The 280,635-nt window shown below is 33.1% G+C and overlaps 37 protein-coding genes, 2 long non-coding RNA genes and 1 other non-coding gene across 61 annotated transcripts; 18 read left to right on the forward strand and 22 right to left on the reverse strand.

Moving 5' to 3' along the window:
* Positions 1–3,582: 3,582 nt before the first annotated feature.
* RLP29 (receptor like protein 29) lies at positions 3,583–5,414 on the reverse strand. Its single transcript, XM_011084651.3, has one exon. It carries the CDS (start codon positions 5,134–5,136, stop codon positions 3,715–3,717), a length of 1,422 nt encoding a protein of 473 aa, XP_011082953.2. The 5' UTR covers positions 5,137–5,414; the 3' UTR covers positions 3,583–3,714.
* A 718-nt stretch (positions 5,415–6,132) lies between these two features.
* On the reverse strand, positions 6,133–16,891 carry LOC105165587 (serine/threonine-protein phosphatase 5). The gene is made up of 12 exons (XM_011084650.3): positions 16,590–16,891; positions 16,288–16,457; positions 16,096–16,167; positions 13,166–13,316; positions 9,821–9,929; positions 9,529–9,646; positions 8,878–9,025; positions 8,411–8,659; positions 7,479–7,604; positions 7,262–7,362; positions 6,708–6,782; positions 6,133–6,478 (listed from the first exon to the last, which is right to left on the reverse strand). The coding sequence occupies exons 1-12, from the start codon at positions 16,672–16,674 to the stop codon at positions 6,419–6,421; spliced, it is 1,464 nt and encodes a 487-aa protein (XP_011082952.1). The 5' UTR covers positions 16,675–16,891; the 3' UTR covers positions 6,133–6,418.
* Positions 16,892–20,495: 3,604 nt separating this feature from the next.
* LOC105165586 (B-box zinc finger protein 22-like) lies at positions 20,496–23,133 on the reverse strand. 2 transcript variants are annotated; one of them, XM_011084648.3, is made up of 3 exons: positions 22,837–23,133; positions 21,649–21,825; positions 20,496–20,748 (listed from the first exon to the last, which is right to left on the reverse strand). In XM_011084648.3, exons 1-3 carry the CDS (start codon positions 23,011–23,013, stop codon positions 20,665–20,667), a joined length of 438 nt encoding a protein of 145 aa, XP_011082950.1. In that variant the 5' UTR covers positions 23,014–23,133; the 3' UTR covers positions 20,496–20,664. The 2 variants fall into 2 exon arrangements, with proteins under 2 accessions (XP_011082950.1, XP_011082951.1); XM_011084649.3 differs by having other exon boundaries at positions 21,682–21,825; positions 22,837–23,131.
* A 4,254-nt stretch (positions 23,134–27,387) lies between these two features.
* On the forward strand, positions 27,388–36,259 carry LOC105165585 (Integrin-linked protein kinase family). Its single transcript, XM_011084647.3, has 12 exons — positions 27,388–27,855; positions 28,620–28,694; positions 28,837–28,932; positions 29,217–29,302; positions 29,418–29,538; positions 29,802–29,881; positions 30,288–30,350; positions 30,497–30,615; positions 32,691–32,776; positions 34,118–34,239; positions 34,982–35,093; positions 35,822–36,259. The coding sequence occupies exons 1-12, from the start codon at positions 27,535–27,537 to the stop codon at positions 35,915–35,917; spliced, it is 1,377 nt and encodes a 458-aa protein (XP_011082949.1). The 5' UTR covers positions 27,388–27,534; the 3' UTR covers positions 35,918–36,259.
* A 466-nt stretch (positions 36,260–36,725) lies between these two features.
* On the reverse strand, positions 36,726–39,674 carry LOC105165584 (uncharacterized). Of its 2 annotated transcripts, none has more exons than XM_088875973.1 (2): positions 39,454–39,674; positions 36,726–39,125 (listed from the first exon to the last, which is right to left on the reverse strand). In XM_088875973.1, the coding sequence occupies exon 2, from the start codon at positions 39,053–39,055 to the stop codon at positions 37,496–37,498; it is 1,560 nt and encodes a 519-aa protein (XP_088732099.1). In that variant the 5' UTR covers positions 39,056–39,125; positions 39,454–39,674; the 3' UTR covers positions 36,726–37,495. The 2 variants fall into 2 exon arrangements, with proteins under 2 accessions (XP_088732099.1, XP_088732100.1); XM_088875974.1 differs by having other exon boundaries at positions 36,726–39,030; positions 39,454–39,673.
* An 874-nt stretch (positions 39,675–40,548) lies between these two features.
* EMB2762 (CCAAT-binding factor) lies at positions 40,549–49,137 on the reverse strand. Of its 2 annotated transcripts, none has more exons than XM_011084645.3 (15): positions 48,537–49,137; positions 48,345–48,437; positions 48,139–48,215; positions 47,573–47,625; positions 47,390–47,438; positions 46,161–46,255; positions 45,507–45,589; positions 45,297–45,398; positions 44,802–44,860; positions 44,520–44,694; positions 43,344–43,517; positions 42,385–42,541; positions 41,390–41,447; positions 41,178–41,283; positions 40,549–40,959 (listed from the first exon to the last, which is right to left on the reverse strand). In XM_011084645.3, exons 1-15 carry the CDS (start codon positions 48,933–48,935, stop codon positions 40,819–40,821), a joined length of 1,821 nt encoding a protein of 606 aa, XP_011082947.1. In that variant the 5' UTR covers positions 48,936–49,137; the 3' UTR covers positions 40,549–40,818. The 2 variants fall into 2 exon arrangements, with proteins under 2 accessions (XP_011082947.1, XP_011082946.1); XM_011084644.3 differs by having other exon boundaries at positions 47,390–47,441; positions 48,537–49,136.
* Positions 49,138–50,547: 1,410 nt separating this feature from the next.
* On the reverse strand, positions 50,548–56,449 carry MCM6 (minichromosome maintenance (MCM2/3/5) family protein). 2 transcript variants are annotated; one of them, XM_011084642.3, is made up of 16 exons: positions 56,219–56,449; positions 55,287–55,848; positions 54,664–54,857; positions 54,367–54,559; positions 54,155–54,229; positions 53,654–53,883; positions 53,454–53,568; positions 52,949–53,023; positions 52,678–52,818; positions 52,341–52,544; positions 52,095–52,256; positions 51,959–52,014; positions 51,714–51,862; positions 51,465–51,590; positions 51,196–51,326; positions 50,548–51,108 (listed from the first exon to the last, which is right to left on the reverse strand). In XM_011084642.3, the coding sequence occupies exons 2-16, from the start codon at positions 55,818–55,820 to the stop codon at positions 50,974–50,976; spliced, it is 2,520 nt and encodes an 839-aa protein (XP_011082944.1). In that variant the 5' UTR covers positions 55,821–55,848; positions 56,219–56,449; the 3' UTR covers positions 50,548–50,973. The 2 variants fall into 2 exon arrangements, with proteins under 2 accessions (XP_011082944.1, XP_011082943.1); XM_011084641.3 differs by having other exon boundaries at positions 55,287–55,845; positions 56,219–56,448.
* Positions 56,450–58,150: 1,701 nt separating this feature from the next.
* HVA22F (HVA22-like protein F) lies at positions 58,151–61,953 on the reverse strand. The gene is made up of 5 exons (XM_011084640.3): positions 61,795–61,953; positions 60,217–60,243; positions 59,998–60,120; positions 59,240–59,486; positions 58,151–58,393 (listed from the first exon to the last, which is right to left on the reverse strand). Exons 1-5 carry the CDS (start codon positions 61,950–61,952, stop codon positions 58,367–58,369), a joined length of 582 nt encoding a protein of 193 aa, XP_011082942.2. The 5' UTR covers position 61,953; the 3' UTR covers positions 58,151–58,366.
* Positions 61,954–63,319: 1,366 nt separating this feature from the next.
* Positions 63,320–68,505, forward strand: LOC105165580 (zinc finger BED domain-containing protein RICESLEEPER 1). 5 transcript variants are annotated; one of them, XM_011084638.3, is made up of 4 exons: positions 63,320–63,616; positions 64,260–66,241; positions 66,317–66,384; positions 66,608–67,266. In XM_011084638.3, exons 2-3 carry the CDS (start codon positions 64,288–64,290, stop codon positions 66,373–66,375), a joined length of 2,013 nt encoding a protein of 670 aa, XP_011082940.2. In that variant the 5' UTR covers positions 63,320–63,616; positions 64,260–64,287; the 3' UTR covers positions 66,376–66,384; positions 66,608–67,266. The 5 variants fall into 5 exon arrangements, 4 of the variants coding, with proteins under 4 accessions (XP_011082940.2, XP_011082941.2, XP_011082939.2 ...); XM_011084639.3 differs by having other exon boundaries at positions 66,621–67,266; XR_016063260.1 differs by adding an exon at positions 67,937–68,505 and having other exon boundaries at positions 63,321–63,616; positions 66,317–66,771.
* Positions 68,506–79,112: 10,607 nt separating this feature from the next.
* LOC105165579 (agamous-like MADS-box protein MADS1) lies at positions 79,113–87,013 on the forward strand. 3 transcript variants are annotated; one of them, XM_088876191.1, is made up of 9 exons: positions 79,115–79,319; positions 79,434–79,727; positions 83,894–83,975; positions 84,967–85,028; positions 85,126–85,225; positions 85,344–85,385; positions 86,413–86,454; positions 86,565–86,755; positions 86,855–87,013. In XM_088876191.1, exons 2-9 carry the CDS (start codon positions 79,498–79,500, stop codon positions 86,856–86,858), a joined length of 753 nt encoding a protein of 250 aa, XP_088732317.1. In that variant the 5' UTR covers positions 79,115–79,319; positions 79,434–79,497; the 3' UTR covers positions 86,859–87,013. The 3 variants fall into 3 exon arrangements, with proteins under 3 accessions (XP_088732318.1, XP_088732317.1, XP_011082936.1); XM_011084634.3 differs by having other exon boundaries at positions 79,116–79,319; positions 79,492–79,727; XM_088876192.1 differs by lacking the exon at positions 86,413–86,454 and having other exon boundaries at positions 79,113–79,319; positions 79,492–79,727.
* A 1,600-nt stretch (positions 87,014–88,613) lies between these two features.
* Positions 88,614–96,565, reverse strand: GAUT15 (galacturonosyltransferase 15). 2 transcript variants are annotated; one of them, XM_088876390.1, is made up of 6 exons: positions 95,941–96,565; positions 95,814–95,857; positions 92,480–92,665; positions 89,807–90,388; positions 89,401–89,715; positions 88,614–89,230 (listed from the first exon to the last, which is right to left on the reverse strand). In XM_088876390.1, exons 1-6 carry the CDS (start codon positions 96,173–96,175, stop codon positions 88,946–88,948), a joined length of 1,647 nt encoding a protein of 548 aa, XP_088732516.1. In that variant the 5' UTR covers positions 96,176–96,565; the 3' UTR covers positions 88,614–88,945. The 2 variants fall into 2 exon arrangements, with proteins under 2 accessions (XP_088732516.1, XP_011083308.2); XM_011085006.3 differs by having other exon boundaries at positions 89,413–89,715; positions 95,941–96,563.
* Positions 96,566–108,447: 11,882 nt separating this feature from the next.
* LOC105165578 (trifunctional UDP-glucose 4,6-dehydratase/UDP-4-keto-6-deoxy-D-glucose 3,5-epimerase/UDP-4-keto-L-rhamnose-reductase RHM2) lies at positions 108,448–111,360 on the reverse strand. 3 transcript variants are annotated; one of them, XM_088876760.1, is made up of 4 exons: positions 111,167–111,360; positions 109,452–110,694; positions 109,280–109,377; positions 108,448–109,113 (listed from the first exon to the last, which is right to left on the reverse strand). In XM_088876760.1, the coding sequence occupies exon 2, from the start codon at positions 110,662–110,664 to the stop codon at positions 109,510–109,512; it is 1,155 nt and encodes a 384-aa protein (XP_088732886.1). In that variant the 5' UTR covers positions 110,665–110,694; positions 111,167–111,360; the 3' UTR covers positions 108,448–109,113; positions 109,280–109,377; positions 109,452–109,509. The 3 variants fall into 3 exon arrangements, with proteins under 3 accessions (XP_088732886.1, XP_011082935.1, XP_088732885.1); XM_011084633.3 differs by having other exon boundaries at positions 109,280–110,694; XM_088876759.1 differs by having other exon boundaries at positions 109,280–110,995.
* A 1,515-nt stretch (positions 111,361–112,875) lies between these two features.
* On the forward strand, positions 112,876–115,180 carry LOC105165576 (secretion-regulating guanine nucleotide exchange factor). 2 transcript variants are annotated; one of them, XM_011084632.3, is made up of 2 exons: positions 112,876–113,035; positions 113,485–115,180. In XM_011084632.3, the coding sequence occupies exon 2, from the start codon at positions 113,487–113,489 to the stop codon at positions 114,531–114,533; it is 1,047 nt and encodes a 348-aa protein (XP_011082934.1). In that variant the 5' UTR covers positions 112,876–113,035; positions 113,485–113,486; the 3' UTR covers positions 114,534–115,180. The 2 variants fall into 2 exon arrangements, with proteins under 2 accessions (XP_011082934.1, XP_020550434.1); XM_020694775.2 differs by having other exon boundaries at positions 112,885–113,035; positions 113,369–115,180.
* A 3,178-nt stretch (positions 115,181–118,358) lies between these two features.
* On the reverse strand, positions 118,359–119,861 carry LOC105165575 (protodermal factor 1). Its single transcript, XM_011084631.3, has 3 exons — positions 119,590–119,861; positions 118,964–119,348; positions 118,359–118,881 (listed from the first exon to the last, which is right to left on the reverse strand). The coding sequence occupies exons 1-3, from the start codon at positions 119,747–119,749 to the stop codon at positions 118,551–118,553; spliced, it is 876 nt and encodes a 291-aa protein (XP_011082933.1). The 5' UTR covers positions 119,750–119,861; the 3' UTR covers positions 118,359–118,550.
* Positions 119,862–121,713: 1,852 nt separating this feature from the next.
* On the forward strand, positions 121,714–122,979 carry LOC105165574 (uncharacterized). The gene is made up of 3 exons (XR_016063096.1): positions 121,714–122,245; positions 122,345–122,438; positions 122,547–122,979. It is a non-coding gene; the product is annotated as an uncharacterized LOC105165574 (long non-coding RNA).
* A 2,262-nt stretch (positions 122,980–125,241) lies between these two features.
* Positions 125,242–127,912, reverse strand: LOC105165573 (haloacid dehalogenase (HAD) superfamily protein). Its single transcript, XM_011084630.3, has 5 exons — positions 127,097–127,912; positions 126,905–126,982; positions 126,643–126,716; positions 126,418–126,525; positions 125,242–125,624 (listed from the first exon to the last, which is right to left on the reverse strand). Exons 1-5 carry the CDS (start codon positions 127,737–127,739, stop codon positions 125,511–125,513), a joined length of 1,017 nt encoding a protein of 338 aa, XP_011082932.1. The 5' UTR covers positions 127,740–127,912; the 3' UTR covers positions 125,242–125,510.
* Positions 127,913–133,802: 5,890 nt separating this feature from the next.
* LOC105165572 (xyloglucan endotransglucosylase protein 1) lies at positions 133,803–135,407 on the forward strand. The gene is made up of 3 exons (XM_011084629.3): positions 133,803–134,241; positions 134,350–134,543; positions 134,796–135,407. The coding sequence occupies exons 1-3, from the start codon at positions 133,963–133,965 to the stop codon at positions 135,190–135,192; spliced, it is 870 nt and encodes a 289-aa protein (XP_011082931.2). The 5' UTR covers positions 133,803–133,962; the 3' UTR covers positions 135,193–135,407.
* A 5,845-nt stretch (positions 135,408–141,252) lies between these two features.
* Positions 141,253–142,611, forward strand: LOC105165569 (xyloglucan endotransglucosylase/hydrolase protein 24-like). Its single transcript, XM_011084626.3, has 3 exons — positions 141,253–141,621; positions 141,737–141,930; positions 142,037–142,611. Exons 1-3 carry the CDS (start codon positions 141,334–141,336, stop codon positions 142,431–142,433), a joined length of 879 nt encoding a protein of 292 aa, XP_011082928.3. The 5' UTR covers positions 141,253–141,333; the 3' UTR covers positions 142,434–142,611.
* A 2,064-nt stretch (positions 142,612–144,675) lies between these two features.
* LOC105165807 (xyloglucan endotransglucosylase protein 1) lies at positions 144,676–146,092 on the forward strand. Its single transcript, XM_088876203.1, has 3 exons — positions 144,676–145,120; positions 145,233–145,426; positions 145,531–146,092. The coding sequence occupies exons 1-3, from the start codon at positions 144,833–144,835 to the stop codon at positions 145,925–145,927; spliced, it is 879 nt and encodes a 292-aa protein (XP_088732329.1). The 5' UTR covers positions 144,676–144,832; the 3' UTR covers positions 145,928–146,092.
* A 3,308-nt stretch (positions 146,093–149,400) lies between these two features.
* On the forward strand, positions 149,401–150,772 carry LOC105165570 (xyloglucan endotransglucosylase/hydrolase protein 24-like). Its single transcript, XM_088876202.1, has 3 exons — positions 149,401–149,778; positions 149,891–150,084; positions 150,190–150,772. The coding sequence occupies exons 1-3, from the start codon at positions 149,491–149,493 to the stop codon at positions 150,584–150,586; spliced, it is 879 nt and encodes a 292-aa protein (XP_088732328.1). The 5' UTR covers positions 149,401–149,490; the 3' UTR covers positions 150,587–150,772.
* A 4,618-nt stretch (positions 150,773–155,390) lies between these two features.
* LOC105165571 (xyloglucan endotransglucosylase protein 1) lies at positions 155,391–156,832 on the forward strand. Its single transcript, XM_011084628.3, has 3 exons — positions 155,391–155,748; positions 155,852–156,045; positions 156,273–156,832. The coding sequence occupies exons 1-3, from the start codon at positions 155,458–155,460 to the stop codon at positions 156,670–156,672; spliced, it is 885 nt and encodes a 294-aa protein (XP_011082930.2). The 5' UTR covers positions 155,391–155,457; the 3' UTR covers positions 156,673–156,832.
* A 1,597-nt stretch (positions 156,833–158,429) lies between these two features.
* On the forward strand, positions 158,430–159,754 carry LOC105165568 (xyloglucan endotransglucosylase/hydrolase 2). The gene is made up of 3 exons (XM_011084623.3): positions 158,430–158,792; positions 158,884–159,077; positions 159,180–159,754. The coding sequence occupies exons 1-3, from the start codon at positions 158,499–158,501 to the stop codon at positions 159,556–159,558; spliced, it is 867 nt and encodes a 288-aa protein (XP_011082925.1). The 5' UTR covers positions 158,430–158,498; the 3' UTR covers positions 159,559–159,754.
* A 3,040-nt stretch (positions 159,755–162,794) lies between these two features.
* LOC105165567 (xyloglucan endotransglucosylase/hydrolase 2) lies at positions 162,795–164,077 on the reverse strand. The gene is made up of 3 exons (XM_011084622.3): positions 163,726–164,077; positions 163,439–163,632; positions 162,795–163,339 (listed from the first exon to the last, which is right to left on the reverse strand). The coding sequence occupies exons 1-3, from the start codon at positions 164,017–164,019 to the stop codon at positions 162,961–162,963; spliced, it is 867 nt and encodes a 288-aa protein (XP_011082924.2). The 5' UTR covers positions 164,020–164,077; the 3' UTR covers positions 162,795–162,960.
* Positions 164,078–168,083: 4,006 nt separating this feature from the next.
* LOC105165565 (xyloglucan endotransglucosylase/hydrolase 2-like) lies at positions 168,084–169,367 on the forward strand. Its single transcript, XM_011084621.3, has 3 exons — positions 168,084–168,445; positions 168,536–168,729; positions 168,832–169,367. The coding sequence occupies exons 1-3, from the start codon at positions 168,152–168,154 to the stop codon at positions 169,208–169,210; spliced, it is 867 nt and encodes a 288-aa protein (XP_011082923.2). The 5' UTR covers positions 168,084–168,151; the 3' UTR covers positions 169,211–169,367.
* A 3,807-nt stretch (positions 169,368–173,174) lies between these two features.
* LOC105165564 (xyloglucan endotransglucosylase/hydrolase 2) lies at positions 173,175–174,505 on the forward strand. The gene is made up of 3 exons (XM_011084620.3): positions 173,175–173,529; positions 173,623–173,816; positions 173,916–174,505. The coding sequence occupies exons 1-3, from the start codon at positions 173,239–173,241 to the stop codon at positions 174,292–174,294; spliced, it is 864 nt and encodes a 287-aa protein (XP_011082922.1). The 5' UTR covers positions 173,175–173,238; the 3' UTR covers positions 174,295–174,505.
* A 5,221-nt stretch (positions 174,506–179,726) lies between these two features.
* LOC105165563 (xyloglucan endotransglucosylase/hydrolase 2) lies at positions 179,727–181,035 on the forward strand. Its single transcript, XM_011084619.3, has 3 exons — positions 179,727–180,084; positions 180,178–180,371; positions 180,474–181,035. The coding sequence occupies exons 1-3, from the start codon at positions 179,794–179,796 to the stop codon at positions 180,850–180,852; spliced, it is 864 nt and encodes a 287-aa protein (XP_011082921.1). The 5' UTR covers positions 179,727–179,793; the 3' UTR covers positions 180,853–181,035.
* A 4,127-nt stretch (positions 181,036–185,162) lies between these two features.
* On the reverse strand, positions 185,163–187,226 carry LOC105165562 (uncharacterized). Of its 2 annotated transcripts, XR_848093.3 has the most exons (3): positions 186,822–187,226; positions 186,644–186,691; positions 185,163–185,413 (listed from the first exon to the last, which is right to left on the reverse strand). It is a non-coding gene; the product is annotated as an uncharacterized LOC105165562 (long non-coding RNA). The 2 variants fall into 2 exon arrangements; XR_016063001.1 differs by lacking the exon at positions 186,644–186,691.
* A 5,702-nt stretch (positions 187,227–192,928) lies between these two features.
* On the reverse strand, positions 192,929–194,686 carry LOC105165842 (Ribosomal protein L1p/L10e family). Its single transcript, XM_088876750.1, has one exon. It carries the CDS (start codon positions 194,616–194,618, stop codon positions 193,254–193,256), a length of 1,365 nt encoding a protein of 454 aa, XP_088732876.1. The 5' UTR covers positions 194,619–194,686; the 3' UTR covers positions 192,929–193,253.
* Positions 194,687–196,105: 1,419 nt separating this feature from the next.
* On the forward strand, positions 196,106–197,319 carry LOC105165561 (uncharacterized). 2 transcript variants are annotated; one of them, XM_011084617.3, is made up of 3 exons: positions 196,106–196,634; positions 196,809–196,900; positions 197,024–197,319. In XM_011084617.3, the coding sequence occupies exons 1-2, from the start codon at positions 196,236–196,238 to the stop codon at positions 196,893–196,895; spliced, it is 486 nt and encodes a 161-aa protein (XP_011082919.1). In that variant the 5' UTR covers positions 196,106–196,235; the 3' UTR covers positions 196,896–196,900; positions 197,024–197,319. The 2 variants fall into 2 exon arrangements, with proteins under 2 accessions (XP_011082919.1, XP_011082920.1); XM_011084618.3 differs by having other exon boundaries at positions 197,070–197,319.
* Positions 197,320–198,503: 1,184 nt separating this feature from the next.
* Positions 198,504–200,206, reverse strand: PMD2 (Tropomyosin-like protein). 3 transcript variants are annotated; one of them, XM_088876703.1, is made up of 2 exons: positions 199,946–200,206; positions 198,504–199,715 (listed from the first exon to the last, which is right to left on the reverse strand). In XM_088876703.1, exon 2 carries the CDS (start codon positions 199,704–199,706, stop codon positions 198,831–198,833), a length of 876 nt encoding a protein of 291 aa, XP_088732829.1. In that variant the 5' UTR covers positions 199,707–199,715; positions 199,946–200,206; the 3' UTR covers positions 198,504–198,830. The 3 variants fall into 3 exon arrangements, with proteins under 3 accessions (XP_088732829.1, XP_011082917.1, XP_011082918.1); XM_011084615.3 differs by having other exon boundaries at positions 200,036–200,205; XM_011084616.3 differs by having other exon boundaries at positions 199,860–200,029.
* Positions 200,207–202,828: 2,622 nt separating this feature from the next.
* LOC105165559 (mitogen-activated protein kinase 20) lies at positions 202,829–208,985 on the reverse strand. The gene is made up of 10 exons (XM_011084613.3): positions 208,386–208,985; positions 207,321–207,729; positions 207,076–207,203; positions 206,934–206,993; positions 206,209–206,358; positions 205,950–206,105; positions 205,481–205,692; positions 205,293–205,391; positions 203,638–203,807; positions 202,829–203,526 (listed from the first exon to the last, which is right to left on the reverse strand). Exons 1-10 carry the CDS (start codon positions 208,407–208,409, stop codon positions 203,072–203,074), a joined length of 1,863 nt encoding a protein of 620 aa, XP_011082915.1. The 5' UTR covers positions 208,410–208,985; the 3' UTR covers positions 202,829–203,071.
* Positions 208,986–219,800: 10,815 nt separating this feature from the next.
* Positions 219,801–227,580, forward strand: LOC105165558 (protein MEI2-like 2). Of its 3 annotated transcripts, none has more exons than XM_088876295.1 (13): positions 219,801–220,171; positions 221,313–221,355; positions 221,472–221,612; positions 221,706–222,172; positions 222,992–223,150; positions 223,654–223,770; positions 223,868–224,019; positions 224,846–224,941; positions 225,049–225,987; positions 226,077–226,161; positions 226,260–226,328; positions 226,473–226,652; positions 226,953–227,580. In XM_088876295.1, the coding sequence occupies exons 2-13, from the start codon at positions 221,325–221,327 to the stop codon at positions 227,058–227,060; spliced, it is 2,544 nt and encodes an 847-aa protein (XP_088732421.1). In that variant the 5' UTR covers positions 219,801–220,171; positions 221,313–221,324; the 3' UTR covers positions 227,061–227,580. The 3 variants fall into 3 exon arrangements, with proteins under 3 accessions (XP_088732421.1, XP_088732420.1, XP_088732419.1); XM_088876294.1 differs by lacking the exon at positions 219,801–220,171 and having other exon boundaries at positions 220,530–221,355; positions 226,953–227,103; positions 227,237–227,580; XM_088876293.1 differs by lacking the exon at positions 219,801–220,171 and having other exon boundaries at positions 220,531–221,355.
* Positions 227,581–228,922: 1,342 nt separating this feature from the next.
* Positions 228,923–233,656, reverse strand: LOC105165556 (Phosphoribosyltransferase family protein). Its single transcript, XM_011084610.3, has 7 exons — positions 233,421–233,656; positions 232,329–232,644; positions 230,411–230,506; positions 230,218–230,286; positions 229,998–230,126; positions 229,373–229,472; positions 228,923–229,299 (listed from the first exon to the last, which is right to left on the reverse strand). Exons 1-7 carry the CDS (start codon positions 233,534–233,536, stop codon positions 229,169–229,171), a joined length of 957 nt encoding a protein of 318 aa, XP_011082912.1. The 5' UTR covers positions 233,537–233,656; the 3' UTR covers positions 228,923–229,168.
* A 6,548-nt stretch (positions 233,657–240,204) lies between these two features.
* On the forward strand, positions 240,205–242,420 carry GPAT1 (glycerol-3-phosphate acyltransferase 1). Its single transcript, XM_011084609.3, has 2 exons — positions 240,205–241,105; positions 241,399–242,420. Exons 1-2 carry the CDS (start codon positions 240,344–240,346, stop codon positions 242,278–242,280), a joined length of 1,644 nt encoding a protein of 547 aa, XP_011082911.1. The 5' UTR covers positions 240,205–240,343; the 3' UTR covers positions 242,281–242,420.
* Positions 242,421–248,562: 6,142 nt separating this feature from the next.
* LOC105165554 (Plant basic secretory protein (BSP) family protein) lies at positions 248,563–249,839 on the reverse strand. Its single transcript, XM_011084608.3, has one exon. It carries the CDS (start codon positions 249,718–249,720, stop codon positions 248,860–248,862), a length of 861 nt encoding a protein of 286 aa, XP_011082910.1. The 5' UTR covers positions 249,721–249,839; the 3' UTR covers positions 248,563–248,859.
* Positions 249,840–252,415: 2,576 nt separating this feature from the next.
* Positions 252,416–255,794, reverse strand: LOC105165553 (glucan endo-1,3-beta-glucosidase 4). Its single transcript, XM_011084607.3, has 4 exons — positions 255,336–255,794; positions 254,366–254,845; positions 253,011–253,041; positions 252,416–252,917 (listed from the first exon to the last, which is right to left on the reverse strand). The coding sequence occupies exons 1-4, from the start codon at positions 255,418–255,420 to the stop codon at positions 252,749–252,751; spliced, it is 765 nt and encodes a 254-aa protein (XP_011082909.1). The 5' UTR covers positions 255,421–255,794; the 3' UTR covers positions 252,416–252,748.
* An 8,374-nt stretch (positions 255,795–264,168) lies between these two features.
* On the forward strand, positions 264,169–266,075 carry LOC105165552 (Pentatricopeptide repeat (PPR-like) superfamily protein). Its single transcript, XM_020694525.2, has 2 exons — positions 264,169–265,709; positions 265,805–266,075. Exons 1-2 carry the CDS (start codon positions 264,397–264,399, stop codon positions 265,881–265,883), a joined length of 1,392 nt encoding a protein of 463 aa, XP_020550184.1. The 5' UTR covers positions 264,169–264,396; the 3' UTR covers positions 265,884–266,075.
* Positions 266,076–266,202: 127 nt separating this feature from the next.
* On the reverse strand, positions 266,203–266,364 carry LOC148784850 (U1 spliceosomal RNA). The gene has a single exon (XR_016063446.1). It is a non-coding gene; the product is annotated as a U1 spliceosomal RNA (small nuclear RNA).
* A 449-nt stretch (positions 266,365–266,813) lies between these two features.
* LOC105165841 (exopolygalacturonase-like) lies at positions 266,814–269,081 on the reverse strand. The gene is made up of 4 exons (XM_011085003.3): positions 268,692–269,081; positions 268,157–268,465; positions 267,206–267,718; positions 266,814–267,056 (listed from the first exon to the last, which is right to left on the reverse strand). Exons 1-4 carry the CDS (start codon positions 268,842–268,844, stop codon positions 266,829–266,831), a joined length of 1,203 nt encoding a protein of 400 aa, XP_011083305.1. The 5' UTR covers positions 268,845–269,081; the 3' UTR covers positions 266,814–266,828.
* A 1,319-nt stretch (positions 269,082–270,400) lies between these two features.
* Positions 270,401–275,060, reverse strand: LOC105165551 (forkhead-associated domain protein). 2 transcript variants are annotated; one of them, XM_088876008.1, is made up of 4 exons: positions 274,885–275,060; positions 273,165–273,292; positions 271,401–271,876; positions 270,401–270,682 (listed from the first exon to the last, which is right to left on the reverse strand). In XM_088876008.1, exons 1-4 carry the CDS (start codon positions 275,033–275,035, stop codon positions 270,655–270,657), a joined length of 783 nt encoding a protein of 260 aa, XP_088732134.1. In that variant the 5' UTR covers positions 275,036–275,060; the 3' UTR covers positions 270,401–270,654. The 2 variants fall into 2 exon arrangements, with proteins under 2 accessions (XP_088732134.1, XP_011082907.1); XM_011084605.3 differs by having other exon boundaries at positions 273,093–273,292.
* Positions 275,061–280,635: the final 5,575 nt, after the last annotated feature.

Below are 280,635 nucleotides of genomic sequence, written 5' to 3' on the forward strand. Positions count from 1 at the left end.
CATAGTAGAGCATTAGCCTATCCCCCCCCCCCCCTTTTTTTTTAAAGCCATTAGCCTATCCTACCTAGTTCTATAATGTTGTGATGTGATGTCACATTAACATTTCTGGTGACATTGTCACTATATTTCCCTTTAAATTTTCAAAAAGGTGAAAAATGGCAAGTGAAAAATTGACAGTAAAAATCTCTTTCAAGTTCATTTTCAGGTGTGTAAGAAAATGACACATCTCTGAACCAAATGTGTCTACAGCAGTTTGGATTGAAGAATTTTTGGACCACATAAACAGCTGGGAAAAAAATATTAATTAAAACAAGAAAAAGTTAAAAAGTAATTTGAATTTTGTGGGGCCCATCTCCTGCCCTCTAAGTGTCCTTCTCCTCAGTGGTCTTGTTTTTTCACACACAGCCATGCCTTTTATTTCCTAGTTCTTTTTCAAAAAAATTTATATTTTGGATTTTTTTATTTTATTTAAAGGATAATTACACTGTCATCTCGTAAAATTTGTGTAATTATATATAAATTTTATTATAATTTAAAAAATTATATTTAGTACCTAAAATATTTATTTTTGTTTACCAAATAAATCCTCTCATTTGTTGAAATTAACCAAATTTACTAATATTAGTAAAAGAATCAATAAAAATCTATATTTTTTTTTCTGAACGACTTATTACTGATTTATTGCGTCTCCAAAAAAAAAAAATTTTTTTTACTGTTATATAACTTCACATGCTAATGTATATGAGAAGGTATATCTCCACCCTTATAAGGGGAGTTTCATCAGGAAAAAATTGTTTAACCTGCAATAAATCAATCGAAAGTAAATATAAATTTTTTAATATTTTGCTAATATCAGCGAATTTTATAGATTAATAAATTTATTTATTAGACAAAAATAAACGTATGGTATTATATATAATTTTTTAAATTATATAAAATCGATATATAATTGTACTAAAATTTAGGAGCTGAAGTGTAATTATTCTTTCATTAAATCAAGAAAATTTTATTTTATATTAGGTGTCAGAGTCGGACAGTAATCTGAAAATTCCTATGTTACAGTAAAGTAAGTTGGGTGATTTTTTGAATCTGTTGAGAGGGTAACTGTTTGGTGTAATAGTGGATGAGAATTTCAGACTTGTCTTAAAAAGAATTTGGCTTTGTTGGTTATATTTTTAAGTGTTTGTTTGACCCTGTGATTAAATAACTTAAATTTTTATTTTAAGTATAAATATATATATATATTTTTTTTATTTTTGACCTCTTTTTAATAATTATTTTTGTGATTAATAATCACAAAAATCACGTTTTAATAAGAGTTATAATTTTCAATTTTATCATAATTTTTTTAAATGTAACTATTATGGGTGTGTTCGGAAAAGTTAATATCTTTTAAAAGTGTTTATTTTTTAACCAAAAAGAAATGCATAAATGATTCCAATATAAAAGTTGAGAGTGTTTGGTAAAAAATTGGTATTTACCAACTTGTTTGTAAAATTACCAAACTACTCTCATAGGTGGATAGATTTTATTCATTACTGTGATTGGATTTTTCTGAAATATACAAAAAATAGTTAGGGTAAAAAAGTCATAAATAAATTCGACTTATTCATAATAATACCTTAAACTGCACTAATTAAATGCCTTCTCACCAACTTACAATATTTAATTTATTATTAAAAAAATATAAGCAGAAGTTATATTTTCAAATACCTTCATATAATTTAATTTAAGTTTTCACAAACACTTCCTATATTTGTTGGTGTGGATTGTTTCTCATTTTATTTTTTCAAATATATAATTTTTAGATTGGTCTAAAAGTAATTTTGAAAAAAAAAAAGAATAAATTACAACCGACTTTCCTAAAATTTGTCATAATTATAAATACTTGTTCGTTGTTTGAAAAATTACAAATACCGCCTTTGTAAAATATGTTAAGTGTTGTCAAAATGTGTTTAAGGATGCATTTGGATATGATGGTTAGAGAAATGATTCAAATGAGTTCATATTGAAATTTTTTAAATATAATAATATTTAACAAAATATAATTGAAAATAAGAATCGAATAATTTGAATTATCGAGCTTACATTTAGATTGATAAATTCAAAATTATGGATTAAATCCAATTTTTTAGGACTTGCTTTTGGCTAGGATTTCAAGTTTTTTCATTCTAATCTTGAATTACGTTTTATTTAATAGTGATGGATTTCAAATTCGAGTCATTTGAAATTTTTTCTCAAAACCCTCCCCTCAAATCCAAATAAATTTGAATCTAAAATTATCCAGGATACAATTGGATGGATGTATTTGAAATTATGAATTTCTAATCTCTAATAATAAATTATTTGAATTTATTTGGATAATTTTAAATTCAAAAAATTTGAAATCATTTAACTCTGTTTTTTAACTACGCTTTGTTACATATTGATAGATTTTAATTTTTTTTTTAATATGCAGTCATTTGAAATCACTCTTTCAAATATTTCATTCAAATTCAAATTGATGAATCCAAATGTAGGTTAAAAGACATGTTACAAGGTTGTTAAAATTATGGATTTCATATTCATCAATCCAAGTGTAGTCTAAAATCATCTTATATGAAATTATTGATTTTCATTATTTATTATTTGGGTAAATTACAATGAGCACCCCTAATTGAACGGTAGTTCAATAATTAACCCAATTCGTCAGTTTTTGTTAGTTTTTCATTCATTTTTTACGATGAATTAGCAAAAATTCTTTTATGAACTGTATAATTTTACTTATTTTTAAAAAAAATAATAGATTAAGTGGACAATTATTTTATAAATTTTTAATTTTTTTAAACACCTAGTTTGATTTTCTTACAATCTAAAAAAGAATAAAAAATGAGAAAATTGATAATTCCATACTTCCCTTCAAATATTACATGATTTTATCAAATAGTAGACGATATTAATAATATTTCAAAATAATACAAAAAAATATTTGTATTTATGCTAAAATTCAGAACATCTCATAATTTAGCCTTAAAATTTTTACTTTCACTTCACATCAATAAATACATATATTAAAGTTAAACTCCGTACTTTTTATTCCAACGTGGACCAAACGGTCAAGATGACTACAAATTTGTCTGTGAACAGTCACACAATTGATCATATTCCTTACCACAAATTGGACCCCTTTCTTGGGATCAGAGAACCTTCAAAAAAAAAATATTACATTTACTACGATTGGAATCTTCTATCACTCTCGTTAATACTATCGATATATATAATTTTTTTAAAAAATAATATAATTAAATTCAATCGTAATTTAATAGTAGGTCGCATACCACACATGTATTGTTATGATAGAGATATTAAAAGTAAAAGAAAAGATCATGCACTCATGCTATATTGAAAGAATATTTCAGATTTATAGAAAGGATTTAAAAAGAGAATTTCGATCGGACTTACATTAAAAATATTTGAAAAATCTATTAATAAAAATATAGTTCAGATTGAGCCATGAAAGTATTCAGATAAAATCGAAAAATTTGTTATTTGAACTTAAAATACTTGCCTTTAAATTTATCGATCCAAACACGTCATACAAGATGAAAAAGCAAGAATGTAAATGTATTTTGTCCTAAGTGATACAAAACCATAATCTTAAAATCCAGGTAACATCCCTTGCTCTAAAGAATCGAACTATTAATACAGTATTCATAGTCTATATCTCTAACATCATTAACAAGAACACAGCCCATGATGCAATGTTAGAAGAAACAAAGCAACATTAATGACAGCACACAGTGTGTAGGACATCAATGGAGCTTGAGATTTCTTCAATGGCTTGATGGAAGATGAGCTGCTGGTTTTGCTGTTCCCACAGACATCAACACCAACATCGACAGCATTTGCAGCTGACGGGCTCAAACACAGTCCTGGATTTCCACTCAGGTCCAAGTTCCTGCCGAGCCTTTTCAAGAAAGTTGAGTTGAAGGGGACAGTCCCGTCAAGAAAGTTCCTGCTGAGATTCAGGTGGTAAATGTGGGAAAGATTGGAGAAACCCGTCGGTATTCGGCCTGATAATCGGTTGTTTTCCAGTGACAGGGAGCTTAGGTTCATCAGCTGGGAATAGGCTGACGGGATTGTGCCTGAGTAGCCGGAATTTGAAAGCCTGAGTTCTTGAAGTTTCTTAAGGTGGCTGAGTTCCAGGGGAAGAGAGACAAACATGGGGTTGTTGTCCATTAGGAAGTACTGCAAGTTCTGCAAACCCGTCAAGCCCCTGGGGAAGGTACCCTGGAATCTGTTGTTGCTAAGAGCAAAGAATACCAGGGAGTTCAGCTGCTGAATGGTGTCTGGAATCTTTCCAGAGAGTGAATTTGAGCTCAAATCAAGCTTCTGAAGAATCCTGAGGTTGCCAAGTGCAGAAGGAATTGGACCCGTGAGTTTGTTGTAGCTGAAGTCAAGGCCAACAAGGTTTCTGGGATTGCCAATTTCCAGGGGGATTGAACCTGTGAGGATGTTGTAGCTGAGGTCAAGGTGTACAAGAGAGCTGAGGCTGAAAATCTCGACTGGGATTTCCCCTGTCAGCTTGTTTTGTGATAATGTGAGGACCTGAAGAGATTTGAGAGAGGAAAGTTGAGGTGGGATTGAGCCAATAAGAGCAGAATTTGATCTCAAGCTCAGCTGTTGGAGGGAAGAAGTGAAGGGGTTGTTTGCAGGGACTGAAATTCTTGCCGGGGCCTGAGTGAAGCACTGGAAGATGAAGATGGATTCAAGATGTGGGAGGTGAAAGATTTGTGAAGGGAATGTAGCTGAGTTCTTGCAAGATGGATTTGGTGGGGTGCCAAAATCAAGCCTGGTGACATGGAAATGGTTGTCAGTAGCTGTGTATCTGCACTCAATTCCAGGCCAGGATGAGGCTGGTTGACAGGGGTTAGGGTATGAAACTCTCCAGTCTTGATCAGAGGAAAGGATTTCCATAATCTTGAACAAGGTTTCCAGTTCTAGTGGATCCATGTTGGAAGAGAGGATCTTGTCGGGCACAACTTTTGCTGCATTCTGATTGGTGGAGCAGACAGGGAAAGAATGAAGAATAGAGACAAGTGTTAGCAGAAGTTGAAGGGAAAATGAGGATGAACAGAAGAAGATTTTCATTTTCATCCTTGAGTTTTGGTGAAGGAAGTTACTCTGCTAGCTGATAGATTGGCCTGAGTCTGAGAGATTGGTTCCATATGGGAGGAAAACTTTCATTTCCTTTCAAAACATCAGAGTAAGAGAAAAAGTAAGTGAGTTGGGGTAATAAAGAAATGTCACTTGTTGAAAGAACTAATTTAACGTGTCTTAAAAAGACAGGGACTATTTTGAAATTAAAATTAAAAATTGGGGACTAAAATAAATTTTACCCAAGTGAATTGTGCCAAAGATTTGATTGATATGATGGGTGGGGTCATGATTTTGAGTGAGAAAATTGAAGGCAAGGTGGGGCCAAGACAATGTTTCTTGAGAATTATGGGGGGTCGGGGGAGGGGGGGTGAGAAAGGGTTAGGGGAAAGAGGGACATCTCTCATTTTATCAGACTTGATGATGGCAATGGTAACACCAAACCAAGGAGGGAATGAGTGCACGAATGAAAAGGGAAAAGGCAACTATGGAAGCTAAAATACAAAGGGCTTCTTAAAAGTTGATCTTGCATGTGACCGGTTAAATTTCAAGTTCTTGATGTGTGATTTCTGAATAAATATATTTTTACAGTTGGCCCTTAAGTTATAGGGTAGTATGCGTGGATGCTTCTTTATTATAATTCAAGACAAGATCAGTAGTAAAAAAAGTAAAACAATCCCAATCAACTACAGAATGACAAATGGTTTGGTGGAAGCCAGGACAGATGGGCTGAGTTTCAGATTTTTGTCTAAAACTTTTACTCAAAATAGTATTAAAGAGTGAGTTCTGTGATTATATATTTCCTTTTCTGTCACAGAAGTAATTAACCGAAACTTAGAAGATCTGTGTATTTGTCATTTTCAAGTTTCTTGAACTCCAGGACAGTGATCAGCTGATGATTTTCATTTAAATTTTTCAACAATTCAGAACTTGGAGGAAAGTACAATTAAATAAAGGACAGGATTAGAAATTTAGCTATTTCATAGGAGCGGTAAGTTAAATCAACCAAAAATCAAAATATTTCTTACATAAATTAATATGAATACAAATGAAGGAGCAAAATGTTGTACATGGCACACCTACTACTTTCCACAGCTGAGCCTAAATTTCCAGGCCACATACAGCAATTGAGGAAAAGAATCCCAGATATCAAGTGCACACATGTTATCCTTGATCAATGTGAAAAGTGAAAACCGTGTCTTCAGCCATTTTTACCACCATTTTGCAGTTGGGCAGTAAGAAGTGTCTTGCAGTAGATATTATAACAAGATAGGGTTATGTACTAGGCGAACATTCGTAGGAAGTTGTTTGCATATGCCATTGGTTTGACATCAGGGTGTGGCTGCAATCATCAAAAGCAATCTACAATTAATTATCTATCGCATTATTATATTAGCCGATGCTAAACAAAGAAGACTAGTCTTTTTCGCCTTGATACAAATCCAAACTCCTCCCTTCCAGCAAAGATAGCAAAGGAAACACAAGGGAAAAAAACCTGGTTCTGCATTTTTTTCATTTTCCTAAGTCTTGTAATCTGGGGTGGGGAAGCCTCAAGGAAAGAAGCTACTCACCACTGCTGAAAATGTTGCGATATTGGGTTTCAGGTCTGGGGCTTCAAAACGAATAAATGCGCCCTTGTTTCCCATCTGTGTCAAGTAAACAAAATTCAAATGTGTGGTGAGCTTTTCAGTTTTCCCACTATGTATATTGCTGCAAAGAATTTTGTATGGAGATTTAAGTCTCCTGAGAATAGCTAATCAGGAGGCAGTGGGGACTGCACACCAGAAAAGGGTAGGAGATAAATGTCTTAAATGTAAAACACAAAGGGACTTGCCAAGTTCTCAAAAAATTGCACAAGGATAACCTACATGATCATTAGTTGACTTATTGCAACATATTTCTCTGTTAATTTTCCATAACAAGTTTGAAAATTTGAAATGGAGGGGCAGAGTAGAGTTTCGTTCATGACTGTTCAGGACAAAAAGTGGGAGACTTGAAACAAAGAAGATACCAAAAGCATAATAGAATATATATGAAAAAAATAATACTTGTCTGGTTCCAGAATTAGCATAGCATTTGATGGGTGACGCACAAAAACATAAGTTGGATAAGAAAACCACATTACCTGATCACAGTAATTTGGAGCAGAAAATACCGTTATAAGTTTACCATCATGCTCGATCTCGTAACCCTCATCCTTAACCTCATGTGACCTTACTACTAAATCTGTAGAACAACAAGCTCAAATTCAATAATTGATATTATCTTGATGGAAAGATAATACACAATATGGACTAGAAAATAAACAAATGGTTGCTCGTCTGAAAGACAGGGAGATCAACCTAAGTTGTTGTCCTCCAAAAATCTTTTTGTTACATCTGCACCAAATGAGAGACCAACACCACGTTTGCTTGGTCCCCTCCCAAGCTGAGGTTGTGGGTCACTCCACAGCAATTCACACATCAATCCTGGTTAAAATGAACAGAAATGCATGAATACTGCCTACATCAATCATACTTGCTAATCGGCGATAATAACATGTGGTCAGTAAGTTTCACCTGTTTCAGAAGTTCAGCTTGTGATTTTTCAAGCTAACAGCAGAAAGGATTATAGAGAATGTATTAAACTAATGGATAAAGCCAACCTTTTTAATAGTTAAATTTACTTTCTCACTCTTAAATAGAAGAGAACTCGCAGATACTGATTTCTTGTGGGGAAATTGATCTCTCTCTAAGTTCAGTAGTAAAAGATAATCAGGGTCACTATTTCCCTAATTGTGTATAGAAACTTCCATCACCTTCCAAGATACACAGTTCCGGCTGCCAACATAATTCTCTCCTTTATCCATTGGTCCAGCCTTTTCTGGGTCCACCAGAACTGAATCAGGCTAGGTGTCCAATATGCTATGGTCCTACAAGACCTCTCCCTAAAGTTTATTTAAACTCAGACATGGAGCTCCGTAGGCATTCCTTAATCCTTACCATATCATAAAAAGGAATACCATTTCACAAGAAGGATAACCAGTTGACATGGTTATGGTCAGTTGATATTTGGTAAGACTCGCCCACAAAGCATATGCTCTTCAGTAGTATATCATAAAAAGGATACCATATCAAACTTCACAGGAAGGAGTGGGGGGAGGTGAATTCCCTCGACACGGGTGACAGGACAATTTACAAACAAAAAAATTTAGGAGCCGACATGGGTAGTAGAACAACTAGACAAACCAGATGAAACATACAAATAAGGAATTATAATCCCATTCGGAGCTTACCCTCCTCGGGAGGCTCACAAAACCGATCAATTGCTCTGATGTCCGAGAGCTTTACACCATCAACACTGAAAAGGCCTCCATGAACCACAAAGACTTTCTCATTTATGACGTGAGCCAAAGGTAAACAACAGAACACTTCTGCAAATAGTTCCACGAATGTCTCACTCAATTTGGATCTGACCTCACCCTCAAAACCATATATCTTATTCATGCTCTTGCTTTCATGGTTCCCTCGAGAAAGGTATATAGCTGAAATTAAAATACACATAAAATCACTTCTCATTAGTCTGAAGAAGTAATTGAAATTAAGACAATCAACATCGCGTGTTTCTTTAATGTAAATAACTGACACATATACAAGCATCAAATAAATCTACTATTCCTGTACTTTTTAACAGTGGATATATAGTTTTGAAAAGGTGTCCGGAAATAATGATGCAATTAATAAAAAAACACGCGTGTATCACCTGAGGGAGACATGCACTTGAAGGCGAACAGCGTGAGAATGACCTCTAACGAAAAAGAACCCCTATCTACGAAGTCCCCATTGAACAGATATGGATTATCTTCTGACGGAAGTCCATTGAGCTCAAATATATTCATCAAATCATAAAACTGCAACCACATAAAAAGAGTCATAAATATATATTACTTCTGCAGGGTTGCACGAAAAGAGTACAAAAAAAGAATCATGATCTTGTGTCATAGTTTGAAGCATGGCATAAAACAAGAAATAGAAGATCCATCAACCATCTTAAACTCATTAATTGATGAAACAACATGATAAAAGTTCAAAATAGACTAAACACTTCGAGACTTGAACGTTAAGGGATGCATGAATTTTCTTTTCATACTGATGTGCCTTCACACTATCCAAAAGGATTTCCCGATGTTTCCTCTACCCACTTTTTGTGGTCAAGTACAAATGTCTTCTCAAATATGAATGCTCTGCACCAGGTGAATGCCAAGACAACATTCTTAGGGAGAATAATAAACAATATATAATATTGTTAGTATCACTTCTAAATAACAAGAAAAGAACCGTCATGCATGCATTACTTGTGGGGAACCCACCAACTAAAGATATGATGCTAATATGGTGAAGGAATCAATATTACCTGACCATGTACATCACCGCATACCGTGAAATGCTTCCCATCAGGGACATTAATATCAACAAGAGATGGCAATTCGCGCAGCAAAGATCTGGTGTGCAGCACAATCTGGAATGCATATCTATAACCAAGAAATAATCCCTTAGATCGAAATAACTTCTTATACCAAAAATAACTATAGATAAAGGTAAAGTAAAGATAGATATACAAGTGCAGTACTCACACAAGTACACAGGTAAAAAGTACGAAATCTGAAATTACAAAATACATGCATTATTCTGCCAGCAAACTATACCTTTTATGTAGGCACTTCTGCTTCTTAAAGTCATCCATCATTTTCTTCACAAAATCCAATGTTACAACATCTCCCTCTATTCTTGCCCCGGAATACTGTGGCTCCACATCTAGTATTGAAATAAAACATAAAATCAATTTTATTTGGGGGCCTTATATTTCTTTAGGAGTATAAGATATAAAGAAAGCAGCAGTACTGCACATCGCATTGAAACTAATTCCAAATTAAACCATTTATCAATAGCACGTCCCATTATTACTAAGACTCGTCTAGAAAGAAAAGACTGGATGCCTAGAGAACATCCAAAGAACTCTATGATATTAGCTAACGGTGACATAGCGAGTAGGAAGTAACAAGCACACATCTGTCTATTCAGTAATACAGCTTTAGCTGCACAGTCAGGGAAAAACTTATATGACGAGATTATCCAAATTAAACCATTTATAGCACATCCCATTATTACTAAGACTCGTCTAGAAAGAAAAAACTGGATGCCTAGAGAACGTCCAAGGTACTCTATGATATTAGCTAACGGTGACATAGCGAGTAGGAAGTAACAGGCACACATCTGTCTATTCAAGTAATACAGCTTTAGCTGCACAGTCAGGGAAAAACTTACATGATGAAAAGTGGCAAAAAATTAATAATAGAAAGAAGGTAATTGTTGAGAATCATTCCAGATATGCTTTAGCCTTGAACCCTTTAAGACATAACACAGTGGTAGCAGTTCATTCTATTGAACCATAACAGACGAAATACTCAAATTGCTAACCCAATGATCTTAGCTACAAAATGTTATCCATATTCCTGAAATTCTGAGCTGCATAAGTAGTATTTGCTTCTTAATAGATGAGATGAGAAATCTGGTTGAAGTTGCTCGTATTCTTGAAGCATGTGTTGGATTCTTCAGATATTTTAGCACAAATGAAAACTTCCACTGTGAGTAGTTTGAAATTTATATTACTACAGTTGATCACAGCCACCAGCATTATTTTGAAATAGGTATACAATCAATCACAGCCACCGGGACAACTGTTAAATGAAGAGTGCACAAATCCTTCGCAGCCATCCATGGGAGTTGAGGGGTGTAATCATTCGGTGGAAGAAATGCCATGAGATTCCAGACTGAATACCAGGAGATTCACTTTTTACCTTACTATAATTTCTCCAATTTCCAGTCTATATGGCCTTGAAAATTTAACCTTCTACACAGCTCCTTCTGATCCCTACTGTTCAAAGAACCTAAACAATTGAACAGAAAATACTCCCATGGACCCTAATGACAAAGGTCCTCGAGAAGTATGCATAGCACCAACGCAAGCCCCAACACTGTTGTCTGTCTACTGCTCAGACAACCCAGGTCTTCTACCCATTGCAAACCAAAGCTTCCTTCTCATCTTAGCTTCAGGACAGAAAAAACTGAAATTTAGTGATGTCAAGACCTCATTTTGTTCCAAACACTGCTTCGTAACCTCCAAATCTAGACCATTGATAAGTGTGGCTTGACAAGTTAATGCATTTTTCTCCAAAAGTAAAATGGGTCTGATAAAGAGCTATCCATTTATAGATTTCTGACCTTCAAGAAGGAAGGTTATACATTAGATCATCAAATATTTTTCCATTTTTTACACCTGAGGTTGTGGTTAGGCAAATCCCAACTAAGAGAAACTGCCTAAATTCTCAATAGTTACCAATCTTTTTAACTTGGAAAAAGTGGACGAAGATCAAAGTAGAAGCACAATTAGATAAGAACAGACTTCTTATCAACAGGTTCTAGGAATTAATTCACAAGTTCAGATTTTTGCAAGTAGGTTTTTTCAACTATAATCTGTCCCTCTTACTTTCACGGCTGATGACCACATAAAAAACTAAAACCTATTAGATCACACAAAGTGAATAGAACATACACCAACTCATAAACGTATTATGAGTTTCTTGGGATATTGCCCTTAATTTTTCTTGCAGCTGAGAAGCCAGCAAGAAGCTGAAGCAGTTAAACCCAACAAATCACAGAAATTAATGCAACTCTTAGAAACAAACAGGGAAGGAAATGTATATCTCTTTCTAAATGTCCTTGAAAGACATTGCAAAAAAGGCAAATAAAGAAAATGACATCCTCAACTACTTGGAGGCTTTTTATTGAAGGATCTGTTGAGCAGTATCACAAAGAAAAGTCTCAAAAGTTATCCAATTTCGATTAGAGCAAGTTACCTTGGCCAATCCATGGCTAGATTGCAACATTCAGCAGTGAAGCATAGATAAAGTCTTGTCAACAATCCTGTTCAGCATACAGACTCATCTAGGACATGAATTTCTCTTATAAATCAAAAACTCAAATTTTAGCGATCCTTGGTAAAGAAACTGTATTTGCAGTAATCCTGCAAACATGTTCCCCAGACCACCAACACAATTGCCATAGCTGTTGTAACTTGCCAAGCAATGGCTGCTTTAGTTACCACATACACTGCCAGTAGTGCTACTGCCGCTGCTGCAGCAGTTACTTTCAGGTTAACATAAGATGAGATGGGCCTAGCCTAGTCCCTATAATGAGAGGTCACGTATTATAAGTATAAGAGTTACCAATGTGCATTATTACATACTTGTTATCATGCAATATAAAAGTCAAATGATGTTCTTCTGTTCTCATGCAAAGGCAGTCCTCCATTTAGTATAACTATATTTTAATTATATACACTTCATTTTCCTCACCCGATCCCATTAATTACAGCCATTAGTTCACACCTTCTGTTGTATATCCATGACATGAGAAATGCAATAGACGTTTCTGAAAGAAGGAAGCTCAATAAATCCTACTACAGAAAATGCCAGATAGAACTCATACTTTTTATCCGCCACTAAATTGGCTTGCTTAAGAACAAAGAAAAATGACGGAATAACTGTATTCATAAGAAGCAAAGATACTGCTCCATAAATAATCCCAACGTTAGATTGATTCTTGATATTGTTCCCAAAAAGAGTTATTCTGTTGTGTGGAGGATGAAAGAAGATGGAAACAAGTCTAAACAGTAGAACTCCATACACAACCACAGCACAAATTGAACATGACAAAAGCATTTGAGGTGTCTACTAGAACAAGAAGTACAGGAAACAACTCAACACATCTGCCATACATTTCAAATTGCTAATCAACTGTAGCACAGAGCAGGAATCTCATGACCAGAAACGAAATCCAATCACTGGAAATATTTAACATTGATCAAATAAGACTAGACTCTAGAGATATTCAGGGAGAGTTGAATATGTCGGATAACTAACACTATCACTTGTAAGATCAGGCAGCAAAAATAATAGAAGATATAATTTTCCAGGAAAATTTGGGCATACCTATAGCGTGATAATCAATTGTGTCAGCTATTGAATGTCTTGCTGATTCAGGTACAGAAATAGCTTCCTCAAATTTTAGCTTCATCACAGCTTTCTCACACTCCTTTAATTTCTTGGTGGCATCAGGGTCATTCGGACATAATTTTTTGACCTAAAGTACAACAAATCAAACAGTTAACATGGATCGGTAAAATAAAACTTTTTTGCTGAAAACAACATAGAAGTGGTTTCCTGGAAGATGCCGAAGAAATTTTAACAAAGAAATAATAGATCATCTCAAAAGCATGTAAGAATGCAAGGGGGAGACTGAAGTCAAGAATATTACTGATGCTGATAGAGTATTTGGACATGTGGATTAACGTTGAGACTCAAATAAGCCATGCAACCATAGAAGAACTAAATGAAGTAGAATGGTTCTTCATTTAAGTATAATACCCATGAGTAGACCAAACATTGACTAGGTTACCATGCACAAAAGGCCAAACTAAAGAGAAAAATAAATTAAGCACAGAAATATTCAAAACCTATAGGCATTCCAAACTCAAAATCTTGTGAGTAACTCATACAGACTTTGTTGGTATGCTAAAGAAGAAAGCAAAAGCAGATCTAAAGCACCTACACAAAGTCAACACATATAACCACAATTGATATAATGTAAATGCAAACTTAATGGTGGCAAGACAAATTAGGACCCTCGGGTTGGGTTGGTCTTAAGTTGTTTTAAATTGGATTGAGTTCTACTGATTTAATTTGATTTGGGTATGAAATGGGTCAACTGGGTCCAACCCCCAACCCCAACGGAAAGAAAAGTTCATTCCATTTATATATCTTTTCTTCACTAAATCTAAGTAGTATTTAAATTTTTGAATTTTTTATTATACGTAGAATATTTTAAAGGAAAATTTGCTCATTTCAACCTCTACAGAAAATTTAACTACTTGTATATATGATTCACTGCCAAAGTAAAAGAAACAACAAGAATATGGTTTCCAGTGTTTATCCAAAATAAAGTAAATATCTACATATGATAAATGCAACAAAAATACTCACATATACTCCGTATCGTCCACATTATAGATATGTCTTAGTCCATTTCTTTTCCATAGCATGCATGATCCTACTATACAAAGCAACTCAAATGCTACAATGTCTAACCCAATAAGCGCTCAAGTAGTAGTAATCAGTGCAAAGAATACAATAATCTAGAAGCATTAAATGCTTACTAAGATATTTATGAGAGTACATACTTTTATATATAGTTATATATATCTATCTATATATTTTTACACATTAACACTACATGCAACTGCAAATATAGAAGCTGGTAAATTGTTTCCCTCGTGAAGGCTTAGAAATCCATTGATTAAGATATGAAATCATAGAATATTAATGTCCTATATAATGGTTACCTTTATAAAAAAAGATTGTATACATGTTCTACAACATCACTATAACAATCATAAATATTTAAAATAATATATACATAAAAGAATAAATACACTGTTTTGATTGGGTTCAAAACACTACAAACTATAATGAATGTCCAGTTTAAAAAGTGGACAGAGTATTACAATTATCTTCTAAGTCAAATGCTTTGGTTAGAATAAACAGATTGTTCCTTGGACCCATCCAGACCAAAACCAACACATTCTCGAATCTGGACCCACATATTTGGATTGTTTCACTCCCAACACGCATCAAACCCGATACACTTGGACCCAACCAAAACCTAACCCGCCCCGTTCATTTACCTCTCATACACAAACCAGTTTAGTCATGATGCTTCATCTCAAAAGAAGGAAAAAAGGGAGAATGGGATCTAGCCTCCACTTAAATTGTAGGACGTTAGACCTACATTATCAAACTTTGCTATAAGGCATAGGACCATGTTTCCAGTAACAGCCATAATTTTGCATTGAATCTGAAATGAGTCCTGAAGTTGGTTATTCACAAACCCTTCATCACTTTCAGACATTGGTTGGAAAATATTTGGATTTCTAAAGTCTGCAAGCCTTGATCTGCAGACTGGAAAATGATACAGAACCCTCCGAAGCCTTAATTTACAAAGTAACAGAATCTCAGAATCTTTTTTACAACCATGGTAGGATTTAATTTGAAAGCCCGTTAATCCTTATATTCCTGGTTATACTTTAGAACGATTCTCAGATGCTATCATCACGGCTGTGCTCCTAATGGAAGTTCCTCATTGTAGATTGATCTGTATAACTTGCAAAGCAGTGTGACAAAGATGAACATATTGTTTTTTTCTTTTCTTATGATGTTCTCCTTATATCTCCATGTCTGTGCTGTGCTGCTAATATTAAGCACAGAAAACACATTAACTCTAGTCTTTGAAAAATGATACAGCATAGTAGAAAGTACTCTCAATGCAGTTCAGATTATGGATTCTATATGTATGAAGACATTAAATCATCATCTGTTTTTAACTGGAAGACCAAGGCACAAGATTTTCTGGGCACTTCAGGCAATATAAAAAATCCTAAGTCAATTGTAACTTGCATGTTATCATGACATCAAACTAGAACCAGGAAAAAACAATCGAGCCTATTTGAAAACTTTTAAATTGAACTGAGCATTTCTATTTGTAAATTCCCTCTTTTCTTACATGATTATCTGCCCATGGTACAACATGCATGCACACAGTCAAATGTTTACCATCGATACAGCATACAACATCCAGCTATCTAGCTCATTCACAATGAACCAAAATCCCTCTCTATATAACTTTCACATGCACACAAAGAAACACCCCTTAGTAAAAGCATAAAGCTCAAATCATTGGGGGGAAAAAGAGAGAGAGGAAAACGGGGGAAAAGAAAACAAACATAAAAAGTTTGCTAAAGAATTAACATAACTTCAGCATGTATTAAAATAAAATAAAATAAAGGCAACAAATGAAGAAATCCCACTTGTTGAAAATCCTTCAGAGCATCTTTAAACTTGCCCATTGCCAAATATGCTGCGCCCCGCCTATAATAACCCTGCACTGGGAAAAGTCAATTCAGTACCACGCACGCATTTGATTCCTTTACTCAATCCCAGTACACAAAAAGAAGATTTCCCCTTTCCCCGAACAAAAACATGAAAACAATCAGACTCGCCTTCGAATATTTTGGGTCAATTTCAATAGCTTTCGTGGCGTCTTGTATAGCACTTCCATACTCCTCCAATTTGGTGTGAGCAAACGCACGGTTAGCCCAGTAGACTGCATTATCCTTATTCACCTCTATCGCTTGCGTATATAAATCAATAGCCTGAGAATATTTATGCGCTGAAAAACAAGAACCCGAAAATCAACAAAGACACAGTAACATAAAAAATACACATAATATAGTCAACACTGCAGAACAAAAAAAATCCCAGAAGAGAAAAACAAGAACCCTTAAACCCTTGTCCACAATACCTTTGAAGGCTTCATTTGCGAGGAGTTTGAGTTCTTCAGCTCGAGAAGTGTTTGTGGAATTCTCAGTCTCCATGCTCGGGGGCATACTATAAACAAGTTAGCTGCAATGACTCGCTCTGTTTCCTTCTTGTGGAGTGGGGTTTATCTTCCTGTTCCGCTTTTTCCTACACGAGAATATCAGTGTGTATTGTGTGTGTGCGTGTGAGAGAGAGAGAGAGAGTGATGGAAGAGGGGAGGGAAGAAAGGTCTTTGCCCTAGATTATTCCGGAGAGTACTGTTGAGGCTTTTGAGTGTTTTTGTTTATTTGGTTTCCTTACTCCTGAGGTAAACAATAATACAAAATAAGCAATTGCAATTTAATTAAATATAACTAAATAATTGATCAAAATTAATAAATTAAATTATCTTTAAATATCTAAAATTATTAATAAAATCAATTAATCAAGAAAAATTGATATTTGTGGAAGAAATAAATATAATTATGGGCATTTTAGACAATTCATCTTTTATTGATCGTGGTGGTTATTTTCAAAGAAGTGATATTAATGATGACGGCAATTTGTCTCTCAACATTACTTTAACAATTCCAAAATAACAGCAATATAAACTTTCACAAACAACTAATCCAAAAATATTTCAAAACTCTCTTTTTAAGAGCAAAATAAACGTAACTACAAAATCAAGGGATAATTACACTATTATCCCTTAAATTTGATATAATTATACATAAACTCAATATAATTTGAAAATTCATTTCTAGTGCTTTTGATGCGTATTTTGTTTAGTAAATAGATTTCCTATTAGTCAAAATTTTACCATTGGTTGATTTATTACATGCAAGATAAAATTTTCCTGACCAAAATACTTTTATAAAAGTGAAATATACATCATCACATGCAATACAACTGTGTGAAGATGTATAAGAGTAGTTTGATTAAAAAATATTTTTTTAATATTTAATAGGATATTAGTAAGTTAATCAGAGGTAAATATTAATTTTTATTCAATTATTTTGTTAATACCAATAAATTCGAATTTTTTTAACTAACAAAAATCTATTTATTAGATAAAACTAATCTCAACAGTACAAAAAGTAATTTTTAAAATTTAAAAATTTATGTATAATTATATCAAAACAATCAATTGTAATTGTTATCCCTAAAATCAAACTTGAATTATGGCTTCGGGGTACTAAATTTTTTTGTTTTTTTTTTTTTTGGGGTGGAGGGAGTGGGTGGGGAGGGAAGGGATCAGGGCATTAAATTCTCAATCACCCAAAATTGATCAAGAGAAATTAAACATACCAAAAAGCATTTGCACTTTAGAGTTTAGAGTTTTTAATGCAAAAGCTTCCCTTATTATTAAGTTGCTTTGACATCACTATATCTTAGGGTGCAATTGGCTTGATTGATTTGATTTGACAGAAAACTTTTGAAAAATAATTTTAAATGACTATATATAAAAAAACAAATTAAATCTGTAAATAAAATTAATAAAATATGATTCAGAATTAGAATCAAAAGATTTGTTTTAAGAATTTAAAATTCATAATTTTAAATTCTTAAATTCAAATGCAACCTTAAAGTTGTAAACCCGAATACATATTTCCTCTTTTATAGATCCACTTCATTTTTCACCCTAATTATTTCAGTGTTATATTGACATGTCTGTCCAAAGGGTGTCAATGGATAACCCCCTGCCCATGATTGTATATTCACACTGCAATCATTCCCTAGATGTTGGGAAACTATGGCCTAAGACCAATTGGTAGGCCCAAGTCCAAAGCCACCTAAACCCACTCACCTGGAAGGTTATCCCATTTTCTGGCCTTCCCTTTTCTCTCAGCCCATTTACACCACCAGACCCATCTACCCGACCCGATCCCTTTAGTCTTTATTACCCCCCATTTTGCAGAATCCCTAAACCTATGTCTCCCTCATTCTCTCGCCTCTTCATCTCCATCTCACTTTCTTCTCTGTAAGCTTAGCTATCGTCTTCTCTCCTTGTTTTTTCCCCTCGTCGTTCTTCTCTCACACCGTCATCAATGGCTCCTCTTTCTATATATTTCTCAGTTGCTTCTGGTAAGAATAACAGACACAACAAAAACTATTCTGCTAAATGTGTTCTTCGTGAACTATTTCTTAAGCGGAAGCCTTAGTGGTTGTTTTGGGGTCTATATGACCGAAGCTGTTCAAAGTGATTAAGCCTTGGTGGTTGTTTGAGTGGTTGAAGCCTTGGTGGCTGTTTTGGGTATAGTAATAGGTGTTGTGGTTGCCGACTTGAGTAGCCGTTGGCTATCCCTACCAAATCTGACTCCTTGAACCAAAATCATTTATCTTCTTACTGTTCTTGTTTTTTCATTTATTGTATTGTTAAATATAAAATATTTGGTCTGTATATTTTGTGTTATCTATTCTTTATAATAGTTGATTTGGGCTTATCACTTGAGGGTTTACACCCAACACTAGACAATATTCATAATTTATGCATCAGCAAAAATGACAACTTTGATTACGAATTAGGTTTCTTATATATACCAACAATTTAATTAAGCACACCCCATGCATGCGCATAATTTAAATTTATTTAATTAAGTATATTTTAAGAAAATAACATGAATGAATTATTAAAACCGACAAAATAGATTAACACTAATAAATAGAAAATTCTTGATAACTAATTAATTAAAGAAATGATTAAAGGCATCTTAATCAATAAGGGCGTGTTTACAATAGAGTATTAAGCTGGATTTCTGCTTAGTGGCTTGTTTACATTCTTTGCGCTCGGTCCGGTCTACTGGTCATCGGCCCGCCACTGTTCTGCATAAAGCGTTTGATTTATATCTAGGCAGGAGCGCCTGGGATTTCTATCAAGCTAAACCATGGAAATGACCACTAAATAATGAATGACTTCTATGACCCTTCTTTATTTGCCCCATTTACCATTTAACCCCCTTCTTTCAGAATATTTACATCCAATTTTTCAATCTTACATTAAATGCACTGACACTTTAAATATGAGCCAATCTGTTGGATATTACTCTTGCCGTATGTTCTTTTTACTTATTTTGGGTGCTAATGTCTTCTATCTATTTGCACGTGGTTAACTATGTTTACAGTAGTTTAACTTGTTCTGCTCCTTCACCAAAATTTGTTGTTTATTTGTCTACTTAAGCCTTTGATTTGTTTCTAGTTCACTCTCATCTTGCTGAATTTAAGTAATGTTATGTATTTCAATTGTGGGTGCCGAAAATAGGATGAGGCACACCCGCTGCATATTTGCTTTGACTGCCGTGCAGTAGATTGTGGTTGAGATTGCGGTGGCACTTATCATTTTTGTTCAAGTTATCCAATATATTAAACCTAGGAGGTGTTTTGAACCTAGGTTTCGACGTCGACGCTACAATCTTAATTCTAAACTACCTGCTCAGGTTAAAAACTTGCATCTTTTAGTTTCATTTAGCAAAGAGGCCATTTGTGTTATATGCTAGAGTAATCTGGCAGTATAAAGGCCACACAAAATGTGTCTGTGGCTGAGCAAGTTGTTATGTTTTTAAGTGTTCTTTCTCATTACAAAAGGAATTGCATTGTCAAGCATGACTTCATAAGGTCTAGCCATACCGTAAGCAAGCATTCCCATGCCGTTTGTAAGATGCATACAGACTACAGTATTCCTGGCTAAGCTGACTTCTATTACCGATAACTGTCCAAACCCTCGTTGGAAGTGGTTTAAGGTATCGCTACAATACCCAATATCTATGAATAATTGTACTACTATAGCTCTAATGGCAACATATTTTTCAAATAGGATCCGATATTTTAGTACCGAGATCGCACTCGACACACAAACTTGTTCAGACATCATATCTAGGTTCAAGCTAATTAATCATGAAAAGGAAGTAGTGAAGAATGCAAGTCCAAAATTGCACTGACTCTGGTATCAAGAAACTTTCAAAAGTACTCTCCAACGTATGACCTTGTTTTCTTTTAGGTTTGTCATCTTCATTCGTCCCGTCATCGTCGCTTTCTTCAGATTGGATCGTGCTGCTGCTCGTGCCGAACCTGGTTGAGGTCCATCATTGTCTCGTCTGTTGAGATGGCAATGGCACTGATTCAAGTATTCTTGACCATTCAGACACATGTTGTTTGTTGCCTTTGGCCTGAATTCATTAGAAAAGAAAAGTGTGTGAGAGAGTTGGAATTGGTTTGTGATTTCATGATCTACGAAATTTTGTTAGGAAATTTTAAAAATTTTGCACATTGAGGACAAAATTTCGAAATGTGTTATAATCAGCTTAATTACGTGCACTTTTTCAATCTTTTTAGTTCTCAATGTGCGAAATTTTGAAAATTACAGTTCAACATTGTCGCATATATTTATATGGGATTGAAATTATAACCTCATACTTACAGAATTATAATTATAATTTTTCTAATAGATTTCAGATAAAATTGACAAAGGAACTTATCAAAACACATGTGAGAAAACAACCTATTTTATTTTTAATTAGGGGGACCCATGGACTTAATTTTTTTTATAAGATGAATGGAAATTAATAAGCATGAGACACAATTATTTAAAATTATTATTATAACGTGTTTATTGATATATACTGGTAAAATATATATTTAACATATCTTGTTCACTTTGTAATTTGATTTCAGTCCATAGACAGAAAGAATATTTCAAAGTAGTAACAAATTCACTCATTTGCAACTATTTGATGAGGTCTGACTGAGATATTTGTAATTATTCAGATATCAAAGTATATTAATAATAAAATTTGAGTACTAAAATAAATTTTACCAATTTAATCCCACCTCGTGGGTCTGATTGCTTAGCAAGTGAAATTCAAGTCATGTGTCGTGCCAATGCAAAAGCAACGGCCTCGGTTCAGAAAAAGTAAACGGACTACTAACTTGAACTAAATCGTGCATCTAGCCTAATCAGAGAAAGTGAACAAGACATAAAGTCCATACAAGAAAAGGCCACGATTCTTGCAATGCAGAAGATTCGAGAGGACTTTGATCATATACTAAATTTGAAAGCGGTAATTAACCTCTGAAACGTCGACCATATGCAAAGGCGTTACCTTTGCCCCGAGTCCTACTCTGATCCCAGTGAGCAAGAGCCTCTGGTGACTGAACTGGCTACAGCTCCCTTTGTGTGTGGCAATGTCACATTTCCTACACAGCACGGCTCGATCCTCCAAGCAAAAGAACCACCCGAGAGCCTCCTGCGATATTATATTATAAGTTCTAAGAAAGATACATAAGAATAAATTTATTATAAAATTAACAATCGCACAACAACCAGATATGCATCAATATGACTTGGTTCCTTATAGAAACATCTGGAAAAAAAGTTTAAAATATGGAAATGTTGGATCATATCATTACAACAACCTACATCCTCATTTATAGTTTGTAATTTAGAAGATGAAGAACAGAAGTACCAAAACATGTTCTCCTGTCATATTGATTTTTTCGTAATTTTTATGATTTTGCACTATAGAATTCAAATCCCATACCTATACAATAGGTATATATTTATGATTTCAATAACCAAATCCAAATAAATTAGCATTTCTCACATCTATAATATAAATTTGGAAACGTACGATCAAGATATTTTTTTATTTTTTGCACAAAAACCAAAAAAGCATTCTGACTTCATTAAAAATGTTGAAAATTGAAAAAAAAATTGGGTCGTTTGATTTTGTTTTTATTTTTATTTCAAATTGAGTTTAATGTAAATAACTTGATATATATAAGCGTGTCTCATTGCTTTTTAACTCATTAAGATATACTATAGATAATAGTAAAATATATACCCTAACAAACACATTTCAAGAAATAAATAAGAAAAAAGGAAATAAAATGAAAAAAATAACTGATGTTCCATATTGTAGGGATATAATTATTATATTTAAAAATTAGCAAAATAATATTATTAATCGTCATTGGTGGACCGAAAGTCTTTTTTTCTATATTAGTATAAATATAAAATGATAGAACAAGAAAGAAAAAAAAAATAACAGACGTGTCATATTTATCTTAGAGATATAATTCTTATATTTAAAAATTAATATTGCGATATCATTAATCAACATTTGTGAGCGTTATATAATAGAAAATATTTTATATTATATTATATATATAAGTGCAATTCGAGCGATTATACGAACGTGTAATAGAATATTCAGTATAAAATATATATATATATATATATGTACATATATAGATACCTGGCAAACATCACACTTGGGCATAGCGGAGGGATAGAGCGGAAGACGTTGATGCTTGGTGGCCAGCTTGTTCCCGGCATGCACTTTGAGGTCGCAGCCGCCGCACAGCGCCGCCTCGTCGGCGCAGCAAACCACCTCTGCTTCCGCCGCTTCACACACGTCGCACTGTATCTTCATCCTTCTTAAAGCTCTGTTTGGCTTTGCGTCTGATGAGTTTCAAAGTGGAGGTTTATGGGTGGTTTAAATTAACCAATTGTAAGGTGAACCGGGTTTTAATGCCCCAACTTCTTGTGTAGTCGGCGATCACCTACGTCATCTACTTTTATTGAAAAAAAAAAAAAAAGGAATTACATATGCGATGTATATATTATCTATAATTAAAGTATATTGATATGGTTTACGATTTGTTGATTTATTCGATATCCCATCGGATATTATTTATTTTGATTTATATGACTCTTATAATTTTATTTCTAAAAATATGCTTCGCTAAGAAGAAAGGGTCTTGAAATTTATAATATACCAATCAAAAACCTGTAGTCTACACTCAATATGCGACGTTTATATACATCATATATATATATACTGTAGTTATTTGCACGATTGACAAAAATATATATATATATATATTTTATTAATTCGTTATCTCAATTTAATTTTTAGTTTTCCTATAATATTATAATAATATCAAATAATACAGAAAAATAAAATATTAAATTATTCAAATTATTAAATACTCTAACATTATATAAAAACTTTTGAAATAAATTGAAAACGATAAATTTGAACTAAAATTATTAGTTTAAGTTAAAATAATCTAAAATGAAATTGAATTAATTTATGAAAAAACCATCATAGAGGTGAATTTAAAGCACTCACTGGCTTTTAGATTAAAGTACTTCTTGTAGCAATTTTAAAAATAAAAATTGATATTTCAAAAGCCTCAAAAGTATTTGTTTAAACTCAAAAATAAAAATTATTTTTTCAGAACTATCACAAACACTTCCACAAATTATTGCAAAACATTCTAATCTCAAACAATTTTCGTCCCATCATGTCTTTTTGTAAGAAAATCTACACAAAATATATTAGGGTAAATTACAACAATCTCCTCTGAAATTTGTCATAATTACGAATACCCTCTTATTATTTAAAAAATTATAAATATCCCATGATATTTGAAGAAATTATGTAATCCTTGGATAGAAGTATAAAATTGTCAAATTTGTCTTTACTATATTTTTTATTTTTAATAAAAAATAAAAACTTACAAAAAAAAATCAAACAAGATGGACGAAAAAATTTCAAAAATTATAAAAAATTATCCACTTAATCCAAAAAAATTAGATAAAATTATAATTTCTAATCTTCATGGGCATTTGGTCAACTCACGATAACAAAATGACGAAAACCTAACGGATTGAACTAATTGTTAGATGATAGTCAAGTCAAAAGATATTAATAATTTTTTAAATAATGAGAAGTATACGTAATTATACGAAACATAAAAAAGGGTCATTCTACGTATTAATTCAAACATATTTTCCTTTACTGCGCTTATACAACAAACACTTCTTGGCAGTATTAAAAAGTAAAACCCAGACAAGCTACACCATTTGTTTGATGAGTTGGCAAGGGCTAGTGCAAGAAACGTGGCAAGCTCTCCTTCTCCGCCCGCCACCTCTAATTCGAGGCGGCGACCACAACTCAGACTTCAGACCCACCGGTTTCTCAGTTGAAAATGATTTCATAGTTTGGCATAATTTGTTTTTATCCGAATTAAATTTGTCGTCGCAGCACGTTATTGTCGAAAATAACTTTTTAAAAATTTAAAATATATTATCAATAAAATAATATATATAAATTACTATATTTTTATAATAAAAATATTATCCACACAATAAAAAAATTATTAGAAAAATATCACTGGCCGTGATTTACTAATATTACTTGGTCCACAACGCGCCAGCAATCGCTAGTTTCACACCAAAGTATGCGTCCTCGTAATTGGGTCAGTTTTTTATAATTATATATATATATATTTTTCAAGTTAAATGAGATTTGGATTTGAGATTAATTAAATTAACAAAAAAAGTTAATAAAATATGTAAAACAATGGATATGCTCGAGTTCGTCTCGCAATGGTTGCATTTGAATTAATATATTTAAATTATGAATTTTAAATTTCTAGAAACAAAGCTAAAACAATTCATTTGGATAATTTTAAATTTAAATAATTTTGATTTTTTAATTAATTTAAAATATATTTTATTAATTATTGATTTCATATAAAATCGTTTCTTTAGATATAAATCCATCAATTCAAAATGAAGTTTCAGAATTCAAATTGATATTTTATTGAGATAATATACTTACCACAATATCTACATTAAGTGAAATTAATACGTACATATATGATAGTAGGAATGGCAATAGGTCTGGTTAAGATCTAGTTTAGGCTTGACTGGTGTTGAACCAACCTTAATTTTTTTTGTATATTTTATATATACAATCAACCTTTCAATAATATTATTATTTCATATAATGTATAAAATTATGATAATATTATTTATTTTAAAAAAATTCACTATGTCTACTGGGTCCATTGGGTCCAACTCAGTGGGTCCCCTATTCGGGATCCAAATTTTTCTGCAAGGTGGGCCTCAAATTTTTGACAAACCCAACCCAAATCCTTTTCGTTGCCATACCTGTAGAGTAAAATTTGAACTCATAATTTCGAATTTATTTATAAAATTCTTTTAATATTTAAAAAAAGGGGGAAATGATGTTTTGCCTTTGCCTAAAGTTCAAAACATCACATTTAATCATTCGTTTTAACTTCTTTTCGGAATGGTACTTTTTTAACGGCAAAAATGCAAGCAACCCTCTTATAATATTATAAATGAGCAATCCTCTATGAAAAAATAAATAGTAATTTGTCTTCATGTGTTTTTTAAAATATAACAATTCACCTTCTTATTTTTTTAAAATGAAGCAATTTACCTCTTTAAATAAAGAGATAAACTGCTTCATTTTAAAAAATATTGAGGATAAATTACTTATTTTTAATATCACCTGAAGTTAAATTGCTATTCACCCCCTTTTTTAACATTTGCTTCATGACTTTGGACATTTACGTTAGTTTATTTGCTCTGTATCAACTAATACTTGTACCAGAATAATTTAGAAATTCTGTGTTTAGCTATGAAAAGAATTTTGATAGCCAAAGGGACTAGAAAATTGCAATTTTGATTCTAAAATGTAGGGTGGTTAAAAATATTAGTTTTATATTGAATTAAATAGCCAATATAGGTAAACGTTGCAAAATTAGTCCCACCATTGTAATATTAGTCTCACGCTTTAAGAAAATATGGCAAAGTTAATCCTACACTTTAGAAAAATATTGCAAAGTTAGTCCAAAATATTGCAATTTTTTTCCCCATTGGACTAATATTAAATATTTCAAGAAGTATGAAATTAATATTGCAAACCGTATTGGCTCTGTTTGGATTCATATTTTCGTATTTTTTAAGACAAGATAAAGCACACTCAATATTTGTTTTTGTGTTCTTATACTTTGTCTGTGTATTTTTTTTTATTTTTTAACTTTTTATATATAATATATATACATGAGACAGAGCTCAGTCGGCTGCCCAAGCAGATGGAATTATTTGAGGGGTGCTACAAGAAAAAAGAGAACAGCGGCTAGAGCGGGCCGAGGGCAGCTGATGTGGCGGTAAGTAGCTAAATTATTAATACTATGTTTTAAAAAAATTAATTCTTCATTAAAAGTACTAACAATTTTGTTTGGTTTGTAGGAGACGTTCCAGAAGTTGATGGAGGATTGTCAGCTTCAACCCACGGCCAAGGACCACGATGCCCTCGTTGAATCGGAGGCTTCAGTGGAGATGACAAAGCAGCAGATATGTCTGGCTGCTGCAATAAGTCAATAATAGTCAATAGATGATAAATATCAATTTTTATTCAATTTTTTGGTTAACATCAGTAAATTTGGTGAATTTTGACTAATGAGGGGACTTATTGGTTAGACGAACGCAAACTTCAGGGGTGCTAGATGTAATTTTCCAAACTACATAGAGTCTATGTGTAATTATACCAAACTTTAGAAAATGAGAGTGCAATTATCCCTATTTATAAATACCAGTTGTGATATTTTATTTTTGCATGCATATAGCAAATAATATTTCATATTTTTAAAATATATTATTACTAAAAATAATATATATCTAAAATCAACACATAATATTTCTCAAAATAAAAGAAGGAAAGAAAGAAAGAAAGAAAGAGAACAAGAGATATTATCGACACAATAAAAAAATTGACGTACTATTATCATAAAATGACGTATATGAGTGGATATTGTATATATACATATATATATATATTAGTATATATTATAGATAGACCACCAACTTGCTTTATTTTTAAAGAAAAAAGGACAAAGTGGTATTAATCATTATACACTTGAAAAATACAGGGGCTCTGTTGCAATTTTAACCTTTTTCAAATGTTTAAACATTTGTTTGTCTCACTTCTTTCTCAAGCTCTCGAATGCCTTCTGTTACAAGCACTTAGCTCATACATCCCCCTCCGATCCTTTATTCTCCTCTGTCCCCCAACGAAAACCCTCTATACGCTTCCTTTTCTCTCTCTAGATTCTCCGAATTCTGTGTTTCTATGGAGTCAAAGCTGCAGCGCCGTTTCACACTGGGCAGGCAGTCCTCGGGAGCGCCTGGGAATGACGCCGCTCTTGCCTCCGACGTCTCGGTGAGTGTGGAGGAAGAATTGGATTCTGGCGTTCGGTTGATGTACTCGGCGAACGAGGGCGATTTGGAGGGGATTGAGGAGCTTTTGGATTCTGGGACCACTGTCAATTTCAGGGATATTGATGGCCGCACCGCCTTACACGTTGCCGCGTGCCAGGGACGGACGGACGTTGTTGACTTGCTTCTCCGTCGCGGCGCTGAAGTTGATGTGAAGGACCGATGGGGGAGTACGGTATGTGTACGCTTTTCTGTAGTTGGAGATGGTGTAGTGATTGGAGATAATTGTTTTTGATTTGTGCTTGGTCAATGCCAATGTGGGATATGTGTTTGTAATTTTTTACTTGCTCTTTAATTGCTGGTTCTTTGCGGAGTGGGAAATGTGAAGAGTATTGAGTTTCAATTATGATTTGTAGCAGTTTGAGTTAACTATATCGGTCCCTGTCTGATTGGCTTAATAGTTAATATTGGAAAGGAAGTGACCTTAGTTTGGAGGGTGTGGGATGTCATTTGCTGGCATCAAATTTTGAGAATTTTGAAATATGGCTGCAGTGTAGTCCATTCCTGTTTGCTAAAACAGGACTGGAAAATTTTAGCATCCATGTGTAGATATTGGGCAATATTTGCTGCCATAAATCGAGTTTAAAATGATTTTCACCGCCTTTGCTTTATTTATTTCCCGATACTCCGTCGACAAAAATTGCCTTCCAGTAATTGGATTACCATTTTCTTTCCTTTTCATTTTTCTTTTGTAGTGGGAATCAATATTAATTGGACTACACAGCACATCAAATCAATTATAAAGAATTTCCTTTGTTGGAGAGATATATGAAAGCAAGTGGGGGAAAGTGAAGACAGAAATATCACTAGTATCTCAGAATGCTAGATGTGTTCATGTTATTATGTATCATGTGTCAATGTATACTGTTGTTTTAAATAGTTGATATTCTAATTGGGCTATTAATAGGTATGCTAATGACAGAAGTTTTAATTGAATAGCCTCTTGCAGATGCAATATACTATAAAAATAATGACGTGATTAAGCTTTTGGAGGCACATGGTGCGAAACCTCCGGTAAGTGTCATGCATGAATTTATGCCTGATGCTTCTCCCTCTTCTTCTCCTAGTTTATATATATATTATTTTCAGAAATTTGTACTCATATTTGTTTCTTTGTATACTGTGACATCATATATTTTTGTATGCTTTGTGTCAGATGGCTCCCATGCATGTGCAGAATGCCCGTGAAGTTCCAGAGTATGAAATTGACCCAAGAGAGCTAGATTTTACTAACAGTGTCGAAATAACAAAGGTAACATCTTCCCTTGTTAAATACTTCTGTATCATCTTCAACTTTCATTTTACCAAAGGCACGTACACAATTCCAGCCCTTCTCTAAATCTTTGCTGAGAAGTCCTAGCTACTGCCTGCAAATGAACTCTTGTTCTCAGAATTATAAAATGATATAATTATGCAGTAGAAATACTTCCTGGAGGTTTATGTTTCTAAGCCACTGTGAGCGTAGGATCAAAGATGAAACATGGTGCTTCTTATAATTTATTTACTTAATGTTTTTTTTTACACAACTTGCTACAGGGAACATTTTGCATTGCCTCATGGCGTGGGATCCAGGTTGCTGTTAAGAAACTTGGTGAGGAATTTTTCATCGACGAAGAGAAAGTGTGGGTTGTTTATATGTGGCAAATACATTTTTATTCTACTGATTCTATATCTCCTTTCTTTGTCCTTGTGATCGCCGCTTCTGTTTATTTTACTGGGTGGCTTGTTGTTATTCAGAAAAGCATTCAGGGACGAGCTTGCTCTACTTCAGAAGATACGCCACCCAAATGTTGTCCAATTTCTTGGTGCTGTGACACAAAGTACTCCAATGATGATTGTTACTGAATATCTACCTAAGGTATCTCAAGTTTTGCTTAATGTTAATCTTGTAATCTTCTACTTATGTTTTTTAGATTTTTATCCTTCTTTTCTTGGTTTGGCCTGCGTGAATTTAGAAAAGTTGTAAAGCATCTTGGTCTTGTCTCATCCAAGTAAAATTTTAGTTTGGGACCCGCTATACATGGGGAAATCTTTTTAAGCATTAAGCTTTAGCATATCACTAATTCCCTTGGGGTAGCCCATTCTTATTACATATCAAAATGGATTTATTTCTCTATGCAGGGAGACTTTGGTGCATACTTGAAAAGAAGAGGTGCTTTAAAGCTAACAACGGCTATCAAGTTTGCCCTGGATATTGCGAGGTTAGATCTTTGACTATTATGCTAAACTTGCCTGCGAAGTTTTACATAATGTGCTTTGATTAGCAGGTGCTGGATCACCAAACCGTTGACAGCAGTCAAAATCTTATGTTATATGGCATAATATGGGTTCTAAGTTCTTTCTGCTTGTAAGAAAAGTTCATCTTTGTTTATATATAAATATTTCGTGCTTTGTCTCTGTGGTTGAAATTTGGAGTTTTTACATTAGACCTGGTTTATTACCACCAACTTCAGAACCAGATAAAATATTTCAGAAAAGGAAAGGGGATAAAATAATATCAGTGACAGGTTTCCATATTTTTTAGCTTCCAGGAAAGTTTAAGACCAATGATGGAAATGTCTTTTACTGCCTTATGTAGCTTCATCTTTCATATCTTTTTGACTGCAGAGGAATGAACTACTTGCATGAGCATAAGCCTGAAGCAATAATTCATCGAGATCTTGAACCTTCGTATGTACTCCTTTATTTAGTACTTATTTCTCCACATAGATTTAGTTGGTCCATAGACCATGGTCAAGAACTCTATTTTGGCTAATTTCACTAAGATAGTCTGCATATATCTGGGAATTGTTGTAATACAATGGGCATGATGACAGAAACATATTGCGTGATGATTCTGGTCATCTTAAAGTTGCAGACTTTGGGCTAAGCAAGCTCATGAAAGTTGCCAAAACAATTAGAGAAGACAAGCCTTCGTCTTGCCAACAGACTTCTTGTAAGTAGCCATTTGGTTAGGATCTGTATATTGAAGAGCAACACATATGCTATCTTTGCTTCTATATGCAATATTTGGTTTTACAAGTTTTCCAGTGTAGAAAAGATTCTATCTTATCCATACACATTTAAGATAATATTGCTAAGGCGTGTACTTGCTATTGCTTCCTGGGATATTGTTGATCCGTTGTTTCCAAAATTTCTACTTTTTAGAAAAGTGATTTTCATAGAAAAAGTTGGAAGTTGCAGTAGAATAAAAAATGGGTAATGATTGCAAAAAAATTGAAAAGTAGAATCGGGCAATGTTTTGGGAAAAGACACTTTTGAAACAAGGTTAAATAATTGAAGACCATTTTGTTCCCATGTGTTACAAAGGTTCTATTTTTGCTTAATATTTGCACTTGCCTTTGATAATAATATAATTTTTTCTCAAAACATAATAAATTTTATTTCAATTAGTACATGTCATGTTTATTTCTTTTACAAATATTTGTCATTTATATTATTAAAATATTGAATACTAATAAAAAACTTAAATTATGTTTGGTTTTGTTTTTAGAGTGTTTTGTTTTGTGTTTTGGAGATAGAGAGAAAAATAGAGATAAATAAGTGTATGTTGGATATAGAGTGTATGTTTGGATTTTGTTTTTAAAGGTAATTCAAAATATTTTTAAATAAGTGGTGTATGTTTGTTGTTGGAATTTGGGAGACAAAAGTCATTGTTCATTGTCAAATCATGTCTCTTTTATATATTTTTTATATATAATTATATATAAAGATTGTATGTTTAATGTTGTATTTTTTAGAGACAAAAATTACTGTTCATTGTCGAATTATTTTTTTTTATATTATATTTATATATATAAGTGTATATATATCTATTATGTATAGAAAATTGAAGAATAAAAACACACACAAACAAGGTGTGAAAACAAAGAGGCAAACATCATAGTGTTTGGATTTGTATTTTGAGTGTCTTATTTTGGTGCTTTAGAGATAGAGAGAGAAAAATAGAGATAAATAATTGTGTTGGAGATAGATGGTATGTTCGGATTTGTGTTTTGAGGTAATTTAAAATATTTTAAAATAAATGATGTAGGTTTGATGTCGGGATTTTGGAGACGAAAATCACTGTTCATTTGTCAAATCATATCTCTTTTATATATATTTTTATATATAAATATTGTATGTTTAATGTTGCATTTCTTGGAGACAAAAAACACTGTTTATTGTCAAATCAATATATGTTTTATATTATATGTATAAGTGTGTATATATATATATTATATATAAAAAGTTGAAAAACAAAAAAACATATAGATAAGGTGTAAAAAATACAAAAACAAACTTCGAGTGTGTTTTATCTTGTTTTGGGAAATGCCCAAATATAAAACCAAACATAGTGTAGGTGTGTTTTATCTTGTCTCGGAGATTGTCCAAAAATGAAAGCAAACATAGTGTTAATGTTTAATTCAATAATGTTTCCACCATATAACATAATTATTCTCCATGCACAATAACTTGCATGATTGCCAAAAATATATATGTATATATATTTCAATTAATCATAGCAATTTAATTTATATTTTTCTATGATATAGGAATAATATAAGATAATATAGAAAATAAAATATTAAAATATTAAATATGTGAAATTATAAATTTGTTAGTGATAAATTATTAAAATTATATGAAAATTCTAACATCAACTAATAAATTTAAAAGGTAAAATCAAATTAATATTATTATAATGAGTGTATAATAGTCCAAAAAGAAGTTGAAGTTATTTTAGAAAAAGCTAAAGCAGCTAGAAGTATCCTCCAAGGTGCTTCTAACTTTTAGCTTGAAAGTGCTTTTTGTAGCACTTCCAAAAGCTTCAGAAGTTGGCTTTCAAACTAAAAGTGTTTTTCTATAACCCGAAGCTGACAATGTTTTTTTGAAACTCTTGCAACCACTCCCTAATTCTTAAGACTTCTTGAATGCTTCTGATATCCAAGATGTATGTGAATGACTTTTCTTAAAAGTAATTAAGTCTACAGTTTATTGGAAAATCTGACATGATCCTGATCAACCCAGGGCGGTACGCAGCTCCAGAAGTTTTTAGAAATGAGGAATATGATACTAAGGTGGATGTGTTTTCATTTGCATTGATATTACAGGAGGTAAGTGCTTCTGAATAATCTTTCTTCCTTATCTCTTATATATATACATCAGATGGCTGATACATAGTTGCTGGTGTGCAGACACAGTTTGGATATCAATGTGTGCAACCATATTGATTTTACTCATAGTGACATTCATATTCAGATATACAGTTATACCTGATTTGGTTTCTTATTCCTTGGTGAAGCACTCCATTATATTGAACTGCTGTACATTCGCATGCTATCGGCTTTCAGTAACTGTTATACACATTAGTGATTAATGCAAGCAAACTTATGGCGCAAGTATGTTAAAGATTATCAGCTTCTTTGAATTAGTATTGGTTTTCATTAGGAAAACCTCCGTGTGAATTTCTTTACGAGGATATGAAATTATTTATTTTTGAAAAGGACAATTTGATACTTGAGTGAAGTGAACAGTGGAAACTCAGGCATTCTGATTTTAATATTATGCAACTTCCACATATGTGCTTGGTATGATTGTAAGAAAATCGTATGGAAAGTATTTGTCAAAATAAAGGGTAAATTGAAATAAAGGTTAGGAAAGTGAATTTCCCATTTATGGTTGGTAGTCGAGAAAGTCAATTTTTTCATCTTCGGTTTGTAAGAGAAGTTATAGAAAATTGGCGAAAGTTTAGTTAATAGACAACACGTTAAAATTTTGTCAGTAACACAGAGGTGAACTTTTCATTTATTATTCAACATTTAACCTAACAATTTATCATTAAAGGAATTCTTTGTTAAGATAAGAAAAGGTGTTTCTGTTTTGGTGTGTCTGTGTTTGAAAAAAAAAAAAAAGTATAATATTCTTTTGTTGGTTATGAAAATAACTATTTCTCAATTTGATTCTTAGGAAAAACATTTAACTGCCTGAAAAGGAAATGAAAAGAAGAAAAATCCTCTCTATTTTGCTACACTTCCCCTCGAAGGAATGGGGTCCCATGTTATCCCTCCAAGAGTTTAAAAATATGCTCGAACAACTACTTAAGAATCTTGATGATGTCATGTACTAAAGAATAAACATTTTCTTGTTATTACTGACAAAATTTTGTCGCTACCTTTCGGGAACACCTTTTGATGGTCAATGATATGTATCTTAGAAGATTTTTCAACTGTATAAGTTAATTTGTTGCTAAAATAAAATAAGTTTGTCTAATGTGGATGGCAGAAACAGATTATGCAATTCTCTCAGACGTTTCTCCATGTAAATCTGATATGATTGAGCTCCTTCTCTTCCTTGTCTGTAACCACATTATGGAGGATCTTCAGATCGCAGTTACTTTCCATGCACGGCATTGTCTCTTGTCAGGCGTTTTGGCTTGATTTCTCTTTTGTTCACAGATGATCGAAGGTTGTCCACCATTTCCTAAAAGGAAAGAAATTGAAGTTGCTAAAGCGTATGTGGCCAACGAGCGCCCTCCATTTGAAGCTCCACTGAAGCGTTATGCCCATGGACTGCGACAGTAAGCCTCACATTATCCCTAAGCTTTTATGTTGCTGTTTGAAGTGTGACTTGTTTTTGCTCCATAGTTGCGAAGTTTATTTTCTTGCATAATTGGGGCCAAAATTGTCATCTTTAAGATATTTTGAAATTTTAGGGCAATAATATTCAATTGCGGATATATTGAAATGGTATCTCTTCAACCATAGCAACATTATAACTAGAACAAATATGTAAACATTACCGAGACACTTGGATGCATAATTGTCATTTAATAAATTGATAATTTGACACACTTTAGGATCTAGGGTAAAATGGCCAATTTGGGCTTTCATTTGGGTTTCTTATTGGAGCAGATTTAGGGAAGGTGTTCTTTGGATTATAAAAGAGGGACCTGAGATTTTCTTTCAAATGTAACATTTGAATACCTATTTCAGATTTGCTGCTGACCCATGCTGGACAATTAGTAATCTGTACCTTCAGACTGAGTAGATTTAGATTAGCCAAGGCTTCAGAACATCCATACTGTTATGTATATGTTGTTTCTCTCCTTCTGTATTGTATCCTGAGAGTTCCATGCTGCTGTCTTATTTCTACATTCCCATCCTGTGATGTGTTGTGCCTACACCTCTTTGAACTTCCGTCAATAGAAAACTCGGGTTTTCTTCTCATGATCTGTTGTAAGCATTGTCGCGGAACAACCTTATTGCCCTTTCTTTTCTTTATGCACTAGGATCTTAACCAAGGTCCAATGGCTTCTACAGGTTAATAGAGGATTGCTGGGATGAGAAGCCCTCAAAGAGACCTACGTTTCGGGAAATAATTCTGAAGTTGGATGCAATAAACAAACATTATTGTCACAAAAGACAGTGGAAGGTACAAAATTCTCTGTCTCTCTCAGATTGGACATGACTTGGAAACTCAAAGAAAAATGATGAAGAGAGTGTGAAACTACTTTTTGCATTTATACCATCTATATGAGAGATTATGTATTAGGTAATGCCATCTACATCTGAGGTCATATCAGATAAAGATTCCAAAAGAATGACTTGTGATTGTACTGTGAGGTATCGAAACTGATCAGCACCACAAAATATTGGTTAAGCTCCATGGAGTACATGATGAAAGATCAGCAGGAGTAACTCAAGAATGATACAAATTAGTTAATCGGGCTTAGTTTTTTACTCGAAAACGGATAAATTGGGCTATTGTTCCCAAGAATATGACCATTTGAAATTGGACATTAAGATACGGGCATTTTCTTTGCTTCTATGCATTAGAAGTCACTCACAAGAAGATGGGCGTAACACAATTATTCTCCTTTTGCTTAAGAAAATTTCTGAATGGATAGAAAAGCTGACAATTTCTAGTTCTTGACCTGCATGCATCATGGAGGGAAAAATAGGCTGTGTTTTAGAAAGAAGCTCATACATAACTTTCACAAACTTATGGTGTTACTGAGTAAGTTCTGTGTTGTCGGACAATGCATCTGATGTTGAGACTTTTTTCCTATAAATTCATGCTTAGTATTGATTTTCCTGCTTATCTCCAATTGTGTCAGTTTTTATGGGCATTTCTAACTTTGTTTGCTGCATCTTCTGCAGACGAAAGCACTTAAATATCTGCACAGATTTGAGTCAATCTTGAAGTTAGATCATTCTATTTCAAGGAGTGGTTCGTCTCGCTCAACTATTAGATAAGTTGATTGTTTCCCTAAAAAGGAGCCCAGAGTACTCTCCAGCAGGTGATTCGAGCATAATATTTCTTTCCAAAAGTAGTTGACGATGAGTGAAGATGCTGTGTTGATAGACCATTGTATGTGATAAAACAAAAGAAATTTTCGTGCGATCACTTTCTTCTTGTCCAGAGGTCTGCAAAATCTCTCAAGGTTTTGCTCTGTTGTGACAAGTAATTAAGTGATTTTTTGTGTCATTTGAACGTTGGTTCACCTTTGCCTTCTGTGAATACGTTGTTCAGCTTTAATTGTAAAACTCAGCCATTGATGATCCAGTAATAATTCTAAAGCACCATGTTCTTTCTCATATTCATTTATACTAATTGATTATTTTTAACTTGCTAGGAGATTAATGCAAACCATATATAAACTTCTTAATTATTATTTTTTTTCAAATTAATAGACAAAAGTCCTTAACGTCTCGGTCATTATCCTCGTATTTTCTATTTATGTTTTACCACATCTAACCTTGCAACTTGAGCTCCCATGAGAAACAAGTGACAGAGTCACAAGAGCCTACAACTGCTGCCAATGGTACCGCCATCTCCCAACCAGTGAAAACACACACATTCTGATTAGAGTCGGACGCCATAAAGAACTTCATTAGACGCATTTCGGCCTTATATTCTACCCTATCCAAATCCTTTATTTATGCTATGTTTGGCTGGAATGATTTGTGTTTGAGGAAAAGATTTAGAGAAAATAAAATTCAACTGAATATAAATACCTTTGAGAAATGTATAAATTCTTGAGACGAGTGGCACGCAAATGTCTAGTGAGAAATACGACTATTTCATGATACAACACTAAAATATGATAATTGTTCAACAATACAATGGGTGTACGAACATCTCTACAGACAAAATGCCAGAAGAGGACCACTCACATATGTATGATGGTGTGTGAAACAGTGGCTAAAATGAGATCAATGCCTAAGATTTTTCAGAGCAAAAGATGGCAGTTCAGGTTCACCTGGGTGCTTTTCTTTGCCTTCCCATGGAATCAGAACTTCAATTTCCTCCCACGACATCTATGAAAGTTTACATGAGTTTCAACACTAAATCAACATTTCACTTATCATGGGAGGAAAGATACCAAGGAAAAATAATGTTGCACCCGTTTAGACAGCATAAAATCCAGAGTGTTCGCTTCAGAATAGCGAATCAAATGTGCTAACATATTGCTCGTTGTTGCTCTACAGCCAGAAAAAGTTTCAGAAAAGACATGTAATCAAAAAATAATATGAAACAGGCAATATTGCCTTGAGCAGCTCTCTTCTCATACCTTGTACTTTCTCCAAGGTTAACTCACTGGATGAATTTGGCATGTCTTTCGGACGTACTTCTCAATGCATTTCAAGCATAGAACCATGGACAATGAGACGAGATTCCACTAACTCCGCAATTGCCCCAATGTCTAACAAATCTACACATGGAGGGTGTTGTTCCCCTAAAATGGTCCAACATATGAAGCAACTCAGACCACTGTGAGATTCTGTGCTTCCTTTTGTTGTTGACAACTTCACTTGTAAGGAACACAAATCTTATTTTGTTCTATGAGCAATCTTCTTGTTAGAATCATTCTGTGAATTACCATCATCAGTATCACTCCCACTAGAGATAGAAAATTCGTCGTCATGTTGATCACCATTAAAACTATGGTAGAATTCCAAAACCTTTGGGTGTGCCTTGATTTTTGAAGGATCTAGTCCAGATAAATAAAGTCCACCCAAGCTTCTCACACGTGAAAGCGCAACATAGACCATTCCAAAGTCAAAAACTCGCGAGAGATCTGTATGAAGCTTGTCAAGAGTCATTCCCTGACACTTGTGAATGCTTAAGGCCCATGCCAGCATGAGCGGAATCTGCTTTCGCCTGGCAACAACTTTGTCTCCCTCCATGACGACCCATATTTCTGGCTCGACAACTAATTCAAGGCCAGAATCAAACTTCACCAACGGCAGCACACCGCCATGATTGCACATATCATCCATTCCGTATTGCTCCTTGGAAACTTTGCACAATTCCACAACTGTACCAGTCGCACCATTTACAAGTTTACGCCAAGGGTTTATATTTTTTATTAGCATCACCCTGGCACCTATGCAGAGTTCAAGCTCATCGGGTGCAATCCCTTTCTTTAGCTGCTTCATCCATTTGTCTTCGCCCAAATCTTGAGCCTTATAAACATAAATTTCTTCATTTAAGCTCTCCAATTTTTCCTTATTCACCATGTTCACATCTGTAAGCATTGGGAAGAGCCGTACAGCAGAAGGATCGGGCTCATACCCTGAGCAACAGCCTTCCAAAAGCTTCAAGTCATCTGGATCATTCTTCCCTTTTCGTATTCCCTGAAGCAATTGGACAAGAAGAGAATCAGATTGCCTGAAAACCGTGGTAAGCTCAATTTGTAGATCAAAAGTTGCACTCCAACATTCAGCTTCAAAAGCATATATCTTTGCGCCTTTCTTCTTCCTTTTCTTCAAAACCGGTGGTAACTGAAAGAAGTCTCCACTAACAATCATCTGTATTCCACCCCAAGTCTTGTTTTCATGTCCACTTGCTTCTTCATCCCTTAACGTTCGAGCAACATGCGCAAGACCCTCAAAAAGATTGGTGTCAACCATGCTTATTTCATCAATAACCAATGCCTTAACCTTCCTCCACCTATATTTCGCGTGCCTATCCTCAAGAACCATGTCTACCAAACTTCCACAGTCCCCATCAGCAATACCAATGCCAGCAAAAGAATGAAGAGTTTGTCCATTAAGCGCACAGGCAGCAACCCCAGTTGGCGCAGTCACAAACACCTTCGACTTCCCATGGATTCTCTTCAATTTCTTGATAACATGCTCAAGCAAAAATGTTTTTCCCGTCCCAGCAGAACCCGTAATAAAAACAGACTTCCCACTGCAAACAGCATCCAATGCTTGTTTTTGCTCATCCGTCCACTTGATTTTAGGCATTTTCGGGGTTTTGGTGCCACTTCCATCATACTTCTTCTTGTTCTTGAAAAAATAGTTCTTACCCCAGTTCTTTTTCTCGAAAGCAGCTTGAGAACTAAATTGGCGACCTGCAGCTATGGCAAATGACAACAGTTTCATAGTTCCTTCTGTTCTTTCTTTCCCTCCAACCAAGGAACAACCAGACACACAACACCAACCAAGATACCGCCTAAAACCACGGTTTTTTAACACAAACAGAGCAGAAATTCAGTCAAGAAACAATCTTGCCAACGAAAAATTTAAGTTTTTTCTGCTTTTTCACCAGCTTTTTCTGCTTCTAAAACATCAACACTCACCCAAAAACTCGAAGAATCATTCAAAAGCCGAAAAGAAGTCACAAAACTTGGTTGCTTACACCAAAACCCAGTATTCTGTCTGATGGGTCATTTAAGTTTCCTCTCAATAGCAGAATAGGGAATCATGAAGCTAAAATAATCAACTAGATTATTACAACCAAAGCAGAGCGATAGAAGACGAGAAGACAAAAATGAGCTCACCAAAATGCAGGATTTCTTCTGAAAACCGCTGCAGTTTCGCAGTTGGTGTTCAGATTCTCGCTGGTGAAACGGAAGATTAATGCAATGCTTAACACTAGCAAATAGCAAAAACAACGGGAAGAAGAGATTAAGCTAGGTTTTCATGGGCTCTTCTACTCTTTCTGGCCCAAGATCCTTTGGGCTGCTGCAATTTTAAGTATTTTGGTAGGAAATAGCCATTGATTCAGAGTAGGGCTGGGAAACAAATCAAAAGCTTCTTGAATTTGATGTGTTAAACTTAACAATTCAAATTTGAACAAAATATTTTGTCGGATAAGCTTTCCAATTTGACTTAAACTCAATTTGATTAATGTAGAAATAATAAAATATAATTAAAAATATTAAGTACTCGATTCATGTTTGATCTGAAAACTCGTTTGAACTCGATTAGATTAATAATCAGTCTAAATTCAAATTAATTTTTGAATATCGATAATCAAACAAGTTTGAACAATGATATATTCAACCTGACTCATATCATTTACAACCTCCGTCTAAAGGGTGCTTCGTTAACGAGCTTATAAAATGTTGAAAAATAACAGTCGTCTTCATTTTTTTGAATAAAATCAACTTGACTCAACAAGCTTACTGGTTACAAATACCTCTTAAAGTTAATGATCATCTTACAAATAACCTCATAACAGTCCTTTATAGAAGAGTATTTAATTTGATGAATATACTTGTAACCTTTCAAATAATAAAAAAAATATTCATAATTATGAAAATATTTAAAAGAGACAATTATAATTTAAAATTGGATATACGACAGACTTGGAAAATATAAAATAATATGCCAAGTATGAAAAGATTTGATCTTGGTAAGAGAATTAGGCTATGCAATTACCATATATACGCACACTCTATTTCTTAAAATTTATTTATTTCATACTTTAGATTTAATTAAAATCTCATTATACTAAATATTTTCAACACAAATTGGTATCCACTGATCATTTAGTTCAATATGATAAAATATATATATATATACATATATATATAAATATTAAAACGAGTCAAATAAGCAGGCAGCACAGCAAATATACATAAATGTGGATATGAACTCAAATAAATTCTTAATATGTAAAGAGCAAACCCTCTTTTCAGTATCAGGTGGAGGAACTTGTAAGATTTGCAGTTCCTCCAATACTACAACTTCCACTTCCCTATTGTACTCGAGCATGGAAGATACATACATGCCAAAAGAATATTTGATTGTGTAATGTCACCAAATAAAAGTATACATTTCTCTTCTTGCTGCTTAATGATAAAATCTAGGCCTCACATCATCAATCTATTCGTTTCTGTGCTTTCACGTGTAGACGGTCATCAAGTCGTACCAGTTGTTTCTTCGATACCATTTACATCCTCGAATTTGAAGGTCCAACCAGGAAACTCGGACTCTGAGAACAAACATGTGGGAGTTGCTTTGTAGAATGCCAACGGGACCTGTTTCACCCTTCTTCTAATCTGCAAGAACCATTATTAAGGTCTGTGATGCTCAATAACGGCAACCATAAATTACATAAGAGCATTAACAACGATATCCAGCAAATACAAAAAAGGTTGTAACAGAAAAACGAGACCATACATAGGGTCCATCTAACTCAACCAAATCGAGAACATACTGTAATAGCGGCCCTATTCAGAAACCGGAAGACAAGTTCACAGTGAAGTGGGTTTTTTACCTCATCATTGAAAATTGTTGCATAAGAACCCGAACTAAAATCTTTAACTACAATTTCAGCAGTTTTACCCCTGACAGCCAAATCATTCTCTAGAGACAAAACAAATCTGATCACAAAAAAATAGGACCAGTTACTAATGGTGAGGAAATCAAACTGATATTGCCTAAATATGCAGGCATTATGAACATACAGAAAGGTCATCTTATGCATACCTTGAAACAGGAGGACAGTAATGATGGCGAAGAGTGTCAATCTCCCAGAGAGAGCTCCCTGCCCAATCATTGTGACAGTCGTACATATTAGATTCTCTTTTAAGAGAATTAGGTTTATTTATAGGATAATTGATGTTAAACACAGGCAGCGGGAGGTCAATTTTATGACTACTTGCAGAATAAATCAAATACACCGAGTCCAGATAAGTATACTCCGTTGGCAACTGGGACATAGTCAAGTACAGTCCAAAGGTTGGTGACTTTGGGATAAAAAGCATTGCAACAATAAAATTAAATTGGATGTGCATTGAGCTATCGATTTTGAGGAGTAAGGGGTAACGAATGAATACATAGGCAAAAGTGAAAAAACAGTCGAAGCATCAGCTCAATGACAAATAAAAAGGAAAAATAATTGAAAAGGGCTAACAGCCAAAAGGAAACTGCTAGATAAATTTCATCAATACTTCTTCAATCCTCTTTACATACTTCACATTATCCTAGCAGTGGTCATGAATGCATGTTTTCATCATATCTTGTCTAAGAATTTCATCCATTTTTCAGAACTTCACAAGTCCTCCAGGAGGTCGTCTTTAGGTCCTTGGAGAATCTGGTCTTAGCGTAAGCATTCAAATAATATTGGAAGGTTGACTGGGGGAAGAAAGGTCAATTGAACTGGTGGTTTCAGTTGTTCTATTTTATATGGCAGTTCATTTTGTGCTCACGACAATTTAGAAAAAGCCATAAAACGCGCTTGGGGTATCGCAACATCAGCAGGGCAATGAAGGTCATCAAAATAGCTGGGAATCAGATGGAGAATATAATTGCCAAAAGGTGCTCGCAAATGACTACGTAAGAAATAAAAGTTGGCTCCCAATAATATAAGAAAGCCTTGAAATTTGCTTTACCAGAAACTAGTCAGAAGAGAAATAAGATAAGTGTTCACGATTTGGAAGTTAATACACGCAAAATAATTATAAAAGAAAAAAGAAACTTACTCATGGAATTAGTATTTTTAGGATCACTTTCCTCGTTGTTGAAATGATCAACTCCTGCCTTCTCAAACAAATCTCTGTTAACACTGCCATCTTCAGCATTGTCAAAACTGTCCTTTTCTTCATCAGAAGTTCCCGTAGTGGTTCCAGTACCACCTTCCTGCATGGCAAATATGTGTTATTAAGCAAACTTTCCAACACATATATGAACGTGCAACATAGGATCATATAGGAGACTTCTATGATGTTTGCAATTGAATGGCCTCCTGAAAATTTCATGCACCAATTAAATTTTTTACTTTAATCCTTTCCTGTTCTTTTTACATTTTCTTTTTTTGGCTGAGAATGACAAAGACTCTAAGGTGCAAGGCCAGTATCTGATTTTACATACATTCTTGACAGGGGGAATAAAATGACTTACACAAGATACATGATGTGAATGACCATAAACTAATAACCAGAATTGTACAGGGGGGTGAAGCAACAAACTCACAAGTCATATCAATTGTCTGGAGTGATTGTCATCAGCATGGACCATGGCCTGAGTTAATTATCAATTACATAATTGTTTTTCCAATCCTATTAGCAAATCTATCTATAATACTTATTAGTCTTTTGACATCCTCTTAGGCCTGCTAATCGGAAGTGGTTATAGTACAGCCCGTCATGGAAACTTACTAGCACCCTGAGGTACTAATTTTGTCACGGAAGTCACATAGAAAGTTGAGACGATATAATTTTTTAAAATTACATATGACGATTATTTTTTTAAGATTATAAAGCCCATCTAGCAAGTCTTAACATATCTGACCCACCAGATTCAGGATTGGGGCCAAGTCCCAAGACCATTAAAGTCTTGACGGATCAAATCTCAGGATTTGACAAACCCACTGCACAAATCGTCACCCATATAATCATAGCAAATGTAATGGTTACATGTAAGGAGAAGATTGTGTTCTTACCCGGTGCACCAAACAATTAATTGAAGGATGTCTCTGTAGAAGGTTGTGAACCAAGGCAATAATAACTAGCGCCCCTGAAGGAGGGACAAAGAGTGCAAGTCTGCTTAATTTCTTACAAAACGCAGCAGCTAGATACGCTGGAAGGAGTGAAGATTTCAAGCATGAGTCCAGCAACTGAGAATGACACATTACATAAAGCTAATTAGTATCTTACTGCTATTTAAATTACCTTACTGGTACAAATATAAGCATTTTGTCCACATTGTGCATTTGGCATAGTTATGCACCTTGCTTCTAATAATTATCGAATTTTCAACACTCAATATAATAACCATAGGGTAAAGGAGAAAAAGTATCTGCTGAATATTTATAGACAAGCAGGTCGTCAAACAAAATCCTATCAAGCAGGCAACTTAAAAGTGCAGAAAAGTCATTTACCATGACTATACATGCTAGGTTAACACTGCATCCTTGTGAGAGAAAATGTGCGCAGTTCATAAGACCTAAAAGGATGAACATCCTTTCAATATCAACTAAAGCAATTTTGATAACTTGACAGGCCTACATTTGGTACTGGAGCTTGGAGGCTATCCCCATTGTGCTATCCATTTGTGTGAAAAATAAACTTGTGAGCAAAGGAGACAGTGGGTACTTAAAAAGGAAACCGCCTTACATCGAACAGTCTTGACAAGTTGAAGGACCTTATGCTTAAGTAGTTTTAAGTTTTACACACCAACATTAACTTAAACATCTTGGACCACCGTAGCAACAAGACAAGGGCTGTATGCCAAGTCCTCCAGACATCTTAAAAGACTTCACAGGATGTTAAGCTGTACTCAATGTTTGAAAATGAAAAAAAGTGGCAGTAGCAAGTGTAAAATGGCCACATTAACATATTAACTAGTTGAGCATAAAGGAATTCTCATGCACACGTCTACATGGATATAAACAGCCTTCGCTGAGATATTATGTAAACTATTGGACATAGAGAACAGAGAATGTATGAGAATAACAGATTTTTTATGCTAGTCTTTCTTAGGGTACTGCCCAGTGGCCAACCCTTTCAGATCACGACGCCTAAGGCTACCAATCCTTTCCACTTAACTTCAACAACCAGCAGTATAGCATATAAGAGCATAACTCCATTTAACTTCCAGGAAATTATGCATCACTTACCTGGAAGAATTTTGCCCGATGTTTTGCCATAAATATAGAGGGTTCCAATAGAGCATAAAGTTTATTATAGAAGTCTGGATATTCAAGACCATGTTGTGTCATGAGAATATATAGGCTGCTAAGTGCCATAACACTGACAACGCCACCAATGTCATAGGATCGAGTCAAGAAATCACTGTACATATAGAAGTAAGAAAAATTTAAAATATGTCTTTAAGAATGGAAGAACGAGTAATCTCTTCAAAAAGCTTAAAAGTAATAACAACATTCTGCATAATTTACCTGAGCATGATCGGGTTAGAGAGATAAGGAATAACAGCCTGATGAAGTGTAACAAGAACCTGAACGTAAAACGACCATGGCATATGTGAGAAAAAATTGTAAACTATAGATCAAACTGCTCATAGTCAATGATAAATCACAACAGCTAATATGATGTGATTGGTATTTTCAGTCTCAATAAGCAAATACTAATATTAATTATGGCAATTCGTATGTATAAGAAATTTGAAAGGTCCTCAATTAGTAGGGAAAGCTTTTCACGCAAGCTGCAGATAAAAATTGTAGCATACAGATCATAGATAAATGAGGAATCTCATCAGAATGGATACTTGAGACTTGCAATTGTTAATCAGAATTCATTTAACAATAAGCTATACTATTGAAAGAAGAATATATTGTAGGGTAGATTTCATTTACGAAAAAATAAAATAAGACAACAAAAGAAGGTACACCAAGTTTTCTTTAGTTAAATGTATGAAGAATGAAATACATTACCTCCTTGTATACATTAAGAGGAAGAGGCAATCTGAGGAACGATATCCATGCTTTAGTAAACTTCTGTTTCATTCTCTTTGCAATGCCTCGAGATGATAAAACCTGTAAGATACCAAACATAGCCATACTTATAATGAAACCAATCTCGAGTATATATTTAAGACAGTGAGGATGTATATTTGTTATTCTGAAGTTTCTCCAAGGAGTTACCTTGTCATTAGACTTTTGAGACTTGCCCTGTTTATCTTCCAGGTCAATATGTTCTTTCTTATTGCTTTTCTCTACGAAAATTCCTGTTGTAAATCGAGAAGAGGAAACATAATATTGCTGTCAACAAAAAACATTTCAGCAAAGGTGGACCAAGATGAACTGGAAACATGCAGCTCACAGAATCAAAAGTTATATTAGGACATCAATGTGTCAAGAGTAAAATGATACTTGATGTACCATTTCCAATTGAGGATATTCAAATTATTATAATAACTATTTAGCATGTGGAATGAAATATATTCTATCACCAGTTTGATCTGATAACATATTGCTGAAACCAAATACAGAAGAAATATCATGTTCTGAGCCATTAACCATGAAATTATACATTGTTTATCTGAAGAAGGGTAGAGGAACAGGAAATCTGTAACTAACTCTTGCATTCTTTAGAACTTTTGTTGGAGTCAGAAGGCAAGTAGCGTTTGACTTATGGTTACAAGTAAGAATAAATATAACAATGGCATTAAAAGATCTTGCCTCACTTTATTAAAATGATGATAGAGGTGAATGGTGAGTTGCATAAAAGAGCCATACAAAGATTACAACCACAAAACTAACAGAAACATTAGTGAGGTGAAAGCTAGCAAATATTACCCAAAGCATTCCACATTTTTAACTTTTCCTCTGAAGCTTCCATTGGTGGGATATGAGATAGTAAATTATGCATCTTCTGAATGGAAAGCTCCATGCTACATATACAACAGGAGAAGCTCTGAGGGTCAGGTGGTTTCCAGGGAAAAGAGGAGAAGTCAGATTATGCAAAAATAACAATAAAAACCGTTATTATATCATTTCAAAGTCTATAGAAGAAAATGATTCAACATTTTCAAGATGCTAGAGGAAACTCTGCAAAGAGTTCAATTCTCGAGCCTTTTGGCTTGTATAAGTATTACATAATACGCAAGCATAGGCACTGTTTCCTCCTTTTTCCCAGTTTCAACTACCAAGAAGTTCAATTGGATATTCACAATTTTTATAATGAAACTTAAAAGACATATATCCTTTTCCGGCATCATAATCTATGAAAAGGTGTCATTTAAATGGCTGAGGCAATCTGTACTAGTAACAGGTCCTAAAGCCTTGATGATGCGTGATTGGTTCATCTAGAACGAGATGACTTGAGAAACTATCAAAACAATGGCCCAATACTAGTCTCAAAACCTAGTGATGGTCCAATGCTGGATCAAGTTAACATGCACTTCTGCCTGACCTATGAACATTTTTTAATTACGCCTTGCCTCCTCTCTCTCCTAAATCACTTTGCATGTTTAACATCAATCCTGGATCCTCTAAAAATAATTCTGGTGTTCTATATCAGACACTGGGTATAGGAATGTAAATAGCACTTACATTAGGAGATCGTGAGCATGCCAAGGTTTGGTGGGCCAAAAAAGAGAATTTCCATTTGGTGATATTGTAAAAGGGAATGTTTATGCTACACAATGCCAACAGGGTGTGGAGGAATGAGTTTTCTGGACATACGAGTAATACCTTTTCAGTGGTGGCATGAACTGTTAGAGAGAGATGGAAATGAGGTCATTGGCTGTACCAGTAGGTTGGTTGTAAGAAATGTAGGTGCATGAGCAATTACTATGAATGTGTCTATACAATTTATAGAAAGGGAATGTTTTCAATGGTAGTTGTAGCTCCAATGCATACCTCAAAGGCATACTCGGGGGTTAAAAATTGGTTCACAACCAAACATTAAAGGCTTAATGATCATGCAAACCTTTTAGACGAATTATCCAAATTAAGAATGAAGAGTCATTTCGCCAATTCGTCAAATTCCAAAAATCTACTTCTATGAGAGAATGTATACTGACCTTAGTCTTGATTGGATACTGTCCTCAAAATCTGGAGTTAGATTTCTGTCTTCTGCAGATAAAATAATTATTTGACTGAGAAAGAAAGTAGGAGTACTTTGTGGAAAGGCTGACCAAATAAGATGGTTCGACATTACTAATAACTCTATATTAGAAAGCATAAGTGGGAAACAGGAGAGATACCTTCTCCTTCCAAAGTCCGCGCCTGCTTCTCCAGGCTAATAAAAGTAAAGTAACTGTAAAATACAATAAAAACCTAAGTAATAAATCGAGCCGAAACAATATTCATAGGAAAACAACGTTTCTAAAATGTAATAATAATATAGAAACATCATTGCAAGAGAGAAGGAATGTGAGATTGTATAGTAATAGAAAAATGAAATGCTTCCCATGACTCTTGATGACATCATTGCAAAATTTAAATGACATGATAAATATATGCTATTTATTAAAGTTCAACTCCCTAGGGTGACTAGCTTTGGTTGTCATATTATCGATAGACTAAAATACAATCAATATATTTATTTCTGTAACAACTTGGCTATCTCCTGGATCAATATAATCCATCAATTATTTTCAATTCATGTACATTTTATCAGTTTTAGTCAAATATTTATTTTATTTTTCTTCACTTTATTTAATTATATAAATATAATTTAAATTCGCTAAGTATCATATTGAAGTTTTAACACGCCTAAAAATTTTGGCAAAATTCGTTCAGAAATGCCCTCAAGAATAGCGGAACATACCAAATATCAGTGTAACTGAAATACTTTGTTGCAAGTAAATCCAGAAGAATGTCATCAGCCCCCAATTCAGAGTGAACCTGCGAGCATGAGTTAAGAGTTTAAAAGCAATCAAATGCGAAGCACCAAACAGGGAATTCACTTTAATAGTCATGAGAGAAAAGAAAAGTGAGATGAAGAAACAAATGCAAGATGGCTTCCAAACTTACAATAGCACGGAGAAGTTTGTGATAAATAGCTGAATGAAACTTGCCCGCGTTGCCCACTTTCACAAACTCCATTATGGTGTCGAGCACAACTTCCTGTACCAAAAGAGATTGTAAAATAAGACTACTTTTGCATGTGGAATGCCGTAAAGTACATTGTGAATGATAAAGTAGAAAAATACACAATTAATGTACCCGAAGAGCATCCTCGGGTTGCGAGGAGACGACAAGATCAACAAGGCACTGAAGGAAATCGTCGAACTTGGAGCGCAACCACGTACGGTAAATAAACTCGGGGTCGGCGTCCGGGTTCGCGCATGCGGAGGAAGTGGAGGAGGGGAGTTGCGGGAGAATGGGAGTGAAGAAGGACTGAAGTGAGAGAAGAGATTCGAGGGCGTACTGCGGAGGAGAATCGGGGGTGATGAAGGTGAGGAGAATAGGGAGGTTATTGATGTGGGCTCTAGAGGTTAGCAACTGCTCTCCTAAGGTTTTCAAATCTGATAGACTGCGCTTCTCTCTCTTCAGCTTCTTCGTCTTAGGCAAAAGAGGCTTCTCGCTCTTCTGCTTCTTAGTCTTCGAAGAAAGAGAAGCCATGGCCAACAAGCTCAACGAAGCACTGAACGAAATCGTTGAACTTGAAGGCAGCCACACCTGCGGTAACTAGATTCAGAGTCGGCGACGGCGACGGCGGAGGAGGAAGTGGCAGAGGGGAGTCGCCGGAGGATGGGAGTGAGAGAGAGATGAGAATAGGGAGGTTATTGAAGTGGGCTTTAGGGCTTTGTTTGTATTTTCCTTTTTCACAAAATAATTAAAAATATTCTGAATATTGCTTATATCAAGATACAATACAATATATTTTTATTTACTTTATATTAACTAAATGTCTTGGCACACCGTTCATGTATATATACATATATAATAATTTATTTTTTATATATTAAAATATATTATATATAGAATAAAATATATAAATTAATGTATCATATTTTAGAAAAATAAGATAAATAAATTAATTAATTTAATTTAAAAATACTATCGGCACAATAAATAAATTAGTTTTCTTCTCTTTGCCTTATCTTAAAAACCAGTAGTCAATTGGCAAGTATTATGGCCAATGTCAAAATTATTTTAGACCATACTTATGATAAACTTTGATTTTCTGCTAGCCCGGCGCTAACTCTTCCATATATCTCTTGCTGGAAGTAACCCTAATCCCATTGATAACGAGTCGGACCAAATAATTCGATGGGACTTTCTAGATTCAAACAAAATCACAAATAAAAAAATAGATTCATAGGTTTGATACCTTGTCTAGAACTCATGTTTGAAAGAAATATTCGATCACATAGAGTCGACAAATAAAGTGGGTTAATTGAAAAAAATTCACAGGTGAAAAATGGCAAAAAAGAAAGCATTCACTCCTCTTTTGTAACGTGCTTGGAGAGCCTGTTGATAATTTAGGTCCTATAAATACTCGTACAACATTTCCTATTCATCAATCTGCGCCTGCCTTTATACAGTTAGATACAAAATTATCTATTTTTGAAACATGAATTAAAGTAGTAGATCTTTTAGCCCCTTATCGCCGTGGGGGAAAAATCGGACTATTTGGGGGAGCTGGATTTAAGGTCATTTCTTCAAATTGCTCTCCATTTCTAAGTTCATAGCCTTCGCGGTAGCTTCATCAATATTACCTACCAAATAAAAGGCTTGTTCAGGAAGACCATCTAATTCTCCGAAAAGGATCAATTGAAACCCTCTAATGGTTTCTGCTAGACCAACATATTTCCCTGGAGAACCGATAAATACCTCACAAGCGGCAGCTAGTTCAGGACTCTATTTGCTAGCCTCACGGATAATTGCATTACCCTCAGCAGCAAGATCACGTCCTTCATTACGAGCTTTTACACATGCTTCTAGAACTACTCGGTTAGCTACGGCAGCTGGGGCCTTATCCCAAGATTCTTAAACTCTAAAATTGTTGGTGTAATAGCTTACACCTTGGCTCTCACAATTTTGACATATTTATAATTACATTAAATTTCATGTAATTAGTTAAATGCAAATTACTTTCTTGTGAAACAGGTAATGAACAGAAAAAAAAAAAAAAAAACCTAAAACGTCATCTAAGACCTTATGCTTTCATAATAGCATAAACCAGGGAACGAAATAGTTTAGCCGATTGGTTGTCTGATGAGGCATGTAATACTCAAAACCAGTAAAAATTAAATATGGACCTGATTAGTGGCACTGGCACCAGAAATCTACCCTAGATCAATCCACACAAACACCCGTGATATTCTTACAACCAAACAAACACCTATCATCTGCCTTGTATTTATCAGTTCTCCTGATCAAACTACAGTGAAAATCACCTCAATAATTTAACAAATTGGCTACTCAGAGACTCCGTGTCCGTGGATACTTTAGTATTCTGGATCTGTACAAAGAATTTGAAACTCCAAGTAGTTTAAACCATACTAGTCCGCCGACGAAATCTTTCACCTCCAAAGATGGTCCACGTTCCTCACATATTGCAAACTCAAGAAATTGGCATTTATGGTATAGATTGGACTGCATATGGACTTGAGCTTGGACAAACTACTTTCACTAATTCAGGCAAATAACTGGATCAATCTAGGACATAATTTGGGGCAACAGCTAAAATCCTGTCGTTTCTTGATGAAGGTCTAGCATTTTCGCCCTCTTCTGATTCTTGTCTACCGTCATCCACAACTATCAGATAGCCTTCCCTTCGTATCAAGCTCTGCATTTTGGCCAAAAAAATTAGATTATGTTTGAGATAGGTTATGTTAAAAACTTCTCACTAAATGCCAATTTCATGACTATTTACCTCGATAATGGCCTTCACTTTTGTGACTTCTGCTGCTGCCTCTTCCATGGAGCTATAATTGTTTTTCTCATTCTGCTGACCGATGTACCATTGTATCAAATCCCTCTGTCTCAAACCAGCCAACCCTGCTCCTGCACACATCATATGTATTGTATACAAATAAACTGTCAAAAATCGGAAACTCCAAAACAAAATATAGATAGTTCTTCACACGTATGTTCATTTTGCCAAGATAAATGCTTATTGATGACATTATGCATTCTGTTCACCTTCTTGCATTAGAGTCTCCTCATGTTGTCTGAGTCGCATGACAAGTGCACGAGTAACCCTCTGAAAGTATTCGTCAGTTAACACTAGCTTCTTTCCTTGCCTGCTTTCAGGCCCTGCTGCACTTTCTGAACAATGACGATACAATAAATAGGTGCTTGCACTTTCAGAACAATGATAATACAATAAAGAGGTGTTTGCACTTTCCAAAAGCTAAAAAAGATGCATATTTTGAATGAACCTCCTCTGACCTTTATTCTCGGAAGCTGGCTGAGGTGTTGCAACCTTCGGGTGAGTTTCATCTTGACCAGAAACATTATCTCCATTGGAACCATTACCATCATTAATTTCATTATTCTCCTCCTGAAACTCTGATAGATCAATGTCACTCGATTCGACACTGTAACGCAATCAAAATAAACAAACATGTCTGTTAATATTTAGTAAAAAGAACTTAACTATTTGTGTTGAAGCAAAAGTGTTTATCAATTCTTACTTGATTATCGACGTTTTTAGCAATCTCACAGCAACACGTACATAATGAGCTTGCACCTTTCCACATTAAACTAAATTAGTTCCAGTGGAGAAGTCAATTTTTGAGATAGCTTTACTTTCATAGATTATTTAAGCACCTGTGTATCTAGATGACACCGTGCAAGTGCTTCTGAGAGCCTGATCAGCGCCTCCAGTTGCCTCACTGTCATGCGATAAGCAACTCTACTACCAGGAGCTGTGTCTCCTCTGCGAAGGGAAACATAAGATTCCACCAACAATTGTCTAGCTTCAGGACTCAGCTGCAAAACATTAAAGTTTATCAAGCAAGAGATGGCACTGTGCATTGAGTACCACAATTACATTTCTTGTAAAGCAAGTTAAACCTTTGGTTTCAGAGTCTTTGCATATGAGATGTATCGTTTCAATTCTGCAGTAGTAAATGCAGGAGACAGTGCATCTTCTCGCTTTTGATGGACTCTCACGATATGGTGAGCAATATGGTAATCAACTTGATCGTCTGGGTCATCAATCATCACATATACAAGGTCAAACCTTGAAAGAATGGCTGGAGGAAGGGCCACGTTATACTGTAGCATATCACAAGCATTAGTATGCAAACAAGCATGGAATTAGGATAAAAGATAATCAGATTGCCAAGGCGCCATGACCCTATCCATATTGGGCTGCTGTAGCCAGTACCAGAGATAGTTATAAGCTCACCTTCAAGGGTTTAGTCTTGTCATAGCGTCCTCCAGTGGGATTGGCAGCAGCTAAGATTGATGTTCGAGCATTCAGAGTTGCTTGTATTCCAGCTTTGGTTATGCTTATTGTTTGCTGTTCCATAGCTTCATGAATGGCAACCTTAAAGCAAGGCATATTCCAAAAAATAAGAAGTAATGGTTCAATAGTAAATGTAATTAATAAGTAACAACCAAATGCGGAGGGTTGGGCAGGTTGGTGGGAGAGGTGCATTACATGAAGTAACAAATACCTGATCTCTTGTATCCATCTTGTCAAACTCATCGATACAGCAGATGCCATTGTCAGCAAGCATCAGCGCCCCAGCCTGAGAGCAATTATTTTAGATACTACATGGGAACTTACGAGTATATTAAACACAGAGTAAAGCACATCCAGAAATATTTGGGAGGATTCTTGTTTTGGTCACTTAGGGGTTTAGTTTTTTTCCCCCCTTTTCTTCCCACAAGCCCCTTGCACTAGATGTGCGCAGCTTTCCCGTGGCTGATGCCTGTAAGTCATGTGCACTGCATATATAACAAGGGGATTTTTTTCAAAGAAAATCAAAGATTCTGGATTGGCTGATCTACTTAAATATTGGTTCGTCATTCTCAAATCTTAATTGTTTGGTGAATGGAGAACTAGCGCATCCAATAGCTCGGGAAGTTCGGTAAGGTTTTGGTCAAAACCATCCAGAATCAAGAGTCAAGTCACAAGTCCCAACCAGATGCATAAAACAGAATACAATTAAATCTTACCTCAATGCAGAATTCACCAGTCTCTGGTTCTTTGGCAACGGTTGCAGTAAGCCCCGCAGCTGATGAGGATTTCCCTGATGTATAGACAGATCTTGGAACCAGTCCTGATGTGTACCTGCATGTTGGATGAGGAAGAGCTATAAGCAGAACGAAAGAGCGGGATACAATTCAACACCAGCAACATGAGGAGAGTTGCATACTTGAGGAACTGAGACTTTGCACAGCTGGGATCACCAACAACACAAACGTTGATGTCCCCCCTTAAGTTGATGCCTTCATGTGTAAATTTATGGACACCACCCATAAGCATGAGAAGAATTGCCCTTTTGATATCTTGATGACCAAAAACTGTTGGTGCTATGCTATCGACGAGCTTATTGAAGAAGTCAGGGGTATTCCTCATTCGTTGGATTTCATCCAACTCTTCTGCCTGCAAGATGAGTAAAACCAAGGAAAAAATGTTATATGGTTAAAGGGATGCAACCACAACAGCAATGACCTCCACCGAACAGCAGGCATCTCAGAAGAAGCTGTGCTAAAGTGTGTTGGATGCTCGCCCTTCAGGTACTTCACCCTCTGTCTCAGAGTTATCCAGCAAATTTCACAGGATATTATACATAGACAGATTTCAAAGGCCGAGGATAACAAGGGGCATAAAATGCCTAGACTACAACTACAAATTTGCTGACTCAGGAACTCACTGTGAACTGCTGGCTATCATCATCATCAGCATCTCTCCTATTTCTGATGTCAGCATCCCTTCTGCCATCACAAATCTAGAAAGGGACAAGAACGAATTAATATAGAGAGGAGGGCAATTCAAATACAACAGTGAAACTCAGATTATCGAGCTTTTCTAAGATGTCTGCCATCAGGTTGATGCTTCAAGATACATAATTGGAAGATTACCAACCTTTACTGAGTTGGCTATGAAGGCAAGACGATAGGATAGGTCTCTAACACCTAATGCTCGAAGGCCTTTCACACCTTCTTGACCAGTTGTGCCATTCTTGCGAGAAGAATCTCTCCGACACTCAGCTCTCTCCCCCGGAGAAGCCAATGATAGAATATCAGGTAAAGCAACTACCGTGCCAGTAAATACAACCCTGCAGTAAAATGAGAATAAAACACATTATAAATGAACTCGAGCAATCAATTGAAACAACAGATTTCTGGTGAAACTTTGTAAAAAAGAAAAGAAGAGTCGTACGTGTCACCGGCCCTGGCTTGTTCGACAATATCATGGCGTAGGATGACATCAAGTGATCTGGGAAGTGAACCCGCAGGTATTTCCCTGGCGGTCTCCTGCATTCTGACCCTCTGCCAGTCAGAAAATTTGCTCTCTTGCCTCAGCAATGCCCACTTTGTCCTGTTTTGGCATGTTGCATTCATGCAGATAATGGGCTGCAAGTCAAGAATAGAGCATCCAAACACAATTCGAAGTTAACAAAATAAGTTGCAGTTGGTAAAATTTAGTATTTCTCATATATAACACATTCTTCAATATATGCGGCTAATTCTCTTGCGTGTTCTACTCTTCGCTTTTCTGTTTTCTTTTTGTATTTTTCCCCTTTATTCTGGTGCTTTGCTAGATCTAATAATGAAGACTCGCTAAAATCCAAGTCCGAAGACATACATACATAACTCCCTAGCATTCTTTGTAAGTGAATATCCCAGGATATTGGTTAAGACAAAGGGTTGACTTGGAACTGGGTGCACCTGAAAGATCGTCGCTCTTATTGGGAATGTTATAGTGAGATTTCTAGGAATTAGCTTCTCGTATCAATGTATAGACTAGTTTGCAGTAATGACAAACAAGATGTTCAAACAAACCTCAGTGTACTTGAATTGCTGTTCAACGTTCTTAATGACGTTTCCACAATCCAAACACTTGAATGTGCCCTGAAGAAGCTCAGGTCGAACTTCGCTGGTGCGAGTAACCACGCCACTCACTGACACCAGCTTTCCAATCTCTGTCGTGGTTAATTCCCTCAATCTCTTAATCAAGGGAAGGTTGTAGAAGGCGACGTTAATGTCCTTGTTTGGATTGTCATCGGCTATGAAAGTGGGCTTGAGCTCCATGATAAATCTCTTGCAAGCATTCCTCAAGTACGGCTCAAAACGAAGAAACTCATCAGAGATGGCCTTCTGGAGAACATCATTAAAGCGCATGACATGTGAGAAGTCGATGAACATAGTGTTGGACTCGTTGGGCCTCATTGAATCCACCTCGGCCTCGTAGTAGGACTCGTAGCTTCCACGGCCCTCTTCCGCCACTCTAAACGTTTTCAGGAACTCCAAGAATATGTTCTCCACCCGCACCGCTTTCTCATCCACGCAGTAACCGCTGCCACCGTTAGCGTCCATTTCTCAGATCCGCCGCTTCTCCTACCTTCTTAAAAGAATAAAGAAAACTAGATTAGTAGACTCACCCAACAAAAACTGAGAAAAAAAGAGGCAGGTTGCTGCCTCTCTTCTGATTAAAAAAAGAAAAGGAAGAGGCTCAATATAGGTATGTCTTAACAAAAAATACTTGAATCAAACAGCAAAATTAGATTGCAATTCTACACCCTAATTTACTTTTACCTGCACCTACAATTCCCCATTTAATAATAATCATAATTTCACTCTCAAACCACAATAACAGAACTTTATTAGTTAAAATCACTTGCACAGCCTTCACAAGACCCAATCGAAACCCTTATACGCTTGTTGGAAAGAGAAATGAGAGAGGTTGTCGGTGCGAGAAAAATGAGGAAAAGTACCTGAATAAGGAGGATAGCCTCGATGACAGCCGACAATTGAGCTCGGAGGTGTGCCGGAGGCGACGACAAAGCTTGGAGACGCGCCGGCGATGAGTCGACTCTTGGAAGGTTGGGGTGTGCACCTCACTCTTTGATCGAAAGTAATGAGAGCGAAGGAGAGAGGGAGGCAGATATCTCTCTCTGGCGAGCGGGAAAACTCTGCTAGTTCCCGCCAACATTGCCCAGCTTTTCTTTTTTCTTTTCTTTTTAATAAAATTAATACATTTATAAATATACACACACACTTATAAGTTATTAGATAAAGCGTGTTTATACAGTATAAGCTTGAAAGACTACTGATATAAAACCAAGCAATTAACGTTTATTTATTATGTAGTAGAATTCTAATGAGAAGACAAAAACTATTTAAAATTACAATCAGCTACTCTGAAATTTAGTATAATTATAAATATTTTTTTATTATTTTAAAAGTTATATATTTTTTATATTTAATGAAATTATATAATCGTTAATTTGAGGTTTGAAATTGTTATGTATTTTTATCCTTTTTCCAAAATAAATAGAATAATTATAAAAAAAACGCATGAGATAAATAAATTTTTTTGAAAATTTTGTAAAAAGCTGTCTACGTAGTCTATAATAAAATTCAAATTACTTAAAAAATAAATAAAATTATAATTGACAAATCACAACGACATTTCAATCAATAAATCTAACAAAAATTAACGGATTTGGCTAATCGTCAAATAATCATCAAAAATCAGATGATATTAATATTTTTTTTAACAATGAGAGGGTATTTATAATTATATCAAATTTCATAACAGCTCGTTGTAATATATTTCATGGTGGAATGACTTATCCCACAAAAATGATAAATAAGCCGAGCCTCTGTTCTCTCAACTAAATATTCGCTTTATCTTAATTGAACTGGTTATCCTACTCAATTTTAAAAAGTAAACGAACCTGAATAGTTCGTAAAAAAAAAAGCTAAACAAATATATATAAATATATGGACATATATATAAATGGATTGGAAACTTGAGCTTGCAATCCCAAATCAACATATTAATCCCAACACATCTTGCTAAGCTTAAAGTTCATAACCTTATAAATTAATTTTTTGTATATTTTTGAATGTATACAAATAAATAAAATAATAAATAACAAAAATTACATAAAAAAGTAAGTAAGTATAAAAACACAAAATAGAATCAACGTAAAAATAAATTTCAATTGCTTTCCTAACTAAAACTATCCAAATAAATGAGTGAATATTTTGGATAAAAAAATTAGATAGAATAAAAATATATTTTAAGCGACAATATAAATATTATTTGGCAAAATTATATTTTTTTTCTTGTAACTTTATGTCGTTAGTACTTTTGATCATATAACATACTCCATTAACACATTTAGTCATTTTTTTTTTAATAAATTTAGTCACGGACATCTCACATTTGGTCCTTTTTTTTGACAAATTTAGTCCTCTATTGACAATTTTGGTCATCTTCACACTGTAATAGATTTTATATTTGTCCTGTAAGTATGAGTCGTTAGGGCAAAAATGTCAATACATGAATAAATTTGCAAAAGAAAATTGCCAAACATGAGATGTTCAGGATTAAATTCATAAAAAAATAGTACTATATGTGTAAATAGAGTAAGTTACAAGACCAAAAGTGTTAATAACTTAAAATTACATGACCAAAAGTATAATTTTACCATATTGGTTTTAAGTATTACGTGGCATCTAAATAAAATTTAAATTGTATTACTAACTAATGCATCAAAAAAATAGTGAATTTATTGGATAAAGATAAATAACCATACACTTGTCTAAATGTAATAAAACTAAATAATATATTTTTTTTTTGTTACATAGCAAAATAAAATTCAAATAAGCTATTCAAGTATGCGCATACATTATGGTTATTTGGATAGTCTCTATATTTTTTTTATTATATATAAATATAGATTAACAATCGAAAGACACTCGATGCATATGCATAAATTTTTGTCATGTACAAAGATATGAATGATTAGAGAGTAGAATTTAATTGTAAAAATTTAAACGATTGATAGCTAGCCATATATATGTCTGAGATTAATCTAACTTCGATCGGTATATGAAAAATCCTCATGTCCTCAGTGTTTCCTTGCCTCTTTCTCAGCCTGCCAAATATAATTTTTTTTGTCAATATTTGTGTACACAATATATAAAACATAAATCATACGGTAAATTACAACGAATTCTTCTTAAACTTGTCATAATTATAATTATTTTTTTATTATTTGAAAAATTACAAATATTCTTCTAGAATAAACGGCTGTCTAACAAATATTTCATATAATGGGCTGTCACGAGGGAGTATTGAGTTAGACGACCATTAATCTTAAGGAGTATTTGTAGTTTTTCAACAAGAGATATTTGTAATTATAGTAAACCTTAAAATAGCCCGTTGTAATTTACCGTAAATTATATTACAACGAATCTTCCATGAAAACATGCAAATTTCGTTATCGAATATAATATTTATTAGAATGCGATATTTATACAAAAAAAAAAAGGAGAATCTTTGTGATAAAATTTAAGTGACAGTACTAAATTTATTATTATTTATATGTATTAAGTGAAAAAAACTCCATTTTTTTACTATTTACTATAATGTTTTTTGGTAATTTCATGAGATATATACATACACCCCACAAAGTTAGATTTGATTATGCAAATATTTCTTATTCTTTATAAAATTATAACTACACCGTATGAGGTTATATTTGTAATTTATATCGATAACTTCCAGGAACAAAATTTTTCATCGTCTCCCTTGAGATCAATTACATAGGCATTCTCTTAGGAGGTGTACGTATAATTTCATAAAAGATAGTTGCAATTATCTAATCTCAATGTATTCCGATGTAATTTTAACATAGTTTTGATATCAACTAGCATCGAATAACATATATATTGATAAACTAATAGGTAACGATGCTTGCTTGGAAGGGTAACGTTCTTACCGCTCTGACAACTCGATCAAAGGCTTCAGGGCCATATTTCTCAATGTATTTCTCGACAGATTTTCTGGCATCAAGGCTCATCATCTGAAGAACCCTCCTTTGCCCTTCCGGGTGATTTGAGCTCACATAACTCCCAACTTTCACGTATTTCCTCACAAAATTCTCGTATATGTAAGCTGCTCCATTGAAAATTGGCAGCACCAACCACGCGCAGAATACAAGCTTCAGGTATGGCCAAAAGGGAAGCCTGTTTTTTTGTAAGGACAAATTAGTTGATAGGATGATATTTCGTTAGTATACTTTTCGCCCCATTAGTTACAAGATTCTCATTAATGATCTAGAAGTTATAAAAAAAGTTACTTTTAGTCATTTTGTCAAATCCCGTTAGTAACATAAATGGCTAAAAATTTCGTAACTAATGTAACGAAAATTTTACTAACACTAAGATATATGACTAAAAATTCAATTTTCTCTGAAAACACTATGTTATTTACTAATTCAAACATATTCATCATTTTTCGCACGAAAAACTTATAAAATTTATGTCAACACATATTTCCCATTGAAAACTGAAATTTGAGAACAAAAAACAAAAGAAAAACAAGCTAAGAACCTGAGCGCAACGCAAACAACACGAACAGAAGGTGCGGACGTAATTATTCAAACAATAGTCGGCAGGAGTGGTTTCTATAACTTGAGCATATTTGTGGGGGTGATAGTGCAATTATTATAAACATGTCAATATAAATGAATTTTACCATTGAAGGATTTTCCAACAGGAAAGCTCGAACAAGGTTATAAAGGAGTAGAGCACCCAGTATGTCAGCCATTGTTGATCATCCAGCGTTGAAGGGCTCTCTATTGCTCTCATCGATGCATATCTGTTCATAATTTCACTCAAACACTTACCACCACGATTCTTACATTATTGCTTTTCATGAATTTTTTATGTAGAGAAGCAGTTAGAGATGTCTTACAGTGGGTATAGAAGCATCACTCCAGGTCTGCACAACATTCAAAACATTAAACCAGTTATCAGACAATTGTTGAGGAAAAATAACAACTTAAATTACATTGACGCTCCTCGATATTAGACCTAACTATACAAATGTTTATTGTCTCGATATTAAACCTAACTATACAAATATTTATTATCTCTCGTGAAATTTCAAGTATGTTCCTTGAGGGGGTGTTAGTGTAATGTATTTTATGCGATGTCTATGTAAAATTCTACCACTGAATAAGAGATGTATTTGTAATTTTGCAAAACGACATCAGATGTTTGTGTGATTATAGCTCTAATCTCAATGGGTGTCAATGTAATTTATTCGAAAAATAAAAGACAGATTGGATTTTTTATTTTTTATTTTGAATTCTATGTTTTATTTTATGTACACATGCCACTCAACAAGATCTTTCTTAAATAAAGACGACCTAATTTTCATACACATGATGTGTAAATATTAAATGAAAAAGAAGATGCCATAAGAAAGGGTACGTATACATGGAAATGTGTATCAATGAGGTAAATAATATTGACATCCCTTTTTATTAGGTCCAAGTACACACAATCCCTTACCATTTGTAAAATTACAGATATACCCCTTAGGGTATTAGTGTAATGGATCTAAGGGGTTATCGTTTGCAAATTATAGGCATAATCCCTGAAGGTGTGTTAGTGTGATGTACTCCAAGCAATATTTTTATAAACTTTTGTATCTAAATAGTGGATGTAATTGCAATTACAACTACAATATCGAAAAGTTTACTCATAATTTTGCAAAGTATATGGATTGTTTGTGTATTTAAATCTAACATAAGGATGTAAATGTAATTTACTTTTATCAATTTATTAGTGAATAAAATCCTTAATAATTCCTTGAAGAAACATGCTTTAGAAATTGAAGAAACTGCAGTAATTACTTGGTGTGACTTGAATTAAATCCATCATAAATAATGAAATAAATTCACTTAATGCAAGATTTCTTAGGGGGTTCAGTGCAAATATAACATTTGAAACTATGATCTTGTTAATTTCTTTAGTATTGCATTTGATTATTGGGTTTCAATAAGAAAATAGTAAGAAATATATTTTATGTTTGAAATGCAACAAACTTCTCTATGAAAAATATTAATCAACAAATAAATAAATAAATAAAAAGACAACACAGTCGTTTAAACTTAAAAAAAAAAAAGGGTAACACAACCCTCGAAGGGAGAACACAGTAAGCTTCTTTTTCAATCCACAAGTCGTCTTACCATTTTTCCTATATTAAGAAGAATTATGCAATCTATTATGTTTTTTCGCAAGGAGTAAAATGCAAATACCCTAACATATCTTCTTCGTTTGGTACTATCACTTTGAGTTATATTTTTAATATACTAGTTTTTGCAGCATGCGATTCTCGAGAACATATTAAATTTTATATTAATATTATAACTAAATTTTACCGAATGAATGAATTCAATTAAATGATCATTTGAATATTAAAAAATTAGTACGATCATAGGGTTTGTAAAGAGGCATGCGTAGAAAAAGAAGAAGGAAAGAGTACCCGACAAGTGCATCCAAATTCCTTGCAAGGGCTCTAAGAACACCCATCTCTTTCTCTGTTTCTGTCTGAAATTTGTGAAATTTTGTAAGTGTTGGGATGAGGTAATTTTGAGTTGGAGAATTCGATGTGTTTGAGGTTGTTTTTATAGGGCATTCCATGTATTTAATGCCCAGCAAGTTAAGTATATCTTTTTGTAAGACCCAAAGGCTTCTTTTCTTCCAACCATAAGGAAAAGGAAATGTGCACCAAAATGAGTCGGCAAGAAAGCCAAAACCAACCACCAAAAAGCTCATTTTAAATGCCTTTTTCTTCATGGAGTGTCAAGTTATACCTAACACAGCTTCCACGGATTTACTGTTTTAATCTTTTTTTTTTTTTTTGGTTAAAAGTGAAAGATAGTATTGTAGTTTGAAAATGTTGGATTGATTTGAAAATAAAGACGGGGTGGCCCGTAACTATAACACTCTTATGTTTAAGCAAGATGGGTTTTTGATTATATCAGATGTGGTTGAAAAATTAGATTTCGATATCATAAATGTATTATATTTGCAGGAGTCGCACACATAAGAGCATGTATTGGTGCAGGGACTTCATTATCGGTGGATGGTGAGTTGGGGAATTCGATCGGGTCGGATTGGACGATTCATGACCCGGTTAAAATTATATGAAATCTTGTTCTGTTGTTTCGTTTCTTGCTCTATTAATGATATTTTTGCTCTTTTTGGTGCATTCAATATTATATTGATGAGCTCTATCCTGTATGTAACTGATAAAATGAATATTTTAAAAAAATATCAGATAGATTTATCGTGATACCATTTTTGAGTGCTATAAAAAATATTTATTGTCTTTTATAAAATTACAAATACACTTTTTGAGATATCCCTCCTGAGAGATAAAATTTACACAAACATCTCCTGAAAAATATTATATATAGTGCAGCTGTAATTTTGTTAAAAATAGAGTGTGTATATATTTTGCTCTAATTTCAAAAGATGTAAATGTAATTTACTACTTTTTTAAATCGATTGTTGTTATATATTATATAATTTAAACATTGAGGGATGTCTTCAAATTTCTTTAAAAACTTATGATTGTACCTCGATTTATTTTATTATAATTTATTTAATTAAATTTAAATATTTATATGCTCTAAATGAAACCTTTTTTAAGAAAGTTTATTTTTTTAAATTTCTTCCTTTTTGTATTTCTTTTTGAATTTTAAATTTAAATAATTTAAAATTATCTAAACAAATATAAATTTTAAATCTATCAATTTAAATATAACCTTACAAAAAATTCTACTTTTAAAAATTCTTTTCGATTGACTTCTTTTTGCTTTTCAATTTATTAAGCGTAAAAAGATCTCTCATCTCTAATAATTTAAACGTTCATCAAACAGAATGTTCAATATAAAATATTTATTATTTCAAATTTTAATTTAATTAAAACACTTTTTTATTTTCATGTAAAATTTAATAACATCTTACACTCAACTTAAAAAAATATAAAAAAAATAAAACAAACGAAAAAAATACCAAAACAGGCCCCAGGCCCACATATTTGGATATGAATGGACTCGGCCCAACAGAGATAAGCCCAAAAAAGGTCACTCAGTTTAGCGGGTTGGCGCCTTTGCAGAAAACGAGCTCTGTTTCCTCATATCCTCTCTTTCCACCTAACCAGAAGAGTTTCTCTCTTTCTTCCTCACACACAACACACACTCGAGGGACACAGAGCTTTTTCCGCTCATCCATGGACGCCAAGCTGCATTGAAGAAACCCTAAGTTGCAGGGAAATTGAAATACCGTCCAGTTTCCATGTAAGTTAGCCGCTTTCTCTCTCAAAAGATGGGGGAATTCGTGATGGATTGATATGCGTAATTTGGGTGGTCTACATGGTTATACCCGAAGTCCGAATTATGGGTTGCGTTTGTTTATTGAGAGAGAGCATGGGTCGTGTTAGTCGGGTCAGGTTTCGATCCGGTATTAGGGTTTATTTTAGTAGTTCCCGATTTGGCCCATTTTGTCATAGATTACGGGTCGGTTCATTTATATAATATATATATATTTTATGAAAATGCTGTAGCTTTATCAGTGTTAAGGTTTCGGGTTTTACAGTAAATAAGAGACGGGCCAATTTATGATCTGCTATTTTGCCACTAACGTTTCAATATAAAGTGAATATGCATTATTATCAATCCCAGAATTTGCCTTTTGTTTTAGGCTATTCATCTCTTATTTATATATTGCTGGTGTTTCAAGTGCTTTATAGTTTGTCATATGTGTTGATGAACATCATTCAGGTTCAAATGATTTGGTGTCCTTTTAGGACTGCACCTTTTTTTTCCTCTTCCCTTTTTGCTTTCAATAAACTACACCGTCGAAGAACACTGTGAATCTATTTTCAAAATATAGTTTGAGGCGTTCCCTTGTTAGAACTTACTTTTGTGGCCTGTTTGACAGATTTGGTAGCAGATAACATTGTGGACTGATGGAGATCTCGGAAGAAGCTGTGATTGTAAATTCTAGTAGACTGAAATCTGTTGTGTGGAATGATTTTGACAGAGTTAAGAAAGGAGAGACGTTTGCAGCTATATGTCGGCACTGTAAAAGAATACTTAGTGGGTCAAGTACTAGCGGAACATCTCATTTGAGAAATCATTTGATCAGGTGTCGTAGAAGATCAAACCATGATATAACTCAATTATTAACAAGGGGAAAGAGGAAGCAAAGCACCCTTGCGCTTACCAGTTTCAGTTATAATCAAGCTCCGGTAAAGAATGAGGTAGTTACTGTTGCGAGTACAAATTTGGAACAAGGGCTAAAAGTTGGAAATATTAACACAGGCAGTGTCAATTTTGATTACAGGAGAAGTCAGCTAGATCTGGCACGTATGATTATAATGCATGGATATCCCCTGGGCATGGTTGATGATATTGGTTTCAAGACATTTGTTCGAAACCTTCAGCCCTTGTTTGATCTAGTAACAGTTAGTGAAGTTGAGGCTGACTGTGTGGAGATCTATAAAAAAGAGAAACAAAGAGTGTATGAAGAGTTGGATAAATTGCCTGGAAAAGTCAGCCTTACTGTTGATAGATGGGCTACTAATGGAGGCACAGAGTATTTGTGCTTGATAGCTCATTATATTGATGATTCTTGGGAACTAAAGAAGAAGATTTTGAACTTTTTGGTTGTTGATCCTACTCAGGCAGAAGAGTCGCTTTCCGAATTAGTCATGACAAGTCTTAGGAATTGGGATATCGATAGGAAGTTGTTCTCATTGACTATTGACAATCGTTCGACCTATGACAAAATTGTCTGTAGAATCAGAGACCAACTGTGTCAGCACAGGTTCCTTATGTGTGAAGGCCAATTATTTGATGTGCGATGTGCAGCAAGTACTGTTAAGTTATTGGTCCATGATGTCCTGGAAACATCAGGTGAGATAATCAATAAAGTTCGTCAAACCATAGGATATGTTAAAGGTTCTCAGGGAACACAAGAAAAGTTCAATGAGATAGTAAAATTAGTTGGTGTTAATTGGCAGAAGGGCTTGTTTGTTGATAATCCATTTCGATGGAACTCAACATATATGATGCTTGAAGCTGCGTTGGAGTACAAAGAAGCCTTCCCTCAACTGCAAGAACATGATCCTGGCTTCTCAATGTGTCCATCTGGTTTAGATTGGGACAGATTGAGGGCTATTACCAGCATCTTGAAGTTCTTTCATGAAGTTTCTAATGTCTTTGTGGGACGCAAGCATATTACTGCAAATTCCTATTTTGCTGAGATTTGTGATATTCATTTGCAGTTGATTGAATGGTGCCAGAAATCAGATGATTTTATTAGCTCTTTGGCATTGAAATTAAAATCAAAATTTGATGAATATTGGAAGAAATGCAGCTTGATTATGGCAATTGCAGCCATCTTAGATCCACGGTTTAAGATGAAACTGGTGGAATATTACTACCCACAAATCTATGGTGATAGCGCTCCAGATTGCATAGACATTGTCTCCAATTGTATGAGAGCTCTTTACAGCGGTCATGCTATCTATTCACCATTAGCTGCTCATGGTCAAAGCTCAGCTTCTGAAAGTAGTGGTAGTACTGTTAAGGATAGACTTACTGGGTTTGACAGATTCCTCCATGAAACTTCACTTAGCCAAAACACAAAATCAGACTTAGACAAGTATTTGGAAGAACCGCTCTTCCCCCGCAGTGTTGATTTTAGTATATTAAACTGGTGGAAAGTTCACGAACCAAGATACCCTGTGCTTTCCATGATGGCCCGCAACATATTGGGGATTCCAATTTCAAAAGTTGCACAGGAATCCCTGTTTGATACTGGAGATAGGGCCCTTGATCATTGTTGGAGCTCACTGAAATCAGATACTTTACAAGCTTTGATGTGTTCTCAGGATTGGATGCGCAATGAATTAGAAGGTAGATGTCTTTTGCCATATTTTGACTTTTTCAATATTATATAGCTGCTGCTTACAGATGCTCTTCATACTGCAGTAATGGATTCCAAAAGTTCTGGAACTCCTGTTTTTGCCTTGCGCTATGATGCAAATTAGCAAATCCTGGTATGGTTTCTGATTCACATGCCATTTATAAATTTTGTCTGAGTTTCTTCTTAGAGATCCTACATTTGTTTTCTCATTTTCTTGTGTCAAGCCTTATCTTGTAACTTCCTTGTAAACTGCAAAATAGCATCATGGTCAGCATAAAGGGGCAGTAATTCGTTTAGCGTTAAGGCTATATACTTACTAGCATTTGACATGGACTTCTTACCTGTATTATATAAAGCCCAATTTTTTAGGATGAGGTTTGGAATTAAGGCCCTCAAGCGTAATTCCTTGAGTGCCTGCCATTTTGCTCACGAAGAGAGAGGCTATCTGTAGTTCAAACCAAGCACATCAAAGATTTTCAACAAGCTTGGGGGCAGTTGCTGTTGGTGACTGGTGATCAAGGTGTGAGACATAGATTAATGTGCTTTTCTGTTAATTTATCTGCCTATCATGGAGAAGAAGAAAAGTTAAGAAACAGTCGAGACTAAAAAATTCAATTCATCCAATGCAACACTTAACGAACGTCTGTTTAAATTTCAGCTATTCCTAACCCCTGTTAGATGAATCTGGCATGAGATGCATCGAACAGATGGTATAGGTTTTTTACGATAAGGTTAGATAAGGTGGATGCCAATATTTGTCCAAGCTTTGTCATTTTGCCAATAACTAGTGCATAGTTGCAGGAAATTTTAATTTAATACTGACATTTTTAGGTTACATTGAACCTAGAAGTGAAATTATATATTTCCTTCTCCATGTCAAAACTAACCTTATTGTTGAATGCATATGTTAGTCAGTTTTGTAAGCTTGAGCAATCTGAAGTCAGTTGTTTTCCTCTCTTTGACTTGATTATATGTACGAGGAAATTAATGAAAAGTGATTGTTTGTGCGTGTAAATGATCGTCATGATTGTAATGCACGATGTCAATTTGTAACAAGCTATGCTGTTTGGATTGCTGCATTTGTTTATCAAAGGTTCTGAACTTAAAAACAAGTGAAAATTCCATGAAAAAATAGGGAAAAACTATACTTGAGATGTTCTATTATGAGAATGGATAATTTGTGTCTTGCATGTCAGAAGGACTAAATTGAAAATGAAGATTAGGTAGCATGGTGCAAAAATAGGTGAGGCAGACATCCTCTCTACTCACCTGGCACACCCCACCTCTATTGCTTAAGCATTATTGAAAGTGGGGATGGGCCTAACAATGTGGTACAGTGAGTGGGGACCTATCCAGTCCATTGTTGTCATATCTGTCTATCTATCCTCATAACTCTCTTTGCTTCTCTATCTGTTTACATCATCCACTGGAGTACTATGTTTTTGCATAATTTGGATGGTCCACTACTCTTAAAACTTCAAACTCATGGATGTTGATTATGCCAGAATCATCTCGGCCTTCTGGCCCTTGTCCAGTGCGAAAGTAGCAGTTAGCACTCCTTTTCTTCTGTATCAGTCGTCCCCATTTTTGACTTTTACTAATGCTTTCTGTGACCCTTATGTATACTGCGTTATTCACATGTAATCTTCACAAATCATATTCGTCTGAAAAATTTGTGGTTGTAGAGTGAATTTCAAATCGTGGGCGGGTGAAGAATTCTTTTGCAGGACGTTGGAATTCTTTCTCGGCTCCTTCTCTATCGCTCTCTTAACTCAGGTGCATGTTTGTCAATACACAATTTCGTCCGTCAATCCAAATGCAGCCTAATGGTCTAATTCTGCAATCAATTTGCATGAGGAATGTGGTAGGAGAAGCAGGGCCATCATCATGCCATTGCCATTATTGGTACGTTAGGAAATAATGCCAATCTCAGACAAATATAGTGTTCCTTTTCACTTTTGGGTGCCCATTCAGTTCTGGGCCTTTTTCCTTGGGGTGAAAAATATACCAATTCACCAAGGCCGGTGCCCCCACCCACCCCCCAAAAAAATTAAAGAAAGTTCCGAAAATGGAAAAAAAGAAAGTTTGATGCCATATCTAATAAGGAGTAATTTAGGAATAAAAATTGGCCTAATTCAGATAGAGTAGAGCATAGTCAAGATGAGAGTTTGATTTCTTATTTTTGTTCTTAAGATGAATTTGTCCCTTGGCTGATTAATGACAATAGTTTTTATAAGGTAGAGTGTTTCTCATATAGTGTTTAAAACTCTCTTTTTTTTTTTCTTTCTTAAATTTTGACTACACAAAAAATCAAATGTTGTGCTCAAAATCAATTGTGGGATTTAGAGCTGAAAAATAAATCAATCTTCGTTGAACCTGATTTGTTAAAATTTTAACAAATTAAACTTGAACAATTTCTTTTGTTCTATAAATTTTGAAGTTCGGTATCAGTTTTATTCAATTTAGTGAAAAAATAATAAAATATATTTAAAAAATTATTTGAGCCCAATTTGTATTTGATCTAATTAAAAATTTATTTAAACTTGATTAGATTAATAACTAAATGATATTTTTGAAACTCAATAATAATTCAAATAAACTTGAACAATAATTTGTTACACTCGAATTGAAATAATTTATTGACCTAGTCGGATTGTAATGATTGAAGAGTTCCATTCAAGATGTCCATCTGCAATAATTGTTCAGAAATATTTGACCATACAGGATATGAATGTTGAAAATGTGGCGTTGATTGAGCGAGCGGACTTTCGTAACTCGTTTTACAATTATACTAATTAGATATACGGCAATTTTTCTTTCAAATTAAGTTCATACAAATTAAATCAATTATAAAATAAGTTTGATATATTTGTTACGTGATTAATTATTTTTTTTTAAATTATACATCAATTATACGATTGATATATTGCACCTGACATATAATTGATTTAAATTCGATTGAATTCAATGTGGATTAGAATTTCCTTATATTGACATATCCATTTACACAACCACAAACTCAATATCTCAGACTATTCTTCCTAGTCTGAGAATAAACTAAAAATCAATAAAACAAATCCTCAGTTTTTATTTTTGTTTGGAAAGATCAAATAGCAACATGTGTTGTGGGCTTTGATTGGAAATATTTTGCTAAAACAATTTGCTGATTGATAAGTGGTCACTATGCTTTAATTTTAGAGGACTTTTACCAACAAAAAAAAAAAAATTTATACTTTTAGTCTTATAAAATAATAAATATTATATTTTTGGTCTCACATTTTATGAGATTAACATTTTTTGTCTGATAGAGTTAAAAAACACTATGGATGTGGTCCATGCACTATTTTGTGGGACCAAATCTGTTAGGCTGTGAGACTACTTTGCAATACTATTTAATTTTGTGGGATAACAAATATTAACCTGAAGTGTTAAATCAAAATTGCAATCTTCCTGCTCTATGGGATCAAAAGTGCAATTTTTTTAATAAAGAATTTCAGTTAGTATAATATAAGGTGTGGGCACAAATTCCTATATGAGCAATGTTTAATATTCGTCTGAGTGAATTACAATAACATCCCCTGAGATTTGGTATTATTATAAATACTTCCTTGTTGTTTGGTACACCCCCTGATTTTAGCACTCGTCCAACAATCAGTCCGTTCCATTAGAATTCTATATAATTTTTGTGATGAACTGACCAAAATGTCCTGTTAAATTATAAATTATGATTTTCTAAAATATTTTTATGAAATAATATTCCCTCTAGATTATTTATTTTACTCACCATCAAAATCTTTTTTACATTTTTTTCAAATACTTTTTTTATTTTTTAAAAAAATTCAACAAGGGTAAAATAGTAATGTTCACTTCACCGTCTAGGGATTACATAGTTATTTTTCATTTTAGGGAGGTACTTGTAATTTTTCAAATAATGAGGGAATATTTATAATTATGTCAAATTTCAAGAGAGACAGTTGTAATTTATCCTATTTGTTTAATAGTTAGAGTGGATGTGAGATAAACCATGACCACGATTTATCTTTACACGACTGTTTTATGCATACAGTCCTTTATTCAACTCCGACTGACTTCATGAATATAAATATGAGGAATTTTTTGGTAAATTATATTTTTGGCCCCATAAGTGGACTTGTTTCCAATTTTAATCCCACACTCAGGCCAATTCGCACATTTAGTCTCAGGACTAAAGGGGGGACTCCGTTAAAAACTTAACGCTAGCCTCAATTTTTTAACGGAATCCCCCCCTTTGGTCCTGAAATTGAAAAAAAAAATCCACATATGGGACTAAATGTGTAATTGGCCTGAGTGTGGGATTAAAATTGAAAACAGATCACTTATGAGACCAAAAATATAATTTACCCGAAATTTTCTATGGTAAGAGAAAAAACATTAATTTTTGCTGGAGTTTTCATTATTATCGATATGATTGAGGGTTGAATCACCTAAAATCTTGTAATAATAAAGAAAGTAGAAACACATCATCAAGTTCGATTGCATATGTTTTAGAAGATTCCAACATCATTTTTCTATAGTCTTTGTAGATTAATATTTGAATAAAGAATTTTACAAGTTGGTTACAGCAGAAGTGGAGAAGGATTTATATATTGTTTTCACTTGGGTATCATTTGTGTCTTGTATAACGAATGGGCTACTGAAACACACAATCATCTCTTCTTTCACTGCCCCTACTCAAGACACTGCTTGAGGGTGATCCGGCGCATCCTGCGTTTTGACTGGCCCCACCGTGACTGGACTATTGAGCTCTCTTGTATACCACATATGGTGCGAGCGCAATTTTCGACGATTTGATGGAGGAATACGCAGGGCACCTTCCGTAGGAAAATTTATAAATTGAAGATGTTTGACAACGGATACTTTAGTGTTGATTTACCTCCTTCTATTAGTATTTGTGCACTTTTTCATTTATGGCGGATCCATTGGCCTGTCGAGGTGATTGCCTAGCCTTTTATGTTGTATTGTACTAATGTACTGTCGTTTATTTAATGAAATTTACATTTATCAAAAAAAAAAAAATGGCGATAAGTATCCTAAATTCTTACGTATTAGCAGTGGATCTCACATGTAATATTAAGAATTTATGGGTATATATGGTAGATGTAATCAGTTTTACCAGCATTTATTGAATTTTGATTGTAAAAGATGAACTTATAATTCTCTCATTACATTGGTCCCCTACAATTTATATGTTGCTCACAGTAATGCCTCTTGTATTGAGCTCAAAAGTTAAGTGTTAAACTTGAAATAAATTATTTAAAAAAAAGAAACTTGAATTAAATAAATTGATCTCAATAGTTTAAGTTACGTCAAATTATAAAAATACTCTCTGCTGTTGTGAAATTGGAAGTAGACCCTCTATTGAGGTATTGATATTGTGATTTATCTCAACTCAAAGGGTGTTGATGTAGATTATAATTAATATAATTTCAAGAGGTATAATTGTAATTGTATAAAGAGCAGGGAGTGCTTGTTGTAAGTAAACCTAATCTCAGGGGATGTTGATACAATTTACTGAAAAAATTATTTTTTTCGTTTCATAACTTGAGTTTGGTACACTTTTAGTTCCATTATTTACGAAATTTTCAAAACTTGTTCGAAACTTGAAAAACTTCTCACTTTTATCATTCTATCAACTTTCGGTATAAATTGGTTGAAAAATCTATATGCAAGTCACGCCGCCATCGTTAGAAAAAAACTACTATTAGCCCTATAGGAGAAATAACATTTTTGGTTCTATAAGTTAGACTTGATTCACTTTTGGTCCTATTCGTTATTGGATTAGTACTTTTAGTTCAATAACTTACAAAAGTTAGTATTTTTGGTCCTCATCCATTTCTTTATCTAAGTTTAACGGTATAGCACAAGTGATCGTTAAGTATTTTTTGCTGGAGAGAAAATTAATCTGGTTTCCAGCTTGGGACCATTTTTGGGGAAAAATGTAATTCTATTTGAGGAAAAAAAAACCTTGAAGGAAATTAGGGCAAAAAACACAGCGATTTCTCTTACAAAAATTGAATTATATACTTCTCATATTTTTATAAGTTGAAACCAAGTAGAATCAACACAAAGAATCATATCTTTCACAAGTGAATCAAGTAGGCCAAAATGAAGCACTCATATGCTATTATTGCAAACGGCAACGTGCTAGGCACGTGACCTACATCGTTAAATTGTAGATGAAAAAGTGCATGAGGACCAAAAATGATAATTTTTATAAGTTATGAGACTAAAAGTGCTAATCCCATAATGATTAAGACCAAAAGTGACATGGGCCTAACTTGTGGGACCAAAAATAATATTTTTCTTAGCTATAATATTAATAACTATGGCTAAAAACAACTATTATTAACCACAACTAAATAAAATAAAAATACTAGCTTTTCCACCATGAAAAAATTATTTGCAACGGTTAAAAGTCATGGTAAAAATATTCATCATGGCTTTTAACAATGACAAATGTTTTATCCATTTTCGCAAAAATCACGGCCAACAACCATTGTGTAGCCATGACTATTTATTATTAACCATAGTTAAATGTTATATTTCTTGTAATTCGTATTCCTTATTTCTGAAAAGAACAGTGACTTGACTTGCACACAATTTTTTTTTTTTTTATTAAACTCCAAATGAAAGTAAACAAGAGGACTGAAATGAGATTCATTTGCAAGCTACGTGACGATTTTAAGAAAATGTCGTAAGTGATGTGATTGAATATATATATATATATATATATGTATATATATATATATATATGGGGCCTAAATTACAGTTGGAAAAATAAAACTTGCCAATTTACTCAATGAAGAATTAGTCAAAGTATGAATAAAACCAAAGTACTGAGAGCCATAATTTATAAACAATGATAATAGGTAATAAATTATTATTATTATTATTTTAGTTTGAAGAAAAGGGCATTGTGGGGGACCATTAATGCAACATTCTAACTTGATGATTTTGAAAGGTGCAAACATTAATCAATGCAGTACCAAATATACCATAAATATCTCAACTTTCCACTACGGAAAAATAAAAGCTGTTTTTTTTTTAAAAATAAAAATAAAAGCTGATTTAATTATAGCAAAAGCTATAATCCCTTTTCTATTTCACAGATACTATTGCACTTGTTCTTCCCACTTTGTTTCCTTTCCTACTTCTTCTTTTTGTTTCTTCCTGCTTAATTATGCGACTTTACATCTTACGTTACCCCAACATAAAGGATCTCCTCATTCTTTTCTTGTCAACTTGCAAGAAATTAACAAGTGGAAGGTAGTCAAAATTCAATGGAATTAGCAACTTATTTATTGTTTTATTTATCTAGGGAAGAATATGGAACGATATGCATATGCATTTGTGTTTTGCTTTAGATTGATAAATTTGAATTTAGGAATTTCGAATCTCTCATAATAGACCTCTTGAGTGTATTTGGATAATTTTTTTTTTTTTTTTTTTTTTATGCGTATCGGGGTTCAACAACACCAATTTTTATGCCCAGTGGTGGTGCATCACCCCTCTCTGTTGGGGGCGGGTTGCCACCTTCTATGGTGGCGAGGGCGGGTGAGGGTGAGGAGGAGGGGTGGTGGTGGTGGTGGTGGGTGTGGGCGGTTTATTTTTTTTTATTTAAATTTATATTATATAATATAATAATTTTTTTTCATAATCTATAATTATTATTTTATAATTTTATGTACTATATGATATAAAATAAGAATTTTATTTTTTATAATTTATAAGTATTTATAATTACCTATAATTTTATGCATTTTTTTTAAACTAAAATTTTACGTATTTTTATCTATAATTTTATAATTAAATAAAATAATTATCTATAACATTTTTTGATAATTATCTATAATTTTATGTACTTTTTATCTATAATTATTTATAAAATAATAGTTATTTTATAATTTATAAGAATTTATAAAATAATTATTTATAATTATCTATAAATTTATGGGTTTATATTTTTTTGTCAATAATATATTTTTTTAAGCTGATATATTAAGTTATATATATATATATATTATTCTACTTTAAAATATATTTTAAAATGCGTAAGATAATTTATTATATGTATGCATAGACTACGTGTTACAAAAGCTAGTATAAGAATATAGATTGAAAGCTTGTTTTTATACAATTTGACCTTTTTTTTTCGTTTAAGTGTTTATGTGTGAGAGAAGAGATAAAAAAACATCAACTTCATTTGCCAATGTATTCTTTAGTGCCATGTAATATTATAGTGCCCCATGGGACTAAAAATCCCCACATGACGCATGGTATTTCCCGACCAAAATTGCAATTTCCATACGTTGGAGGACCCAAATTAGACACATTTTTCTAAATTAGTGGTTAAAATGTGAGAACTATGAAAATTAGTGTACTAAAACTAATTGCGGACAAAGTTAATGGACCATTTTTTTTTCCCTAACACTTAACTACAGTTAATTGTCATGGTTAATAACAAATATCCGTAGTAAATAGTTATTGTTCACAGCCATGCAATGGTTGTTAGTCCTGATTTTTGCGAAGGTGGCTAAAAGCCATGACAAATATTTTGATCATGGCTCTTAGTCATAGCAAATAATTTTTTCATGGTGGAAAAGTTAGTTTTTTGCATCAATTTTATTTAACCATAGTTAATAGTAGTCATTTATTATGATTTTTTTTCTAGTGACTGTTGGATAAAAAATAGTGATGACGAAAGAAAAAAACTAGTTATATTGTCAAAGGGGAGAGTGTACATAATTTTGTAATTTTCAAGGGTCTAAAAATTTTAACCCATTCTTTTTAGATAAATACTTAGGCTGCAAACTAATGTGAACAGTTCTCCAGTAATATTACAAGCTTAAAATACTAATGCAAATAAATAATTAAAGAATATATGAAGTCTGTACAAAAAATCATAATATTTTAGGGATAATTACAGCTTTGGTCATCATATATTGTCACTAATATGTTTTGAGATTGAAAACTAATTAGTGACAATATATGAGGACCAAAACTATAAATATCCCTAATATTTTATCTTAAATACTTCATTTTATAAAACAACTCTGGGCACAAAACCTCATATATGGTTGTACACTATCCTCTGACAACTTTACTTTTAAAAATTTTATAAAAAGTTTAACTTAAAGGACTAAAAAGTAAATATTAGAAATTTAAATCAAGAACTAAATACTAGAATGTAAATCATACAAAATTTTAGTTGAGCTAACGACTTGTGTTGCAGATCAACTTAATTATTTTTTAAGATCGAGGACTTACCATGGACCCCATCTCACACCTTTGACCATCTGATGCAGACCATAGACCCCATCTCCAGCTTGGATTGCCGCTTCACTCACAACCTCGACCCGACTAAAATAGATAAGGGTTAAAATTACTAATACACCTATCATGTGGGATCAAAATTACAATTAAGTTTTTGTCTCAGTTTAATTCTGTAAAATGCTCCCCCCTCCGAGAATAGTTCTTATAATTTATAATGACATAATGTTTACAATTGACTATTTTACCCCCATAGACATGAGGTTGATCCCTCTTGTATAATGAGGTAGATGGGGGCATATGTACTAATAATAAATCGTGTTTTATATGGTGGATTGAATATTTGTAGCTTGACAATGAAAATTAAGGTGTTGGAGGTAAGTAAGAGTGTGATGGCAGCTTTCTTGCAATTCTCTTACCATAAATGGATTTGAGAGTAACAGCACAATGGAAGTCGCATTCACATATGTCTCAGGTATGAATCACCATGTCCCATCCCATCCCATCCCATCCCCATCCCCATCCCCATCACACTCATGTTCTTGGACTTACACATATAATTATATATATTAGCTAGGGTTAAATATATTCATCACTCTCCAATTATTACACAAATTACAAAATAGTCCTTAATAAAATAAAATGTACCAAAACCACCTTTTTTGTTATCAGTCAAACTACCGAAACCTTAACCGCGTTAAATTTTAGCCGCACATTACGTACGTTTATACCCATTACATGTTAGTCTATAAATAATGAGTTTATTGTCATTTGTTTCATTGTGTTTAATTAATTATATTAATATAGTGATCGAATCAATGTGTTGTTCAATTTATTAAAATATTAATGCAATCATATATATCGTTTTTATTAAAAAAAATTCCATCAAATTTGAAGTTGGTCCAAATCGTAATTTGAATTTGACTTCTAATTTGTTTCGATATAATTAGGAGCAATTAGTTCGATCATTCGTTAAACTTTTGGCAGCCAATTCTGCAGTTTGGAATACTGCAAAATTGGTAATAAATTTGTGATGGGGGGAGAATATTTGACTTCTTTCCTTTTTTTGGTTTTTCAAACATTAATAGTACATTAACTAATTTGGTTTAATTGCATTGTTAGTCCTGTAATTATATTTTTTTTAGTATTTTAGTCTTATAATTTATTAAATTTGTAAAATAATCTTTTATATTTTTTTATTTCGTGATTCTAATATAAAAATTGGCTTAAAATTTTCAAAGTTCGCCAAAGAGTGATATCATAATAAATTCGGTTAACTTTGGAAAATTCTAAATTTTGTTCTAAAATAGCAAAAATAAAAAAGGTGAAGGACCATTTTACAATCCTAACAAATTACAAGACTAAAATGTTAAATAATTATAATTATAGGACTAAAAATACAATTAAACCACCTAATTAAGCAGTACGGAATTGATCTGAGTCTTCTCTTTCTAGAAGTTGGTATGATTACGAGAGATTTGATGATCTGTTTGAAATACTTTCAGAAAACATTATATATATATATATATATATATACACACACACAACATGAAATGTTCTCATCTTTTAGTTTGTTTGATCTTTAGATGGAGCTGGAAAAATTTACCAGAGGAAAAAAAACAAAACCATTTCCACAAAAGAAAGAATAGAAAAGGACCACACGTTTTTAAGATAATGTGCATTTACTAGATTGACCTTAACAAAAATATATTGTACACAAGTAGATGATTAATTTTGATGGGTAAAAGTGATTTTACACCGTTCATATTAACTGTCTTGAGTAGTATATATAAATAGGACGTTTTGGCTGAACTGAAAAAGAGAGATTTTTTAACTTGAGAGACTCGAGACGTATTTAAAGTGTGCTTGAATTATTTATCTCTGTCCGCAGAAAATTCTTACTCGAACTAGGTTTGATCAAATCAAATCAATTATGGAGTAAGTGTATCACACTTGTTATGTGATTGATCATTTTTTTTCTGAATTGTACATCAATCATACAACAAATATATTGCACTTATTGTATAATTAATTCAGATTGAATGGAGTGTAACCCAAAACTAGAATTTTGCTTGAGCCAACTTATTCCCCATGAGTTGTTGATCCATTTATACAATTATAGCTTGTGTACAACCTCATCAATAAGGTCCCATTCAATACCATTAATAGTCACTTTCCAAAAGAGCCTCTCATCATCTCCCCCACCTTTTTCCCATACTTGAGAAATGGATGGTTAATGGACTTTGGAAACTTGAAAGTGGACTCCACTCCCCTATATATTCCCAATTCTCTTTTATTTACTTTTGTTCTTCAATAAGTTATGTAAAATGTAACGATCAGCTTAACAATTCTCTTTATATATAATTATCAAATTTCTTATTAGTATTATGTTAAAAATTAAATATTTAAATTAAATTAACTATATATTATTTTTCAAAAAGACAACTTATTATCACTGCGTCCTATCAAAGTGATTGAAGTTTCCTATGCAGGCTTGAAAAGGTACTTGTTTGGCTAAATTTATTTAAAAAATATTATAAACTCATACATATATATCTTATTATAAATATTCTTAGAACTTATAAGATGTTCGATTTTATGTTACAATAAGTTTATGAAGTTGGACAAAATAAAATTGTAGAGCTTATCAGATGTTAGTGAAGACAAATTTGTAATTAATTTGAATAAATTTGTTAAGATCTTAGATTAAGTTAATTAGCAACTCATTTTTTTAATTTTAATTTCTAGAAAAATTACTCAAACATTTTATAGCATCCTATAAGTTTTTCAAAACATCTTATAAGATCTTTTAAAATGTTACAAGCTCACCCCAAACACCTTATGAATCATGGACAACTATATATCGCAACAAATACTAAATTTGGACCATGATGGTCGTGGTGTAAAAACTACTAAATATCAAGGGACTTAAATACATTTTTGGTTCACTAACTTAGAAATTTTAGTGTTTTCGTTTTTTAACTTTTTAGGGTAGCATTTTTGTTGAATTTTTAATTTTAACAGTTTTGAGGTTTTTTTTTTTTGGGGGGGGGGGGGGGGCGCACCTTGACCGGTAAGAAGGGTGGACTCCAAAAAAAAAAAAAAAGACTTAAATAATTTAAAAGATATATGACCAAAATGCTAGCCTAAAAAATTAAAGGATAAAAAATGCTGCAAAAATGAGTCAGTACGAACAATAATCCTAATTTCAAAAGATCACATGAGATACACATACATTCTTGGAGATATGGATGAACTTTGCGAAGAAAACAATTAAAATTGTGAAAATTAAAAAGATGTAGGACTTAAAAATTAAAAAAGTCGAAAACATCAAATGACCTAAATTATGGGACACCAAAAATGCATTTGAAGCCTTATCAAGTGGGATGGATTGCTGCTTTTCCTCCTCAATGCAACTTTATATAGGTATATATAAATGCATACATACATATAACATCAATATTCATAAATCAAAGTACAACATGAATTTATATATTAATGATACATAGAGAGAAAGGCAAAGCTATAACAAATCAAAATCATATATATATAGGTAGAGAGTGTGGTTGGATGGTCTATTTGTTGGCTATAAATACATGTATGCTGAAACAGCTGAATTCCATTTTCTGCAACTCTCCTCCTGTTCACAACTACAGCATAGCCCACAGTGAACTTAGACAAGCAGATCAAGAAAGAGAGTTCTTGTTTTCACTATCCTCTAGCTAATTCCCTTTTTCATCTTCATCTTTCCCTTACCAGGTTTGTGAACTACTCATCATCTCTAACTGCAAACATACGCAAACTATTCACTGTCAAGAATTCTTGTTTAGCTTATTTTGGATGTTTCTAAAATTCTTAATTTCCCCGAATCAGGCTGTAATCTTGATCAACTTTCCAGCACAACCCTTCAATTTTGCTTTGCTTATTTCAGCTCTCCATGGCGTTTCCTAATCAAGAATCCGAGTCCTCCAATTCACTGAGGAAAAACGGGAGGGGGAAGATTGAGATCAAGAGGATCGAGAACACGACGAATCGGCAGGTGACATTCTGCAAACGCAGGAATGGGCTGCTCAAGAAGGCCTACGAGTTATCGGTTCTTTGCGATGCCGAGGTTGCCCTCATCGTCTTCTCCAGCCGTGGCAGGCTCTATGAATATGCAAACAACAGGTGAGATCGATTATGAGCTCTTTTTTCCAGTGTTTTCGATCAATCAGTACTCTCTCATGGGCCATTAAGATCTTGAGCTTAATTTGGTTTTAGTTCTATGTCAATTGTGTGATGAACAGTACTAGCCTTTTTTCAAGCAAATCTCTTGGAGTTATGTGACAAGCTTGAAGTTTTCATTGAGATTAATTGATATATATGTTGTGGGGGGGTTTAAAATCTTGATTTTTTTTTTCTTTTTGGGCTCAAATTAATTTTTCTTCATGTTGGTTTGTTTGAAGATGTGGCTGAAATTTGTGAAAGCTAAGATTTAAGTTGTTGTGTCATGGAACATGATGAGATGATGATTGTGTGTGTAGTTAAGATTGAGAAATGTTCCTCCTCCTCTTCTTGATCTCATCACTAATTTTATGTCTTTCTTGATTGTAAGTGTTTTGTTGTTGTCTTTCCATTATGAGCTTTGTGGTGTTTCTTTTCTTTCTTTTATGTGCTTCTTCCTCATGAGTTCCCAGTTTGATACACACACACACATATATATATATATATATATATATACCTCCAAGATCTGTTGTAATAAAAGTGATCTAGTTCTTGAGGAGTATAAGTAGGGTTAAGAAAATATGTGAAAGTCCTGCTCTCTCTCTCTCTCCCTCTTTCTCTCTCTCTTCTCCACATGTCATCTGTCAGCTCAAGAAGCTATCTTCTGTGAAGCTGTCAAGTTCCCATTTGCTCATTACTTCCCTGTCTTTCCTATTGACTGTTCCTTAATACCATGTCAATTCAACAAATTGAAAAAACACCTAAAAATCAGCTAGGGTTTCAAAGCCCTCCAAAATGGCATGAAACTCATCAAATCCCAATTTTTAGTTTGTCAAATTAATATTCTCATCAATTTCCCAAGGTGGGCCCTTCTTTAATTACCATTTTGCCCTTGTGGGAGGAATAGGATCAGTCTACTTGATGCAAACATTAGGGCATGGAGACTACTACTACATGGTTAGGGTTTGGGATGAGTTGTGTCCTAAAGTCATTTGTTTTACCCACAGAATCTTTGGTCATGTCAGACATGATTTTCCAGTTTTCCCACTTAAAGACAAAGGAATGGGGTTGTGGGTAAGGGGTGGGTGGGGGTTGGGGGGGGGGGTTGGTGATTTCCAACTTTCCATATTCCCCTTCCTGGGGTTTCTGTACCATCACCTTCTGACCCAAAGAAATTGTATCTCTAAAGATGAAAAATTTACCTTTTCTGTATCACAGTAGATTTGTTCTGCTAAGTTTAATTTTCCCCATCACTCTCAAACTCAGACTTTTTGAAGCTGAAAAAAGAGCTTCTGTATATCAAAAGAGAGAAAAGGGTTTAAGCATAAAAAATCACACACCTAAAAGTGCCTTACCGTTTTCTTCTAACACCCTTGTCCTAATTTATTTTTCACTTCAACAACCCCCCCCCCCCCCCCCCCCCCCGGCCCCAACAAAAAAAATAAAAAATAACAAAAGAGGTGCTATGGGAAAGAGGTTTAATTCTTTATAATAACTTTGGTTGCATGGGAAAGAGGTGCTATAGCAATGGCTAAAATGGCTGCTGTCTGAGCAAGACAGACAGACAGCCTTCACTGATGATTCACTCAAACACTTCAAAACACACTGAAGAAGAAGAGCTCACAGACAAACCAGACTTACTATAACTATACCTACATCCCTTAATTCATACATTGATTGCATGTCCTGAAAAGTTTAAAATATCCTGTTTAATTTTCAACTCCATCTTTTATTTTATTTTACATGTACACGCACAATATGTATAAAATTTTTGTCACTAATTTTATCTACGTGACTACATGTATGTATATGAAACGAAATAGAAAATACAACAAGAATTATAATAATGAGAATAATATATATATTTATAACCAGAAAAATAAATAAAAATTAATATTAGTGGGAATAATTAATATATAGAGATATATATGTATATGTGGAGTGCAAGAAACTGAAACAAGGAGAGGAGCAATATCGGGATTTTGAAATAATCGAGGTGGGTAAAAGAGGGATGATGGGGGTATTAACCTTTGGTGTAAAGGAGGGTGAGTTGACACGTGGCGAGAACCCAGAATGAAGATGCTAGAGCCAATCATATTGTGGGATCTTGTGCCAGCGTGGCAGAGGGCAGCCAATCAGTGTGTCGAAGAAATTAAGGTTGCAGCTTACAAATAGTATCCTGACTGAAAGTGCATGTATGTGTTTTCACTGTGTGATATTTGCTGTCACACTCAAAACACTCATCTTTAAATATATATATTTGGAATGGGAACAAACCCTAATAACTGTAGCAGCTAATTATAAGTAATTAATAGTATCTAAAAAAAAGGAAAAAGAAATTAGCAATTGGAATCTTGTATAAAAACTAAAAATGATTATTTTTATATTAATACTATTTAATTCTTTTTTTTAATCTATAATTAATTTGAGATTTCATTAATGAGTGTATAATTGTGCTCAACATATAATTTCACGCCAGCACTAATATAAATTTTTTTTTAATTCAAATCGGATTTGATCAAATTTGAATCAATTATATATAATAAGAACACCATATACATGAAAATTAGTGTATAACTCACGAAGAGCGACAAATCACACTTGTTATGTGATTGCACTATATATAAATGTATCACACTAATTTTGTGATTGATTTGATTTGACCAATTGAATATGAGTTAGAATTTTTCGTGACATAATTATCTAATAATCAACTAGGTATTAATAAAGGTTAATCCTGGGATTAGGACAGATGCTCCTGCGGCACATAGGTGCTAGGGTTCTTCATAGAAATGATTGATTTTGACCTGAGAACTATTTTCTGGATCACGACAACATAAGTACGTATGTGTGCATATATATATATATATGCATTAATTATTAATTTACTAAATTATCAAAAGCTCTTTGCAATTTTGCAGGAGATAATTAATTAAGGGAATCCATACATTTTTGGTTGGAAACAAGCTGTTTTTTCATGCTATATATAAATAATGAAAAATCCCAGATCAGCTTAATATTTAGAAATTAAAATTAATAAATGGATATATCTGCAAATATAACTATGAAAATATGAAACATTTGGCGCCACTAATCCTTAATTACTCTTTTAATTATGAGAAAATTTAAAACAATTAACCATGCATTTGAATAAAATTAAGGTGAAATTATATTTTTAGTCTTATAGGATAGGGAGTTCAATACTTTTAGTCCTCTACTTTACGAGATTTCCTAAATGGTTCTAAAATTGAAAAAATGAGACACGTCTAAATGTGTCTAGTGTTTTTAATTTTGAGATTATTTTGAAAATCTCGTAAAGCAAAAGACTAAATGTGTTGAACCCTTATTTAGTGGGAGTAAAGGAGTATATTTGCAATCAAAGTATATAATTATAGTAGTAATTTATAATTAACTAGATAAGGTTAATTAAACTATGTTTATCTTGATGATGCTAATGCTTACTATAGTTAATTGTGTAGAAATTGTCAAATTCTATATAATTATTCTTTAATTTAATTTAATTGTCAAAACCACCATTTTTTATGGGACGGCGGATTTAATTTAATTAAAATCCTTCTCGTCAACAATCTGAATACATCAAGTATGCATAATGTATATACGAAAATAGAGTGTATGTATCGATTTATATAACATTTATTTTTATCAGAATCTTTTCAATGAATACTCAGAAGTTATTTAATATCATGAATAATGGTGATTATTTTTTATTTAAACTTCCTCCATCGTCTTATTAATTAATTATTTCAAACCATAAGAAAAACTAAGAAGTTATGGGTTTAGTTATCATATTATGAGAATGGGATGATTTCACTTTTTGTGAAGATCAATAATTAATTAATGTAAACCATTGCTTCAAATATGTAATTACCAATATGATGGAAAATGATAGTAAAAATAAAAACAATTATTTATTTACATATTGAATAAGTTTGAAACCATTTTTATTATCTAACTAATTAAAGATCATAAATATTATGTTAGGCGATTAGTTAATATTATGAATCTTGACCAACGAATGAAGTTATTCTAAAAAACATATATTTGTACAAAAATAAGGTAATACCTTAACATCGGATGTGTGTTATAATTAAGTATTATTGTGGTTGCAGTGTTAGGGCAAGTATTGAAAGGTACAAGAAAGCAAGTGCTGATTCCACAAATTCTGTGTCCACATCTGAAGCAAACACACAGGTACACTCTACTTTTCATTTTGTTAGTAGTTGTTTTTTCATTAGTTAAGTTTAGTTTAGGCAGCTCAAAATGTTTTTATAATCCCATGAAATAAGAACATAACAATGGTTCCATAAAACTCAAAATTACGCATTTTTAATCTCAAAAAGTGTGGTATTGGGACTTTTAATTAGTCAAAAAATCACAACGTCTTTTTAGTCCCAAAAACATAACACACATGACTTTTTGGGACTAAAAATGCGTGATGAATGAGTTTTATTGGACTAAAAGCGACATTTGCTGTAACTGTGATACTAAAAAAAATTCTGCTCTCGTTTTATGCAACAGAAAAAATATTTTGCCCGTTTAGACAATTGTTGCATTGATTTTATTTAAAGACCTTTAACTACATAGCAAAGTATGGTACAAATATATACTATCTTATATTTTTATGTTAATAATCTAAGTTAATTGATTAAGTTATATTTATAAGAATTTAATAACATGTTTATGAAAATTTAAAATTTTCAACTTTTTTTTGTTGTAAGCAATCACAAAAATACAACTAATCAATATGTCTAAAACATATTAAAGAATTATCGATTAAAAGATTTAATAAAGAACAAACATATAGTATATTTGTGTTCATAAATGCATAAGTGCTAATTAAAATGAAGAACAAATAGTTCAATCATGAATGTTGAAAAATTAAAATAATTATAAATGTACATAAATGATAGAATATAACAAAGTTACGTAATTAATTACATATGTATCAAATTAAGCATGAAATATTCTAAAAAAAGATTTATAAAAGATTGTATTAACCTCAATAACTAAACTATTCGCAATATGTGCAATGTGCGTGCATTTTATTAGTATTAGAACGTAAAAGGACAGAGAACGGGACAATAGACGACGATCAAAGCTGGTGATCATCGGAAAAGTCTCTAGCTTCTGATCCCACTCGTTCATCGTCTTAACACTCTTTTCGTCTGTCGACTTATATCAGTTCTACCAGCAAGAAGCCAACAAGCTGCGCAGACAAATACGAGAGATACAAACCTCAAACAGGTTAATTAGTAGCTCCATGATCAGACATATATATGTAATTTTCATCAGTAATTACTACAAGTGGTGATGCTTATGATGATTGATGACGACTGTGTAGACAAATTCTTGGAGAGGGTGTTGGGAGTATGACATTGAAGGATCTGAAGAGCATGGAAGGCAAAATCGAGAAAGCCATCAGCAGAATCCGTTCCAAGAAAGTAATTTTAACAAATTAATCAACTCTTATATAATTTTCAGCTTCTTATATATATATATATATATATTACATAAATTGTCTGGATTCTGAGTAATAATTATGTTGTTGAATTTTTCCAGAACGAGTTGTTGTTTGCTGAGATAGAGCTCATGCAGAAGAGGGTACGTTTTATGTAGCTATATTTTTATCTCATTTTCTCCTGTTTTTTTCTTCTCCTTTTTGCTTGCAGTTATTCTGATTTCAAAGGAAAAATAATATTTTTTGCCCTATAAATTATGTTTGTTTTATTTTTGGTACCATTCGTTACAGGATTAGCAATTTTTTAATCGTTTAACTTTAAAAAATTAGCACTTTTGGTCCTCATCCACTTTTTCATCTATAATTTTAACGTTATAGGTGCATGTGAACATTAAGTTTTTTGGGTAGAGGAAAAATTGATCCTTCTTCTACAGTACCTTATGAATGCTCCATTTGGCCTATTTAATTTATTTGTGGAATACATGAATTTTTATGTTGTTTCTACTTAACTTCAATTTATAAAAATATAGGAAGGGTGGATTTAATTTGTTTGTGATAAAAGAGAGAAATCCCTTTTCCTTTATCTTAATTTTTTTCAAGATTTGTTTCCCCCGTCAAATGTAGTTAATTCCCTCCAAAAATGATCCCAAGCTGGAAAATTAACCAATTTTTCCTCTAACTAAAAATACTTAACTGCCATGTACTGTGCACGTGGTCTACGTTGTTAATTGTAGATGAAAAAGTGAATGAGGACTAAAACTGTTAATTTTTATAAGTTACGGTCTTAAAATACTGATTTTTTAATGAATAAAACCAAAAGTAAAACCCAACTAAACCTACATGATGAAACTAAGGCATGTGATCATTTCTAACTAAGTTTAGCTTTTCACGACGAGATTTGGACTAAATGTATAATTTTTTTTTTATTACAATCTTCAATTATAATTTTCAAATCGAACAGAATTGAAAGTGCTACCGCCGTATATTTAAGGAACCAGAAAGGCATTTTCCCCTAATGTTCATATCCGAAGTACGAATCTGACGTTTATGTTTGATCATGAAGCATAATGCAAAGACAAATTTCTCTTTTATGCATAAAAAATGTTCAGTTTTGTTACTGGCAATAAAGAAAAAGATATCTATAAAATTGTGATGATTTTGATGTAGCAGGAGTTAGAGCTGCACAATGCCAACATGTTTCTACGAGCAAAGGTCTTTTTACATTCTACCACAATTTCTATATGATACATACATACATATATATATGTATATGTGCTCAAAAACACACGCACAACACACACTGATCATGTAGATGTTGGCAGATAGCTGAGAATGAGAGAGCACAACAGCAAATGAACTTGATGCCTGCAGGGTCATCAGATGATCACCATCAGTACCAGCCCATGACTTCATCACATGAGGCGGCCTACGATCTTCGGAACTTCCTCCCGATGAACCTCATGGAACCTAATCACCACTACCCTCGCCACGACCAAACGCCTCTCCAGCTTGTGTACGTTACGCTACACCTCAAAATTATTATTTCGCATCAAAAGTTATAAACATTTTTCTTGAGTGATTTATGTATATTCTCACACTCCCGTTGTTGCAGCTGATAAAGGTAAAAGTCGGACGACTTCAACGTTGTTATTCGGGCAAGAAATCTTGCTGATCATGATGATCAGTTGTCTGTCAATGTATCTTAAAACTTTTGTGAACTTCACAAGTTGTCTAAATTAAAGCTAACTACTTACTACTTAGTTTGACTTAATTTGTGGGCAACTACTCGTCTTTCTCTATGCAGAATCCTTTGCAATATTGCAGTTTATGGTCCTAACATATATAGTTAGTGTGTTGATTTCCAATTACTGGTTGTGTCTGATCATGATGCTTCCAGATTACTGCACTATATGTATCTTCTTGTTGTAGAATACTTGTCTGATATTCAAGATCGTGGGCATGAGTGTTGCCAACGTGGAAGTTGGTAAAAAGCTGCTTTGATCAATCAATGTTAATTATTTAAAACTTGGATGAATATATTTCAAAATGAGATTATGTGAAAAAAAATGAAGAATTCTCGTCCAACTCTTAATTTGCAATGTTTTGGTTTGAATTTTAATGCATTTTTTATTGATCTCACAGAATCAAGTGTGTTTTATCTTCTCCGGATCCATTTTGATATGACAAGATTTTAACTAGCATAAATCATGTCATAGAATCTAATTTCATAAATCACGTCATGTACAAGAGCATGATCATTCGTGACATCAAAATTATTGAAGGACGACGATCAAGGAAATCATTAAGAGGATGATTACAAGGTGAAATTACTGAGACTATGGGTTTAGATAATGTAATATGACAGAAGCTCACTGTATTATTTTTTTAAATATTTTGTTAGCAAATTAAAGCAAATTGATATATTGTTAAATTAGACATATATTAAGAGTATGTATATGAATAATAAAAGGCAAAATTGTAGATATGAAAAAGAAAAGATAACTAAATCTTTGGTGTTGTAACTTAGGAGCGCGACATTTTTAATGTAGAGCAGTTTAATTCATTGTTTTTTTATTTGTGTAATTTCAGTACATTACTCACTGAGTATTCTCAACTCAGCTAGAATTAAGAGTGTGTTTGGCTAAGTCAATAAGCTTTTTGAAACATCTTATATGATGTTTCTTATAAACTTTTGAAAATTATTTGACAATTTAGCCTTACAAGATCCTAATATAGATGTTTTGAATTTTATAAACTCTTTAAAAGAATTTAATATCACCCAACTTTATTTGAAACATTTTATAAGCTCTTTAATCTTAATATCCAATTAAAAAAGACATACTCATAAGCTTGTTGCGATTTCATTTTTACTCTTCATATGATTGATGTTTTCGCCTCATCAAAGCAAAATTATCTATTTATATAATTTTAAATTCTAATAGTTTGATATCTTTATCGGTCATTATTACAGTATGAAAAGCTAGCTTGTTACGTCAAACACTTTAATATTTTATTATCCAAACACTTTAAAAACTTTTTTGAAAATGAAATCAAACATCTTTAAGCTATTAAATTATCTTATAAGATATATAAAAACTTATCTAAATTTGATTGGGTGCAGTTCACATAACCAAGAGTTGGGGGATTTTGCCATTTTAATTTGCAGGAGACAAATGGCATGTCTTTTGCAAGTGAGGACAGAAATTGAATTGGTGTGGGGCCAACCATTTTGGAGGAAAATTGCATGCTTTTTTGGTCCTATAAATTATTAAGAGAGAGTGAATATGGGTTAATAATGGATGACAGACGTGAGTTGATAAAATGGTGTCTAGTTTAAGCATAACATGAAACAATTAAAGCATAGCAGCAACTGCACAAAAGCAATATATTCATATTATTATAGAAAACATGACTGAGATAAATTTACATGATAGTAACCATATATAAATTTACATTAATATATATATATATTCTTCGACGACCTAATAAACTTTTGTAAATGTATTTCGGCTAACTTCTATAAGCTTATTATCAACAGTGGAGCGGCGCCTGAGATGAGACTGAAGGCTAAACCTTCTTCCCTCTATCCCAAACAATTCCTCCAGCTTTAAACCGAAGTAGCGCCTAAACGCCCTACCGTGGCTAGATATGGGAAATTCCCGAGCCATCCACTTGGGTATACATATATTGTATATTATCCTTCTCAGCCTGTTATTCCACATCTCCTAATATGCTCATTTGATAAATTTAGATGTTTAGTCCACATACCTCTCACCTCTGGGGACGCCATTTCGAGCCATGGCTTTGCAGCGCCGCTGAAATGCACAACGGCTGCGGTTTCCAGCATGAGTTTGTCTCCTCTCCCATAGCGATAGCCCAGACCGGCTATGTGCCATGAAGGATCAAGACGGTGCATGTGACCTTCAAACGCAAGTAATGCGGGTGGAAGCGCTCCGGGATGCCATAATGCAAAACCAGAGTTCAGGCTCTGTAAAGTAGGACAAAACATGGTAACGGAATTCATGGAAACAGACTGTACAATGATCTATTGCGGGGGTAAAGGTGCACTGTTAAATTATATCAACATGATTAATAGAGAACAACATAGTAGCATCAACATCAGTAACATTACCACCCTACCAGAGCATACTGACGCACAAGTATACTCACTAGTTTAAGCCATTGATGATATACAGCAGTGATGTTAGTCTTCCTCCATCTTTTGAGGTTGAAAACATTCACCCCATATAGCCATCCACAACGATCTGGATCCAAGTTAGAGGATATGATGGGGTCTGTGAAATTGAAGTAATCTTTGTACTTTCTTCCCGGACAACAGTCAGGTCCGCACCACGAGTCAACAACTGCACCCACTACTTTCTGATCGAGATCCAAGTCCCACAGAGACGATAAGTCATGTTGTACTGCAACATCATCGTCCAAGAACACAACTTTCTTCAGATCTGGAAACAGCTGAGGATCCACAAATACCAGATGATGAATCAAAAATTCTCAGAAGATTTTACTCATGACGAGTCCAAAATATAATAATTCAAGAAATTACCTCAGGGAGATAAATGCGGAGGTGATTTAAAAGGGATATACAGCTGGGGCTTAGGACATCTAGTTTGTGATCATTTTCTTCCTCATATTCAAAGTCTTCCTTCTTCAGGCTGCGGTAGTTGTGATTCCAAATTTGGTGATGAATTTCTAGCATCTCCTTAATAGCGACGTTTACCTTATGAGACCAATCGTACTGATGCAAGCCCTTTACTTCAACAACTGCAGAATCAATTCTGTTTACTGCAAACCATGCATACATGGATGTGTACGTCTTCTTGTCAGTGACCACATGGAAGACCAACTTTTCAGGATCAGTTGACGAATTGATGGTAGAGGAGATAACAACAGAAGCAGCAAGAACATTGTCAGTTAGAAGAACAACATGATGAAAAAAAGGGTCTGTCAGGCGGTAAACATATTGAGGCAGAGGTAATCGTGAACGTGCTGCAGCATTTACAGCATATTCTTCAGCCAGTTTAAGCGAAAGACAGTGAAGGCTCTTGGGTACACCTTGAGCAGCTAGATGCCAGTACATAGATTCATGGCGCTTAGCTGTTTTAACAATTTGTTCCATCTTCGCGATCTGCATAAAGAATAAGAATTCCTCTGAGTCTGTTTGACTTAAGAAAACACTTCCAGACTTTTCTTACTTCATAATGCTAATCATGTACAAATAAGTTTCTACAACTAAGAGAATAGATTGTCAGGTGTCAAAGCCAGGACAAAACATAATGCTATTATGACATTGGTATTGTAATTAAATTGTTTATCAGAACTTCATTCCAAAGGTTATAATGAAGTTAATCATGTAGGGAAAAATAATACATATTTGCACTACGCCAAAGTTTTTCATACATATGGGGCTCAGGCCTAATATCAAGCAAGCCTAAGTATAGTAGCTATATCCTACTTTCATGATTTGCTCCTTTTAAATGTCTTTCATCTTCCTAGTCTTGCGGCCAAGGTCGAAAGGATCTTGCTGAGAAAAGTTTTTGCTTGATAAATTCTTAATAATTCTATTAGCGTTTTCGACTATCCCATGGCATATTTTCTCTGTTATCAACAGCATTTACAAAAGCATTGAGTCTATTACACGGAATCCCAATTCTGTTCATATCATTTTACAACCATTGTTGATCGCAATAGTTTAGGTGCTAAAATGTTTTAACAGAACAAAACTACTGAGTCTCAACTTTCAGTCTGAACAAAACTCAGATCCGCTTTGGTTGAAGAAAACAATTGAGAAATGCTTAAGTTGATCAAGAAGTTTGACCATGCTAAGTTGAATAACCAGCCAGTTTCCCATGCTTCAACAACTTCCTGCACAAACACGCATGTGGCACATGCACAAAGTCCCTAGCGTCCATGAATATACCCCATAAATAGATGATCGACAAACGCCTACTTTTTATAAGGGGTATGTGGCAATCATCCATGACCCAGTGCAGAATGCACCGGATGCAGCAGGAATTTTAACCGCCATGGACCTTCTAGCAAGTCAGTATCTCGCAATTCAGGCAGATTTCAAATTCAATTACAATTTTTCCCCCCAAAAAGGAACAACATATGTACATCAGTGAGCAAGATTCTTTAGTACCTTCCACCTTGTGGACCTACAAAAAGTACTAAAAGAAAGGTGGGAAAAGTGACCCAAATGCAATTCACAAGCTTCACTATTAGCTTAGCAAAATGACATGGGAGTTCACATGTTGCCTAAAATTGGATAAGAAAGAAGTTGAACATGTGAGCAAAATCCACAACCATACGCTGGGTTCCATAGTGGGTTGTGGGTGATTCAAGCACCCCTCCCATGATGTGCATTAGATTTGAGGGGTTTAGATAGACCAGGTGCGCTTAACAATTACACCATGTGGGCACCCCCTTGAGTGTTTAAATAATAGTGGGAGCCAATTATGAACATAGTCGCTGTGGCTGCTAGTAGTGATGGGAGGCATTTTGGAATTAGTTAAAAAGATTACAGATGAAAGAAATCCAAACAAAATAAATGTATAGGGAATAATTTTGGTGAGTTTTGTGATTTCTCGTTTTTTTTTCATTTTCAGAACCCTATTTCCATCTTCAGCTATTTGAAAACACACCACCTCATTAGTTTCACAATCTTTTGAACTGAAAATAGCACTTATTATTTTTATCATTTTCAGTATTACATAGTTTTCACATAATATACGTTGTAGCTCCTCCAACTGTTTTAAAATACTTAAATTTTAAATTTTAATTTCAAATATAATCTTGGGAAGAACCTGAATTTCATGTATGAAAACTTATTCATAAATATACTTTCTTCAGCATTGTCGATACACACTACACATTTCCATTTCATGTAAAATCAAATATAATCCTAAAAACACTGAAAATGCTAAATTTTAAAAAATAAACAGTGATAATAGGAAGAGGGTTTTTAATTTACAGTTTAACTGTTAAATTAAATTAACTTTAAACAGAAGTTATAAACTTCTCCCATTTTTTTTTTAAATTTTTACTTTTATTTTCAAATCACTCTTAAATTTTACTATGACCAAACTTATAATCTTTTTTTAATTTATTTCCACGGTAAAGGTAAAAATTATTGCCAACACCTCCATAACCCACAAAAACAACTTCAGAAAAATAGTAGTAACTTAGGAATAAAGGCAGGAACTAATTGACAACTTACCATGGCCTTGGTCTTAAAAGCGAAGGTCTTAATGTCTTGTCTGTTTAGCGTCACATCCTTGACAAGATCCCTGAATGAAACTGGTCCAGAATTTGAAGCCTCCACTGCCCCAAGTCCAATTCCAACCCCATCATCATCATTACTTGTAGTTGCCTCCAGCAAGGCCCTCGTCAGCTCCTCTCTGAGCTTTTTTAGCATTATGACAAGAACACAATCGTAAGCAAAACAACAACGACAAGAGTGGATGCAATCATGTTTTTGTTTACATTCATGTAACTTATCTGGCATTCGCGTGTTTATGTACGACATCGGAAAAAGCCCATAATTATTTCAGCCACCAGTGTCAGTGGGTTACTGTATACTATATTTCTTGCACTAGTGGCTGCTGCTGCTGGTTTTTTCTCCTCGTCGTTTATCTTATAGATTTTTTACTATTACAAAAAACTAAAAAATTGAATGACTTCAATTGCCATAACGTCTATCCACTGTAATATTTTTTAAAATCATAACTCGCTTATAAAAATATTTACAAATTATCAATCAAGAATCTCCTAAGTTCAAAAACAAAAAAATCAAACCCACAATTATCATATAAAAGGTGTCCATCTTTAGGAACCGAGTCGTTAAAAATTGACACTCCTTTTCAGACTACACACTTCCTTTCTCAAACAAAGAAAATGTTGAGGACAACTAGCCCAGAAATTCATAAGATTATAAAAGTTATCTTAAAGCTTACATCATATTACAATAGTTGGATCGAGGAATCCCACCACGAATCTTCAACACTGATGCAGTATATCGGACCAGAATTTCACTGTATAGTACTTTTGTATTATGAATCTCTTTATTGATACTGTAGAAAAGTTGTATTTTCTTTATTCAAAATGTATTTTACTCTTAGTTTTGTTTTAAAAGTTTTTAAATAAGATTTTATTTTGTATAGTAAATATTTCGCTCAAATCATCTAACCCTTATATTAATAGGGTAATAATATCATATAACTTTAAATTATTATTTCAATAATATACATAATACATAATATTTATGTTTCAATTTTTTTATTTAAAATAATTATATCCATTTAATGTAAAACTGAAAATGAGTATCTATACTTCATTATAATTGAGAACTCCATACGTATTCTTTTATTTTTTTCTTCTCTTTCCAACTCCTAATTTTATCCAAAACCAACTCTAATATTTTTTAATTAAACTTCTCAGTCCAACTCTTAATTTTATGTCGACTCTCACAAACTGTTTTTTTTCTTTTTCCATTCTTCCTATCTGTTCCTTTCTTCTCTCATTTATATATATATAGCTTCTTTGCGTCTTCCATATTTATAAATATTTTTATTGTATAGTATGTATTTATACCTCAATATAAGTATAGGAAAAAATGCATACTACCCCGTAATATTCAAAATGAGCATTTCCTGTAAAAAAAATCAAATTATTTCTCTACATTTTTTTAAATGAAGCAAAATATCCCTTCAAGAGAGGGGGTGTATTACATACGCTCCCTTTATATCTTGGGATGATTTTCAATGCATGCTCACTGCTCACTTACCTTTATGCTATTTGAGATGATTGAGATGAAAGTGGTGGTAGAAAAATGAGGTGGCAGCCCAAGTTGGCAAGTGTTGGCGAAATCAAAGGGCTGAATGATTACCGACGCTACGTGGAAAGGGGCTTATCCACTGTTCTGCTCCTATGATCTTACCCAATTTATTTATATAGGTCAATTATGTCTACCTTATGTTATTTGGATTTGCACCCAAAAAGCAAATATCAAACAATTATTATTTTATCATCATTAAATTATATCAAGTTGTCTGACAGTCTAATGGCTTTACATGTTAATGCATTTAAGAAAAAGATAAACAAAGAATCAAACTTTTAAAGTATTTATAACATACTAGTGAGGTGTTTGGTAAATTTTTGAATGATAAATTTAAAATAAAATTTTAGAAGTTTATAATTTTTTTTTTTGAAAAAGAATAAAGAATTCCTAGTTTAGTTTTAAAATTTTAACAAATTTCTATAATTTTAATCACATTAACTATAAAATTACTTTCGTGAAGTTTTAGAATTGTAATTATTTTATCCAAACACTTCATAAAATTACTAAAAACTAGTTATTAAAACACACTGGACGTATATGTGTAAATTACTTTTTATTGTATTTGTCTTTATGTGAGAAAAACATAAAGATAAAATGAAAAATTGACCAAGCTAATCATGAATTAATTTTAAATGCATATGAATCCTGTTGGGTCGGTTTCTTAGCTCATGTCTTATTATTAGCTACGAGGTATAAGACTCGGTAGCTCATTAACTCTTAGTTGTTAGTCCAAATAGACTAGAATAGGTAGACCAGCTATTACTTTCTTTAGTCGGAATAACGCTGGTCGAATAACTCTCTTGGCTTATAATCAGACTTTCAGTCATATCTTGTAGCCACTAGCTCAATAGTTTATCTAGCCTAATTGTTATATACCAGGTTCTAGCTCTAGCATCTAGCTCCGAGCTTCATAGGCTCTTACTATCTAGCATACATGCGGATGTTATTTATATTCTCAAAAATTATTTATAAAATTAAATTATCAGAAAATGTTATAAATTATGAAATAAATAGATATAGCTGGAGACACTTGAGATAGCCCACATTTTGTCAACTATGATAGTTCTCTAAATAAATCTATAGCTAAGGTTCAATTATCTCAAGTGAATCTACTTTTTCCTTTTCTTTCTTTTTTTGCCCCCCCCTAAAATACCTTATGAATGGAGAATTTGGATTTGAGGAAGAGTTCCAAAGCTAAAAACTTTAAAATTCAAGAAATAATAGAAAATGAATATTACATTCTCTTTGAAATTTATTACAACTTCAAATTATCCAACCAAAGTACCAAACTCAAGAAATTGACACTTATGAAAATAAATTATTAAAGTCGTTAATCTTCAACCCAAAAAGCGACTTCCTGGGTAGTTTACACGACCTCCTCTCTTTCAATATATCATTGGGAGATCTTATCTTAACAAAAAAATTTAAAAAGAATTAAGAGCTTAAAAACTGTCTGCCAAAAAAAAAAAAGCAGCGATGAGTTCTTAATTAATTAATAATTTCAATTTTAATCATATCAATTATAAATATTATTATTTCAATCTTGATCATAGAAATTATAGAAATTATTGATTTAAAATAAGATATAACATATTATAACATCTAAAAACATCTTATAAAATATACACAATATTTTAAATAAATTTGATGATTCCCCTCCTAATATATATTTATATGGCGAGGCAGTTAAATTAAATAAAATAATAGTACATACCAGGGCAGCATCGCTCCCGCCAAAAAACCTCCATGTCACACACCCTGTAAATATAATCACACTTTTACGGTTCCAAGTTACCTCATCGGAATCAAACAGTAAAATTACAGCTGTAAATCATAATTACCGATAGAGGAAGAGCAGAGAGCCGCCGATTCAAGCACTAGAAAAGCAGTTCTCACGAAAAGAAACGGCAAAAGCAGCCCAAGCAGCAACCTCACCGGCCGCTGAGCCAATCGCCGCCCCACCACCGCCGCCGGCGAACTCTTTCCCTTCATCCCCCGCCAAACGCCGTCGCCCGCGGCGGCGACACCGGACACCGTCAGTCTCTTAATCCCACTTGCCGATATATACAGCTTCATATTTCGAGCTCCGATTTCCGCTTCTTCTTCTTCAAGAACATTCTCATCCCAACAATCAAAACCAGATCCCGATACCTGTGCACCTATACATACACTTAACAACCGTATCTAATCCCAAATCAGAATCAACTGCGCTGTTAGCTCAGTGTTCACTTCCGATTGAAGTGGGCGGCGTTGAAGTTCATACACTATATATATGGGTGAATATCTATGTAGGCTTGTACTGCAATATGTGTCGCGATTTGCGAAAGAGAGAATGAGATCACGCACTCTTGTACGTTTGAATAAAGAATAAACAAATGCAGTAACAGTGTGTTGCATATATGTATGTATAGATTTATCCGTGTGAATATATCTTGTAGAGAGAGAGAGAGTGGAGGGTGGGGGCCCAAATCGCAGAACCAATGCCGCGTTGAATGCCGCGGGAAGAAGAACTGGAAATCACTACAACTATTTGTTTGTACGTTGTGCATCGCGAGGAGTACGGAGGAATGGTGGGCTTCAATTTGTGCCCTTAGTTTACGACCGTATTTACGATGTGTGCCCTTTCTTCCCAAGTGCTCACCGACACATACGCCCACACAACTAAACTTTCCTCTCAGTGTCAAGTTATTATTATAATTTTTTCCTTTCAATTTGAATATAATTAGGGATATATTACATTTAGACCCCTAACGGTAGACCAAATTATATAATACCTGTTTTTTAGGGGGTTTTGTGTAAGCATTCTTTTTAAATATGAGGTATAATTATAATCCAATGAGTTTAGTTGTAATTTTTAGAAAAACAGAGGGGTGTTTGTGTATTTTGTCAGACCTTAAAAGGTGTTAATGTAATTTACGCTATAATTATTGTAATTTAATTGATACAATGAAAGTCTGTTTATTGAGATTTAATTACATATAATAATAATTCGAAATTAATGGATAAATAATTTACGTTCTTTGTGAGGGTATTTTTAGGTTATAGATAAAATTGATATATTGTCTATTTATACAGTAGTTTATTTATTTTTATTTTTTTAATGTCTTTGTTAAATCAAAATTTCAACTACCATAAATATCCCCATCATTAATTAATAACTCTACATTTTTTCCAAAGTAAATTAATAGGTTGTTTTAATTAATATAAGGATTGATTTGAGTGAAGGGAACCAAATTCTTAATTTATTGTAATTAATAATTAATAGGTCCCCACTACTTACCATAAACTAGCAAGCCTATATCTTTATTAATAGCTTCTTAGTGTTTAGTTTTGTAACTTTTAAATTTTGATTATTTTTATTTTTTTCCGGAGTTAGTTTTTGAATTTGTATAAATTTATTTGCAGGATTAAAATTGCAAGTGAACTGCAATTTTTGGCCAAATTAGTCGAAAAAAGACTAAAATTATTAAAATTATAAAGTTACAGGTCTAAATTGTAAAATCCAATTCGTACAGGACTAAAAATGTCAACCCCTCTAAGTTACAAGACTAAGTTTGTAATTTTCCCTACAGCTTTTTGATTGGTAAAGTTGATGCCTCTCAATCAAAAGATTATGGATTTGATAAAGAATTCCTACAGAGATCAGGGTTGACCGAACCGAATCAATTACAGAGCAAGTGTATTGTATAATTGGTTCAAGTTCGACAAAATCAAGTCATGGTGAGAATTTTTCGTGTTGGAGTCTCACGAACGTGGGTATATGTCTAATTTCATTATAATTTCTTGTTCCTTTGTTTCGTTTGAATGTATTCGTTGCTTTCAATTATCGATGTGTTGAATTAATTTTAGAATTTAAATATATTAAATGATGTAATGAATTAATGTGTCTTTCTACACATGTAATTAGTTGTTATTAATAACAATTTAATTGCAATTATGTTGAGAGTTATATATCTATGTTAATTTCTCCCTCGAAAATCAAGAACTCAGTGTTGAAATTAATTCAAATTAGGTTGCTAAGTTCTGAAGCTAACTCCACTCCGAGAAGGATATGTGCCTACATTGTCCCAGGATTCCTTTGACCTGACCCACCCGGATTAATGACCCTATTCATTGACCATAAATGTAGAATACGTGGCAGAGCATTTTAGCGCTCGCTCAGATGTACCAATGGCCAATATTTATAAATATTGAATCATAAGTAACATCCATATATTATTCACATAGCTGTTTATAATACTATGATCTAATCATAAAATTTTATCTCAAATTTTGGAACTTTTTCGTTGATGACAATTCTATATATGACTATGGGTTCAGATAAATTGGGTCCATCTCGCTCCTTACCCGCCTAAATGGGGCAGGCTTGTGTCTCAAATGACTCTCGGGACTAGTTAAAATTTAGATTTTAAGAACCCTCGTAAATTCGGAACGGATCTTGAATCCACCCTGTTGTCAATTCTAATACTGGTGTTTGTGTTGATTTTAAAGTTATCCCCTTGCAAGTTGCAACCTAGAGATGCAGCCCAACCACTTGACCTCGACTCCAAGACTCTTCACCTATAATGTACGGATACTCTAAAAGTTTATTCAGTACATTGTCAGACACGGTTTGGATATAATATCCGCATGTCCAAAGGTATATACAAAAAAAAATAGGACACGGGAATCGGACATACAGTAGGGACGTGTTTATAATTTTTTTATAATTTCAAAAGAATTTTGGGCTTAATAAAAAGAAAATTCACTCCCTTCACACTAAAAGTTTTGAGACAAAATTACTAAAAAAAAGAGACACGCTCATGATGATTTAACTAATTTATTTTTTAAAATAAGTTGATTATATATATATTTTAAGCCACATCTGATTAAGAATTTAGATATAAGATATCCTTATTTTATATTTTATCTTAATATTTTTCATATTGCATATTTTAATTTTATGAAAAATTAAGAACATATATAAATATATAATAAAAAATATATTATATATGTAGTCGTACATTGCCATATCGTATCCTAATTTATTTTAATTTTTTTGTATTTTTATGTCCGTATCACTATGTCCATGCATCACAGATCTTCGCTAAGCAAAGATTTGTCTTTTCAAGTTCCAGATATACGACATTTGTTCTATTTATGTAATAACTTATAGTTTATTATCTTTGTTGCTTTGTTTGTTATGAAAATATTGATATACTCAATTGCATGCAATTCATTGGAAAATTTCCAATTTTACCCCTATAATTTAAGCGCTCTTATTTTTTTTTATTCTGTACAAATTAATTTTTATAATATAGTTTTGTAACTTTAAAATTTTGATAATTTTAATCATTTTACAACTAATTTAATCAAAAATTGTGTTTAATTTGCACATAACTTAATCAAATTATAAATTTATTCCTATAAATTAATTTATGCAGGATAAAAAACGTCAATTCTTAAATTATAGGACTGAAAATTATAATTTAATTTAGGCGTATACAAGTTACATATAATTTTTTAGTCAAATTAGTCGAGAATTAATTAAAATTACTTATAGGATTAAATTAAAAGATTTAATTCGTGTAAAATAAAAAATAAAAAATAAATCCCACAAATTACAGAATTACAATTGCATTTTTTCCGGCAGTTCCTTACAGCAAATGAGAAGGTGATCAGAGGACTCTGAATTTGATGGCTTAATCACACACCCTTTGTTCCTCATGATGAGGACCAGATGGACCGACCAATTCAGGAATAATCATACTAAAATACGCATTCCTCGCGTACAATAAATGCTTCCCAAACTCCACGCATGCCGGGTACGCTGCTGCTTGTACATCCTCAGTTCTAGGTTAATATTAATATGTAGAGATAATTATACTATTCTTTTTAAGAAAAATAATTAAATTTGAAAAATTACATCTCGTATATTAAGGTTTGCTTCTGTCTAATAAATAAGTTTTTTTTAATCAAAATTCACTAAATTTGTTGATATTAACAAAAAAACTGAATGAAAGTTGATATTTACCCTTAATTGACTTAAACGAACTTATTGCGGATCAAATAATTTTTTTGGAACTAAATACCCTTATAACGGTGAAGATATACCTCTTCAAATGCATTAACGCGTAAAGATGTGTCAGAGTAATTTGGTTATAAAAAAATTATTTGACCTGTTATAAGTCAGTATGAAGTCAATCGTGGGTAAATATAAATATTTTTTTAATTTTTTATTAATATCAGCAAATTCGGTGAATTTTGACTCATGGAGGAACTTATTTATTAGATAGAAGCAAACCTCAGCGATGCTAGATGTAATTGTCCAAACTACAGGGGGTCTGCATATAATTATACCAAATCTTAGGAGAAGGGAGTGTAATTGTACCTAATGAAAAAGTGCAAAAAAGCCCATGTGAAAAAAAAAATGCAATTTACCTCTCTATGATACTGAAAATAATGAAATTTATCCCCTCTTTGAAGGAAAGTAAATTGCATCATTTTTTAAATCACAAGAGGTAAATTACACTTTTTTTTTAACAGAATTTTTTTGTAACGCAAGGGATAAATTGTATTTAACCCCTCCAAAAGATTAGACGTAGAACAATACTTAAGTCCTATAAAGTTTCAGTCTGAATGCCAACAACACAGAATTTTCATATTAATTCGTACAAAAAAAAAAAGAAAAAAGAAAAAAACCGAGCTTCTTGAGCTCAAACTCGGCTAACTTGAGAGAGACGAGCTTGAACTCGAGCTTGTGGCTTACTTTCGTATGACGAGTTATAAAATAAAACAAAGAATTTAAAAATGGAACAGTAATATTAAAATTAAAGATATATAGAAGAAATTAATAATGATCAAAATTGCAGCTTTAGAAAACAAAAATCTGGCAAATAAATGGTGGTAGGAACATGGCATGTGAAGGTGTTTCCATACACGGGAAAAGGTGAAAGGGAATTTTATCATCTCGTTTTTGCTGTGTGTGTGTGTACATGTCCATGAAATTTAAGTAATCATGTGTCCTTATTACATGAGGTTGAGGATGTTAGGGTAAGACTCTGATTTTCCCATGTTTGGACTAAGTGGTTTTTGGTTAAGATTTTCTGACCACTTGATAAGTTATGATCACGTCTTAATTTTATAGATAAAAAATTAAAAATCATAGCATAATATAAGGGATGTACAAAATTTATCATTGGAACATTTTTATTAAGAGCGGCTACGACGTAAGCTGTGGTCCTGGCTTGTTTCTACATTATTGCTTTCGGTAAATTACGATGATATCTATTGAGATTTGTCATAATTGCGAATAATTTCTTTATTATTTGAAAAATTACAAATATCTCCTGATGTTTGATAAAATTATGTAATTCTTGGATTGAGGTATGAAATTATCAATTTTACCCTTATTGTGTTTTTTTAATTTTTTTAAAAAATTGAAAACTTATAAAAAAATCGAGCGGAGTGGATGAAAATGTTTTAAAAATTATAAAAAAATTAAAAAATTATAATTTTTAATCCACGAGGGCATTTTAGTTAGTTCACCACAAAAATGGATGGAAACCTAATGGATTGGGCTAATTGTTGTACGACTGCTAAAATCAGGGGGGTATTGATAATTTTTCAAACGACGAGAAGATATTTTCAATTATACCAAATTTCAAAAGATGTCACCATTTCATTTAAAATAATTTTTGAGCAAAGGCTATTGTGTATGCATCAGGCAATTTTTTATGAAAATAAATCTGAATTTTGACAGTTTTTGCTGGAGTTTTCGCTCTTGATGACATGATTATGACTTGGGTGTCCAACAATAAATGCTTGCTTTCCCATAAAGCCAAGAATGGCTCAACCTAGGAGGATTTGAGCGTTTAGTCAAATTGGGTTAGTCCAACCCGACCCGACTCAACTCGATTCGAAGACAATCTAGACCCTTCATAGTTGGACATGTGGCATTCACCATCCCGTAAAGTCCTAATGGCATTCGTACATTGGGTGAAGGCTATAACAGTCATCAAACAAAATATTCAGATATCTTTATTAATTTTTCTATATATCTCAGTTTCGACTTTACGACTTTATAGACCAATCTCCTAATTCGATAGACCAAGTGTTTTTATGTAGGCAACTCCAGTACATCTAACGAATACTGTTGATTTTAGATTTATTTCGTACTAATGTAAGGAGATCTTATCCTATGTATCATCTGAACTCATCACACAGTAAATTTCAATTTCTTTGTTAATTAATCAGTTGATGCAGATTACAATCCTGATTCTTACGCTTCCGCATTCGATCTGACATATATATTGGGAATTTAAACATATACAGTAGCTGCATATGCCAATATTTGTTAGATTTGGATGGTAATTTTTGGTTAATTAAATGAACATGGGATTTGATGCGTTTTCAGGTAAATCTTGACATTGTTAATAATATATTAACGTGGGACAATTACGTCTTCTTCTCGTGTGATTTGGTGTAATTATACGTATACTTTTTATAATTTGATAAATTACATCTAGTATTCCTGACGTTTGTTTTTATTTAAAAAAATTAAATAAAAATCCACATGTACTCCTGATTCACTTATAACTAACTTATTCCAAGTTCAATAAATCTTTTTTGATCAAACTATCTTTCTACATTTTTACACACTAATGCATGTAAGGAGGTATATCTTCACCTTTATAGGGGTAGTTTGGTTAGAAAAGAATTATTTAACCTGCAATAAAATCAATTATCAGTCGATCGGGGGTAATATAGATTTTCATTCAATCTTTTTGCTGATATCAATTAATTTCGTGTATTTTGATTGATGGAGAAATCAATTTATTAGAAGTAAACAAATGTTAAGGGGCAATATATGTATTTTTTTTAAATTACAAAAATTTGTATATAATTACATCAAATTTCAGGAGGAGGTGATATAATTATCCCTATTAATGTTGATGATTTTTGAAAAAGAATTTAAAATATGTATTTAGGCGGTACTTTTTCTATGAAAATTATTGCAAATGGATCCTCATATTAAATATTATTGAGAAATAATAAATTGTTAAAAAAATAGTATTTTTTGGTCTATATGACTGAATATCTATGATAAATATGATTTTTTAATCATAATTAATTATTAAAGTTAAGGATAAATTATATTTACACTCTCTAAAATTAAATCAAATTATACAAATACTCCCTGTCTCATACAAAATTACAACTGTAACATCAGGGGGTGTAGCTTAATTTTGCAAAAAGTAGGGGGTATTTGTGTATTTTGACCTAACCTCAAGGGGTGTCAACGTGATTTACCATAAATTTAAAAATAAAAAATAATTGTTAGTGGTAACTATTAACTGTTATTTCAACAAGCAAAGCAAAAATATTAACCCTAGTAAAAAAATCATAACAAAATATTAAAAATTGGCGTCAAAACTTACGTCTCATATTAAATAATTTAAACAATTGTTTAATTAAAGCCACTAATCAAATAATTAATCTATAATAAATTCTTTTAGGGCGACATTAGGGTTCTGGGCCTGGTACTACAACAAAACAGAAGATCAGTGACAAAAAAATTAAGTGACAATATTAATTATAGATATTTAGTGACGAGACTGTTTATTTTGTCACAATAAAAAATTTCATAATTTTAATAATTATTATATTTTATAAACTTGTTATTAACATGAATTAATGAGATTAGAAAAATATGCATAAAGTTGCGACTAAATTAATTAGTGACTCATGTATAGTGACGATCTAGTGACAATATAAAATAGTGACGCACTAAGTTGTCATTATAGATGTGTCGCTAGTTGTATTTACTGACAACTTTATACATATTATTTATTGTTAATAATTATATAATGACAAAATAAAAATTATTGCCACTTAATATATGTTATTAATGAAAACTTTAAACTTATAACTTAATAGTTTGTCACTGATATCATATTTTCTTGTAGTGTGAGTTTACCCATTTACATGTCTGTTTTAGGCTACGTTTGGATTAACGAATTTTGTATTTTTTTAAAAAATTATTTAAATAATTTTAAATACTATATATCTAGATTTCAATTATATTTATTAAAAATTAATGTATTTTAAATTCTTTTAATATGGAATTATTTGAAATTATTTTTCAAATCTTCTCAAATTTGGTCGGCGTATGCACTCAAGCTTGTAGGGATATTGAAATCTTGATTGTCACTTAAATTCAAACTCATTAATTGTTATTATGGAGACGTCCAACTGCTAATTTATTGAACGCCAAACGTGTCTTATAGGGACATCACCTCACATGCTAATTAGGCTCCATGCACAAAAAAAGGGGTCCTATATTTTTTTATTAAAAAATTAAACCTAATAATTATATCGTTACATCATTATTTCAAAAAATAGATCTATACCTGAGTATTTTTTTAATAACAATCAAATTGTAATTGATCCATAAAGGAGTCCAGTAGCATCACAATGATCGAAAGATTTTCAATAAATTCTAAGATCAAAGGAGGAGTAACATGCGGAACAAAGATTAGCATTATGATGCTTAAGTTAGTAATTAATTAACTGAAGAGATAATAGAAAAGTTTGAAATAATATACGATTAATGGTGTAATAATCAAAAGAAATTAATAAAATATTGAAGTGTGAGTGTGTGCGAAAATATGCAAGAAGCTTGCTAAGAATCGAGAAAAACAGGTATGTGAGAATGAGTGGTACTTATTAATCTTATAACTGCACAATGACTTATATTTATAGGCCAATTTGGGGCAAAATTCGTAAGTAGTTGCAGCACGTGATAACCATTTAAAAGTTGCACGAGTCAGTTAACTAACAAAAAAAAAGTAAAAAAAGAAAATGCGATTTGGACTTATTTGGAAAGAGATATGACCGTTTGAATGAGTCATGCTCAGTCAACTCGAGTTCTGCAGATTCTGCTTTGCTTGTTGCTGCCAGGTCGACCACCAAGAATCTAGGAGGAGTTTCTTAGAGGTTTTTTTTTTTCATATAATGTGTCTGAATGAGTAAAAAATGTATATAACATGTAATCCATGTTGTTTGCTAAGTCATCCTACTGTATTGGGCTTTTTTTTTGGTATGTCAAGTTAGTGTAAACACAAAATTTATTCCAACTTTTACTATGATCATCACTTGGTGTATTTTTGGGAGCACTTTTCAAATTAAAAACCCGATGCAAAAATACCTATATTTAGATTCATGAATTTGATTTTGATTAATTTGAAAAGAAAAAAAAAATTCAAATGACTCCGTATTAGTAAAATTTAAAATTCTCCAATATTCAACAAAACACGGTGCAAGTTCAGAATTAAAGAATTTGAAATCTCTTTAAATTCAAAAGTTCATGATTTCAAATCCATCTATCCGAATGCAACCCAACGAGAAGTCTTATGGTATTAAAAAAACATGTTTGGCGAAAAATTAATAATTGTCACTTTTCGAAAATACAGTAATTACATCTAAAAAAAAATCACTAATTCTAAGTTACGGAAACATGAAGCTTTAGAATAGTGAATTATTTTAAAAGTCTATTTAATGCTCAAAATATACTTTGAAAGCCCTGTGAATCTGGGGAATTTCTATTGCTAATGTATGTTTCTCACATGTGCATGATGCACATAGGCTAAAGTGCATGTGATTATATATTTGGATTGATAAGATTTCAAATTCATAATAATAAACTTTTGAATTTATTTACATAAACTTATTATGAAAAAAGATTTCTAATTTTTTAATTTTTATTTTGAATTATACTCTATAGAATATTGATAGGTTTCAAATTCTTTTGCTACTGACAAGTGGCCCGTATAGTTTCTGGCACATAAGTTCTTATAAATACATGGAAGTTCCATTATACAGGCATGCATTTATGTACGATCCCTGTAATTTTGAACTCTAAATTGACTTAAACTTCGACGGGTTTTAGTTGAAGACCATCTTAACTAACCTAATATTTTGTGTATAGGCCAACCACTACTAGTCCAGTTTTATCTAGACCCGCACGCCAGATCATTGTCGGATCATAGCCAAGTTATCGCCAGGTCAGCTCTCGACTTGGATCGCATTCCATCCGGATGCAACAAAGGAATTTAAAAGTTGAGAATGGAGAATGGCTCTCACCCAAATTTTTAAAGGGCCAGAAGGCAAGAAGCTCAACGAGGAAAACCAAGTAAAACATGCAGCTCAGTTCACAAAAGTTCCGATGCAGATCAAAATCTTGATGGTCCATGCTATAAAAATTTCTCAGAAATCTGTCACTGGACCAGCAGAAATGGTAAGGAGTAGTTTGATTTATGTAAGAATTAAGTCTTGGTTTCACTTTACAAAAGTTCCCTGCTAAAGCAGTATTTGCGATAGCTTATCTTAAGTGCTTATCAACCTTACGGTGAAAAAATATTTTCACTTTTGAACTGCTTAAATTGAGTTTATGTAAGCCAAAAGCTATAAGTTTCTCCCTACTAATGAGATTCGTAGCTCATTTGAAAAATTATATATATTAAGTTTCTTTCCCAAATAATCCAATTTCAACTTTTTTGTTTTTTGATAAATTACGACTTCCCCTGAGATTTGATATAACTACGAATATCCCTTATTGTTTGAAAAATTACAAATACCCCTGATGTTTGATGAAATTATAATCCTTGGATGGAGGTCTGAAATTGTCAACTTTGCCCTTACTGTATTTTTTTTTTCTAAAAAAAAATTAAAATCTTATAAAAAAATCGAACCACTTAATCCATAAAAAAATAAATAAAATTATAATTTTTAATCCACAAGGGCATTTTTGTCAGTTCACCACAAACAATGGAAGAAAACCTAACGGATTCGGCTAATTGTTAGACAGTCGGGGTATTGATAATTTTTCAAATAACAAGGGGGTATTCGTAATTATGTTACATCTCAGCGGAAGTCATTTTACTTTACCTTTTTTTTTCCCTCCCAATCTTCATTACAATTGAATTTACAACTTTCTCTACAATTTATAGTAAAAACACAAACCAAACACCTCCTAAGTTCGTTCAATGTTAAGTTGAATAATGCTAGTAAAACAATGCATAAACAAGATCATATACAGTATATGTTTTCTCAATTCAATAATCAATACGGTCAGATTCTGTAAACTTCTGAACAGCCTAATGGTCCTTGATGAAGCTTGCATTTGCAGAAATCTTGCAATAACCATCATTGAACTTGGAACTTTTTTGGCATGGAATTAGATGATGGGAAAAAAGTACTTACATGAATGAACAGTCGTGAGAACCTCTTCTTTCTTCCTTGTAAAAGTTTATCTTCTGCAAGTTGGCTACCTGAATCAGCAATCTTTCACATGTCGAAGCCAGCTTGTTACCTGAATCAGTAATACTTCACATGCCAAAGTAGTTTCCATCCGACTGCCGATGGTTGCAATAGTTTTTGCCCATGAATCCTTTTCGGTTTGTGCTTCGATTGATGAATCTGAAGCTAAAAGTTTCACATTCAAAATAACAGATTCGACGAACGAATTTGTATAGTTTCCGTTATAATGGATATTTGAAATCCTTCAGCTTTATTAAGCTATATCAATCATTTTAGTGAACTTCAAATCCACTGGTTATTTTCAAAATCCTTCCTTCAAATTCGAATCCTCACGTCCAAATGAGGAGATTAAAACATTCCAAAACAAATTACGATAGTCCATCTAAATTAAGCATCATATTACCTGCATGTCTATGTATCAATTCCCAAAATACTAGTTTTATCACATTGACTTATTACCCCATGATAATCAACTGGTAATAGTAGAAAACAAATAAGTATCATATGATTTCCACTTCCCTTCAAGCATTTAGTTGGACAAACCAATCACCAATCATGTCTAGCATAATAATATTAAAAGATAACAAGATTCCGACATAGATGTTAAAAGAACAAACTAAAGTTCGCATGGCAGCAGGATATGGTACACTGTTACAGAAAAATGTAATTATGGCCAAGGCTCACCTCCATATCTTCAGCAATTTTTTGGACGAACGAATGCTGAAAATTGATGTCATGCCACTTGGAGTAAAAGTAAATACAGAACTTCAGGGGTCAGTTTTAATCAACGATACAATACATAGGCAAAAGGGAACGAATACTTAAATGAAAGGCAGATAGAACTATATTGCAAAATAATCAACTTTTTCTTTTTTGGAATTCCAGCTGCCCACATATGTTATTCAACCTAGTTTCACCTATGGATAAAGGGGAGCAACTGAACATGCAGTTTGCTATATCAAATGAGAGCCGGTCCAATTAGAATTCCACTAAAAAATAAGGGAAAAGGAAAGGACTCATAACTACAAAGTCATAATTGAAATCTTAGCTTCAGCTATCAAAACTTGCAGCTGACAATTCATAATAAACTAATGTGTCGTCGTTTAAGCCAAGAGTCCCATCAGATATTACAGTATTAATAAAGACTTTAAACATAAGAACCTTGAGTTCAATACAGCTATCATATCAAGCAAAAACAATTCAACTAGAAACTTTACAACCTATGGAAGAAAATGAGCACTTGGCTCATAAACCAAAACAGGATCAGTTGTGTCAAGATGAATCCTATCTTTTGGTCTAGATGACTAAGTTCTTCTCTGGAGCTGAATTAAAATTACCTCTCCCAGTGGAATGACGTATGCATTGTCCCCTGATGCTCACAGCTCAGAATACATAAAATAAATAATAAAAAATTAAAAGGTACATCAAGATATACATGCTAAATAAATGCATTCAGTTAGGAAGATCGGTGGATATTCTCCTTTCTTTGTATATTTTTAATGCATATAAGACATTCATCCTGATTAGCTTTCGTGCTGAATCACGTTCCCTTAACTTGGTTAGTTTGTTCTTTTATCTTGCTCCGCTCTCATGGATGCTGTGGTTTCTCTGAAGGAAATTAAAGTACTTTATCAACATAGCAAAACAAGCATATCCACCATATCCAAAAAATCCTGCATGTTTTTGGTCTCAAAGCTTTAGAATAAGCCCTTCACCTGCAACCAGAAATAATCCAACACCAATGTCAGTATTGCTAGAGTTGAAGAAAAGGAATGCTCCTGCATGGGCATTTTTGTCAATTGCACATTATACACAGCTTAGTTTAACCAAAACACTACTGCTACAGAGACATTTTCTGCACTGTTGGAGAAGAGAGATTACCAGCGCTATCATCAAACAAATGTTAGGCAGTAAGTATTCTAGTCCCAGGCAAAAACTTCACAGCCAAATTATCCCGAGATCAAGTAGACTTCATGTCACTGCAGCAGCCATGGGGATAAGCAATGGTTGAAATTTACAAATGCTGAGATGATCAAGGAAGCGTAATTTACACCTTCTTTCTGTCTTATTCTGGAAAAGGTTGCTAAACACCCAGTTCTACATCAAAATTCTCAAAGTCGGCTTTTGCGTAAAGCGATTGGTCCCTTTTCCCTACAACCTATTTGCTCCTGATCAGAACTCTGTCGTGCGTGAGATGACTCATTAACTCCAACTTTAATGTGATCTTTCCGTATCCAAGGGAAAGAAAGCATTCTTGGATGAGGGAGTAATGCCGCAGAAATATCTCCCCACCAGTCAGGATTTCTTACATACCACTCCATGGTTTTCTTCAAACCATCATCCCATTTAGTTTTCTCTGACCATCCCAAACGTTTCAGCTTTTGGGTATTCAGGAAATACCTTTGGTCATTAAAAGGTCTGTTCTCCACAAACTTTATCACAGTAGATGGATCCAACGAAAACAACCTACAAATATCCATTGCCACGTCGATAACTCTCTTTTCCTCATCTGTTCCAACGTTATAAACATGACCAACCTCACCCCTATGGAGTATGGTGTCAAAAGCTTCTGTAACATCTTCACAATAAAGATAATTTCTGACATTGGACCCATCCCCATGAATCGGAAGGGGCTTTCCTTTCATGGCTAAGAGAATAAATTTAGGAACTAACTTCTCAGGAAATTGATGGGGCCCGTAAACATTGTTCCCCCTTGTGATTATAACCGGCAGCCCATATGATCGTCCATATGCCATAACAAGCATTTCAGCCCCAGCTTTAGATGCAGCATAGGGATTTGTAGGGAGAAGCTGCGAAGCCTCATGATTTCCCACAGTAGCATTCTCATCCGTCTCACCATATACCTCATCAGTACTCACATGGATAAATCTCTTAATATGACCGAAAGATTTGCAAGCTTCAAGAAGTACACAAGTACCATAAACATTGTTCTTAATAAACTCAAAACTGTTTCCAAATGAATTATCAACATGTGTTTGTGCTGCAAAGTGCATAACTGTGTCTATGTCCTCTGTCGCAAGTATATAATTGACAAGGTCAGCACTACAAACATCGCCCTTCACGAATTTAAAGTTGTGGTGAGATTGAGAGGGATCAAGATTCTTCAAGTTCGAACAGTAATCCAGCTTGTCAAGAACAATGATTCTATACTCCGAGTAATTCCGTGTCAGCCAGTTTGCAACATGAGATGCTATGAATCCAGCAGCCCCGGTAATCAAGATATTCCTTGGTTTATATTTATCCATATTGAAACAAAATCATGAAGGCCCTTCAATCTTGAAGTGAAAATATTGAGAAAAATTAGATCAAACAAGGGAACAACTGTCATCATCCACACATAGAATTATCACTTTCCAACAATTTAGAGAAACAAAACATTCAATTTAACTACAACAACAACCCCGACCCATGATCCAAATTTTTTGCAACTAAAAACTAGATCACACTTGAAATACTTCCCTTATACCGTCAGCAGTTCAACAGACCAACACAAACATCAGGAACATTACCACAACAGAAATTCCTCAAAGAAAACAAGAACACGGCAGAGTTCTTTTCAACACGTACAATGCCACACTGTCAAAACAGCCCCACAAAATATCATAGCTCTAAATCATAAATCCAACTGTTTGTGATGCAATGCAAGTAAAACCCGTAGTTTACTCAAAATTACACATGGGCCATGGAGAAACACAGAATTCAGCATATATAATCACACAATTATTCACATAGTTTGATCTAATTCACCTGAAAATCAGGGATCTTGAATCATCGGAAGATCGGACAAAAATATCCACTTTCTCCAGTAATTCTACGTGGGATTTGACGGGTATATGTTCAGAAGATTGTATGCACATGCTTCAGGTAAAGAGAAGAGCACACAGTTAAAGGAATCCTGCGTTGCATCTTGTATGCGTACGACGTGGGAGAACCAATTACAGTCAGAAACAGCCTACTTATACATTATTGTTTTTATATTTTTGGGTGACACTATTTCATCAAACCTTAATTATCAAATTAAAATTAGATATATGTGTAAGGTTCAAAAATAAATTAAGATATTTAATATTTAGTTAATAATATCTAATTTAAATTCGATTCTCTAGATTTAATAAATTAAGTTTGAGCAAAATTTCAAGTTCAATTGTATTATTTAAAAAATCACTGTTGTTCACTTCTATAGTTTAATTACAACTCACAAGCTCGATTTGATCGATGATAATATTTATTTTTTTAACTTTTTATAGTTTATTTGTTTTTTTATTTCGCTATATATCTATAAGTTCATCAAATAAAAATAACTATTTTAAAAAATAAATTAAGATAAAATTAAAGATTTGGCTAGGAAAAATTGGATTTGAAAAGTTTAAATAAATTAAGTTTATTCTTTCGATTATAGGGATGGCAAAAGGGGTGGATGAAGCCCGGGAGGAGTTTTTAGAATCGAATTATTGGATTTAGGTACGAGGACGCACTTTTATTCTATGGATTCAGTCAAGTCTGGTAGGACACAATCTAAATAATATTAATAATTGTGGAAGATATTAGATAGAGGATTATCAGTGTTAATTTATTTTGTTCTGTTAGTTCATGTGCGTTATATAGATTATGACGTATCCCTTGGCCTGTCGAGGGAGAAACCATCAGTTGAACACTGTTGTACTGTACGATTTTGTTTTATTAATGAAACCTACATTTACAAAAAGAAAAAATTATATTTCATTTTTATGTAATATACATTGTAAAATGAATCAATTAATTGAAAATAAATTTATCTACACACCCTCTCAATGCTAAGAAAAAGGAAAATCTTAAAATGTTGTTTGAGTTCGTTAATTTTCAAAAAATTGTAATTTTAATATCACTATTTTTGAATTTATCATATTGCATCCCATAATTCTAAAGAAATTGCAGTATTAGGCCCAAGCCTTAGTTTTATTAAATTTATGATGGAAATATCATGTGCATGACACGTGCTCTATTAAATTTGGGAGACATTATGATGTTTTCATTAGAAAGTTAACGAAATTAAAATTTGGGACTAAAATTGAATTTTTTTATTATTTGTTATACTGCAACACCAAATTTTAAACTATCAATTATACCCTTAAGTACCAGTACAATTATTTTTTATTTAAATGGTCTGTGTCATCTTTTTACAATCAATATATTAATATATTTATCCCACTATTTCAGTCTCTCAGTCATATTTATCACTTGCTTTACTTTTAATCATATATTTATTGTATTTTTAAAATTTGTGTCGTGTCATATCTATATGATTATATGTGTGTAAGTATTGCGTACCACTGTGACTAGTTTTGCAAAGAGTATTTATATAAGTAGAGCTAATATTAGAAAATTTATGATGTAATGGTGGATCTGGATTCAAGTAATTGGATGCGGGTCGGGCTAGATTTTGTTTTTTTGTTTTTTTTTCTCTCTAAAAAACTATTATAACTGAAATCAAGGTGGGTTTTTCACGTTGTCCCCTACTAAGATTTCCACACAGAGAAATCAGAGAACCAAAGAAGAAAAAAGGAAAAACCTCTCAAGAATTTTGATCTGGATCGACTAGGTTATTCCGCATAGCCTAGGATTTGTTAGTGATTTCAGGTAATTTGAATAATCAGTCTACTGTTACTGCGTTAATGCAGTTTATTAGTATTATTGTTGATTGTTTTTAGTTTAAGTAGTTGTTTTAGCCTGCAAGATTTGAAATTTTTCGGACTAAATTTGATTGTGATTCAAATACTAGAACATCTTTGAATGTAGAAACGTCATAATAGCGTGGTGAGGTTATCTATGAAGTTGTTTTCTTCGATCGTTGTTTTTCTTTTAATTCGTGTGATTAGTTTGATATCACCAAAAAATGGAAGGGCTTATGTATGTGATGTTAATTGTGCCTGTAAACTTTAAATGTGCTGTGATGTTTCTTCTTGTTTTTAGTCAAAAGTGAAAGAAGCAGCATTGTTTCCCTTCAAGGAAGCCTGTAGAATTGGCCAGCACTTCAGTTTTGTATTGGAGGTTTAATGTGGAAACCTGATGTACTTTATGTTTTCCAGCCATGCTTGGAGGCAGAAGCAGATTATTGAAGCAGTCCAGGAATACAAGAAATGTTCAGTTTCCAGTTTTCTTTATGTTTCTGATTTTGTTACTGGTTGCTTTGCTGCTGATATTGGGGAAAAATGGTCATAAGTCCAGTTTGATGTCTGATCTTATGAACGAAAAATGGAGTAGCTTTGAATCTTTAGTTGGATTAGATCCTACCGTAGAATTGAGGAATGGTACTGATTTAATCTGGCAGATACCCGACTCGCCTAAGGCTGTTCTTTTCTTGGCTCATGGATGTAATGGTAGAGCAGTCAATTTTTGGGATAAGTCTCCTAATTGCCCAAATTGTGTTGGTTTGCCTGAAGAGAGGCTCATTGTGCTTCATGCTTTGGCTAGAAAATTTGCTGTACTTGCCGTGTCGAGTAAAGGAATTTGCTGGTCACTTGGGGAAGAAAGATGGATTGTTAAAGATATAATTCAGTGGTGGATTACCAAGCAAAAGGTAGACAAGCTGCCTATATTTGCATTGGGTGCCTCCTCCGGTGGATACTTTGTCTCTGTCCTTGCGGCAGAGTTTCCATTCAGAGGTATTGCTTTAATGATTGCTGAAGGAGTTTATAGTCATTTGGACATAACAAAGGATTATCCACCTACACTTTTCGTGCACATGCCCAAAGATGAAACTAGGAACAGGAAGATAGAAAAGTATCTAATAGTTATGAGGGAGAAGGGAATCAATGTTGCAGAAATTAAATGCACGGAATTCCCTTTAACATCTCAGTTCTTTGCCAATCGAATTCCGGGTCTTGATCTAAACTTGTCGGCAAAGTTGTTCAATGTTTTTCAGGAAAAGGGCTTTATTGACAAGAATGGTTACATGAGGGATGATGGGCGTGCGATACCATGGAAAACAGCTCTTGAGGAGAGAAATATTCTTCTTCCAGATAAATCATTGATAAATCATATTCAAGAGGAAATGAACCTTGCATTCGCTTATCATGAAATGACTAGCTTGCAATCCGAGCAGATCCTTGACTGGTTTGAATCTCATTTGAACTGATGAGCGAATGACATTGTTACATTTTGCATTTTCCTTGTCCTGCAAAGAAGATTTCAGTTTGGATGACCTGAACCAAAAAGTGATATATGTCCAACAGATGGCAACTTGAATTTTGCGATAGCTATGCACACATCTTCACAGATTTTGGTTGGTCTATCCATTTTGGTGAGGGAATCTGGCAGAAGTTCATCTGGTTTTCTGTATGATGTAGGTCAAATGGTGTCTGATATAACTGCAAAAGAACTTACACATACCTGCCTGCCCTCATTGTAGAAAGTCTTCTAGCTGTGACTCTTTGTTTACCAAAATTGGTGAAGTTTTATCTGTCTTTGAACAGCACGTTGGATTTCTTTACAGTAGCTTATTGAAAATCCATCTATTTGGTTGGGCAATTAGCAAGTATTTTCCAGCCACCATGTCTTTGCTGACATTAAACTTTGCAGTTAGTTGTATCCTGTAACATCTGTCTAGAAATACCACCTTTACTCTTTCAAGCCATGAAGATGAAATTATAGGAGTTCAATCAGGTGTCTGTCTATGCGTATTATTGTTTCTTTCTTTATTAGCAAGTTCACCTGAAATTTCCAGCCACTTGTCGTTCAATGTATTGACTTCATTATTATAAAATATTTTTGATATTCCTCTTCCATGTTGATGTTGAACTCTCTAACATGATACCCATTTTGCATTTTTCTATGTAAGATGTAACTGTTACCGAGTTATGCTAAAATCTGAGTACATTAACAAATGGCAAAAATGATTCTTTGCTAATTGGATGATAATATGAACTTACTAATCCAATTTCATTTTAATCTTGTCCCAAGCGAAATTACTTTCTATGTCTTCAAGTTTTACTTTTCATGTCCATGGACACAATTATGCTGTGGGCTATTGGTGGAGGTTTGATACTTCTCTCTTATCATCTTCAGTTGATAAGCAGTTCACAACTTGTCCTTGATTACATCTAAGTATGATAAAGATGAGCAGGATAAAATGCATGGTTACAGATCCCTACTTGTGAGAAATTTTGATATCGCTCCAAAAATAATTAAGGTACATGGTATTGAGCATGCAGAACTTTAGAACTTTTGATCTACTTGGAAACGCATAGAACAAACTAATATTATATGGAATTCAAGGAACAGAACACGGGAATGTGGAAGGAAGAAGCTGAAGATTGATGGCCCCTTTGAATTGAAATCACATCTTTGCTGGCTCCATTGTATGTCACTGGATCCTTCTTGTTGGCAGGGTCAATGAGAGATATCTTAGTCAGGAGTTGGACACTGACTCGGGTTTGAAGCTGCAATTGAGTAGCTGCTGACTTTTGAAACACTGTTCTCAGTGAATGCTTGATTGACAGAGGAGTCCTCAGACTAGTGTATGTATTATTATCAATATGAAGCATTGGAAGGTGAGTAATCTGCGAAGTCGTAAAAGATTTGTTATATTAAAAGCTAGGGATCCATTTATGTATTGCAATTTAGCACGTAAATTGCAAAGTATCCCAGCACCTTAGAGGCTTTCAATGGCGGCAAAATGTTAAATACCTCCAGAAAGCTGTTCTCTTGCATATATTTTTCTTTTTTCATTCTTTTGAAACAAAATATCTTCTTTGTTTAAGTGTTTCCCCATCCAGGTTCAATTTGATTCTGAGTATGTATATCTTCCTTTTTACTGTATGATTACTTTGCTGCAGTGAGTATTACTTTTTACTGGTTGGGTGATTTGACTAAATCCCAGTGAGTATGGAAAAGTAAATATTTCCCAAAGAATGTAAGAAAAATAAAGAAATAACATCCTTATTTATTCCCCACTGAGGCTGGAACTAATTTACTTAATACTTTTGGTAAAAATAAAGAAAAGAAATTCTTCATTCCTATTCATTTTCTACGACATTTGTTACAGTGGAAATGGTTTCTGAGACAGTGAGAAAGAGCTACGTTAACACGAAATGCCCTGAAAATTAGACTATGGAACTTCAGTCACGTTAGGTTCATCCATATCTTGCCATGCAGCTAGTTTATAGTTGAGTGTCCTTGAAATTGCGCTTCTGAACCATGCTCTTTTGAAGCATTGGAGAAAATAAGATGGCAATTTGAGCCTTCAAAGTGTAATAAACTACCTCTTCAAAGATCAAAGGTGATAATCTTCAGCATATCAGGAGCTCCCAGCTTTGGCAGTTTTACGGCCTGTATGTTCCTTATTTCAGGGACAAATATGTTGATTAACATTTAATAGTTCAATTTTGAAATGGTCTCATATTTGAAATGACTAATCTAGTCTGTGGACATTTTCGTATGCTACAGTCTGTTCTTGGATGCAAAACTATTTGCAACTTCCTCTATGTAGTTGTCATATGTTGTCAATTCATTTATAATTAGAATTTAGAAGTGTTTGTTGCTTGTGTGGATCTGTATGTATAGTTAAATTCTTCTTGATTCTTGTAGTTTCAAATTAATCCAGATGATTTTGATTATGGTTGTCGGACAATGGTTAGGACCATAACATTTAAAAAGATGAAGGTAGTTTGCTGGTGAACTATAATGCAAGTCTTAGGAATATAAATTGGAGATAATATGTGATTTATATTATTACTGTTTTCTACATTAAGCCTTTCTCTTAACCACTCTCCCCTATGTTCGATTACATGACGAAAATCTTACAAAATCTATTTGCTTCCTTATCTTTATAAGCCTCTAATCATTATTGTTCTGAAGCTGAAATAGTTTCAGCTTCATCAGTTTGGAAAAAGGTTCAGTCATTCAAAAATCTGGAGGGTGATTGATGCAGGCTAAGCAAGTCAATGTGAGTGCCACTTGTGCTATTTGAGTCCCATTATCCCTGATTCTGCACAAATGAAACTCTGATAAGATTATTGGATAATAAATCACCTATGTTTCTACTTCTACAATCATAAGTCTCAGTGTGCATCATGTGAACTGTTGCAGCCTGTATCTTGATATATTGTAAAGCTGGGTAGGCCCACATCTGGTCATTATTTTTTAGTTGATTTTCATGCACACACACGCATTTCATTGTCTCAAGTAACATCATTCATCCATCGTGGTATAGTAATGGATGGCAAAACAATTTAAAAGATGCTTAAGTGGATCTAGGACCTTAACACTAGACTGTTCTCTGTTTATTCTTGTCTTTTGATGTTAAATTGACAATGCAAAGAAGTCAGAGGGATAGAGTGGCTTGACAAGTTGATTCTCTTGGATGCTTGGTACGTACTAGCATGAATATGTATTTGTGTACTTGGTTTTCTAGTATATAAAGGGAGCTGAGGAATGATTTTTGTAGAGAGAAATTTTCATTTAATGTCAATATACAACTTGATGGTAGGTAGGGGCACTTAATGTGGATTAATATCTGCCTCATTACTTTGTTATGTAGATCATCTTCTCACTTTCTCAACATTATGTCGGAACTGGACCAACTGGTAACATACATCACGATGCTGTTTCTTAGTCCATGCTCGTCTACAATGAAAACCTTTTGTCACCTTTAGCTTTCTAGTGGTTCAGTGCATCTGCTTGCAATTGTTAAGTTCTAGGACTTGAAAGTTCTAATTTTCAGGTTTTGAGTAAAAACTACCAACAACAAATTTATACTCTGGTTCTAAGCTGAATACTTTCTGTATTCCTCTGGACCTTTGATGTGGATGGCCTGTGTCTATCTCACTTCTTTGAATTCTTTGTCCTTTTATGTTTCTCAAAAATACTTGTCATTGTTTACTCATATTGATTACAAAGATCCCGACAAACATAGAGATGGAAGTTTTCTGCTTTTTCACACTAGAAGTCTTTCTCTTTAATGTGCAACAAAAAACAAAATCTTGAATATTATTTAAAGTGAGAAAGGATAAGTCTGTATCCATCTTGATTTGGTAACATACAGTGGAATAAACATATAATCTCATACAAAAGAACCTCAATTAGGTAGGAAACCCAGCATGGCCCAAACTGAATATAAGACTATTGATAATTATCATGAAAAATCTAGTGTTTATCAAGCTCTGGGCTTGTTTCTGCCCTCGTTAGCCAGCTTGAAGAGCTGTGCCTGAGCTGCTGCAGCCTTGTTGGAGCTGAGTGCTGCAACAAAACTATCTCTGACCTGGCTGGTTGTGTAAGGAAACCTGGTGTGAGCCATGGAGTTGAGCAGAGCAGCTGTACCTTCTCTGTACAGGTCTCCAAGGCCATCCGTACGAGTGTTTGAAAGAGCCTGTAGTAAGTTCATGTTAGGCGAAAAACCTGGCACGCTAGTCAGCCCAAATGCACTGCCAAGTGTTCCCCACCAGCCAAACAAACCCCATATCAGTGTAGGGTGATTCCTCCAGTAACTGCAATTTACAAGGGCAAAACAATTTAAGTGTCATCCCTTTTATAGTTGACATTCTGTTTCATATGTATAATCATACTTACATGCAAGTAAAAGGTGGAGAGTTCGGATCAAATGGAAATGGCGGTGATGGTATTGTGATGCCGGGGGTGGTCGGTGTTCCGGGAGTGATAATGGGAGTGGTTGGTGGAGTCCCGATGGTAGGTGGAGTCCCGATGGTAGGTGTTGGGGTGCTTGGTGTTGGAATAGTTGGTGTAGTAGGGGTTGAGGTTGGGGGTGGATGGTAATATCCACCACCACCACCAGTGGGAGGGGATGGAGTGGGGCGGTGATGCCCTCCGCTAGGGGGGCCGCAGTTGGCAGGTGGTGTTCGTCCATAGCTGCCACCTCCATGTGAAGGTGTTCCATGGGATGGTGTTGGGGTTGCATGGTGACCTCCTGAACCATGTGCTGGAGGTGTGTACGTAACTGTGACCAGAAAACAAAGATGTTAGCTCAGCATGTTACAGTGAGCTAAGACAGTTTTCGATTTTTATTTGCTTGACATTTTTCCCTTAAAAATGGAACTGAGCTTGTGGATTCAGGGGTTTTAACATTCAAACCTTCCACGAGCCGAAATATAATAGAAACATCAAACTTGATTCTGCGTGTTAGGCATGATCATGTGTGTTAAAAAGTGTGTGAGATACTGTGCAAGAGAGAAAATAACCTGGGGGAGGACTTCGTGCATTTGGGTCTGGAGTGTAATAGTTTTTCTGATCCTCAAAGTTGGCTGCAGATATGACAGGAGCGAACAAGGTTTGTGAAAGCAACGCAGCCAAAGCAGTCCACAGCAGAAAAGATGCGTGCTTACTTCCCTTCACCTCCATCTTTGTCAGCTGTCAAGAAAAACCAGCAAGAGGATAAAACAAGGAGAAAGAGTGTTCAGTGATGAGGCTGATGCAAGTGGGAGAGATGTATATAAAGAGTTATGAGAGCCCAGAAGTAAATATAAGCAGGTGAACAGGTATGTGGTTAGTTGTATGCATAGCAGGTGCATTTAAACTGTCATTTAAATCTCACACTGCATGTTATGCTGAGAAAATTTTTTTATTATTATCTTGAAAAGAACATCTCCATGTTTGTGAAGACCTTGCAATTTGAAAATCTCTACACGGTATCTTTGGATATGGGAGAACTGGAAACTTGAATAAACATTTTTAGAAAACAATCTAACTTCCTTTACCAATTCATTACAAGTTCCTGATGTCTTTCGGTGGTATTTGTCCACAACCACATGCAATTTTCATGGGCTAGCAAGTGTTCTACTTTAGGTGATGCACATATTAGAACTAAGAAGCTGTGCTTAGAAGAAGCCATTTTGGACTTACTAAGGGTTCTTTCAACAGTTTTCTCTTTTCATTTTTGGACTTATAGAGGGTGTTTGGGTGAGCTTATAAGCTTTTCAAAATATCTTGGTGAACTTTTTAGAGAGAGATTATAAGATCCATAATAAGATTGTGAAGAACTTATAAGCTCCTTTGGAATCACTGAGGAGTTCCCAATTATTTTTAGGATATTAATAAATTCCTTCAATTTTAATTATATTAATTATAAAATTGTCATTTCTCCAAACACTTCAAATACTTATTTTTAGAATAAGATTTAACATAAAATTAATGAGCTTACAAGAGATTTTAAATAAGCTTACCCAAACATCTGCTTAATTAATATTATGGCCTATTGAAGAGCTTATTCTTTAATCTTCGAATGGTTAGCCTCAAAAGTTCCATGTAGGGAGCTATAACTTCCGACATAATTAAAGTCTAGTACTAGTAGTGACTTCAATCTGTTTCAGTTTCTTAATAATGTTTTTAAGCTAATTGTACTTAATATCATCCATGTTGTATTGAACATATGTCCAGCATTAATATACGTGGTAATAAATCAAATAAAAATAAAAAAACATCCAACATTTCTGATAAGGTGTCCAATAGATTTCAGACTTAGAGAAGGTATTTTCTCATGTATTTGAAAAAGTATACGAGTCGCTAAAGCACTAACAAATTTTTTCTTAATAAACTACAGCAAAACTTCTATAAATTAATACTTTATAAATTAATAAACTCTCTAAAATAATAAAATCTTTCGGTCCCGACTTGGGCCTTTGTAAAAAATCATCAAATTCGATAAGATAATAAGATAATAATTTTTCAGAAAATTCCTTTATAAATACTAGGTCCCATTAAAATTCTAAATTAATAATTCATAAATATTACCGTTATAAATATTATGGTAATTTGCTAAAATATGAAGTTTGTAATGCTTTACGCATTTGATCATTCATGGATGATTTTACGATACCTTTTAGATGAGAAGACATGGTGGGTTGTTATGAATTATTTTATTTTCATATTGAGATTTATATAGTATATGTTTCATTCATCATGTATGAATATATTTAATTGGTTATAATAGTTATTTAAGTGCAACAAATTAATGTAAACATGTATATTTAAGTAATTTCAATGAATTGATACATGCGTCTATAAATATAATAGTTAATTGTATACAATGAATTGATATTGTACATAAATATATTTAATTAGTTACAAAGAATTGATTGATGCATGAATATAATCAATAAAACATATATGAATTCATTTATTTTTAATACATATGTACTAAATTTGTTGAATTTAAAAAGTCTCTCTTTTAATTAATAAAATATTAATTTATCGATAAATTAATATCTCTCTAAATTAATAAAATTTCATGGTCCCAAGGTTATTAATTTATAGAGGTTTTACTGTATTTGAATAGTGCTACTTCATCTAAACTCACTTTTTCCTCTCTTTCCTTCTTTTCTTTTTTTTCTTTTTGCTTTGTTTTTTTGGGTCAAAGTTCAGAGCTTTTCCCCCAAAAATTTGTACTTCAGAGATCACACTAGTAGAATTCAAGTGTTAATACCAACATGAACTTTTTTTTGTCTCTATACTTGCTCCGGCATGTGTATATATATGTTGGTAGTGGCATACAGTAAAAAAAAATATTTGTATATATTGAATAGTCATGATGCAGTCGTATCATGTCTATAACTTTTAGAAACACCATTTCCCTTGTCCTTGTCCTGTTATATTATATTATGTCCATAGCACCGTGTTAGTATTCATATTCACGCATAATAGCTAATTGACTTAACCCCTTTGTCTTTCTTCATTCCACTAACACCATTGACACCTATTTGTAAGAATTAACTACAGTTTCTAGGGACAGGCTACAGTAACAGTTCTTAATGCGTGTTTGGTGGTGTAACTATTGTATGTTTGCTTTTTTGTCTCAACAATTTCGTACCAAACTTAGGCACAATAATCCGACTTCGAAAAGTTTGTACATCAACTTCCTCTTCGAATATACTTCAAGCTTTAGAAGTCTGTATATCAACTTCCTGCATGCATGCTTACCATTAAGTTTTATTCTTGCAGAAATTATGCCGCAGGCATTTGACCAAACTCCCCTAAGACCAGCTTCGCAGTTTGCATCAACTCCTCCGCAGGTCTTACAAATATTTGGATCAAGGTGAGTTTTCCGCTGCCCAAATTTGTTAGAAACCAGGTGGGCTTCTTGAAATCCATATTTTTCGCCATTTTAATTTCTCCTATTAAAGATATCGTATTTGTTCGACAGCTATTCAAGGCATGTGGACCTCCAAGTTTGAAGAAATAATAGACTTGGCATTGTATAAGCTGGTGGAGGGAAATGGAAATGAAGTGTAAGTATTGGAATTGAATCCGAGTAACTGCAATGGCAGAGAAGTAGGTGAAGAAGCACAAAAAAGAGAGAGGGGGACATTGAATTGTGGTAGTAAATGAGGGGCAGGGCCAGGCAGCAGCAGAGAAGAGATGTGAATTATTATTATGGAATTCTGGTGTTTTTTGACTGTTAGTGCAACTTAAAAGCAGTGCTTCTTTCTCTGTGAATAGTAGAGACAGCTAAGTAGCCAGCCTGTTTCTGTATATTAGGAAATATTAATGGATTCTGAATTATTATCAAAATATGATGATACCATAAGTGAAACAGTTATCATTTTTTTGTAATATAATGCTTCATAATTCACCCTTTTTGTCGACTACCACAAACTAGAATTTGAGTGCATTATGGCCCTATTTTGATTCAGTTGAGCTGTCTGCTCATCAAATCACATAATAGTGTGTGTGTGTGTGCCGGGGGGGGGGGGGGTGGGGGGGGGGTGGTTTATTGAAGTTCTCATTAGCTTGCAAAATAATTGAATTACATTCAACTTTCTTGATGCTGAGGTAAGTTGGAATTCGATTCGGGGATTTTTGAAGGGAGTATTTGTGAGAGCTTCAAAAAATTCAATTTTTATCTTTAAAAAATTACTTTTGAGTTATTTGGGATATTAGATTTTGTATTTAGAAATGTTACAAAAAATACTTTTAAGTCAAAAGTTATAAGTACCTCTTAACGTGTTTTTAGCTGTTTTGGGTTTTTTTGTAAATAAATTTAAATTTTTTTTAAATTACTTTAGTCTAATTATAATAATTTTAATTCAATTTACCATTTCTAATTTACTTTTGAGAAATGCTCATGTAAAGTTGATGTTAGATTTTTCAAATAATATGAATAATTTATCACTAACAACATTTATAATCTCACATGTTTAATATTTTAGAATTTTTGTATTTCATTTTTTATATTATTCTTATATCATACAAAAATATAAATTAAAATTACTATAATTAATTAAAAAATAACAATCATACAAGTTTATTTATTTTATATGAATGAACAATTACATTAATAATATAAAAGACAAATATGAAATATGCTCATTAAAATAAATTTCGTTATTTTTTAAGAAAAAATTATTATTGCTGTTATCAAAAGATAAGTGCAAAAATTAAGCTAAAATAGTATCTTTTAAACACATAAAAATACAACAGTCTTTAATTTATTATACTTGTTTTAGAAGTAATTTTTTCCTTAAAACCTACCCAATTAGCTTTTATCTACTTTTTAATTTTTTCAAATGCTACTCGCTTTTAATTTTACTGTAACTAATTTTTTCTACAAAAATTATTTATATAAAAGTAAAAACTTTTGCAGACACTCTCTAAATCTCCTTTTTGTGAGTATTTTTTAAAAAAAAGTTGTGAGTTCAAATTCTATATAGAGATATGTGATATGTAGTCTATATCTATAATAATTTCTTGTTTTCTTTTGTTTCCTTTGAACATAGTCCTCAATAATTTGTGAAATAACTATATGAATTAATAATTATTCCAAGTAATGAAAAGGAGCTATCTAAAGCAATTATGATCGACTCATAAATATTATTAATACATTAAAAAGTCAACGTATAAGATCATTTTGATTGAATTCATCTTTATATTTGAATGTATTAAATGATACAATGAACCATATTCTTCTTCTGAGTACCACAAGTGAGGGTCATTAAAAATTTAAAATAGATAAATTCGTCAAGAACGAATCTATCAAATGGTAGATTGAAAATCCATCTCATATTTTTTTTATCAAAAATTATAACATATCTTTCATTGTAATTGCAAATTTTGGTTGGGAAGGTCGGATTTTCTGATTAAAATATACTAAATATTTTAGAAAATGTTTGAGTAATACATTAGAATTTCAAAGGCCTTGTAATGAAATATTTATGTCATATGAAACAGTACAGGTTCAGGCCATAAACATAGGCTTGATTCTCTAAAGAAATCTGGATTTTTCACCCAAGCCCATATTAATAAGGCTTTAAAGGAGCCCAACCCGTATAGATTACGGGTTGAATTTATACTCTGTAGCCTCCTTTACTTGGAATGATGTGATTAGACGATGACAGATTAAAGTGAGATAAGAATGGATACAAAATATGAAAAAGAAATTTACTTGCGTAACTAGATTTTGGGAAGGAAGGAAGCCAAGCTCGGACTTGGAGGCTGTGACAATGAAAGAAAGAGAGAAAAAAGTGACAGCTCTCAATGGTCAAAAAGTTGTGAAAGATTTGGTTATTAGGTACAGTGACCAAACATCAAGAAAAGAGGTCAAAAGGATCAGCCGAATATTTATCATGGAATGGTGGGTTTCACTTGATTGTCAATCCAACCTTATGGGGTGGGATAGAAATCAACCTGTATTACATTTAGTATCGAGCTCACTCCATTAAACACAAGCTATACAAAAGTCCGGATCCTGTGAGATATCCGTCCCAATCAAAGCAAGTAAAGGTGGTCTGTATGCATGAATAACTAAGCTTATAAAAATCAATCCATAATCACTACACTCTCATCCATAATCATCTACAATTTCCACCTGTGATCATCTATAAAATTTGAGAACCAAGAAAGATAGGCAAAAAACTCAATGTTTGAATATACGTTAGCATGCATATTCGATTATGTGATTACTCGGATAATCCTATTGAGATCCAAGTATAGCTCATAAGCGTTCATTTTCATGAACGGTGGTCAGACCTATTGACACCCAAGTATAGGTCATAGGTGATCGTAATCTAAGCATGTAGCTACAGTTTTACCAAAATATTTCTTTGCATAAGAAGAAAGAATAAATAATTAGTAAAGTATTTGTTTTATCATTCGTGATAAAGGACATTTATCAGAGTGGTACATCCTTCACACACTTCACTGGGTCTAAAACAAGCTTGTGACTGATTGGCGTCAAGCCTTTCTTGGACCATTGTTTAACAATGGCCACTTCAAGTAGCCTCACCTGCAGAAAATTTATTTTGTCAAATAATATGTCACAAAACGTAGGTTCTGGGAAGCGAAGTGTTCCATAAAGCTGTAACGTAGAAATCAGATGAACAACAACGGGCAGAAGTAAAATAGATGCTTATTAAGGACGCAAAGTTTCTAAAGGAACATAGGGTTCAGTATAAAGAGATATTACAAACCAAATTCAATTCTTTTTTTATGATATACAGGTAGTCATAAAGCGTGTATCCCCAAATATCTCCTCCCCCCCAAGCAAAAAAATAATAATACCTGGATAAACTTATAGTGTCATACTAACCGGAAACTGTTCTCCCATTTCTTTTCCCCCTACTCTTGCCCCCAGCATGGCTATTGTAGTTTCCGTCACTGCGTCTCCTCTCACACCTCAATTTCCAATTTATCCTACTATCACCACTCTTCTGCTTCCAAGGTTCACCAAAACAAGGGCCTAGAGTAGTTACCTAATACATGGCCATCTCATTTTTCCTCCAGTTCCATCACCCTTCACGTTGAAACAATTTTCTCTCTTCACTTATGCATGGATTCATTTGGAGAAACAATTAGAAGCAAAGGGCATCTGTTAGAGAATTAGGATTCATTTAGGAATACTCATTCCATTCCTAACCTATTCCCTCATACCAATCACCCATAATAGTTCGGGGGCAAGGCAATATCAACTATATTTTCTCAAGCCATTCTTTACTAAAGAAGCCAATATTTATGCGCATCCATGACCATACAGGTTCCACAACATTCATTAACGAAAATAGGACGATTTGAAGACCAACCTGCCTGACAATCAAAGGCTCCTCTGCAAGACTCAATGGTTCAGTCAGTATCGTAAAAAATCCGTTTCTGTTTCCATAAACAATATCTGTGAATGGCCGATCACCCACCTACATTCACATAGCCATGTACTATCTGATGAAACATCCGAAATCCCAAAAAAAGAGAAAAGAAAAGAAAAGAATAACACTACACTGAAAAGAATAAATCACCATATAGGACCTTACCATGATAAGTCTAGCGGATTCACAACCAAAGTGTCTTTCAACTTCTTCAGCTGTTCCGGCGGGCTTCTTCACCTCTAGAATAATTTCAATCAATAAAAGCAAGAACCAACACATTAGAAAGAACCATTGATGGGTCTAAACACTTGCTAAAATCTAATTCCAATCTTCCAATTGCATCCTCAAAATTAATTTGCAATGCCCATCCATAGTACACAAATTTATAACAAAAATGAAGATTTTCAAGTGCGGAAGCAAAACTTACTGTGCCGAATCACTTTGATTCCAATTGCATCCTCAAGAGCCCCAGCTTTTCTACCATCAGGGTCATACTCATACAATCCTGAAATTTTCATAGAATCAGGCACGTTAAAGCAATTCACCGGAAGCAAACACAAACCAATTAGCTAGGAAGGAAACTGAAACCAAATTTCCAAGTGAGCTTCATCAAAGTTACCCGCAGAGTTACTGAATACCGCAATGTTGTTGCCAAACAATGATTTACACTGTTGTAAAGATGATCCAAGGGGAGCCCACAAGTTCAAAGAGTAAGGAGCAGTAATCGTATTGTCCTTGTCAAAGACCACACCTTCAAAACCCCTATTTTTCAGCTCGGCCCAATCAATATACCTTATATCAGGCACACTGACATGCGGGATCACCAATTGCTTGTCCTTGGACAAAATCCCGACGGCGCAAGTGATTCCTTCCAGATTAATCCTCTGTCCCAGCGCCGCTTTCAAACTAGCCCACCCCATGTTCGATGCAATGCCCGCCGAATTATCCACCCCAAATCCTCGCAATTTCTCACCACCTCCAAACTGGGATTCCGGATTTTCAATAGAAGAACAAGATTCTTGGAAGAATTCGCGGTTTTCCTGATCTAGGTAAGAAACGTAATCTGGGTACTGATGGATCCGCTCCTTCTCTTGTTCTTTGATGCAACTACGCGCCGTAGTGAGTGTGAGGAGGCTATGATTCGTGCACCGGGACTTACAGTTGAGTGTAATCTTGGTGGGACGATGAAAATGGAGATGATGGGGGAAGAGATGATTAGGAACAGGATAATAGTAGCAAGTGTGCCATGACGTAGATTGCATATTCAGATCATAAAAATCCGTAAATGCTTTTAATTTGTTGAAAAGCTAAAAGAAAGAGTGTGAAGATGGGAAGAGTTTGTTTAGGTTGGGTCCAAAGAATCATCATCTTCACGGAACTTGAGGCCAATATCCAAAGCCATAGCCGCAACTGTCGATATCAGTGAAGCATCTGAATTCTCGTCGTCATGGACTCGGACTCCTCCCAGTCCATTGGGCCTTTCCAATCTTCATTTTCAGGATTTCATTTATTCGACACTCGTATTTTTGTCACATTCAACCCACCTTTTTCTTTAATGAGCATTAATGGGCTTCTCATCATTTGTTTTTTTATTTACAAAGTCCCAAAACATCGTTCATCCAGTAAAAAAAATTAGGGATAATATACTCTTTTCTCGTGAGATTTGATGTAATTATATATAAATTTTTTATGATTTAGAAATTACATTTGATACTCTTGGAGTTTATTTTCGTCTAACAAATAAGTCCTGTTGTTAGTTAAAATTCAACAAATTTGCTGATATTAACAAAAAAAAATAAAAAATTTTATATTTATCCCTAATTGACTTATTACACTTATTGTAGGTCAAGTAAATTTTTCTATGATCAAATTATCTTCATACATCTTCACACATTAATGTATGTGAGGAAATATATTTTTACTATTATAAGGATAGTTTAGTTCGAAAAAAACTATTTGATATGCAGTAAGTCATTAATAAGCTAATCAAGGATAAATATTAATTTTAATTTAATTTTTTTGTTAATATTTTGACTAACGAAGGATTCATTTGTTAGATAGAAGCAAACCTCAAGGGTGCTAAATATAATTTTTCAACTATAATTACACAAAAACTCATTGGAAGGGGAGTGTAGTGATGTCCATACATTTTTATACATAATTGAGATTAATTGATAATTATTAAAAAAATTAAATTTAATTATAAATAAATTATAAGTTGATGGAATATATTAAAATTTAAATTTATTATTATATTTAAGAGCAAATTATATCAATTAAGAAAATTGGGAAGAATGTAATAAAAATTTTAGGAAAAAAATCAAATAAAACAAAAAAAAAGGGTAAGTAATGAATTTTGGGCCAGCAGGCCATGATAATCACCACCGCCTACCCCCCCCCCCCCCCCCCTATATTATACATATATAAGACTTAAAACTGAAGCTAATTAAACAAATTGAAAGATCACACATACACTTACGGATTTATCGAACAGGTAAGAGAGTTGTCATTTTAATTTATATTAATTTATATAATTATATTATTTGATTAGTTCATTTGCTAAATGTAACTTATATTGTTTGGTATAATGTTTAATTTAAAAATTTTATAAGTTTAACTATTTAAATTAGTGTGTAATTAAATATAATATTTGATTTAAGATTGTTATAGTTGGTTAATTAAACTATTAGATTTATTATATTTCATTATTATTGTAATTGGTTTACTCAATTTCATTAGATTTATTAACCAAATGCATAATTATATATATATATATATATCGGTGTTTAATTAAATACTATAGTGGTGAGAAATTGATAGAAAATTTATTGAAATATTTTAAAATTATATTTAAGAAGTATTAGAAAATTATATTTGAGAAATATTATGGTTATTAAAAAGAGAATGAGATCTCCGTGATAATTCAATTTAGGGATGTTATGAAGAACGATAGTTAAAAAGACATGAAGGTTTTGATTAAGTGAATTCTTGGTAGTTGGTCGATAAATTAAATATATATAGGAAGTTTAGTTATTTAAAAGAAAATAAATAGGATGTTTGAACATTGATATAAATATATATTAAAAGTTGGGTGGAAAATATACGAATATTATATAATATAATTTATTTAAAATTTACGATGTTTATAATGTCTTGATTATATATACTATAATTTACTGTAGGATGCGAGGAGAAAGAAGAGGGTTAAGTTGCTCCTTTTGTTAACGTAATCGCGTTTGAAATTTGAGGTAAGTATAGTTAATTGGATCTATATATATGTATCTACTTGTCAATATGAGAACTTGATAAAAATTATCGTGTTTTTAGTTGAATTATATGGTCGTTTGTGAAATGATCGTTATTGGTTGTGCCTATGGTTAAGAATACTACATATATATGTATGGTGATTAATTATTAAATACCTTGATTTTGTTGTTAAATAAAAATAAATGACGGAGTATTTGTAAATGACTGTGACGCGTTTCTATATGATGATTGACTGGAATAAAATTGTGAAGTCGTCAATGTGCAGATGATACACTGAGATGAGTGTCGACTGAAGTTGAATTATGGAGTTGATAAAACGTGAATAATTTATTGAGATGAAAAATATGACTTATCTAACCTGGGCATATTCAATGGTTAACGATGATAGGATGAAATTGATGGCGAGTTGTGTGCTATCATGATGATGCAATATTTGATATGAGAAAAATAAATATAGAGCTGGATACCATGGCGCAAAGGGTATTGAGATATTTCGGGTAGCGAGGAATATCCTATTCTGTTAGTTATACATTGGGATGGTGTGAGGGTGCCAAATTCGATGTAATGTTCTATATTGGGATTGGGAGCAAATAGGAAGGAGGGGAGGCGCGTGGACGAGGAGGAGGCGAGGGCGAGCGCACAAAAGAGGCCATCGTGGAGGAAGCGGATGGGGAGGAGGCTTGAGGGGCAGGCTGTGAGGAGGCGCTGGTGGTGGGGGAAGGAGACAATATGTTTTAAAAGTAATTTTTAATATTTTTAATTATTTCATTCATATTTAGTAAATAAAATATGATAAAATTTTATATATTCAATCTGGATAGTTAATTTAAATTAGGTGAAATTTGGACAGTTGAATTTTGCATTAAATCTAGACCTTCAATTCAAATTTAATGAAATATAATCGTTGATTTGATTTCTAAAAATTTCAACTATTAAATATATGTTAAGCAAGATTTAACGGTTTATAAATAAGATGTAAAATTAAGCCCAAGAAACATGAAGGGCGCATGTGATGCATCACTGGATCTGAGGGTATGTTATTTCTACTGTTATAGTAGGTGTTGTTTCTACTGAAAAGTAGGTATTGGTTAGATTTAATTTATTTGATGTTAGATATTGATATCCAACTAAAATGACATCAATTTATTTCAATTAATAATAGTCCATCGCTCTTATTTCAAAAAAGTTGTAGCATCCTTTTTTTTAAAAAAGAAAAAAAGAAATCCCCAAAAATTTCATCTGACAAAGGTTTTGAGTTAATTTGAAGCTCATGTATGTAGCTGTCAATCTACTTATATAATAGTTTGTAGTTTATTCTTTCATTTGTTACAGACAAATTATTAATGTAATTGATAGAGTTTGAATGTAGCAGCCCCTACAATAACATACTTAATTACCACTAATTACCATACACTTTTCTTATTACAACCCCTCTTACAAGATATTTTCGTTTATCAATACGTCTCATGAGATAATAGATATATTCAAAAAATAATATTTATTTTTCCTATATGTCCTCGTTTATAAAATTTAAAGGGGTGAATAGCAATTTATCCCCCTGTGATATTAAAAATGAGCACATTACCCCCCTATGAAAAAAATATAACAATTTACATCCCTATACTTTTTAAAATGAAGCAATTTACCTCCTTATATAGGGAGGTAGATTGCTTCATTTTAAAAATCATAGGGGGGTAACTTGTTGTATTTTAAAAAATATAGGGAGGTAAATCACTATTTATTTTTTCACAAGGGAGTAATTTGCTCATTACGATATCACAGGAGAGTTGCTTGTATTTTTCCCAAATTTAAAGTAAAATAACGCAATAACCAGCTGTACAAAATTGGAAAAACGATGCCTTGCTCAGCTGTGCTCCACAAACAAAGAAAAGAAAAGAAAAAAGATAAAAGGGAGAAGGGCGTTGGTGGTATAAATGTGAAGTGTGTACAGAAATTGAAGGTTAGATACATGCAAGCCACAATGTAGCAGATCGTGGCGTAATGAACCAAAATTTGTTTCTGCCAATAGACAAATAAAATAATAAAAAATATATATAATTAATTAGCCAACAAAAATGAGTATGGTGGACATGATGATAAGCTATCCACCAACCAAATGATCATCATGAATTAAAAAGAACAAGAACAGAGGATTAAGTCAAGAAATTGAACAAAATGACATCAAATTTAGAGTTTACTGATTTTTTTTTTAAAGCGGAATATGTGAATCGATTATAATTATATTATAAATTTTGATCATTAAAATAATTAATGTACGGTAATTATTAATATTAACATATATAATTAATTAATAATTATTATTACATAGTAAACCAATAAATTTAAGGTGATGTGCTCGAATTTCACCAGATGTACGAGCATTTGTCTTACCGCCTGTGAATTTATTGTAATTTATTTTCGTTATTAATATTGATGTAATTCTCAGTTTATGAGACATGATAAATTAATTGAGGTAACAATATAATTACCACTTCAAAACAATATAAGACTTGCTCTGTTTCTGCTACTGCATGTCTGTCTATATGTTCAATCAAGAAGCGCATTTCTGTTTAACGTCTTTTATTGTTGTTATCTAACGTTCTTGTTGTCAAATAAATGTTGACATGTCACACTCCACGTCAGCAAGCATCCAATTTGTTAATGAGATGGAAATTCTACAACTTTCCCACCTTTGATTCCTTTGCCCTTAGCTTCGCAACCTACACTAGGTAAGAAATGCTATCATGCTTCTCCAACAGAATCCAAATGAGGAGGAGAGTTTGATTAGTAATGCCATCCCATTGAAGATTCGCAACCCGACTTGCTCGACCAATCGCAATCCTGTCGATACAAACTCGGCGGAGCAGCTGTTACAAGAGCTGGCTTCCCCGGACAGACTGCCCATAAATCAATTCCTCGTAGACAGGATACCGGAGTACTTGGTTAAGAATACGGAGGTGAAAATCCGTGTGATGAAACAGAGGAGTACCTCGTGTGGTCCAAGGATAAAGACAAATCGAATCAACAAGAAGAAAGGGAACATACTAAATAGTTAAGGTCGTACAAAAATATAAAGGAGTAGTACCCCTACTTCTTTGTTTGTTGATTTTGTTGTAATGCGTACTGTACTTTATTTTCAATGAAAAAGGGATGGGGACCCCGAAAAGCCTCCCCCACCTTCGAGTGTTTATTTAAAAAAAAAAAAAAAGTGTATTAGCCAATTAATTATACTATATAAAAAGTTGGGTGAGTATTAAAAGTCAAAGCTGAAGTATAATGAAATTAATACTTCTGAAATGGGAGGTAAATCCCAGCTGCATTTTCGAATTTTATATAAATAAAGGAAGAATATGGAATGATATTTAGTTGATGGATTTGAAGTTATGAATTTTTTACTCCTAGTAATAAATTTTTTGAATTTATTTGAATAATTATAAATATAAAAAATTTCAAAATTTTCAACTCTAAATTTAAATTATATTTTTGTTGAATATTAATCAACTTTGAATTATTTTTGATAGAGGCATTCGAAATTTTTTGTTCTCAATTCATTCTCTTAATTAAATTCAAATCTATGAATTCAAATGTAATTTTATTGAAAACAAGCTGTATATTTTCCGCGGTTTTGTTTCTTTCATGAAGCACAATCAAACCAGACCTGTTTTACGAAAAAAAAAAATACTAATAATTAATAATAATAAAAGAAAAGGAAACAATTGGCATATTAGTTGATAGGACTAAAATTCAAAGACAAGAATTTCACGTAAAACTAAGTTATAGAAACGCGGTTATAAGGGGAGATGACATCAACTTTGTTGTCCGAAAACGACTACTTCCAATTGGCAAAAGAAATGCATATAAAATCTATGCATAGACTATGCAAAAAAAAAAAAAGTCTGCAATTAATTAAACACGCTTTTCCTCTCCAACCACCAAAAATCAGGTGCTATTCCATGCCAAGTAAAATTACCCCAAGAAAGAAACATTTCCAGCTGTTTGCAGAACGTTGTAATATTAATTATACCTCTCCATCCCTTTGGACATGTCAACTAGTGCTACTTATTCCTATGGAGAATGTCAACTATATTTTTCATGAGTCCCACGTACGATTTTCCCCTATTTAAACCTTTCCTAGCAACAATCTTCGACCATTCAATTCCATTTATTTCTCCCTTTTCTTCTTGAAAATTAAGACAAGAAAAACAAAAATTTTGATTCATGGATTCTTGTGTTAGGGTTTCTGAAATGCTTAAGGTTTTGTTTGTCCTGGCGTTCCTCTTAGGTTCCTCATTAGCCGGCAATTTCTATAAAGATGTGACCATAACGTGGGGTGGCCCCCGGGCTCAGATACTCAACGGGGGCCAAGTTCTTTCGTTGTCCCTTGACAATGTTTCGGGTTCTGGTTTCCAGTCCAACAACGAGTACTTGTATGGAAGGTTTGACGTGCAGCTTAAGCTCGTGCCTGGAAACTCAGCTGGCACTGTCACAACGTTTTTCGTAAGCCCTTTTTTGTGGTTTAATTTCTATGAACTTGTGATAATATGTATTGTTATGTGTAAGGATTTAAGTAATTAACAGTGATTGTGACCATATGTGATGTTGTAGTTAGCGTCTCAAGGATCGGCACATGATGAGATTGATTTCGAGTTCTTGGGGAATAGTTCCGGGCAGCCATACACCGTGCACACCAACATTTATACCCGAGGAGTAGGCAATAGGGAACAACAGTTCCGCCTCTGGTTCGACCCTACCGTTGCATTCCACACTTACAGTATTCTCTGGAACTCGCAAAACATAATGTATGTTTTTGAAACTCTGTTCTCGATCTTGTACGAATTTAAGAAAAGATTATATATTAAATAATTTTTGAAATTCAATAAATACCACAAAATGTAATTCAAAGTACTTTTCAAAATATAAAATTATCCAAACAAGTCTAAAGAATTTATCGTTTTGAACGTGAAATTCCTATTCCAAATTGATCAAACCAAACATACCCTTACACGCTAGCTGACTAAATTAAACCACCGGTGATTTCTCAATGCATGCAGATACATGGTGGACAACATCCCGATTAGGGTTTTCAAAAACTACGCTGCATACGGAGTCGCATTCCCGACCAGCCAGCCGATGAGGTTATTAGCCAGCCTCTGGAATGCCGATGACTGGGCAACGCAGGGCGGGAGAGTGAAGACGGACTGGACCAAGGCCCCCTTTACCGCCACTTACCGGAATTACAATGCCACAGGCTGTGTTGTGAGTGCAACAGGGACGAATTCCTGCAACGGGGCTGCGAACAGCCAGGCTTGGCTAACTCAGGGACTGGATGCCAATGGGAGGAACAGAATCCGATGGGTGCAACAAAAACAAATGATCTACAATTACTGTACAGATGTTAAAAGGTACCCCCAGGGGCTTCCCAAGGAATGCAGGCTTCCTAGGTTCTAAGGGTACGTGGAATTGTCAACAATTTCCAGGCCGTCATCGTCGACCCAGTTTCAATGTATTTTCTTCATGATTCATATGTTCTACTTCGTGTTCTTTCTTTTTTGTTTATTTATATTTTTCCCTGGAAAAGAGTTAAATTGCTACGGAATAAGGACTTTGAACAAGAAAGGGGATGTGATTCTTTGATTATACCAAAATACCAATGTTTTGTTGCATTTTTGTTTCTTCTTTGCTGTTTTTTCTGACTTATTGTATGCTTTGTTCTGTATAATAATGGTACTAAAATTGGATTGGATTTTATTTCATCTTTTACTTTATTTAACATACTACGTCTATAAAAAAAATTTCTAAATAAACTATATGATATTATTTTTATACACTTAATTATGATGTGTATATTGAACGTAATAAAAAAATAATTGGATATGAAATAGAAAATCTTATGCGCATTAAAATTTAACGTTGTCATGGAAATTTCTTGTGTAGGGACGTCATTTTCCATTAACCACCATGCCTAGAAAATAATCCTTTCTAATTAATGAAATTAATTTCAGATTATTAATGATTCAAACGCTAAAGGACCACAGAGATTAGATAAGTCTATTTAATTCTCAAGATTAGTTTATTATTATTTTCTTGGAAAAAAGATAATTTTAGTTTTATATATAATTATAGGGGGTGTCATCTTTAATGACCCTCTTTAATTTTGAACTTGTAATTGAGGACTATAATTAAAAATATATTTAGTTCAAATATTGCTAGAAAATATTAAATTTGCCAAAATTATCACATGCTTAACAACTAACCGTTTTAGTATATGAATTTTTAATTTTCAAGCTAGGTTTGATGACGTGATATGTTTTTCCTAGTGACGTTTGGACGAAATGTACCAGCTCTATAGTTATAGGGCTAAAATTTTATTATTTTTCTTACGTCTCTCATGCCACGCAGCAAGTGGCTGAAAAATTTAAAAGTCTAAAATTAAGTAGATCACATGCAAGATGTGGTATTTCCAACCAATTTACTTTTTTGGCAATATTTGAACTAAATGTGTTTATAGTTTACCATTGCAAATTTAAAATCTGATAAGATTGAAAGTGGAACCACCCTATAATTAGTAGACCAAAATTGTATTTTTTTTCTTTTTATTTAGACATACTGGCCATCGTAATATTTTACGTGTATATAATAAATAATATTGCACGTGTTAAACTATATTATAAATAATAATAATAAATTATATAAACCAAAAACTCACATATAAAAAAAAAAGAAGCAAAAGAAAACCAGTTTCGGGATGATCAATAGTTTAAAAGAATTGTGTTGTGGTGATGTTAAAATGACATGAAGTCACATTTGTAAAAAAAATGAATTAATTATATATAATTAATTTTTAAAATTATCTTATTAGAGATATAATTATTATATCTAAAATTAGTGTTGACCACGTCATTAACTGACTTTTGTGATGTAAAGGGTCTTTTTTTCCTTGTATTAGTATACATATATGAATGTTTTTAATTACCCATATACTGGTAATGAATCATACATTAATTAACCATGTCTATGTTTTTTTTCTGTGTTCTTTTATATATATATAAATCTAATTTCATTACATTATTATTCGTTAATATTCAAATGTTAAAACTTTATGATTAATTTAATAATTTCAAATTAAAAAATCCTATTATCGGAATTGGTAGACCAGTCCACAATTTGGTTACAACTGGTCTTAGCACCTTTAGAATTGTTCAAATGTCAAAATACAATAAAGTACATATCCACACGTTTGATGGGCTTATAACTTATTCGTGAAACCTCATATTAGAAGAATTTGAAATATGTTGTTCTAAAAAACAGTATTTTTAGTGATTCGTTTAGTAATAACTGCTCCAAATGCAAGGGTACTCTCCTTCAAGATTGTAACCCTGCAAAATAGAATAACATATTAGAACCACGTAGAGATATTTTTAGCAATGCCCTTTCGACACTCAAATCAATTATTTGAGTCGGTTTATATTCTGACTAGGTCTCATGGAGTGCCTTCCTCAATGCGGGGAAAGGGGCACTGTGTGACTAGTTGTCCGCAGTAAACGACTACTTATGCTCAACAACAACAATAGAATTTCAGCCGACACCTACACGGGGGCTCGACAAGAATAGCAACACAAAATCCGACAGCAACAACACAAGCAAGCAAGGTGCAGTACGAATGCAGTAAATATAAATTTCAAAATGTAGATTTCAATGATAGAGGAAAGCAATTGAACATTGTACAAATGATGCTAGTGCAGGAGGATTGCCTTAAGGGGTACACTAGTACATAGACTACACCAAGCTTCGTGATACTCATTCCCCACTATAATAGTTTTAAAAAGATTTTTCCTATTTACAGTATTAGATAATAAAAAGGTTGAACATTGCACCTCAAGAGGTACAAAGTCCTCCATGAGTAAACATAAGTATTTACAAGTGTACAAGACAAATGACCTATGCCTAAAAACACTAAAACTGTGGAGTCCAACATCTGTCGATGAAGGTTGTTGGTTGTCCTGATTGAGCGATTGTGCGGTCGAATGTGTGTCAAAGGTGCTAGGAGTACGGCTAGCCTTGGTGTCGCTGGCCGCTCCTTGGACAAGACGACCGGTAGTGACTTGCGGAGGACGTACGGGTAGCTATGGGAGGTGCACAAACGGCCATCGAGCAGAGACTCTTACCGATTGAGGATTGCAATACTGTTTATACGGGAACTTTCTTGATTTGTGGGGATGCTATCTGCCAAGTATTAAGTCATTCCGAGAATGTTTGGACACGAAGATATAAAGGCGACGATCGGGAGCCTCCCTGCGAGCAAGTAGGAGACAAATGTGTGAAGCAGATTGTTTTATCTTTGGAGATTTACAAAACTGTTTCTTTGGTGAGATCCTTAGTGTGTTGGGAGCACCTCCAATATGTTTCAGAGTTAGACAGTTCCGTTTGAGTAGGAAATGACGACGATGTTTGGAGTTTGTCAGTGTCGTGGCGAAATTGTGGTTTCAGAGTATTGCATGGGCAAATCCTCAGCGATGGACGATCAGGTGAGGCTGAAACTCTTGGGTTATGATACAGAAGTCGTAGGCTATGCAATGGTTCAAGCGGCACGTGATTTAGACGTCGAGGCAAACAATTTAAGATCTCGTGATCCAACTCATTGCACACGGTATTGGGTTCTAGCTATCAATGGGGATCTGTCAACGCCACACTGTGGGCAAATTGTGAAGCCATGCCGAAAGACAAGAAGGTATGTTGAGCATACCGTGTGGGAGTATTGCTTGATGTTCTAGCTATCAATGGGGATCTGTCAACGCCACACTGTGGGCAAATTGTGAAGCCATGCCGAAAGACAAGAAGGTATGTTGAGCATACCGTGTGGGAGTATTGCTTGATGTTGGCATATTAAATGGGTCTCGGACTTATGATGTGGTCCTACTTGGGCAATCATAGAAGACGACCACGAGAAGGCGTGCGCCAAGGATGCACCGAGTGAGCGTTGGGCATAAAATGGGCGTTGCCGACGCATGCAGAGTGCTGTAACCTAAGACGCCGTACGAAAAAAAAAATATATTACACTGTCCATGACAATGGGGAAGGCCAATATTTATGGAAGATGGTAGAAATTGGACTAAATATGCTATTTTTTTTTTAAGTTATTGTTCGCAAAATTAAAATCGAAAGTTGACCATAACTTTCCACCACCCAAAATACATTATTCCTTCAAAGAGCTCTTTAAAATGTACCTATATTAAATATTTATTAATATTAAAGGACTTCTGAAAGAAACACTCATTAAGAAGTATGTTTTCGAAATGAACTTTCATTTTAAAAGTGCTCCCAAACATGCACCTAACAAACTCACGTGATATATTTTAAAATGCATAAATTTATAAGATCTTTTAAATAAATGAAGTCGAGCAAACAGGAAAGAAGTTTATTTAAAGAATAATTAAATTGTCTTCCCCTCATTTTTCTGTAATTATGTGCAAATTTTATATAATTTGAAAAATTACGTTTATTATTCCTGATATTTCCTTCCGTTTAATAAATAGATCATCTTGTTACTTAAAATTCACCAAATTTATTGATATTAGTAAAAAAAATTAAATAAAAATTCATATTTATACCCGATTAACTTATTATTAACTTATTGGAAGGTAAACAAAAATTTTCCAACGATATAAGTGAACTTCAACGAAAAAAAACTAAAATTATAAAAATTTTAAAAATGCAAGAAATACAACCTTAGAAAGTGAAGAACAAAAACATCAAACCACCTAAATTACGAAACCCAAACATACATTGCCAGATGAACAGCGACAGTACAATTAATGATACATCCTATGCGTGCAGTAGATAATGATTTCCTGTAGAAGACTCAACAGAATTTATAGGGTGTTTGCCTAAATTTATTTAAATTACATCGAAAGGTCTGGATATTTGGCTAATCCATATGTTATTTCATTCATTTGTATAGATATTTGACACTTTCTCAACATTAACGTACATGAATAATTAGGGTGTAAATGCGTCGGACTCGATCAATTTTTGTGAGCTCCAATTTGAGTTCGAATTTTCTTTTCATGGTTTGAGCTTGAGTTTGGTTCGATAAGCTCTTATGGTTTGAATTTTCTTTTCATTGCTCGAGCTCAAGCCAAAGCTCGAGTTTTCAACAAATTAAATAAAATTCTATTATTATAAGTAAATCATATTAAATATTATTATATTAATTATAAAAATATTATACATATGGTATAATATTTTCAATTTATTACCATAAATATAAACTGCTAACTAGTTTAATAGTAATATAATTAGTAAAAGTAAAAAAATATATATATACATCAAATTATCAAAATACTTGCACATAATTTTATATAGATATTAATATTAATAAAAAATATAAGTTATTTTTTAAAAGTGGTTGATCTCATTATGTAAAAAAAGGCATTAAATTAAAAGATAATTTTTTAAACCAAAGTACAAAAATAGGGATGGATCTCATTATATATATATAATAAAATAATAAAAAAATAATTAAAATTGTCCAACCATCATTATTATTATTATTATCTTAGATTAATTCATGATATTCACTCAATTTTGACATAACTTTATAAGTAATAAAATAGGTTGCATGCTGTGTATCTTGGTAAATAATATATACTCACAAACAAATATAAAAAATTATAAGTTAATTATTAGGACTTGTTAAATTAAAAAAACAAATAGATTAAAAATGAATATCGAATTTATTTTAATTGCTAATACTATTAATGATTATCTCTACTAATGATGTTTTAATTTACTGATTAAGGTTAAGATGAAAACTAAGACTAAGGTTTTATGAACAAGTTCGAGTCTCACCAAATATTGGGTACTTATCTCATTTTAATCAAATTATTATAATTTATTTATTAAATTGCTATAATTTATTTAATGATTTTAATCATACTAATATATTGTTGAATTGATGTATTACTGCTACAAATTTCTATGGACCTCATATGTAGAGTTTCATCAATGTAGCCCAAGATCCTGCTGCATCTTTCCACTAGAAGAAGTACAATTCTGCCATATCTAAAAATAAAAATATAATGATCAACTCTAATTAATCATGGCTATGCAATAAGTACTGATCATTGTTTCTGCAGGCGAAATCGAAATTTTAGTCCCATAGTTAAAATTATGACAAATATGTTGGACTTAGCTAAAATTATAATAAAATCCATTTATTTATGGTGGAGTAGCTCAAGTTAAGAATGTTGGTGGAAGGAGCAGTACTAGAAAACAGAAAGGCTCAACCAGGGCAGTCTATCGACTTATACCTTACGCGGAAACAGGCACACGTTTTTCCTTTTGCCAACGGCTAATCCACCATTAAAATCCAGCTCATTTTCACCGCTCCGCGTTAGGATACTTCACTTCACACTCCCCCTTTCCAGTTATTGATCATCAAAGAAAAGCTCAACTACAGCTGTCTCTGCCCCCCCCCCCCCCCCCCCCACTGTCTATATATAACAACAGTGTCATTCATCAACGCACAACACAATCTCTCCCAGTTGCATTTTCTCTCTCTCTCTCTCTCTTAGCTGAAACAACTGAGAAATGGCGATGTTTTCTGATTCCGGTGCCCTGTCGAATTTAATGATGCTTTTGCTTGCAATCTTGGTGGCTAATATCGCTACTGCTGCGGCTGATTTCTACCGAGATGCCGAGATCACATGGGGCGATGGCCGCGCCAAGATTCTTGAAGGTGGGAGAATGTTAACCTTATCGCTGGATCAGCAATCGGGTTCTGGGTTCCAGTCCAAGAACGAGTACTTATTTGGAAGATTCGACCTGCAACTCAAGCTCGTCCCTGGGAACTCCGCGGGAACTGTCACCACATTTTTCGTAAGTTTCGCAATTTCCTTCAGTGCCACTGGCCTTATCTCAGCTCGTTATGACTCAGAGAAATTAATGTGAATTTCAGTACTAAAGTGACATGTATTTGTTCTTGCTTTTGCAGCTATCTTCTCAAGGAGCAGGACACGACGAAATTGATTTCGAGTTCTTGGGAAACACTTCAGGCGAGCCGTACACAGTCCACACAAATGTGTATGCCCAAGGCAAAGGAGACAAAGAACAGCGATTCCATCTCTGGTTCGATCCAACTGCAGCTTTCCACACTTACTCCATCGTCTGGAATCCTCAGCGCATCATGTAATTTCTTGTTTTTTTTTCCTCCAACGCCATCACTTTATCTTAATCTTTTCTGGAAACTTGAAGTTTTAACTGACTGGACCTTAATTTTCTGTTGGGATTTCAGATTCTTGGTGGATAACATTCCGATCAGAGTATTCAGTAACAACGAAGCAATTGGAATCCCATACCCGAAGAGCCAGGCCATGAGAGTGTACTGCAGCCTGTGGAATGCAGATGACTGGGCAACCCAAGGCGGGCGGGTGAAGACTGATTGGACCAAGGCTCCATTCGTGGCCTCTTACAGGAACTTCAACATAAATGGCTGCGTGCCCGGATCGTCTTGCGGGTCCAAGTCCGCGGAGTCTTTCAACACGGAGGCATGGCAGACCAAGGAGCTCGATGGGAAGGGCAGAAATAGACTGAGATGGGTTCAGCAGAAGCACATGATCTACAATTATTGCACAGATAACAAGAGGTTTCCTCAGGGTATACCCGCCGAGTGCAGGCGCTCCAGATTCTAAGCGCTGAATCCAGGGATTTAGATTATTAAATTCTTTCTTCACTTGTCTGATGGATAAAAAAAAACGTTTATTCTTTCATTCTTTTATTCGATTGTAACCTATACTATATGAGTCATGTATTGTTATAAAGAAATTTGAGGAATGATATTATGCTCGGAAGCAGCTCATTTTTTGTGCTTGTTGATTCTAATTATATCTGCACGGAACATATAGAATTAGTGTTGTCTGCACGAAGCATACAGATTCCAGTGTCGTTTTTCTTTTAGATTTCGTTCTACTAATATGTCTATGCTAAGTCATGGTCCAAATTGGTTTCTTCAAGTTGTTTTTCATCGAATTTTGACTAATTTTCAAGTATGTTTCATTTGTCACGTACAAAAATATTTTGCTTTAATACAAGTTATACTACCGATAGATTTGTATATACTATATGGAATTTTATGAGACTACAAAAAATGGGCTATTTGCCACAATTTTCTACCAAAACTTCCGTGACAAAAGTAGCGGATTGATTCGAGAATGCTGTGGAAATTTGAAATAGGATAAATTAAAATGCTAAATGAATTAAAATCAAATTAATGGGGTGTACTCTTTAATGACAAAGGACGTTATTTGGCGGGGTCAAATGTAATTTACCTATGTGTTATTAAAAAAGATTTAAAAAAACCTCTTATAATAAATAAAATAGCAAAAACCAAAATAAAAATCCCTATGATAAAATTAAATGGGCAAAATACTCTCTTTGACTTGGATTTGTAATACACACCCCATTGATGTGTGGATTTTTGGTTTTTGACATTTAAAATAATAAAAATATTCTTATTTATCAATCATTGGATATTTCTTTATATGAATCGATAGCCTATATTTAAGTAATACAAAATCAAAGGTCCAAATTTGTCAAAATAAAATCAAGCTGTTTAGATTTAACTTAACAAATCTATGATTTATATTTTATTTGATCAAAATAGTGGCTCGGATTTTATTTAATTTGAATCAACGGCCTACATTTAGAATTGCATATATAAATATATAACTAAAATTATATATATATTATGTATAATTAAAAGATATATGGATAAAATACACTTTGTCCCTGAACTATGTATCATGTAACAAATTACCCCCTAAATTAATAAATATAACACTTACCTCATACAATTAAAATTTTGAACAACATTACCCTTATATTATATTATATATATCACATAAGTTTTTTTAGATCTTTTTTAATAGCTCAGGAGCTTTTTACCCTTAAGATGACATGGCACTAATTGGATAAAGTTTCAACGTGGCACAAATATAATTTAAAATAATATATATATATATATATATTCATATATCTAACAAGTATCTTTAAAAAATACATTATTTATATACCTTACAATTTTATGGATTTACCATATGAAAAATACAAATATCTCTAAAAGAGTTAATATATAGAATAATTATTTAAATTGGTTTATAAATAAATAATTGTGTGTAAAAATATAATATTTAAAATATTACTATATTAAAAGTTAACATTTAAGCAATTTTAAGTGTAGAAATCATAACATATTTATTAATTTAATAAGAATTTGTAAATCTTTCAATACATATAATACATAACAATAAATTTAAAAAATAAAAAAAGATTATGTAATATATATAAATTAGCATCTACATATATTTTTCCTGTTAATATTTCACTGTTGAGCTAAATTTCAATAGTAATTATATTCTTCTTGAATAATAAAATAATATTTATCTTTTTAAATATAAATATTTTATGTTTATTATTGTGGACAGAAAATATTTGTAAAGATTTCAGAATCAAGGGATAATCTGTATAAACTCTATTTTCATTATTTTGGGAGCGGGGTGAAGATGAATACATATGGAGACAATATTTCAATCACATACTCAAAATATGTGTGTGCAGCAATCAAACAATTACAAAAATACCTGCTATTGTAATTTAGATAAACTTTAGGGACCAGTCCTGTCAATAAGAGAATTTCTATTTAGAAATGATGAAAATTAAAAACAAAAAAACGAAAAAACAAAACCAACGGCCTATAAGCTTCCCGGAATCTCACGGCAACAAAGTGGAATTTAGTCGTTGAGAGGAACAATGCCAAAAATTAATATATACCTTACGCGTAAATCTGCAAACTTTGCCCTTTTCTATATCTGGAAAACTGTCCTTTCCAAGGCCAAATCCAACTCATTTTCACTGAACCCGCCTAACACGGATGGATGCTTCACACTTTTTTCCAGCGACCTCAACTTGAGCTGGCTACCTATTATGTGTTGTGTATAATATATAAGGGAGGCCTTCACAATCCAACTGCATCCATCAACACAAAATACAATCTCTTCCTGAATTCTCTCTCAGCCATAATACCGACAGAGATATGGCAACTTTTCCCGATTCCGGGGCCCTGTCAAATCTATCAATGCTTTTACTTTCAATCTTGGTGGCTTATTTCGCTACTGCTGCGGCTGATTTCTACCGAGATGCCGAGATCACATGGGGCGATGGCCGCGCCAAGATTCTTGAAGGTGGACGAATGTTAACTTTATTGCTGGACCAGAATTCGGGTTCTGGGTTCCAGTCCAAGAATGAGTACATGTTTGGAAGATTTGACCTGCAACTCAAGCTCGTCCCTGGGAACTCCGCCGGAACAGTCACCACATTTTTCGTAAGTTTCGCAATTTCCTTCGCTGTCATTGGGCTTATCTCAGCTCATTACGACTCAGAGAAATTAATGTGAATTTCAGTACTAAAGTGTGTGTTTGTTCTTGCTTTTGCAGCTGTCTTCTCAAGGAACAGGACACGACGAAATTGATTTCGAGTTCTTGGGAAACACTTCCGGCGAGCCGTACACAGTCCACACAAATGTGTATGCCCAAGGCAAAGGAGACAAAGAACAGCGATTCCATCTCTGGTTCGATCCAACTGCAGCTTTCCACACTTACTCCATCGTCTGGAATCCTCAGCGCATCATGTAATTTCTTAGTTTTTCTCTCTGCCGCCATTTTTTCATCTTAATCTTGTCTGGGAACTTGAAGTTTTAACTAACTGGAATTGGTTTCTCTGTTGTAATTTCAGATTCTTGGTGGACAACATTCCGATCAGAGTATTCAGGAACAACGAAGCAATTGGAATCCCATTCCCGAAGAGCCAGGCCATGAAAGTGCACTGCAGCCTGTGGAATGCCGATGACTGGGCAACACAAGGCGGGCGGGTCAAGACTGATTGGACCAAGGCTCCATTCGTGGCCTCTTATAGGAACTTCAACATTAATGGCTGCGTGCCCGGAACCTCTTGCGGGTCCAAGTCCCCGGAGTCTTTCAACACGGAGGCATGGCAAACCAAGGAGCTTGATGCGAAGGGCAGAAACAGATTGAGATGGGTTCAGCAGAAGCATATGATCTACAATTATTGCGCAGATATCAAGAGGTTTCCTCAGGGTATACCCGCAGAATGCAGGCGCTCCAGATTCTAAGCGCGGAATCCAGGGGTTTGGTTTCTTTCTTCACTAGCCTGATTTTTAGTGTGGATAGAAACCATTATTTATTCTTTCATTCTTTTGTTCAATTGTAGCCTATACTATGAGTGATGTATTGTAATAAAGAAATTTGATATATGATTTCAGCTTTATAGCAGCCCATTTTTGGCTTGTTGATTATAACTATATTTTATCTGCTTTAGAATTTCCTCAAGGTATTGAAAATTACAATTTGACTCAAGTGTTCCACAGACGGCGTCAATGATGCGTTCAAAAAACGCCCAGGTCCAATTGCAAAGAGAATGCAAATACTGAAGGGGGAACATGCAAAAAGGGCATTAGCACTCCAATGCCCAAACTAGTCTCGAATTTAGGAATTAATAAACGTAAATATAAACCGTGATGAGAAATCAGGAAGAAATTCGCGTGAGAAATTGTAATTAGAGTGCAATTCGAATGCTAAAGTAAGAATAGAGACTATTTTCCAAATTTTGGAAGGTATCCCTGTCGGGGGACTGAAGATGTCTATATTGAGGGACTGCACCTGTATATATAGCGGGGGCGTCCCCCTTTGCTGGGACTCTGCTCACCTCCTTTATCCTCATAAGAAAGGGTCAAATATATGTGGATAAGACTTGACTTGGTCTTATTTTTAACTTGATCAGCTCACAACAACACGTCTTTGCTTGGAGAGGACTTCTTTTCTACGAAGAATCCTATTTTGCGGGGAGTCCCTTCTAGGTTTAAGAGTGTTTTGGGGACCCTTCCCTTATCCTGGGTTGTCCTAGTTGCCAAGAGGAGTCCTCCTAAGACTGATATGGTCCAATGTGGATATTGATCTCAAGGTTGATGAGATACCATGTAAGAGAGTGAGATGTCATATGGAAGAGTGGGTTGCCACGCGTGTAGGCTTTTTGGGCCGAATATTTGTCGAAGTATTGATCATGATCCGAGTATGGGAGTGCCTTGAGCCTCCTCCCTTCACCAATCTGTTTTCTAGGGGGCACCAGCCAAAGCAGCCGGCCAATCTAATTTCTAAGGGCACCCGCCAAGGGCACTTGTCAGGTCTTCTTAGTCCTCTTAAGATGTTATGGGCCTCTCGTTTCTTTTTTCTTTTCGGATCACTTGTGCCTTTCTGGGTCAACTTATTTTTATGCACATCAATTACGAATACTCCATCGTTTGAAAAATTACAAAACACCCCCCTGATGTTTGATAAAATTATGTAATCCTTGGATGAAGGTATGAAATTGCCAACGTTTTGCCTTTACTTTATTTTTTATTTTTTTTAAAAATAAAAAATCTAACGAGATGGAAGAAATTTTTAAAAATTATCCACTTAGTCCATAAAGAAATAAAAAAAAATTAAAAATAAATAAAATTATAATTATTAATTCACAATAGTATTTTGGTCAATTTACTATAAAAAATGGATGAAAACCTAACAGATTGAGTTAATTGTTAGACGGCCGTTAAAATCAAGAGGGTATTAGTAATTTTTCAAACAATGAGAAAGTATTCCTAATTATTCCAAACCTAAAAAAAATTATTGTAAATTATCTTAGATTTAGCTTGTATCATTTCATGTGAACCATAGATATAAGATGATTGGTTAGTCTGCACATACTTTGTATGAGATTGTGGTCCGGTCAGGGCGACCAAATAAAAGGACGCGTATCTCACTTGTCCACAGTCTAAATCAGAGTTGGAGTTAGCATGCCTTTGTGCAACTTTCTGGAGAGTATCTTCACATCAGATCAGATTTGTTTAGTATATGAGATATTTTCATCATCTTAGATTAATGAGACTACAAAAAATACAGGCTATTTTCTTCCCCCTTTAATATTACTGTTTCTTTCAATTCTACCTGATGAGTATCCACATATTCCACCTACAAAAGGACCAAAACGCCCCTCATTAAGGGCATTATAGTCATTTCGCGATCAGGATCCGCGTATTTTGTTGCAGGCGGGTCGCAGTTGACCCGACCCGGATCGCGTAGACTGACCGAAGACCCGGATAATGACCACCGTTCGATCTGAATGCGCACCGACGAGATAAGGCCACGTGGCCCAGTACTTGACGTACAACTGTGTTCTATAAATAGACCCCGACGCACCATAAATGAGGTAACTGTTATGCATTAATTGAGATCGAACTTTGAGATCGCATACATTTCACTCGATCAACCTAACTTGAGCGTCGGAGGGTCATTGTCGGGGACGTGCCCGACGAGCTCACGGTTCGTGTTTTATTCTCAGGGGACCCAAAATCTGATTCGGAAGAGTTAGTCAATCTGCGGGGAGATCGTCTCAGGAGATCGAATAATTCAACCCGGATCACTACCATTATTTAATTATGTAGGAATGGACGTGTCTATCCAGTTAATTACTTAATCAACATGGGTTGTGCACTTGCTCTAGACACATCTAATTTTCATGTTTCAATTAATCATCTCTCTCTTTCAAAATTAATTTCTCAATGTAGTTAGTGTGTGATTTTTGTAGGTTCACCCTCAACTTATTATAAATTTGTATCACATATACAGTTTATTACGAAAACTTACTCTAAATTAAATAATATTCAATAAATCACTCATTAATTCAAGAGTACCCGTCATCATGAATGACCGTCCAGTTTCTCTGTCACTATTGAATAGGTGAAAAATAGTGGGAATCTTAAACTGCGCCTATTATATAAATACGGTCTTTCTATCAAGTTATCTTTCGATCAAAGTTCAGGGCACGAATTCTAAATCAATCCTCATACTTGATTTTGATAACTATGTATCCACTCTTAATTTATTGTATTTTTAATTACTCAATATAGTAAACATCTTTCCTATTTAATCGACAGCTGTGGTTGCAGACTTATAGGATCAACACATTTTAGAGAACATACGAGATCACTATCTTCTCATGATGGGTGGAAGATCATTTCGTGGATAGCGACAACCTCAATGTATGTATCGAATATACTGGTTCAAAACTTTCGACAACCATGCAATACGCAGTCACATCAGCTAGGACATAAATATAAACGCCTCACACACAAAACGACTATAATTCCTAAAATTGAAGGACTAATTCCCATACTATTAGAGTCGAGGAGTTTGCGACCAAATTTACGAGTTATTGAGCTCAAACTCAACCTAATATAGCTTAAAACTTTTATTGAAGCTCTATTAGGTGAAGTCATTTACAAATTAAGCTTGGTGGAAATCTGAGTGGAATGTAGTTCGCCATACATTACACCAGATAGACTCGTCCACAAAATCAAATATATACCTTGCGCGTGAATCCACAAAATCAATTTCTGCAGGAACACTGTTCGCCAAACCCATCAAATCCAGCTCATTTTCACTGGAACCCTCCTAATCAACACGCATACTACTTCACACCTTTTTCCAGCAAGCTCAACTACAGCTGGCTGCCTATGCATGTCTAATGCATATATATATAGGGAAGGCTTCACAATCCAACTGCATCCATCAACACAAAAAACAATCTCTCCTGAATTCTGTGTCTCCTCTCAGTCTCAGCCATAATACCACCAGAGAAATGGCAACTTTTTCCGATTCCGGGGCCCTGTCAAATCTATCAATGCTTTTACTGTCAATCTTGGTGGCTTGTTTCGCTACTGCTGCGGCTGATTTCTACCGAGATGCTGAGATCACATGGGGCGATGGCCGCGCCAAGATTCTTGAAGGTGGAAGAATGTTAACCTTATCGCTGGACAAGAATTCGGGTTCTGGATTCCAGTCCAAGAACGAGTACTTATTCGGAAGATTCGACCTGCAACTCAAGCTCGTCCCAGGAGACTCCGCCGGAACTGTCACCACATTTTTCGTAAGTTTCGCAATTTCCTTCACTGCCACTGGGCTTACCTTAGCTCATTATAACTCAGAGAAATAAATGTGAATTTCAGTACTAAAGTGTGTGTTTGTTCTTGCTTTTGCAGCTGTCTTCTCAAGGCGCAGGACACGACGAAATTGATTTCGAGTTCTTGGGAAACACTTCCGGCGAGCCGTACACAGTCCACACAAATGTGTATGCCCAAGGAAAAGGAGACAAAGAACAGCGATTCCATCTCTGGTTCGATCCAACTGCAGCTTTCCACACTTACTCCATCGTCTGGAATCCTCAGCGCATCATGTAATTTCTTAGTTTTTCTCTCTGCCGCCATTTTTTCATCTCAATCTTGTCTGGGAACTTGAAGTTTTAACTGAACTGGAATTGGTTTCTCTGTTGTAATTTCAGATTCTTGGTGGACAACATTCCGATCAGAGTATTCAGGAACAACGAAGCAATTGGAATCCCATTCCCAAAGAGCCAGGCCATGAGAGTGCACTGCAGCCTGTGGAATGCCGATGACTGGGCAACACAAGGCGGGCGGGTCAAGACTGATTGGACCAAGGCTCCATTTGTGGCCTCTTATAGGAACTTCAACATCAATGGCTGTGTGCCGGGATCGTCTTGCGGGACCAAGTCCACGGACTCTTTCAACACGGAGGCATGGCAGACCAAGGAGCTTGATGCGAAGGGCAGAAACAGATTGAGATGGGTTCAGCAGAAGCATATGATCTACAATTACTGCACAGATAACAAGAGGTTTCCTCAGGGTACACCCGCCGAGTGCAGGCGCTCCAGATTCTAAGCCCACAATCCGTGAGTTGGAATATTGGCTTGTTTCATCCGTTTCCGGATCTTCAGTGTTGATAGGGAAAACAAATATTATTCTTTCATTCTTTTATTCAATTGTAGCCTCTATGACTGTGTACTGTTAGCAAGAAATTTGGGGTACTCAAAATCCGAAATAATTATATACGAAATAATTCTTATATATATTGGGCCCTATTGCAATTTTTGTTTGGAAATCATAGTTGTTTGACGTTTTAGTCTTTGAAAAATATAACTTTTAATTTCGTCCATTATTATTATAAATGTCATAGTTTGGGGATATATTTTGTCAAAAATTGACATGTGCAAGTCACATGACTGCTTAAATTTTGCACTTGTGATTTTTAGGTCAACTTTTAATTCAGGCAAAATGAGGTCTCAAATTGCAAAATTTGAAAAAGTTGTTTCAAATTTCACTTATTAAAGAACTAAAATGCCAAACATCTATAATTATAAGACTAAAATCGAAATAAAATCCATAAATTGTGTTAGCATCAAGATGTGTGGTGGGCTTGGCTAGACAGGACTAGCCCAAGACTATATTGGCCCAATAAAATAATGGGCTAGTCCGGCCCAGGACTCGATTGGGAATGAGTTGATACCAGGTATTCATACGTGGTTCTGGGCTAGTGAGTTGGCCCTATCGGGCCAATTTTTCTTTTTAATTTTGTATCAAGTGTAATTTTTTTAATTTTATTAAATTGACTATACTAATAGATTTTTAAAATTTTTGAAACTCTAAACATTTAATTTTTATTAGTACATTAATTCAATAATGCTCTTTGTATATTTTTTTAATGTTTATTTCAAGTTTTCTTGGCTTGGTTTTGTATAAGTTTATAATTATATGTTTGATAGCCAAATTATTATTTCAGTTATATAGTTTTTAACTGCTCAATCTTTTAGTTATAAACTTTTGTTTGATTTAATTTATTATTTATTTTAAAAAATAATCATAAATGTGAATAGTTATTCAAAAGATTCCTCAATTTTATATGAAATAAAAATCAAAACAGGCTCAATGGAGCGTGATGCAAGTCTGGACTGTGCCTCATCAGACTAGTTCATGTGACCAATATTAGATTTAAAAGATGGACCCGGCAAGAATCTATTTAAAGGCTTAGAACTAGGGGTGATAATTAAATCCGAACTCAAACGGGTTCAAGTCTGAAAAATGAGGTTCGAGATCGATTTTGGGTCCATAAAAAACCTCCCCAGTATATAATTAATTTATTTTTTAATTTTATAAATAAATATTTAATTTAATACAAATTTCCCTAATCCATCCCAACCCGCTCCATTGCCACCCCTACCAATCAGAATCCCCCGTGGTATCAAGAACAATACTAGATTGATTTGTATCGATCGTGAGTCAGCTGACCCGTTGTACACCTAGCAAATGAAAATTTTGTCTAATAAATACTTTTGATAATTTCTTGGCAATGAAATATTTGTAACTTAAACGGTGAAAATTATTCCAAGATCTCCGGTTCAAGATTTTTGGATCAACTAGGTGAGTATGTGTAAAAAGAAAAAAAAAAAGAAATGCATCTTAGGCTCTCATAATAAACAAAATGTCCAAAACAGAACTGTAAATTATAACCAACTATTAAGATTTAGTATAATTATAAATATCTCTTATTGTTAAAAATTTATCAGTGTCCCTTGATTTTAAAGGGTGTCCAATATCTAACTCAGTTTGTTAGGTTTCGTTACGTTTCTATGTATATTTTCTGGTGAACTTATCAAAATACTTTTATGAATTATAAATTATAATTTTATTACTTTTTTAAAAAATTTATAAAAAATTATGGACAAAATGGATGATGTATTTATAATTTTTTAATTTTATTTTAAAAAAATAAAAAAAAATATAATTAGGGTATAATTAATAATTTCAAACTTTCGTCCAAAGATTACATAATTTCACCAAACACCAGAATAGTATTGATAATTTTTTTAACAAAAATATTCATAATTATATTAAACTTGGTGACGAAATTCATTGTAATTTAGTCAAATTTATAATTATTTCATACAAAAAGTAAAACAAATATGTCACTCATGGCATTGTTTTACTCTGTAACAACTTTAGTTTTTATAAACTTGTCATTATTCACATAATTTATAATAGTAACAGCTTTATATTAGATTTGTTTTATTAAATATTCATAGTTAAAATTTTATATTTGAAAAATACAAAGTCCAATATAAAAGAAAGCTTAAGGAATACCTAAGGCTACAAGAGGCCCAAGAAGACCGCAGACGTCGTGGCTGGGGACAAACTCAATTAACACATGATAGCTTAGAGGAATGACGATCCTTGAATCGTTTGACTACCCCTAAGAATGTGGGGTCTTATCTAAAGAATGAGTCATACATAAATCCCGTCTCGACCAAAAGTCTTAGCCTAAGGAAGAGAATAGCTGGAGTCTCTCCACACCAATAACTACCCTCCCAAGTTCCAAGGGGATTGGGCTCTTCCAATCAAAAGAGGGAGCCAGCTACAAAAGGGGCTTATCTTCCCTCAGTAGTTTTCTTTCAATGTTTGCACGTACAAAAATATTATCATTTCTTATCACTGTTTACTGATTTAGATGTATGATTCCTAATGTATTTTTTGCAAGCTCAAAGTCAAAAGCTTGCAGAAAATTTTGGCCCGACAGACCTTGAGTCGGACTTGCTCAAACAAAAACTATTTACTCGTATCAACCAATATTATAACTTTTTTAAAAATATAAAATTATTATTATAATAAATAAAAATTAATATACACACATATATATAGATATATTTGTCAACAATGTTAATAATTTATCACTAGATATTTTTTCTCCCGAAAGTATGTATGGCCGGACAAAACTATTATGAAAGATTTTTTTTTTTTCTTTATAAGGCTATGATTTATAACTAGTCACGGTATTTTGTCTTAATCTACTAAAAAAGGAAAAAGAAAAGACAAAAGAGTGTCATTTTGTTTTGAACAAGAGTGTTGACTTTGTTATCATCCCTAAAGTAGAAGGCCATACCCCAACTTGCCACGATCTTACCAGTTTTGCTCCTCCCTTGATCAAGAGCCCTAAATTTCATGGCCAATTGAAATAAATATTTTAACTTAAACACCTGTCAAGCCACCAATATTCTCATTTCTCAATACTCCAAATTAATTAATGGGTCAATTGTACTTATATTCTCCGTAAAAATATAAAATTACAATTGCCCTCGATAAAATTTTAAAATTATATTTACACACCCTTTCAAAATTTTTCATTTACATTTGACTCTGTTGCGTTAGAATTTGAACGAAAAAAATATTAATATTAAAAAACTTACATAAATTTCCAATATAAGGGAAAGAAATATAATCATGTGAACCTCATCACTCCATATATATGTATATTACTGACGCGTGCAAAAATAACACAGGTCTAACAAGCTTGGACTTTGATGTTGGACTTGGACCAACAAATAAAGGAACTTGAGGAACGGAACCTACAAAACAATACGTTAACACTCCAACACTCAAGTTAGTATTGAATTTGGGAGATAATAATCGTAAAAAATATATCGTAATTAAGAATTGAAGTATATTGATCAAATTTTGCAAGAGAAATCGTGTTTAGAGTGCAAAATGAGAGTTTGATAGCAAGAATTCAAAGTCTAGAAGGTGTCCCCGCCTGGGGACCAAACCTATATTTATAGGGGTGGACTGATTCTGTAAGTTCTCCTTATCTTCGGAAATAATGGATACAAGTCGTTCAAGTAAGAGGTGGTAATATGTTCTTATCTTCTGTTAAATCTGTTGACGACAACCTATTTTCATGTTGAGGGAGAATCTTCATCGAGGAGCACTCCTTAACCAACAAGAAGTCTCTCTTTTTCAAGATTTCAGGATGTTGAGGGAACCTCCCTGAATTCGCTTTCTTCCACATTGGCTAAAGGGCACACGTGGCAGGCCAATAGACACCATGTGTGGATGACTGGGAGTGGGCCTCAGTTTAATCATCGATTATTAGGATACTTGGGCCGAATCTGTAAATAACTTAGGCCCTTCCCCTCATATGGGTAGTTGGGTTGATGGAGGGGCCTTGAGCATTTCTTTTTTTCTTCTAACATCTTGGATTTTATTGGACTGTTGGAGGTTCTTTCATGGGACGATTTTCCTTAGGCTATATACATCAATTACATTTATTCTTTTATAAGTATAAAAATATATACGAGAATGTTAAATGACGGACAAAATTAAAAATTTATATAAATTTTTCTTTTTAACAAATATCAACATTTTTCATCCGAACCATAACGAAATGGGTTAGGTGTGAATTTTCAGAGGGGGTGTAAGTGTCATTTTAGAACTTTTTGGAAGGAAAGTATGATTTCACATGTTTAGAGGGGATTCAAGTGTAATTAACCTTAAAATAATTTCATCTCCAAATCAAATTTACCAAACTGAATCAATTGCATAACAAGTGTAATTATACTTATAATATATTTGGTTAGTGTTTTTAAACTGTATGACTAATACAGCTGAATGAATTTTGATCTGATCAAATTAATCCAAGTTAAAGTTAAAACCTCGCCTCCTGATTAAGCTTCTTGCATCCTTCCCTTCATGTTCATGAAAGATGGAACATGTATAGTGCCAATGATTGCAAGAATGTTGCAACTTGCGTGTTAAACTATAAAATTTAAGTAGCCAACTCTTGTCTACACCATACAGTTCATTCCACAGTTTCCTTTGGTCAACTCCCCGCGGTCCCCCAAACTATATATAAAGAAAGGTTTGATGATAAAGCCTTCATCACTGAAGCCAATACTTCAATTCCTCTCTTCAGGAGAAAAAGAAAAATGGCACTGTCTTCTGATTCCATATCTTTACCAAAATATATGATACTTTCCCTTTCAATGATCATAGCTTGCTTCATAACCCCGTCAGCTGGAAATTTCTACAAAGACGTTAACGTTAACTGGGGCGACGGGCGTGGCAAAATCGTCGAAGGTGGGAGGGGTTTAACCTTGTTGCTCGACCAATATTCGGGCTCTGGTTTCCAGTCCAAGAATGAGTATTTATTCGGAAGATTCGACATGCAGCTCAGGCTCATCCCTGGAAACTCTGCTGGAACTGTCACTACATTCTTCGTAAGTCTCCAGTGCTAGCTGATGTATACGTACATCCATTTTCACTTAATTAGTAGGAAAAAAGCTGTGTTAGTTCTTTAATTTGCTGTATTCCAATGTGCAGTTGGCGTCTCAAGGATCGGCACACGATGAAATCGACTTCGAGTTCTTGGGGAACTCCTCCGGGGAACCCTACACAGTGCACACTAACGTTTATGCGCAGGGAAAAGGAGACAAAGAGCAACAGTTCCGTCTCTGGTTCGATCCCTCTGCAGCATTCCACACCTACTCTATCGTCTGGAATCCTCGACGCATCATGTAATTATTGTCTCAAACCCTTCTTTTAATTGTTTTTTATCCAAATTAGATTTAGTCAAACTAAACTAATCACGGAACAAGCACACTTACCATCAATTGGTGGCTTTTTTTAAACTGTACATTAATTACACGACAAGATAGTACTTATCATTTAATTGGTTTCAGACCGTCTAAACCCGATTCGATTTAGAATTTTCCATTAGAAAACTTGTAAACCATGATTTCAGATTCTTGGTGGACAACATTCCAATTAGAGTATTCCACAACCACGGAGGAGTCCCCTTTCCGACAAGTCAGCCCATGAGAGTACACTGCAGCCTGTGGAATGCAGATGACTGGGCAACACAGGGCGGACGGGTCAAAACAGACTGGACCAAGGCTCCATTTGTAGCCTACTACAGGAACTTCAAGATCAACGCGTGCGTAAGCGGGTCGATAGGCGGATCCTGCGGATCTACATCGGCAGATAGTTTCGGTGACGAGGAATGGCAAACCCAGGAACTTGATTCCAAAGGCAGAAACAGGTTGAGATGGGTTCACCAGAAGCATATGATCTACAATTACTGCGGTGATATGCCCAGGTTCCCTCAGGGCATTCCACCCGAGTGCAAGCGCTCCAGATTTTAATAACCTGATTCATCTCTTTTACGGGATTGTCGGTCCTTAAATCAGATGCTTGTGACAAAGAATTTGCGGTGTGTTCGTGGGGACTATTCTTTATTATTTCTTTCTTTTGTTCATTTTGTTACCATTTGTCCATTAATAAATTTCTTATATTACTGCTGATTATTGATATTTTACTTTTGAGACAGTTGATTTACTAATCAATCACATGTGTACGATGCACGCAAACCAATAAATTGTTACGGTTAAAAATAAAAAAAATAATTGTGGTATTTATTAATTATTATGGCTGTGCAATGACTTTTAGCCATTGTTTTTATAATTAAAATTTTGGCTATATATAAAATCACAGTTGATATTAATTAATTATGATCACTTAAGTTCTGATTCCATAACTTCTTAAAAGTAACACTTTTAGTTTTACGACACATTTTTGTAAAAAAATATATAACATAAAATGCTACATGCTTAGTACATGGCCATCAGGGTTTTTATACTTTTGGTCTCATTATTACAAGCTTATCACTTTTGGTCCGATAATTATAAAAAAAATAGCATTTTTGATCCATGCACCCATATGACCTTTTTCGTTAAATATCTAATAGGAATGTGTCACAGGCTAAAATATGCTACTTTTTAAGAGTTAGGGAACCAAAAGTATGAATTCCATAACCAATAGTGCCAAAAGTAGAAAGACCCTAAGTTATGAGATAGAAAATACATGCGAGAGGTATATCTTCATTTGTTCACCCTGATAAGGGTAGATTTGATTAGAAAAAGATTTGTTTGACTTGTAATGAGTCATTACTATGTCAGTCGGGAGTAAATATGAATTTCATCAATTTTTTGCTAATATCAATAAATTCAATGAATTTTAACTAACGGAGAGATTTATTTGTTATACAGAAACAAATTTTAGAGGATTAGATATAATTTTTCAAATTATGGAGAATTTATCTACAATTTCACCAAAGTTTAGGAAATGACGGTGTAACTATCCTTAATTTAAAAATAATTTGATTTATTTTATATTTAATTATATTAAATTATCATAAAAATAACTGTAGCTATATAATACAGAAAACTAGCTGATTTGGACGATGCTCAATCAATGATTGGCACTAGTTGTGAGAAGCTGCCAAGAAAGTGCAGCTAATTATTTCGGAACAACAAAAATAATATATATAATAACAATTCAGCAATATGACGCCCATGATTTTGTTTCTGTTACCAGCCTCCCACCGCAGTATAATTTCATGCATGTTCCCAAATTATAGAATAAAAAAATAAAAAAATATCAAGATTTCAATTATTGGTCAGTTGAGATATTCACAGCTCTAGTTTATATAATTAATTGTTTCCAAGAATATAAATGAATTCTTTTTAAAGAAAACTAAGCCTTTTCTTTCTTTTTTTTCTTTTATTTTGAAGGCCTGGCTTTTGAACCAGAGTTTATTTTTGATTTTTTTTTAAAAAATACGTATAACAAAAGCAAGAAAAACAAATTAATACGTAGAATTTTCGTCTGAAAACACGAAAATTAATATTTATAGAAAACAAACATTCCCTGAATTTTCCCGTTGCCATCGGTGGCAAAATATCTAGCGAGGAGCCAACCAAATTTAATCATGCGCCCATGTCCGAACTCATTGGCTTACGCGTACAAATACAATAATTTTGTCTGCAGTTTGATCAAACTGTCTTGAAGCCAGCTTCCATTTCTTGAAATCCAGCTCACGGGTTTTCTTATATATAGTCAGGGAATTCATGCATTCCATCAACACAACATACAAGAATTGACTCTTTCCTTGCGTACAACTACCAAAGCAATGGGCATCTCTTCTAATCCTTGCAGGTTTCCACCCAACTTTGCACTGCTCTCAGCTTTTGTGGTCTTGGCCTGTTTCGCAGCACCTTCAGCAGGTAATTTCTACAGGGACGCTGAAATTACGTGGGGTGATGGCCGTGCCAAGATACTCGAAGGCGGACGGGGCCTGTCCCTGTCGCTGGACCAATACTCGGGTTCTGGATTTCAGTCCAAGAATGAGTATTTGTTTGGAAGATTCGACTTGCAACTCAAGCTTGTCCCTGGAAATTCTGCTGGAACTGTCACCACATTCTTCGTGAGTTTCTTTTTTTTAATTCTCATTAACTTTCAAGTTCACACTACCTGTAAAATTTGTTTCTGAAGTATATATTTTGTTGTGTGAGCAGCTATCTTCTCAAGGAGAAGGACATGACGAAATCGACTTCGAGTTTCTGGGCAATGTAAGTGGAGAGCCGTACACTGTGCACACAAACGTTTATGCGGGCGGCAAAGGAGACAAGGAACAGCAGTTCCATCTCTGGTTCGATCCAACTGCAGCATTCCACACCTACTCAATCGTCTGGCATCCTCAACGCATCATGTAATTCTCACATAACTCACCTTCATCCACTATTCTCATTTGCCATTCACTAAACTAGTGTACATAATAAATCAGCTTCTTAACTTTTGGTTCAAATTTCAGATTCTTGGTGGACAACAGTCCCATCAGAGTATTCAACAACCACAAGTCCATCGGGATCCCATTCCCCACGAGCCAGCCCATGAGAGTACACTGCAGCCTGTGGAACGCAGATGACTGGGCAACACAGGGCGGGCGGGTCAAGACGGATTGGACCAAGGCTCCATTTGTGGCCTACTACAGGAATTTCAAGATCGACGGGTGCCCAATTGGAACATCAGGCGGGTCATGTGGTTTTCAGTCTCAGACTCAGGAGCTGGATGGTAAGGGCAGAAACAGAATGAGATGGGTTCAACAGAAACACATGATCTACAACTACTGCGCTGATGTCCGAAGGTTTCCTCAGGGAACATCTGCTGAGTGCAAGCGTCCCAGGTTCTAATCATGCAAAGAATGATATTAAGTGCTAAGGGTTGTGTGGTTTGTGTGTTGTCTGAGTTTGTATTCATCTTCATTCGTTATTCTTTTTATTCAATATTGTAAATGTCACCATTGAATGACAAGAATAAGTTTTGCAGAATAACGGAAACGTGGTGACGTTATAGGAGTACAATTGAAAAAAAAAAGTGTTACAAGTATATCTTTGTGAGTTTAATTCACCTGGCTAAATTGTATTTACTATCATATATGTTAAACGGTGGCAACTTAAAAATCCTAGCCACAAGGGCGCCAAATTATAAATTATAGTTCCATAATATTTAGCAATTAGAGAACTTCGATCAATGGAGTTTGTTAACTCGTCGGAAGTTGCTGACCTGAACAAAATTAAAAAAAATTTAAATTGAGATTTTGCAAATTAAGTATCCAATCAATCCCAGCCATATAAGCGATGGCTAAAGTGCATTTAGAGGGTGGCATTTTGAAGACTTGGGCTGACAATTACATGCCCACAACAAATTAATTTTGTGCAATTTCATCAGTTTATGTGTATGAGTACTTTATTTTCACTTGATAAATCACGAATTGCAGGTATAATCCCACTTTGATTTATCTACAACCGCATAAATTGGGAATAAATTCACGAAAGCTTGTAAATTGCCAGCCATTTGTAACTATAATCATGAAAATATCACCCCCTAACATACAAGGCATAAAATGCGATTTAGTCTTTGCTTACGTAGCTAGAGAAGGCTAATTAGATGCTTCGTCAGCAAAATTTCCAATTTTAAAAACTTTAACTTCATCCACATAAGCAACTTTTGATGAATTATAAAGTTCTGACCGAAGTCCTCTAATTGCTAAAAAAATATTAAATTATGAGTTATAATTTACTATTTTTGTAGTTAGAGTCCTTAAATTGTCAACCCTCAACATACAAAGCAGTAAATGTAATTTAGCCCAATTCATCTATAGAAAAGAATCCAATCCCATTCATTCTGAGGGGTCATCGTTTATTGTGAAATTTCATCTTTTCGACCATCATTCTAAAATTTCTTTAGATTTTTCAAATTTTCAATCGATTTTAGTTAATTTTTATATTTTTTATACTTCTTGTTTGGGCTAATGTTTTTCCACAGTATTTCCAAGGTGTTAGGCTATTTTTAGGCCGAATATCATGTCTTACAAAGCTTCTACCTAAATCAAATGATGGGTAATGTGATATTTGTTACACTGAATTGCATGGTTTTTATATCCATCCAACGCTGATTACCTAACACGCACGTAAGTATATACAAATTAGAAGTAAATGAATTTTCTATTACAAATCATATTCCACCTTCTACTTTATTCAACATACACGTATTATATATATATATATAACTTTTTTTCTAAATAAAATACAGAATGTCATCTTTATATGTATGGTATATGTATGTTAAATGAAATAAGAGATAAAGTACAATTTACGATCGGAAATTCGATCCAACTTTAAAGGGATCAACGCTGCTGCAAGCATGACACTTAAGGCTAGGATCAAGGCAACCCGATTACTTTTTTCGTACAAAAAAAAAATAAACATACCATATCGATTAGGGGGACCGGCACTATTATTAGCACGATAAGATCATATCGTAAAAACACTTAACTAATGTAAGTAATAATTAATTGTTCTTCATGTCAATTGCAATTTTTCCTTTCTTGAGCGGAACTATGTGAGTGTATTATCAATTTTGAATACAGAAAGCGCAATGGAATTAATGTAAGATTTCAATGAATGCATGTGTGTTTTACGGTTTATGCTTGCTCAAATTGTAATGTCGGGAGATGACAATTGACATGTGTAGGGACAATTATTCTTAGTAATGTATTGGAATCTTTAACGTTACAAATGTCTTAATTATTACGATCAATCTAATTAATGCATGTCCAGTTGGATTCTTGATTAACACATGTTGACCACAGTCACGCAATGTTTGTTGGCCGTGATTTTTGCGAGGGAGGCTGAAACATTTGCTGTAGCTAAAAGCCATGGCAAATATTTTAAACATGACTTTTAGCCGTGGCAAATAATTTTTTCATGGTGGAAAAGCTAATTTTTTGCATCAATTTTATTTAAACATAATTAATAGTCATTTACCATGATTTTTAGCGATAACCACTGATTTTGTAGCTAAATAGTAATTTTTTTCAAGTGTAGGACGATTTTTTTAAGAATAAAATATTATCTTTTATACAAATATATTATATATTTAATGATATATACATTCATTAATTAAAAAAAAAAAAAACCACACCACCGCCACCACCACTGCTACGGTGCTACCCCCATGCCCGCTGTTAATCGCCCGCACCACCACCCCCGTCCCAAGCCCACGTTGGCCCCATGGCTCTCCTCCCCAGTCCCAACTCTCTGCCCAGTCGCTATCCACCCTTCCCCTTCACCTATGTGGGCCTAGTTGCTGCCCCCATCATCATCCCCCTCCCCCTTCCCCACTCCTGTCTCCCTCCCCCCTCTACTCATTCCTCGAATCTCATCACTAATCCTTCCTAGGCATACTCACATGTACGTGCACAATTAATTTAATTTTTTTTTAAAAATTATTATTATTTTTTAAAAATATATTAATTAATTTTATAAAATATTAAAAATATAAAAAAATCATAAAATAAAAAAAATGAGAGATGAAAAAGAGATGCGGAAGTTGAGGAAAGAGAAAATGGGAGGTTAAGAAGATTGAGAAAAGAAAAAGAAAATTAATTAAATATTTAAAAAATTAAAATACCAACATTAAATGAGACATCAAAAGGGTACTCTCACTTTATATATAATATAGATATATATATATATATATGAATAAAATATATTATACATATGTTTATATTAAAATTTTATTTAAATATATAACATAAATGTGCAAATTTAAATATAAACTCTTGATTCGAATTAAAAAAATTAAGGTCATTGATTTTGTTAGATGAATTTGGAATTTAGATTCAATTAAATATAATAATTATTAAATATGATTATATAATTAAAATTATAAAATTATAATTGTTGGAGATCAATAAGTGATGCCAACTTGTGTGATATCTGATGTTAGTAAGTGATGTCAGTTGGTGTATTATGAACTGTAGAGGCGAAACCATAAATGTTAGAATGATGTATAACATATTTGGCTAGTGGAAAAGATATCCGATGAATAATTCCAAATCAGCAGAAAGTCCCTTGCCAAGAGATTCTTTTGAAGTTTTCTTATTGATTTATTGTTGTGATTCAATCCAAACATTTACAGTATTGAATAAAATGAATAACAAATGAAAGATGAATACAATTACTCAACACAACACACAATTGAATTAACCACACAACTTAGAGCACTGAATATCACAATTTTTTGCCTGATCAGAACCTGGAACGCTTGCATTCAGCAGAACTTCCTTGAGGAAACCTCCGCACGTCAGCGCAGTAGTTGTAGATCATGTGTTTCTGTTGAACCCATCTCATTCTATTTCTTCCCTTAGCGTCCAGCTCTTGAGTCTGAGATTGAAAGCCACATGACCCGCCTGATGTTCCAACTGGGCACCCGTCGATCTTGAAATTTCTGTAGTAGGCCACAAATGGAGCCTTGGTCCAGTCAGTCTTGACCCGCCCGCCCTGTGTTGCCCAGTCATCTGCGTTCCACAGGCTGCAGTGTACTCTCATGGGCTGGCTCGTGGGGAATGGGATCCCGATGGAGTTATGGTTGTTGAATACTCTGATGGGACTGTTGTCCACCAAGAATCTGAAATTTGAGCCAAAATTTTAGAGGCTGATTGTTTATATATTCTAGCTTAGTGAATGGAAAATGAAAATACTAGATCAAGAATCATGTGAAAATTACATGATGCGTTGAGGATGCCAGACAATCGAGTAGGTGTGGAAAGCTGCAGTTGGATCGAACCAGAGATGGAACTGCTGTTCCTTGTCTCCTTTGCCGCCCGCATAAACGTTTGTGTGCACAGTGTACGGCTCTCCGCTCACATTGCCCAGAAACTCAAAATCGATTTCGTCGTGTCCTTCTCCTTGAGATGATAACTGCGCATACAAAGAAAGAAATACTACTTGAGAAACCAATTGTTTATATAGATGAATTTGAGAGTTAATGACAATTAAAAGAAAGAAACTCACGAAGAATGTGGTGACGGTTCCAGCAGAGTTTCCAGGGACAAGCTTGAGTTGCAAGTCGAATCTTCCAAACAAATACTCATTCTTGGACTGAAATCCAGAACCCGAATACTGGTCCAGCGACAGGGACAGGCCCCGTCCGCCTTCGAGTATCTTGGCACGGCCGTCGCCCCACGTAATTTCAGCGTCCCTGTAGAAATTGGCTGCTGAAGGGGCTGTGAGACAGGCCAAGACCACAAAAGCTGAGAGCAGAGCAAACTTAGGTGGAAACCTGCAGGGATTAGAAGAAATGCCCATTGCTTTGGTAGTTGTATGCAGGGAAAGAGTCAATTCTTGTATGTTGTGTTGACGGAATGCATGAATTCCCTGAATATATATATAGAAGAAAAACCCGTGAGCTGTATAGCAAGAAATGGAAGCTGGTTGATTACAAGACTGTTTGAACAACCGCACACCCCACTAAATAATTGTATTTGTACGCGTAATCCAATAGGTATGGGCGCATGATTAAATTTGGTTGGCTCCTGCCCCGATTTCGACCACCGAAGGCTTACAGGATAAAATTCAGGCAATGTTTGTTTTGGATCCATAATTTTATTATTAACTTATAAATGTTTCTGGCTTTTCAGTCAGAAATTCAACGCATTGGTATTGTTAATTATATTTTCATATTAATTATTTTTTAAAAACATTCCATAAAATGAACACTTTATGTGTTTTCCAAAGCTATTCCTCCCATTTTCAGGAGTAAAAACCATCAACCCTCGAAAATTTCGAAGAAAATATATTAGACATATTTATAAACAAGTAAATGAATTATATTTTGCGGAAGTATCTCAAGGGACCAATAATTGGGAACATGAATTTATAGTTTGGTAGAAATATAATAATTAATTATAAAAGAGGGGAGGATGCGATGGTAACAGAAACAAGATGATGATGGCCTTCATACTGCTCAATTATTATTATTATTATTATATATCATTTTTATTGTTCTTCCAATTATGTATATATTAGCTGCACTTTCTTGGCAGCTTCCCACAACTATTGCCGAATGCCAATAGTTGATGGATCATAATTTTGAATAGAGATGGCAATGGGGTCCCACTAACATTTACACTATACTACTGGGTGATGATATAATGTTGCATCTTAACTTGCTATGAATTTCATCCGTCTCTAATATCCGTAGTTAATAAATTGTTTATCAATCACTTTTTTTTTTTTTTTTTTGTATAGTTTCCACTTAACAATTACCCTCAAATTCAAACTTCATGGATTTAATTTTCAATTTGTGAAAGGCTAAATTGTATTTATTGCATTGTATGTTAGGGGGCAATTGGTACTGTAAGGACTCTACCTATATATGGGCAGTAAATTATAATCCATAGTTTAATAAGTTTTAGCGATTGGAGAACTTCACTTTTTTAACTCGCTCAAATTTTATTGACGTGGACAAAATTAGCATTTTTCAAATTTGAATTTTGCTGATTAAGCACCTAATTAGCCCTCTTTTGCCACATAATCGATGATTAAAGTGTATTTTACGCCCTATATATTAGGGGAGTGGCATTTTAAAGATTACAATTTAAGTCGATGCCAGTTTTTGGGAACATGTTGAATAGTTTGTGAACAATATTTTGATCTCTTTCATGTAAAGCCAGAATATGAATAACTTTACATTATATTGTATATCAGCTTTGTTCCAAACATTGATATCAAATTACTATGTTAATATATCTTGACACTTATCTGTTTTATATATAGTATTGTTAGCTAGCTTATACTGTATAAATGAGTCAATTTGGCATTGTACCTACAAGTCAATTACTAAGTTAAAACTATGCACTAATACACATAATTATAAGCTGCTGGAAACAAAAGAGTGTTCAAATTGCACAAATTAATGAATTATGGGTATTTAATTGTTAGCTTTTGTAACTACAGTCCCTAAAATACCACCCCTTATAACATACAGGATATGAAATGCAATTTAGTCATCACTTACGTAGTTAGGGGACTGATAAGATGCTTCGTAACAAGAATCTCAATTTAAAAGCCCGAATTTTATCCACATAAGCAATTTTCAACGAATTATTAAACTACAATGTTCGGAGCCCTCAAATTGCTAAAAATTATTGAAAATATGAGTTATAATTTGTCACTCCTAGCTATAGTTAGAGTTCCTAAATTGTCAACCCCTAATGTACAAGGCACTCAATGCAATTAGCCATTTGTCAAATATGCCAAGTATTAAGGGTCTTATGTTAATTTGGTGCATCTCAATCCCAATCAACTATATAGTTTGATGCTATCCATCTTTATCTACTGTTAATTACTTTTACAGGTAGAATGCTTGTTTTGAGCATCGTCGGAAGGGGGAATGATGATAGTATTGACGCTTCGGGAGTCATCCTCAAGATCCAGTCAGGAGGCCTGGGAAGACCCCATTGTCCAGGCAGGCCATGCTAGCCACAGGCCCTTCCCTGGTCTTTAAATAAAACAAACCCTAGAAGCTTAGCACAAGGAAAGAAGGTGCTGAATATCTGAGAGAGACCAACACTTGCAACGAACTTTGCCATGAATTTTGCTATGGAAGTGAATATAACAGTTTGACAAACATTGTGTCCGTTGCAAACACCATCATAAATCCCATTCTAATAGGTGCGACCATGTTACATCGCAAAGTTGTTGCATATTTATCAATCAACAGCGAAACATTGCAGTGGAAGTGGTGTTAGTCGCAAACATTCGCAAGGACTTTGTGACTTCTTGGCCAGAAATTTGAGGGTTATTATGTTTCGCCAATGTTTCATTGCAGAAGTTGTCCCAAGTTATTCCAAGGAAATAGTTTTATCTAAAAACTACCAATTTCGCACAAACCTGGATGATTTAGCGACGACCTTTTTATTGCTTAAACTTCCCCCAAAATTGGCAACAGAATTGTGACGAAAACGCGTAAATTTACGTCTATATTTTTGCAATCAAATTTGCGACGGCTTTCCTTCATTGGTAATTAAATAAAATTTCCATCGCCAAAATAAAAAAACAAAGTTTTTTGTTAGTAAAAGAAAGTTATATTTGAATATAGTATTATAATTACTATTTTCATTAAAAAGAAAAAAAAAACGTCATCCTTTAACAGATACCACTCATGCCTTTGGTCCTTGGAAATTATATTTAAATATATTGTATAATAAAATAATTTTAGCTATAATACAGAAAACCAGCCGAATCCTCGGCACCATCCCTCGAATATTATGATCCATCAACTATTCGCATTTGGCGGTAGTAGTGGGAAGCTGCCAAGAAAGTGCAGCTAATATTTACATTGGAAGAACAATAAAAAATAATATATGATAATTCAACAGTATGAAGGCCATGCTCTTGTTTCTATTACGTGTAATTAGGTTTAGGTATGAGTTGGGTAAAACTCTATTTAAATTTAAATTTAATAAAGAACAGAAAAATTATTTTATATCCACATCCTATCTAAATTTCTAAATCAAACTCGAGACCCATGGGTCTCTAGACCTGACCAAAACCCAATTTTCATGTAGGCTTAGACCCAGACTTGTTTTTTTTTCAAATTTATTTTTTTTTTTTGCAAAAAGTACTGATTAATTAAATTCTTTTTTATTTTTATTTTTAGTTTTTCCAAAATTTATCAATAAATTTATAATTATTGAGATCAATTCACAAATAACTCTTTTTTGATAGAATTTTTTAAATATTATATCCTTTATTATACCATTTACAAATAATCTTATAAAAGTATCAAATCTACATATTTAATAGCAATCGAATTTAATATTATAAAATTTTAAATCACTTCAGGTTTTCAAACAAACAATATTGCCTACGAAGATATTGAAAAATATACCTAGCATGATATATAGTTATATAATTAATTATTTAAAAAATATACATGGTTAAAGAATTAAATGATAAATAATGTTATAATGTCTTAAATTTTTAAGACTTGTTCATTTGAATTTAAATCTTATGGATATTTAATTCAATTAAGAAGGATATTCAATTCGATTAATCGAGCGCACCAAAAATCCGATAACAATAACAAATGCGTCGAATTTCTGACTGAAAAGCCATAAACATTTATAAGTTAATAATAAAATTATGGATCCAAAACAAACATTGCCTGAATTTATCCTGTAAGCCTTCGGTGGTCGAAATCGGGGCAGGAGTCAACCAAATTTAATCATGCACCCATACCTATTGGATTACGCGTACAAATACAATTATTTAGTGGGGTGTGCGGTTGTTCAAACGGTCATGTAATCAGCCAGCTTCCATTTCTTGCTATACAGCTCACGGGTTTTTCTTATATATATATATTCAGGGAATTCATGCATTCCATCAACACGACACACAAGAATTGACTCTTTCCCTGCGTACAACTACCAAAGCAATGGGCATTTCTTCTAATCCCTGCAGGTTTCCACCTAAGTTTGCTCTGCTCTCAGCTTTTGTGGTCTTGGCCTGTTTCACAGCCCCTTCAGCAGCCAATTTCTACAGGGACGCTGAAATTACGTGGGGCGACGGCCGTGCCAAGATACTCGAAGGCGGACGGGGTCTGTCCCTGTCGCTGGACCAGTATTCCGGTTCTGGATTTCAGTCCAAGAATGAGTATTTGTATGGAAGATTCGACTTGCAACTCAAGCTTGTCCCTGGAAACTCTGCTGGAACCGTCACCACATTTTTCGTGAGTTTCTTTCTTTTAATTGTCATTAACTCTCAAATTCATCTATATAGACAATTGGTTTCTGAAGCATTTCTTTCTTTATATGTGCAGTTATCATCTCAAGGAGAAGGACATGACGAAATCGATTTTGAGTTTCTGGGCAATGTGAGTGGAGAGCCGTACACTGTGCACACAAACGTTTATGCGGGCGGCAAAGGAGACAAGGAACAGCAGTTCCATCTCTGGTTCGATCCAACTGCAGCATTCCACACCTACTCAATCGTCTGGCATCCTCAACGCATCATGTAATTCTCACATAACTCAGCTTCATCCACTATTCTCATTTGCCATTCACTAAACTAGTGTGTATAATAAATCAGCTTCTTAACTTTTGGTTCAAATTTCAGATTCTTGGTGGACAACAGTCCCATCAGAATATTCAACAACCACAAGTCCATCGGAATCCCATTCCCCACGAGCCAGCCCATGAGAGTACACTGCAGCCTTTGGAACGCAGATGACTGGGCAACACAGGGCGGGCGGGTCAAGACGGATTGGACCAAGGCTCCATTTGTGGCCTACTACAGGAATTTCAAGATCGACGGGTGCCCCGTCGGAACATCAGGCGGATCGTGTGGCTTTCAATCTCAGACTCAGGAGCTGGACGCTAAGGGAAGAAACAGAATGAGATGGGTTCAACAGAAACACATGATTTACAACTACTGCGCTGATGTACGGAGGTTTCCTCAAGGAAGTTCTGCTGAGTGCAAGCGTTCCAGGTTCTGATCAGGCAAAGAATTATGATATTCAGTGCTCTAAGTTGTGTGGTTAATTGTGTATTCTGTTGAGTGATTGTATTCATCTTTCATTTGTTATTCATTTTATTCAATATTGTAAATGTTTGGATTGAATCACAATAATAAATATTACAGAATGAATCTAATGTTTCAACTCTCATCAGCTATATAAAGAATATTTCTAATTTTTTTCCAACATGGGAAATTATAGTTGAAAATGGGTTCAGTCATATTCAATTAAATTATGTGACGACTGTATTAATAATTACACTCTTCATGTGTTGGACATAAATCCTATTAAAATTTATGGGTTAAATACATTTTGAAACCCATAAAGTGTACCACCTTAATCAATTACCCCTTTAAACTAAAGAAATCTTTAATTACCCCCTTGTATTTGTGATAATCCTTTAAATAAATAAAAATAGATAAAAATACCCTTGACTATTATTAATATGTTATATTCACTTTAATGACCATAGCTAAATATATCAATCAATTTGACTTTAATTTTGATTCATTCATGATGTTAATAAATTAATATTGGATTAATCACATATTGATGAAATCATATTCACACGACCTGAAGATCCACACAATCATATTCACACGACCTGAAGAACCTCCAGAAAGGACACGACAGGTGGGACACCCTTTTCACCTTTTTTACTATTATTTAGCTTAAAACAGCCTTGTAATTCATACGTAAAGTTTTGATTTCGTATCAATTTCTCTTGTACACTCAAGTTCAAGGAACAACACTCTTTTATTTATTTATTTCATCATTTTTATCTTCAAACACTTATTCATTATTTGCCCACTTCAAGTGAACCTAACATCTCGCATCATTTTTTACATATGTGCAATTTTTAAACGCATCATTATTAATTAAAGTTAACCCGATTTGATAGGCTAAAGTTTTCCAAGAAATAAAAGGGGTTTTATGTTCAAATTTGACTTCTATGTATTACCGTCACACAAAGGATACCTGATTTCTATTTGATTTGTCCTAATTGATATCCTTATTTTATTTTTAATATTCAAAAGAATGATTTAAATATCAACTTTATATACCCCTCGTTAAATATAATTAATTAGCTATATATAAATATGGTAAATTATAAATCAGATCATTTAAATTAGCATTACAATTTAACTTAATGTTATACGATAATAACACAATATTATGAATTAATGAAAAGTCTTTATAATTTAGTTAAAACTAATTTTTGAAATCCATAAAAATGTTGATTATTGTGGAAAAGAGCAAATTGTAGTAAAAAAATATATATTAATTATTGTGGAAAAGAGAAATATATTAAAGTTTGAATTAATTACATCTAGAGTTCTAGACTCATCCTAAAAGTTCAAAATTATACTTTTAGAAATTATGTCTACATCCCTCCTATAAATGTTATGTTTCATAGCCAAAACAGAAGTACATGAAAAGAGAAGGGTGGATATTATCGCGGAATGTCCGTTTTGTTGGATCACTGTCAAAAAAAATTGAGTTTCCGTTATATTATAAATTACTACGGCTTAAAAATTATGATAAATTAATACTATTAATCACGATTAAATAAAATCAAAGTAAAAATTTAAATTTTTACTACGATTAATGAATATTCGTCATGATTTCTAACCATAGCCAAAACATTTGTCATGGGTTTGTCCATAGCTAATGTTTTGGCCACACCTATAGAAACAACAGCTAATGGACGTTGCAAAGCCGTGATTGATTTGTAATTCGTTCGATTTTTTTTTTTTTTACTGTAATAATTAACCATAATGGAAAATCATACTTTTTTTTATGGATGGTCGGTCACTGTAATAAATTTTATTTATTTTATAGTGTCGTATGTTTTATTATGTAGTTTTTAATGCATTTAATCAACTTTGAATATCTAATTAATGTATAGAATGATATACTTAATTATTATAATTAAAAAAAAAACATTAAGGGTCTGTTTGAATAGAATAAAATACCACCAACCGAATCGTCGGTACCATCCTCCAAATTATGCTTCTTCACTGATTAGCAGTAGCCCCGGCCCCGGAAGCTCCAAACATCATTACTTCAGACAAACCATCAAATAAATTAGGATATTTATATTTACAAATCCTAATTTATGATTTATTTATATAAATAACTTATAATTTTTCATGTAATTATAAAAACTATCCCTACAGTAAAAAATACATATAATTTGTATAATGTTATTGCCATTTCTGCAGAATGTAATTTTTCAAAAAAAATAGAGTTATTTGTATAAATGATGTTAAGTGAACATATATGTGTACTTTTTCAAAAACAACGAAGTGATTTGTGTGAATAAATCATAGATTTGGGAATGTAAATATAAATGTCCCAATATATAATAGTATATGCCTAAATTACCCAACACATTTTAATTCAAAAGGGGAGGTCATGAATTACTAAATAAATTCAATTAAAATTGTTTTTACAAAATGTTTAATTTTGTTCATATATTAAAAAAAAACACTGAATGATAGTATTTTTAAGCTCCTAGATCCTAGAAATTAATTTATATATTTACTCTAGATAATGATTTACCAAAAGAATATTTAAAATATCAATGAGGTGGATGAAAAAAATTTAAAAATATAAAAAAATATATATCCAATTAGTCCATAAAATTAAAAAAAAAATTGTAATTCATAATCCACAAGGGTATTTTAGTTAGTCCACTATAAAAAATGGATTAAAATTTAAAAGTGATTGGGATAGCTGTTAGACACCCAGCAAAATCAAAGGGTATTAGTAATTTTTAAACAACAAGTAGTATTTGTAATTATGTCAAATTTCAGCAGAGCTCGTTGTAAATTGCATAATAAGCATAATATATATCTATCATGTGTGATTCGTTACTCTCTTTAAATTGTGCACTAATTATATATAATAAATAGGGATAATTACACTCTCCTTCCTTAAGGTTTGATGTAATTACACATAGACCACCTATTTTTTTAAAAATTACATCTAGCACCCCAAATGTTGCTTCTATCTAACAAATAAGTTCCTCCATTAGTTAAAATCCGCCAAATTTGTTTCCCCTCGCTTTACTTGTCTAACTTATTATAGGTTAAATAATTTTTTTTCTAACTAAACTACTCTTGTAACATTGAAGTTATACCTCATTTTATGCATTAACGCGTGAAGACTATGAGGGTAATTTGATCATAAAAATACTTATTTGACCTACAATAAATTAGTAATAAGTTAATTAGTGGTAAATATATTTTTTTTTCTAATTTTTTTGTTAATACCAACAAATTCGATTAATTTTGATTGACGAATGGATTTATTTGTTAGATAGAGGAAAACCTCAAAGGTGTTAGATGTAATTACCCAAACCACAAAGGGTCTATCTGTAACTACATTAAACTTTAGAGAGGGGAGTATCATTATTCCTAATAAATATAATGATTAGTCCAAATCTACCGGACTTAATTTTACGTCCATCAACTGGCATAAGTTGGGCGATTATGACTGGTTTACTTGTGCTTGAATACATAAATAAATAGCTATTAAAAGTTGAGGATTATTCCTTAAAACGGATACTTTAATTAGAAACCAAGTTGTTATTATTTAAAAATAATTAACATGGAAATATAATAGCAAACAAATGCATATATTTTTCTACTGGAAACACAAACACATTTACAGAAAAGTAAATCCATCAGAAACATACATTCCCTGAATTTTCCCGTTTCGTGTTCGGTGGTCAGAATCTGCTCATGCATCTTCGCCAGGCCCCCAACCAAATTAAATAACAATTCCAGGACCCATTGGCCACGTATAATTATTCTGTCTGCTGTTGTAGAATAGAGTCTTGGCCAGCTTCCGCCTATTGCCATCCAGCTCACAAGTTCCCTGCATGATGAACAAAGTTCTTCCTGCCCGCACTCCCTCTATATATACTGAGGGTTTCATGCATAATCAACACCAAATTCAAGAATTAATCACTTCTCAGCTCTGCGTCGATTACCGGGAAAATGGGCGTCTTTACCAATCCCAAATTTGCAGCAAATTCAGTGCTGCTCTCAGCTTTTGTGGTCTTGGCCTGTTTCGCAGCACTTTCGGCGGGTAATTTCTACAGGGACGCTGAAATTACGTGGGGCGACGGCCGTGCCAAGATACTCGAAGGCGGACGGGGCCTGTCCCTGTCGCTGGACCAGTATTCGGGTTCTGGATTTCAGTCCAAGAATGAGTATTTGTATGGAAGATTCGACTTGCAACTCAAGCTTGTCCCTGGAAACTCTGCTGGAACCGTCACCACATTTTTCGTGAGTTTCTTTCTTTTAATTGTCATTAACTCTCAAATTCATCTATATAAACAATTGGTTTCTCAAGTAGAATTTCTTTCTTTGTATGCGCAGTTATCATCTCAAGGAGAAGGACATGACGAAATCGATTTTGAGTTTCTGGGCAATGTGAGCGGAGAGCCGTACACTGTGCACACAAACGTTTATGCGGGCGGCAAAGGAGACAAGGAACAGCAGTTCCATCTCTGGTTCGATCCAACTGCAGCTTTCCACACCTACTCGATTGTCTGGCATCCTCAACGCATCATGTAATTTTCACATGATTCTTGATCTAGTATTTTCATTTTCCATTCACTAAGCTAGAATATATAAACAATCAGCCTCTAAAATTTTGGCTCAAATTTCAGATTCTTGGTGGACAACAGTCCCATCAGAGTATTCAACAACCACAAGTCCATCGGGATCCCATTCCCCACGAGCCAGCCCATGAGAGTACACTGCAGCCTGTGGAACGCAGATGACTGGGCAACACAGGGCGGGCGGGTCAAGACGGACTGGACCAAGGCTCCATTTGTGGCCTACTACAGAAATTTCAAGATCGACGGGTGCCCAGTTGGAACATCAGGCGGGTCATGTGGCTTTCAATCTCAGACTCAAGAGCTGGACGCTAAGGGAAGAAATAGAATGAGATGGGTTCAACAGAAACACATGATCTACAACTACTGCGCTGACGTGCGGAGGTTTCCTCAAGGAAGTTCTGCTGAATGCAAGCGTTCCAGGTTCTGATCAGGCAAAAAATTGTGATATTCAGTGCTCTAAGTTGTGTGGTTAATTCAATTGTGTGTTGTGTTGAGTAATTGTATTCATCTTTCATTTGTTATTCATTTTATTCAATACTGTAAATGTTTGGATTGAATCATAATATTAATATTACAGAATGAATGTAATGTTTCAACTCTCATCAGCTATATAAATAATATTTCTAAATTTTTTCCAACATGGGAAATTATAGTTGAAAATGGGTTCAGTATATTCAATTAATTATGTGACGACTGTATTAATAGTTACACTCTTCATGTCTTAGACATAAATCCTATTAAAATTATGGGCTAAATACATTTTCACACCCCTAAAGTATATCAGCTTAATCAATTACCCATTTAAACTACAGAAACATTTGATTATCCCCTTTATTGTTGTGATAATCCTCTAAATAAATAAAGATAGAGAAAAATACCCTTGACTATTAATAATATGCTATATTCACTTTAATGCCCATAGTTAAATATATCAATCAATTTGACTTCAATTTTTATTCATTCATGATGTTAAAAAATTAAAATTGAATTCACATATTGATAAAATCAATGTTAATACTTTCAAATTAAGATATATTTATAAACTTGTGTTTGTGCATACACTAGATATAATTTTAATGACAAAAATTGCGAGTGGTCCTCGAGTCTATTGTTTTGGCACCTAAATGGCAAGTGAGGTAATCTGGGAGTTAATGAGGTAATTTTTTTTTTTTTTTTGTCTTTTCATGTAATAGCTCTATTTTATCCCGTGACCTAACCTTGAGTCCAACACGTTAGACCTGTCGATTAGTTTGCAATACATAGACCCTAACCCATACCCATTTTCATAGTTATGACCCATATCCTTAATATTTTTACATTAAATTCAGACTTGGACATATATTTATGGTAATAACTTTTTTGATTTGGGTAGAGTTGATACTCTAAAATACCAGTGGGTAAAGTTTTATTTTGAAAAAATGCTTCTTTATTTGTTAATTTAAAATTAGTGAATTTGTAAATTTTTACTAATTATCAGTATGACTATTTATACACACAAATTCCAAATAATTTATTATTCTGTACTTAACTACTTTATACAAATCTAGTATTAATTTATAAACATTATAGTTCAATAAATTTTTCAAATTGATGGATATATTTAACAATAGAGACATTAATGTGAATATATTATATTATTAGTAGTTAAGGGTATTTTTGTCAATTTTTATTAATATAAAGGATTACCCAAAGATAGAGGGTGGATGAAGGATTATTTAGTTTAGGGAGTAATTGATGAGGGTAACATACTTCAGAGGTACAAAATGTATTTAACCCTAAAATTGTCAATCATATGATAAATATAATTTGATATGCATAAAAATAGACAGGCCCAAGCGGTTCAAAAAGAAGAAAGAAACAAGGTCCATAACGCTCCAAGGAGGCCCAGATCAGGAGAGGCCTATAACACCCTAAGAGGCCCAAGGAGACCAGGTAAGCGGCTCTAGAGGGTGTCTCCCAGATAACAGATTAACAAAGGGAGGTCCAGCAGGCCCTCAAGGACACATGGCTCCCTTAAAGAGAAGAATACCAAACCTTAACGGACTCCAACAGCTTCCTCTGAATTTAGGGTGTATCCCCCCAACCATCCCTCAAATCCAAAGGGGATCGGCCAGCACCAAATTTGAGAAAGACCAAACTTATCCAACACCCTTGAGGCCATAATCCCCCGAAATCCAAGACCTCCTCCAACAGTTTTATTGTTGTCTATAAATAGAGACATCCCCAGCGAAAGAAAGGGAAGCAAAGTCAAAAGATGCACAACCAGAAGGAGAATTGACCTTTATACATTCATCCACAAACTTTCAGATCCACAGAATCAGAAGAACCTCCAAAAGATCCACACAAACTTTCAGATCCACACAATCAGAAGAACCTCCAAGAAGGACGCGACAGGTGTGCCATCCTTCTCAACTTTTCTACTACTATTTAGGTTAAAACAGCCATCTAATTCATCCGTAGAGCTTTGATTTCGTATCAAATTCTCTTGTACACCCAAAATCAAGCAATACACTCTCTTCTTTACTTATTTCACCATTTTTATCTTCAAACACTTGTTTCATCATTGCCCACTTCAAGTGTACTGAGCATATCACATCAGTTCTTAAATATGTACATTTTTTAAACGCATCATTATTAATTAAAAGTAACCCGATTTGATAGGCTAAAATTCTCCAAGAAATAAAAGGGGTTTTATATTCAAATTTGACTTCTATGTATTACCGTCACACAAAGGATACTTGATTTCCATTTGATTTGTCCTAATTGATATCCTTATTTTATTTTTAATATTCAAAAGAATGATTTAAATATCAACTTTATATACCCCTCGTTAAATATAATTAATTAGCTATATATAAATATGGTAAATTATAAATCAGATCATTTAAATTAGCATTACAATTTAACTTAATGTTATACGATAATAACACAATATTATGAATTAATGAAAAGTCTTTATAATTTAGTTAAAACTAATTTTTGAAATCCATAAAAATGTTGATTATTGTGGAAAAGAGCAAATTTTAGTAAAAAAATATTAATTATTGTGAAGAAAGATTAAAGTTTGAATTAATTACATCTAGAGTTCTAGACTCATCCTAAAAGTTCAAAATTATACTTTTAGAAATTATATCTACATCCCTCCTATAAATGTTATGTTTCATAGCCAAAACAGAAGTACATGAAAAGAGAAGGGTGGATTTCTCGCCGGTTATCCGTTTTGTGGGATCACTATCAAAAAAATTAAATTTTGGTTATATTATAAATAATCACGACTTAAAAATTATAATAAATCAATACTATTAACTACGGTTAAATAAAATTAAAGCAAAAACTTAAATTTCTAATCAATATTCGTCTAATTATAGCCAAAAGATTTGTTATGGGTTTATCCATAACTAATAATTTGGCCAAACTTGCAGAAACAACAGCTAATGGACATTCCAAAATCATAGTTGATTTCTAATTGGTGCGATTTTTCTTTTTCTAACTATAATAATTAACTATAATGAAAAATCATACTTTTTTTGGTGGATGGTCGATCATTGTAATAAATTTTTATTTGTTTTATAGCGCTGTATGTTTTATTATTTAATTCTTAATGCATTTAATCAACTTTGAATAGCTAATTAATTTATAGAATGATATAATTAATTATTATAATTAAAAAAATAAAACATTAACGGTCTGTTTGAATCGAATAAAATACCACCAACCAAATCGTCGGTACCATCCTCCAAATTATGCCTCTTCACTGATTAGCAACAGCCCCCCGAAGCTCCAAAGATGGTAAGCATCATTACTTCAGACAAACAATCAAATAAATTAGGATATTTATATTTACAAATCCTAATTTATTATTTATTTATATAAATAACTTATAATTTTTCATGTAATTGCAGAAACTATCCCCATAGTCAAAAATACAGATAATTTCTATAATGTTATTATCATTTCTACAGAATGTAATTTTTCAAAAAAAATAAAGTTATTTGTATAAATGATGTTAAGTGGACATATATGTGTAATTTTTCAAAAAAACGAAGTGATTTGTGTGAATAAATCATAGATTTGGGAATGTAAATATAAATGTCGCAATATATAATAGTAGATCCTAGCAATTAATTTATATATTTACTATAGATAATGATTTACCAAAATAATTTAACCACTCATCAGATATATTTTCCAAAATATTTGTAAACGTCTTTTGCCGATGTTTCTTTGGTATCAAGCTAAAATTTTCGACATATAGGTCTGGCCCAAAAAAAATTTATTCAAAACACGTTTGATCACATTAGATCAAGGCTAAATTATAACAATTAGATTTACATAATTATAAATACCCTTTTATGATTTAAAAAATTAAAAATATTTTTTAATATTTAATAAAATTGTGTAATTTTTATAAAGAAGTTTGGAATTGTCAATGTTGATCTTGCTATATTTTTTTCTTTCTTTAGAAAAAAATTAAAAAAATATTTAAAATATCAATGAGGTGGATAAAAAAAATTAAAAAATATATCTAATTAGTCCATAAAAAATTAAATTTTTTTTAAAAAAAATAAAATTATAATTCATAGTCCACATGGGTATTTTAGTTAGTCCACTATTAAAATAGATTAAAATTTTAAAATGGATTGGGATAGCTGTTAGACAGCCAGCAAAATCGAAGGGTATTAATAATTTTCAAACAACAAGAAATATTTGTAATTATGTCAAATTTCAGCAGTGCTCGTTGTAAATTGCACAATAAGCATAATATATATCTATCATGTGTGATTCGTTACTCTCTTTAAATTGTGCACTAATTATATATAATAAATAGGGATAATTACACTCTCCTTCCTTAAGGTTTGATGTAATTACACATAGACCACCTATTTTTTTAAAAATTACATCTAGCACCCCAGATGTTGCTTCTATCTAACAAATAAGTTCCTCCATTAGTTAAAATCCGCCAAAAAAATTTTCCCTCGCTTTACTTGTCTAACTTATTATAGGTCAAATAAATTTTTTTCTAACTAAACTACTCTTGTAACATTGAAGTTACACCTCATTTCATGCATTAATGCGTGAAGACGTATGAGAGTAATTTGATCATAAAAATATTTATTTGACCTATAATAAATTAGTAATAAGTTAATTAGTGGTAAAACTAGATTTTTTTTTTTTTCAATTTTTTTGTTAATACCAGCAAATTTGATTAATTTTGATTGACGAATGGACTTATTTGTTAGATGGAAGAAAATCTCAAAGGTGTTAGATGTAATTACCCAAACTTCAAAGGGTTTATGTGTAACTACATCAAACTTTAGAGAGGAAAGTATAATTATTCCTAATTATAAATATAATGATTAGTCCAAAGTACCTGACTTAATTTTACGTCCATCAACTGGCATAAGTTGGGCGATTATGACTGGTTTCCTTGTGTTTGAATCTATAAATAAATAGCTATAAAAAGTTGAGCATTATTCCTTAAAACGGATACTTTAAATAGAAACCAAGTTGTTATTATTTAAAAATAATTAACATGGAAATATAATAGCAAACAAATGCATATATGTTTCTACTGGAAACACAAACACATTTACAGAAAAGTAAATCCACCACAAACATATATTCCCTGAATTTTCCCGTTTCGTGTTCGGTGGTCAGAATCTGCTCATGCATCTTCGCCAGGCCCCCAACCAAATTAAATAATAATTCCAGGACCCATTGGCCGCGTATAATTATTCTGTCTGCTGTTGTAGAATAGAGTCTTGGCCAGCTTCCACCTATTGCCATCCAGCTCACAAGTTCTCTGCATGATGAACTAAGTTCCTCCTGCCCGCACTCCCTCTATATATACTGAGGGTTTCATGCATAATCAACACCAAATTCAAGAATTAATCACTTCTCACCTCTGCGTCGAATTACCGGGAAAATGGGCGTCTTTTCTAATCCAAAATTTGCAGCAAATTCAGTGCTGCTCTCAGCTGTTGTGGTCTTGGCCAGTTTCGCAGCACCTTCGGCGGGAAATTTCTACAGGGACGCTGAAATTACGTGGGGAGACGGCCGTGCCAAGATACTCGAAGGCGGACGGGGCCTGTCCCTGTCGCTGGACCAGTATTCGGGTTCTGGATTTCAGTCCAAGAATGAGTATTTGTTTGGAAGATTCGATTTGCAACTCAAGCTTGTCCCTGGAAACTCTGCTGGAACTGTCACCACATTTTTCGTGAGTTTCTTTCTTTTAATTGTAATTAACTCTCAAATTCATCTATATAAACAATTGGTTTCTCAAGTAGTATTTCTTTCTTTGTATGCGCAGTTATCATCTCAAGGAGAAGGACACGACGAAATCGACTTTGAGTTTCTGGGCAATGTGAGTGGAGAGCCGTACACTGTGCACACAAACGTTTATGCGGGAGGCAAAGGAGACAAGGAACAGCAGTTCCATCTCTGGTTCGATCCAACTGCAGCATTCCACACCTACTCAATCGTCTGGCATCCTCAACGCATCATGTAATTCTCACATAACTCACCTTCATCCACTATTCTCATTTTCCATTCACTAAAGTAGTTCATATAATAAATCAGCTTCTTAACTTTTGGTTCAAATTTCAGATTCTTGGTCGACAACAGTCCCATCAGAGTATTCAACAACCACAAGTCCATCGGGATCCCATTCCCCACGAGCCAGCCCATGAGAGTACACTGCAGCCTGTGGAACGCAGATGACTGGGCAACACAGGGCGGGCGGGTCAAGACGGACTGGACCAAGGCTCCATTTGTGACCTACTACAGGAATTTCAAGATCGACGGGTGCCCCGTAGGAACATCAGGCGGCTCATGTGGCTTTCAATCTCAGACTCAGGAGCTGGACGCTAAGGGCAGAAACAGAATGAGATGGGTTCAACAGAAACACATGATCTACAACTACTGCGCTGATGTTCGGAGGTTTCCTCAGGGAAGTTCTGCTGAGTGCAAGCGTTCCAGGTTCTGATCAGTGAACGGGATCATGAATTCTTTTGTTAAGTATGTGATACATGCGTGTTGTTCGAGTTTGTATTATTCATAATTATCATTTGTTGTTCTATTTATTCTATGTAGTAAATGTCTGGGTTGAAATCATGTGAGAATAAACATTGCAGAATAAAATATAGTGTTTCATCGTTTATAGATTAAAGTTTCCGATTAATAGGTTTTTACAGTATATTAGTGTCGGAAAAAATGCAAGCAACCCCTTGTGATATCGCAAATAAGCAAATTACCCCTTTATAAAAAAACAAATAGCGATTTACCTCCTTATATTTTTTAAAATACCACAATTTACCCCGCTATGATTTTTAAAATAAAGCAATTTACCTCCCTGTATAAGGAGGTAAATTGCTTCATTTTAAAAAGTATAGGGGGTAAATTGCTATAATTTTTTTATAAGAGGATAATGTGTTTATTTGCAATATCATAGGGGGATAAATTACCATTCACCCTATTAGTGTCAATTCAGTTCATTTGTGGTAAGTCTTCACTCTTTAATTTCTTTACCTCTTCTTTAATCTGAAATGTACGAAATGAAAAGAACCATAAATGTAAAAACATGTGAAAGCTGATCAATGATCAGTGTTATATATGGAACATTGCTTGAGAAAGTATAATTATATACTAAATATAAAAGAATATTTTTAAGGATAAACTACATTGACACTCTTTCATATTAGACCAAAATACACAAACACCTCTTATCTTTTGAAAAATTATAAACAACACCCCTTGAGGTTATAGTTATAATTATAAGTACACCCCCTAGTCAAATGCAAAACTTGCACACACAGTCCCTGAAAACCGTTACACTATCACCTTGTGAAGGGTGAAGCTGTGATTTTGCAAAAGACATTGGGTGTTTGTATCAGTCATAATTATAAATATTCCTCATTTTTTGATAAATTACAAATAGCCCCTTAAAATTAATAATTATCTAACAAATATTCCTCTAAAATGGATTATCATAATTAAGAGAGTATCTGTTAGACAAACGTTAATTTCAAAATATACTAATAATTTTTTAAATACGAACGATATTTATAATTATGATAAATATTAGAAAATCTCATTATAATTTAGTCCATAACTTAATTATATTTTTTAATTTAAAAAAGTACGAATCAATTATTTATTTTGTGATACCCGTTGCTTAGACTGCACCAAAAAGAAGCATTTTAGGACTTCCTTTCCTTAATTCCACTTTGAGGCTTTTCATTTCATTTATTTCATTCGCAAACATGACTTTTTCAGAAGCCTATATAATATTCCATGCCTCTTTATATGAAAAAAAAAAAAAAAATACTTCAAATTTAAAAAAAGTGAAATAAAAATAAAAAAAAATTAAACAGTCCTTAGACTCGATGTTCTACAAAACACACTAAATCCCTGCTCGATCACTCTTGGCAGATGTGTTAATCAATAATCGAGCTGGACCATGTTAATATTTCTAGTTTAGTTGTAATAATTAAGACAATTTTGTAATGTTAATAATGTTTCCAATATATATATTACTAAGAATAATTGTCTGTACATCTGTCAATTGTCATCCCCCGACATCACAATTCGAGCAAGCTATCTGTGTTCAAGATTATTGAATGCCTAAGCATATGCATTTAATACATTTCAAGTCTAATAATCATGTGAAGAGGCTTTTCCAAATAATCGACTCCAATCTAATTCATAATATTGCAAGTGAAGAAGAATTATTGCTTATTCAGTGTTATTACCATAATCCTAGCACCAACTTAGTACGTTTGAAATCAAAGTTAATTGATAATTACGGTCTAACGTTGTCATATTCACAACGTGAATCTAAATTCTTGTCAAAACATTTTGTGTGGCTAAACAGTCGTCCTGACCTGTATTTTCATTACACATTATTAAATTTTAATTTTTTACGATAGTATATTAGCTATTTAAACGTTTGTAACATGATGAAGACACAATTGTTCTTGACGTATCTGTAGGATGTTACGTCGGCTTTCCCATTTGATCTACCGGAAAAGAAAAGGACGAACTCAATTTGGTTAAGTATTTATAAAGAACATAATTAGGTTAGATTTTACCCCCTCGAACGGCAGTCGATTGGCCATTACTGTTTGTAATTATAACTTTTACTTTTAAAAAAGGGACACATGTAAGTCATCTATACTAATATAAAAATAAATATATTTTTTGCTCACAGACGATGTTCTGTGACACTACTACATCAATTTTTTTATCGTATTAATAATCATTAAGTTGATTTTCTTTTCTTTCCCTCTTTCTTTTTATTTTTAAATATAATATATTAATTTATATATTTTATTTTTATTTATAATATATGTATTTAAAATATAAAAAATTATTTATTATACGTTCCAAAAAACAGCATACCACAAAAGCTAATACATAACTGGAGTATGTGATAGAAGATCTCCAACAGAGAACTCTATTATTGATATTACAAAGGTATATATATCTTCTTCTCATTTTTCCCCTCTCATTGCAAAAAATACAGTTTATCTTTTTGCTTATTATGTCATCACGTAAACCAAGGAAAATATTAATACACATATTTAATTAATTAGAAGTAAATGGTGGAAGGGTAGTTCTTTTATATTTAATGATAATACTTTTAATTTACAATAAACCACAGCTACTTTCTTTAAGATTTAACATAATTATATATATTCACTCATTTAATAAATTAAAAATACCCCCTTAAAATTCAAAAATAATTATATAGCCCCAATATAATGAGATAAAAATTACTAATTTACCTTAAAGATTTTTCTTTTAAAAAACTATAAAAAAAAAAATCTGAAGATGGGCAAAATAAATCATCAACATATTGGTTCATAAAAATATTTTAAAAAATTCTTAAAAATATATAAAATTTATAATTTATAATCCAAAATAGCATTATGATCCATTCACTACAATTTTGGTCAATCAATATAATAAGAGATGTAGAAGTATGTATTTCAATCTTTTCTTTTAATAAAAAAAGAAAAGAGGAAGAAGTACTTATAAGTTTTCTTCTTCCCAAATATTAAATATTAAAGTTTTTTTATTTCCCAGACCAAAGTCATCTAACCCAAAACTACTAGGATTGGGAATGTGGGTATAAATTCGTGCTATAACTCTCCATTTCCAAATCAAGATCCAGCATCAACACACAAGTTGAATTTTGCCAACCTGTATTAAATAGAAAATTCTTATCTAGGCCAAATTTGATCGGACCAAACTATTCACATTACAAGGATAATTATACTTGCTAACTATTCACATTGCAAGGATAATTATACTTGCTTTTGAACTGTACGTCAAATATAACACACCGGTCATGTAATTAGTTCAGATTTGATCCTTACAAACATTTCCCTAGAAGGTTTCCAACATACATGAGACAAGAGGCATCTGGAAAACACTGCTCCATCTTCACCAAGTTGACCAACACACCGTAGCATAAATTAAAAGATCCGAACAAAGACGTTCGATAAGAAGTGGATGTTGTCAGGAAAGAAGTCATTTCAACAATCCATCACCATTCATCGGCAACTCTAAAAGCTGTATAACTACTTCAGTCATTACGAGAAACCCTATCTCTATAGAGTTAGGCCATCATATGATTCTGTGAATAAAGATGTAACCTTGAAGAAGATATTGATTGTATCTCCAAGAAACAAAACATCAAGTATCAAACATGACTGTTCTTGGTGAGTTAAGAACCTTTGATGCCCGATACATCACACCCTTCCATTTTAACGAGATCCACACACGGTGTGATTTTCCATTCTCAGAGTGGGAAACCACCATCCCGTTTAAAAAGAAAAAGAGTGAGATACTTTAGGACTCAAAGAGTCACCGAGAATTGCCTTCCCAGTACTCGAGTCCCGAGATTCACCAAGAAATTCTTGCGCAAACACAGAGCTGGAACTCACCAAGAATCATCTTCTTGAGACTTAGAGTGAATCATCGGCAATTTTCTGTATGAAACACTTGTTTTGTCGCTTTCTTTATCATATTACAGCAAGAACCAACTGATAAAATGCGGTTCATTTTTTATCCATGAACTAATAAACCCATTACTCAAAGCACGGAAATGAATTGTCAGGTAAGAGTAGCCTCCAGCTATAAAGTCACCCTAAGTGTCACGTGAGCACCAGGGTCGAGCTCTATAAAGCATTCAGCAATAGAACCTTCTAACTTGTACATACTCACGTGCATCTTAGATAATCAGCGTTAGATGGACATGGAAACCATGCAAGTAAAGGAGTGAAACAAATATGAAATCAACCAACGAGATGTTTTAATAGCCAAAAACGCCAAAACAAGAAATTAGGTTCATGGTAATCCCACTATGGGAGTTATCGATATGTTACAATAGATCACATGCTTACCGGACCAATGGCTTCATTCCCCATCATCAATAAGAATATACTATTTGTCGATCTACATCTTGCTCTAAAGAACCAATTTACTCAAATGTAGTTGCTGAACAGCTCCAAACACCCGAGATCTTGCAGCCACTTCGAGGCCTGGACAAATAGGTTGACAGACAAGTAACATTAGGGCACCTTAATGTAATACGTAAATCAAAGATTATGTCTTGAAATACTGGTATAGGCTTCAAAATAACCTTACTTACATAATCAAGTATAAGAATCAAAGAAAAACAAGGCAAACCAATCTTTGCTGAATGTAAAATGATACTAAAATGTCGAGGAAGTAGATAAGGTAAATATAGGATTGATCTTGCAAGTCAGAGGTGTATTCACAGTGCAACTACTCATAAGGATAGAAGAACCTATGTTCATTATCTCTGTCGCAAATGTACGTCATGCACAAAAATGATTCGGGAACACGAACATCCCCTAGATACACGGAATCACCTTTCTTACGTCAGCAAAAATAGAAGAACAAGAACAATGAAATTATTTTCACGAATTAAAGTTAAAAGATCTCAACTTTATCCTGTATTTAAGTATTGGATCCACACTCCACAGACATCGGTTTTTCTCCGCATTTCATGAAAATAAGAAAAGTCTCATCTAACTTCAAGAGACTGCCTCAAATAACAGAGTAGAATGACGTTTGTGTTTCCCCAACACCTCAAGATTTCAACAACATTAAACATTGCCAAAATCTAAAACCATGGTCTAATGTCGAATTCCAAGTATATTAACTATTTATGTTTTGTGCTGCGAAGCAAACGGCACATTTTGCTTTTAATTCTCGAAAAGGTAATCTCATAAACAGTCAAATTCATGTAAATTTGCGAATCCACTTGTTAAAACTTGATAGACACATACCAACAGTCCTAACCTTCATCGGAAACTGCATGCATATCCCTATACTCTTATCATTGTACTCCAAGAACATTAGATTTTCATTTGTATGTAAGTATGCATGAATATGTCATTTCTCAAATACATCCCCGATCTGTAAAATCAGCACATCATGGGATATGATTCCAAATCAAGAAATCAGATGCTTAAGCAACTTAATTCATCACAAAAGAGTTGGAAACACAATCAAACAACATATTATATCTTCATACAATTGACCTGAAGAAAGACATTACTAAGAGAATTTCCCTTCACTGTTGTGGAGGGAAATCCATCTTCCAAGAGGAAAATCTCCGAAAGAAGAAACAAACCACCCTAGAAATGAGACCATTTTATCAAAATAAACGCAAGAAAAATCCCATTAAAACAATGACAGAGGAAAGGAAAAACAACCAAAACAAGAAAAGAATGAAAGCAAACCAAGGAATAAAGCATGCATAGGTGCAAGAATCATAGGCATCCACCCACCTGCGTGAAGCAAAAAAAAAAAACACAAGTTACAAAGATCACCAAAAACCCATATCAAAATTATGAACAAAATAAAAAACAATAAATAAATAAACAAGAAAGACAACCTTAAGCTGCATAAAAATCTTACCTTGAGGAAACCCTCTGCTCCCAGAAAACTGAACAGCAAATGCCACAGCCATACCTATAAAAGAACTTTGCTGGTAGGAAAGCGCAGAAAAAGCCCTAATAGCTTGAAGGGTTGTGCGCTTGTTTGGCTTTTTTTACAGAGTAAGAAGAAAGGAGAGAAAAGTGAGGTGGTGCAAGCAGCAACAGTATTTGTCTAAAAGGATTTCCTGAGTAAGACAGCGTCTTTATACTCTTCTCTCTTTGTGCCAGCCAAACAGTGCACCCCCCCTTTTCTTCCACACTCACTCCTATCTGCAATAAATAAATATAAACAAATGTGTGTGTGTGTGTGTAAGGGATGAGAGAGAGAGAGAGAAAAGGTGCAGGTTACACGAACAACGAGGTTGAGGAAGGGGTAAAATGTGAAAAGCTGAACAACTTCAAACTGAGATTGAAGCCTTATTTGGTTTTATTCTTAATTTGTTTTTTTGTTGGGTATTATTATATTTACATATCTTCATTCATTTATTTACACAAATTATTATCATTTTTTTTATAATTCTATAAATCATTCCTAATACTTACAAGAGTAAGATAATTTATTTAATGATGCTAATATTTTTTTTGAAAAGTGTATGTGGAATTTTTCAAAATCAATGATAATTTATATAAATAATATTAATATTTTTTACGGGTATATATGTAATTTTTTAAAATACATTAACGATCTGTGTAAATAAATGATACGTCATGAATATGAATGTAATAATCCTTTTCTTTATTGTTTTAAAAAAAATAAATGCATTATAACCCCTTAAACTATATGTAATATTCATCCCCTTGATTTAATTATTGGAATAAAAATACACCAGCGCATGCTATATACATTTTTAATATATTTTAAATATTTTTCATATTAATTTAATCGCAAATTATCCGTTACGTAGAAGAAAATATATTCTTAATTGAAATATAAAAAGAGTAATTAATAACTTGAGTATTATCTATATTATATATAAAAAAAAAAAGCTTATTTTCATTCACAAATAATAGTTAGCGACATTAATTTTTTAAATTAACAAAAATATTCTTATAAATTTTCAACCACCTCTATTCAAATTTTTTTTTCTCATTTATAATATCTAAACTATCTATCTATATTAATATAAACGTTTCACTCACACCAAATTATTTTTGTGCCGATAATATCCCTAAATTAATTTTATTTTATTTTTTTAAATTGAATATGTTGGTTCATATATCTTATTCTTATTTATAATATATATACTATATATTAAAAAAAAAGTTATTTTAACTCACAAAAGAGCGATTACTTACACTGCAACATCAATTTTTGAATTTCCAAAAATATCTATTATATATTTTTCAATTACCCCTACTCAAATTCTTCTTTTTATCTATATATCTATATTATCTATCTATACTAATCTATATCTATATTTATACTTCTATACTAATAAAAAGAAAACTTCATTTTTACTCACAAATAGTGGTTATTTACACCGTGCTATTATATATATATTTTTTTATCTACACTCCTAATTAGATATTTTAAAAATGAATTATAATTAATTTTTTCCTTTTCTTTTTACAAAAGTGATACCGTTGTTTTAATACAACTACATCAATTTATTTATTGTGCCAAATAAGTTTTTTTTTCTTTTCTTTTTGTGAAATATGATTTGTTCGTTTATATGTTTTATTCTTATTTGTAATATATTTTAAATCGTTGGGAAAATTATTTATTATATGCACACAAGGACGGCATGCCACCGCAACTAATATAAAAAGAAAAGCCTCTCTTCAAGCGGCGGCTAAAGACACCACCGCAATAATTATTTGTGAAGTCAAAAATGCACTTCATGATAAAATAACTAACTTATTCAACTTTTCAAAATTTACATTGATTGATAAATTATTTTGTTTCTTTCTTTCTTTGTATTAATGTAATGTACTGATTTATATATTTTGCTTTTATTTATAGTATATTTTGAAACGTGAGTATATTTATTATATGCACGTAGAAACGGCGTGCCACAACAACTAGTATTTTAAAACGTAAATAATTATTTATTACATACACATAGAAATGACGTGCCATAACATCTAGTAGATTAAACAAAAATAAAAAATTAGTAGGATAGATACTAATCATGATGAATTTATTTTATTCATTTAAACTAAAAAAAGATGATAACAACTAACTTTTCAAATGCGACTCGGCTTTTCTTGACAAATGGATAAATATATTCAATTAACTTAGATAAAAGAAAAAATTAAAAATTAAAGAAATGTGCACATTTTCAAGAAAATATGAAATACACTTTGGTTTAATTTTTGTAAAAGATATATATTAGAAAATGGAGATGTAATTATTCATCTTATCTAAAAATACTTAGATTGAGTAGTTGCTAATTATTATTTTATTCATATATTATTTAATAAGTCTTTGAAGCTTCAACTATTTGAGCTGCTAATTACTTATATTAAAATTTATTTTTTAATTAAGATAGAAAATATTTGTGCTTTATTAAACATATACATTTACAAGGAATTTTGTCTAAATGTTTAGTCCAAATGGATTAAGTGAAATAATTATTAGTTTAGGAAAATAAATGAACATATGATACATAAGCAATATGTATATGAAAAATAGTGAAGGGGTCAAGTGTATTTAATCCAAAAAAAAAAAAAAGATTTTATAGGCAATATGTATAAAAATAATAATAATAAATACAAGAGTAATTCACAATCGAAGTTCTCAATTAATTTTTCCCACCTACTTTTCCAAGATAAATTTGGCATAATTTTATTAGGGTAATTGTATTTAGATCCGCTTTCAAAAATTCACCATTTATACCAACTCCCTTCTGTTAAAGTTTGAATAAAAATATTGATGTCAACAAAAAAATACATAAATTTTTTATTTCAGCGCTCATTCAACGTTCCTCTATAATTAATAATTTTAAACTTGTATAGGATAAATAAAATATATATAAAGTCAAAATCGTAATAAAATATTGTTCCCAAATCATAATCACTGGATACAAAGTAGTCATAAATGAATGAAAAGCCTATCTAAGGAGTGAAATTAATATCATTGTTGCATCTATTTTCTAAAAATATATTTTGTTCAAGTATTTTATCTGGTGCTCAAGAGATATATGCAATTCACGTGATCACCCTTATATAATAAAAAGTAAAAAAGTATCAGAAAATGACTAGTTTTTCTATCATAAACTACTACTTCTTGTTCAATGGATATGATTCAGGAATGATATTTTGCGACAAGATTGCACCCTTTTGACTTTATACGTAATAGATTTACCTCCTTATAAGTATAAAAATATATATAAATGTTAAACCGTGTGTAAAAATTAAAAAATATATGTAATTTTTTTGTTAGCGGCACCATTTGAACCCTAACGGAATTAGGGAGTCAAGTGTAAATAAATTTTACAAAGGAATGTAAGTGTAGTTATAATACATTTTTAGGGAAATACATAATTTCACATTTTTAGATGAAGTTCAAGTATAATTAACCCTTTTTATTATTTATTGTGAAAATATTCTATGTATATAATCCTCTCAAATTTGGAAATTTCATTTTACTTCAGATGACTTTCACATAATTAATTCGCATGATCCACCACTACGTAGTAATTACATTTGGCTTTTTTTCAAGTCTTAATTATATGAAGTATAATATATTTAGGTCTTGTTTAATTTATATGATCAGATATAATAAGACTATCGATCATGCATAATCACACGTTTAGTTTATAAAATAAGAGCTCAACATCAATATCGGGCGTGATCTAATTAACAATTCTTTTTTCGGGGGTAGTATATCATTTTCTAAGAGGTGGATACAATATTTCATCGATTAGTCTAAGGTAGGACTAAAAAATTTCTTTCGTATATGACCTTCCGCTTTTTTACTTTGGTTTTTTTTTACGAGTGAAATACATGCATACTTAAAAGAATATTTCAAATTATAATAAATTAATAAAAAATAGTACTTCATTTTTGTTTTTGGGCTTTTAAAAAAAATTGAGTTTTGATTAATTATTAAATTTCAAAAAGTAGAATTTTTGTCATACTTTTGTAAAAAAAAAAAAAAAAGAAAGAAAGAAAGAAAAACTGTAGAATTTTTGTAACTTTTTAAAAAATATTAAAAAGTTTCACTCTATTTTATTAAATGTCTATGTTGAGCTTCCTTTTCATATGAATGTAGAAAAAAAAATATATTCCACAAGAATATTATTTTAAAAAAGTTGTATTTCAATGAATATTGAGAGGTTTTTATCTTTTGTAATTATTCACAAGATACAATGTTAAAATTAAAATGACTTAAAAAATAATACCCCTAATGGTCGTTTTACATGTAATCATACTTTGTAATTCCTTCCACTAAACAAATATTACATTAGCACAAGAAATATCAAATATACAATACGTCGAATATTATATAACGATGATCGGGTTAATTATCATTTCATTTTTTTGCCCACATAATCCATCATGTCTAATTCTATCACATAAACCAAATGCAATCTTACTATATGATTAATTCAAATATGATCAAACCTGATTCAAGGCATAATTTCCCTGTGGAGCACACTGTTACATTGACGTGCAAGAGGGGAACTGAAGTGTTGCCTCATTAAAAGAAAATGGAATTGGATGAAGAAGAAATCTGTATCAGAACATGAGGTGGAAGGAAACTCTAGACTGCTTAGGAGAAAAACATTGCCACAAGCTGATGAAACCGTTAAACAAACCAAAAACTTTTAGTTCGAATTGAGTTTAGCTGCATCTAATGAGATCACTGGACTGGCATGTTCTGTTTATTGTATGACGATGAACAATCTTAAAGAGGGAAAATATGTAGTGATGTACTTGTCGTTTGATTTATTGTTATATAATTAGATCTTGTTCGAAGGAAAATTTTTCTCAGAATGAAGTTTTAAGGGAAGTGGTGGCTGTATGCGCGAGAAGCAACAAACTTATATGTAAGAGGGGAAAGAACGCAGCAGCCAAAGTATATCAACTCCAGTGAATATCCATTAACGGTCTAGGTGTTTCAGGTCCAACCAGATATGAATACACTTATCATGACGATTAGTATACAATTCAAAAATAAATTATTAATCACATAACAAATGACTAACTATGTTATTGATTTGGTACAGCAAAACTCGATGTACAGAAGACTTTTTCCAGGATAGATAAAAATGCATCCCAATTCTTGATTCAAAGTTGTTGGAAAAACTGCATATTCTCCCAACTAACACTAGCTTCTGTATCAAACTTTGCATTATGAAAACATGCAATGGCGAATTGAACAGCTTCCTAACCAGTAAGGCAACAAGATGCCTAGTCTCCATACTCCAGAATCTGGAAACGGCAAGAAGAAGAATCACCTTAATTGTCAGACAGTTATTGGATTGTTCTCACACAAACATACAGAACAAGGACTTATCTCCCTTCTCTGGGAAGATCGTTGCCATATAAGGGAAACAAGGAAGTAGTCTAAAAACGATGGATACAAGCAATCCCTGTCTCTGAATATGAGTATACGAAGATTGTTAAGAACATATTGAATTTAATAACAGGGATACATCATCAATCCTGAAAGGCAAATGCGTAAAAGGCTAAGGAACTATTGAAACATTCATAGTAATCCAGTAGGAGTCCATTTATGTAATGATGTTCAGAAAATGAAGTGTTTACTCGGCACAAAGACAATTAGCATGCATGAAGTAATGGCTGGGGATTGATCAGACAGGTATGAAGTGAAATAACATAGGTCTACAAATACTTTACAAGCAATCCATTAATCGCAACTTGTAGCATACCATCCAACAAAATGCCTACGATCACACTGAAAGTTTCCAATTATCTTCTCCCACCAAATGAAGGCGTGCAGAGAAATCAAAGCTATCAATAGTGTAGAGACAAGTGATTATTGATTGTCCAAAAGAGAAAAATTGGCAAGCATAGGTGGGGGTTCATCATGCAAATAAGCAGAATACAGTTATAAACGATAATGGAGGAAAGCCCGTATATTAAATTGTAAATATGAGTAACATTACTAACAGACAATGAGAGGAATAATAATCTGCATCCAAATCCAGAAATTCATTTTCATGATTGCAATTCGACTTTATAAAGTGAAGTCAAAGTTCTATAAATGACTCCATCAGGCACTAACACGGAAAACAGAAGATGATTCAACAACATAGCCTTAATGATAAAGTAATAAACTTATCTAAACAATCGAAATACTGGTACTTCTATTGTAACCAAAATTTTGTGGGTATTCAATGATCAAGAGCACACTTGTTGGAAGAGAATCCTCAGCAACCCATTCCTCAGTAACTCAGCACACTACATAAGTAGCCAGTCAAAAATATGCTGCTTATTTTGATCATTTTGCCGACACTTTCTTCTTGGGGTTTGCATCCTTCACCTTCGCAATCCTTTCGCTCCGCCTTTGCCTAAGCTCACTCTTTTTCTTCCCTTTCTTTCCACCAGATACCTCTCCCCCTGACACATCATCTTTCTTTACTTTTTCATCCCCACTCTTCTCAGATTTTGGCTTCTTCTTCACCCGCTTCTCCCCATTCAGTGTTCCTAAAACCTCTTTCTTCGCAGCTCTACCCTTGTTCCTTTTCTTCCCCACAGTTTCATTAGTACTTATATCCTCAACACCAATCCTCTCACTCTCATCCTTATCTTCCTCATCATCATCACTTTCCACCATCAAATTTCCTCTCATCTTCTGTCCCAAATCGTCATCATTATCCACACTCCTTACTTGCTCAATCTCATCAACATCATCACCGCTCTCCATATCCTCTCCAACATCCATGTAGCGAACCTCATGAATCCTCCCCTTCTTCTTCTTCCCACTTTTACCATCCTTCCTTCCACTTGTTTCCTTAACTTCTCCCTCACTGTCACTAATTTTAGCTACCTCAGCTCTCTTTTCTATCTCCTTCAACCCCTCAATTTTCAACTTCACGTCCGGCATTGCCTGGTAAATAGGCAATGCTACCGAGTCATAGAACTTCAAATGCAAACTCCTCACACCATCCCACTTCTTCGGCACCCTCTCAACTGCTCCCTTAATGGCATCAATCACATTCTCCACCACTTCATCTTTCTCCATCGCCACCTTACCGACCTTCATCACACAACATGTCCCAGTCCTCAAATACAGCAAAGCACTCCCTAAAGCCCTCTCTACTTGCAACTTCAAATTACTCTTACGCAAGTCCACCCCCAAAGGCAGCTTCTTTTTCTTGAAAAACTGCTTCCCTATCAACTTAGGCAACAAATGGACCACCCTTTTGTCGACCAAGAACAAGTCATAACTATCACAAAGCTTCCGCTTTGCCTCAAAGGGCTTGTAATTCGTCTTAAGCTTGGAAATCTTGATCACTTTCGAAATGGGTATGTTCTGGGATTTGATGAGTTTCTTGATTTCCTCCGAAGGAGGGGTAGTCGTTTGCGGCCTGTCGTCTATGATTAAGCAAATCTGAGAGCTGAGGTCCAAAATAGGGTGCGGAAGAGGGATCCTAAACGGGTTCGTGCGAGCGTTAGGGATTTTCTTCAGGGTGAGGTTGAGGTAGATGTAGTCATCTTGGGGAAGCAGCTGTAGCTTTTCCGTGGCTGAATGGGCTGCTTTGTATTTTAACAGCGCGTTCACGGCCGACTCTACGGTTGATGAGCTGACCCTAGAATCGACGGCAACGGCCGCGGCCGCAGGTGGTTGTGGTTTGGAAGCCATTAGGAGGCGAAGGCAGGTATGAGGAGAGGGAAGCGAAAGGGGCGGCTTAAGGGAGGTTTTAGGGAAGAGCTAAATGAGCTGTAATATTGGACCAATATTAATGGGCCTAGAATGTTCAAGAATAGGCCCAAACATTGTCCTAAATATTAGGCCTTTTGAAGTTTATATTTGGGCCTTAAGAGCTTCTTTTCTTCCACAAACAGTTAAAGTAAAAGAAAATTCAACAACATACTAATTATAAATAAAATTATTTCGTCGCCTAACTCGTAAATATTTAAATTTAATTTTTTTTTCTTTTAATCAATAAACTGAATTACCATTGCATAAAGCAACTCAGACAATCACATTTCAATTGATCATTAAATTACACGTCATGGATAACTTCTTAGTCACCTGTCTTGCTACCCATTTTGTGAATAAGTTTTGAGGCCTCGAATTCGTTGCAACCTCTAAGTTTGAAGTAAGTTTGATCGAACTGAAAACCTATACTATCAGACTCAATAAGATTTAAAATTTCGTTCTGACCCATGTAAATATTCAATAAATGTTAATTATAATTTATTTTAGAAATAATTATATTGAAGAAAAATTAAACATGTAGGATAATTTTATTGTGTTATTTTGCAAGACCCGCACCTTGACCAAGTCTCGAGGCCCACTGCAGTGAACCTATACTGAAAGATTTTCGATGAAATTGGACCTTTTCAACGAAAATAAACTAAACAAACACATTTTCAAAATCTCAAATTGTAGAATTAAAAATGCCAATTTTGAAATGGAAGCAAACGGAATAATCTCCCACAATGTCCATTGTCCATTGGTCCACCAATCAACTCAAACATTTTTGTCCATGTAATATCAAAATTATTATGTAAATGTTGTATGAGATAATTGTATTTACACAAAAAGTAAACAAATAATTCTATTTTTCCACCACTGACTAATTTTTATTTAAATTTCACTAATTTTAAACCTCACTGAAAATGAAAATACAGGACTCCTCACTTTAAGCAAATATGATATAGACCCAGCAGTAGCTGATGTACAATGTGTGACCTAATGGCCTCAATTCAAATTAATTGAGCAATGTCTCGACGGACTCTGATCAAATTAAGATTCTCTTTATTCAAAAATTTTAATCTGATGTGTTCTCTAACCGCGTCAACGAGAGTTTCAGCAGCACGTCTCTGACCGCATCAACCAGAGTTTCACCATAGCTGTCAAGAACTACATTTTTCATCTAAGTTGATCCAGATTTCTTACAATGACATAAACATCTATTTTGAACTCTAACCCCTTCAAGTACATATTCTAATTTCAATTTTTTTGTTCAACTACCTAATTTTCTCCATACCATGATATATGGCTGTTAGCCAATTTTAGTCTATGATGATATTAAGCATTTAAACAAAATATAGTATGATATGGATGTGATAGTGTCGCCTACCTTTCAAGCTCAACGTGCACGCCTCTTAATCCTTCTTTTTTGTGGTGATCATCCACTAACTCACATGATCTTCCCCTCCAGCTCCTGTAACTCTGGAGGCATACTTTAAATCTAGACTGAGGTCACAAATTAGTTTGAGCTAGAGAAGGGAACTGGATTTTGCAGTGGAAATGGATGGTTCTAAGAGTACAGTTTCCGAGGCAGAAGCTGAAACCATAACCGGTAGTGATGAAGGGAAAAAAGATGCTGCAGAGAGCAGCTCAGTGGAAGGGAAGATGGGAGAGGGGTTGGGTCAAATTCTTGAAGCTGGGACTCACCTGGACTCGGTTGTGAAGCCTTACGTAGAAGAATTCACTGAAGCTGCAAAATCCCTGCTGGAGAATGTAACTGAAGTGGGAAAAGAAGTTGAGAAGTTGGTTCTTGTGTCTGATCCATGGGCTCCTCTGAAGAAAATGGGAACTGAGGAGACATTGCCAACTTCAGAAAACGTTGGGGAATCGTCTGAGGATGTTAAGTCTGTGTCCAGGGAAGCTGCTGCAGACTCCAAAGAAGCAGAGATGCATTCTCGGGTATGGTGAATGGCAATGGCTTTTGGCCCATTGACAAAACTCTGTTTTTCATGTTATGCTTTGTTTGCATGTCAAATGCAGTTGTGATAATGAACGCTGCTGCTGCATTATTTTCTTGCAAGAATTTTGCAAATGCCAACTAACTGTTTTATCTTCATTTGAAACATGGGACAGCCATTTGTTGATGTGACAACAGCAACACAGGCTTCGTGGATGAACTGTTGCGGTTTGCTTGATGTTCTGCGACCTTCTGATCAGTGATTCTGGTAAGTGCTCATTCTTGCACAAAGTTAGCATTACCCTCTTTCTGCTTCATCCTAGTTCTGGTGAGGAACTATTGGACCACTTCAATTGAATAAATTTCACTAAATCAATACCTTTCTCATCAGAGGGCAGAAAATATATGCTCACTCTTTCTGGGTGTGTTCCTGGCAGAACATAGCAATGCTGAATGCTCAAACGTGCAGCACAGAACTCAACTTCAGAAGAATTTGTGTCAGAATTTTGTGTTAGCATATTCACCGCGATCATGTCAATTCTTGGATTTTTTAAAAGATTTAGTTGAAGAAATCTGTCGGGTTGTCTCATTTTTCAGATGTACAAGGTTTTTGCATATTTCAATCAGTGCCAGTCATGTATGCTTTTCTATGATGCTATCTATTTTTGCTTCTTTCTAATTTAGAAACTTGAATCCAACAGCCTAGTGAACTAACTCCCCTACTTCTATACTTCTTCTAACTTATGAACTTGGATCTAACACACTTGAAATAGTACATTACTACATTGGTAGTTACAAGTTTCAACAGATGATATCAATTTGTTCATTCTCATTTCCTGCTTATTAGGACCCAAATACTACATATTTCTATTATCAGTGTCCTATTTTCAGCTGTTTGTAAGCTAAAAGATTCCTGGAGAAAGCATACAGCAATGAGCCAAAAAAATATGGAAAGGCTTCATTCCAGATGCAACAAACACTAGAGCAGTCTTCAGATAGTACTAGGACGTCATGATCTCAAACTAAAGCATAAGTTTTTCTACTATAGTGGCTTAAAGAGATGCCAAGTATAAGACACTGACAACACCAGAAAACAGAATCCTTTATTCATGTCATATTGGACCTTAAACTAATTGCACATATCATATAAAGCTTCAATGGCTCCACTTTCCAACCCTCACCTAGAGTAGCTAAGCAATAATAAATTTACTAGTCAATATTACTCCTTACCTTAGGAGATGAGAAACAGACAAAAGACCAAGACTGAATGGAGGAACTCAGACCTAATAGAGAATCTACCATTCAAAAAATTTAGGTGCAACAAATATAACCGGAAAATCTCAAGTCAAAGAAAATGTAATATTTTTTGCATGCATCCAAATTACTCGATCTGCAGATCCATGCATTTCCATTCCATAACTGATTTGCTGAACAAGGTGTTATTCCAACTTAACATAACCAAACATCACAATTACAAAGCACATAAACATGCCAACTCAAAGACTTCAACCACAATCATTCTGCAGGTCAAAGCATCTTGCAAATGAAACTGTCATGAGCAGTACAAGATCTTAGAAACTCAAATTTCTCATGCATGATTGGCCAACAGGTCAAAGGAACCGGCAGTTTCTTACCACATTCGTCGGTTGTGTCAACTAATTTTCCAAAAAATGTTTGTCCTGCGTATCCACTTTAACACCATTTTTTCAAAACAAATAAAGTGATTAGCCTCGTTGCAAAGAACCTATTCATCATTTAAACCATAAGAAATGAGCAGCTTGCAAGTATTGTATTAAATCAGAAAGAGATCTTTCAAAAAATTTACATATGTAACGCATACAACCATGCTAGAGAACAGAGTACAATGCAAATGACCAAACTTAACATTCTATAAGAAACTACATAAAATACAACCACCTTGGGTTCTGAACAATATCTCAAAACATCATTAAAATATAGTGGAAGTATATACCTTCCGCATTCAACACATGAAGTTCTCCAAAGAAAATAATATGGAGTATTTCCTAACATTATTCCACAACAATGTAACCAAATATAGAGTGCTGTTGACTAAGATTACCAAACTTAATAGAGGAAAAAACCAAAAAACACCTTTGATCAAAACTGAAACTCCTCATCATTCGGTTAGAAAAGAAGTCCTCCTAACCTCTAAGTGCCTGCAAAGTCAAGTACCCAAATCAATGTTTCCTTGCAGCGTGTATGTAGCACGCAACTCCTGCAACAGCAACAGCAGCAACAGTTGAGCCCCCGACCACCAACCAATCCTTTTGTTTCAAACCCCCAATTAATCCCTTCTTTTCAGTCTCAATGGTAGCATCACCGTTAGCACCACCAACTGCTCTTTCCTTCATTTCAAACCCACTAATCACCTTCTCTTTCTCCTCCAAAATGCTTTCTAGACCACTAATTTCTTCCTTCATTTTCTCAATTGTCTTCTCCAACTCATTCTTCAGCTTCTCCAAACTCTTACTATTTTCCACTACCACTTCCAACTCCTCAACATTCTTCTTCAGATTCCGGATTTCCCTTTCCTTCCCATCCGATTCACCCCTCAAACTGTTTTCGACTCCCTCCAGTTTCTCAACCTTAGACAATAACAAGTCCCTCTCTTTCCCAATTGCTTCCAAGTTAACATTCTTCTCCTTCTCCCTCTCTTTCGCTCCTTCCAACTCCCTCTTCAAGTCCGATAATTCAACAGCTGATTCCTGTAAATCACTCATCGCCGACACCAAATCATGCTGCAGCCTCGACACCTCAGCTTCGAGCTCAGCTGCTCGAGCAGCGACCGCACCTAAGGCCTTATTTTCTGATTCTGCCTTCTCCACCTGCTTCTTCAAATCCACATTCGCTGTGCTCAATTCTTCCACAGAGGCCTCCAATTCCTGAATTTGCTTCTTATAGCCCTCATTTTCCTTAATGGTTATCCCATTTTCCCGCTCAAGATCAGCAATCATTTGGTGGAGCCCAGAAATTTTTGACGAAGTTTCATCTCCGGCAATATCCACCGTCCGATCATCGGAAACTTCTCCGTTGATTACTGTAGCATCGGCCATTTATATGTCCTACAACGTTCAAAACATGAAAACGAGAAAATAAGAAAGAATAATCATTTAACCAAAAACCAGAAACTTGTCGCTTGGGCTCAGATTTAACTCAAAATATCAAAACCGAACCAAAAGCAGAAGTAAAAGAACTTCGTATCCTACGTTTCTTAGCAGCCAAAGAGTGTGAAGAAACGGCCTGCGGTAAATTTAAATTCAACAACAGAGAATTAAGGGATTCGCTATATAACTTTGAGACTTTCTCCGTGGAAAACTGTCCTGAAATCCGATTCCCTGGGGAAGAAATAAGAAGGTGAGAATTACAAAAGAATTAAACCTACCTTGGTGCGGAAATGGGGGAGGATTGCGCAGAGATTCCAATGAAATTAGGGTTTGAGATTTTAGTGGGAGAAAGCGAAAACGACTTTTGGATTGAACGGCAATCAAGTGATTATGCGGAGCACGTGCCGAAAGGTGCGAATTCCACTTTTGGGCTGGGAAGATCACTTCATTTCCTACTTCTCTAAGAATATATTCTCTACCCTCATCTCCATGCTTAAATATCTCTATCTAATTAATTCATACTCATAATAAAAAATATACTCAATGCATGTGAATAATTTAAAATATTAAAAATAATTATATATATTATTAAAAAAATTGAGTTTTTAATATATTATAAACCATCACGATTTTAAATTATGGTAAATCACTACTATTAGTCACGGTTAAATAAAATCAAAGCAAAAACTTACGACGTTTAATCAATATTCGCCATAATTTTTAACCATAACTAAAACATTTGCCGTTGTTTTGGCTATGGCTAATATTTTGGCCACGTTTACAGAAACAACATCTAATGGTTGTTGCTAATCTGTGGTTAATTTATATTTGCCATAATTTTCTTCTTTTAGTTATAGTAATTCACCATTGAGAAAAATCACATTTTTTCTAATGTATATATATTAAGATTTATGTAATTAAGCATAAAAAATTAGTTTGATAAATTAGATTTTATATCCTTGAGATTTGACTCTGTCCATTTGTCAGTAATTTATGAATGTGCTAATATCAGCAAAAAGGTTGTACGGAAATTCATGTTTATAATTGATTTATTACAAATTTATTATAGGTCAAATAAATATTTTATAACTAACTATGCACCTGCTCACGTGAATTAGTGTAAAGATATGTAAGGATAGTCTAGTCGGTAAATATTTATTTGACTTGTAATAAATTTATAATTATTTATTAATTTTCATTTAATTACATACAAATAAATTAGATTGATATTTTTTAAATAATTCTTATTGCTTTTATATTTGTTTGAACAGCGATAAAAAAATTTCAATATATTGTTATTTTATTTGAAAATAAATACATTTGAGGGTATTTTCATAAATTTATACTTTGTCAGTAAATGTGGTTACTCTTCCTTCATATTAATAAATAGAATAGATTTAATATTGATGCATACCAAATTTTTTGCCACACCATAAAATCAAAGAATTTTGAGGAAAATTCTAAGATCAAGGGGACTAACCCTGCAAAACAATGTTAGCACTTCATATTAAGTCAATAACAATATTATTAAAAAAGAGTAAAGGGAACTTAAATTAAAGTAAAAATAATGGTGTAAAATAATGATATAGTGTATATATTCATGTGGAGTGCAAAATATAGGTTCAAAACAAACTAGAATTCGAGAGAAAAAATGAGAGAATAAGTGAGAGTTTAAGAGTGATGGTTGATATCACCAAATGACTGTACAAAGCATCTATTTTGTAAATGTGTACAAAGCATGATATGGGGTTTGTTGTGGAGAGTTCTACACCATTTGAAAGACCTTTGAACCAACTAACTAACTGAATAAATTGTGCGTGATTTGGACTCAATTTGAATGAGTATTGCGAGGTATGCCTAAAAATCCAAAAATCTTTTACTCATAGTCCGGCTAGAATGAGCTTGTCTTTTGGACCTTTCAATTCAATAAAGTAGATTGCAGGCTTGTGGGCTTTTCCATTATGCTAATGAGCCAACTGGACTCGTATCCACAAGTAGAAGGAAAATCTGGTCGGAAAACACACAAACAACTCTCACACTCACAACACCGATTTCTCACTCGAGAGACAGAAACCTCTCATTCCAGAGACCGTCCTACATCCAAAAAAACTCATTTTTTAAGACTATGAAAATGGAATTTTATTTCCAAGGGAGTTGAATTTTACTAGTTGTGTATATGCTCTGATTTATTTTCTTAATAAATAAAAAAATTTATTTTTTGTCTGCGTGTGTTTAAAACCAGAAACTTTAAAGTGTCAATCGATAAATAAAATTTCATACAGCAAGAAATTCAACCGGACGTCATGCAAAAAATAAAGTCAAAGATTCTAAGTTAACATTTACATTTTTTGAAATATAAAATAATAATATTTTATTTGAAGTAACATATATATATATATATAATAAAAAGTTTGTGGGTTAATTGCACTTTTCCCCCCAAAAAAATTAAAGGTAATTACAACCCCTCCAAAAAATTTACTATTGGCACTTGATCCTCTTTTATTTGGATTGCACAAAAAATACTATTGTTAGCAAAATATATTACATAAATTTTTAATTTTACTCCTCATTTAACTTTTTCTTATTTGTATTTATGAAAGGAGAAAATGTAATAATATTAACCTAACTTTATATATATATATATATTACATTACCCCTTTACAAGAATAAAAATATCAACTAAGGGAGAAATAAAAAATTTATATATTTTTCTTTGCTTACATCAGCATTTGTCGTTCAAATCTAACAAAAAAAAAAACATCATCTATAAATTTAGAATTTTCTAAAAGAATGTAAGTGTAATTTTCAAGCTTTTTTGAGAAAAAATATAATTTAATATTTTCAGAGAGAATCTAAATATAATTAGCCCAAACTTTGTATTAATATTTCCACTATTTCTCATCAAATTTGTTTTCCCCTCATTTCAATTCGCACACATCCTATACCTAATTTCCTTATCATTAATACACAAAATGACTTCACTTCATACACATCAGTCATTAAACACCAAACCAATTTCAAACAGAAATCCATAGGAAAGGCGGTTGGCCACAAACATTGACATCTCAATCTGTAAAACTGTACTTGCACCTTATTTATTATTTCCCATGAGAAAAAAGTATTCACAGGACTCCATCAACAAAAGAGGCCTAAGGGCTCTCTGAAGATGGAACTGTGCCCCCAACATTTCCCCTGTACACCCACCTATAGTTACAATGTATGAACCCTCCCCTCAAAGGAGAAAAACTCTATGCAACTTCCTGCTTATCATTTAACTAATCAGTCCACTCGCTTTTGTTTGTCTAGACCCTCAATTAATACATCCTTGCCATACCATACTGGATAGTAGCTACCTTCCGGTGGGCAACCACATTCGTGGCAGCCGCTGCACCAACTCCGAGCCCACCGTATTGAGCTTTTGCTTGTAGCAGATTCGTATCGATCGTGACTCTGTCATCGACATGGTCCAACTTTGTCGTTGCAGCACGAGTCATGTAAAACTGATTGCTATCGATGTTTATTGCTATATCAGGGGCTAATTTGGCAGCCATGCCGCAGTTTGGTATTTGTTTTGTGTTGGATGATGAGTCTCGTCTGGTCTCACCTGCTGACCTATCCATCTTTCCTGTGCCGTTTCTATGGTAACTATAGAGCGAGGGAATAACCTGTGGGACTGTGTTTCTGAACAGAGTTCTAGGATCATATGAATCTTTGACGGCATGTCCGTTCTCATAGGCCAGAACTGGACCAACAACTTTGCCTGGTTTAGCTGAAGATGAAAAGATTCAAGAGAAGAGAGTTTCAGCGGGAACAACCACAAAAATTCAACAACCAGACAAAAAACATGATGGTGCTTTAACATATTTAATCAGAGAAGTACCTTGCTGGATCCTTTGTGGTTGTTGCAAGGTTCTCGAGAGATTATTATGGGGTCCATCAAAATCTCTCGAGTTTCTACTGCATGATTCTTCATAATTATGTCGATCTCTTGCATTTGCAAAAGTTGTCTGCTCTGTTGAAGGTACAGCATTGGCATGTACAATGGTAGACCTGCATCAACATAAGTTGTTAAATATATAAAAGTAAAAAGAGCACCAAATATGACTAATTTTTTCATTCATTTATTTCTACTTTCTACCTAATGACTATTAATTTGGAAGCAACACTTTGTTCTAAACACCCTTATAACTTAGAAACATTTTGTTCAAACTTGTTGAACTATTCAACAGTATTAAATAAATAACACGTTGATCAAACATACAACTATAATAAACACCATGCATTTTAAGTACTACAAATTATTGGAGTTTTCAAATAAGTTAACATATGAAACAGATCACATTTCAATTGTTCATTAAATTACCAAGGTTGTTCATTATATCATTGAAATACAAACATCATCTATACTTAATTTCAAATAAGTGAAGTGGGTGAATAAAAGAACTCAAATTTTCAAAATCTAGAGAATAAACTATTTATAAATAGTAATTGTGTCGGGTGCGGGTCCCGTGTGGGTCCACATCAGAACCCGGGATCCACCTCAGACCCAGGCGGGTTTAAAATTATACCTGACCCAGATGCATTTAATTGGGGCCCCGGTTTACACAGACCCGTTGCCATGCATATCACTACCAGATTTTATTATGCAAAAAATAAAGGCAAGCACATAATTGTTCCTGCTAATCAACATCATGACCACCATATGTGCAGCAAAGAAGCAAGAAGTTACATTAATGAGATCAGATCACCGTCTAGAATTGACTTTTCGAATAACCCTTGAAACACCACAATTGAGGAAAAACAAGAAAGTAGATGGACAATAGAATTGATAGAATAAATCATACACTACGCGTTTCCTCTCTGTTGATAGGGTCAATTCCACATATATACCATTTAAACAACCTAAAAGCCAATATTAGGACATACCAACATTTTGGACGGACTTAGAAACAGATTCCATTCAAAAACCAAAACAATCAACTTACTCATATTCTATTTATATTTTGCCCCATATATTCTTTCTCATAATTAGGAACATCTTGTCCTTATTTCCTCCTAAAGTACAATAGACATGGAACACAATAGCATTAGCGTCTAAGCCATATCCAAAATCAATCCACCTTAACTACATAGTGAGCTCCCATACTATAGAAAATCCACGTCCAAATTATGAATCACCACACAACCATGAGGCTAATAGACAAGGAAAAGAAGGGTACAATAAGATAAATTAAACTAATAGCATGAAAAAGACAGGTCAGAGAAATATTTGAGACGGAGTTCACTGCCAGGACGCAAGAAATCATAAAAAATCCAAATACTATGCATATTTTCTTATGGCAAGAGCAATCAGATATATATTATTAAATGCTTCCACTCTAGCACAACTACCAGCAGAAATGCAGACCACCAGCACATTGCTTCTGTGTATATACATGCATATCATAATTATCTTCTGTTATTTTGACAGGTAAAAGCAGTGCCAATAATTTAAAAAAATAAAAAAGAAAAAAAAAAGGCTGAGCACCTATATACCTTGGAAGAGAAGCATGCTTTCTTGCAAGTGGAATCACTCCATCTTTACCACCATTTTCTTCCAAATGAGCAAACAGCTTTTTGAACTGATCAATGGCACTACACGAGATATGTTCCAAGATTAGCACTATCTACATTGAAAAGGAGATATGTGATAAAGAATAAAAGCACGGGAAAAAGGTTATTACCTAGGATATAGAAAATTAGTTCTCTCAGTTCCGTTGATGTAATCCTTCAGTAATTGAGGATGGTACTCTAGTATCTCACGGAATATTAGCTCTCTTATATCCTCCTTTGTGACTCTTCGCCTCTCAAATTCAAATTCCATCTTCGAAATTGGTTGGCAGGATGGTTCTCTCTCCACTTTGGCCAATCCCTTGAAATACGGATCAGCCAGCGCCTGAGAATGCCAAGAAATTAAAATTAAAATTGAAACAACTGAAACATCAATAGGGAAAAGGTACGTTAATATAAAAAAGGAAAGGGATTTACTAAACGATATTATCACAGCAGATACGTGAAATTCAGGATTTACTCGTATAAAAAACTTGATTCAACAATATAAATGGTTAAGGACATAATGTATCAAAAGAAACCCTAGACTTCAAAAAACTTCAGATGAAGAGCAGTTTTGCAAGAAACTAGACAAAGCAAAACCTCTTCAGCAGTCAGACGGTCCTTTGGATCAAAAGCAAGGAGCCTCTCCAAGAGCCGAAGCGCCAAAGGATCAGCATTTGGAAATTTCAGTGCAAAAGGAACAGGTTGCTTCTTTCTCATGCTTGTAAGATATCTTCTAGCCTTTTCATTCCGCACCTAAAAAGAATAGAATAAACAAAATACCAGAGCAGGTTGGGGGATGCAGCAAAAGATCAACTTGAAAATAAAATTAATCCTCGGAGTGTGAACTGATGCATACCCGAGAAATGGTATTCATGGATGGAGTTCCAAGAAGATCAGTTATCAAATCAAGTTGGTGAACAACATTCTTTCCAGGAAAAAGTGGCTTCCCCGTCAAAACCTCAGCAAAAATGCAGCCAATACTCCATATGTCAATTGCTGGAGTATACTGAAAAAATATGCAGCCAAAAATTGAGAACACCAACACATGTTACTGTGGAAACACAAAAATTAAAGTCATGAAACATCAAGGGCAAACCACACAACTAACGCATTAGGCATTCACCAAATCTGATTGGAATCAGAGAATACAATAAAGTGAGAAACCAAACCATGCAAGTCATATTAGATATTATTCACTTGTTTCAGTCCATCAGAATCTAAAGCTACTTTCTTCTACAGTAAGGCCAATGTATCAGCACCTTAATTTTTAACCAGATGATACTATGCCAAAGGTTCATAAAAGAACTACAGTTACTAAGTTTCAATCTTTGATAGTTCCAAAAAACCAGCAACTTTGAACTACAAGCTCAAGTTCATGGCAACTTAACCAATTATGCTGAATTAATCTAGGGGAGTTTTTACAAAATTAGGCTACCTATTATGTGCTAAGAAATACCTTTCAGCGACTCAGGTAGGATATTAATCTGGAATAAGAAAATAAATTTACGCAGATAGATGTCGAAAAGACAGTATTAAATTGTTCATAAAAAACAAAACTAAAAAGAAAATGCAGAATTACACCTTTGAGAAAAATGAGCCACACAATTCTGGAGCTCTATACCATCTTGTAGCAACGTAATCCTGTATTTTATGACACAAGGCACATTAACGATAAGCAAAGACTAAAAGGTTATCCAATTATAAATATCTAGAACTCTCCTACCGTCCAAAATATCGTTGTAGGCATGTCATTGAACGCAACCCTAGCCAATCCAAAATCGCATATTTTGAGTTTACAGTTTGCATTTGCCAGAATATTCTTTGGCTTTAAATCTCGATGATAAACATTAGCTGCAGGCAAAAAGGTCATGAATTAGGTACTTAGCGAAAGAAAAGACATTGGCAACAAATTGTAACCATCCCTCTCAACAAGGCAGGAAGCTCAAGCACATGGAGCAGCAGACTCACCTGTGTGGATATATTTAAGGGCACGAAGCAGTTGGTATAGGAAAAATTGATAATGTTCCCGTGTCAAGTCATCATTAGCCTTAATGACTTGATGTAGATCTGATTCCATTAGCTCGAAAACAACATAGATATCTTTGAATTCTCTCCTTGAAGGTGGAAGCATAATGTGTTTAATTTCAACAATATCAGGGTGTCGCAGAAGCCTCAGAAGCTTTATCTCTCGAAGAATTCGAGCAGCATCAGAAATATGCTCAAAAATGTCATGTATTTTCTTTATTGCCACTTTTTCACCTGTATGAGTATCGATAGCCGAGCAAACAACACCATAGCTACCTTTACCTATGACCTCCAGGATTTTATATCTGCTTGCATCACCATATTCAGAAAAGAAGTCCATTTCTGCTGAACTCTGTTGCATAGGACAAGACTAATTTAGTCCATTGTAGAAGTACAGCATTACTATAAAATTTGACTTTGTATCTGCCATGTATAAACGAAAAGCATAAAACTTCACTCCAATTCCATATCAATATGACCAGACTTCTATCTATAATATATGCTTCAACGGAAGCAGCTAAATGAAAAGCCAATCAGAAAGAACTGACACATATTTCAATTTCCAACACTGCCTGTTTTGTCTTCCTTTTTTTTTCTTTTCTTTGGTTTGTTTTACCATACGAGTTCACTTGTCACCAATTCTCAGGAAATATGAAACAATGTAGTTTGATGTTTTTCAATTCATTTCTTCACAAGTGAGAAAGGTAAATAAAGCACACAGAATTACAAACTTCTGTTAAATGATCCCAAAACTCTCTTGTACCTAAACCAAAAACTCACATTTAATACAATAACAATTAAAATGAAAACAAATTACACCCAATAATCAAGAATGGCCAAGAAATATATCAAAAACAACTGGTACTAGAAAAAAAGGATCAAAAAATATATTTGTACCAGAATTCATGCACATAAAACATAAACCTCCCAAACACCCCTCAAAAATTCACTCAAAAAACCAGAAAAAATATCACGAGATGGGAAAAGGAAAAAGAATAAGAGGCTCACTTTCTTCCTGTGATCTGGCTGCATTGCGTCGAAGCAATTCAAAAACCCCCACCGAAACAATCTCAACGGCAACCCCCTAACCGGAACAAATTCAACGAAAAAAATTCAATTGGCTTAGCGAGTTTCTGAAGGAATGCTCGAAAGACAATTCAGCCGCATTTCCCCCATCGACCGCGGCTTCGGATGGCTAAGGAGCAGTCCCACCTCGTCTGCTTCGTATTGTTGTTAAAGACAAAGAGGAAACGATCCTTCATATAACGACCCGCTTCTTCTCCTTCCTCACCAACAATCATAGAACAACAAAACCAACCATATACACCCCCTACACAAAAAAACCCCAATAATAATTAGAAAAAAAAAACAAACAAACAAAAAATCCCCCCTCTTCTCTATTTATTTATAAACAGTATCAAGCTTTCTGTGTATGAGTCTTCGCGAATATGTGGATCTAAAGGAACCCTTTAGCAGCTGGTGGGGTGGGTGAAGGGGGTGAGATCTAACACCGACACAAAGTAGAGAGAGAGAGAGAGAAGAGGGTTTTACAGAGAGAGAGAGAGAGAGAAAAAAAACTACGACAGATAGGGAAATTGAAATCAGGAAAGTGCCTGTGATGTGATGCAGTATGCGTATATGAATACGTATAGGTAACGCTTTTTTGAATATACATGACCGCGTATATTGTGCATGTATTTATAAGTTGTGTATACGCATTAAATATATATTTGAACTAATTTTAAGTATTATCTGATCAGCTAATCCCAATTCAACCCAACCCTAATTTTTAACATTTATAAAATATTTCCCAACACAACAGTTGTACAGCAATTCAACTGCTTAACATTAATTATGATACAAAAATATTTCATTCTTACCCATACATTTAACATGTATACCAACATTACATCACTACGATTACGTAAATACGAAATAAACGATATTGTTAGTATTAGGTTAATCCAACCAATTAAATAAAATTTAAATATTACACGATGCTATAACAAATTATATAAGCAGTATTTTGTAAAATCATAATATTACGACAAAATCATAATTACGTACTATGTTTAAACGTTATTGCTCGAATCAAAACATATTTGTTAAAAATCTACTATTGAACTCAAAACCTCGAGAAATATTTATAACAACTAAAAAAGAAAATTATTTTTTTCAAAATAGTAATTTCTGATTTTCTTTTTTTTTTCCCCATAACTTTCAATCGTTTTGTTGGGATTAAAATATTTTAACTCATTTTAAAAAAATATTTTTTTAATGTTTCAACTTTATTTATAAAATATTAATTATCATACACAAAATGAAATGGGTAATGTAGGATAGTAGGTGGGTGAAACCTACCACTCCCCTACCAAAGTAATTTTATTCATAAATTGGACAACATATAAAAGTATTTTTGGCTATGTGGATCAAAATTAATGCCTTGTGATGAGAGCAATTCACACAAATTATAGATTGCTTGTGACACCCAACTCAGGAAAAAGTACAAATACACTAGTTTATTTTTTTAAATAAATTATAACGGACTCCCTGGTATTCTTTATAATTATAAGTACCCTATTGTCCGATTAATCAAAAATACCCCTATAAAATCGACGATCGTCGAACAAACAGCCCCATATAATGATAGTTATGAAATGTATTCGTTAAACGGTAATGAATTCTATAGGGATATTTATATTTTTTCCCAACAATATGAATAGCGGTATTTAGCCAGTTATACTTTCTTATTATTTTATTTTTAAATATTATGTAGAATTAATTATTTCATATAAATGTATAACGAGGTGGAGCTGTAGTTCTATTCTTGATGTATTGGTCTTGTGAAAGTGCAGCGATCAAGTTGGGTAGCATCGTGATGATTTTTATGAAACGTAAACTTAATTACGATAATTTTAAAAGAAGTAATTCCATCCAGCATTTTATTCGTTGAAAACGACTTTTTAAAAAGTCGAGGCCCCACGGCCTCTTCATCATATATTTGAATCGTACAAATATATGAGTATCGATCTATTTTAATAAAAATTATTAGTCAGTCTTATATATTTGTAATTGATAATTTGTATAGATTGATTGTCGATTGAAATTCATGATATAATTGTAACCAACCACTTATTTTTTGTGTGTCGGAGTTGAGGTTTATAAAATTCTAATATTATGAGGTTGAGTTTAATCCAATATACGGGATATTTATTTATTTTTATAATAATCATTTATTAAAAAAATATAATAAATTATTAAATCATCATAATTAATATTCAAATATAATAATTTATGCTACGGTTAACAAATGAATAATAAAGAATACGTTATATTACCCATTAAACAAAACAAAAAGGCAGATTTATGGTCACTTTCATTAATCGTTCCCTTTCTTTGCTGGCACGGAGGGTTAGAATATTAAAAACGTGCCAATCTTTACCAAAATTTAAACCCTCGAACAACGACTTTTGCTTTGCCTTGTTTTATAAGTTACATCAACATGAGGGTTTGACACTTAATTTGAAATCACATCAAATATTATAAAAAGGAAAAAAGAAAAGTAAAAGTATTCAAGGGTAGATAAACTTTTTCTTATTTAATTATAAAAATTTTAAGGATAAATTGCAACGGGCTTTCTTGAAATTAATCAGAATTATAAATATTTCTCATTACTTGAAAAATTATAAATAATCCTAAATTTAACCATCGTCTAACAAATATCCTGGTGTGACAACCCATCGTAGAGGGCTATTTGTTAGATGACCATTAATTCTGAGTGGGGGTATTTGTAATTATTCAAACAATAAGGGGATTGATAGAGCAAAAAATAGTAGGGGGTCCTATTTAGTATAATCAGACTACAATATAAATATAAGCCTGTCTTTTTTTTTTTAACTCTTTTTCCCTCCTCTCTTTTAACGAGAAGTGTAAGTCAAACATTTCTTTTTTTTTTCTTTAGCTTATTTCCTTCGTCAATACCTTCCTTTCTTGGAATGTCAACTTTTCTCTTTTTTTTTTATTTTTTTTTATTTTTTAGCTCCTTTCCTTCTTCAATATATTCATTTCCTAAAATGTCAACATTTTTCTTTTTTATTGATTTCTTTCCTTTTTCAGCACATTCATATTTGGGAATGTCAACATTCCTTTTTACATTGATTTTTTTCCTTCTTCAATGCCTTCATATTCGGAAAGATCTTCGTCAATACCTTCATATGACATCTTACAAGTTTCACAATCATCTTATAAAATATATGACCTTCTACGATAGTTAAAATAAATTTAACCCAACACATTCTAAACAATAATAAAAAATCGAACGACTGACTACGAAAAACATTAGTCACTAATCTTACTAACAAAATAACGAATTGTGCAGTTTGAAATAAGGATGACAACGGGATCGGGTAAATGGGGGGCCTGACCCATCAGAGGCAGGTTCGGGTCCTCATATGCCGTTCTCGCCCCAAAAAATTATAAATTCCAAATCGATCTGGGGCGGGCCTTGGGTTTTTACTCCCAATTTTCTCTATTTTTTTATTTTTTTATATTATATATTTATGTATAACATTAGTTATTAAGGAATTATTATATTAAATTTAAATTCTTAAACAATTTTGTATATATATCCAATTTTATATAAAAATATAAAAAATAAGAACGAGTTAAATGTATTTTTTATAATACATCTTAGATAAAAATATAAATAAAAATATATTAAAGTACGAAAACCTAAAATTATTTTACTTATTGAAAAAATAAAAAAAAAAAAAGCATAAAACAATAATAGAGACTTACATTAAATATATAATAAGAAAGACAAGAAAGATGGACCGAAGAGAAAAATTGATTTAAAATAGTTTTAAATTGTCAATATTATTTCATCAATTTGAACAAAAAAAGATGTGTAAACTACAATGAATGATAGGATGAGAAAATAATTAAATATAAATATAGTATAAAAACTTATTTAATTGTAACTAAAAATAAACGTATGATGGATTTAGGTGGGCGGTAACTTAAATTTACAATACAAAAAATTTAAAAAAATAAAATATATTAAGTTTGATTGGGTGTGGGTCTTGGGATTTTTATCGGCTAAAACCCGCTCTATTATCATTCCTAGTAATTCATATTTTTTTATCACAATTAATAAAATTTGGTTGAGTTTGGAATTCGGTGACTCTACAAAGTAATAAATTATGATTTTAAATTTTATCAAATTGTGGATATTTATCTAATTTTTTGTAAAATTATTATTTTAAAATTATTTGTAATTTGACGGTGATTAAATTATTAATTAAGAATTTAATATAACATTCAATTATTTTTAATTTAAGAAACTTTAGATGTATTTATATAATGTATGATATAATCCAATGGATCTCTCGAGGGATTCAATAAATTATTAAAATAGAATATATTATTATAGATCATACGTTATATATATAAGAAATTGCAAGTATTAGCAATAATGCATCTCAATTTTTTCTTAGTATTAGCCATAATATATCATGATCATGAGGCTGTGAATTTAAATCTTGCCAATTTATAAATATTTATTTATTTTTAATAATAATTATATTAATTACTCACCACAATTTTTTGATTTAAAAATAGGAATTTCAAATATTTGAATTATTATCTTAAACTATATTTTATGCTATATTAGGATACATTTTCGATGACAAATTTTGGACTTTAGATAATGATTTTAGGTAAAGTATTTCAAATAATTTTATATCAAAATAATTCAAAATCTATTAATATTTGATGAAATATAATTTAAAATTATATTTGAACAATATCCTTTTTAATATAAATTTATCGAAACAAGTACAAATCAGTTGTATTTTTGGATTGAATACCTTATTGGTTCTTTAAAAAAATATTATTACTATTCTCCTGTTTTTAACGGCCGTCCGACAATTAGCTCAACCCGTTGGGTTTTCATCATTTTTCTGTGGTAAATTTATCAAAATGCTCTTGTGGATTGTATACCATAATTTGCTTATTATTTTAGAAAGTTTATGACATTTTTTTATAGATTAAGTGGACAATATTTTTACAAGTTTTAAATTTTCTCGACCGACCTCGCCTGATTTATTTATAATTTAAAAAAAATATAGTAAAAGCAAAATCGATAATTTCAAGCGTATATCAAACGATTACATAATCTTATCAAACCAGAGAGGTATTTATAATTTTTTAACAACAAGATGATATTCATAATTATGCCAAACATTATGGGAGCTCGTTGCAATTTACCCATTAAACTATGAAAATTATGCCACATAAAAATATAAACTATGAAATTTATTGATGTATAATTTAGGAATAATTAAATCTACATCCCTTGGACTGTAACCTATTCACACAAACTACACATGTCTTTTAAAAAATTACACATAAACACATCTAAAACGTCGACCTCATTTATACGAATCATCAATATTTTTTAGAAAATTACATATACAACCCCGAAAATATCAACAATATTACAAAAAATATTCCTACTTTTTTTACAATTTTATAAAGAACATTCAAGAAAAAAAGACATCAGTGTACCTCAAATAGGCATAATAATTGTGTAGGCATAGCCATATGAATTCTGCATCCCTACATGAACATCTACTCCAGTCATAAATCGTACAGCAACTTCTTTGAATTATAGGCAAAGTCGCATGACTCGACGACTAAAATGTCGGTCGTACCATACTAATATATTTCCACGTTTTGCACGGGGTCCGTCATAAGTTGCTATTCATAATGTCAAGAAATCGTAATAGAGTGGGCCAAGACTAAAGTCGCACTCCCCTTTGCAAAAGGAATATGACAGTATTGCTTCCCTAGTACAGTATGATTGAAATTTTTTGATGAGTGTAAATTCTTGAGATTGAAATGAAGTGTATGTACCATGTGCCTTGAGGGCTTTTCATGGCTTATAGGCACGTGAAGCTTTCCGTGAACCTCGGGTTTTTGTTTGTTAGTGTACACATAAATTTTGAATCTGTAAAAAAAATAAAATAAAAATATAGTAATGAACTTTAAGCATTGTTATACATTTAAATTGAAAGAGTTACAATCTTTTGAGGGTGCAGACTATCTCCCGTTTCTTCTTTTCAAATTGTGATTCAAGAGCAGAAAACATATTTTTGGACGCGGATGCCATGATCTTCTCCAAACTTGTCGGAGACAATATCGTACTGCCATGAAATAGAATATCAAAGTTTTAAGAATTTGGTGTCAAGAAAAACATAAAACCTTCGTAGTTGTAGTGTTTTGTCGTGGCAAAAAAATTTGGACTTGGAATCTTGTATTTTGTTGTTGTATGCAGTGTCTTTTGAAGGCCTATTTTTATAAGCATAAGTAAGGGTTTAGGTAATTTTGACTCACTTTTATTGGACCATGGTTGACTGGGCCGAATTTTTTAATTAATCCAATTCAATAATTATTTACCGCATTTTTGGTCAATTCATGACTTCATGGGTTGGCCCGGTATAATACCCCAATATGGGTTCTTGTAATTATTACCTCAATTTTGGTCTAGTTACAACATAACAAACTCACTGATTATTAGACGTTTTTCAATATGTTAATTAATCGCCATAGATGCCCCTCCATATGTCCGTTTTTCCCCTTGTTTTTAGCCAATTTACAAAGTGTTGAAAATGTATTTTAGTCCTAATTATTTTTAGGCAAGTGTAGAACAAAATCAAACACCTACAAATAAAATCGAAAAAGGGAATATTGGACATTATGAAATGCAAATAGAGACCATATCACGATAAAAAAATAATTAAATTGATGCATATGCCGAGTGTTTGTTGTCTTTTACCATTCAATATACTATTGTTAACAAAAAGTGGATAAACTAATATGAGCTTTACTTAGAATAGAGCAATACACTTGTCATGTGATTAATTTATAATTTAAGCAAAGTGATCAATCATACAATAAGTATATCACACTTGTTCTGTAATTGAATTGGTTCGACTAAGCTAAGTCCGAGCAAGAATTTTTCCAACTTACCTTTGTTGTATTTGGGGCCAAAAGGGCAAAATCACAAATTAATCACTTACTTCACTTTAGCTAGTAAGCATGAAATTGTGATAATCCACAACATTGTCTCAATCTAGTTAGAGCCTAGTGAACGAGTTCTCAACTAATCATATGTTCCACGCGGCTAGACGAACAAACATCTCCTGTCTTTTGTAAAACTAGTTACTACTGCACGCGATTTCTGTGAGCATATAAAAAGAATGATAGTGTAAGGTGATAAGAAAAAAAATTGTGAAGAAAAATAAATTATTAATTATAAATTATAATAAATATGGAGAAACAAGGTGAGAGAGAAATGTGGAGTAGTGGGATTTTTTTTAAAGGGAATAAATGAAATAAAGGGTAAATTTGGATATTCAAAAATTGATTCGACAAAAGATTTTCTTTTATAATAGGATATATTAAAGCTACACTCTCTAAGGTTATAGTTGTAATTACTAATACACCCCATATTTCAAGGCAAAACTTACACAAATACCCTCTAAAAAATATTACATAACATCTCTCAAGAGGTGTAGCTGTAATTTGTAAAAAACCTCAAGAGTATCAATATAATTTATCCTCTAAAACTTAAATTTATTATGAACTTCAAAAAATTCAATTAGAATCACTTTATTTAAACTTTTAGTTAGTAATTTGTTAAAAAGAATTCGATGTCAGCAGTCTGATTCAATGACAGGACACACACACACACACACAATGACTTTGTTTTATACAGAAAAATAAAGAATAATTTTTTTTAATTATTTGATATTATGAAAAAATAAGTCCATTTTTAATATTTTTCTTAAAGTAAAGTGAATATGAAAGATTTATAACTTTTTGATAGTAAAAAATTATGTTTATGGATAATGCAGTAAATACCCTTTTTTTTTTTTAAAGCAAAAAGCTACGATAAAAATGAGGGGGAGAAATGTGTTGAGTAAAAAAAAAATAGAAATAAAATATAATTAGAGAAAATTTCATTACGATTATTTTGTAAAAATTATTATAAATTAAATAATATTTAACCCACTTTAATATAATATTTGGAGGGTGTTTTGACGGGTTTATAAATTTTTAAAAATATAATATAAGATATGTAAAAATTTATAAGATATTAAAAATTTGTTCGAAATATATGATGGTTTACAGGCCCAATTAAGCTGGATTGGGCCACACTTTTATACGAACGGCCCATTAGTACGTATCCACAAATAATTACAGTATGGGCCATAGCCGATCAAATCACATATGTGAATGAAAACCATTTCAAATTCCATCCCCATTTTTTGAATTGGCAATCAATTAGGGTTGGGGTTCATTTGATTTGATGAACAAATGCCCTAATTATTATTTAGAGGTATAAGAGATTTATGCTGATTGATTATTATTGGCTATTGTTATTCACTAAAATGGTTTAATATATTCAAAATTTAAAATACGATAGCCGTATATTTAGAGAGTATTCGCAATAACTTCTATTTTTATGGTGGAAATAAATTACAAAGCAGGGTAAATTACATTTCTTGCCACTGTACATAGTCCCAAAATTGAATTTGTTACCTAAAAATTTTGATTTTAGTTCATAATCTTTTAAAATATTATAATTTTAATCCAACCGTTAAAATTGTTCACCAACACGACCGTGTTCCTAGCTCCATTAACTTTAATGATTGAACCATAATTATAATATTTTAAAAAAAATTAAGAACCATAATCATATCTCAAAATATTTAGAGACCAAAACTATTTTTTGTAATAAGTATACGGACAGAAAATATTATTTATAGCATCACTAAATAAAATTATTCTTTTTAGTACAATGGGGGTGGGGGTTTGGGGTCAGTTTGGACTCAAACGGTGACATCACTATTGAGTAATACCTCTTCAATTCAATCAATATATCATTATAACTAACAATAATAGTAAAAATATAATAACTCATATAAAATAAGATAAATATCTATATATTTGATGAAACTCGAATTATTACCTTAAATTTATTCATGAAATCTTATATCTTAACCACTAAACTAAGAAATTACGGTGGTCACGAGAGTTATTAGAGAGTACAATTGTACTTGAATTTCTAAAACCCCAAATATTATGGTGGGCCCCACAGGAATGTGGTAGTGGCGTGGCAAGCACAGCCTCACCCATATACCCATTTGATTCCTTCCCTGTTCATGACAATATATTAATTAATAATAATAATAATAATAATTCAAAGACAAGGTTGGGTTTTCATAGTCCAATCAAAGAGTTGCAATGAGAGGGATCATTATCTTTGTGATTAATAATCCAATAATGTACTACTTTCTTGTACCAAATCCTTCAAATTTAAGATAGATTATAATGGTTTTTTTTTAAATTTATTATAATTATAATTATTTATTAAAAAAATTATAAATATCTTTTTAATATATATGATAATCTAATAAATATCCCTCGTGATAGCCCATTATAAATGGTATTTATTAAACGAACATTAATTCATATTCAAGGTTATGTTAAGCGACCAATTATTTATTTTGTGGTCCGTTCATAATGGTTGATCAATAAAAGATGAATTTGACTTACTAATGTATTTATTGTTGGTGGGGTTTTGATGATCAAATTGAGTAATATCTTTAGCGATAAAATATTATGTGAGGTAATTAAATTTCCTCAGTTGGGGTAGCCCCACAACAACGGGTTAATTCCGACCTAACCTTTTATTGATTCAGAAAATATTCAAGTTATATCGTGGATTCAAATTTCCTAAATATGGGTACGTACTTTATAATAATCTTTATTTAAATATATTTTCTCATTTAAAATGTAAATTACAATAGGCTCCTTGAAGTTTGTCATAATTGGAATTTACCCACTCATTATTGAAAAAAATATAAGTACCTTAAAATATTATTATTAATTATCTAACAGATACTCCATCTTAACTCCCACGTTGGGGTATTTGTTAAACGATAATTAATTTCATGGAGTATTTGTAACAATTACAAATTTTAGGGGATCCTATTGTAATTTATCATAATTTAAAAAGTATTTGATAAATTTTAATAATTGAATCCGCTCCTCCTAAATGATTGTAATCCCTCTTTTGCCCCTTATTTCTCAATAAAAAACACATCACCTTCCACACATTCTTCTTGAATTTTTTAAAAAATTCATGGGGATGGGATTAAATAAAGGGAAGATACTCACCCCCTAACTTGTTCCCAATCCTGTCCCTGTCCACCAATCATGCCCACATACCAACCAGTGGCAATCTTTGTAATTTACCCCAAAATTCGAGCCCAAATCTTTATCCATAATATTATCTACTTTTCTTGCACATTTAAAGTTTCTCAGTGTCAACGGACCTCAAACCAAATTTAAATGCAGCCAAATATTCTCTCTCTCTCTCTCTGTCTCTCTCTCTCTCACACACACACCCACAAAATGGATAAATGAGAAAATAAGTAAGAACATAAGGGCTTGTTTGGAAGGGTCATTTTTGTGTTCCAATATGGTGTTGTGAATCTTGCACATAAGCATATGTTAGGTGAGAATGGGAATATTGTCTTATAGTGCTAGAGTTAATTTAAGTGTCTCTCAATGAGTCATCTTCTTGGACCTTGAGAAAACTGATATATTCAATTAAGAGTAGGAGTCTACCAGACTTTTATAAAGTATTTTATTATGATTCCATTAATAAAAATGGATAATATTATGTTCCATCTTTTATTATTTACATATACATCAGATTTCTTTCTTTCTTTCTAATTTTGATAAAATATTTATCATTTGAGCAAAATCTATGATAATATTATTTTTTTATTATTATGAGAACACAATTGGGGAACGGAGTTGCAATTGTTTAAAATGAATGAATATCAACTTATTACTGTAAATAAGTCAAACATACTGTTTATCATTTGAACAGTAGTTTTTGTCTCCCACTAAACAACGTCAAATATATTATAGTTATTTTATATTATCTCAAAAAATAAATTTAAATATACACAGTATCTCTAACACATACTTATTTATCTTTATTTTTGTTTCTCTATCTTCACATAACACACTAAAATTAGTAAAAAATGAAACCAAATATAGTGTAATATTTTTCTTCTTTTCTCTGGAAAAAGAAAGAAAAGAGAGAGAACATAAGGAAGAGGTTTACAAAGGCATAATGCAGGAGATCCAAATTTAGGATGAGTAACCAAACAGACCTACCAAACATAGAAATACAGAAAAGCAATAAACAATCTTATTGTCTTTGGTGATGAAAGATTTTTACTAAGCAAAAAATCTAAGTAGTGAATTTCTCTCACTGTTGATATAAATGTGATGCAAATCAATAAATAGAGGGAGAGTCGGATACCCTCTTTCCGCTCCAATCATTCCCCACCGTGTTCCCTTTGGACCATTCTTGCTCTGTGGGCCCCACCCCCCATCTCTCTCTATCTCTCCCCCCAGGAGAGAGAGAGTGTTCCTTTTCTCTCTCTAAAACATTTACTGGTGTTCCGGCGGGAGAGAAGGAAGTGAAAGAGTAGACGAAAGCAATTCCTCTGCTTCTACGGAACTGATGTTTTTCATTTCTTTGTTGGGTTCTTGTTGTGACTTGTGAAATCATCTCTCACTCCTCTTGACTTCTCTTTTCCACCAAGCCCTGGATTTTTTCTTGCCCTTTTTCTTTTGCCTTTCTCTATTTCTCTCTTACATCTTCTTTTCTCGCAGTCATCAGTCACCTTCATCCTGCTGATGAGGTACTCTCTCTCTCTCTCTCTCACTATGTTTCTCCCTCTGTGGTTTTCGGCAATTTTGTCCTTTTGCTTTTTAACTGTATAATTGAGGTGGGTTTTCTTTGTATTACATTTTTCTTTATTCTTCTTGGGTTTAAGATGCTGGGTTGTGTTCAAAGCTTCTAATTCAGATGATTTTAGGTTAAAGTCGCGATCTTTATATGGATTACACCGGTAAAGTTGTGATCTTTTCCTGGATTTGTCTAATTCCTGCATGCGGTGGAGTAGAAGTGTTAAATTTCTAATGGGTTTCGTGATCTTTTGTAGTTGGTATGATTTGGGAAATTTGTCGGTTTAGTTTATATATGCCAGCTTTTGAGATTTTGGCGTGGGTTGACCAAAGCTAAAGTGTCCAGAGCGAGTTCATCTTTATATATTGTTTTATTTGCACCTGGTTTTGGTTGTGATTTCACATGAACTGAGTTCTTGCTTTGATTTATTGCTGAGCACCTTATATCAATAAGTGTTATTTTTTATTTGTTTCTTCAACATTTCTATACTTTTAGTTTAGTTGCTGTTGTGATTCTTATTCCGATCATTCTGTGAGATAGAGCTTATTTTTCTTTCTGTGCAATGTTCTACATTTTCCTACTAAGTAATTGGTGTAATCATTTTGTTTCTGTTTGTCAATATGATATGCTTGTGGTTATGGTGTCTTTAGATGCGGTACAGAAGTAGGCAACTTAACTTTTGCTTTCTGTGCTAGTGCTCCTTTGTGTCTCTATGTGCCTATTCAGCTTGTTTCCGAAAATGACTTCTTTTTTATTGGAAAGAGCCAAACTAATGGACCTCTCTTCCTTTATGTTTATCTGGAATTGTCTGGTTAGTGTAGCAATATTTTGGGGCTTGGTTTAAGACATTCATAATTTCTCTTTTTCATTGATTGGTACTTCTTCGAATTGACCTGATTAAATATTTTTGCCAATTGTGATGCTTTTGTTTTTTTTTTTAATCACTATATCTCAGATATCAACTATGCTATGTTATCCAAGTGTTGCTCGGAGTATTCTCGTCTTTAAGTTATATAATTGTCAACGTCCTTTTGTTTTAAGGACTTGCAAACTCAGAGCTCTGATATTTAATTTTTAATATGATTTTTTTGCAGGAAGTAGTCCAAATGGAGCAACCACCGAAAAATTTCATTCCAGGTTGGTTTACAGAGCCACTTTTTTCCTAATTAATGATCATCTATTTGATACTTTCTAAGTGATCTTTTAAGGAACTACATTTTTAATGACCAGATTATTTACGTCCACTTTTGTAGGTCCTTCAAAAATACCATTGATGAGCTCTCCAGGAAAAGAAAAAACTGCATGGAAACTTCCTAGTGGAAGTGATGCGTATCATGCGTCTACTGATGTTAGCTTGTTTTCTACTTCACTGCCTGTACTTTCACATGGGAAATGTGAGCATGAGTGATTAAGCTCCTAGTTGAGTTTGTTGTGACTTTATTTTACTTTGGAATGGTCTCTTAGAATAGCTTCTTTCTTATTTGCAGTTAATTTTAATGGATCAGAACGAAGTGGTCAGTTACTTGATGATGACTTCCCTAGCCTTAGTAAACTAAACCTTGAAGGTGAGGTAAAGGATCCACTTGAAGACATTGAACCAAGTATGATCGGAAGCAATCTTCCTGGTGATGAAGATGAACTTTTAGCTGGTCTTATGGATGATTTTGACCTCAGTGGGTTGCCAACTCAACTTGAGGACTTGGACGATGATTTGTTTGGAAGTGGGGGGGGATTCGAAATTGAACCTGGTAGTCCAGAGAATCTGGTGAATGGTATATCAAGGTCAAGTACATCTGACGGTATTAATATTAGCAATTTTTCTCATTATGGTTTCGCAAATGGAGTTGGAACTGTTAGCGGCGAACATCCATATGGAGAGCACCCTTCAAGGACATTATTTGTTCGGAATATCAACAGTAATGTAGAGGACTCTGAGCTTAAGTCTCTCTTTGAGGTATTGTTAAGAGGCTTCAATTATTTTCATCTGAGACATCTATCATCATTTCTGCAGTTCTCATATTATAATTAGATCTCACCTTCTATTGGTTTTGCTTGCTAAGTACTTTTTCTGTTAAAGTTACTACTTGCTAATTTTCCATGCTTTGGCTCTCCCACGCTTCCCTGCGGTACTTTCCGTCTCTCTTTTTGTGCGCTGATGTAGATTTGTCATTTTTATAATGCTCAAATGTAGAAGAGACTATATGTTTAGAAGCTGTCATACTGCAGCTGCTTGATTATGCCAAAAAGCCTCTGATTTTGGAGCAAAAGAATATCACTTCTCTCAAAGAGGCGTACTTTTGTTATTGCTGTTAGTGCCTAATGCATGTTTTCTTTGAAGATTCATTACTTTCGCTGTAAGGAATATTCCTCTCAGCTGTAGTGATTCTGTTTGTTTCCTCTTTGATAAAACACCACCGCTTCTGACAAAAGTATTTCTGGAGCGCAGATTCTGGTAGTTAGAACTTGTATATATCAAAGATTTTGCTGCCAGATGAAGAATTAGTACATAGATTCTCAACTTAAGGCGAAATTTCTGAACAGAACTTTGATGACCACCCTAATTTTGTTTCAGCTTAGAATCATTATGATCAAAGCCCCTTTTTAACGGTTCCTGATAGTGTAATCACTCATATTTCTTTTTCTTGTTTTTTTCTTTACAAAGCTTCAATCATGCTTTTTCCATTTCCTATCACCATAGAAATTTCAAAAATTCTGAGAATTTGATTGAATATACTAATTTGTCGCTCTGCTTTTCTTTCTGTCCTCCCTATAGCAATATGGAGATATCAGAACGCTTTATACTGCATGTAAGCATAGGGGATTTGTGATGATATCTTACTATGACATAAGAGCTGCTCGGAATGCAATGCGTGGATTACAAAATAAGCCCTTGAGACGGAGAAAACTTGATATTCATTTTTCAATTCCAAAGGTTTGAACCCTATCTCTTCATTTTGACTAGGGGTGTAAGGTGAGTCGAGTTGACTCGTGAGCTTAGCTGGCCAGCTTGAGTAGTGCTTGACTCAAGCGGGTCCTCAACTTCAAGGTTGTTAAAAGCTTCCAGTAGTATTTTTATTTTTTTATTTAATTATTTAAAAATAAAATAAAGAACGATATTCTTGTACTGATAATGATACTTTTGTATTGTAAAGCAGTAAAAACTAGTTTAAAATTATATGTTAATGTAATTCATGACATGTAACAAGTATTAAGTAATAGAAAAGCATAATGAGGATAAGCTAGATGATCTTGAACTGAACCCTAACTCTACAAGCTCGCTGAGTTCAAGTTTGTTTGAAGTTTGAACAATTTTAAGCTCCAGACAGAGCTCAAAATTTTCAGAAACTAACTTGAGCTCAAGTTGTTGGCACCCCCAAATCTGATGACGTGTTTGCTTACCAAATGACCTAAACTATTCTTTCCTGCTACATGCAGGATAACCCATCTGAGAAAGATATTAACCAAGGAACTTTGGTGGTGTTCAATTTGGATGCTTCTGTATCCAATGATGAGCTTCGCCAGATATTCGGAGCTTATGGGGAAGTTAAGGAGGTAGAATTTTCTGATCATGTTAAGTTGTGTCAGTTTTATTAATTTTTAATTGTTTCTCACCCATAACTGTATCTTCTGTATTTTGCATTAAATGTAGATAAGGGAAACACCTCACAAACGACACCATAAGTTCATTGAGTTTTATGATGTTAGAGCTGCAGAGGCAGCTCTGAAGGCTTTAAATAGAAGTGACATAGCTGGGAAGCGAATAAAGCTTGAACCTAGCCGGCCTGGTGGAGCCCGTCGGAGGTGAACTTTAAAATTATGATTCTTTTTAGGCTGATGATACCATGGTTGTTTCTTGCTTTCTTTCTTCTTCTTCTCCTTTTTTTTTTTTTTTGATTTAGCACGCCTATGGTTGTTTCTACTATCTCATTTTTCTACTTCTGTTTACAGTCAATGCATGCCTACTACTGATGTTAATGAATAGCTGCTCGACAGCATCTGCCTGTACCATACTTTTACTAGGTCAAATATAGGGTTGTATCACAGGAAGATAACAATGGTGCCTTCCATAGGCTATCAGGATATGTTAGGAGATACACATACATTTTTAATATACTATATCATTTTGTTCTGCTGGAAGGTTGGCCAAATAGTGATGTTCTCGGACTCGCGTTAGATCCCTGCCTCAAAATATTATTGTTTCACAGTTTTTTGGTGAAAACAAAATTTTCTGAAGTTAGAAGTTTTATATAGGATTTTGGAAGTTGGAATATCTCTATATTCTGAAGCGTATCAAACTTTTGAATTTTTGCTTGGTTTTCCCCTGCGATCTGCGTATTTTGATGCAACAACTGCATTATGCTACCATACCTCTAGGGGTATATAAGTTCTGGATGCATGGGCTAGTGCTGTCACTTGTGTCATCTTGGGACATGTGCACTGCACAAATCTTTTACAGCAAAGAAGTCAGATTTTTTACACTTGCCAACTTAATTAATTATTCTCCTGACAAACAGAACTCAAAATCTGGTGTTCTCTGATTCACTATTATTGTTATTCCCCTGTGGGTTTATAACTTTTTATTTCGGTAAGGTTTACATACTCTAATGAATGTGCTTCCTGTGTACAGCTTAATGCTGCAACTGAGTCAAGAGCAGGAGCAAGATGAAGTTCGATCTCTCCGGCACCAAGTTGGGTCCCCCATACTAAACTCTCCTCCAGGCATGTTGATGGATGGGCTGCCTATTTGACATTTTCTTGTTCTTTTGTCTCAATAAGCATGATTCCCACATTAAGTATAACCAGAACAAGTGCCACGTTATTTGCAGGTAGCTGGCCAAATTTTGGCAGTCCAGTTGAGCAAAATTCCTTGCCTGGTTATAGTCAGAGACCGAGCTTAGGTGGGCTCAGCCCTGTAGGAAGCAATCACTTGTCTGGTTTGGCCTCTATTCTTCATTCTCACGGATCAAGTCCTGTCAAGATTGCACCCATTGGCAAAGATCCTGCAAGGATAAACCATTTAAACCAGGTAATTTCTTCGACTAGTACCATGCATGGAGCGGCCTATCAGCAGCATTATTCTGTTCCAGATCCCAAGTTAAGTTCAAGTCCTGGACCTGTGTCGTCACTTAGTGATTCCAGGCCATCTAGTGTTGGAACACTTTCTGGTCCTCAGTTTCTTTGGGGGAGTCCCACTATTCACTCAGAGCAGAACACGTCGTCTGCCTGGTCGTCATCACTGAAAGCTCGCCCATTTCCATCTAGAGGGCGGGGGATTGGTTTTCCATACACTAGTCAGCATGGCTCTTTCCTTGGTTCACAATATCATCATCATGTCGGATCTGCTCCATCTGGTATTCAACTGGAAAGACATTTTGGATTCTATCCCGATTCACCTGATACATCCTATATAAACCAGGCAGCATTTGGAGTCCCAAATTTTGGTCATGGTAACGGGAATCCTCCGGTGAATATTGGTGCCCCTGGCGCTATGAACATAGGAGTTGCATTTGCTGGAAGTTTCACTGAAAGTGGCTCTCCTAGTTCTCGGATTATGTCAATGTCTAGAAATGGTCCTATTTATTTTGGCAATGGTTCGGTCGGAGGCATGGGAGCAACCAGCAATGATGGAATAATTGACCGTGGTCGAAGTAGAAGGGCGGATGGTGGAAGTCAGATGGATAACAAAAAACAGTATCAACTTGACTTGGACAAGATCATAAATGGCGAAGATGTTAGGACTACTTTGATGATTAAAAACATTCCCAACAAGTAAGAACTGATAAAATTTGCTTTATGGGAGGTCTTTTACTCTGAGTCACTGATTCCTTTTCTATTTGTTTTCTTTTTCATCTCTGAAGGTACACTTCAAAGATGCTTCTTGCAGCTATTGATGAAACACACAAGGGTACATACGATTTTCTCTATTTACCAATAGATTTTAAGGTAATTATGTTTTTCCATTTTTTCTTTTTCTGTTGAAAACAATTTTCCCATTTATGGTGAATTGAAAATTGAAATTATATTTGTCTATTTTTTACCAGAATAAGTGCAATGTTGGGTACGCGTTCATCAACATGGTGGCTCCTCCTCACATCATCACCTTCTACGAGGTATTTTCAATCCCTGTTTGCTCATTGTCATGCATTGCTTAATATTAAGGTTGCTCATGTGATATACTTTTCTAGCAATGGATTTTCTCTCTACAAATCCAAGAATGTTTGGTTTCATTTGACTTGTGATTCACATGCTTGCAGGCGTTTAACGGGAAGAAATGGGAAAAGTTTAATAGTGAAAAAGTTGCTTCATTGGCATATGCAAGAATCCAGGGAAAGACTGCTCTTATCTCGCACTTTCAGAATTCAAGTTTAATGAATGAAGACAAGCGATGCCGACCAATTGTTTTCCAATCTGAGGGCCAAGACAATGGTGATCTGGTATGTTAGAGTTGCCGATATACACAAACAGTTTCCCCCCAAAACAATTATTAACAATAGTACCTCTCACCATATAACCTATTCTGTCTAAACTCGTAGACATTTTAATTTTTATCTGTAACGAACAGTCTCAAAGTTCTTGTCTATTTTTTACGAAGGATAGTTCCTCTAAGCTTCGTATGAGGAATGAATCTTCCAGAATTTGAGATGGCTTTTTTTCTTCGTTTTATGACATGATATTTGGTACTACACGTAGAGTAAATCCCACAACTAACATGCTGTCGTTTTTGGGCAACTCAGGACGCTTTCCCGACCGGCAACCTGAACATATTTATCCGTCAGCCAGACGGATCTTATGCTGGAGATTCTCTGGACAGCCCAAAGGGGTGCGATCCAGACGAAAAGTGATGGGAACTGGAATTGCTGATTCTCAACAAGAATTGGTGGGGAAGTATGTGCTAACTTTTGTATAGTTTCTCGTATATAAAAAATCTCGTGTTAATAGTGAACAGATTGCCTATATCATTACTCTTCTAGTGACGATGTCCACTTTTTGTGATGTATGCTCGTTTCACTCTTGGAAGAATGTTCAACGAGGCGTGGGCAGCCTTTTGTCTATGTATATGAGTACAACTGATTATTAACAAAAGGGATAGGTACAAGGTGAAGCATCTGCTGATATGCAAACAGTTCTACCGCCATACGCTTTGCTTCTCCTCCCTTTTCTCGTCAAGTCCTTTTCGTTTCCTTCAATTCTAGCAAATGTATAGTATTTTATTTATAGAGCTAGCCGAGCATCGGAACATGTATAGATATAAGTGTATAGTAGGTTCAATGAAAGGACGTCGAACATGTGTCCGTCTTGATGTGTTGTAGTACTAAGGGAATTATGGATTTATGAGATGAATGTGGACTATTTTCTATATAATCTTGTCTTTTGGTTACCTTAATTTGTGTTGCATTTCATGGACATGTTGGTCATAGTACTATGAGAATAATTATTATTAGGGAAATCCCAGTTCTTGGGGCTGTAATGGCTGTTCTTGAGCCGAAATAAGGGATAAACATGATAGTAAATTAAAAGTCTTCTATTAGCAATAAGATATTCATGCGAATTGTAATAGCGGGGTATTCAAATTAATAGTATTTATCAATATTATTGGACTATTTTAAGTGAATTTCTCCGTTTAAGTTTGAGATCTGCTCACTAAAATAGAAGTTGAAAAGAAATCATAATTCTACTGTCTCTGCATTTCAAGATTAACTGCTCTCATCTCTTCATAAGTCCTTCATCTTTACTTTTTATCTCGTTTTAGTCCCTCATTTCTTAAATATTCCACTAACGAGGAGTAAAACTGAAAAAGCTCGTCTACTTCAATAATTTATCAATTATTTAAAAAATATTGTGTACTTCAATAATGTTAATTTTGATAACCAATCAAAAATACTAATATTAATAAAACAACAATCAAACATTCAGAAAAAAAAAATGTTATTTTTGTCATTCTGGGTGGGTTCTTTGTACTAATCCTTTAATTGATCTGTATGGCGAAGAAGTTGGATGTATGCTACTTACCACTCCTAACTAATGACGCCCGCAACTTGTACAGCTTATGTCGTCTATTATATCCTTGGCTTTATACCGTTTCGATAAGGATTACTTACAACATAAGCTGTACAATTGAAATGGGTTCCAAAATATGTATAGTAGGTTTTTACATAAGAGGTCCAACATTTTGGTGTATTGATGTGTTGTACTGAAGGAATTGCGGATTTATGAGATGAATGTACAGTGTTTTCTATAATCTTTACTTGGGGTGGCTTGTATTGAATGGACAAGTTTGTTATAGTAAGAGAAATTGCTGTTGGTACCTGTGTTTGTCCCGGTCGATAGCGTAATTGTCTCATAAGGCTTCCAGTGTCCTGGCAAGTTGGTCCATAATGTACTACTACCAGCATGTATCAGAATGTGTGCTCCTTCAAGCTCTCTGAGATGCAAGCATGTTGTCCATTTTACTATTTTGAAATGGTTCTGGTGAGGCATTTTTCATTTGGAACTCTCCTTAGTAACCATAAGATGGCAGTTGGATCCATCTCAAGATGACAATAGTCGTGTTTGTATTGTATTTGCCTTTGCCTCACCTTTCAGTGTCTTGTAGATGTCCAGGTGCTCGATATTTGTGACATACTCCATTTTTAAAATATGAGTATGTGATAATTATTCATGCACGCAGCGTACGAAATACTGGTTGTAGCTTGAATTCAACGCCTTCAAAGAAAGTTATTCAGGTTAAAACATCATGGGAGGAGAAAAAGTCGACCATGCATAACAAAGCTCAGACATGACACCCCTTATATGTAAGAAAATATAGCATCTTTGTACTTTGAGTTGGCGAAATTGCCAATGGGAATGTCAGGTGCCACAGTACATGGGTTCGAGGGCACCAATCTTAAGTTCCCAGCAAGCAGTTACTCAACTCCTATGTCCAATATGACTGCTTAACACCTAGAAACCGTTAGATTTGGAGAGCATCGGCTATAGATCCCGCAAGACTCAACACTTCAAAAGGAGCTTTGCTGGCGATGGCTTTCACAGTACTGGGGCATGAATCCGTGATCCAGAAGTGGGCGAACGCTTTCTCCGACTCTTCAGAAACATCAATGAAAATCAGAACCCAGAAACAGAAGAAAGAAACCCTTAACAGAGAAAGCAGATATACCTTCGTTCTTGTGAACAAACCGCTCCCATGACCTCTTTGGAAATACACCATGAGTGACGTAAGCACTTACCTTTGCCGCACCATGAGCTGCCAAAACTTTCTGACAAATTTCAAAAGCAATAAACAGAATGAGAAAGTTGCATTTTTAGTAATAGCATTCGCTGATACACCCAACGCTAACTTGTCTAACTGCTTAGATGTCAAGTTTTGAGAATACAAAATCATTTTATGGAGGTGAATGATTATCCAAGTTCCTAGTTAAATGAGAACCTTCATGCTACTATTAGATATAGCTGTAGAATCTTTTTCAAAATAAAGCTGGGATTTTTTTTTTCAAAATAAAGCTGGGATTTATGAGCGAGTTGCATGAGTACGAACATTTGCAGCTACTCTTACCAACTACAATGAGAATAGCAAGACCCCACCAGAAACTTCTATAAATCATATTCTTGTGATTCTTCAATTTTATTTAGCAAAAATGTTATAACCAAGAATCTATATTTCCACAATTATTCTGCAAAAATAAAATCAGCATTCAATTTATAGGTGGATAACAAGCTTATACACTGGAAAACTCATAGAGCCTAGTCTAATGAAATTAAAAGTGAAAAGGAAGATGGAGAACCTGACATTCAATTAAAGTACCACCAGATTGCACCAGGTCATCAACAATGACAACATGACAACCAGCAGGATCACCCTCCTTTATCCTAACTATTCTTTTGTCTCCTTCACGTACCTTGTTGCAGATGACCTATATTCAATCGACAGAACACAAAATGCCCAAGATGACAAATCCAAAATGAATGGAAAAACAAAATCAATATTTTTTAATATAGACAAACCATGGGAAAATGATCCAACAGCTTGTGGAATCTTTTCCAAGCTCCATCATCTGGAAATGCAACAACAATCTGGAAAAGAAGTTTTACATTAGAACCAGCCTTACACTTGGTAAAATAGAATTATCCTGATTGTTATAAAATCCTGCCCTCGAAAAAGCAACTGCAATAACTTTCATAAAACTGAAGAACTCACCTTATCTGATTTTGGAAGTTGTTGAAGCCGTTGCTTCAAAAGTGGGATCCCAGTCTCAAATACAGGCAAAATGGTATCACTGAAATAGAATCTTTCCTGTAGAAAACAGCAGATGAAGAAAATTTACATCCATGATACAAAAGGTGACTTTAGTTCGGACCCTTATGAATAAATTGAAGTCATGAGACTTGCCAAGACAATTCAGAATTTTAAAAGGAAAAAAGGTCAAAAAGACCAAATATTTGTTCCCAAATTATATGATAGCAAATTATAGGAGCAACTCTACCTCTATAACTTACTTTTGGAACTTCAAAATTTGTGAACTCATGACCATGTTACTCAATAAGCCAACTTATATAAGATTTTCCATACATATGAGATTAACAAATGTCCATATCTAGTTACAAATGTGACAAAGATAAAGACATAAAACCACCATACAACTTAAAGACACCCACACTGAACCAACTCACATCCTATCCAGTTAGAATAAATTGAGGGCACATCTACTTGATGAGATTTGGCTAGATATAGGGGTTTATGCAGCCCAATCCCGTATTTACTTGACAAAAATAGGTCCATATGATTAACTCATAGCCGAGATTAATGTGAATTTGGTTGGGTATTAAGAACAAATTTGGTGTTTACGAACTATATCTTTACTTGTAAAAAGTATATGTTAAATATCACATTTCTATCCGCCTAAAACTATAAACTTTTAACACAATATAATCATTATTAATCCCATCCCACATTTAATCATAGATTTATCCGTTATCCATTTATCCCATAAATGGGCGTCTTTATCAAACTACTCTTCTTGTGAGCATGATATTTGCAGGTTACACAAAATATGCTGATGCTGCCATGCTGCATCAGTTAAATATTTGGACTTTCATTTTGGGGTTATGGTTAATTAGGAAAAGGATTGAACAGCTATGATCATAAAAAATTTGATTAAATGCAAAGAACCAATAGGATGAGTAGATCTTTAGGGTGCAAAATCTTAAGAATGTCTAAAATACATAGTGTCATTCCTTCTTATTTATTTTGATTATGAGCTAAATGATTACATCAACAGAGAATTAGACATCTGCAGCAAGAATCAGAATTTCACATTAAGGAGACTGTACCTAGGTCTAGTCCTGGATAAAGGGAAGCCTGGGAGGAAAGCAAGCTTTTTGCCTTACTTGCCAGCACTCAACCCCAAGGTCAAGACCAATATGATCTTTCCAACATATGTGGGTGGATCTATATAAAATTTATTGTGATGCTAGACATCTCGTTATGCTCACATCATAAGACCCATCTCTGAATACTGAATTCTGTTTGCTATTTTGATTAATAATTTCTGAAGGGACAACCACAAGGCATTCTCTAGATTTTGTGTCCACAAAATCACTAAAGCAAGATTTATCATATTTGCTGTCAGATCTCCTGTCGAGGATACAATACCTATGCAATAATTGCATGTTCTTGTTACATTGGCTTCTCTTTGGCAGGAAAAGGAATAAAAGAAAAGAAAAACAGCATCTTTGGAAAATTTTAATTAATTAGCTTTACACATCTGATACAGTTATAACATCTATCACAGACTGAAGAAACCAGCCATGTAACTCTTAAAGCCTAAGATCCAATTTTCTAGTGTTACAGTCAAAAGAAAAGACTAAGAACTTTTTTGCTGCTCCTATGACCTGTCAACTGCTAAAACCAAACACAGCATGTGGTGTTATTTGTATGTGCAGAAAATGAAATTACCACCTTAGAAGATGACAATTCATATAATTTAACACCTCAAGAAACGAGCGACATATTTCGAAGAAACACATCGAGAAATGGAGTTAACGGATCCAAAAGAAAGATGTATTATTGGCATCAATAATACAGGATACAATTAGTATGTGTGTAAGAAAGAAACCTGCAAAGCATGTATATCATAGATAACTAAACTGGTCGGACCACCCCTCGAGATAGGAGTATTTGATAGCATTCTAGCCAAGGTAAATGCTGTTGCAACATCACCTTCCTCTTCGATTCGTTCAAAGGAACCAGTTGGAAAGAAAGGTAACACCACTGTAAATGAGGCAGCGAACAGCATAGGAAGTGCATAGATGACAGAAAGCTGTTCAAATATGACTGAAGTCGAGCTGAAAGATGCCAAAAACGCAACATGCTGGCCTCGGATATCATGGGCGTTTTTAATGAAGAGATTTGGAAATCCATCATCAAAACTCCTGTATAATGTCGAAAGATCAACAATTCAAACCAAACAATGCCTCATGCTATAGGAGACAAAATACAACATGAAGAAAGCTGCTGGCCCTGTTAATTAAATTAAAGTTTGAAACAATTTATAGAATATAGCATATTTAATGAATTTGCTGGACAAAGAAAAGACCGAAGTACACCAGCACAGATGCCAAAATTTCTTCAATAAACCCACAATGAACTCTTCCTGAGTTTAGCACCACTCATATGCTAGCTATCCTTCAATCTAATTGCCATATCGCATATCTAAATCCGAATTAGCCTTCACAAATAAACAAAGATCAAAGCTCATGGTGCACTCAAAACAACTCGACTAGTATGTTTTAATTCACAAGAACTAATGCTACAAGGCTCAAGCTAAAGAAAATTCAACTGAGTTCTAATCCACAATATTTTCTTTCCCTCTCCCTCTATTCACACATCTGCTGGAGGGCACACAAGTACACAACCCATATCAGCACAGACAAAAAGAGTTTCCTCAGCTCCAACAAAACTGCAATACGCTGAGACTTCTCAATCCCACAACAAAAGTCACTTCACTCTGCAACCACAATTAACCTGGACAATAACAGGAATCAAACAAACAAAACCTACCCACTTCGAACACCACAAAAACACATACAACCAGAAAACTTCTCTATATTTCAAGAAAAGGGCTTATAACATTTAAGGGGCACAAGTAGAAATTACCCATTTCATTTCTGTTTTCCTTTTGTGGATTGAAGGGCGTTTGTGGGCTTACCTCCAGTTGATGGATTGGAGCTGAACGAGGTCCGAGTGAGCAGCAACCTTGCGCGCCAATTCTTCAGCCTCCACACAGTAGAAAAGCAGCACTTGCTTCTTCTGCCGCCTCTCCATCTCTCCCTCTCTCCCTCTCTTCCCTTCTCTCTCTACTCCTGTGTGTTAGTGCGCGAGAGAGATTCTATATATGATTTCCAGAAAATGAAATTGGAAATATCATCAAATGAACTCCTTTTTCACAATTGTAGAAACCTCACCACAAATTATAAATGTCGCTTAAGCTTAATAAGCGTTTAACAAATACTCACTCTCATAAATTATTATAACAAAAACGGCCATTCATTTTAAAACTATTTATTAACTTTTAAACACCAACACAACATTTATAATTATCACAAATTTCGATATTATAATTTGTAAGCTATGGAGGAGTGGACACTAATTTGAGCCTCATATAATTTTTATTATATTATTTAATTCAATGAAAGAAAAATAAAAGAAAATAAATATTATAATAAGAGAACAATTACTTCATATTATTAATACAAGTATTTTATAAAATATTTTCAAATTTATACAAAATAAATGTTTTGAGAAGCTTTATAAATTTAGACAAACACCGTCTTAGTACGACTTTTTCAACTGGAAAATTTTTGTTCAGGTAATTTTTGGTTGAATCAGATCAATCACAGAGCAAGTGTATCACACTTGTTATATAATTGTCACTTTTTTCAAATTGTACACTAATAATAAGATATAATTAATTCAAATTCATTTGGATTAGATTCGGGGTAGAATTTCTGTTTTGACCATATAATTAGTGGGACGAACCACGCCTTTCCTTACTTTTGCTTTTCAATGTTGTTGAAATAATTAGAGAAATTGATGTCGTATGTTTTGCTGATTATATATCTTTTGACACATTGCACAATCAAAGTCAACCAAACCTGAATCATGCTTTTTTTTTTTTTTTTTTCCTACATGCACAGACAGTATTTTAATATTTAATTCATAAAATTTAATCCTACAAATAATTTTTATTCACCTATTTAATTGAATTCGTGAATTCGTAAAAGTTTCATGGCGAGAGGCGGCAATCACTGCTGATAGTATATCACACTCCTCATCAATGAGGTGAAGACGTTTCTCCTCTTTGAAATCCTCCCTTGAAACCGGCAAAACTATCCCCTACTCCTCTCGACCAGTGTTGTCCCCTCAACCCCTTTTTCCAGCTGGAATTTGAACTGTGTCTGCCCTTCGGTCATGATATTCTTTCCTCTCCCAACGCCCGACATGGTTGGGCGCTGAGTGCCCTCGAAGCCGCCAAAAATATCCGGCCCGTGAACTGCGCCAGACCCACCACTGCGATATGGGTGATTCAGTATCGTACTTTTGCGATTATTCCCCCATGTACTAACCGGAGCTCGTACCGATGAACCATATGGCGTCTCATCACCCAAGTTCGCCCTAACTCTTCCATATCCATATCCTGGAACTTCCCAAGTTTGTTCCTTATAAGCGTCGCAACCCTTAAATTCATTTTGCTTAGCGGTAGATCATGAATGTGAACAGAGAACTCACACACATTTTGAGGATTCTCATTGACACCAATACCACTAAGGATGATAGTATTCTTGTCGAAACTCCGAAGGCATCCCTCCAAGCCCTGTTCCGGCCATTACCAATTAAAATTTATATTGAATAATAACTAACTACAATTTCTACTCTGATCATCAACTGTTGTTTCAGTAGACGAGACAATAACATTGGTTAGATGTATATTCAATGGAAAAAATGATCATGTCCAGGTGAAATGGAATGTGCTATAATAGTGTTTTTTTCCTTTTTTCCAACTCTGGTCTATGCGTGGGAAGAGGCCCATCCTACCCGCTACGAAATTGGTCGGCCCTGGACTGTAAATAAATCTTGATTTTAAGCTTAAATTGAAACAAAAATTAGGGTTTTTGGCAGGGAAATGTTCATTATGTTTGGGTTAATATTTTGGATGTTTTGGAGATAAAGAGAGAAAAATAGAGATAAATAAGTATGTGTTTTGAGATAAATGGTATGATTGAATTTGTGTTTTGATATAATATAAAATAGTGTAAAATATGTGGTGTATGTTTGATGTTGGGTAAGAGATAGGAGTTACTGTTCATTGTCAAATTATATTTTTTAATATATATATATATATTTAGTAATATATATGTGTATGTATATAGTATTTTGTTTGTTAGTGAAATATAATATATATATTTATGTTACGTAATTTTTTTTATTGAGGAATTTCTTTTTATATTTTAAATAATAATTATAATTTTAATACATAATTAAATACATTGTAGTATTGTCTCCAAAATAATTTTTTTAGACTTTATCTTTGGAATGAAAAATATAATATATAAAATTTAAATAAAAAATTTAGAATTAAGTATGTATCATTGGTATATTGTCCTCAAATTTCAAATTTCTCAAATATTTCAGTGAATAGAAAAAAATATAAGTACAAAAAATTTAAATGGTCGAAATTGAAAAAATTTGGAATCAAGAGTTAAATGCACTATATAACATATTGAAAATACATTCATTATAATTTTATATGTGTACTGATAAATTTTAATAGATAATTGAAGTAATAAAAATACGAATTAGGTATATAGTACTGATACATTGTCAGTAGTGTACGCAACTGCTACAATATTTTCGTTAGGTAGAAAATTTTTATATATTTTAACTAAATAGCATTGATATTAAATATATATCAATGATTTCATAAGTTAATAATTATTTTTTAGTAGTAATTATTAATTACATTTCATAAATATTATATATTAAATAACATATAATACATATAATAAGAAAGAAGAAATAAGAAAGAAGAAAGAAGAAAAGAAAGAAAGACAAGGAGAGAGAAAAAGGCTGCGACAAGATGTAAGAAGAGAGAGAAAAGAATAAAAAAAATATATATTTAAAATTAAAATTGTACACCTAGTGTAGGTGTGCAAATTACAAAAACAAACAAGGTTTTGTATTTTGGTCCATCTCTAAGATGGGTAAAAACACAAAACCAAACATAGAGGTTGAGTTTTCTTTTCTTGATCTAGGGTTGTTTTCAAAATCTTCCTCTATCCCATCTCTCTATATATAGTTTGTGGAGTTGAAGTTGACATTTACCGGTTCAATATATATGGGAGGCGGTATTTTTACAAGTAAAAATACCGTTTCATTAAGTAAGCTAGGTAGTCACTAAAGTACATTTTTAATTTTATAGGGGGATAAAATGTTCTTTTATTTTACATTTGAGGGTTCAATTAGTAATTTTGGCTTGTATTAGGCAAGTAAATTGCTATTCACTTTATTATATATAATAAAATCGCTTAATTGGTATTTTTGCGCATGATTAATTAGATTAATTGTAAGGTAAAAATTTATTATTTATTTATTTATTCTTTTAAAAAATATCTAACTTATTTTTTAAAATAGTACTTCTTTTCAAAAAAAGGAATATATCTTTTGAGAATTTTTTATTTTTTTTGAATGAAAAACTATCTGTTTTAAGAGAAAAGTCGTGGTGCGTTATTACATATTAGCACCACATGTGATTTCCACGAGTATAATATTTTAAAGTTTAAGTATAAATAAGCACAAAAATTCTTTTAATTATAAACAAAATAAGATTGGGTATTTTAATTTGACTGCACACGATTTGCAGATTCGTAAATGATTTAATCATAACTAATTTACTGATCTAATATATTATGCTTGTGATATTGCATAAGCATTGGATATATATAAGATTAATTAATAGCTCATAAGATAAAACAATAAAAATCACATTTAAAAATTGTTTAATATAAAAACACTAACAAAAATCAAAAGAAAAGAATTAAAAATAGGCATATATATCATGTTTGGTCGAATCAAACCAATCATATATAGAGCAAGTGTGATACCCTTGTCATTCGATTGATCACTTTTTTTTGAGCCGTACACTAAAACCATGACAAGTGTAAAATTGTACTTGTCATATAACTGACTCAAATCCTACCAAACTTTGTTTGGTGAGAATTTTTGGTATAATAAGTTGGCAAACTCTTAAAGAGTGCGGACAAATTTCACCTTAAAGATAGTACAATTACGCCTCAAGACACGCTCCCCGCGTTTCAAATTTTCAAAATAATCATTTGACTAAAAGTTATTCATTCTTATCAATTGAACTAACAAATCAATTAAACACGAATCGAATGACCATTCCCTACAATTATTTTCAAACCGTATATTAAATTAAAATCATCATCATAAACTCATGAAGACTATAAAAGCATGTCGCAAATAAAAAAAAACAAAGAGGTGCTGTAAAAATGAACAGTAATTAAAAGCCAAAAACAAACCATTTAGGTCATTTTAATTAAGGGACAACATAGTAGGCATGCTAAGACTATTTCAAACCTGTAGAGCTGCATGCAAATCTTATGCAGACGACATTACCAGAATTGATCGAACACTCACATATATAGAATGATTGAACACTCACCAAACTCATGATTTACAACAATTGCATGATCGAATTTCTGTTGACTGTTGCAAGAACATTTCAAACTAGAATTACAAACTTATGAAAAATTAAAGATGGATCGATGTCACATGCATGGCATCCATTGATGTCGGTTGGAAAATTTTTACTTAAATCAGATTCGGTTGAATCGAATTAAGTATAAAGTAAATGTGATATACTTAACATGTGATCGATCATATTTTTTTGAATTATATACCAATTACATGAAAGTATATTGCTATTATTATATAATTGGTTCAAATTAAAATAAACTCGTTTTAAATTAAAAATTTTCGATTTCGGGATTAGTGCATGGAGTAATGCATCGTGTTAGTTGGCCGAAATTGGGTCAGACCAATGCCTAGGTAAATAGCAACAGGAAAGTCTAGAAATTCTTGGTGAAATGCCGTTGGGATTTCCACCAATCCCTATTCCTAGTCTCTAGTTGAACGAATTTTTTGATCAATTAATTCAAACTTGTAAAAGTTATTTTAAACGTCTAAAGAAAGAAAAATGGACATACATACTATAATTTAATTTATCGATCTATTTATTTATTTTTTTCTAACTTCTTCCTATAAAGCGAATGCTCAAACACAACTACCCTACTTGAATATTTTTATTTCATTTCGATATTTTCTCATCATACCATGAAAAAAAAAAGATTATTTTTTGAACTGTACTATATTTTTAACTAGTGTTTTGACTTCACTTGTAAAAATAACGACTAATAGCTGTTATGCAGTTGTGGTTAATTAATATTTGTTAATATAATGTTTTACTTTTAACTATGATAATTAATTATAACGAAAAATCATATTTCTTCTAGTGTTGTTCTGTAAAATTTTGTTGAATTGTTTTCGGACATGAACGTGCCCTCCCAGAAGGTACTTTTAATATGGTCGATTTTCTCTCTTTTGCAGTGAGTTCCAATGCAGCGGTTTCTATTTTAAGTAATTCAAGAATCATAAAAATAAAAAAAAATAAATCAAAATAATAATAATAATAATAATAATGATAATAATAATAAAAAGTCCCACAGCCGCGTACATGCATGATGCAACTGTTCATCAATATCATATCTATCCACACTCATCAGAACAAGTTCCATTTATTGCATTCATCGATCCATCCAGCAATTAATTACAAAGACCAAAATGAAAAAGGTTGTCCAAACCAATTCTTTTTCAACCCCAAAAAAGTCAACGGTTTATGGCGGTGGTTGTAAATTGACTGCAGAAGCAGAAACTTGAGCAGTAATTCTTCTGTGAAATTAACAATCAAAAACTTATTGGTTTTAGTTAGTAGGTCAAGATTTTGATCAGAAATTAATTCTCAGTCGAAAACACATTGATCATGGCCACCCGTTTCTGGGCTCATCTCAAGATCGACGACAGAGGTCCCCTACGGTCTACGCTATCCTTTAACTTAAACCTCTGCATGCACACGATCCTATGCAAACTTAACTATGAAGTTTAACGCATAATTTTGAGTTCGCATTTTACCTCCACATGAAAATACTAATAGACAAAAATATGATATATAAAAATGACGAAACGTCTTAAACTTTTAAAAAAGAAGTTTATCGTCTCCATCTTAAGGGGTTTATGTGATCATTTTCATCTTATGGCGTTTATGTTGCCATTTTCATTTTAAGGGGTTTATGTTGCCATTTTTTTAAGAGTTCAACGGTAGTTTTTACATATTAGTATTTTAAGAGAATATTAATTGCAATTTCAGTCCGATAAGTATGAGGGTGTCAATTTTAAATTCTCTATAAATTTCTTTTAATAATTTTGTCTTGTAATTTAAAATTTAGTATATTGGATCAGCTTTTTCGTCCAAATTAGAAAGTTTTGGTCATTTTTCTCTTTAATATATGAAAATTTTAAAATTATATAATAAAATTATTAAAATGAATTCATGCAGGACTATAGTTATAATTTTTTCGTATTTTTTAAGAGGAAGTTTGTTGTATTTAACCCCATAATTTTCCAGAGGAAAAATGGGGAAAATGAGAAGATGGCGGTGACCAAAATATAACCTACCAATACTGCTCACCTAGGAAAGGGAAAAAGTTTGAAGTTTACAAGAAGAAGAAGAAATTAAAATCTAAGGATGAAAAATTTAATGCAACCCCATACAGATGAAAAAGATGTTAAGAAGAAATGAGTAATGTTATTAATAAACCAAGCAAATCTGCATGGTCAGGTCAACCTCCCCACCCCACCCCACCCCCCATCCCTCTCCATACCCCATAATTGCTTCTATAAATTCTTCTGTATCTGTACCAATTCCCTCAGTACTGCTTCAGTTTTTCTTGTTCCCTTTACAATATTTTCTTGATTTAAAGCACATAATATATAAAGATGACAGCATCAGTGAAAACCATGGAGTTCCCCATGGTGCTACTCAGATTAGCAGACTGGTTCTTGTACCAGTTCTTGGCAAACTCATGTTACAGAGCAGCAATGAAGATCAAGAACCATGGTTTCAGCTTCTTCCTCAAGAACCCATCAATCAGATCATCATCATCTCATCAGTTCCCTCTTTACCCTAGTCTCACAAAATGCAATCTCCATGGCAGAAAATATCAAACACTCGTGTGTGACATCCATGGCTGCCTGCTGAGATCCCACTCTTTCTTTCCTTACTTCATGCTGGTTGCTTTTGAAGGTGGCAGCATTTTCAGGGCCTTCTTGCTGCTTCTATCTTGCCCCTTCTTGTTGATTTTGGACTATGAGCTGAAACTGAGGGCCATGATTTTCTTGACTTTTTGTGGGCTCAGGTTGAAGGACATGGAAAGTGTGTCCAGAGCTGTTTTACCTAAATTCTACCTTGAAAACCTCAATTTTCATGCTTATGAGGCCGTCTGTTCAGCTGGATCTAAGGTGGTCTTCACAAGTGTGCCTAGGGTTATGGTGGAGGGGTTTCTTAAGGAGTATCTGAGTGTTGATTCTGTTGTGGGAACTGAGCTGCAGACAAAAGGGAAGTTCTTCACTGGTTTGGTTTCCTCTTCAGGATTGCTTGTGAAACACAGAGCTCTTAAGGAGTTGTTTGGTGACAAAAGACCAGATATTGGTATTGGGAGCTCAAGCCTTCATGACCATTTGTTAATCTCTCTTTGCAAGGTATATATGTTGCACCTACCTCAAATTTTCTATTCTTGTTAATCAGTTTTTGAAGTAGTTTTTTTTGAATTTTCTACATTTTATTGTAGTTTTAAGAGGACAGTATGTCCTACAATAAGTAGATCAGCTAAAAGACCCCACTTGCATTCCATTTTTATTGTTTCTTGATTAAGTAAAAACTATGTCATTTATCCCTTACGGCTACAATCAAATTATCCCAATAATCACTTTTTTAAGTTACCATTTGAATCAATTCTTTAATACTTCTCTGGATTTTGGTACAAATTTCACAGGAAGCATATGTGGTAAGCAAAGAAGAAGCCAAGTCCAATCCAAGCTCAGTAATGCCAAGAGACAAATACCCAAAACCACTAGTTTTCCATGACGGGCGGCTGGCGTTCCTGCCAACGCCATTTGCAACTCTATCGATGTTCATGTGGCTGCCCATCGGAATCCTGCTAGCCGTCTTCCGACTATTTGTGGGCATATGCTTGCCCTACAATCTAGCCATCCTTCTTGGCATAGCCAGTGGAGTAAACCTCAAAGTAAAAGGCTGCCCTCCCATGAAATCCCAGAATGGCAAAGGTGTCCTCTATGTCTGCACCCACAGAACCCTCCTGGACCCTGTTTTCCTCAGCACCTCCCTAGGAAAACCCTTGACAGCAGTCACATACAGCCTGAGCAAAATGTCCGAAATCTTGGCCCCCATCAGAACAGTCAGGCTAACCAGAGACAGAAAACGAGACGGCGAAACAATGCAGAAATTGCTGAGTGAAGGAGACCTAGTGGTTTGCCCTGAAGGCACCACTTGCAGGGAACCGTATCTGCTTAGATTCAGCTCTTTATTTGCGGAACTGGCCGACGAAATCGTGCCCGTTGCCATGAACACCGATGTGACCATGTTCTACGGCACAACGGCAAGTGGGCTCAAGTGCTTGGACCCCATCTTCTTCTTGATGAATCCTAGGCCGAGCTATAGCGTCGAGATTCTTGGGAAGGTGCCGAGAGAGCTCACCTGTGCGGGCGGGAAGTCTAGCTATGAGGTGGCGAACTATATACAGAAGGAATTGGGTATGGCATTGGGGTTTGAGTGCACTAGTCTTACGAGAAGGGACAAGTACTTGATGCTGGCGGGGAATGAAGGTGTAGTACAGGAAAAGAGAAGAAAACCCTAATGGGATTTTGGTTGATGGTGGTGGTGGTGACGATTTTTCTTTTTTTTTTTTGGTTGAAATTAAATATCTAAGTAATTATTATTATTATTTTTGTGAAATATATTACTATTATTTAATTGACTATACATATTCTGGGGTAATTTGTTTAATTTTGTGTTTTATTGTATGTATATTTTCTGCTAATTAATTCCATGATCAACCCTTATATTAAGGGATAATCATATTCACCTTTTTGAAAATTTGGTGTAGTTACATGTAAACTCTCTGTAGTTGGAAAATTATATCTAACATATCTGAAGTTTGTTTTCGTCTTACAAATTAGTCCTTCTATTAGTTAAAATTCATTAAATTTGCTGATATTAGCAGAAAAACTGAATGGAAAATGGATTTATATCCTTAATTGATTTATTATTAATTGATTGTAGGTACAAATAATTTTTTTCGAACTAAACTATCTTTATAACAGTGAAGATATACTTCCTTATTTGCATTAACGTGTGAAGATGTATGAGGGTAGTTTGATCATAAAAAACCTTATTTGACCTGCAATATATAAGTCAGTAATAAGTCAACTAGGGTAAATATAGATTTTTTTAATTCTTTTGCTAATATCAGCAATGTGGGTGAATTTTGACTAACAGACGGATTAATTTGTTAGATAGAACCAAACCTCAAGGGTGTTTCATGTAAATTTTTAAACTATAGGGAGTTTACATGTAATTACACCAAACATCAGGGAAAGAGGGTGTAATTATCCCTTATATTAATGGACCAAACTTGCAATTTTTTTTTCTATTTTAAGTAACAAAACAACCATTAGAATATTGGCTACAAGTATTAGGGGTTATGGCTAAAAATCATGATAAATGATTACTAGTAATTATGATTAAATAAAACTGATGCAAAAAACTAGCTTTTCCATCATAAAAAAATTATTTGCTACAACTAAGAATCATGGTCAAAACATTTACGATGGCTTTTAGCCTTGACAAATATTTTAGCCATCTTAAAAATACGATTGACAACCATTGTTGGCCGTAGTAAAAACTATTTGCTACAATTATTTATTATTAATCATAATAATTAATTATAGTTAAATTTTATAATTCTTCCAATAAACTATAGTAATTGTATCGAATTCTCACTTTATATAAATCAGTAAATTTGGCATGCTTTATGAGTGTGTGCATTTCTTAGATGTATAAAATAATATCTTAAATTAATTTTTTTAATCATTAAATTAGATTTTTTTATAGATTTATTCTAATCATAATAAAATACAAAGTAATTATTATTAATTAAGAAGATAACATAGTTGGAAAAATAAAAAGATGTAACCTAAAATAGAAAACTAAAAAAACAAGAAAAAACATAAGCCTGAGTATTTGGCAAATCTATAATATAATTAATATATAATATTCTATATTTTTTTTAAGTAATAATATGATATATTTTTAGTATGTGGACATGTAACTGAATAAAAATTTATAAGTTATATAATATATTTTTTCTATAATAGTATATGTATTATGTATTGACACATATTTACATGTACTTTTTAACATAATTTATTTACTTTGTAAAATATATTTGCATATATTGAGCTTATAAATATTTTTTATGTTTCATAATTTATAAATATTTTTTTTGTTCCATAGTTTATAAAAAATTATAAATTATAACTATTATTTCTAAAATAAAATAGAGTAAAATTTTAAATCACTAAAAATAGTTTGTGGGAGACCTTTTAATGAAATATAATTTAGAAAGTAGAATTAAAAAGTATAGAGGTAAGTGAGAAGGGTATTTTTGTCTTATAAATGCCAAATTATTTTGTTAATGGTGTTTTCGTTACCTTTCATACTTTAGAAGTGTAAATGAAACAAAATACATAATTCAGGACTGCAAAGTGTATTTAATCCTATTAATTATTAGTGACAATAACTGTGTATTAAATCATCACTATAGATAATTAGCGACATACTTATAGTGATGAACGCAACTATAGCGACAATTTTATATTAGTTGTCGCTACATCTTCACTTTACATACGTCCCTAATTATTTATAATAATAACTTTGTGGGCAATGTATTTTTATCAGTAATTACAGCTGGTGACTACATTTACTTAAATATTATCATTATTAAAATTATAGAGTTATTTTAATTAATAATGATAAATATACATCAATTATTAATATCAAATATATAATTAACCAATAATTAGAAATATAATTACACAATTCTCTCATAAAGTTTAATGTGTTATACATAGATCTTCTGTCGTTTGAAAAATTACATCTAGTACATTAGCTTCTGTTTAACAAATAGAACACCCAGTTAATACCTCCTTACAAACATGAAAGTTTGAAAGATGTATGATGGTAGTTTGGTTTGAAAGTAAATATAAATTTTTATTCAATTTTATTGTCGATAAATTTTGACTAATGAAGGAATCTAATTGAGATGATAGTAAACATTAGGGGTACCAGATGTAAATTTTTAAATCATTAAAAATCTATATATAACTGAAACAAACCTCAAGAGAGAACAATATAATTAATTTTAATAATTATTATTACAATAAATCACTAACTGCTATTAAAATAAATCATGGCTCGTATATTAGTGAGACTCAAACTCGTGATTTTTCGGACACTGTTGACGAGTTGAGTTGATGAGACGAATATTTTAGTTGGTTTCATGATGAGAGCATGCATGTTAGGTAGAGAAGACTGATGATTACACGTTCCTCTCATTTATTACTACCGCCACTCTTTCGAAACTCGGTCCACCCTGCCTGGTTTGACCTAGGGGTATAAATAATTTGAGTGGAGTTGAACATATTAATGTTCAAATTTATTTAAATTACTATTAAGTTTTAAAAATTGTATTTAAACTTGGTTTGACTGTTATTCTAATCGAGCTCAAACGAGTTTTAATTAAATCAAACTAGAGTCGAGTTCGAGTAATTTGATCTTTTTAAGTATATCTTACTATTTTGTATTAATTGAATCGAGCTCGAGCCGAACTCAAAAATTTACCGAGTAAAATCTTTTGTTCAAGTTTTATTTGGTAATTTAACAAATCGAGTTAGAACGAGTTTTTATCGATTGATTTCAATCGAGTATCAAATAGTTTGATTATTTTTTCATTCCTAGTTGGACCGCCAAATCGGTCTATCTAACATCATGAAAAATTGTAACTTTAAGGGTAAAATCTTTGGCTTTTGAACTATTTTTGATGTAATATTATCCCCCTAAATTAATAAATATAACACTTATTCTCTTGGTTTGACAAAAATACCCTTCATGTCTTGAACATTATATTATTTTTTTAATATATTTTAGTATTTTACATATTAATCACCACCAAATTAATTTTAGATTATTTTTTTAATAAGTGAGGAATTTAAATTAAAAGTGGAGTATAAATTAATACATATATAGTAGATACACAATAAATATAATATAACCACAATTTATATATATATTTTTAAAGAAATTGATTAAATATATATACTTAACCAAAAGTCAAATAGAAAAAAGTGAATAAATAAATTTTAGCATAATTTAAAGAAAATATATTCAAGAAACCAATATATAATTACTCATTTTTATCTAAAAATTAAATTAATTTTATTACTAAATTAATAAAATCTTTATATTCAAATTTCTTGTGTATTTGTTGTATTCATTCATTACTTAATTTTGAGTTTGAAAAAAATATAAAATTTGAACTATTTTATATTATTATAAAAAAGATATTTTTTTAATTACAAAAATTTAATTAAAGTTAAAACAAAAAATTGCTAAAAACAATTCTTTGAACTAAATATATATAATATATAAGAGCAATATTGTTCAAAATTTTATTATAGGGGATGAGTGTCAAATTTGTTAATTTAAGGAGTAAATGTTATATTAAGAATAGTTCACGAGGCCAAAGTGCATTTTACCCTAATTTTAATTTTATAATTTAATAGGGTGATATTTTTAACTCTGTATGAATTAATTTTTATAATTTAGTCCTGTAACTTTATAATTTTCATAATTTTAATCCCTTTTTCGGTCAATTTGGCTGGAAGTTGCAATTTACTTGTAATTTTAGTCCTGAAAATAAATTTATGCAGGACCAAAAATGACAACCCCCTAAGTTGTAGAACTAAAAATGCCAACAACCCGTAAGTTACAGGAGTAAAATTACAATTTAATTAGGTCATGTGTAAGTCACATATAATTTCCTGATCGCATTAACTAAAAAAAGGATGAAAATTACAAAAACAAAAAATAATTATTCTGTGCCAAAAATTGTAATTTTATTACAAATTGAATCTAAATCTTGATTCAGTTTCCATTTTCATTTTCGGTAAATCGAATGGAATAATATCTTTTCATATGCACTAGATATTATATTATTCAGATTATATTATATATTCTATATAACATGCATTATATATTGAAATATATATTTTGTCCTATTTTTTAAGTAAAAATCAGCTAATCATATATCAAATTGATTTATCAAAAAGTTTCGATTAATTATCGAATCAAATTCAGTAGTTAATTTTAATAAAGTATTTGGCATGCGAATTTGATGCACCGAATTTTAAGTGTGTACAACTTTTTCTTGGATTCATTTCAATTTTATCGAGTACACATCCCAAATAAATATAGACTAGTGATGTTTTAATTTAGCGATTAGAATTTAAGTTTTATAAATAAATTTGAGGTTATGTATGAGTTCGATTAGATGTATGGGTATTTATTATTTTTAATATGAGTTTATTTATAATGGGTATTTATCTTACTTAATGTGAATTTATCGATAGAATCAAAGTATTGCTCAATTTATTAATATTGATATAAGAGATAATTACACTCTGTTTTCTCCTGAAGTTTGGTGTACTTACACGTAAACCTTCCGTGGTTTGAAAAATTACATTTAGTACCCCTAAGATTTTCATCCGTATAACAAATAGGCACATCCATTAGTCAAAATTTACTAAATTTGTTGATATTAACTAATTTAGGAATATTATCGACACAAAAAAATTATGTGAGTAAAATTTCATATTAGTATAGATAGATAGTATAAATCATATGGATGAGAAGAAGAATTTGAGTAGATATAAAAGAGACGTAATTTGATTATAAACAGCGACTTTGGTCTCAAAAAATGCAACGTCAAACATACAACACACATATATATAAATATATATATAAAAGAAATATAATTTGACAATGAACGATAATTTTTATATTTCAAAACACTTATTTTAAATTATTTCAAAAATAAATCTAAATATATATATTATCTCTACCTCCACATAACACAATAAAATATTAAAAAAAATAAAAAAGAAAAAATAAAAAAATCCAAACATTGTGACACTTATTTGCATAGTGAACTGATATTCCAGGGGAAGGGGTGTCTGGTTGCAGGCGCACCGGAATGCGTGCGAGTGTGTCTAATAATGAGTACTGTGGCGTGGAACATCTGTGTGTACTCTGTAGTTGCAATGAATGAAGGGGTCTGATACGATGGAATTGAATTCCAAATTCTGATGATGTGGTTGCTGCGGAGCATCATATCATTGAATGACCTGAAGAAATTCTTCAGAAACACTACTCTGCCTTTGTAATCATCCTTCAACTCTATATTTATAAGCTCAGATCAAATATATTTATTATTATTTTTTAAATTGTATATCAATCACACATCAATTAAATATAATTAACTAAAAAAAAAAGAAGAGAAATTTGACTTTCGTTAGTCATTTTCTTTTTTCCATTTTCAATTTTGGGTGAAAAGTATAGAAAATCAAGATTTGATTATTTGGTATAATTAAAAAAATCACATTATTTGTGAATATTATGTTCAATTATGGAGTAATGTCCTCTCCGTTTATTATTTCTTTATATGTATAATTTAATTTTATATTTTTTAGGGGTTTAATATAATTTACCATTCTGTGATATTGAAAATGTGCATATTACATCCTTATGAAAGATAAATAATAATTTATCCTTCTGTGTTTTAAAAAATAAAACAATTTATCTCCCTGCCTAGGATGTAAATTGTTTCAATTTTAAAAATATAGAGAGGTAAGTTGCTACATTTTGAAAAACACAGAGAAATAAATTGCTATTTTATTTTTCATTCTGGGGCTGTTTGTCTATTTTCCATAATATAGCTAGATAAATTGTAATTTATCCTAATTTTTAGAAAATAAAATATGAATATTAAAGCCCACCATTTAAATTAAAAAACAAAAAAGAATATTCCACAAATGTCAACTAATTTTTCCTACCAAAGCCAAATTATAATAATGTGTAAAATTACAACTTACAAGAAAATAAAAGAATTATTAGGATCACAAGACGGTGATAAGCATGAAACTCGTTTTCTCATCAACATCATCATCAACGGTGGAAGCATCAGGCCCCACACAACGTACCTTGGCCACACGATCCACCATGTGCTGCGGTGGACCCACACCCACCTCCACCCAATAATTGGAGCAATAGTTTTCCCCAGGCGGACAATGCTGACCCAACCCAAGTGACATGTGAGGCACTACACGCTGGAAATGTTGTACCTTAACGACTCATAAGTTGTACAGAGAGTCTGAGCCGGCTGGCCTAATAGACCATCCAATTTCCCATCATCCCAGCCGTCCATCATGGCGTGATTCAATCTTCTAATGAACCCGGGCCGGCGGCGCTCACAGTAGTCCAAGAATTCCGCCACCACTCTGGAGTCGGCGTGCTTCCAGCACCTGGCGGCTGACCGCAATGGCTTAGCCTTATCGTGACCGGACGGCGGCCGTGTAGCCCATAAGTGACCGATCATGTATTCCACAATGCCATCTTTCAGATTTTGGGGCGCGTTACCTCGACCGTCCCATAGCGAAATACGTGCCACGCCTCGTTTCACTGCTTGAAACACAACCTGCCTGAAACTTGTACCTTCCATAACCGAAGGACTTATGTTAAGTACAAATTTGTGGTCCGTGGTCGATTCTACAAAGATATCATCGGTCAAATTCCGGTCAGCCAACTTCACAATTATGTGGCTGATCGGTTTCTTGATGTGGCTATCATGATCAGGGTAAAGAAAATTCTCGACAACTTTACTTGCCCTAATGACGAGACGAACTGCTTCATCGTTCGACACATAGAAAAGTTCAAATCGCTTGCCTAAGAATGTATCGCCCGACTCGTTGACTATAGTTATGTCGTACCCTTTGGAGGCCTCATGGTTTGCCCATATGGAGACTATGCCTATACAAGCTACCAAAGTGAGCCGGAGAATTATGCTCGAATTCGACGAGATGGGCTTGAGGTTGTCGACGACATGATCGTCTTTTGGTGGGGGTGCGGCGGTGGTGGTGGATTGGTTGAGAAGTGGACGGAGGAGGTGGTGGCTCTCCTCCATACGTATGGGAAGTTTGTGGAGAGAATTAGTGTTGGGAGATGGTCATTGGAGATGCCGAAAGGTATGATATGTGGCTAATCAAATAGGTGGAGGGCCCTTCACACCTATTTTTCTGTATAAATTTTGAATAGTGGCATGTCACATGATAAGAGTTTTGTAGACATCCGTAGTTGGATTGTTCTCTTTGGTTTGGATTTATTTGATATTTATTTATTATTTTTGAAAAGAATAAATTATAATATTTTTTTATTTTTTAAAAATAATAAATACTAAATTAATGATGTCTAAAAAATAATCTCTATGATAGCTACTGTAAGGAGTTATTTATTAGATAATCGTTAATTTTTATATTTAGTATTTTAAGAGGGACTAATTGGAAATTTTTGCGAAATATTTGGAAAATATTTATAAATTACTTATAATATATAGTAGGTATATTGTATTAAATTTTAAGGCAATGTCAACAACTACACCATGTGGATCACTCTTAATCTGACGTGGATAAAACTTTTAAGTAAGATTAAATTCTCGTCATGTCAATTATATTAAATTTAATTAATACGAAGGACTTTGGGTGTGGTCTCAATTTATTGTTATTAGTAATTAATGTTTTATTTTCCAATTTTCCACGAGATTTACGTCATTCTATACAATAATTTTAATTGATTTAATGAAAGAGCAGCATAATTATGCTAATTATTATATGGGTGTATATGAACAAATGAACATGTGTATATTACGCGCATATAGATTGATAAATAATTGATTTCTTTTGAATAATATTATGCTTTTGTATTTTAAATATTTTGTATATTTTTTTAATAAAACAAAATTCGAGGTTCTAAAATTTAAGCCAATTGGGCTTTATCCTCCCCACTAATACTCACACACTCACAACACGCATCAAATGTTCGAATATTAAATCTCTCATTCCCAATCAGTCCGATTAGAGATGGCAATAGTCTGGGTGAATTTTGAAGTCTTAATTGAGTTTATGAACACTCAAGTCTTAATGTTTTGGACTACGAATACTATTCAAATTCGATCCTTTTGGTTTTTTTCCCTTTTTTTGTACTTTTTGGAAAATACTTGTATAAAATATATTGTTTATATATTTGTTAAAAAAAATGTATATTTTATTTATGCTTACATATGATAAATAAGCTTAATATTTTATAAATTAAAATAATGATATAAATAATTTATAAATATTTTCATGTATATATGAGTAACAGTATTTAGTTGAAAAAATAATATTTTAAAGCTAAGACGTGCACATATAAGTTTATAAAAGAATAAATTTTCAAAATATTTATTTTCCCAATTTTGCCTCATATTTATAAATTCATAATAGTGATGTGGCGTCATATCGGTGGCCAAAATCAAGCCCATTTCTTAGTCCAACAGGCCAGTTCAAAAGGCCCAATTAATGTCAACGAAGGCCCAGAGGGACCCTCTTCGGGCCCCCTTTTTCGTCAGCAACCCAAGAAGGCCTAGGGGGCAGACCCCTGGGGCAACAGACTTTTCATCTTGTTGAAGTCTCCTGATCAGGAAGGATTCATGCAGCACTTGCTGACCAGCAAGATAAGGGTGACAGGAGGACTTATCCATTGCCAACCACCTCTCTCAATCCACTCGGATGCGAGACCCCCTTAGGCCATGACCTCCTCTATGAAGCAGGTTAGTCCCCTTAGACGGGGATGACATTCTAAGCCTTCATGACCAATCCTTATCATATCTCCCTACTACTATAATCTTCTCATCATACTTTGTCTCAATTCGTACCTATTTTTTCTTTTTAGTATCATTTTACCAAAATTTGATGCTAACTTAGGAGTATAAGTGTTAACATTTTCTTTTCCAGGTTCCCATTTCCCAACTTACAAACATTACAATCCAATTCCCAGGCACAGGTCCACATTTGAACGGACATGTGCGATTTTTGTATGCATCAGGAAGTATTGTTTTTGGAAAAAAAATATAATTTTAATTAATATTTTAAAAATATTAAATCAGATCTATCAAGTCCAACTTACTCGGTCGGGGTCTAGGGCAAGGCAAAGTCACGGGCCACAAGCAAATTCATATCTTAGAATGCACAGTCACACTATAAGAAATATGACTTTTCATTGTAATTAATTACTATAATCAAATGTAAAAGAACGTAGCGGATACTAATTAGTTACAGTCACACAACGACTATAATTAATTGTTATTTCTACAAACGAGACTAGATCATTTGCTACAACTGAAAACTGTGCAGATTTTTGGGTCATAGATAAAATTAAGCATGGTCAAAAGTCATTTTTTGCATCGATTTTGTTTGATCGTTAGCAGATAGTTTTGATGTTCTATAATATTTCTTCAATCGTAGTAATGTATAATATAGAAAATAATCAATTTTTTTTATAGCGTCGGCAAACTAAGTTGATGAATATTACAATACCATACACTAACAACCGAATGGGGCATAGTATATAGGATTTGAGTCTAAGTATTGCTTTGAGTCATTTCAACTACTTTATCTTTTTTCCTTTCCTTACATTGTCCATAGCAATGCGAGCATGCTTTCCAAGACACAGTCAGTTATGCTGTCAAAGTTCATCTATATATAGATGACTGCTTTTTACACAATTCCCCACCAAGATTCTTATCATTCACCTTTGAACAACACCAGAAAAAGAAAATACTGGTCTGAAAAAGAACCACTCAAGTTGTACTAATTTTGTAGCAGTACACATACATATATAGTGCTCTTCAGATGAACTAAAGCAAAAAATTCACCAAATTGCTCCTATAATTGGTTCTTCATCTATACACTTCCTCCCTTGCCTGATTTTCATACCTATAGAGATGTCTGTTTGGCAAATGATTCAAAAATAGCATGCACCAATTGTGACATCAACAGACCTCCTACATGGGCTGATCTCAAACCAACAAATTTGATGCAATCTTGTAAGAAGGGTCATCTACATTCACGTTAAGGAACTTTGCCTATATGATCTACAGGGGCCGGTCGTCGACCATATCATGGCATTGATGATAAAATCGTGATGGTAAGTACCAATACGTCGTGGAAATAAGGGATGTGAGGACTTAGTGTGATAGCGGTTGAAGTAGAGGGGGTGATTGGTCGGCCGGCCCCAAAAACTCGGGATCCGCTTGAGTTGGTTGCATTCAACACAGATGAACTCGTGCTGCAAATTCAAGTTTGCAACCGTAAGAAGTTTTTCCTCCAATTGAAAAGGATTACTATAAGTACTTGAAGATTATTACTAGTAAATATTCACCTAGTTGATGGATAGCGACATGCACCATAACCTGCACAAGGATAAGATGCATCAAGAAAGATCGATTGCAACAATTAGTGCATGCATTTAAGACAACACGATCGAGCTTATAAACTCATTAAAACATTTTATAAGACATTTTGTAAATTAATATTTGTTTGAGATTTTTGTAAGATGTTGTGGAGACTTTTGGTAAAGTTTTTAGAAAGGCTTATACAATAAAAATAAATAAATATGACATAGGGGCGATAGAAATTTACTATTGTTTATATTTTAATGACTTTGAACTAAAAATCATGATAGATGACTATTATCAATGATAATTAAATAAAATCGATACAGAAACTCAACTTATTTATCATAATAAAATATTTATAATGGCTTATTGGGACTATTTATTTTCACTAAGCCAATTAGATATGCATTAATGTTATATTTTTTTGTAGTGGGCTTATAAACCATTGAAAGAAAAATGAGGAGATCTTAACTTATTTTAAAATCTAATCAAGTTGTACAAAATTTTATTCTGAAAAATTCAAAAACCTCCTGAGATATTGAAAATATTAAAAAAAAATTTGAGAAAAATAAAATATTAATTACACTCCATGTGATATGAAAAAAATTTAAAAACCTCCTTGAGGCCAAAGTGTGTAGCTAGCACATGCGTGTTGACTACGAATGTGGGTATGAAAATACATTTTTTTTTTTCAAATAAGTCTTTTTGTTAGTCAAAATTAACTGAATTTGCTGATGTTAATAAAAAAATTGAATGAAAAATTGATATTTTCCCTTGATTGACTGAATTCTGACTTATCGCAGGTCAAATAATTTTTTTCGTACTAAACTACAGTTATAATGGTGAAAATATATCTCCTCACATTAGTTAATGCGTGAAGACGTGTGAGGGTAATTTGATCATAAAAAATTTATTTAACCTGAAATAAATTAGTAATAAGTTAATCAGGAGTTATTATAGATTTTTTCCTAACCTTTTTTGTTTATATCAACAAATTTGATGAATTTTGATTAACGGAGAGACTTATATCTTAAACGAAAACAAATCTCAGGAGTACTAAATTTAATTTCTCAAACCACGGGAATTTATTTGTAATTACGCCAAACTTTAAAAGAGAGGAGTATAATCATCCCTAATTAATATATATCTTATAAGTTTTAGCTCGACTTATCCTATAGGCCTACCCACCTGGACTGTCTGGGCCTCGCTACTAGTGAGAGTAAAATGACAATCATCGCCACTGAAGATATGTAACACTCGAGTTGCAGTACGAGATGACATAAACATCAATTTGTAATAAAAGGTTCGATTTGAGTAGTATTTGAAGAAGTTATCTTACTTGGATCAGTGCTAGTGGTGACTGCAGCCCCTCCAAAATTGCAGCTAGTAGGAATTGGATTATTCTGAAAATAACTGTTGAATGCGTAAGAGGCGTGGTCACGGACCGTGTTCGGATTGTAGCAAACCCCATTGGCCTGGATGGCCGAGCAGTCAGCGCCACCCTGCCCACAAGCGTAGTCTAGTGCAGCCTGCAAGGCGGTCTGCGACACGGATCGGCTAGCGATGCACCAGCTTCCGGTTGACGACGATGCAGGGGAGTTTGTGGCCAACGGTGTCATAACTGGATTGGCAGGATTCATTATGACAGGAGATTCAGGGTTGGAATCAGTTGGATTTAGCGTTGTGTTTGAGGTTGTTGGAACTGTTGTGATAGGGGTTGTGATGTCCATTTGCCTAGTGGAAATTGGGACAGAATCTTGCAATTTTCTCTCTTCATTGTACGCCAGTTTTCTGGGCTCTGTTGTTTTGGAACTTGTACCTGTGCAAGAACCAAAAAACAAGAATGTTCTTTTGGTACAATTTCCTGTTGTAGAGAACTAGACAAGAGAACATTGTTCTAGAATTACATGTATGAGATTTAACTAACAAGCAACTCCTATTCCCAATCATGACACTCCAACACTGTAAATTCTTACCAAACACTCGAATCCAACCAATTATAAAATAAGTATAATACATTTGTTGTCATTTTTTTAAATTATACATCAATTACACCATAAGTAAATTACACTTACCATATAATTAATTGAAATCATAACAAGTTCGATTTGAGTCAGAATTTTCCAACCTCCAACAATAGGAATGATTGTACAGCTATACACAGCTCCATATATATATATATACACACACTCATGATGAGTTGGAGAATTTCAAGACAAAGAACCAAGACATAATGATGACAAACAAGGTTAACTTGGGAATGAATGAAAGAAATGTAAGAAATAAGATGATGATGAGTGATGAGGAACCTGATGAAGAAGAGAGTAGAAGAGCAGCAGCCAGGTGAATGAATGGAAGGCAACTGATGATAAGTGTTCTTCTTCTACTGATCATAATTCTTGTCAAGGTTGTAAGAAAGACTACTAGCTCCAGCTTGTCTTCTTTCCAAACTTCTTCCAACAAGGTTCTTGCTTTTCTAGTATAGGTTTGAATTTGAAACAGAAACAGACAACAAATGAACCACCATCTCAATCCAAACAAACATCATTACTCCCCTTGGAAAAGAGACGACTTTAATTGTGTCATTCATTTTATACATATAACACAAACATATAATATAAATCTTGATGAGTGAGAGAATGTGTGTCTGTGTGTGAGAGAGATAGAGAGAGCGAGAAGGAGGGTAGTGTGTGTAAATGGAAGGTTGATATATTGAAAGGGGGGTGGGGAGGGAGCAAGAAAAAGGTGGTGGAGAGATGAACAAAGTGGGGGAGGAGGGGGGGGGGCGGGTTGGTGGTGTGATGGTAATGATGAAACTTGTTATTTTACTTTTTCTGTCTTTCAACTTTGTGTGAGTGTACAACCCTTTTTCTTATATGGGACTCATTCTAGTATCCAGAAGCCAAGATCCAGGAACAAACATAAGTGTTTGTTCTAGAATTTCTTGTTTTTCTTATTAATTTTGCAGTTTGCCCCTCCAGCTATATGGTTATTGTCACTTTGCCCCTTCATTATTTGAAAAATGAAACAACTAATTTTTTCCTACATTATAAAAATATTTAAGAGTGCATTTGAATTTGATGGAAGAATTTGAGAAAAACATTTCAAATGACTGAATTTAAAAATAATTTGAAATTCATAAAATATTTAACAAATTAGAGTCATTGGGCTCCATTTTGCTAATTGAGTTATGCCTCATTAATTATACATAATATATATATATATATTAATTAAAATATAATATATAATAGAATTTAAAATATAAAATCTAATTGAATAAATTAAATAATCATTTGTTACCAAAGTAAATCAATGTTTTGTTGCCTAAAGAAGGCAATCAATGGGCTATTCTCCTTAGATTCTTTGTTCTATGTAATTGGCCACACACAAGAACCGCATAAAGTAAGACTTAAAGAACAAGGAAAGTATCAAAACCTTAAAAAATAAATGTCTGTACCTAATACTTCATTGGATGCGACCCTATTTCTCCCTATTATTCCTTTTCTTTTCTTTTTTCATTATTTAAAGTGTAACTTAAAACAAGTTCTCATGAAATTTGACGTAATTACAAATACTTTTTTATTGTTTGAAAAATTATCAATACCCCTAAGTCTAAAGTTCGTCTGCCTTAATCTGTTAGTCTCTATTAGATTTTATCCATTTTTTATGATGCACCAACTAAAATGACCTTACGGACTATACATTATAACTGCATTTTTTTTCAAAAAATTCTAAACTTTTTTTATGGATTGAGTAAACAATTCTTTTACATTTTTTGAAAATTTTCCATCCCCTTTATCTAATTTTTTTTTAATGAAAAAACACAAAGCTAATAATTTCAAACCTCCATCCAAAAATCATATAATTTCACCAAACCTCATTAGAGTATTAATAATTTTTTAAATAACGAAAAGATATTTATAATCATATCAAATTTTTCAGAAAGCTGATTGTAATTTTTTTTTTTATTTAAATTTGCCATCTCCAGTGACATCCATCTATACATATTTCTATTTATCATTGATTTATGCTTTCTATACATTTCCTATTGATATTACACATAATTTCTTACACTGTTACAGAATAAATGGAACACCTGTTCAGTAAAAGTCAAAGTTCTAGAACTTTACAATTTCTCACTTGCTGAAAAAATTCAACTCCCATCGAATAAATCTTCATCACCCTATTTATAGAGTTACATAATATGGAAAGTTGTATGAATTGACCATAGACTCCGATTTCTTGTTCGTTACATTTATATTCCACAGCTTCTTTTTTTTTTTTTTTTTTTTCTTCCCAAGGGTATTTGTGTATTTGCAATTCTTAATTTGTGTAATCGAGATGGCAATAAATCGAGTTTGGGGGAAATTTCACTTTTTAGTCTTGTAATTTAGACGGTGATAATTTTAGTTCAGTTCAATTAAAATTAACAATAATTATAAAATTTGTGGTAATCTTAATTATTTCCTGCCAATTTGTCGAAAAATTTCGTGTCTTCAGCCATGTCAACACCTAAAATAGGCTTCTAATGAATTTGATTATGTACTAATCCAACATATTCATTTAGAATATGACTTGGCAAATAGAAAATTACAACTTAAAAAAACTTGACATACCATCAGTGGTAATTTTTTTTTTGCCAAGTCACTCTAGAAAAAAAAAAAAAAAAAAAGAAGAACACATGTTGGACTGTCAAGTCATCAAATTAGTCAAAAGTCGCAATTCAGATATTAACATGGTTGACGACATGAAATTTTCCAGTCAAATTGGCTGAAAATAATTAAAATCATCACAATTTTAAAATTACAGAACCAAATTACAATTTTTAATTTGAATTGAATTAAAATCGTCACTCTTAACGTATAGGACTAAATTTTTTTTTTTTAAAGTTGGGAGGATTTACCAAAAGTCGGAATAGACTCCACCAAGAATATTGTGGAGCAAGGACCATAGTCTTTGGAGATAAAAAATTCCAAACATATTTGTTAGTATTTAAAAGATGTAATAATTAATTCTATCCAATTTTTATTAGATTCTTTTTTCTTTTTTGGTTTGGGTAGTTAATTGAGCTTTGTCCACCAACTACAAAGTGCTTTGTAACTAATATTCATATTCATTTTTGTATACATTTTCCTTTTTATTTTTTCAAAAAAAAGTAATTTTTAGGTAACCATCTTGTCAAGTTTTTGCCTTTATTAAGGTTGGAGATGAAGTGGGCATGTGTTGCCCCCAATTCAGACCATGTTTCCTCAGGTACCCAACATCTCATCTTCCTTGAGATCCAACTCAATCAATTATTCAAATTTTTATACACACATGCCATATATATATATATTATAGGGATAATTATATTTATACGTCTTGGCCTACGATCTATTTATAAAAATTATTCTTACTTTTTCAAAAAATATCCATTAGGATTGTCGATATCATCATACAACTACCTCTGATTTTTAAAAAGTTATATATATACACTCCGAGAAATATGAACATCACTACACGAACTACTACTGCTTTACAGTTGTCCGAGATGGTTTTTTTTTTTTTTTTTGAATCACACAAAAGATTGAAATAGTTTGTGTAAATAGATAGATTAGGGAATGTAAATATAATTATCTTTGTATTATATAAAATAATATAATAAAATATAAGATACAACATTAATTTATAATAGAAAAATCAATTCATATATATGTATGTGTATGCGTGCGCGCAAGGATGATGTTGCTCTATTTGGTTGCGGCTTAATTGGTGCCCTGATGAACAAGTATTGTTCGTTTTTTTTATATGAACGTCATAATTTTATTTTAAAAATACAGCTAACTCGAAATGGAAGTCTTAAAATTTATAACCACTTGAATTTCTCGTTTACAATCAATATGAAATATTTATCTACATAAGTGGCTATAAACATAAAATATGTCACTTACAAGACTAATGACATGGATAGTGGTCCTCATAGTGATAAGTAGTTGCTGCACGCGGTCCTTACAATCATACAAAAAAAATTATAATATGAAATAAAGAGGGAAAAAAATATAATTGTGATGTAAATGGATGACAAAGTCCTTGAGAAGAAAGAAATGGAGTGAGGTGAGAGAGAAAAATAAATTATAAAATTATGTGTTTATTAAAAATATGACATATGGAAATGGAGAAGTAAAAAGAGAGAGAAACGTGGAATAGTGGGTAAGAGAAAAATATAATAATTGTGAAATTATTAAAACAATTGAAATTGCTATTCTGATCAGATTTTTTTAAGAAAAAAAAATAAAGGGTAAATTTGGGTACTAAAAATTTTATACGATAATTTTTTTTTATAATTATTTATTACCGCACGCGGTTCTCACGAGCATACAAAAAATTCTTGGTGTGAGATGATAAAAGAAAAAAAAGAATTTGTAGAAAAAGCAAATTACAATTATAAATCATAGTAAATGTAGAGAAGTAAAGTGGGAGATAAATCTGGAGTAGTGAGTAGTTAAGAGGAAAACAATATTTGCGAGATTATTAAAAAATATTAAAATTATTAATCTGATCAATTTTTTTAAAAGAAAAAAATAAAATAAAGAATAAATTTGAATATTCAAAAATTGGTACAATGAAAAAGTTTTCTTTTATAATAGTATAAATATAGATATCTATAAATTGACTATTTTACCCTACAATCGGGTTTGATCCTTATCAGATCACTTATTAAATTTTACTTGAATTTAAATTTGTACTTTACACATTATTATTTTCAAGAATTTTGTTTTCTTCTTTCCTTATTGGTTACATCTTAAATTGAATTTATATTAGGAGTAAATATAGATTTTTATTTAATTTTGTTGTTAATATAAATAAATTGTGAAATTTGACTAATTAAATGATCTATTTGTTACACAAAAATAAATATCAAGAGTGTTAGACGTAATTTTTTAAAATATATAAAGTCTCTGGATAATTACATCAAACTTTATAGGAAAATGATGTAACTATTCCTTTGTATTATTATTGAAATGGTGAGGGATGGAAATAGAATTAAAGAAAAAAGGTAGGACCATAGAGTAAAGAGGGGGAGTTGGTTGTTGGCCAAAATCCTAACCTAGACTTTGTACTTTTGACCAATTGATGATATCCAAAATTTAAAGCCTACTTAGCTTACACTTTACTTTGTAATTTCCTATCACTATATTATATTTGGTCAGATAAATGGATAGGAAACTTTATATTGGATGAAATGGATAGGAAATTTTGGTACCCCAAAGTTTTTATTTTTTATTTTTCTTTTAATGTGTGTGTAACTGCGGGAGTCAAGCTATTAAATTTTTAAAAGTAATCAAAATTTATTTATGTGGACAAAAATTAAAATTATTTTTTTGGGATTTTTTATGATTCACTATTTTTTTTTATCTGCCACATAAACACTTACATTAAAAAATTATATAAAATTAATTTTAAATTATTATTTATATAATTATAAAAATAAAATTATTATTTTATATAATATAAATTAAAATAAAAAATTAACCTCCCTGCCCCCGCATTCGCCTCCACTAGCACCCCCCAATCCATCTCCCTTGACGCTATCGCGCCCTTTGACATCGACTCCGGTCTGGGCGACATCAACGTCCCCTAGATTGGGGCACCCCGCCACCTCAACGGCGGCCAAAGGGGGGAGGGTTTGGTGGCGGAGGCAGGAGTGGAGATGGGCCGATGGGGAATGGGTCAGGGTTAGTTTTTTAATTAAATTTGTATTATATAAAATACCTTTAAGTTTTATAATTATTTATAAAGTAATATTTTTATTTTCGATAATTTATTGTATTTATATATTTTTTTTGTTTGAAACTGATGTATTAGGTTTTATATTTTTCTTAATTTATAATATATCATGAAGTGTGTATGATTATTTATTATATGCTTAAGGACGCCATGCCATCACAGCTAGTATATAATATAAATTCAAAATTTATTTTAATGCAACTTGATATTTATTTTCATGTAAGCGCTTATATGGCAGAGAAGAAATAAAAAAAAAATATCCAATTAGTAAAAAATCCCAAATAAAAAGTGTTTCATTCTTTTCTTCCATGTCATGGCTTATGTGGCAGAGTTGTTGTTCCACTTAAGCACTCACTACAAGAAAATATGATATTTTGACAAACTATAAAATGATATTTTAAAGCTATCATTAATAATATATGTTAAGTTACAATAATTTTGATTTTATCACTATATAATTATCAGTGACAAAAATATATATATAAAATTATCATTAAATACAACTAGGGTGTAATTAGTATGTAGGAACGGGATGTGAATGGAATGGCCATTCCCACACCTTTGATTGGTATGCTTTGAGTTTGGGAATACCCATTTCCATGGGAATTCTTATTCCTTCAGATAAGGGATTAGTCATTCCCTCCTAACATATTGGAAATCAAAGTTCTTTCTCTCTCTTTTTTCCTTGTATTAGTTTAATGTTTAAATTTTAATTGATGTTAAATTTAAATAATTTTTGTATCGAGTATTGAGAATTAATTATATATGCATGGTAAAAAAAAAATAATCTTGGTATTGAATTAATTTTTATTAATTCAAAAAAATTCCTTAACTAAGTATTGAATAAATAATGATAAATGTCTGATTAAATACATTATCTATTTGATTATTTGAATTAATATTTTTATTTGAATAGAAAAATATTATCTATATGTTTGACGAATCAATAAATTATTCATTATGCAAATAAATAATTTATATAAATGCATATCTTTAATAATATAAGAGATGTTTTATAAACTGTTTATAACCTTCGGTTTTTAAAATACTATTGTTATACAATTGAATTCTATATTTTCAAAAAAATATGAATAATAATTCTTTTAGAAAAATTACAAAAGAGAAATTTTGCAATAAATATAAATTTATTTCATTACTAATTATTATTTTTTAATTATCAATTATGTTAATGGATCAACTAACGAACTAAGGAATGAATTATATTATCTTCTAATTTATTGAGTATACCAATCATAGAAATGTTATCCAATGTGATTCCTTTCCGTTCTTTATTTCATTCCTCAATCCATTCCATTCCTACTTAATTCCATTCATGTATACAAATCATGCCCTTAGTGACAAATTAGTGGTAACATAAAATAGTGACAACTATTATTTGTTGTTACTAGATCGTCACTATACACGAGTCACTAATTGTATTTAGTGATAACTTTGTGCACATATTTGTCATTAATTCATGTTAATAACAATTTTTACAAAATAATAATAATTATTAAAATCATAAAATTTCTTATTGTGACAAAATAAACAGTTCTGTCATTTGATTTTTTTGTCATTAATCTTCTATTTTCTTGTAGTGACTTAGGTCGAACTTGATTTTTAAAACAAATACAAGTCAACAGATGCCCTAGAGAAAGCCCTTATTTTTAATCACTTAAGCAAATTCCGATCACTTTTAAAAATTTAATAGCCGGAATTTTATAATTATAAAAAATAAAATAAAATAATAAAAAATAAAAATCAGGGTAACATTTACCCTTATATCTAGGGTCCTTATTTCGTCACCTTTTAATATACGGGATAATAAATATTATTAAACCCTTGTCTAGTAGAATAGATTATGAAAGTTGGATTTGGAGCAGGATGTGGAGGATCCATCAACTTTACAGCAGCATTCAAAAGTCATATAGGATATAATACATATTAAAAATGGAGTGAAATTGGCAACACAATCGAAAATCAAACATCTTACTATTGATATGATTCTAAAGTTGTGTTCTATTAACATTTCCAGGAGCCCGTTACTGCAGGACTTTGGAGGAGCTCCACTGAGTTCCTCAATTTGCAGCTTGCATTATACTGTCGACAGGCAAATCAAGCAGTGGATCATTTAGCAAAAGAAACGGCAACGTCCAATTTTAATGACATCATTTACACAAACTGTCTAAGTTTTTTTTATAAATTTTATACTAGCAATAGATTTAGAATATTTCGAAGAATAATATCGCAAATGGATTTATATAACTAGCTATACTATTATAAAAGAATTTTTTTTTTGTCGTGCTAATTTTTAAATACTGAAAATTTACCCTTCATTTTATTTCTTTTCTTTAAAAAAATTTGATCAGATTAGTAATTTCAATATTTTTTAATGCTCTCATAATTATATTTTTTTTTCTCATAACTACTCAGTACTCTATATTTCTCTCTCATCTTATTTCTCTACATTTATTACAATTTATTTTTTATAATTTATTTTTTTTATCATCTCACACCAAAAAAAATGTTATACGTTCGCGAGAATCGCATACATCAACATCTTGTGTATATAAAAACCTCTATCTATTAATATGTAGTTTGTTTTGGGGTTCAAAAATATATACAGTAAAACCTCTATAAATTAATAACCTTGGGACCATGAAATTTTATTAATTTAGAGAGATATTAATTTATCGATAATTAATATTTTATTAATTAAAAGAGAGACTTTTTAAATTCAGCAAATTTAGTACATATGTATTAAAATAATTGAATTCATATATGTTTCATTGATTATATTCATGCATCAATCAATTCTTTGTAACTAATTAAATATATTTATGTATAATATCAATTCATTGTATACAATTAACTATCATATTCATAGAAGCATGTATCAATTCATTGAAATTACTTACATATACATGTTTACATTAATTCGTTGCACTTAAATAACTATTATAGCCAATTAAATATATTCATACATGATGAATGAAACATATACTATATAAATCTCAATATGAAAATAAAATAATTCATAACAACCCACCATGTCTTATCATCTAAAAGGCATCGTAAAATCATTCATGAATGATCAAATGCGTAAAGCATTACAAACTTCATATTTTAGCAAATTACCATAATATTTATAATTGTAATATTTATGAATTATTAATTTAGAGTTTTAATGGGACCTAGTATTTATAAAGGAATTTTCTGAAAAATTATTATCTTATTATTTTATCGAATTTGATGATTTTTTACAAAGGCCCAAGTCGGGACCGGAAGATTTTATTATTTTAGAAAGTTTATTAATTTATAGAGTATTAATTTATAGAGGTTTTACTGTATATATAAAACAGAAGCTGTAAAACATTGTAATTTATCCTCATACAACTTGTCGGAAGCACCTTATCCATTACCGCGAACTGATGAGAACGCCACCGGAATTTGCCCATTTTCTCCATTAATTCACAAACCTTAAACTCTGCCACGAAGCCACGCTTAAAAGGTAAGAATCTGTTCTGAGCTTTCATAACTGTGCAATATTTCTTCTCCTATTACACATTGATCATTTGATTCACAAACAAAGTTCACACACGAATGCCACCATGTTTTTGCTCCTTCAATCCACCATCAACCTCTATCTCAAAGTTTATCTCCGACCAACCATTCCTGTCAATGCTGGAAACCAACTGCCACACAATCAAAGACCTGAAGAAAATCCATGCCCATATCATCAAAACGGGCCTAGCGAAAGACGCCGTGGCTGCTAGCCGGGTCTTGGCCTTCTGCGCCACGGGCCCGGACCGGGACTTGGTCTATGCGTTCTCAGTCTTTAGGCAGATTGAGGAACCAAATCTTTTCATTTGGAATACTGTTATCAGGGGGTTCTCTCAGAGTTCAGACCCTCATGTTGCGATTTCACTTTTTGTTGAAATGCTGGTGGACTCGAGAGTTCAGCCCGAAAAGCTCACTTATCCATCAGTTTTCAAGGCTTACACTCAGCTGGGGTTAGCCGAAGATGGAGCCCAGCTTCATGGAAGAATCGTTAAACTAGGATTGGAATTTGATCCGTTTATACGAAATTCGATCATTCACATGTATGCGAATTGTGGGCTTTTGGGCAATGCTTGGAAACTGTTTGATGAAGATAGAGATTCGGATGTTGTCGCTTGGAACTCGATGGTTATGGGCCTTGCAAAGTGTGGTGAAGTGGAGGAATCTTGGAGATTGTTCTGTAAGATACCATGTAGAAATGAGGTTTCTTGGAATACTATGATCAGTGGTTATGTTAGAAATGGGAAGTGGATTGAGGCATTGGAGCTTTTTTACGAGATGCAGGAGATGGGGATTAAGCCTAGTGAGTTTACGCTGGTAAGTGTGTTGAATGCTTGTGCGAAATTAGGAGCTCTTGAACAAGGGAAATGGATCCATGACTATATCAAGAAGAACGGTGTTGAGCTGAATGTGATTGTAATTACAGCAATCATCGACATGTACTGCAAGTCTGGAGACGTTGAGACGGCACGCCAAGTTTTTGTGACCACCCCATGGAAAGGGCTGTCATCTTGGAACTCAATGATGTTAGGCTTAGCAACAAATGGCTTTGAAGATGACGTATTTGAGTTGTTCTTGGAGCTTGAATCTTCAAATCTTAGACCGGATTCTGTGAGTTTCATTGCGGTTCTAACAGCATCCAATCATTCAGGACGAGTCGATAAAGCAAGAGAGTATTTTAAACTGATGACAGAAACATACAGCATCGAGCCAACAATGAAACACTATGGTTGCATGGTTGATGTTCTAGGCAGAGCAGGTTTGATTGAAGATGCAGCAGAGCTTGTAAAAAGTATGCCTATGAAACCTGATGCTATTATATGGGGATCGCTGTTATCAGCCTGCAGTAGTCATTGGTACGTTGACAGTGCTGAATGGGCAGCAAGAAATTTGATATCGTTGGATCCTGATGACACGAGTGCTCACGTATTGTTGTCAAACGTCTATGCAGCCTCAGGGGATTTCAGGAAAGCAGTGCAGGAAAGGATGACGATGAAGAAGAAGCAGATGGAGAAACAACCGGGATGTAGTTTGATTGAAGTGAATGGAGAAGTACATGAGTTCATGGCCGGTGGAACATATCAACCGGATATAATAGAGGTTTAGAACAGAACGTAGTTAACGGTCATATGTTAAACTTGGCTTACTAGCATATGTAATACATGAGAACATACAAATTTTTTCCGTTATCTATAGACATCGAAAATTGGGCAGGCTCGCAATTTTGCATTACATGGAAGAAGCAAAAATGCAGCTTTATGTTGCAATTTGCTAGTACATGAGAGATATCTTTCGTTTGGCCAGGATAGTGATCGAGGTCGTATCACAAAATTTAAGATAATGAATTGGGCAGGGGCCGCGCGAACGCAAGCCCCCTCTACCACAAATTACGACGTAGGCTCGACCACTATGGGCCGACCTTAGGCGGGCACCCCTCCTGAGTGCAATGGAGGTCACCAACCTAGGCCATGGGCCTTCTTGATCACCCATCGACCCCGTCCAGGTAAGTATGTATTAATGTGCCACTAGGTCCCCATTTATTCACTTTCCACCCTCGTCTGCAGTTTTGCTATCAATGTGGGATAGTTTGCTCCAACACACTTTCAAGAATTCAACATGCTAAATTTTGGTAATTTTGATTTTCCCATTTAACAAATTTGGATAATTTCTGAGATATAATATATCAAGCAGATTAAAGTATCCCTCAAGTCCAGGATTTCTTTGATTCGAAATAAACTTCATGAGTTTCTTGAAGTGATCGATCAAAGACAGGATTTCAATGAAAACGTTCTTCTGATTCTAGACCGTATGAGCAACGTTTGCTCCTCCAACATATCTACACCTTGAGTAAACTAAAATACACCACTAGTGCAAATTGAAACACAGGATTTTGTGCACTAAAGGTGTATATGTAGTTCAAGTTAGTGATTTAGTGAAAGCTGTAGTTACTGCAAGTGAAGCAAAAAGAAAAGCAGCTAGAAACAGCCAGCAGGGATCTGTTTTCCATAAGAAGATCCCAACACATGAGAACACAGGGCTTTCGCCTGTCCCCCACGGCCCTTGTACGCCAAGTTGATGTTTATGATTTTGACGTTCTTGCAAGGCAGCGCCCCACTGCATTGTAGATTCACCGCAACTTGTGTACTTGAGATGCCCCAAATGTTCTTGAATATCACATTCTCTATTTGCACAGCCGAATCACCCTACAAGAAAAGAAGTATCATCACCGATACATAAAGAGTATTTAAGGACAATCATAGTCATTTCAACAGTGAAAACATGTGGGGTCTGGCATACGTAGATGGTTATGATTATTTGAAATTTCAGAGCACAGGACGTCAAAAGAGCTTACCTCTAGGCACTGGGCTAATGGGCAGTATTGTTGATCAATAACAAGAGGGTTGTGGACACTTATCATGGCAATGTCCTGAAAGGTTATGTTTGAAGCCAGACTATACAAGGAGGGAGCCCATGTTTTGATCCTCACGCCGTTATCTGAGCCTATAAACGTGCAGTTTCGCACGCTTATTCCTGTGACATATTCGTGCTGATGACTTCTGCCCAGGCTCCCAACGCTAATCCCATGACCCGGCCCACAAGAGACGTCGGATATGTCGATGTTCTGGCTGCCAGAGACCATGGATATGCAGTCATCTCCTGTGCTGATGACGGCCCGTGAAATCTTGATTCTGCTTGAGCTGCCGATGCGGATGCCGTCTGTGTTGGGGCTGTTCGCTGGTGCTGACAGCCTGATGTAGCTGATGTCCATGTTGTAGCAAGCAAATATGTTGATGTGGGAGTTCTTGCTGTTGATTGATCTTAGGTACTGGATCTTTGAGTTTCTTACGAAATCGAACCTCAGTGTCTGAAAATAGTAAGATTTAAGACAAGAAAATCTCTCACTAAACAATCCATCTTACAAGCTTTCCTTTTCTGAAAATTTCAAATCAGCACAAATAAATCCAAATTTATTAGTAACTGCCATTGTTTCATTCTGAAATTAATTTTTTATAGTTATCAACTCATTCAAACAGGTCTCTGAGATTCTGCATTTCCATTTATATGAATAATCTTTGAGATGCTATAAGTTTATTTCCTCTAAAATCCATCACATCGCAGAACCCAAAAATTCTTCAGAAAATTGCTCTAATTAAACTTTATTCCCTATATATGGCAAGAAAATTCATCTCAAAATTAACAAGAAAACAGAATCTCACACTAATTAAAAATGAAGATAAAAGAACAATTCTACTTCCAATGATATACATTAATCTAACTGAATAATTACAACAATTGAACTTACAGCAGGAAGAGGCTTGCAGTTAGGATTCTTGTGGCAGTCATTGTATTCCCATGCAGCAGCCCCTTGGCCGTCCAAGTATCCGCCGCCCTTCACCGTCAGGTTCTCCATGTACCGGAAGCCGATCCATGTGTCAGTGAAGAACTTCCCGGGATCCGTCGGAGCCCTTAGAGTCCCTTTTATCAGAAAGGTCATTGAACCATTGCATGGACCCTCAAAGGACACTGATCCTAACAAATATGTCCCTTGTGGGATCGTAACCCTACTTCTTCCATTGTACGCACATGCATCTTCCCATGCTCTAAGAAAGGCCTAAAACAGGGAAAAACAAGAAATATTATTACAATGAGTCGTAAAAAAGTGAGATCCCACACTTTTTAAGGTGGTGGTTAACCCTATCATAGGTTGCTTATAGGAAAATCGAACCCATAAACATCTAACTAGAATATTTTCCCTACCAACTAAGCCAACAAGTGTTGATATAACAATGCCACCTTAAATATACGAGGTTTGTTTTTCTGATATATTCATGACTTACACGAGTGCTGTCCGTTCTTCCGTTGGCGACTGCGCCGTACTTGATGACATGAAAGGATCTTGGAGGCAAAGAAACACCTCTAACAAGTACTAAAATGGACAAGAACAAGAGAAGTGATGAAGGGATCATGTTAAGGTAACATTTGGCTGCCATTTTCTCTAATTAGTTCTTGTGTTTGTGATGAACTCTTTGCAAATGTAGATTACGGATACGATGTTGTCTTCTTGATACTGTATGCCATTTATATATATAGGCAAGTGGTTGAATATAGAATCATAATGCCACAGATTAATTCTTTCTTTCCATTTATAAATAGAGAGGTTTTTGAAAAAAGTGGGTTTTTATTAGTTTCCATTGTGAGATCTCATTTTGAAGAATGAAACGCCAACAATTTTGCCACATAATTTTGTGAATTCAATTGCTTTCTTAACATATATTAGATATAGTTGACCAAAATCAAAAGAATTCTATTAATTTAAAGAGATTGTAAATTATTCTTTTCTCTAATTATTATTGTAAAATTTAAAACCCCATTTGTAATTGACTTCGGATGAGAAGAATCCGAAAGTTTAATAAATTCATAAAGTTAACTGTATTTTCAGAAAAATAATATATATTTCGAAATTATAACTTTATGTTGTTGACCGATCAAGTGAAATAATCTAGTCAATATTTCTGAATCTATTTTGAATAATATTTAGTAATTCTAAAAATAAGAACATAATGAAAATTTTAATAATATTAAAATGGTCAAATATAGAAAAATGCTTATCAAATTTCAAAATTAATTGAAGAGGTTAACTTTATAAGTTAATAAATGGAATATCGACTGGGTCAATATGCAACATTATATTGTAAAAGGGTACATTATGGCATAATTATGAATATATTTTCTTTATTTGAAAAATTATAAAAAATCCTTTCAAATGAAAATTAATTAGGAATAATTGCATTGGTTCTCTTAAAGTTTGGTGTAATAACACGTAGACTCGTATAATTTAAAAAATTACACTTAGATACCTTGATATTTGTTTCCGTCTTATAAATAGATCCCTTCATTACTTAAAATTCATCAAATTTGTTGATATTAAAAAAAATTATATTTATCTAATTGACTTATTACAGGCCAAACACATGTTTTTCTAACCAAATTAATAGATAAGGGTAATTTGGTAATTTGATCAGAAAAATATTTATTTGACATGCAATAAGTCAGTAATAAATCAATTGAATGTAAATATAAATTTTCATTCTTTTTTTTTTTGTTATCAACAGACTCGATAAATTTTGACTAATAGAATGACCTAAGGCAAAAACAAACATTAGAGATACTAGATGTAATTTTTCAAACCACAAGAGTATTTACGTGTAATTAGACCAATGAGAGAAAAGTGTAATTATCCCAAATAAGATACTCAGGTGAAAATTATTGCTTTAGCCTTGCTAAAATTAAAAAAAAAATATATGTTTGAAAAAGTATCTAAATATATGAGATCAAGTAAAGTGAATAATTAATAAGGCATAAATCCATAAAACAATTTTAAAACTTTTAAAATATATATATGATTATAATTGAAAAAAAATATTTTAGTCAATTCTCTAAAATAGATAAAAACTATAACTAAGAAAATGGGCTCATTGTGAATAGGGTATTTGTAATTTACCTAACAATGAAAAAAAAATTATAATTAAACCAAACATAGGAAAGGTGGGGGCAATTTATAAATACATGAATATATTGCTAATTAGTATGTACATTACTCAAGTATTTGACAAGCAAAACAAATAGTTCACAGGAAAAAATAAAATAGTAATAGCCAGCAGATATTTCATCATCATACACATGCCTGCTCATCTCTCTTTGTGTGATTCCTTTGATCAGAGAAATACAAACAAGGCTGTTCCAGGAACAAAACGCAGCTCATCTCTCATCATCGCGCAAAAAATGGCACTGCATTAGAACTCATTTTGTTTGCTTCATAGCTGCAATTCTGTGAACATATGGATTGTCAGTAACCAACCGCAGAAAGAATAAAAGGAATTTGATGATAACTCGAAAAACTGCAATTTTTTGTCTTGCAACTTAGGGGTGGCATTGTTAGGACATCCGAGTATTGAGATGGTAAATTTACTCCATGTTTTCCATTTTTGTAATTTCAGCACACTGCTGGTCGGAGACTTTGAATTCAGCTAGAATTCAATCACGTGCTGCTCGCATGACTAAAAAAGTAGGGGATTTTTCATTTTAGAGGGAAAATTTGCATATTTTAGTGTGGGATTACTACTCATCAAATTTGAAAGACTAAAATTGACACTTCTTAATTTATAAGACTTATAATTGAAACGTCAGCAATCATTTTAGTCCTATAAATTAAGAGATGGTGACAATATCAGTCCTATAAGTTTGATGGGTAATAATTTTAATCTCACAAGCAAAATGCATGCGAATTTTCAACCCAAAATGCCAAATCGCAAATTTTTAGTAAAGTGAGCCTCATGTGATCAAATTCCGACAAAATTATATTGTTCTCCATGGGGCAGTGAACTAAAATTGCAAAAATTTGAAAGCATAATAGAGTAACTTGCCACCTTGATATTTGGAAGTCCTAAGAATGCCACCCCTTTAAAGTTAGGACCAAAAATGTAGTTTTGCAGATGAAAACATGTAAAGCATTAAGCAACAGTTAAGAGTGTGGTTCAAACAAAAACCTTTCTCTAGTATGCCGAACGCCCTCAAGAATTTCTATTGCGTGTTGCACCTTTGAGTATTCTGGTTTTTCCTTCCTTTCCAGAAGTACGTTTGAAAACCTAACACATGTTTCGAGTTCTTCTTCAATTTTGTTGAGCTGTTGATCCAAGTGGTCCATGAACTCCTCGAATGTGGAGATATCCCTTGGACTCTGGACACTGTCAGGACCAGTAGACTTCTTTTCGATGAAAGACTTCTCATGGTTTGTTAACTCATTTTCTGCATGGATGTCTCCTTGACTATCTGAAAAAACTTGTAATTCCTGATCCTCTGGAAATTCCAGATTATTCATACACAAGTGCTGACTATCATCTGTATCATTTTGACTTCCCTCCACTGGAGATACAATTCGAATGGGAGTAGGAGCTTTGATCTCACTGACTTCAAGATCCAATGCCATGTTGGAAATTAGTAGACTTTCCTTCATGGTAATTGCCTGAAACCAAATGGGATCTTCAGACCAAGTTTCAGCTGCAAAAAATCTTAAGAGAAAAAGAATTCCCTCTAGCTCCTCAGCCCGGGAAAAAATAACATAAAATAAAGAAAGAAAAGGGTCTATAGCACAATGTTCTCTATGTTCCAGGAGGAGAGATATAGGGAAAGAGGATGAGAAGAAAATGAGCACACCAATACGCATCTCAAATTAAAATGAGAACCTGACAAAATTATAGCATCATTGCCACTGCAAATATTTCACACCTTGCAATTTCTGAAATTGCATAAAAAGCTTTGGGTAATTACACTTCAGGTAACATGAGCTAAGAGCTCTACTTACATCCTTATAAAAGATAAATATAATTTTTGTGTCTTCTAATGTTCAAGTATATCTTCATTATTTTTTGTCTCATAATGAACATTAATCTAACTGGAGGAACTTTACATGCACACTTTCAGCCAACTAGGAGTATTCTGGGCCTTGTAGAACAACTAAATGACCATATCCATCAGACCATCATACAAGTTTGCAGACACTTTGTATACTTTCTCCAAAAGTGAGCAAGAATGTATTGATCTTATAGAAATTGCATGACATATGAATGCAAAAAATGTGAACAAGAAATAAGAAGTAAAACTAGAAGCAAGACAAAGATTTTGCATGGGTCGTAAAATCACCTAGATCAATGGAAGCTCAAGTTCTCTTACTAAGAATTTTCATAATATTACAACAGAGCCACCCATCAACTATTTATATCAAAGAGCTTGTAAACACTGTAGAATTATAAATTAACGGCAATGAAGTGTAAGCCAAAAATTCTTTATTCAAAATAATCCATGTTACTTTACAATATCTTATAACAGAGAAAATATATAGAAAAAGAAATATTTTGGCATAACACCATATTCTGAATCCTAGCAATCTGAGTAACATCAACCCTAACTATAACAAGCACAAAGAACCAATAAAAGCTATGTTACTTGAATTGGCTATGCGCACTGGCTAGCTAATAAAGGAATCAAAATTGCATGTGATGGTAGGATTCTAATAGTTACAGCTCTGAATACATCCATTTTAGGCACACTTCTCAATTTATAACCAAAATGTCAAACAAACATCCTATACGCTTCTCCATGTATAAAGCATCAGGTATGGGTAGCTCCTCCACTAGAAGAGCTATACCTCATGCAGGTTGACAGATGAAATTTAGCTATACCTCATTCAGTTTTGCAGCAAGCTCATCAAACAATTCAATACGACTCTTCAACTTCTCCATCGCCTGCATTACCTTCTTCTTTTGAAATAGCAACTCCCTAGCATCATTTTCTTTTCCGGTTTGAACACTAACTGCTGCTTGCCGTCTAAGCTTCTCAACTGCTTCAGACAACCGCATGAGTCTCAACCTTGCATTATTGGCTGGAAACAAACATCAATTAGTGTCTTCCAGAGGGTACAAAACTCCTTAGCTGTACATTCAGGAAAAGGATGCCTATATGTAGGTCCTCTAAAACCCAAATAACCAATGAAACTTAAAAATAGTTGTTATCCCTAAGATCTATTTTCAAACGAGGTGGGGGGCATATATGTCATTTCTCTTAACTCACAGCAATAAAAGAACCTTTCTGCCTTTATTGGTATTTCATTGCTAAAGAAGGGTGCAACAAGAATATATGAGTGCTCCGTTACTGCTCACTCAGCCTAAACTTCCATTTGTCAAATGCAATCCTGGTCAGCTCTTTCACACTTCTAGCAGAAGTTTCTGCCTGGCTGCTCAGCGCCTCATCAAAATCAGATGCAAATTTCCGATTCTTTGATGTCCCAACCAACTCTGCCATTGTCTACATATCACAAGACAACTTCATCCAAGATTTTATGCACACATGCAAACCATACATGCCAGTGCCATCCTCTGTCATGATCTACCAATACGTTTCCACATAAACAGGAGCGCACATGCCAGTCCTCCAGAGGCCACTAATTTTATTTTTTTTTATTCTGATGCTCTTTTTGGGTCAGTGGTAGGCCCGACTGAAATAACATAGTAATAATAGACATCTAATTTTGCTGACAGCAGCATGATGAATATGTTATAAAACAACCCAAAGCATCATAAAACAATATAGTCACACAAGACTTATCGGATTCAGTGAAAGCCAGTCCACAACCACGGGAGACACATCTTCCACCTTTTATAAAAGTATGCACAAGTATGAATCTCAAAGATCTTGTTACACCCTCTGTCATCACTATGGAACTCACCCAAAGAATTTATGTTCAAGATCCTTGATAAACCTAGGCACATCTAAGATATTCTCTAAGCCAAACAAACTAATTATCTCTATTGAGACCAATCCACCTTCATAAGGTAAAAGAATGGGGCACTAGATGAGTTTCCAACCATGCACCTTATTACCAACTCAGGTCTCTTGGCTATGGAAATAAAACCTACAAGGTTCTTCGTTTGTCTTTCATAGAGCTAAAAACTTAAAGTTTGCTTGGACGAAAGCTGGATTTGGCAGAACTATGTAAACCATTGGGTCGTTTATTTTCCTAGTGATATTCTATCATTTTAATAAAATTACAGCAATCCAGATTGAACTGCATCTCATATTCACTCAGTTCGGCCAAAAGAACTGTTGTGTTCACCTTAACCAAAATTTATTTAGTGTGTAATTACACTTCATACTTAAAATTCTAATCAATTACGAATCAAAATATAGTTAAAAGAGACACATTAGGCCTTTCCCAATGTCATATTAACCAAAATACTAAAAGCAACCGAATGCAATTTTCCATTCACAAACACCAACAACTGCTCGCTCTCAGCGAACATGGAATTTATCAACCTACTGAATATTCAATGCATTCATGAAAGATTAACAAAAATTTAGACGCTACAACCCTAATTTCACTCAACAATCCCAATATCCAGTCAACCAAAGCCTCACAACTGAGCCAGATAGCAAAATTTTTAAAAAAAAAGAATAAAAATGAAAGCCTCTTGAAACCTTTGGCTCTTGTGTTGTCCGCCTCCTTGTGAAGATTATCAAGCTGTTGCCTGAGCTGCTCGGCGGTAGCAGATGTAGAAGCCAAGCACACTGTCTTCATGCGTGAAAATGGTCGCCATTGAACCAACACCGCGCCACAATTCACTATCATCTCTCTCTCTCTCTCATGCCAATTTTGTTATCTATGAATTGATACATATTATATTGGGTCAAAGTATTATAAGATATCTGTGGGCTTTAGGCTTTAAATTGGGCCGATCTTCTTATCTCTTAGAATGTGATATGAAGTCTTTGAAATGGGCTACGGTCTTCATTCATTACAATAGCCCACCAACGGCCCATTATCATAATCCTTCAATTAAAAAAAAAGAAATGTAAAATGATAGGTATGTTTGCAATCTAATCCTTTTATTGGGTAAATTTGCTTAGAAATCTTTCTATCCTCTACTATAGTTAAATTTAATTTTTTTTCATTTTTGGTGTTTTTTCTTGGTCAAATAAGATTAGTTAATTTTTTATTTATTTATATTTTTATTTGAAGTGGTAATCACATAATTACATCAATATCTTAATAAATCGAGCAATACATCAACATAACTAAAAACAAGAAAACAAATTACAAATAATCTCACATAAGACAAAACAAAAGCCCACACATCCAGTATGATTGAAACCCATAATTTCAAACTTGTTCATAGAACCATTTCTCTCTCACTCACATACGCACTCAAGATTCAAACCCAAAGCTCAAACAACTGGATAATTAATACTTGTTTTTCTTTTCTTTTTCTTACATTCACGCACCCAACACACACTCTAAGTACAAATATAAGACCTCTCATTGAGAAGTCCTACGCTCAAACCATTGAACTGTCCCTTTTTCAACACTTTCTTTTTCATTTCTTTTTCTACCTTAGCGTCTCTCATTGAATTCCTTCATCGAATTGTTCAATACACACAAAAATACGGTGTAATTTTTCAAAATATATATTTATTTAATACGAGCGAACACTCCACATAAATACACTAAAAAAGAACTTATAAGTAAAAATCACCTATTTTTCAATATGAATATATAGCTATAAGATTATTCCAGATCAAGAAATGATTTAAGCCGTGACTCATTTGAATATTATCCCCTACTTTATTTTAATTTTTTTCCTTGTATTTTTCTTTGGAGGTAAGAGGTTGAAATGAAGAAAAAAGGATAGATGCAATGAATAAAATTGTGGGTTGGTTGGTCCCTTTGCATCCTTTCATTTCAAATCAATCAACAATTTTAGGGTTTGAATTCCAAACAGTATCCACTCATGCTATCATTATATTTCATCATGTAAATTACATTATCATCCTTGAGATTAATTTAAAATACATAAATATTTTATATTTTTTATAAAATTACAAATATACCCCTTTTAAGAAATTTTAGTGTAATGTACGTTAAAGGTGTTTGTATAAACTTTTATTATTAAATAGGGATGTATTTGTAATTATAATGACAATCTCAAAGAGTCTAATTATAATTTTGTAAAACAAAATTGTTTATTTATATTTGATCTCAAATAGTGTCAATATAATTTACCTTTTTTCTTTTTTTTCCCTCTCTTTTTGGTCTATAATTTAATCAATAGGATTATCATTTCAGTCAGTGTCCCACGAAAATAACAACTCTAATTATGACTTGCCATGACAACAACCAAACTGCCAGACCCACCTTTATGTTAGGGGGCAAAAATAATTATGTCATGAGTTCTAATTATTAATGATTAATATTAATTAAGTATTAATATTAAATATATGTGATTAACTAAATACTTATTATTATTATTGCTAAATAAGTAGGATTTAAACTCATGATTTCTTTATCATCGAGTTTTAATTTTTGCTAATTAAATTAGATATGGTTGACAATTAATTTAATTGGGTTTATACTATGTTATTTGTGTTTATATTTGAAAAAAATGTATTCTTTTACATAAGATATATTTCGAACTATCGTGAAATTAAATTAAGGATAAATTACAAGGGGCTCCCTTGAGGTTTGCATTAATTAAAAATATTTTTTCATTATTCGAAAAATTACAAATACCTTAACAAGCACCCCCTACAATGAACTATCAAAAGGTAATATTTGTTAGGATATTTGTAATTTTAGGGATGTATTTATAATTTATCAAAAATAAAGGGGTATTTTTAATTATGAAAACCTCGCGGAAGCCCGTTGTAATTTACCATGAGGTTGTATTTGAATTAATAGATTTGAATTTAAAGTTGAAATTTTAAATGACTCCATTTGAAAAGAATTTAAAATCCGTCCATATTCATCAAAATTTAGTTTAGAATCAAAAAAAGGGTAAATTACAACAACCTTCCCTAAGGTTTTACATAATTACAAATACCCCCTCATTATCTGAAAATTTATCAGTACCCCTAATTTTAACGATCGTCTAACGATTAGCCCAATCCGTTAGGTTTCCATCTATTTTTTATGATGAACTAACCAAAATGCCCTTGTGGATTAAAAATTATAATTTTATTTATTTTTAATTTTTTAATTTTTATAATTTTAAAATTTTACCATCCATCCCATTCAATTTTTTTTATAAATTTTTAATTTTTTTTTTTAAAAAAAACCAGTAAGGACAAAGTTGACAATTCCATACCTCCATCCAAGGATTACATAATTTCATCAAACATCAAGGGGGTATTGTAATTTTTCAAACAACGAAAGAGCATTCGTAATTATACCAAAGTTCAGGGGAGATAGATGTAATTTACCCTTAAAAGAATAGAAGGATTTAAAATCCTTTAAATTTAAAATTGTCCAAATATACTCAAAAGATTTATTATAAAGACAAATCCTTCTATCCAAATACCACCAAATTAATGTAGTTAGACTGCCATATATGATTAGAAATCTAGCCAACTATGTACTTTTGATCTTTTCTTTCTTAGGCTAGGAAGTACCTCCGAATTTTATGATAAATTTTAGAGTAAATTATAGTTACTTGTCTTTATATTTAATATAATTATAGATACTTTATTAATATTTAAAAAATTATAAATATTCCTCTCAGTAGAAAATAATTATGTAGTCACTAACCGGTAATGTGAACAAGAATATTTTACCACCGCTGAAATTATTTAAAAAAATATAAAGAATGTTTGAAAAACTATAAAAAAAGAATTGAGGGTGGGTAAATAAATAATTCGTAGAAAATATTAGTCCATAAAACAGTTTAGAAAAAATATATAAAATTATAATCATAATGCAAAAAGGTATTTTGATCAGTTCACCAAAAAAATTGAACGGAAACCTAATAAGGGCTAACGAAATGGACTCATTGTTAGACGGGCATTAAAATTAAAAAAAAATATTTTAATTTTTCAAACAATAGAAAAGTAAAATTATGCCAAATCAAATAAATGCTCACAAGATGTACAAATATTATTCTTAACTAATATTGGCGCAACATGAATGATTAGGCCCTAGAAAGTAATTATATTGGTGAGTTTTAATTATGAGTAGGGTTAGGTAAGGTACATGGATTTTGAGAAGCTCTTATACCTAAAACATGGAATTCTTTTATTTTATATTTTTTAATAGAAGCAGTAATTCAATTATTATATTAATATTTTAATAAATTGGACAATTAAATAATATATACATTGGTTCAATCAATACTTTAATATAGGTAAAAATTATAAAATAATAATCTCACATAAAATGAAGACAAACACCCCACAAATCCAGAAGGGCTCGAGCCCATTATTTCAATCCAAGTCATGGGACATCAATCTTAATTATTACACTAAGATCACCTTTACTTTGAGTTATTAGTTGAAATATATCCCACTTAATCATCTTAAATTTTTATTTAATTTTGTTTTGAATCGGCCCGATATTAGTAGCTAATACTGTAGCTCATTATGGCTGAATTATAATCCTAAAATTATTTATACCACTTAAATCCCATCACGCTAAGTAAAGAAAGGCTAAGATGTCATTTGTTAAACATGGAAGGCTATTATGACTATTTATGCGTATACATCAATCTTTTTCGAATTAACTATCCAATTATTGTACAATTAATATCTAATTATATATATTGATTATCACTTTCTTAGACTTGATTAATTAATTTTCCCAAGTGGATCATTCAATGCTCGTTAGTTAAATGTCATGGTCTAATAATTATGTTTGAATTTAGTGCTTAATTTCTTTGTTTTTAATTATACTTTAATTGTTTTTCAGCAATTCTTGAAGTGCGATAATAATTAATTAATTAAGTAAATATAACATTAACCAATTGCATGTGTTGATCTGAATCCTTGAGATTCAAGTTTATAAACTCATAACATTTTATTTCTAGAATTTATAAGTAAGTTACTTTTTAGAAAAATTACCAAACACTTTATAATACCTTATAATTAACGTTTCAAATATTTTATAAAAAATTTTAAAGAGTTTGTAGACTGACCTAACCATGATTATAACAAAATGTGGTATTTTTTGCATGCAGTGAAATTAAACTAACTAGTATATGAAAGTTTGAGCTGCTTCAGTTATTACATGACTCTGATGAAATTAAGATCAATTGCCACCTAGCGATGATTGTTTGCAGACAAGAACTGTGGTCAACAATTTCATGCTCTTCCAACATTAACTAATAATTGAAAAAAATAGTCAATCATGCTTAATTTAGTTGATAAAGTTGAGGTCTCATGATTTTAAAAATCATGGGTTCGAACCGTACTTTATGCGTGGGATATTGTGTCTATTGAATAGTAGGTATTGGTTTTAATGTAATAGTTAATAGTTTAGATATTGATATCCGATAGAAATAATTATAATTAATTTATTTCAAGTAATAGTTCATCGCTCTTACTTCAAAAAAAATAATTAAAAAAATATAATGTTAGTCTTGGTTTCAAGAGTGGTATTTTTTATTTTGCACGAATTGATTTTAACAATTTAGTCTTGTAATTTTAAAAATTTAGTCATTTTCTGGCCAAATTGGTAGAAAGATTGCAAGTAACTTACACCAGATTAAATTAAATAGGGGATTCCAACAAAAAGGGACTAGAATTACTAAAACGTTAAAATTACAGGATTAAATTGTTAAAATCAATACATGGAACACCAAAAATGCCACCACAGAAGATACGGGACTAAAATGATATTCTTTCCACATTAGAAAAAATTTACTATTGGCTATGATTTCATTGACTATGGATTGAGGTCATGGTATATAACTATAATTAACTACGATTAAACAAAGAATGATATGAAAACTTACTTATTCACGATAAAAATTACTAATTTTGCCATGACTTTTATCCAGTATAAATGTATTACCCACACTCGCAAACCACGACCAACACCATTGCGTTGCTATGGTCAATAATTTTTTGCTACGGTTATTAATTTTTAACCATGGCTAAATATTATATTTATTGTAGTACCACTAAAATGCATTTTTTGAATTTGGTCCGATAATTAATCTGATCGAGTTCAAGAGAACTTTAATTAAGTGGATTAGACGTGAATCAACTTCGAGTAATTGAATAATTTTCAGTATATTTTATTATTTTTGTACTAATAAAATTTTGATCACGTTTAAGTTGTTAAGTTTAACAAATCAAGTTCAAACAAATTTTTATCAATTAATTTCGATCGAGTATCGAATAATTCAATTTTTTTTTCAACCCTACTTCCAACATTAATAATTAATACTCCATAACTGATTC

Source organism: Sesamum indicum, linkage group LG12 (assembly GCF_026168435.1).
Source record: "Sesamum indicum cultivar Baizhima isolate 11 linkage group LG12, ASM2616843v1, whole genome shotgun sequence".
NCBI classification, from domain to species: Eukaryota; Viridiplantae; Streptophyta; class Magnoliopsida; order Lamiales; family Pedaliaceae; genus Sesamum; species Sesamum indicum.

What these genes read in the sequence shown, in the direction of transcription:
- RLP29 (XM_011084651.3), bottom strand. Translation starts at nt 5,136, where the DNA reads ATGAAAATGAAAATCTTCTTCTGTTCATCCTCATTTTCCCTTCAACTT.
- LOC105165587 (XM_011084650.3), bottom strand. Translation starts at nt 16,674, where the DNA reads ATGCCCCCGAGCATGGAGACTGAGAATTCCACAAACACTTCTCGAGCT. An exon ending in AATTGATTATCACGCTATAG is followed by an intron (nt 9,930 to 13,165) that starts GTATGCCCAAAT and finishes TTTCAATACTAG; the next exon opens with ATGTGGAGCCACAGTATTCC. An exon ending in CAGAAGTGCCTACATAAAAG is followed by an intron (nt 9,647 to 9,820) that starts GTATAGTTTGCT and finishes TCTTGGTTATAG; the next exon opens with ATATGCATTCCAGATTGTGC.
- LOC105165586 (XM_011084648.3), bottom strand. Translation starts at nt 23,013, where the DNA reads ATGAAGATACAGTGCGACGTGTGTGAAGCGGCGGAAGCAGAGGTGGTT. An exon ending in CCAAGTGTGATGTTTGCCAG is followed by an intron (nt 21,826 to 22,836) that starts GTATCTATATAT and finishes ATAATATCGCAG; the next exon opens with GAGGCTCTCGGGTGGTTCTT. An exon ending in ATATGGTCGACGTTTCAGAG is followed by an intron (nt 20,749 to 21,648) that starts GTTAATTACCGC and finishes TAATGAATTCAG; the next exon opens with GCCAAAGGCAACAAACAACA.
- LOC105165585 (XM_011084647.3), top strand. Translation starts at nt 27,535, where the DNA reads ATGGAGTCAAAGCTGCAGCGCCGTTTCACACTGGGCAGGCAGTCCTCG. An exon ending in GTCTTGCCAACAGACTTCTT is followed by an intron (nt 30,616 to 32,690) that starts GTAAGTAGCCAT and finishes TGATCAACCCAG; the next exon opens with GGCGGTACGCAGCTCCAGAA. An exon ending in GTCACAAAAGACAGTGGAAG is followed by an intron (nt 35,094 to 35,821) that starts GTACAAAATTCT and finishes CATCTTCTGCAG; the next exon opens with ACGAAAGCACTTAAATATCT.
- LOC105165584 (XM_088875973.1), bottom strand. Translation starts at nt 39,055, where the DNA reads ATGAAACTGTTGTCATTTGCCATAGCTGCAGGTCGCCAATTTAGTTCT.
- EMB2762 (XM_011084644.3), bottom strand. Translation starts at nt 48,935, where the DNA reads ATGGCTTCTCTTTCTTCGAAGACTAAGAAGCAGAAGAGCGAGAAGCCT. An exon ending in CTCTTAATGTATACAAGGAG is followed by an intron (nt 44,861 to 45,296) that starts GTAATGTATTTC and finishes TTTTACGTTCAG; the next exon opens with GTTCTTGTTACACTTCATCA. An exon ending in TAAAAATACTAATTCCATGA is followed by an intron (nt 41,448 to 42,384) that starts GTAAGTTTCTTT and finishes ATGATTGGGCAG; the next exon opens with GGAGCTCTCTCTGGGAGATT.
- MCM6 (XM_011084642.3), bottom strand. Translation starts at nt 55,820, where the DNA reads ATGGACGCTAACGGTGGCAGCGGTTACTGCGTGGATGAGAAAGCGGTG. An exon ending in AGATGGATACAAGAGATCAG is followed by an intron (nt 52,819 to 52,948) that starts GTATTTGTTACT and finishes CCTTGCTTTAAG; the next exon opens with GTTGCCATTCATGAAGCTAT. An exon ending in GCCAGCTTCCGAGAATAAAG is followed by an intron (nt 51,591 to 51,713) that starts GTCAGAGGAGGT and finishes GTCATTGTTCAG; the next exon opens with AAAGTGCAGCAGGGCCTGAA.
- HVA22F (XM_011084640.3), bottom strand. Translation starts at nt 61,952, where the DNA reads ATGGAATGCCCTATAAAAACAACCTCAAACACATCGAATTCTCCAACT. An exon ending in AATTTGGATGCACTTGTCGG is followed by an intron (nt 60,244 to 61,794) that starts GTACTCTTTCCT and finishes AATGTTGTGCAG; the next exon opens with ACCTGGAGTGATGCTTCTAT. An exon ending in GTGATGCTTCTATACCCACT is followed by an intron (nt 60,121 to 60,216) that starts GTAAGACATCTC and finishes AATTATGAACAG; the next exon opens with ATATGCATCGATGAGAGCAA.
- LOC105165580 (XM_011084638.3), top strand. Translation starts at nt 64,288, where the DNA reads ATGGAGATCTCGGAAGAAGCTGTGATTGTAAATTCTAGTAGACTGAAA. An exon ending in GATGCGCAATGAATTAGAAG is followed by an intron (nt 66,242 to 66,316) that starts GTAGATGTCTTT and finishes TTCATACTGCAG; the next exon opens with TAATGGATTCCAAAAGTTCT.
- LOC105165579 (XM_088876191.1), top strand. Translation starts at nt 79,498, where the DNA reads ATGGCGTTTCCTAATCAAGAATCCGAGTCCTCCAATTCACTGAGGAAA. An exon ending in CATCTGAAGCAAACACACAG is followed by an intron (nt 83,976 to 84,966) that starts GTACACTCTACT and finishes GACTTATATCAG; the next exon opens with TTCTACCAGCAAGAAGCCAA. An exon ending in ACATGTTTCTACGAGCAAAG is followed by an intron (nt 86,455 to 86,564) that starts GTCTTTTTACAT and finishes AGATGTTGGCAG; the next exon opens with ATAGCTGAGAATGAGAGAGC.
- GAUT15 (XM_088876390.1), bottom strand. Translation starts at nt 96,175, where the DNA reads ATGAAGCTGTATATATCGGCAAGTGGGATTAAGAGACTGACGGTGTCC. An exon ending in GCGGGAGCGATGCTGCCCTG is followed by an intron (nt 92,666 to 95,813) that starts GTATGTACTATT and finishes ATGCTAAAAAAG; the next exon opens with CTCAGAGAGGAGCTGACGAG. An exon ending in TCCGCATTTATCTCCCTGAG is followed by an intron (nt 89,716 to 89,806) that starts GTAATTTCTTGA and finishes GTGGATCCTCAG; the next exon opens with CTGTTTCCAGATCTGAAGAA.
- LOC105165578 (XM_088876760.1), bottom strand. Translation starts at nt 110,664, where the DNA reads ATGGATAAATATAAACCAAGGAATATCTTGATTACCGGGGCTGCTGGA.
- LOC105165576 (XM_011084632.3), top strand. Translation starts at nt 113,487, where the DNA reads ATGCTTGGAGGCAGAAGCAGATTATTGAAGCAGTCCAGGAATACAAGA.
- LOC105165575 (XM_011084631.3), bottom strand. Translation starts at nt 119,749, where the DNA reads ATGGAGGTGAAGGGAAGTAAGCACGCATCTTTTCTGCTGTGGACTGCT. An exon ending in TGCACGAAGTCCTCCCCCAG is followed by an intron (nt 119,349 to 119,589) that starts GTTATTTTCTCT and finishes TTCTGGTCACAG; the next exon opens with TTACGTACACACCTCCAGCA. An exon ending in TCTCCACCTTTTACTTGCAT is followed by an intron (nt 118,882 to 118,963) that starts GTAAGTATGATT and finishes TGTAAATTGCAG; the next exon opens with TTACTGGAGGAATCACCCTA.
- LOC105165573 (XM_011084630.3), bottom strand. Translation starts at nt 127,739, where the DNA reads ATGCAATCTACGTCATGGCACACTTGCTACTATTATCCTGTTCCTAAT. An exon ending in AATCAAAGTGATTCGGCACA is followed by an intron (nt 126,717 to 126,904) that starts GTAAGTTTTGCT and finishes AAATTATTCTAG; the next exon opens with AGGTGAAGAAGCCCGCCGGA. An exon ending in AATCCGCTAGACTTATCATG is followed by an intron (nt 126,526 to 126,642) that starts GTAAGGTCCTAT and finishes ATGTGAATGTAG; the next exon opens with GTGGGTGATCGGCCATTCAC.
- LOC105165572 (XM_011084629.3), top strand. Translation starts at nt 133,963, where the DNA reads ATGGATTCTTGTGTTAGGGTTTCTGAAATGCTTAAGGTTTTGTTTGTC. An exon ending in GCACTGTCACAACGTTTTTC is followed by an intron (nt 134,242 to 134,349) that starts GTAAGCCCTTTT and finishes GTGATGTTGTAG; the next exon opens with TTAGCGTCTCAAGGATCGGC. An exon ending in TGGAACTCGCAAAACATAAT is followed by an intron (nt 134,544 to 134,795) that starts GTATGTTTTTGA and finishes CAATGCATGCAG; the next exon opens with ATACATGGTGGACAACATCC.
- LOC105165569 (XM_011084626.3), top strand. Translation starts at nt 141,334, where the DNA reads ATGGCGATGTTTTCTGATTCCGGTGCCCTGTCGAATTTAATGATGCTT. An exon ending in GAACTGTCACCACATTTTTC is followed by an intron (nt 141,622 to 141,736) that starts GTAAGTTTCGCA and finishes TTGCTTTTGCAG; the next exon opens with CTATCTTCTCAAGGAGCAGG. An exon ending in TGGAATCCTCAGCGCATCAT is followed by an intron (nt 141,931 to 142,036) that starts GTAATTTCTTGT and finishes TTGGGATTTCAG; the next exon opens with ATTCTTGGTGGATAACATTC.
- LOC105165807 (XM_088876203.1), top strand. Translation starts at nt 144,833, where the DNA reads ATGGCAACTTTTCCCGATTCCGGGGCCCTGTCAAATCTATCAATGCTT. An exon ending in GAACAGTCACCACATTTTTC is followed by an intron (nt 145,121 to 145,232) that starts GTAAGTTTCGCA and finishes TTGCTTTTGCAG; the next exon opens with CTGTCTTCTCAAGGAACAGG. An exon ending in TGGAATCCTCAGCGCATCAT is followed by an intron (nt 145,427 to 145,530) that starts GTAATTTCTTAG and finishes TTGTAATTTCAG; the next exon opens with ATTCTTGGTGGACAACATTC.
- LOC105165570 (XM_088876202.1), top strand. Translation starts at nt 149,491, where the DNA reads ATGGCAACTTTTTCCGATTCCGGGGCCCTGTCAAATCTATCAATGCTT. An exon ending in GAACTGTCACCACATTTTTC is followed by an intron (nt 149,779 to 149,890) that starts GTAAGTTTCGCA and finishes TTGCTTTTGCAG; the next exon opens with CTGTCTTCTCAAGGCGCAGG. An exon ending in TGGAATCCTCAGCGCATCAT is followed by an intron (nt 150,085 to 150,189) that starts GTAATTTCTTAG and finishes TTGTAATTTCAG; the next exon opens with ATTCTTGGTGGACAACATTC.
- LOC105165571 (XM_011084628.3), top strand. Translation starts at nt 155,458, where the DNA reads ATGGCACTGTCTTCTGATTCCATATCTTTACCAAAATATATGATACTT. An exon ending in GAACTGTCACTACATTCTTC is followed by an intron (nt 155,749 to 155,851) that starts GTAAGTCTCCAG and finishes TCCAATGTGCAG; the next exon opens with TTGGCGTCTCAAGGATCGGC. An exon ending in TGGAATCCTCGACGCATCAT is followed by an intron (nt 156,046 to 156,272) that starts GTAATTATTGTC and finishes CCATGATTTCAG; the next exon opens with ATTCTTGGTGGACAACATTC.
- LOC105165568 (XM_011084623.3), top strand. Translation starts at nt 158,499, where the DNA reads ATGGGCATCTCTTCTAATCCTTGCAGGTTTCCACCCAACTTTGCACTG. An exon ending in GAACTGTCACCACATTCTTC is followed by an intron (nt 158,793 to 158,883) that starts GTGAGTTTCTTT and finishes TTGTGTGAGCAG; the next exon opens with CTATCTTCTCAAGGAGAAGG. An exon ending in TGGCATCCTCAACGCATCAT is followed by an intron (nt 159,078 to 159,179) that starts GTAATTCTCACA and finishes TTCAAATTTCAG; the next exon opens with ATTCTTGGTGGACAACAGTC.
- LOC105165567 (XM_011084622.3), bottom strand. Translation starts at nt 164,019, where the DNA reads ATGGGCATTTCTTCTAATCCCTGCAGGTTTCCACCTAAGTTTGCTCTG. An exon ending in GAACCGTCACCACATTCTTC is followed by an intron (nt 163,633 to 163,725) that starts GTGAGTTTCTTT and finishes TTGTATGCGCAG; the next exon opens with TTATCATCTCAAGGAGAAGG. An exon ending in TGGCATCCTCAACGCATCAT is followed by an intron (nt 163,340 to 163,438) that starts GTAATTTTCACA and finishes CTCAAATTTCAG; the next exon opens with ATTCTTGGTGGACAACAGTC.
- LOC105165565 (XM_011084621.3), top strand. Translation starts at nt 168,152, where the DNA reads ATGGGCATTTCTTCTAATCCCTGCAGGTTTCCACCTAAGTTTGCTCTG. An exon ending in GAACCGTCACCACATTTTTC is followed by an intron (nt 168,446 to 168,535) that starts GTGAGTTTCTTT and finishes TTATATGTGCAG; the next exon opens with TTATCATCTCAAGGAGAAGG. An exon ending in TGGCATCCTCAACGCATCAT is followed by an intron (nt 168,730 to 168,831) that starts GTAATTCTCACA and finishes TTCAAATTTCAG; the next exon opens with ATTCTTGGTGGACAACAGTC.
- LOC105165564 (XM_011084620.3), top strand. Translation starts at nt 173,239, where the DNA reads ATGGGCGTCTTTACCAATCCCAAATTTGCAGCAAATTCAGTGCTGCTC. An exon ending in GAACCGTCACCACATTTTTC is followed by an intron (nt 173,530 to 173,622) that starts GTGAGTTTCTTT and finishes TTGTATGCGCAG; the next exon opens with TTATCATCTCAAGGAGAAGG. An exon ending in TGGCATCCTCAACGCATCAT is followed by an intron (nt 173,817 to 173,915) that starts GTAATTTTCACA and finishes CTCAAATTTCAG; the next exon opens with ATTCTTGGTGGACAACAGTC.
- LOC105165563 (XM_011084619.3), top strand. Translation starts at nt 179,794, where the DNA reads ATGGGCGTCTTTTCTAATCCAAAATTTGCAGCAAATTCAGTGCTGCTC. An exon ending in GAACTGTCACCACATTTTTC is followed by an intron (nt 180,085 to 180,177) that starts GTGAGTTTCTTT and finishes TTGTATGCGCAG; the next exon opens with TTATCATCTCAAGGAGAAGG. An exon ending in TGGCATCCTCAACGCATCAT is followed by an intron (nt 180,372 to 180,473) that starts GTAATTCTCACA and finishes TTCAAATTTCAG; the next exon opens with ATTCTTGGTCGACAACAGTC.
- LOC105165842 (XM_088876750.1), bottom strand. Translation starts at nt 194,618, where the DNA reads ATGGCTTCCAAACCACAACCACCTGCGGCCGCGGCCGTTGCCGTCGAT.
- LOC105165561 (XM_011084617.3), top strand. Translation starts at nt 196,236, where the DNA reads ATGGATGGTTCTAAGAGTACAGTTTCCGAGGCAGAAGCTGAAACCATA. An exon ending in AAGCAGAGATGCATTCTCGG is followed by an intron (nt 196,635 to 196,808) that starts GTATGGTGAATG and finishes AACATGGGACAG; the next exon opens with CCATTTGTTGATGTGACAAC.
- PMD2 (XM_088876703.1), bottom strand. Translation starts at nt 199,706, where the DNA reads ATGGCCGATGCTACAGTAATCAACGGAGAAGTTTCCGATGATCGGACG.
- LOC105165559 (XM_011084613.3), bottom strand. Translation starts at nt 208,409, where the DNA reads ATGCAGCCAGATCACAGGAAGAAA. An exon ending in AGCCAGATCACAGGAAGAAA is followed by an intron (nt 207,730 to 208,385) that starts GTGAGCCTCTTA and finishes CCTATGCAACAG; the next exon opens with AGTTCAGCAGAAATGGACTT. An exon ending in GTGGCTCATTTTTCTCAAAG is followed by an intron (nt 206,359 to 206,933) that starts GTGTAATTCTGC and finishes ATATTTTTTCAG; the next exon opens with TATACTCCAGCAATTGACAT.
- LOC105165558 (XM_088876294.1), top strand. Translation starts at nt 221,298, where the DNA reads ATGATTTTTTTGCAGGAAGTAGTCCAAATGGAGCAACCACCGAAAAAT. An exon ending in TTCATTTTTCAATTCCAAAG is followed by an intron (nt 223,151 to 223,653) that starts GTTTGAACCCTA and finishes TGCTACATGCAG; the next exon opens with GATAACCCATCTGAGAAAGA. An exon ending in CTAAACTCTCCTCCAGGCAT is followed by an intron (nt 224,942 to 225,048) that starts GTTGATGGATGG and finishes ATTTGCAGGTAG; the next exon opens with CTGGCCAAATTTTGGCAGTC.
- LOC105165556 (XM_011084610.3), bottom strand. Translation starts at nt 233,536, where the DNA reads ATGGAGAGGCGGCAGAAGAAGCAAGTGCTGCTTTTCTACTGTGTGGAG. An exon ending in CTCCAATCCATCAACTGGAG is followed by an intron (nt 232,645 to 233,420) that starts GTAAGCCCACAA and finishes GACATTATACAG; the next exon opens with GAGTTTTGATGATGGATTTC. An exon ending in GTACTTTAATTGAATGTCAG is followed by an intron (nt 229,473 to 229,997) that starts GTTCTCCATCTT and finishes GAAATTTGTCAG; the next exon opens with AAAGTTTTGGCAGCTCATGG.
- GPAT1 (XM_011084609.3), top strand. Translation starts at nt 240,344, where the DNA reads ATGACAGCATCAGTGAAAACCATGGAGTTCCCCATGGTGCTACTCAGA. An exon ending in TGTTAATCTCTCTTTGCAAG is followed by an intron (nt 241,106 to 241,398) that starts GTATATATGTTG and finishes CAAATTTCACAG; the next exon opens with GAAGCATATGTGGTAAGCAA.
- LOC105165554 (XM_011084608.3), bottom strand. Translation starts at nt 249,720, where the DNA reads ATGGAGGAGAGCCACCACCTCCTCCGTCCACTTCTCAACCAATCCACC.
- LOC105165553 (XM_011084607.3), bottom strand. Translation starts at nt 255,420, where the DNA reads ATGATCAGTAGAAGAAGAACACTTATCATCAGTTGCCTTCCATTCATT. An exon ending in CACCACTAGCACTGATCCAA is followed by an intron (nt 253,042 to 254,365) that starts GTAAGATAACTT and finishes ATCCTTGTGCAG; the next exon opens with GTTATGGTGCATGTCGCTAT. An exon ending in TGTCGCTATCCATCAACTAG is followed by an intron (nt 252,918 to 253,010) that starts GTGAATATTTAC and finishes TTGAATTTGCAG; the next exon opens with CACGAGTTCATCTGTGTTGA.
- LOC105165552 (XM_020694525.2), top strand. Translation starts at nt 264,397, where the DNA reads ATGCCACCATGTTTTTGCTCCTTCAATCCACCATCAACCTCTATCTCA. An exon ending in TCAGCCTGCAGTAGTCATTG is followed by an intron (nt 265,710 to 265,804) that starts GTACGTTGACAG and finishes ACGTCTATGCAG; the next exon opens with CCTCAGGGGATTTCAGGAAA.
- LOC105165841 (XM_011085003.3), bottom strand. Translation starts at nt 268,844, where the DNA reads ATGGCAGCCAAATGTTACCTTAACATGATCCCTTCATCACTTCTCTTG. An exon ending in ACTGCAAGCCTCTTCCTGCT is followed by an intron (nt 267,719 to 268,156) that starts GTAAGTTCAATT and finishes TACTATTTTCAG; the next exon opens with ACACTGAGGTTCGATTTCGT. An exon ending in CATTAGCCCAGTGCCTAGAG is followed by an intron (nt 267,057 to 267,205) that starts GTAAGCTCTTTT and finishes CTTTTCTTGTAG; the next exon opens with GGTGATTCGGCTGTGCAAAT.
- LOC105165551 (XM_011084605.3), bottom strand. Translation starts at nt 275,035, where the DNA reads ATGATAGTGAATTGTGGCGCGGTGTTGGTTCAATGGCGACCATTTTCA. An exon ending in TTGCTGCAAAACTGAATGAG is followed by an intron (nt 271,877 to 273,092) that starts GTATAGCTAAAT and finishes ATTTGGTTTCAG; the next exon opens with GCAATTACCATGAAGGAAAG. An exon ending in GTTCGGCATACTAGAGAAAG is followed by an intron (nt 270,683 to 271,400) that starts GTTTTTGTTTGA and finishes ATATGTTCACAG; the next exon opens with AATTGCAGCTATGAAGCAAA.